Source organism: Perissodus microlepis, chromosome 17 (assembly GCF_051167445.1).
Source record: "Perissodus microlepis isolate ML-2025 ecotype Zambia chromosome 17, ASM5116744v1, whole genome shotgun sequence".
In the NCBI taxonomy this organism is placed as follows: Eukaryota; Metazoa; Chordata; class Actinopteri; order Cichliformes; family Cichlidae; genus Perissodus; species Perissodus microlepis.
In genome coordinates this window covers 3,044,646-3,309,092 of record NC_140477.1, presented here as the reverse complement: position 1 = coordinate 3,309,092, position 264,447 = coordinate 3,044,646, and the positions used below count along the sequence as shown (strand labels likewise).

At 40.1% G+C, this 264,447-nt stretch overlaps 4 protein-coding genes across 6 annotated transcripts in view; 2 read left to right on the top strand and 2 right to left on the bottom strand.

The window, feature by feature from the left end:
- Nucleotides 1–112,931: 112,931 nt before the first annotated feature.
- On the bottom strand, nucleotides 112,932–199,581 carry LOC146369040 (chemokine-like protein TAFA-2). 2 transcript variants are annotated; one of them, XM_084909104.1, is made up of 6 exons: nucleotides 198,955–199,581; nucleotides 147,418–147,521; nucleotides 130,015–130,167; nucleotides 124,087–124,211; nucleotides 123,452–123,508; nucleotides 112,932–113,871 (listed from the first exon to the last, which is right to left on the bottom strand). In XM_084909104.1, exons 2-5 carry the CDS (start codon nucleotides 147,518–147,520, stop codon nucleotides 123,479–123,481), a joined length of 411 nt encoding a protein of 136 aa, XP_084765230.1. In that variant the 5' UTR covers nucleotide 147,521; nucleotides 198,955–199,581; the 3' UTR covers nucleotides 112,932–113,871; nucleotides 123,452–123,478. The 2 variants fall into 2 exon arrangements, with proteins under 2 accessions (XP_084765230.1, XP_084765229.1); XM_084909103.1 differs by having other exon boundaries at nucleotides 130,015–130,170; nucleotides 198,955–199,543.
- A 490-nt stretch (nucleotides 199,582–200,071) lies between these two features.
- etv6 (ETS variant transcription factor 6) lies at nucleotides 200,072–230,686 on the bottom strand. Of its 2 annotated transcripts, none has more exons than XM_084909100.1 (8): nucleotides 230,285–230,686; nucleotides 226,463–226,592; nucleotides 209,000–209,164; nucleotides 205,842–205,976; nucleotides 202,652–203,275; nucleotides 202,372–202,514; nucleotides 200,832–200,932; nucleotides 200,072–200,705 (listed from the first exon to the last, which is right to left on the bottom strand). In XM_084909100.1, exons 1-8 carry the CDS (start codon nucleotides 230,312–230,314, stop codon nucleotides 200,603–200,605), a joined length of 1,431 nt encoding a protein of 476 aa, XP_084765226.1. In that variant the 5' UTR covers nucleotides 230,315–230,686; the 3' UTR covers nucleotides 200,072–200,602. The 2 variants fall into 2 exon arrangements, with proteins under 2 accessions (XP_084765226.1, XP_084765227.1); XM_084909101.1 differs by having other exon boundaries at nucleotides 226,463–226,589.
- A 504-nt stretch (nucleotides 230,687–231,190) lies between these two features.
- Nucleotides 231,191–250,371, top strand: LOC146369038 (protein mono-ADP-ribosyltransferase PARP12-like). The gene is made up of 12 exons (XM_084909098.1): nucleotides 231,191–234,677; nucleotides 235,544–235,679; nucleotides 236,190–236,673; nucleotides 236,755–236,805; nucleotides 236,893–237,019; nucleotides 237,805–237,964; nucleotides 242,791–242,911; nucleotides 243,009–243,105; nucleotides 243,532–243,607; nucleotides 245,583–245,713; nucleotides 248,020–248,171; nucleotides 248,429–250,371. The coding sequence occupies exons 1-12, from the start codon at nucleotides 234,325–234,327 to the stop codon at nucleotides 248,767–248,769; spliced, it is 2,229 nt and encodes a 742-aa protein (XP_084765224.1). The 5' UTR covers nucleotides 231,191–234,324; the 3' UTR covers nucleotides 248,770–250,371.
- A 7,519-nt stretch (nucleotides 250,372–257,890) lies between these two features.
- LOC146369037 (protein mono-ADP-ribosyltransferase PARP12-like) overlaps nucleotides 257,891–264,447 on the top strand; it is an 11,961-nt gene continuing 5,404 nt past the window's right edge. Inside the window, exons 1-8 of the mRNA XM_084909105.1 lie at nucleotides 257,891–258,283; nucleotides 258,967–259,102; nucleotides 261,826–262,420; nucleotides 262,510–262,560; nucleotides 262,641–262,767; nucleotides 263,166–263,331; nucleotides 264,095–264,215; nucleotides 264,323–264,419. Of these exons, the coding sequence (XP_084765231.1) occupies nucleotides 258,006–258,283; nucleotides 258,967–259,102; nucleotides 261,826–262,420; nucleotides 262,510–262,560; nucleotides 262,641–262,767; nucleotides 263,166–263,331; nucleotides 264,095–264,215; nucleotides 264,323–264,419 (1,571 nt within the window). The 5' untranslated portion in view covers nucleotides 257,891–258,005. The remainder of the gene's footprint in view (nucleotides 258,284–258,966; nucleotides 259,103–261,825; nucleotides 262,421–262,509; nucleotides 262,561–262,640; nucleotides 262,768–263,165; nucleotides 263,332–264,094; nucleotides 264,216–264,322; nucleotides 264,420–264,447) is intronic.

Sequence of the window (264,447 nt, the reverse complement as noted above, 5' to 3'; positions counted from 1 at the left end):
TTGACTGCATGTTGAGGTGGCAACACCTAACCTTACACTTTTATTTAAATGTACTTAAGTTTTTTTTAAAAAAGTACTTCTAAAACTAGTTTTATTGAACCATATTCATTCATGAGCTGCTGTAACATGAATCAAATGGCTGAATTGCCACCTGCAGTCAAGTTCTATAGAGTCTTGCTAATCACCTACTAATTTTATTCAGGTGTGCTGCAGCAGAGACACATGGAAAAGATTCAGGATACCGGCCCTGCTATAGACACTAATTCATTAAACGACTAGTTACATTACTTTTATGTTACCCCGCAAAATGACCTGAGATACAAAATCACATAATTCAAAAATTAACAGTATAATATAGTCAAAGGAGCTTGCAAAGAAAAGCGTCTGGACTTCTTTAAGTTGCTTGAAGACGTTTCACCTCTCATCCAAGAAGCTTCTTCAGTTCTAAGGTCAAATGGTGGGGAGTCCCAGATTTAAACCTAGTGGGAACCTAACGTCTTCAAGTAACTTAAAGAAGTCCAGACGCTTTTCTTTGCAAGCTCCTTTGACTACGATGACCTGGATGACTGAGAACCTTCACAGACAAACCTAGTGGGAGTTTCCCCCCGCAGAGGGACAAAAGGACCCCCTGATGATCCTCTAATCGCCTGAGCCAAGGTGTGAAACTGGGTGTGGGTCCCAATCAGCCAGGGTTTCGGGTGAGCTCATTGTGAAACCTGGCCCCACCTTATCATGCGAATTCCTGAGGTCAGATGGCCCAGGATGTGAGTGGGCGTTAAGGCGTCTGGGGAGGGAACTCAAAACTGGATTATAGATGGCAGACAGTTGGTGTCGTAAACCACCGCCTCTGTTCAAAGATGGTCGCTCACAGTGGACAAAGATGGCTTCTTTCACTCCTCTTTCAAACCATCTGTCCTCTCTGTCCAAAATGTGAACATTGGCATCCTTGAAAGAGTGACCTTTGACCTTTAGATGCAGATGGACTGCTGAGTCTTGCCCTTAAAGAAGTCCAGACGCTTTCTTTGCAAGCTCCTTTGACTACGATGACCTGGATGACTGAGAACCTTCACAGACAACAGTATAATATAGTTACAGTCCCAATCACTGATGATTCCTACCCTAATCAGGCCACACACAATCCTTAAGTGTAACAAAGTAAACATAAAAGTTGGTGAAAAACATTCCAAAGAAGGAGGAAAAGCCACCTGTGGTCTGTAGGAAGCAAATAAGTAACATAAACCAGAACTTTTTAAATCAGCATGTCAGTGACATAGTAGTACATCTGCCTTATGATCCAAACCAGTTTCACCCAAACTGTAAAGGCCACACATGTGGTCTTTACAGTTTGGGTGAAGACATATTAGGCAATCATTCATTATATGCACATTTAATTAAGTTCCTTCCAATACTGCAGGAGGACTAATGATTCTCGTGACTTGTGGAAGGATGTAATTCATAACTTTCTGTTAAGTAAAACTTTAAACACTGTCCAGCACGTACAGAATATGGCATGAATATTTGTTTCAGCTGGTGGTTGCAAAAATAATAAACTGGAAAATGTTAAAAAGCTCAGTAGAGCTTATATCAAAATATCAATTAGTGCATCTTTAATTTATTAAGTGTTACTTATATGTTTATGATAATGTTGGCAGTGGTTTTCTTTGACAATAACACAGATGTGCACTACCAGTCAAAGGTTTGGACACACTTTCTCAGGTATTGTTTTTTCTTTATTTTTACTACTTTCTATATTGTAGATACAAACTGGAGACATCAAATATATCATGCAAGATATATGGAATTATGTAGCAAAGAATAAACTCATAAATAACTCTACATATGTCTTATATTTTAGATTTGCACAAAGTGCCACCCTTTGTTGACAGCGCTGCAAACCCTTGGCCTTCTCTCAATGAGCTTCATGATGTCATCACCTGAAATGGTTTCAATTGACAGGTGTGCCTTGTCAGGGGTCAATTGTGAAATTTCTTGCCTTCTTAATGGGGTTGTGACCATCAGTTGTGTTGTGCCGAAGTCAGGTTGTTGCACAGCTGACAGCCCTATTTGACTACTGTTAGAATTCATATTATGGCAAGAACCAAATTCCATTATTACTTTAAAAGCTGAAGGTCAGTCAGTCTGGAAAATTGCTAAAACTTTGAATGTGTCTCCAAGTGCAGTCGCAAAAACGATCAAATGCTACGAGGAAACTGGCACACATGAGGACGCCCCAGGAAAGGAAGACCAAGAGTCACCTCTGCTGCTGTCACCAGCCTCAGAAATCCCAAGTTAAAGGCACCTGAGATTAGAGCCCAGATAAATGCCACAGAGTTCCAGTAGCATACACATTTCTACATCAGCTGTTCAGAGGAGACTGTGTGAATCAGACCTTTATGGTCAAATAGCTGCTAAGAAACCACGACTAAGGAACAGCAAGAAGCAAAAGAGAAACACAAGGAATACACATTAGACCAGTGGATATCTGTGCTTTGGTCTGATGACTCCAAATTTGGTTCCATCTGCCGTGTCTTTGTGCGACGCAGAAAAAGTGAACGGATGGTCCCTACATGCATGGTTCCCACCGTGAAGCATGGAGGAGGAGGAGTGATGGTGTGGGGGTGCTTTGCTGGTGACACTGTTGGGAATTTATTCAAAATTGAAGGCACACTGAACCAGCATGGCTACCACAGCATCCTGCATTTAGTTGGACCATCATTTCTTTTCCAACAGGACAATGAACCCAAACACACTCCAGGCTGTGTAAGGGCTATGTGACCAAGAAGGAGAGTGATGCGTCCGATGGCCTGGCTTGCACAGTCACCTAACCTATGACAATGGACCGTAGACTAACGGCAAAGGTGCCAACAAGTGTTCAGCATCTCTCCTTCAAGACTGTTGGAAAACCATTTCAGGTGACGACCTCGTGAAGCTCATTGAGAGAACGCCAAAAGTGAGATGAACAGAATCAACTTTTGGGGATTTACTTACCTGGATGACTGAACATGCATCAAGACATTAATATTCATAATTTTAAATACAAGCATAATTATATATTGATTCTAAGTTATAATCCACCAGACTCTCTTTGCTATATTAGTTTGATCCCATCAAAAATATGATCAGTGGTCTCATTAGTCTGATGCCCAGCTTTCAAATCGTAAAAGTTTTTCAAATATCAAATTTCCTGCTGACACAGAGGCACAAAAACAGAACCTCCAAGGTGGAGTCAATAATGCTTCAGCAAGTCAGCAGAATGAATAATATCTCAGTGTGTCTTTCCATTAACAGTCAGCACACAAAATTACCTGGATGGGACCAACAACTCTCACCGCACTCACAGTGCAGCTCCTCCTGCATCAAACTCAATAATTAACTCACTAATAATCACGCATCATTCTCATATTAATTCTGGTTAATGGTGACCAATGAAAACTCACACTTCAAAGATGCCCCCACCCCATCCTGTCACCCACTCCACATGGCCCGCTCCCCGCTGTCTCATTAGTATGCAATGCATCAGCGAGGCTATGCGTGCCGATGATGGCTGAAGACCCTCAGGCAGAGTTTCAGGCTAGATTTTAATGGGGCGGTGAGGGTCACCAAGCAAAGAGAGAACAATACGCCTCTCCAGTTTCCTGTGATCGCCTTTTCAGCAGGATGGGGCACCCCAGGGGGAAGGACCTGTTGGGGTTTGAATGCAGAAGAAGCTGACCTTCAAAACAGTGTCAAACCATATTCCCTGTAAAGCTGCAGAGTTTCAGGTCAGCCTCCTTTGAGTGCTGCCAGTTGGCAATTAGCTGTCATACTAGTGCTCAGGCTAAGCGCACTTCACTAACAATGTTGTGATATTAGGTTAAACACTGAAGGGACACGGCCGGCCCAGCGGATATGTAGCCATTCTTTGATGTTGCATTGAGGCTGTAACAGCAGCACATCCAGCTGCTTCCAATCCCTTTTTTATTCCTACGCTTCTCTTTTCTCTCGCCTTTTAACAGGACTCTATAAACACACTCCAACCACTTTTTTTTTTTTTATAACCTTATGAAAGGTAGATTTTATGCAGCAAATGTAAAATATGCCTCGAATGCGAGCAGCAGCCAAATATTTATGGAAAAATGGGGAAAAGTTAAAGATGTATAAAGCATTCACTGGTTTTATATATTATTCATGACTCTGAATGTTTTTCATGCTTTATGCATGAAAACACCTATCTAAATGCTCATCAGGAACTGTATGCTTGGTACTGTATAAAAATGTGCTCTATAACTGTATTTTTAAGTATCTTTTTACGCTAAAGACATTTTAGCGAAGTAAAATAGTGGAACAGTGCTTGAAGCAGAGTGCAAACGTTGTGCTTTTATTAGCTGATTGGCATCAGCTGTTCCATTCGTTGCAATCACTGGCTCGTTCACATCTGTGTGGCTACCGGCTTAACTCTGACATCCAGTCGTACTTGCATATTCAAGTGTGGACTGCTGCAGTGGGAATTTACTCTCAGACAGCCCTAATTTGATACACCGAACTGACCTGACACGTTTGTCGATCAAGGAATTGTTCATTTAAAAAAGGTGCACTAAAAACAAACGCAACTGTAAAGTATGCGACACACACGGCGATTGTGCTCACGAGCAATGTTCCTTCTAATTTTTCATGTGTCTGAGCGAACACACAAACTCTCTGAGCGGACACATGGACCACAGTGAGCAACAGCAGACGTGTGCACTGTGGTGACACCAGCATTGAATCCATCCAGGTTACATGTTTATTATTTACATTTATGTTAGACTACTTTTAATTAACTGCTTTAGCCCACTTACAATGAAAAAAAAAATCTTGTTCATGACCTGTGTAGCATGTTAACACTATTGGAAGTAAAAATAACTTGAACTCCAATTTTGAAAACAAAACTTTCTTTTTTCTTTTTTTCTTTATAAAGCTCTGACTTGTATTATGAGTCTGTGGTCTGGGAGAGAGTCTGTAACTCTCTGTCTGCAATATACAGTATATAATGACCAATGTTGGGCAATTAATTATATAGTTACTTCTTCAAAAAAATAACTGAGTTATGCAAACAACAAAGTTTTTTGCAGCTGTTTACCTAAAAATGCAGCCAAGGCGTTTCTTAAATAAACATTTCAAACTATTTACAGAACAATCAGCAGTTCTGCATCAAATTTGATGCCACACAGATTATTTGTGCCACTCCAAAAAATAATTTCTGTCCACTATGAGATGAAGGAGAACAACAGCCTGATACCTGCAGGCCTGACAACAGGAGATGTATCACTGCTGTAACACCTGTAACATTCAGCAGTCGCCTCATTGTTCTGATGCACACAACAAAACTATTGACTACGCTACACACTAACTACACGAGATTTGCGCTAAACGTCGCAAATCTCTCACATCACAAACACCGCCGTCACTCCTAAAACTTCCCCCTCCCTAAACAACTAAATGCCATGTTGCCATATCATTTTTTGATTGGTCGACATGGTACATTTTTTGACCAATAGGAAAGTGTGGGGGTTTTTTTTGGTGTTGTTTTTGCTCACAGGCGGAGCTTTGGAGCGTTTTCCTTATAAAACGCAGTTTTTACCGTTTCTTCCCACAGTAAATATAAACAATGATAGTATTCAGGAAGAAAACCAAACATTGCATCACGTCACACAATAGTGTATTTTCTGTAATTTCAGTGAATCTCCAGCAACTCAACCTGTGCGAAGTGTTTTCAGTTGGGCGTCGTATACCTGGAGCTGCGTATTTTGAGCGTTGCATGAAACGATACATTTTTAGATATATTAGTCGTAACAGCCGCCATTTTCTTTGTGAGTATTTAATACACGGCGTGCTGTGTGCATAAGTGGTAGAAGAGGTTTGTCAGGTTTGAATCTGTGGTGGGGGCCGGTTTGCAGTAGTGATGTGCGATACCACTGATTTCCTTTCCGATCCGATACCAAGTAATATTCAGGGTGGTATCGACGATACTGATCCGATACCGATACTTTGTACAAAAACTTATTTTATTTATTGTATCTCAAATTATAGCGTCATAATGATCACAGGTCATCAGATTACTTGTTCTTATCACTTAATAATGCAGAGTTCATCATACAGAAATAAAAAACTGAAGTTGTGCCTATTTGAACACCTTGCCTGCCTGCAGCACTAAAGGACTCCGTGAGAGACGTCTGTCCCGCCCTAGCAGCACCTGTCCCTCTCCTCCTCTTCAGTTCACCTCAACATACGCTCGTCATATTCTGTGATGTGATTTGCTCTGAGGTGTATGAAGGTTAGTGATGTTGCCACAACCATACATGCCAACCCTCCCGATTTTTCCGGGAGAATACCGGAGCCACCATTCTCCCGAATTTCTCCCGATTTTCCACCCGGAGAACAAAATTGAAAAACCATATCGCAGAATTCATAGCGCGGCCCAGCCAACAATGGCGGCAGCGACTTAGTTTTAATATTACTCTTATTTCTCTTTCTGGGTCGAAAAAAACTTTTAACATATTTTCAGGTGAGAATGTAGCTGTGTAAACTTCAAATATCTGAGCCGACCGACACATCGTCTTCAAACCCCCGCGGTCTTTCGCTACTCAGGTTAAACATGAGATATAAGTCACTTTGATAACTTAAAAATGTTATTGTTTGGCTCTTTCAGTGTTTTATTTGTTTGTGAGTAAATCGGTTTGGCTGAGAATAAAGTTATTAGATTAGATTAAATTAAATTTAACTTTATTAATCCCCGTTTTCACACAGCTGAATGAACGTCAAACAGAAAACCGATTAAACAGAAGAGTTTACGTCAGCGCCCGGTTATATTTTAGATAGCAAGGAGCAGGCGGCAGAGTTTCACTCCACCGAGGGAGCTCGTGGAGCTCCCTAATTCTGAGGTCTCAAGGTTGGCAAGTATGGCCACAACACCTCACTTTTTTGCCACATGTATCGCAAACCAGGTCTCAGCTGTTTGTGGAGGTAAAATACATCCACACATGACTCCAACTACGCTCAGCCATTGTTGTGAGTGCGCACGCGGCGAGACATTTATACAGCCGTATTTCGCACATGACTATGAAAGGCGGAAGAGGAAGTAGTTCCTTTGAATGTAGACAATCCGAATGTTATAGTTTCTTTCCACTGTTAATGATAAACTACAAATTTACCCTAAATTACTAAAATATCGATATTTTAATGTGAGAACATAAATGATTGGTATCGGAGGAATCGATATTTCAGGATCGATACGCACATCACTAGTTTGCAGCATAATTTGCATAGTACAGTACCAAACCATGTCCATGCTGCAGAGGTAGCCCCACGTTTAGGAATAAGGTCCTCAATGTATTTGGACTGGTCCTTCTGTTTGGACCTAACTGGTTCTGCCTCATCTTTACTGGCCATGCTGGTATTCTCTGTGCCTACATCCACGTGGTGACCATCCAAACGATGAAAAAATATTTCCGTAAACAGTGTATTTTGTGACAAACGATAGCCAATAATATGAAACAATAGATGTTTTAATTTTGTCATCGAATATATTTCGTCATATCGAACGGCCCGACCGAAATCTCAAAACTTTGTGATAAACTGATAAAGTCACACAGAAAAAGATGACTTCACATTACTGCTGCTAAAGGCTACAAGCTACTGAACGATAGTGTACTTAGTTTTTTACTGCACTGTAGTTCTTAGTAAGACAAAAGCATCCAACTGTGTTCATTCCTGCTCCCTCCTCTCGTCTGTTCTCGCCTCATTCAAATGTTTGTTTAGGTTGTAGGAAAACATATTCATTGTTAAAGATGAGGTAGCCTTCTGTCCATGAAACAGAGAATCCAACAGCACTGAACAACTAGCACGGTGTGCAGATGTGAGAGGGACTGTTTAGAAAAGATATGAACAGTTTATCCTTCATAACTACTAGAACAACAAGTCCTTGTTTAATCAAAAATATCAGTATTTCACAAAGTCCACTGGATCATGCACACACTGAAATACCACATAAAAATTTAGTATAAAATGAACCTTGATACCATTCACATGCACTTCCATTAAATGTAAGGCTTTAACCAGATGCTGTTAGCTTAGCATAATGGAAGCTAGCTGTTTGCCCAGAAGCAGTGGCGTACTCTATTCAGAAATGGGAAACACATTTCCTGATTTGTCATACTTAAACCTACATACCACCAAATAAATCCTTACTTATCATGTAAAGCAGAACTAGAAACCCCTCTTTTAAAAACAGAAGCTTTACTGCAGCGTTTCCAATCAGTTTCTTTGCGTCAGCGATCCCTGAGGGGCTCACATTGTATTAGATGTGGTTGATAGCAGCTGCCTGATATCTAATGCATATAAAGCCAATATTGTCTGCCCCTCATATCACAGTCTATGCATTGATGCTATATCAGAGGAAAATGTCTCTCAAAGCATCAGCTACGGAGCGAACCAAACCAATAAAAAGGTGGCCCGGAGGCGTTTTGACCCAAACTGGACCTCAAACCGATATGGCCAAAAGCTACAAGCTGCTCTGGTGTCTCAACAAGACACACATTAACCTTTCCTCCGTTATTTTTTCTGTGGAGATCTCCCACTTTGAAGTGCTTCCATTTAACCTTCATTTAACTTTTGTGTCATGCGCTCCCAGGCGCCCCATTTTGACAGCGGAAGCCTTTAGAAGTCAGAAAAGGCCTGCGGCTATAGATGGCATATCAGCACATCTGTCTGCTGCAGTGCCAGGTTGGGGAGTGAGGAACTGGCTGTTCGGTCTTCCACAAGTGGTCTGTCATTTTCTGGCTAGATCCCTCTTTAGCTCAGTGTCAGAAAGACACTTTAAAAAGGCATAATCCTGATCTTACACTACCAAGGAGTCAGAATTTTCTAGGGCTTATTCAGACAGCATGAAGCCAGGCGAATATGAACTAAAACTGGCATTTCTTCCAGTGGTCTATTTTAGTTTGAAACATATTTTTAAAAAGAAAACCTTTTCTGACTTGTCTGCTTGGGGGACACGACTCTAGAGTCGCCCACAGAAGGAGCAACATTAGCACATTTGACACTGTGTTTTTTTAATCAAGGTCAAAAGTCACTCTCATTTTAACTCTGTTTTGGTCTCCACCGATTTCCAAGGGTAAAATATTTAACTGTTGCTCACTGAGTGTTGAACAGTTAGTCAGTGACTTTTGGGGTTAGTACAAATTGTTGTATTTAGCAACTTAATCTAAAAAGAAAGACTAAAAGGCTACAAACAACGAAAGACAATCAAATGCTTTTTTAAAACTGCAGAGTGCGGTTGTAATTTTCTGAAGGCTTATTGCAATAAAGAGCTGGTTTCCATTACACACAGTCATTAGATAACATATAATTACTGACAGGTGGAGCTTTAAAAGAAGAAGAAGAAGAAGAAAATTCACTTCCCCCATTTTCATATATTTTGGGAAACTGACACAAGTTTTAGAGCAGGAAGGTACTATTAATCCTTTAGCTTGACAATATCAGTAACCACTTTATTAGGTACACTTATCAAATCAGCTCTAATTCAGCTATTTTGTGTTAACAAACCTGCAGTCCATGCATAGATGGCACAGTGGTGAAGTGTTTAGCACTGTCATCTCACAGGAGAAAGGTTCCTGGTTTGAACTCCAGCTCGTGAGTCTGCATGCTCTGCCTGTGCCTGTGCAGGTTTATTCAAAGTTTTCCAGCTTCCTCCTGCAGCCCAAAGGCATGCATGTGAGGTTAACTGGTGATTCAAAATTGTCCAGCACTGAAAGGTAAATAAAGTGCTTCAAGTGTAAAGAATGAAGCATTTTACAAAGTATGAGAACAAGACACTTTTAACCAAAGCACTTTGTGTGGTCAGTAATACTAGACAAACACTATATATGTATTTACTTATGTCTGTGTTGTTTTCTGCATGAGGACACTTGCACTGTGCCAGTATCTGTCAGTTTGACAAAGGTAATTTGCCCGAACGGAATTTGGTAAAAGAGCTTTTGTCCATTTAGCACCATCGGCTTGGAACAAACTGCAGAACGAAAATGACTGAACTCATTTCATGAAGTGCTTTTAAATCTAAACTACGAATCCTTGAGGCCAAGTCCATAACATGCAACTGTTTCAATTCGATTGATTGTCATTTTAACTGATTTTTATTTTTATTTGAACTTTGTTGAATTTTACTGAATTTTATTGAATTTTATTTTTTATTTTTTCATTTATTTTTGCATGTGCGTTGGCCCCCCCTTTGCTTAATTGAGTAATTTCTGTAACTGTGAGACACTTGCTGCTGCCTATCTTGGCCAGGTTTTTAATCTCAATGGGATCTTCCTGGTTAAATAAAGGTTAACAAATAAATAAATAATAACTCCAAATACTTTGATAATTTATAGTAATAATAATAATTTTAATAAAATGGTTTCTTTGCATTTCTTTGTTCATTTTGAAGGCATTTAAAATTTCACACATTTTTTCATTACCTCACAAATGTCAGTTTTTTCTTGTGATTGTCTCATTAGCATCGGGCTAGTAGCCCATACAACCAGGCACTCACATAAAATACATTATGTAGGCAATTATATAGTATTTGTATAGAGTATGAGCCAGTCGTGGGGGACGAAGGGAGAGGAACACTACTTCTACAAAAATGGCAATAATACAATTGCCTGTAATGCCAGTCTTTAACTTGGCTTTAGTACAGCCAATAAATGACTGCATGTTCAGACCATTTGATTTTATTCAGCCAGCACACAGCTGTGTGACTTGGTCTGTGGCTGGTTGTACAATTCCAAAGGACACATAGTATGGTCCAACCACATCTTTAAAGACAAACAGATAATTACAAATAATATTTGATTTTTATATTCAGGAACTGAGCAGAACACACAGGTACAGGTGCATTGTTCAAAAAGTGGATTTTATTTGAAGAATACCAAACAACTGCAGGTAAAATAACCAGAACGCTGCTTTAAACAGTCCGTGAACTTAACAAACTGACCAAACCAAAGCAAGAACTCAGCCTATGTAGCAGAGCAAACCACTGTAAACACAACGAGGGAAACCACAGTGAGAATAAGTAAACCAGGCACAAAGAACCCTCCTTCCCTCTGTCATGTCAGCTCCACCCTCACGTCCTCTTTTGTTCAGCCAGGACAGACCGGAGCACCAGGTACATAATTCAAAACATAGAGATAAGAGTAATGGTGACAAACCAATATAAATTTAGCACCATCACTGTGCATCCACTCGCTTCTGCCTGGACCTATCCCAGCTGTCTTAGGGCGAGAGGCAGGGTACACCGTGGACAGGTCACCAGTCTGTCGCAGGGCTGACACATAGACAGAGACAACCATCGCACTCACATTCATCCCCACTTTCACACCAGTGGGCAATTAAGTGTTTCCAATTAACCTGTCCCCACTAACTGCATGTCTTTGGATTGTGGGAGGAAAAATATTTTTTATTTACAAATATCAATGTTGTTGATATCAAAATGATAGATATCACTTATTTACTAACAAGCAAACAAACAAGATTTCTTACATGTTAGCCTATTGATTTATTCAGTACATGTGAGGTTTTTTGTTTTTGTCATTTCACATTTTCCTGTTTTTCTATACCTGGTTCATTTATTTTTAATTAATCAACTTATTTGTTTGTAACCAGGTTAAGACTGTCATTTATTAAAATGTGTTGAAATATTAAAACCGTTGAAATCCATGTTAAAATGTAAAATAATAATGGTTAAAGTATTTAGAAAACCTTTAAGAGGAGTACAACATAGTTTAAAAGAACATTTACATTAAATATGGCTCGTTTTTATTTTAGTGAGGTTTGTATCCTGTTTTATTGTGAAGAGGAAGTCAATGTGGTTGCGATCGGTAGTTGTGCGTATGCATGTACTGGACTATCTGCTCGACAGTCTTTATCGATGCACACATTTTGCAGACTGCCTATGAGAAGCTGGGGACATCCACCGTGCATCTGCTCACTTAGAGATGTTCGCCGATCAGTCTGCATTCCTTCACACATAACTGTTTCTACAGAGCATATACACGTAGAAGCATTATTAAAATGAGTCTGAGTTTGACATTAAAAAGATATTCACAGCAACCACATGTGGACAATAAATAGCCCGCCCACTGAGGTCCTATGGACGTCAACACTAGTAGTTCAATAGACGTCAAAATCCGGTCTTCAAGTCTGACATCATTATCCGTTTCCATGTCCAAACTCTGTTTCAGGTCCCAAAGTCAAACAAACGCTGCAGCTTCACTGAGAGTTAAACACTGTTATGTGAAAATGTGGTTTAAACAGCAACTTAGTCACAAATACAGCAGAACAAGATGAAGCAGAAGACTTACTATCCGCTCTTTAAGTCTGATGTCATTAGCTGTTTCTAGGTAAAAACCTTAACCTTAAACATCTGCAGCAATAATATTGATCCACATAAAACTGACAGGGAAGATTTTTTTCTGCAGAACAAATAGTTTTATTTTTGATACTTTGATAGAGTTGTGATATATATAATTAGCCAATAATACAGTTAATTTACAGTTTAATTGCTACTATTGCTAAAGCCACCACTTGTCATTGTCAGATTTAGTACTAGATAAGCAGTAGTGCAGGACTTTCTGGATCAGGAGCATATCGTGACACTTCCCTGCCCAACTGCACTCATCTAGTAATGGAGAGCCATTCCTGAACAACAGATCTGGATACATGTGCAGATTGGTGACTGCTTGCATGTGCAGAGGACATCGTACCTCATAATAAAGAAGTTGTACATACATATATTATACTGCCAAATACACTAATTATTACTATGTAACTCCAACAAATGCAGCAAAATTAAAGTTAAATGTGGTATAAATGTGTGATAGTGTGACATATCAGCCTTTACATATGATTGAAATGTTGAGTGTGAAATGAATGAATATAATAATTATCATGACTATGAATAGAGAAATGTATCCATGTAAAACAAAGGTGAAGAAAATTTCAATCTCTGTTCATATTTGATTCATTTCAGTGGTGAAATGAAGTAAACAGGATGCTTACTGACTGTGAAATCCTTTAGCCTCCTTCTGTTATCAATCATTACTTTTTGGTGCATTTCATTCACATTTTTGTGGTTAGAGCGCTTTCTCACAGTTTTTTACATTTTTATATCAACACAATTAATTTATCTAGTGAAGCCACAGCTATGCTATAACCACTCTATACCCTTCTTAATTAAATCAACACTTAAACAGACAGCTTACTCTCTTAAATTTGCTCTTGAAAAGGCACGTCTTATGATTTTTTGGTAGTGCACCTGTTTCCTTGATATTTATAGCTTCTTTTCATGCGGCTCTTAATTGAAACGGTTTGTCTGCGGTTGACAAACCCTGTCTTCATCTGGCTGGAAGGAATCAGGTGGGATTTTGACACGAGTCCAGATTTTCTGTCTAATTGCAGTTTTTATGGCCTTGTAATTGACTTATTAATCGTTCTTCAAACGGAGCACTGATTTGAGTTACACAAGCGTGACTAGTGTGTGTACCATCATCTGGTGCTGGAGGGAATAATTAGTCCGGAAGGAAAATCGTTTTTTGAGCATCTGAGGTTGTGACAGGGTTTCTTGGGCTTTAGCAGAGATAAACTCAGACAGTGAAGATCTGCCTCGCCTCTTTGATCTGGCCTGCCTTCCCACTTAACTTGTGATGACACTGCACTTAGAGAGGGCACAGTGAATGTGAAGATTTCCCTCTGACTTTTACCTCAGGTGCGCTTAATATTGAGCCCACATGGAAAAAAAGGTGCAGTGTCTCAGCTGCTTAAGAGTCCGGTAGAAAGGAAAGCATTAATATACATCAATATTTGAGCCAAGTCATGGTGTGGCAAATAAAGCTCAATATCTGGGAGACGAGCCTTATTCCTTATAGTCACTGTATATTTTGCAGCAGCTCTGCATGACTGTATGACACATTTGTAGTCATAAAGCTTCAGCCTGCACATAGAGGGCACTCTTAGCTCGGTTTTCTCTGCAGCCCCTCTATGCAATACCACTGGGAAGTTATTTATAGAGGCTGGCTTCAAAGGAAGAGAGAGCAAGTTTTTATTGAGGTGATTTTGCTTTTGTGTTAGGGAGAAAGGACGGCTTGATGTCTTTTGTCTTCAACTTTACAGACTGCCACCACATTTCCTAATCTGTGTAATTTAGCAAATTGAAATCATGCATTGCTAATTTTTGATGGCTCCATAAGTTGTGAAATGTGTCCCATTGCAGCGAAAGCCCAGGCAGTGGAAGTCCAAGCTGATTTGCTGTTGGACAGTTCAGTTAAGATGAAGAGACTCCAAAATGTGCTGTCATCACGCACATGCTTTCTTTGGCTTTATTGACAGTGAGTGGGAGACCAAAATTGTGGACTCTTGTCAACGCTGAGGATGAATTTTCTGGTTTATGGGCAGATTCTGTGCTGCAGGACTGACAGCCTGACTATGAATTCAGATGGGGGCGTAGAGGCTCTCAAAAAAGCAAAAAGTAAATGAACTGTCATGAATCTACCACAGTTGGGCTTTATGAGCAGTATTTTTCAGTCACTAATTACAGTATGATCTTTATCAAATCAACTAATGTTCCTATTTTCGGCACCACCACAGAATCACAAACCAGCACAAGGTCTGGCAGCTTCTCCCTGAATATCGCCAAAATTTCTCTCTCAGAAATGTGCCTTCCCTTGGCAGCAAGTCCTTGTTTCGTCCTCGGTGTGCGCCGTCTCTCAGCTTCACAAGGAGATTTTGAACTTTAATAACGAACAAGCAGAGCCTTCAACAAAGTATGACACATTTATTATAAAGTTATTAGTGTCATGGGTTGGGAGAAAGAAAGATTATGCTGGAGTTTGTTGTTTATATAGAAACAAACTTTTCTTTTTTTTTTTCCCAGATAAAGGTTTTTTTTCCCAGCGCATAATATACGTATATATTCCAATACAAAGTTTTATCTTTGTGTTTATCTTGTGCCATAGAACAGGATGCACTCCCCCAAGTATTATACGTTTGTACAATTTTTAACTAACTGTCCCTTCTTTATTTAAAAAAAACATTTTTTTGTGCTTCTACTGTTTTTGTTTCCATTTTAGAGACACACATTGTCTTGAACGCAGACAAAACCCAAACAACAATATGTAGTTATGAAACTTAAAGAAGTCCAGTCGATTTCTTTCCAAGCTTCCTGGCCAAATAGCAATAGAAATGCAAAAGTCTTTATTTAACTTAAAAGGAAGACAAGACATTATTCATTCACTGGGGTGAAGGGAACTGTTAAGGCCACGGTCTGGAGATAGGTCCACTATAAGAGAGGAGAGCGGAGTTAATAATGCTGAACTAGACAACTTTTCACCTAAAAGTGCGAGGCTCTACATTTCGAATTAGCTCTATAAACCAGGAAACTCTGTGAAACGACGTCACTTCCTTGTTACCCAGAACCAGAAGCTCGAAGGCATCAGCTGTCAGTTTGACACGAACATATTCTTTTCTTTCTTTTTATACAGTTATTACTTGCTAGAAGGCATCCAAAGCTGAAGAACCTAACACTAGTTTGCTCAAGTTTGCTATACATTGGTAGCTCACTGATCCCGTCACTATCTGATTTTACCTGATTTGGAGTGCACGTGTCTCTGCCATCTACATCCAGGTAACAAGGAAATGATGTATTTCACAGACCCTAATGATTGGCAGAGCTAACATTGCTAAGTTAGCTAACTTACTGAGAAGATAAACAGAAACTTTGGCATATTAACAAAATATTTTGAGATATATAACTCGAAATTTCAAGTTATGGATGCCAATTTTTTCTTTTTTTAGTGTCAGGAACATAGGTGACTCCTGCGTGGAAGTAGGTGGCTGGTTTGTTGGGTTAAAGGCAGGTATGTGCTTGGAATGGAGTTGCTAGGACCAGGAGGAGAGAAGCATTAGAACACATGTGCAAGAAGATTGCAGGAGAAACATTGGAGAGCTCATTTACTATTCTGATAGAGCTGAGTGTCTGGTGAAGACTCAGGGGCCCATGCAGGTCCTTAAATACAGCTGATGAGTTCTGATGAGTCCTGATGGGAAACGGGTCAGAGCGGCTGTGGAGCAGGAATCCAGACTCTGCCTCAGACAGTGGAGGAAAACCAGTCCAAGCACACCTGGTCTCAAGAGAGATAAATACAGCAACCAACCAATAAACCAGCGCAGAACATAACAAAAAGACTGATGTGGCTTCCGTGTCTGAAAAGTGAAGTCAATGCAAATAGCATTAAAACTATATTACTTGTAAAATCCACCAGGGGGGAATAACTGTGGGTGCAAAAACATTTCCAGACCTTTCAGCCACCATCTTAGTGACTTTCATGGAGGTTATAGGCCTGGTGCTAGCTCTGAGTCATATCACATAAAATGAGTCCATGTTGAACGTTTTGGCCATTTTAAGTCTCATACACAGCAATATCTCCAGTGTTAAATTAACACTATATGGGTCCACTCCTCTGAGTGTTAACCTCCTAAGATCTGAACTCTTCCACAGCATGCATTTTTAATTTCTCTTTGATATTTGGGCTGATTGGGACCTGATGAATGTACAAACAAAGAATCACAAGATTTATTTATTTATTTTTTTACCCGATTCTTGTTTCTAAGAAAAATGAGAGCCACATGATGATATTCGTTTTAAATTTTCATAAAACAGAGGCAGTATGATGTCCTCATAAGTGGATATCAGGCACTTGTAGAGCAAAATTTAGTATATTGGTCTAAATAACCCAAAATGTGATGTTCACATACGTGGACGGCAGGTCCTAGGAGGTTAAATATAACACTGTTGAGTGTTAAATGAACACTTTTGACAGTGTTATATTTTTAAAAGTAAAAAGTAACCTAACACTGGAACATTTCTAGCATTTTGAGTTATTTTCCAGTGTTAGAAAATCAGCACTGCTCAGTGTTAGTCATTGTTAATCTTCAAAACTGACTAGGTTACTTTTAAAAATATAACACTGTCAAAAGTGTTCATTTAACACTCAACAGTGTTGTATTTAACACTCAGAGGCGTGGACCCATATAGACACTCTCTAGTGTTAATTTAACACTGGAGATTTTGCTGTGTATTATTTTTAATCTGAGGAATCTGAAGATTATTCTTTGCTGAGACTTAGCTTGTTGGCTAATAACTAGTGACATGTTGTTAGCAATGAGCATATGGATTCACAGCCAGATTCCCCCTTCTCTTGTCACAGCCAGTATCAAAGCATCAAGATGAGGAAAACGCTCATCTCAAGGCTTCCTAACACTTCACAAATCAATGGGTGACATCATGGTAGCTACATCTATCTTTTATACCGTCTACAGAGCTAATAGCTCCTTTACCACCCAAGACTTTACATGCAATATATTTGAACGGCTTCCTCTTCAATACCTCTTGAATGTGATGGGGGTGAAAAAAATCTCTCCACATCTGAATCCGAGTAACTCAGAATTGTGTAATAAAATAAATATGTAACCAGTTGGCAAGAAAATGTGCAGGGAATTAAAGGACTGCTTACATGATTCATGTTTTATTACCATATAACACTGACTGGCAGAGACCAGTCTGCATATTACATTTTTTCTGTTCTTGTAGTGAGTGACTGGTGGACAGAACAGGGAGTCTTGCCTGGATTACCTGGATGTTCACTGGCTGCACTGGAAGCCACAAAAAGAAAAACGTAAGGAAAGAAAATCAAAACGATTCAAATCAAAACTTAGAAACAGAAATGATCTGAAAACTGGAACAAAATCAGGAAGACAGCCCAGCAACACTTGCTGACAGTATAATAAAATTAATGTTAATATTGAAAGAGATGGTAAAGTAGGACACGCAGAAGCTGGCGGGACACACACCAGGAAGTGTAGCGAGCAAACAGCATAACAAATAAGACCAGAAACAACAAGGACACCATGAGCACCCGATTAAGCATAAACTATCTGCTGACGCTGACGCGACGGGGAAAACAGAACAATCTCGACAGGTTTTGGCAGCAGAAATTCTTTTTTTTTTCAAAGCACTGACACTGCAACTCACAAGACTTCTTCAAAACTCCATCAAACCTCTTTTTAGTGCCGTAATAATCAATCACAGGTGTTGGAGCAAACGGGGGTTGATAGTTTTGTTTTCAGTATTTTACCACCTGATCCACGGACCTCAGAGGCTGACCGGTGGATTTAAAAAAAAAAAAAATCTATAATTTTATTTTAGACTATGGTGATAAAGACACACACAGCTGGGAATAAATCACAGTGGAGACAGTGACTGTGTTTTTTGGAAAAAAAAAAAAAAACGTCCTGACACACATAGTAGAAGGAAGGAGGCGTAAATAAGAAAAAAAAGTCAACAAACAGAAACAATAGATGACATAGACTTTTGTCTTCGCTTCACGCTGGGATATCATTAATCACATCCTTCAGCTCAGCTGTGCTGAGATTATTTGCCAGAGTTGGGCAGAAGTAGGCCACCAGTTTCTGTATTTAATTACAATCAAACTGCTGATGTTCAAAATATTATACTGTAAGTCGCAGCAGTTTCTCTGATGCCTGATTCTAACTTTAATTCATTACTCAACGTGACCTTGAAAAGACACCCTGACCTAACAAAACCTTAACTCCAATTATTGTTCTTCACAATGCTAGCAGAACATCTCGATCTTAATTGGGAGCCGCTGTACAAACACTGAAGAACATGAAGATCTGAGCTGCCTGTCATATAATTAGAGCGGTGTGCTCTGCGGGGACGTCACGACGGGATATTTGAAACTACGGGAAGAGTTCACTTCAGGCTCAGGTGCCAGCACGTCTCCTGCCCTTTCCCCATCGCTCCTCTGCACCTCTCAGCTTGCTAAAACCCATCCGGCTTCACTTAACATCACTTCGCATCATCGTGGGGTTTCCTGACCGGACGCTTTTTGCATGAATTCAAAATGATCTTTTATACTGATGGTATGCAAACAGGTTTGAGCAGGAGATGATGATACACTTTAATCACAGAGTTGTGATTTTCTTTCTGAGAAGCAGGCCTCGTTCTGACCTATAGCACTGTGGGCTGCTATACTTAGGCATATCCTGTCTACGGGGGCAAGGTTACCCAGAATTCATGCAGCAGCAGGGTGTAGCTTTCATGCCATGACGTGAGGTAAAAAGGTCACCTGTCTGGGCACCTGGTCAGACTGCGGATGAACACACACGCACACACACAGGCTCTTTCTAGTTTCATGAAGTGAAGCAGCACTGGATGCTTGTGATTTATCACTCGCCTGTTTTATTTTCATTCCTGAGTAAAGCAGCTGTAGTTGTTTATTTTAAAAAATCCCTTTGACTTCAATCAGTTGCATTAAGTATTTAATAAAAGGCCAGAAATCTTTTTATTCTTGTTATCAACTATCATCAACTAGTAATAGGTTGATTTCAAATTTCACCCTTTTGCAGATTCAACAACCAATTTAGTATTTCACACCTGCTGGAGCGTAAAGATGCTACGAGGGTGAAGTAAGCAGATTTAACTGGCAAAGAGGAAGAAACTCTAAAGGCAAAACTTTCAGAAAGATGAGAGAAGCTTATCAGACTGTATCTGAAGATTATTAACAAACACAAAAAGATGACACTGACAACACACAGTTCCATGTGCAAATTTTCTTTAGTTGAAAAGATTTTGTAATATCATAAAACGATTGCTTTGTAACTTAAATCACAGACTCAGAGATGCATGATGGATGCATGAGATGGAAAAAGTTGCAGTTCTTCAATTGGCCACCGTGCCATCACTGGTAGTGAGCTGTTGTTATGGTCCATGCTGGTTGGTTGGTCGGTTGTAAGTTTGGGTTCCTGCTTTACCGTTCAGATCAGTTGTTTTCCATCAGAGTCATCAGTCAGCTGAATTTAATCTTCGTTGTGGGTAAATTGGGTCCCAAATGTTTCACCTGGATTCTTCTACTCCTGTTTCTGACTCCCCCTATTTTCGGTGTCTTCCTCTTGAATTACTCAAATTTACCTCCTTCTATGACTCTGATTCTTCTCTTCTGGTAAACCTACCCACCAGCCTGCCTGCCCTCCTGGAATCCATCTAGTCCAAAAACCAGTGGATCAGCCACTCTCCTCCACTAAGGACCCCTCTCCAAGGAAGTCTCTCAGTCAGCTCATATTCTAACTGTGGACACAATTTGACCAGCTTAGTTTCACTAAACCCGCTCTCGTCTCTCCTAGTGGATCCGTCTCCCGGCCATAGCCAAGACAACTCTCTTCACTGAAGTGAAGAAGTTCAGCCCTGCTTTCCCTTTGAGCTACATAGAGAACTCAAAACTGCTATTGCTGTTCAGATTTTGTCTGTAGTTGAGTCTTGATGTCCAATAAAGACCACGTGGTTTTTAATGGACATCAAGACTGGAAGGAGGACCGATAAACACCTTGATCCATGGTCCCACCACGCAGGCTAGCATTCAAATGTGGTCACTTCTTGCTAAAAAATATCTTCAATGTACAAAGTGACTCTGAAGCAGTGAGTAAGTGTGACTAATGTGCTTCAATACATTTGTGCTTTAAGATATGATGACAAAAGGAAACCAGCCAATCACAGAACATTTCAAATTTTCAAGTTGATCTTACATTTTTTGACAAAAATTAAACATTTTTGTCAAAAAAATTCAAGATCATTGAAACTACATGATAAATGTGTAAACGTACAGAAAAGGCTTTGTTAGTTCATTGACCAGACTGTCCCGTAATTACAAAATATAAAGGTTTTGTTAATTCAAAGAAATTGTCCTTTTCTTCTGTAAACTCACTGTTCACTTAATTATTAGAAAAACAGGAACTTTCTGTCATTTAATTGTTTACCTACAACTTAATTAATTTTGTGCAGTATGAATGAAGGCTTCTTTTTCAATAGGAAAAGCTGCAGAACTTAAGAAAATACAGCTAAAAGTTCAAAATCACAGTGGAGTCTTTGCCAGAGAGATTCTGTGATTGTTAATTTAAACACACCTCATGTTTTTTCATCTTATTAAAATGCTTTTTGCTTGTCTCTTTGCATAGAGTGAGCATTACTTCTTGCGGCAGCACTGAAAGTAGTTACTGCATCTAAATCACGAGCATAATTACTGGGCTGGTGTCCAGCAAGAAGTCCTGACAGGAGGAATAACATCAAAGCTAAAGCTTAAGGTAAGCTCAGTCTGTGGGGAAAAAAAACGACTTCAAGGACAAATGTTGGCACGGGACTCGTACTCGCGAGGAGCACCATCAATACACTTCCCGTCTCAACAAGAATTGAATTTGCAGTTTAAGTGCATCTCTTTGCTAATCATATAGCCCTAATTGGCAAAAGTAGAAGCCATTTCTCTGTAATGAACACCTCTCTGCTCATTATATAAAGAACAATAGTGTATAAAAATAAATCACTTTCACTGTGCTCTCCAAATTACCTCGCAGCACTTTCCATCTTCCACAGCCTACAGCAGGTTCTAATGGCAGAGTCGCCGCGGTGCTTCTTCACGAGGTCAGATGGCATCAATGACTTTCTTCTCTCAAGTTTACACTCTGAGAGGAGCACCAATCTTTGCTTGAACCTTTCTGCCTTTCATGGATCTGACATGGCCTCCCTACAGACTGGTTCACACTCTACTTGGCTCAGAGAGGCCAGCTGTGGAGCGTTTGGTGCTGGTGGGAAAACTTCACCCACAGTCTGTTAAACGTGAAGGCAGTGTAAGAGCTCATTCAAAGGGTAAAATACTGACAAATACATCACACAATCGACCATTATTTGTATTCTGAATACCATAAAGTGTTTAATAAAGACCACCTGTCATAAAAACAAGACAGCTCTAATATTTTAGAACAGGGGTCCCCAATCCCAGTCCACGAGGGCCGGTGTCCCTGCAGGTTTTAGATCTCACCCTGGGTCAACACACCTGAATCACATGATTAGTTCATTACCAGGCCTCTGGAGAACTTCAAGACATGCTGAGGAGGTAATTTTTCCATTTAAATCAGCTGTGATGGATCAAGGACACATCTAAAACCTGCAGGGACACCGGCCCTCGAGGACTGGGATTGGGGACCCTGTTTTAGAAAGTTGATCGGGCACAATCTTGGCAATATGCTCCCTTAAAAAATGAATAGAGGATAAATTTCAACCACTAAAACACTTTTTAGGAATCCAAGTAAATTATTTTCATTTGGCACCTTAATCAAAAAAATTAGAAGTTTTGACATTAAAAATATAATTTTGCTTAAAGAGCTTGTGCATTAAAGAAACAATTACACAACAAAAACAATTATAATGGTAATTATTATATATATTTTTATATATCCTAGCATTACAAAAATAGCTACCACTGACATGTAGTACTAATTGTACTAACTTACAGCAACTAACAATAACTGGCCCAGCCACCAACCTTCTGCCCCCAAATCCAGTTTGTTCTCTGCATTTTCTCAGTGAAATCCTTTTCTTGCTGGGACTGAAACTGAAATCACTCAGCGATGTTACGTAACATGATATTGGAGTTGTTCTCAAATGCACAAGTGAATAAAATAAACCTTAAATTTAAAACCGCATTTTATTTGTTGTTAATTGGTAAATATCTTTAGACATGCACAGTGCTAAAAATATGTTTACTATGATTTTTACACTATTATAAAACGAATATTACACACTCCTGTATGTCACAATTTTATGAACAGTAATGTAAAGGTAATCTTTTTTTTAACCAACATATTTTTGGGGTTTTGTTTGCTAGATGACGAGATCAGTTTCATATCCTTTACCAAAGAAGTTTATTTCATCTTTCATCAAGTTTAGTCATCTCCCTGTCAGTCATGTCCCCTTGTGAAGTCTGCATTGTCCACACCTGTCCTGTGTTTCCTGTTTTATTTTGATAGTCTGTGTCCTATGTGCAGCGTATCTAGTTTTTCTTGTCTCTTTATGTCTAAATAGTCCCGCCTGTGTTTCCCTCCTTGTTCCCATTCCCTCGTGTATTTAAGCCTTTTGTTTTCCTCTGTCCATTATTGGGTCTTACCTCCTTGTGTACTGTGAGTCTCTTTGTGTTTCTGGTTTCCCAGTGATTTGGTTTGTTTTTCTGTGAGCTTATGCTATGAAGGATGTTCCTCCAGCAACAATAAAGCTGCTGTTCTCTTATTTCCGTGCATGAGTGTCTGCATTTCCACTTTCTTCCTTTCACAGCAGTACATAACCCTTAATTTTGTATGAAGAAATAAGAAGAAATAAGACAGTTTCAATACCAAATATATTTCAGCTGATCCTTCACTTCCTAATGGATGGCACAGATTTTAGCACTGAATACCCACCCTGGCTCAGCCTTTCCATTTATCCAGGCTTTGGACCAGCAGTAGGAGTACCTACTGCTGGCCACCCGAGGTTGGGTTTGGGCCTTTCGTGTGTTCAACTTCAAGGAATTTTATTGTGAAAGGAAGGAACAGGAAGAAGCCCTTTTTCACAAGCAAATAGATTTTTTGGTAAAAAACTCCAGCAACAGAGCCACAGACTATTATAGATGGATTATAGACATCTGGAGTGCAACCTATGTGAATGTGTTGGACACAGTAGCTAACACCCAGTTAGCACATGTATATGATTACACCAGACTCACGCAAATTATTTTCATTATTTGCTTTTTTTTTTTCTTTTTTCTCATCCATTTATGTCTTTAAGCTGCACTGTTAGACACATGTGCTGCACCATACACTGGAATACTCTGGAAACAAGTAAAAAGTGTGATTCAACAGATTCAAGCTCAGGTAAGGATGCTGCTGTTGGTTCCAGTCTATTTGCAATATGTGACAGTGACGTAAATACAGTGTGACCAAAGACCACAGCGGTGAGCCTTGTTAGTGCCGTAGCCTGGGGATGTGAAAAAAACTCAAAGGACAGCAAACACAGGAGGTGAAAGCAGCAAAAGAAGACATTTAATATATGCTGTTTGAAAGCCGCCTCTCTCCTCCTCTCACACAAGTCTTCTTTTGTTGTGGCAGAACTCGACGTGTCCGCAGGCCCGAATAACATTACACTACAAACTGTTTCCTCAAAGCGAGCCAAAGCTGAGGTCTCACTCTTCCTCCGAAAATGTTTCTCCACTCTGAAAGGCTTTACCTCTGTGACAACATGGAAACATAATTTCTTTACTCTTTAGCTGCCAATTTCCATCTTACTAAAAGATGCTCACTTTGTAATAGAGTTCCATCTCCTCATCTCCCTTTTCACTAAGTCCCGTGCTCATCGACAAACTCTCTGTCCTCTTATTATATCTCATGAATAATTTAAGGGCAACTGTGCTTTGTTTCCAACACACGACTGTAGCTGTGCATCTGGGCAATAACTCATCTTCAGGAGTTGATTCATGCTAATATTATGCTGGTGTTGTTTGAGCGAGATTTGTGTTAACATGCGTCCGCACTTCTTAAAGTCTCTTCTGATGCACGGGTTACTTTAATCCACAAACCAATCGGTTTTAATGTCTCTTTGTCGTGCTTTTTTCAGGTTCATAAAAGCTTTTCACCAAGAACTCTTTTAATACATCAACTAGTGATGTCTTGTGCACATATGTAAATAAATAATAATAAATGCTTTAATTAAACTTTCAGAACCGTTATATTATTCTCATGTGTTTTTGTTCTGATCTCAAAAAATTCCAATTAAATATGCTGATAGTCTCGGTCCTGCATCTTGCTGCACTCTGTCTGCATACTTCTTTAGGAATCATCATAATATTTACTATTAAATGACAATAGCTACTGATGGAAGAATCATTCAAACGTTTTTCTTTAGTAAAGCTTTAGTAGAAGTAGCCAGACCACTCTATGGAAAAGCTCCGCTACATGTGAAACTGTGTTTCTAGCTAAAAATATAAACAATAAAACAATAATTTAATTCAGTTCAATTCAATTTTATTTTCATAGCACCAAATCACAACAATTTTTGCCTCAAGACAGATTATACTGTAGGATAAAGACCCCACAATAATAGAAAGAAAACAGAAAAAAGCAACAGTCATATGACCTCTTATGAACACCCACTTGGTGATTGTGGAAGGAAAAACACCTTTTTAACAGACAGAAACCTCCAACCAGACTCATGAAGGGGAAACCTGTGAGCAGTTGGAGGTAAAGGGAAGGAAGACGGGACAAGTAATACATCATATTCTATTAAAACATATGTTTGAACAGAACAAATATTCAATAAAAACTGCTTGTTGTGAACTTAGAAGAACATATATTTAAATGAGCTCAAATATATATCAATTTTTAAAAATCACTTTTGAATTAAAAGCCTTAAGCAGTGTGTGATATGCAGAATGAAGGTGGGATTGAGCAAATAGTTGTTTAATCAGCAAAGTGATTTCCTAGAGATGCTAATCCAGAAACGCTGGTGGACTCCTGTTCAGAATCAGAATCGACTTTGTTGGCCAAGTACGTGCACACACAAGAGAATTAGGTTCAAGTTTTTTCTTCACTCTCAATGTCCTTAAGACAGAAGACAGACAATAGCGATATGATGCAGGCAATAACAGCATTATAGGATATATATATATAACTTGTCTGTGAAGCCTTTTCTTACTTCTGTACTTTCTTCACCTTCTGCTCTAACAATTAGCAAGAGAAAACCTACCTGTTGAAAAATATGCTAATGATAAATATCATTTATTCTGAGTCTGACAGTGTAAAAGATGGATGCAGTTATGGTAACATCATCCACTGGTTTTTCAAGTCGTGTTTTGAATTCTCAAAATTAGTGTTTCTGCTGTTGTCATCTGTTTAAAAACCGAAAAAAAAGAAGAGTGCGATGAGGACTGTGAAACCACACACACACACACTGACTAATAACTTGGTCTGGCCATCAGTTCTGTTGGTTATGATAAAACTGTATTCAGGAAGGATATTCTTTATATATTTGAAGGTCTGAAGCTTGAATGAATATCCTGGTTCAAAGCCAGATTAGCTACTACATTATTAAAACATAGAACAGAGAGATTGAGGGCACACCTAATGTTGCTTGTCATTTATCACTAGAAACTCTTGCTCACAAAGCTGAAGCCGGTTATAATAATACGGCTTGAAAATATAAGATACACAAACTACTTCCAGAAAAAAATGACAGCATCCTAATATATTAAGCTCTTCACATAGATATTTCCATTCTTGAACTCTGCTATAGTATCTTTACATAATAACATTAACAATAATACCACCCTTCATCCACATTCTGAAACAAAAATTCTTCTTTAGGAAACCAAGTAAATGTAAAGTCCTATACAACCAAAACAAAGCTTTTTCCCCCTGTTTTTGAGAAACATCCTTATTACTGTAGAAAAATAGCTTGGTGGGGGCTGCTGTGCTGACAGCTAGAGCTGTGGTGTGTCTGAGATGTGATTCACAGCTCAAAAATAGTCCTTATACACTCTGTGGACAAAAGTACTGGGCCACCTTCAGCAGCTGCTCGGCCATGGAAACCAAAGCCATGAAGTTCCCAGTGCACAGTTTTGGTGCTGATGTTGATGCCAGAGGAGGTTTAGACGTCTGCAGTTATTGAGTTGGCACAGCGGTTGTGACTTTTACCCATGATGTGCCACAGCTCAGCACTTTGCGCTAAAATACAGTGAGAACAATCAATTCTTGCACAAATAAGACTGCATGGCTGGGTGCTTGATTTTACCTGCACCTGTGACAGTGGAACCGAAAACACCTGAATTCAGAGATTCAGAGGTGTGGCTGAGTGCTGTTGTCCATTTACTGTACAGTATGTTCCACAAGTATGACTGTAGCCCTTGAGTTCATACACTTAGCTCCCTCTGCCTTTCATTTAAGCCAACTTTACCCTTATTGGCTGCCACTGGCAAATGGAAGGTTTGACCAGCAAGTGGGTGGGGCTTCAGTGCTGGCAGACAGAGCTGTGTATTTGAACATTTAGAACAGTAAGAATCTGAGCTTTTGGCTCAAAATGTTACTTGGAAACTTTGGCCATGTGGCCATGCAGTATTGTAACAATATACACATAAGACATAAAATGAGGAAAAACATAATCCACTATGAGACTTGATCCTGGATGGATAAGCTATTAAGAAATGGATGGATGGATACTTTTCACTGTGGCAGCACCTCTGTGGTATTTACAGCAGCTTTATGCTAACACAATGCTACGTTGCTGCAGGGTTTCAAGTGTTCAGTTTTGCAGATATCCTCAATCCAACACCAGTGCAATAACTGGAAATGTCAGTGTATATATAGACAATACCATCAGGTACAGATAGGCATATGTGCACACCCATCATTTAATAACATTACCCCTGGTGTAACTTCACTTTGTGCGTTGCTTTGTCTGTCTCCACTCTGCATTTTTCATGCCATATTAGCTCCCTCGCTTTTGTTTTCTTCCACCGCTCGCCAAACCAGACATCAATCAGCATGGTTTAACGGGCGCTGAAACACAGAAAGAACCTCTCTTCATTAAGGGATCCAATTTAAAGCATGCAAATGGACTTTAGTGAAGAGCCAACATAGCAATCAGATAAATAAGGTGACTTTTTCATGTCCTCATAATTAGTGCTGTGCGTTTGTAATAAAATTTTACCTGATGGAAGGCATTTCTTCCCCGTGGTCGTAGTTAATTTTGCTTCCATTGCATTTAAAAAGAACTTTTTGTTGAAGTTGCTCCTACTTTTTCTACCTCTGACATGTTTAACAACCTAAGTTAAAAAGAGGTTTGTGGAGCTGCATGTCAGGGAGCAGTTATGCCCTTGACAAGCTTCAGGCAACAGATTTCCTCACAACTGGAACAGGGCACTGGGGGCAGCACTGTCACAGGGCAGCTGAACCACTGAAGTGAAGGGACAGCTGGCAGTAACAGAGTAAATGCATATTTTAGTCTTACCCACTACTGTCAAACCACCCAGCAATAAAAAGATAAAGAAGTTACCTTATCTTACTTTAATGTGAGTCCGAATGCCGTGGAACCCCGAATATGTTATTTTACTTTGAACTGTTTCTTAATAATTCAAGCCTAATGGTGATCAGTGTTCATAAATTCAATTTTTAAGCATTTTATAGACCTATAACTGAGTGGTAAATCTGCCAAAATCCAGCTGAAGCGAACCAAAAGTGTTAAAAATGAAAAAACCCAAAGGCTGAACGCAAAAAACAGGATGAGAGTAATTCTTTATACTGCAGATTTCAGTGAGGCATCAGCGATCCTGTCGATATGTCTCTGTATGATGGACACTGGCAACTAAATCTGACCAGGCCTTGAGTGTAGAAAGACAGACACTCAGCCCATCCGTTAATGGTACCAACTGCCGTAATCCGATCAAGTCGCAACTTAAAGTGTCAAGACTCATTTCTGTCTGGTTCGTCATCGGCCCGGCGCAATCACTGTGATGTACAGGTAGCTTTGTAGCAGGAACCTGAGAAGCTAATGAAAAAAAATGAAGGCCGCTTTGATTTCCTGAACAGCCGGTTTGTTTTTGTCTCCCTAGTTTATGTTTTTTTTAGAGATCATGTTGTGGCTTGGTTTGCCATCTCTTTTGAAATGCTGATGTGATGTGTTAGTTGGCCTCCTGGTTTAAAAAAATATCTAGCACCATTTATTGCTTGTTGTTTCTCTGAAAACACTTTCTGTGATGGTGGAGTTAATAATTCAAAGAAAAAGGCTAAAAAAAAAGGTTGAAAAACCTTTGATCAACTTTGCTCTGATGCCAAAGTTTGGTAAACACACTGAATGGAAATCAGAACGGTACCTTGGAGGAATAAGAACACATATTCACTTCAAGTGTTAATCGACGATATACTATTATTATTTAATACATGTTGTTATTATTAATAGTCAACATATCAGCATGTCCCAGTCATTGAACGCAGCTGTGTGTAAAGTTCCTTATTCTTAACCCACTTCATAATCAGTACATGGCATAAAATAATCGAAGTATTGTGTGGCTTTTTCAGAACATTTCAGAACTTCCACCTCGATGCCATCATTCATCCTTCTCTTTGGCCTCGAAGGAAACTCTCCAGTGTGACCGTTTCAGTTTTACCACAAAGCACATGGACAGTTGGCATCTGTCTTGTGTCCAAGGCAGTAATTGACAGCTTACCTGACAAATGCTCCTAATGTTGGTTCACCATTAGCCTGTAATTGTGCATCATCGTTTTGAAACATTTCAAAACTCAGGTAACCACATGCAAAATGTAATAATTTGATTACCTGTAATTTTTCCATGTAATTTTGTAACATATGTACAATGTGGAACATTGAATTTGATGGAATCAAGTTGATTGGTAAATATTCCCTTTATACCAAGCATATGTATCCAAGCTTTAATAACCTGCAGAAATAATTGACTGCATATAAGTTAATTACTGCCTCAAGTTAATGAGGGCCAAGAATCATTGAAGTTGTTTGTCTCTGTCATCCAGTGAAGTTGTAGTACACGATACTGAATCCGTGTCTGTGCAGAATCATGTGATACATGCTGTCATTCCAAAAGAATCAATCTGTCCATCCCATGATTACGAAACAGAAGGAATCAGGGCTGGAAAACCAAAGTGGACAGGCACAAACGATATGCTGTGGTTAAAGTTGACCTTAACATTCACCTGTTGAAGTTATTCTAATAAATAATCAGACAATGGATGAAACATCCAGGGTACAATTGTCTGCTTCTCTTCATCACGAACATGAAATTGCTGCAGTTTTGCTATTTTTTTTCTGACATATTCCACTGATGCTAAAAGTTAATTTACAGTACAAATTTAAAAGCAAACAATTAAATTGTTATATTACCATTACCACCATATATACTTACGACCAAAGCCCTTCTACCCATACTTATTATATTATGATGCCCTTTTATACATCTCCCCCCCTAATGTTTCTTGTAACTTATACATATACGTATGTAGTTTTTCTTATATTGTTGTTTTGAAACTTGTCACCTTCTTGCACCTTTGTGTTCTTGCTAGCTAATTTCACTGTGCAGGCAACTGGACAATGACAATAAATAAGTTATATGTTCTACTGAAGAGCAGCAAAGGACGTGATGTGGCCGGTAGTTTCAAATGGACTGGATTTGACATAACATTTGTATTCCAATAATAATAATATTTACTATGATGATGATGTTATATATGTAATGATAAAATAATTAAATAATTAACAAACAAATAAAATAAAAAGAATATATTTATGTATGTTAATTATCAGTTTACATTAATATAGCATAAGGTTCAGTTAGCTTTGCACAGAAACCGAAGGAAATATCATCCAAAAGGTTATTTTTACTTCTTATTCCGAGTACATTTCAGAGTTTCTACTTTTTTCACTTTTACTAAAGTAAAAATGTACTTCAGTGCTTTGGCTTTTACCAGCATATTTTTTCACACAAGTATCTGTTCTTCTATTTAGGTAATGAATGTCTGTATTCTTGCCACCTCTGTTAAATTCCACAGTAAAAATGTGTGGTGTGCTACAACCCTTCGTAGATAAGAGCCATAGTTATTGACAAGAAAATGCCAGTGATTATTAGTTCTGGATTGAAGTCGTGCACATTGTTGCTTTGATTTTACTTGGAGAACAGTGTCCCCCGCGGTGTAGCTGAACAGTGAGGACAGCATTGCCAAGTACTCTGCCATCCTCCCCCTGCACCGGCTGTGCACATCAGACGATTACCTCTCTCTTTTCGAGTGGGGGTGAAAGGGGGAGGGAGGGCAGGTCACGTCTTTATTGTCTCTGTGTCACATTAAAGCTCGTACACCAAAGCCAGTCCAAACCTGCTGCAGATAAAAGAACACCTAGAGGCCTGAATGCACTAAAAAACAAAAGATATACATTCAGCCATGAGCCCCTCACATGCACAGGTTACAGCTACACAGGGATGAGTTCTTTGCACAAACTGACTTGAAATATTCACATAAACACCAACGTGTGCAAACCCAAACTGACATAAACTGAACACATCCTCAAGTTGCTACCTGTCCTATTTGTCCTCTCTCATTTCTCCTTTCCACGTGCTATCACTCTCTCTTTTTCAAACACACACACACACACACACACACACACACACAAACACAAACACAAAAGCACTGCGACACTCTCCCCAACACTGACAAGATACATGATGAACGCATCCACAGTGATTTATAATAACTCACTTCAGAGCGATGCTGTTGCAAAGGAGGAAATTGAACAAACAGGCTATGTTATCTGTCAGCAGATGACCCAGTTCAAGTTCAAGAAGCTGCCTGTCAAGTACAATTGACTGCACAAGTGATATATTAGACCTTAATGGCAGCAGAAAAAAGAGGCTCTTAACGATTGCCTTTGCTGGGCATGTGAAGGTCCCATGGAGGGCTGGATTGCAAAGAGGAAACAAATGATTTCCTGAAGTAGCATCTTTCTTCCCCAAAAGAAGAAAAAAAAAGAGAAATCCATCTGATACAGTAGGTAGTACGGCAACCCGAGAGGAGTGGGTTGATAGTAAGTGGATTAAAGGATGTCTCGTAAGGAATTTGTTGGAAAATGGTTTATCATGTGATGAAATGCTCCGTCAAGCTTTGTTTCTTTTGAAGTTTCTTTTGATGTTAAAATAAATTTAAGCTAGAAAAAATACCCCAAAAGGAACTAAAAAAAATTGCAGTTCTTGCCGTGACCACCTGAGTCAACCCAAAGAGCGTCTAACTGCCCAACGTTAGTGGAGAAACGAGCATATCTACAGCCCAGTACACCAAACAGTTAAACAGCTAAATAATGTGTTCATAACAACTGTGGGGAGTGAGATTTATGAAATCCTCCTTTTAAACTTTATCAAGGCTGAAAGTTATTTAGTCGCAGTGACTGACATGACAAAATAGAAATGAATAAATACTTGGGGCCTCCTCTTAGCCTCCTAGTAGATGCACCTATGGTATGAATTTTCAGAATCCTACGTCCTCTTGTTCTCAAGCTATCGTATTCACCAGGACTCTGACCTCTAACCTGCCCGGCAGGGTCACAGCAATACCCCATTGATCTGATGGGGTATTGTCAAGTATATTGATACCTGCGTTGGTGTTGATACTACCCATATTTGGATCGATCTGCCGCCCTCATATCCACACTTTACAGAAGAAACCAAGGACTTTTTCACAGAGTCAAAAAGACCTTTTTGCCCATGTTGAAATATTTTAGGCTATATGAATACAGATAGGTCTGTATTTGCATCAATCTGTGTCCTGATATTGCCTTTAAATATATTTGTGCCACATGAAGACGTCACTTGAACTTTGTGTTAATGCACGATTTCAAGCAGTTCAAGAAAAATGATAAAAAGTAAAAAACTTTTACAGATTTAAATTCTATCCAACACAAAAAGATATTGTTTTTGCATCCTAACAAAACTAGCTAACAGCAACTTCTTATTTCAAAATAACTATATAACAACTACAATTTGTGTATTTCTTGTATGATATTATTTATATAGTGCCAAAGCACGAGCACTTAATTTGCTTTATATTGTAAGAAAAAGACCCTACAATATTAATTTAATAATAAAAACATAAAAAATAGCACGGAATTTATATGTACTTTATATGAACTTTATACAATAAATAGTCCTATTGGTGAATGAATCACAACTTTTTTGTATACATTTACAATACTCTGCCAAATTCTTTTAATTTCTTTATATTTTGCTAAGAATATGGGAAATAGGAACAGGTAGGTAGGTAAACATACATGGAAAGACAGCATATAAGGTAAAAACACAGTTTGTATAAGTGTAGTAAGTCCATTTTTGGTATGACAACATTTGTTCTTCAGTACAGCCTGGACCTTTTTTTAAGTAGTCTCCAGGCTTCATTAGATGTCGGCTCCCTTTTATGTCGAGATGATCCCAACACGGTTTCAATAATGTAGTCCGGACTCTGGGGAGACTAACCCACTGACTGACAGTCTTCGATAACGTATTTTTCGATCCATGTATGCTATACTGCATTGGCATTTAAGATCACTGTCGTGCTGATGGAGGAATCTACTGACAATCAGATGCTTTCCTGATGGTACTGCATGGTTGATTAAAAATTTTACAGTACATTTGTGTGCTGTACTTTTTAATTTTGACAAAATCTTCAGCAGCCGTGGCTGAAAAGCAGCCTAAACCATGACAGGACCTACACCGTGTTTTACAGATGTTGTGTCTTTCTCAGACCTCACAGATCTCACTATTTCTCACATGATAGTCACATGACCACATCTGAAACTGGAAAAATGCATTCCTGGAAAAGAAACCGTCTCAAAGTTCATGTTTATTTGTCCAGTAAGAGGACTGAATTTGCTAAACAAGTTAAGAGAAACACTTGTCAAGGATAACTCCTCATGTGCTGGGAATATAAAAGGCTGGCTGATAAGATGACAGCATCAAAACAAAGCACAATGTATTGGCGTTATCATGAAGCCGATGAAACATATGCTGCAGCATATGGTTCGTAGGGATCAGGATCTGATTTTCTGTCAGCCGGTTTAACTCAGTGTAGAAAGTTTGAAAAATATTGCAGCGCACAGCTGCTTTCGGAAAACACATTAACCTTTTCATAGATTAGGAGGGAACTGAAGCGCTGTGAGGGCAGAGCAGATGCAGTAGAGGTGCATTCAGATTTGCAGTGTGGCATCTGCAGGCCACCTCTGATATGACTCCAGCAGAATCTGTGGCTTTTTTTCTTTTTTTCCCCACATCACAGCGAACCTAATCATGCACAAGCCTGCCCACAGTGGGAGAAACCTACACTAGCCTGCTGGGGAAGTAAAATTGCAATCAATTGACTTGGCATGCGATCCCAAGAGTTCAGCTTACAGTTTCATTAGAGGAGCAGCAAAAAGGAAAAAAGAGTGACACAGACTGTGAATTTCACACCACTAATGTGTCTCCTGTTTAGCTGACAAAACATACTTTGGCCACTCTGGTATCAGTCACTTATTTTCTCTGTGTTGTAACGATGCCAGCTATATGCACACCATATTGTTGAACGCATGTGTAACGGCCTTATAAATAAAATCTGAATGATTCTTAATGTAAGTATATTAATTGTAAAAGCTTTAAAAGAACTAAACAAAATAAACATCACAAATTTGAGCTGTAAACTCAGAAGTATAGCTTTAAACTGAGCAGAAAATTACACTTTGACACATGCATTTAATCAAGATGATCGTAAAAAAACAACAAGGGAATAGCTAATGCTTAAACAAACAAGCACAGTTTATTATTTTAACAGTGAGAAAATTATACCTTGTCAAATTTTATATGCAGCTGACAGAAGCTATTTAAAACCCAAGTGGGAACCCATGGAGCTGAAAACTCAAGTTGAAGGCCAAAAAAAAGGAACGGCTCCCCTGGAGTGAACAGATGAAGCGTGCTTAAAAGAAAAATAAATAAATAAATATGTATATTTAGAATTATATAGAACCAATTCCTAGAGTTGCCTCAAAGCGCTTTATATTATAAAGTAAATACTTTACAATATCGAAGAGAAAACCCCAACAATCATCTGAAAGCACTTGGTGACAGTGGGGAGGAAAAACTCCCTTCAAAAGGCAGAAACCTTCGACAGAACCAGGCTCAGGGAGGGGCCACAACCAGGTATGGAGGGTGAAGAGGAAAAAGAAGAAAAGACAAAAAAAGAAGCACACAGAGAGAAAAATACATAGGATTAAGAGAGAGTGAAGACAAAAGTTAAACATCTGCAGTATTACATATAAACACGAGGAATGAAAAGAACAATGCTCAGTGCCACAGCAGCCTCAGCAGCATAATTAAGGGATGATTCAGGGTTACTTGATTAAACAATAACTATGAGCTTCACCTAAACAAAAAGTCTGAAGTTTAATTTTAAGAGCAGAGATGGTGACTGTCTCTCAAATCCAAACTGGGAGCTGGTTCCACAGAAGACGCGTTTGATAGCTGAAGGCTTTGCCTCCGATTCTACTTTAGGAACCACAAGCAAGCAGACTGAGACAGCAGTGCTGTACTGGGACGGTATGATGCTGCGACATCTCTGCGGTATGATGGAGCCTGATCTTTCAACACTTTATAATTTAAAGAGCCAATGAAGAGAGGGATAGTTTCTCTTTCTAGTCCCTGTTAGTACAATCGACCTATTACAACAGCCCGATAACAGGCATTTATTAGGCTGTTGGTAACTGGTTTAAAAGGCTTGCTGGGTTTAGCTAAAAACTCAGCCCTCCATCTGATGGATTTAAGGGTTTGGGTTTTATCTGAAGCTTATAACCTATTACATATTATTTGCATATAAATGTTGGGTGATTTAGAAATGCAAAGTTATTACCATCAGTCCCTATAAATAGTAAGTGTACCAGCATAAGCAATAAACACTTTTAAAGCTGTGACTCTGGGCTAATCAAGCTTATTTCAATTTTATTTTGGGGGATGTGTGAACATCAGAAGCAGCTCGGCCACATTTCTAACACTGATGGGATAAAAATAAAGGAAAATCAAGCCCCCCACATAACACTTTCAAATATGGGATCAATAATAAGCTCGAAAAATGAGATGAGCTCTCATCTCGTGTGTTGAACGTGATTCTGCGAGCTGTTAAAAACAAAAACCAAAAGACTGATGCTGGTGTCTGTCAGGGATGTCAGGAACACATGCTAGATGCAAATGACATCCACTTACATTGTTTTACAGTATCACTGCTATTATTGCAGTCATTAGTCTAAATTATTGACTCATAACACAGCATTTCTGCGTCCATGGCTGGGTCTAGGCTTTAATTTATATGTAAATGCATTTGCACCCTGTGTATTATTTGTTAGCGCATCGTTTGTTGAAATGAGATGTGGGATGTTTGGTTTGAAGGGATGTTGATTACAGCTCAGATAGTTGAACTCCAGAGAATAAGTCCAATTTCTTTAAGATTTTCGGTGGAATAAAAAGACGATTTTGTTGCCTTGACATGAAATAAAATGAGTTCATGTTTATTGTCACAGCATTAACCTGTTGGGGGCAGGCAGAGAAACAGAAAAATGCCTTGAATGTGAGAGTAGGAGAAGGCTTTATTCAGCGACGACAAATGTAAAAGCTTCCCTAGACATAGAACTCATTACCTAAATGAGCACTCATTTGTACAAAATGGTAACCAATTATCTTGCGATGGTAAGGGGGAGAAATAAAAATTTATTTACAGTTTTATACTCAATCATACGCCTAATTAAGCAATTTCTGTACGTCATTATTCCTGCTTTGAAACCTAAAGAGCCCAATGAGACTGATTATGTTATCTGAAATATAACTTGTGGCAGGCCTGTTGCTGTACGCTATCAAGGATTTCTCACAGACAGGGACACTGCAGAACTCAAAAAACAAACAAACAAACAAACCAAAAAGGCTGTCAAATCTGAAGCAGCGCAATAAAAGATAAAAAAGCAACTGAGGGAAATGTGCAGCTATATTGTCATTCACACGCCCACACTAAAGCTAGAATCGTTTTTTGCTGTCTCTAAAACATCGTGGCTGATGGCCTGATGCTGTGTTTGCTGACTGTTTTTGTCAAATTGTTAATTATATTCATAACATTGTGGCACAGTGGTGTAGCGGTTAGCATCGTTGCCTCACAGCAAGAAGATCCACGTGTGGAGCTCGCGTGTCTCCCTGTGCTCTCGCTGGGTTTCCGACTTCCTCCCACAACCCACAGATGTGTCTTTCGTCCTGTCGCCCTCCTCTCACCCCCAACTGTTCACAGCAGATGGCTGCTCCTCCCTGAGCCTGCTTCCATTGGAGGTTTCTTCCTGTTCAACAGGAGTTTTTCTTTCTCGCTGTTGCCAGGTGCTTGGTCATAGTGGGTTGTCTGCCACAGGTGGGAATGTGAATGGTTGTTTTTGTCTTTATTAAGGATAGGCTCCAGCTCCCCTTGACCCTGAATTTGATAGTTGGAAGAAAAACAGTGGATGTGAAATTACTGATATTCTACCTCCATGATTAAAGAATCCCTGTAGTAAATAAAGCAGTGGTGATCAGTGGGCCTATCATGCTGCTAACTTTGCATGTGTCACAGTTCACTATAATCACCTTCTTTCATAAACTGGACCTTTGCTCAGCCTCTCACTTCATCTTTTGTCTTAAATGAGCTGCTTCTTTAGCTTGTCTTTTCTACCGGGGTCGCCTTGCAAATATATAGTCTGAGGTGCAGGTGAGTGGAGCTGCTCCGCTCACAACCACAGACTGAATGCATAGCAGCCCTCTCATTGACAACATGCAACACCAGGAATAGAAAAACTATTCAGGTAATTGGAAGAGTAAAAAAAAAAGTTTCTCTCATCTTGTTTCTCTCATCTAGATATGCTATAAGGAAACTGTAACTGTACCTGAACTATAATAAAATATATAACAACAGCATCAGTATGCAGGGAACAAATGAATTCAGTAAATGTCTCTCTTTAAATTTTGTGGACGATTTCAAGGACAGCAAACCTGCTTTTAAAAAGGAGACCGAGGACTGTAATTCTGTGGTCTCTGCAGGTTCCACCGGTCCATGACTCAGGCTCTTATGTCAATAGTCAAAAGTGTATATATGTATGAAAACAGACCCGTTCATCGACAGTGCGCCTTATAATCCGGTGTGCATTATAGTCCGTAAAATATGGTAAATAACAATCAATACAAGCTAAGCATCCCTCAAACTTGTTGTGCAAACAGAAGACATCTTTTACATACTGGTCACATTCATTTCCTGGCTCCAGACTACTGTCAAAAACCAGTGAATGTCTCAAAACTGCATCAGCATCCAAAGCAATGTAAATGCTTTAACGTACGAGGAACCTGATGTGAGAAGCCTCTGTGGCCACTAGCTGTGCACTAGGCTGTGCCTCAGCTGATTCAAGTCACGGAGCTGGTTTTCTCTAATGTGTTTTCCACTAATAATACGGCCTGCTGCGTGGTTAATTGTACTAACAGACTAGTGTATGAATTGCTGAGTGAGAGAACAACAGATGGAGTCATCCAACTTGTACAGAAGCCTGAATTTCATGGGTGGAGCGCGTGTTGTTAGTGTGACTGATGGTTAAAAGCCACAGCAGAACTGCACATATGTCCGTGTGCTGCAGCTACACAGCTGATGTGGTATGTGGCCTACGAGTGTCATTAGAAATGAATTTTTGGGTGCCGGTATAACTCACTGGGCTAAGCAGGCAGCTCATATGCTGCGAGGCTGTTGCAGAGACCTGATTTCAAATCTGCCCCAAGACTATTTACTGCATGTCTTCCCTCTGCTCTCTCACCCAGCTTTTCTATCTTCTCTCCGCTGTCCTGTGTCAGTAAGGGCTAAAAAGCCCCCACAAAAAGAAATCTATTTTTCCCTGGTGGGTGTCTGTTTGGTGAGTTGAGGTGCGGGGTGTGTGTTCATGTTTGTAAGGCTGAATAAATAAAAAAGAAAATCTCAGAAGCAAAACTGACATAGGATGATGTTCTTACTTTAGTTGTCCTCCAGTTTGAGCATGTGCTCTAACTTTGGAGTTAAGAGGCCTTTGACCAACCGGATAGATGAGTATAAACAGTAACAAGTAAGGTTAGTGGTTCCTTTTGCCACAAAAATGACATTATCAAGTGACATGAAGGAAATGTTTAGCTTTTTGTAATTCCCATTGGTCCTCTGGCTGCTGCATATGTCTGCTGAAGGGTGTCCACACAGAATAATCAAAGTTCTTTCCAGAAATCTTTGGGTGCAGCCAGTGATACAGACTGTCAGTGATTCACCATGAAGAAGAGGCCTCTAACAACAAACTGCTACTGCTTAGCTGCTCCAAAGTAGCCCCCTGGCAGCGAACCAAACCTGGCATTCCACTTTAATCTCTACTGACTCTGATGCTGCACCAACAGCCCACTTTGATTTCAGACAGAGCAAACACTCCAGAGAGCAGGTCAGGCAGACACTGCAGATGTGTGTGTGTGTGTGTTTGCACAAGTGCATTTATGCTTGTGTGTTTGACTGCCTAATAAGCGTTTTAAAGCCTTTTCAGACGTATCGTCAGCCTGATGTGGTGTAATCATCGCAGGCTATAATAAGGGTCTGACCCAACACAGCAGTAGTGACCATTGGGGAGAAAAGAAGTGTTTATTGAGGGAATACCTATGGAAAATAATCACTCAGAGTATGACTAGAAAATAAATGAATTCATTAATTAACAGAAATAAAACTGATACTCAAATTCACCAATGGTTTGTTGAATTAGCGACCTGGCCTCTAAACCTTTAATCGCCCTGAAATGAATAATTAATTGAAAAAGACCCTTTTTAAAGACAGACTCACGTACTGAATGGATTTCAAGGAATGGCCTACCAGTTCTATGCAGATGATTCACAGCTCTACGTCTCTGTTAAACCTAATAACCTCTCCTGCCTCGGTGAATGCTTCTCTGCTACTACTAATTTAATGTATTAAATTTCCCTGCATCTCAAGTCTAGTAAAACTAAGGTTTGAGTGTTTTGTTATGACAGTTTCTCTAAGGATTGCTTTTCTCTTGTCCTGTCTCCCTCACCTCATCCCTAACAGGTTCCCCTAGATGACTCCCCGTCCCTTAACCTCTTAAACACCCACGCACCGAAAGATGGGAGGACATCGGTTATAACACGGGTCAGAAATATAAATCCCGACATGGGTAGTATCCACAGAAACCTCTGAATCTCAGCTAAAATTTCATATAAACCATTTTTACAGCCACCAAACAAAGCAATGACACCAAACAGTTAAAAGAGCAGTTACGTGATTTTTCTGGAGTTAAATGTGAACCAAAGCTGTTCTATGCTATAAAATACTTTTAAAAATTAGGCGAGGGAAGCAAAAAAAACAAATTTTTCTATGTTTGAGTCACAGTAACTTTGACATAGTAACAACTGCAGTGCTGCTTACATCTCTGATGAAATCTGACAAGTGTTAGCTTTATTTTGATACCAAGACTGTACACACAGAGTTTGTAATTGCAGAGAAATACTCCATTTATTTTGGGCATTTCATTTTCAAGCAGGAAGCTAAGAAAACTGCTGGGAGCTTAACAGGTTATTGTAGTCCTGCAAAAGTTACATTTTTCCCCTGTATTTTTACACATTTGTATGCACCAAACAGTTTTTGAAAAATACCCTATTCATGAAAAAAAATTGTGCTTAATCAGTGTTTATTTAGGTTTGGCTATACGCATTTGTAAAATAACACGCAAAAGCTACACATAGATCAGCACACACATTTGGAAATCTTAGTTTACACTTGTGCAAACAACAATGAAAGTTCTAAGTTCATATGCATTTGTAACACTTTTGAGACACATCTCTCTCCACAGTAAAGCATCAATCAAATCATCTGCTAAGAAGCTTGGTGTCATGTTTGACCAGTGACAGGCCCTCTGCTTGTATATCTAACTAACATAACTGTGACGGACTTTTCACAGGGGCTTTTCAAACCAGGGGCCACTGTGCTTTTGTGGTGCCTAAACTTTGGAGCAGCCTTCCTCAACCTATGGGGTCACCTGAATCAAATTATTTTAAAACCACATTTTTGTGTCTATTTATGTCTGTAGGTTTGAAAATGTATTGTTATCTGTAATTTGTGGCTTTTATTCAAACTGTGAAACACTCTGTAACTCTTTTTTGAAAAGAGTTATACAAATAAACTTATTATTATTATTATTATTATTATTATCATTATCAGAGCATTTAGGTCTAGCTGTATATTTTCTGAGCGGCTAAACTGAGCATAAGTGCAACGTTTCTCCCTCCATCGTTGTCTTGCTTTTTTTCTCCGTTTGGAAGGCTCAATATTCAGCTCTCAAACATAACCTTTCAGATGTCGATAAATGTTGAGGTTGTGTAACATAGTCAGACCGGGACAGAGAAGAGGAGAAAGTGAGAGAGCATCTGACCTGTACTTGCCCCAAAAGTTAAGAATGGCCTTATGCCCTGTCAGTATCTGCACTGTTACCTAACCTCACAAATGCTTCACAAGCATCAACCAGCCAGAGCCTGCAAACCAGCTTGTGACCATGTTACGCAGCCTGCGCGATTAGCTGAACTTAAAAAAGGTCTAAGAGGCTTTTCTAATCAATTCCTTATTGTTTCCTCCCGGACGTAAAATCGATGCGCGGCTCATCATGAAAGCTGCGCTACTGTAATATCAGGACACGACACTGAGAACATGTGATTATCGGCCACTAAGTGAAGGACCTTCAGAGGGGCTGTTGAACGATGGAGGTGTTTTTCAATTAAAACAATTAATGTTCTAAAAGTATCAGAGAGCATCAAAAGGTGTGGACTGTGGTAGCAAAGGACCAAACATTGATTTCATTTTTTTTATCTCTATAAAGAGGGGTCGTGGTGAACTTTGAACACCACGCAACAGGATACGTTTTTCATCTTTTTTTAAGCATAGAGAAAAATATTGCTATACTTAAGCTGTGATCAAGACTATGCTACTACCAGTGAAATGGTGAGTATAATAAAATGGAATTGACTAATTCCATAAAGTACACATTTCAGTGGTTATATAATACTCCAGCTGAGATAAGATAATAAGTAAGAATGAATAAAGCTCAAAAATACTGCTAAAAAGCAGAAAATCCCCACAGGCTACTTTTTTACACGACGCTTAATGCAACTGACAGTTTTATTGTTATAAGAAGCTCTTGTGGTTTTATTTAAGTTCACATCAAGCAGTAAACTTTTGGGCTGTTTGAGGGAGTGTAGAGCAAGTGGTAAGGAAAGTGATAAGTCGACAGCATCAGCAGACTGGTCACATTTCTTCTAAGTGTACTTTATTACTATATTTCTTAAAACAACCCTGGTTGTCAAAATCTCACGTTTTGAAAGGTTTTACACACACCTGAACCTCATTAGTCTCTACAATTAAGAAATAGGTTAGCCCAAAAACCACGATGTAAACAAAGAGACAGGAATACGATTATTCATCCAACTGACAGACTCGTTACAGTTAAATGGTTTGAAAAGTAAAATACAGTTCAACTCAAAATGATACTTTAGAAAATAAAAAATGCTATACAAAAGGAAAAACCCTTCATTTGGTTGTACCCAGTGATGCCGTCAATGACCTCATGACCCTATATAAACAGGAAGTGCTGGGTCGGCCCCTCCCACACACCTGTTTTGGATATAGGACTTGAACAAAGTGACAACCAACGGTAAGAATGACCAAAGCAAGATAAGTTAATATAATTTAGCAGAAATTTACCTGTCAACTCAAATCACCTCATGGTTCAGTAGTGTTTTCTTTAAAAGCACATGCATGGATGTAAACTGTAACATGATGCGACCACAAACAAACCCAGGATAGTATGTAGAGCAAAGTTATACCAGCAATGTCTAAACTAAAGCATTATGGCCAACAGTAAAATAACATGGGATAAATTGTAAATATGTTTAAGGGACAAGTGGTAAATAAGTTCAAGCCTAACCAGTTTGTCACAGGCTGAAAGATGGAGCCAACATGGAAGCTCCTCTTGTGGCTACTTGAGGTTCTCTCCACATATGGCTCAATCAACAGCTCCTATGTTTAAAATATCAAACTTTATAACAACCAAAAGCAGCCTGGTGCAAGAAAAAGAAAGAAATTTAAGAAACGAACAAAAAAAACCCCTGTTTTCTGTACCAGACTAGTAAAGTTTCACACAGGGTTCATTTTGTTATAATTCATCCCTCTAGCCCTCCAGTTTTGGTCACCCCCCCCTTAATGTAGTGTTCCCGGTCAAAATTGCCTGGTCTGTTTTAACAGCTCCTAAATTAGCATAACAAACATTTTTCACCACCAAATCAGTTCAGTGGTCGTTCTGTGGGCCATTCAGGGGGTTGTTCATTCAGGTGATCATCACTTTTATATGTTCAGGTGCATAGTGTAGAGGATATCATAAGGCCTTGAGGCAATCAGATGTAAAACACAATATTTATGAGTGCTTTAAGTTGTAAATCAGCCAGATTTGACCCGAACTTGACAGGAAGGCTTGATATTGGATTTTGGGCTTGTCCGCTATAACCATCAGGTCATGGCAGCTGATTGACATCTACTATGTCTCACTTTGAGTCACTGAGCTGGGCTTTATTTTTGGTCAGTTCATGGATGTAGTTTATTAATAAAGCTTTGTGGCATTAGCTTACCGTTGCCCTCCACCTCCTGCTTCCAGTGTGGTAACTTCTGGCTAGAAAACGGACGCTAACCCACCAAGGGTTCATAATTCTTCTTGTTCCACTCCTGAGCCACATCTCTTTTTCATCCTCTTGTGTAACACCAATTGTCTGCATGTCCTCCTTCAGTACGTCCAAATATCCACTATTCCTAACTCTGAACATGTATCTTTCCTTCTCGCTCACTGCTTTCCAACATGCCATCTCCCTCTCTCTTTCCTCTGTCTTCACCCAATAAACAACACAGCTTCCACTTGCAACCTGTAGCATCGGTGGTGGTCATCGTTTACCCGGGCCATGTTTGTTCTGAGATGAAAATTTTATTAATGATCCTCATGTTCAATTTGGCAAGAATTTTATGGTAAATGCCCTTCATGACTCAACCCTCCCCATTTATAAAGGCTTGGGACCAGCATTAGGAGTACACAAGCTTGTGGTCCGTCATGACTGGTGTCAACATTGTGTCATCAAACTGTACGGTCCAAAACCAACACAACGACTGACTTCAAATTAACGTTTTTGCGAATGTGTAAAACGGCAAAAAACGTGCAAATAACACAATTTAAGGTTCAAATGTGGAATTCTACCCAATTTGTTTGGTGAAAATAAATTAAATCTTTAACCTTTAGCTTAGTTCACATTTAATGTGGTCTAGAATCCAGATGCATTGTGTATATCGAATTTTGTGCCAAGGACTGGCGATAACATTAGTTATTATACGACTGCGAGTAAATCATGTGCCTTCTCATTATCTTGAATCACTTGCACTCTTCAGCTTGTTGTTTGCATCATGTTTAAGCAGTTATGGTGTGTTTTATAAGTGTATATTCTGTTTGTGTCATAGTTTTCCCCTATTTTCCACATCACCACATAGCCGTGTACCAAGACTGTATGTTTTTTAAATGTGAGTCAACGACGGGCGACACTTTGAATTGCGGCCTGTGGTGCATATCAGCTGTGAATGTATGGTTTTCCAAAGCAGCCGCAGGAGAGAACTCTATAAAACAGTAGGAGGAAGACGCGGTTACTCCATTAGAACTGCAGTGAGCAAAATAAAATAGTTTGAATCTTTAACCAGCTGAAAGGTCAGCACAGCTGTCACGCTGCTGCGCTTGCAATGAGTCCCTGGGCTGAACCTGGATTGCCGATATGCGTGTGACATTTGCACACCACGTCAGAATGCAACAAAGTTACTCCTGCTCACGGTGAATTTACCCAACTGTGCTCCAAGTGTGGTTGCACCCTAAATTGCTCTTTCCACATTCATGCACCCTGCTGGCCCAGTTTATTCTTGTTATCAAAAGCTGTAATAACCGATGAATTCTGCAGCTCGCCTCAGTTTGCCTCGGTTTGGGTTTACACAGCCGGGGTTAAAAAAGAACACACACACACACAGAAAAACAAAAAGCTCTAACAGGCTTTATCCGTTCTCCACAGTGCTGCCATACAGTCACTGACTGTCCCTGACCTGTATGTGGCTCTTGTCACATCTCTCTTATAGCCCAGAGAAATGGAGTTTGACTCAGGCTGTTCTTCCCCTGAATCCTCCGGGGGCTGTATTAAAAAGGCATCGCAGCAATGTTGACAGGAATACATTTATCGGGATTGTGTCTCCTTTCAAGAGGCGGCTGGGGGTGGCGCTGGCTGCCACAGGTCGCCTTGGCTGGCTGGCAGGCCATTTGATCTCCATATCACCTGCACTGGATAGAGCCGCACCAGGCTGGCGCTTCAGACAGAGCCTCATACTGTGGAGTAGATAGAGATCATATGGGTGGTTTTTATTTATTTATTTTCACTTTGAATATGAATATATATATATATATATATATATATATATATATATATATATATATATATATATATATATATATATATTTATTTATTTTTTGGCAAATAAATCCATGAGCAGCAGTTAGTGTTTCTCCTCTCCTCTTCCTTCTTGTCAAGCGTCGCTGTAATTGCCCGGTTGTGAGGCATTCAGAATATGAATGTGGGAGCTAATGACATCAGTAACTTTATACCGCCTGCACTGAAAATTGTGCGCTGTTTTAAAGCTCCGAAAACATCTTTGTGGGATGTCATTTTAGCTTTCTGCATCAGTTCAAGTCAGTCAGCGGTGGTACATTTCACCGCGCTGTCTTTCTGCACCACCAAACTTTGCTGGGGTTTACAGCACCTGCAAATCCTCGTAAAATGTTATAACACTATTGTCACGGTAAGAGTAGCTATAAATCTTCTTTTTTTTTTCTTTTTTTACTGCAAATGAACACCTCTACAGTTCCATGTAAAAATGGGGATTATGGAGTTTGCAGGACTATATGTGCCATACATAATTTAGGACTTTCCAGTCTTAGAAGCTACCATTCTTTCATTAGATTTTTCAGTATGGCAGAGGTGTTCGCTTATCTTTCATCTTGGTATTGATCATCATATCTTGTGCATCATGTGAGGGAAGGTTCCTTTCTAATTAGAGGCACTCCATCAGCAGGCGTGCTCAGCTGGGTAACACTGACGTTCTCTGACGTGACGATGTGAGAATTTCCGCTGTGTTAATTGTGACTATGTAGCTGTGGTGACTTAGCAGGCTGGCAGCCCAGATCCTTGAATCCCAGCTGTAGAAAGATGCAAAAGAAGAACTGGTGGGAAATGTGCACATGTGTTCCTGTTCGTGTGCTTGTGAAACCACAAAGGTGTAGCATCTCATTTTAAAATTCTTCAGGGGGTTTAATGGTACAGTGTGACTCTGGGAAAGCACAGCCTGCATGGTCTGGGGATGCTTAAACCTCATCATATATGGTAGTATGGCCTCGTCAGTCTAATGTCAATTTAAGTGAAACTTGCTGTATGTGAGGCAGATTAAGCCATAAAATCGCATTTCTCCATGCCAAAGATAGAAGTCCTGGGTCAAGAATGACTCGAGATAACTTGGTGCACATGAGGGTGATTTATTTTTAAAGAACTATGACCAGTGTACAGTGTGAGATGGATGTTTCGTGGCTAAAAGCATAAATATGGCTGGGCCTGGGCAACACTGACTTAAGACTACCTAAATGAAACTTATATATTATATATTTCAGTTGTATTTTAAAATTATTGTTTCATGTTTATAAAAAGTGTATTCTGAGTGTAAGCCACATACTGAACTCACGTACAGAGGATGGAAACAAAGTATCGATGCTATCGTGCTACTATTAATCTGATACCAGTTCAAGGATTGATATAGGTATAGGGATGGGTACCGGTATCCGGTGCCATGATGGCACCGGTTCTGACATAAACGGCAGTAACCAGACCGAAAAGCAGCGCACATTTCGCTGCTTTATATCGGTGCTTTTTTTTCCTGAGCTGTGATACACTTTAGATTCTAGCCAATCATTTTACGTTTCCGAGGATAGTAGGCGGGTCCAGGTACGTACGTTCTTTTAGAGCAGAGCTACAGATTAAAAATGCCCAAGGTGAAGCGGTCAAAAGTCTGGCTGTACTTCACAGCAAAATATGCAAACTCAGCAGCCTGCAACAAGTGCTTTAAGCTGATACTGTGCAAAGGAGGTAACACCTCAAATCTGATGAAACACCTGGCGACGCATAGCGTTTTTTTTAAAAGCCGAGAAATGCGCCGTATTTGATAGCTAGCTGTGAGACCTCACACCGTGCACATCTACTGCGGGTGTGGTGCCTGTTATCGGACCCGGAGTTAGCAACATCCCCCAAAAACCCGAAGAGGAGAGTCCTGGCCCCTAGCCCTGCCAGTGTAGCAGAAATGATGAGGATGATGATGGCAGCAGCAGCCGTTCTTCTCTGCGTGAGTAGCTTAATGTTGTTCGTGTGTAATTTACGTTGAGTAGGCTAACCACGTTATTAAATTATTGCATGTAAGGTGAACTAGCAAACATCATCATAGTTACATGCGGCTGTCTTCTTGTTTGATGGCAGATACTCCCTTCACCCTGGCCAAAAAGGCTAAAATGACCAAAGAAAAAGTGGAAAACAGTTACACATGAGAGGTTTTTGGACAAAGTTTGTGTTTTTTCCATTGATTAAGCACTGCTTCCAGCCAAGAGTGATACCATATATGCCCCATAGCTGCAGAAAAGGCTAACATTGTTATCTTTTTACAAAAAAACAGCTGAACATGAGAGGTTTTTGGACCAATTTTGTGTTCTCCATTCTTTAAGCACCGGTTTGAGCACCGTTTAAGCACCGGCACCATTTCAAAAGTACCGGTTTGGCACCGGTATCGGATAAAACCTAAACGATACCCATCCCTATATAGGTACTATCAATATTTAGACGGATGCTCCGTCTCTAGGAGTTGGACATTGGTCAGAAGGTTAAAACACAGAGAAAAAGCTGAAATTACCAGAATATCCATCTACATTTGACAGTTTCTAAAAAATTACTTAAAGTCTAAAGTCACTCTTCTTAAAGACCTTGCAGCGTTATGTGAACACGATTTCGATGAAATCTGACGAGGACACCTATTTCGATGGGAAAGTCATTACTAGAAGATTATGAATCAAACATTTATTCCAAACTCAGATTTATGAGGTGGAGTGCTCTTTTGCATTTAAATAACCTCTCCTGGCCCACTCATAACATCCCCTTTTATTAAGACTCACCCAGGCTAATGATGCAGAACACTCTACTAATTGCTGAAAATGCTGGTTTCGGATCCCTCAGTCTCTCAGCCTTCCTGCCTTTGCCTTTTGCAAGCGAGGCATATATCTGCCGACATAGTGATCAAAGCCAAGCACTGATGGCACAACTTCGGTGTGAGTTGACGGGGAAGGTTCGGCTCAGAAGGATCAACGGTCTTTATCACAGGAGAGGCTGCTGAATTCAAAGTGATGGAAACCCCAGCTATACTCTCTGGTTCTGCTCTGTGTTTGGTTTTGAATCAAATATCCAAACACAACATGAGATCCTATAAAAATGTATTGATCCCTGTGGGGGGACTGGGCTGCTGCAGCGGCAAGAGTGATAGTATTCAGCATAGAGAAAAGGACTACTAGGAAATAAGCACAAAATAACATGTGCCAAAAATGATAGCGAAAGCAATAAAGTAGAGCACAAGTAGGTGAGAGGTTATAATGTAGCGATATTTTCCAAATACTGTTGGACTTGATTGAACTCAACATGATTTTCTGAAATGTTGTTTCATTGGTCTTACAACATGTTATTAGGTAAAGTTTTATTCAAAGCTATATTTTTCATTATAACACGTTTTGTTTTAATTTCATGAAAACACTGTTGTCAAAATTCACAAAATTCTCCTTGTTGACTCTCCTGAAGAAGCAAATTCTTTATCAGTTAACAAATATACTCAGCCAAGTGGTTTGATCGCTACAAATAACAGTTGTTTTTTTTAAAATGGCTAATTTAAACAATTGGATACTTACAATCATTTTACCGTCTTTTTATTTAGCTTACCAAAACTTCACATGCTATCTAGCTAGCTGGTTAACTGACACAGCAGTACATTTGCTAATTGGCCAGTTTTGCTACATTTAACATGTGGAATTTAATGAGTTTAATGAGTTATAATTGTGTCAAGCTAACCTTGATGCCACACCCAACATAAGCTAACTAACGGTTGAGGGGAAAAAATGAAAGAGTTTTTTAATAAAGTAATATTACATTTTTCTAAAGCCTTGAATTGTAAGTTGCATAAAACTTCAAGATTCAGAGATTGTGTGATTGTTAAAATATCTGTGGTCTCTATATGATTTTTGTAAATAATGTAGTGTAACAACAGAATCCCCCTTAAATTAAATGGTAAATGGCCTGTACTTGTATAGCGCTTTACTTAGTCCCTATGGACCCCAAAGTGCTTTACACTACATCCAGTCATTCACACATTCACACACTGGTGATGGCAGCTACATTGTAGCCACAGCTGCCCTGGGGCGCAGTGACAGAGGCGAGTATTAAATACATATTCACAGAAAACTTTCATATTGAGTTCATTTCGTTATAGTTTCCAGCCTTGGCAACTGTGTGCTGCACCCTTAGTTTACCTTTTCTGTATCCACCACTTCCTGTTTTATTTTAACATCTCAGTTAGCCTTTGTTGGGCTGAGTGATGACACAAATGATAGCAAAAGCAATTTTGGAGAGCCTGGGTTTTTTTTTTGTGTGTGTGTGTGTGTGGGGGGGGGGGGGGGGGGGGGGGGGCTTGTCCTTTGTCTCTTTCCCAGCTGATTGTCTTTGTAACCCTTGTCTAGACTGGATTTTGTTTTTGCTTCCATATTTAGTGTTTGAGTCCACTTCCTACAAAACCTATATTTAACACAAAACTTAAAATGTACATTGTAAAAATTCTAAAATAATACTTTCTGTGCACCTGTTTTTTAAGTGAGCCCATGAAGTGAATGCTGTCTATATTTAATCCAGTGCTTCCTGAGAGACTGAAGATCATGGCCATTAAATATTGGCTTTTAATTTTGTCTCTTGTGTGGACAGATTTCTCCAAATCTCAAAATTCTTTGCATATTTAGGCTGAGACACAAACTGCTGAGCTACAGCCACAGTTTCACAAAGTTGTGAATGTCTCCTTGTTAAGACTTTGGGATATTTATTTCCTGTTTCATTAAATTATTCTTTTTACCTTTTTGTGTTAATGTGTGCCTCGTGTCCTCATCTTGTACACTTGCCATTGTCGCTGACTGCCCTGCACTGCTGAATATGGTCCTCTCTTTCTTTCTGTCTGTATCAGTTGGCCGGTGATCCTTCACCTGTCAAGTCCTTTTTTTTTTCTTGAGTCTATTTTTTCCATCTTGTTTAGATTGGATTTTTGATTGGACTATCTGCTTCATACAGCAGCACCTTTTTATTTCTTTGAAGCCTAAATTGTGTTCAAATAGTTTTGTTTCCCATCTCACACCATAACTTCCTAATATGCTGATATGTTTTGAAAGCTCATCAGTTTGAGCCCACAGGCACATTCTGAACATACTTTATTCTGCTGGTTATTAAATTCTTGCCTTCTGTGATTCACCTCCTAAAATGGGATTAGAAAAGGGCTCTATTTAAAAAAGAAAAAAGTGTGATACTAAAACAAATTAAATTAATTGAAAACTGTATTGTAATTGACTTTGCATTCATTAGATTCTCAGTTTGGCTGTTGCCGTAAAAAAGTTTTTATTACTATAATTATTGAATTTAGTTTTAGAGATGCTAACATTTTTAATAAAGCCAGGTGAAAAAATATGAGTGGACAGCAAAATGATTAGAATTTCTTAGAATAACCTTTCCATTTACCATTGCGACTAGTAACGCCATACTTTTACTTTTAAATCCAAGCCTCGCAAAGGATGTGACACACACACACACACACACACACACACACACACACACACACACACACACACACACACACACACACACACACAGTGGTGTAAAAGTGTTTGCTCTTTCCCTTATTTGATATTTTATTGTGTCTTTGTCACACTCAGATCTGTTTCAGATCATCAAACAAATGTAAATATTAAATTCAAATTTTAAATTCAAATTTTATAACACAAGCAAACACAAACTACAGTTTCTAAATGAAAGTGTTTGTTACTAAGGGGGAAAAAAACCCTCCAAACCTTCATGGCCCTATGTGGAAAAATAACTGGTTGTTCCAACGTTAGCAGCTAAAAACAAAGCATTTGCGATAACTAGCAATGAGTCTTTTATGCAACGATGTGGAATCATTTTGTCCCACTCATCTTTGCATAATTGTTGGAATTCAGCCATGGCAGAGTTTTCAAGCATTATAAAGGTCATGCTACAGCATCTCAGTTGGGTTCAGGTCAGGACTTTGTCTTGGCCACTCTGAAGTCTTCATCTTGTTTTTCTAAAGGTGGACTTGTTGGTGTGTTTGGGATCATTTGGATAATAAATAATACTCCATAATTCCACATCTATACAGTTTCACAGTTTACCTCAACGGATGTATATAGAGAAGACTTTACGATGTGATTGCAATGCCATTACCAAATCTGTTCATAAGTCACATCCTTTACAGATTTACTTAATAGTTGCTTATTTACAATCAGTCATTAATATTGCTTCAATAAAATCACATTTTTTTTTGTCAGTGGTGACCTTTGGCTCCGTAATACTTAAACAAAATCTCTTCTAAATCAGATCTAATGCTATTCGAGTCTTCTGACTTGGTTGACTATTTGACATCAATACTAAGGCCTGTTACTGAGGGCCTGCATGATCAGTCTGCATTCTGATCAATATTACATCCTCGTTAGCGAGACAAATTATCCCCCATCACAGTACCCTGCTCACCCGGAATCCTGCTGCTGGAATACTCTTCCTCTCTTCTTGGTCCAGCTCGTTTTTAATCACAGCTAAAAGGGGAAATTTTGATAGAGACTAATTGCATTCGGTGGAAACGCGGCTCCCTCCTGCCAGTTTGGGCCCTGGCCACCCATCCGGCCCCCTGAGAGTATCAGTTTAACCTGGGTGAAGGAAGATGAGGAGGAGGCGGCGAGCTCTGCAGCGAAGCACAGGGTGGTGTAACAGTGATGCTGGGAGGAGAGTAAAGCTGATGGATTTTAGGGAATTTAAGCGAGCACGTGTGTGTCTGTGTGGGTGTGTGCGTGTTTCTCTTCGCTCCTGCTACTTCATACACTACGCCTGAGTGGCTGCCGGATCTGACAGCCCAGCTTCCCAGAAATCCCCACGTGGCCGACCTCTCGAGGTTGGAGGGTCTTGTTGCCATGTGAACTGCACAGAGCAGGATGAGCCACACTCGGAGCCCTTACCCATCGCCGCAGCGAGGGTGCAATCACAGCTGCTGTTTATTTACTTTAGTGCACAACCAGAAAAGTTTTTGCTCTGTGTTTCATTTAGTTTGACACTGATCAGTTATGAACCAGGGAAGACTCTAAAACTACTGACTCCGACTCGTCTGTTGGACTGTTTTAATCACAGATGGCCCACATTTTAATTAAATAAACTTGAGATTAGTTCTTTGATTTGCATATTGTGTAATTTTAGTATGAGGAGGTTTTTTTTTTTTAATCACTGATGATATTTCTGAATCATGGTTTGTACTGCAAATTTTTGGCAACTGTGCTGCCACAAATTGGAAAATATCTTCAGAAGTAAACTTTGACAAATCAAGGTTTGCTCTGCTTTATGAAGTTTCAGGTATTTACACAATGTCAGTGTTTAGTTTGGCCTTATTACAGTCGGTTATTTCCTCTGCAAGTCAGTGCAGCTGCCATTTCTCGGATATTTCTTTTCATTCAGTTTTGCATTTAATCTGATAAAACAGACCAAAATAAATAATTAAGTCTGTTCACCTCCTTTCATTATAAAGCAGAAGTATTCGCCGACATATAAAGCATCGGCAAATTGAATACTGTTTTATTTTCTTGTTTAAAGCCACTCATTTCGTGCAGCAGCATCTCTTGCGAATTGAATTGCATGGCCCAAGGCTTCTGTGTTCCTCCAGAGTGAAGACTCTTAACCACAGTTATGTCTCTGGGCACCGTGGATTGATGAATCTGTAGCAAATTAAAAATGCAAATGCTGTTTTCTGTGCCAAAAACTCATTTGCACAGCAGCAGATAATCAGAGCAGTGCATGACTCTGCAAGATTCCACATGTCCAATTATACTTTAATGGATCCATTCCAGTTAGTATTTTTGATAGGTTTTCTTGTTTTGTTTATTCATCCTAATATAGTTATTAGTCTGAAAGCATGGATCCCTGAAAATTCTAACTCCTGTTTGCATTTTTGCTGTTGATGTGTCCTCGGTTCAACAACAAGCTGCATGTTTCCTCAAAGAGTCCACTGACTGTAAAGTTAAAGTAATAATTTATCTTTCAGGCTACTTGAGGCTAAGTAACTGGTGGCCTCCGTAAAGTAAGACACTTTGAGAGAAATGTTTGTTTTTTATACATTGTTATGTGAATATGGTTAATGTCTGGTATTTTTGGGTCTCCCGACCCATTGGTTGAATCTGTGTGAGATGGTCCTCATTTCATTTATTTCACACTTGGTTTAACCCTTTCATACACACAAACCATGCTTTCCCTTGACATAACACTGCAACCGTGCGTGAAAAGGAGCAGGAAGAAGAAAATCTGGTGACTTCACTGAGCCTTTCTGCATGGTGAAGGGTGGATGCTCCTGGTTTCTGCATTATTCCTGGGAGCAGAAGGAACCCATCCCATCCTTCCCGTGTCCCAAGACCTGGTTGGCCTGGTTCTTGGGGCTTGCTGTTTACTACTAATGGTTTGTGCCATGTGGCCCTGACCAGCCTGTTGAATGATCTTGTAAAGGAGGTTCTTTGTGGGGAAACCTTGCTTCATACTCCTAACTCCTCAACTTTATTCTGCAGAGTGATGGATGGACCAGAGGGCTGGGAGAAGTTTTGTCCCAGCAGGTAAGGGAGGTCGACAGCCCAGTTGTATAAATCAGCAGAAAGCTGTCGGACTGGGAGGCCAGGTATAGTACAGTGGCCATCTGATGGGCAATCGACTCTCTTTGCTATCGGGCCTCCCTTTTACTCTCTATTCTGATCACGCTGGATGGCTACCCAGCCTAAGTCGGGCAATGGGGGCATCTAGCGAGGTGTGGTTTGACTCAGCTGTGGGGGGAGTAGTGTAGCAATGGGTTCAGGTTGTGGTGCGAGGGAAGGCTCCCCCACACAGCTGTTCACCATCACCTGGTCATGTCTTTCCTACTTCGGTAGGATGCTGGGACCTGACGGGAGAGCTGTGTGCTGTTGGGAATGAGGCAGGAAATGTATTGTAAATAAAGTCATTCATGTGTCTGAAACACTGTGTGCTTCAGGTCCTTTCTGCCACACTAGCCATTTGCTAACTTTGCTGTTGCTTAGACTGCAGGACCTTAAACCTGTTCCAACAAGTCAATATACAGTAGTTGCCCTTAGGAACATTTGCTGAGGGTTAGGCTGTTGGATAAAGGTAAAGGATAGAAAACAAAGCAGGAACAAGTTGTATTTTTGCTCGTGCCCAATAAAAATCTATTGCTCTTATCTCAATCCTACTGCCTGTTGGCCAACCTCGCCAGACTCTAACACATTCTGTCCTCGGGGATTCAAATGGTGAACAGTTTCTTTAAAACGAAATAAGAACTCAAATAAGCAAACATATTTCACTCAGACTTCCAAATTTCCAAATTTAGAACAAAAGTCTGTGAAAAACAAAAGTCTCAACACTCCTCTCTATATTTCCTTACATTTTGGGACGATCTAACTCTGATTTTCAAGCCTCACAATGCTTTAATGAATCACGCCCACACAATCCAAACTTTAATTTTCTGTCTCTCTCTGTTGCTGTTCGCTGGAAACTGCAGCAAAGCAGTGAGCGCTGCAAAGAAGCTGTGTGCGCTGCTAAAAACAAAAACACACCACGAAAATAGACTTGCTGAACCCTGACTGACGCTTACAAACATGTTCTCCCACAGGACCGAGATAAAGGGACGCGGAGGGAACCTAATATGAGATAGATCCTCGCTCAGATTGTGGTTCATGTCTCAGTTACTTGTGGTTCCTTTGTAACCTCTGACCAGCATAATCTTTTAATATCTAAAGATGTGTGTGCTCTGGTGAAGCTGGGGGTGGGTCCCACAGGAGGTCGAGAATGTGAGACTGCACTGTTCCAACTTGCAGTCTTACCACTGGCTTTGTCTCACCGGCTAGAAGCACAAAACTTGGAACCGTAAACAGTGCAGAAAATCATCAAGCAGTCCAGATTTGAAATGTATTTTTTTAATTCTGCTATTTTCTTTCATTTTACTACAAAGTGCTCCTGAAAGCATGAAGTAATTTGCATGTAAAGTGTCTTGATTTGCAACCCCCCCACTTGGTTTTTCTTCTGGCTGCAGGGTAGGTAGACGATATCTCTGTCTCCCTCTCACACAGAGATGAATGAAGCTGCCCATCCGGAAATCCAGACTTCTTAAAATGTGCTCATGCTTCTGTCAAACCTCTGGAGTGGGGCAATGAGGGGGGAGAGCCAGGCGTCTCTTAGCACAAGGCTTTTAGGAGCTGATGCTGCTCTCTTTAAACCTTCACCCATTCTGTTCACTTCTATTCTGGGAGGAAACCAGTATGCCAAGTGAGACGTGAACAATGTGACAAAGACTGATAGGAGAAGTGACGGCAACCCATTTTATTTCAGCTGTGCTTCTCTTTGGGAAATGGGGCGACTGTCAAATGTTATGGATGCAACCGTACACGGTGCAATCAGAGTTCTACGAATTGGTGGATTAAAACCAATAAACAATTCCTGATTTAAATTTGCAGATATCCTATTATAGAATATAGTCTTGGTCAGGATTTGTGCTGGATTGCTTCCAGTGTTGTGCAAGTTCCTGTTGCCACGTGCAACTGTTCATTTTTCGTTTATTTCCTTCTTCGGATGCCTGATCGGATGCCTGTTTTGTCAGTCTGACCCAGGGGAACAAACCCACAAACATATTTCTTATCTCAATGCCTTCGAGCACCGGGGATTCTCACAGTAAAAACTCCTGTTTGGACTGCAGGTCACAGCCAGAAACCCAACTTTCATGGTCGGTAATGATCTTCGACATGAAAGAAAAGTCTGTTTGATGCAGCGTGTAGCTGCACGTGCAGAGGGAACAGAGAAGGATTTCCCAGGAGCAAATGGCACTGTGCAAATGTATTGAGTCATACTTTGTTTCTTTACATTTTCCTAAAATGTAAAGAGAGGAGGTACGAGTTATGGACACTTTGAAATCAGATGATTCTCTTTGTTACACCCTGTACAAATATATAAGGTAAATCAGAGTTTGTACAATTCAAACAGTTCTCTGAACTCCTTGGAAGCATATTCCAAACCTCTTCTCTGGATATTGGTAACCTTTTCTTCTGTTTTCTGTTGGGCTGTAAAATATATCATACAAAGTGATACCAGTATAAATTATTACATGATCTAACAATTTGATGTTGCAGTTGATATAGCAACACAACACATTTAAGCTTTAATTCAATACATTAAAGGGAGTTAATTAAACAACCTCCAACAAAGCAAAGTACTTTTAACATGAACAGTTTTTCCTTCATATATTTCAAAGCAGTAAGTCACAGTTTGCCACTTAAGGCAAAAGCACACAGTCCTATATAACTAATCAATCAAAGACGATATGCAGCAGCTGGTGATGTATGACCCAAATGTAAACAAATGGCTCCACAGAGTGTCATTGGAGCACTCACTAGTTGCACTTGCCAGCAGCACTCCATGACAGGAAGCACAAATGGTGGATGGATATTGCAGATGTAGTTACATGGTGGAAATGCAGGACATTAAGCAGCTTATTAAAAAGCTGAAACAAAAATGCATCATCCAATAGTAACATATCACCCTAATTGAACCCTTCACTCTCAGACTGCTGGCCTACGTGTGATTCCTAGGATATCTAAAAGAGGGATGGGAGACAGACCCTTCAGCTTTAAGGCCCTCCTCTGTGGAACCAGCTTCCAGCTTAGATTCAAGAGTCAGACAGCCTCTCTACATTTCTAGATTTGGCTTAAAACATTCCTCGATCCTGTATCCTTCCTTAGTTGCATTACAATAGGTGTAGGCTGCTGGGACGCATGCAGTTAGTGTTTCTTCTTCACTCATCTTTTTGCATTTCCTGTTTGTTTACACACCACTCTGCATTTAATCATTAGTCATAATTAATCTCCGGCCCTCTTCCACAGCATGCCTCGTCTCCCTCCCCTCACCTGGGCTGCCCCTCCCTGAGCCTGGTTCTGCCAGAGAGTTCTTCCTGTCAAAGGGGAGTTTTTCCTTCCCACTGTTGCCAAAGTTGCCATCTTTAGCTTACAATACAATGTGCCTTGAGGCAACTGTTTTTGTGATTTAGAGTTATATAAATAACGCTGAATTGAATTCGTATTGAAAATAATTTTCAGTATTGTTCTGAGACAATATATTGCACGAGTTACAGAATAATAAACTTTAGTTATTGTCAAATTAAAGTGTTAAGCAGGGTTTTTTTTATACTTAACTCCTCCAGTGCAGTCACTACCTTTGTGCTTTTGTAGGTAGACGACATAGCTGTCTTTCTCTGACACAGAGATGAAAGCTGCCCATCCGTAAATCCAGACTTCTTAAAATGTGCTTCTGTTGGACTTTGGAGTGGGGCAGTGAGGGGGGAGCCAGGCTTTTAAGAGCAGATGGTACTCTTTAAATCTTCACCTATTCTGCTCACTGCTATTCTAGGAAGAAACCAGTATGCCAAGTAAGTCATGAACAAAGTGACAAAGGCTGATAGAAGAAGTGATGGCAACTCCATTTATTTTTTAGCTGACTTTCTCTTTGGGATATGTGACAGCAGTCAAATGTAATGGATGCAACTGCACTGTACATGATGCAATCACAATATTTAAAGTTTAAATTTGCAGCTATAGAGTCTTGGTTGGGATGTATGCTGGATTGCTTCCAATTTGGTGCATTTTGAGATTTGGGAAAGCGGGCAAAATCACTGTGAACCAAATAATGAGTTGGGGTTTTTTTTTTTGGTTTTTGTTTTTTTTTACAGATTTCTGTAGACACTTAATATTGTATCGCTCTCATGGCCTCCTCTGTATGTATTTACAATAATTTGAACCAAATATCTCACATTTGGATTCATCCCTTCACAAGATCTGTTAGCACTGATTTCCAGTCCAGTTCTTGTGTGATTTGGCATACCTCAACTTTTTCTCCCTGTTTTCCTTCCTTAAGATTGGTTTCTTGACAGCCACCCTTCCACTGACACCATTTCTGATGAGGCTTCAGGGAAACGTAGATGGATAATCTGAGGGGCCAGATGTCAAAATGACAGATGGGATTCAGAAGTTGAGCAGTCTAGGTAGAGTCATGTATATTGAATACCCACCGTCAACCCCAATGGAAAAAAGTCCCTGAAACATAATAAAGATTCAATCTATATGTATTTTTATAGGCTGTGGGTTTTTTTTTCTTTTGTTTTTTTTGGGGGGGGTTTTGAGACAGGGTTGGGAAGAGAAACCATGACTGGTGTTTTGGGTTTTCCCGTATTTAACCTGAACTGAGCTATAAGCCCTGTCCACCTAAAACAATGAGCTAATCTGTTACTGATGGGCTTTCTTGGTTTTGGTTACATAAGTAACCCACTCAAGTATTGAACACCTTATTATAATTGGTAGTTTCTTCGATTGCTCAACTCAAAGTTGACGTGACTTTAATTTAGGATGCACACTCAGTTGCCTGCTTATTTTGGGTAATTTCTAAAGTAAAAAAATATAAACTTTGGTCATAGCATGTTTCATAATGGAGGATTATTTGTCTTCTCAAACCACAATCACAAATTGTCAAACTTGAGTGGGCGATTTCACAGTCTGCCCCTCTTTGTAGTACCAAATCACAACAACAGTTGTTTCAAGGCGCTTTACACTGTAAGGTAAAGACCCTACAACATTCAAGTCCATTTGGTTGCATCTGAAATGCAACAGTGATGACTTTTGTCTTGAAGCCTCAGAACAAGACTCCAGAAAACAACAGCGCTATTTCCACTCGATCCAACCCTAACCCAACCATAACTAGTCAACTCAAGACCAAATCCATGTCAAGGAAAGTCATTTAGGACAGTGGTCCCAACCAGTGGGCCACAGACCGGTACCGGTCCATGAGTCGTTTGGTAACGGGCCGTGAGAGTTGAGGCTCCGATGTGAAATTGATGGTTTTCAGGGTTTTTATCGTTAACTCGGGTTCCCTGGGTCTTTTCCCGTGTGTTATGAATAAATCTTTTTTTTTTTTTTTTTTTTTTTTGGTACCATTACTGGTTTTATTTTGTTGCATATCTCTGCGACACCTTAAAGGCCAGTCTGTGAAAATATTGTCAGACATAAACCGGTCCGTGGCGGAAAAAAGGTTGGGGACCGCTGTTTTAGGAGCATTGTTCAAAAAGAAACAACTAAAAAGTTTGCCTCCCATTTCCTTTTTATTTAAGTGTATGGAAATAAATTGTGTATGTGAGCTTCAAACTCCCATATTTCTGTTTTGTTTCATGAGTAGTTATTTCAGAAACTTATAACTGAATTTGAAATGTTACTAGTTGACCTTCAATTTGTTGCTAATGATACATTTTTCGTCATGTTCTTCAATGTAAAGAGAAAAATCTGGAGAGGAACAAGTCAGAACTTTTTCTTTTTTGTTGCTCCTAGAGAAACTTGTGGCATGTCACCTGCCTTCCAGTGTTTGAACACTGAATCGGGAATAGTTCATCGTTGCCATGACAATAGGTAAATCTCATGCAATTCACCTGAAATGGAGGTGGCAGCAAGCAGAGCAGATAAGGCGGGAACTATCGCCTTTGCCATTTTTCTTTCTCTCCTCCATCGTCATCTGCCGATGCAGTCATTATAGACTTGTAGCATAAATGTATTCAGGGAACAGAGGCCCACAGTGGGGCAGTGCTGGGATTTCACTGAAGCCACAGTGGGAGAGGAAGACAATTTTTCCCTTTTCACCCCTAGAATTCATCAGTCTGTTCCTCGGTTTACATGAACATACAACACAAAGACATTTTCATGATTTAGTATTGTTGCTGTTTCTCGCCGGCTCTTTTAATCTAACCATGAATACATTCATTCTCTGCTAAATGCAGAAATCCATGCCTTTATCACAACAAATCTATTTTATATTCCCACACTTCCTCAGTCCAAAGCCCCAGGTCATGTTGACTGAGATGAAAATTTGTTTGCAGCAAGTGTAACAGTGCCCTGATGAACTCTGCTGAAATGTGTTCTGAAGTCGATATTAATACTTGTGCGATGGAAAGAAAGCCCCTCCACTCCATCGGTTATTTAGATTTAGGCCTCCCCTGCTGTTTCTCTCTGCATGGCTAACCCAGGCATCAGCAAAAAGGCACATTTTATCAGTAGCAGGGCTTTGCCAGGAAATCATTCACCTGTATAATTACAAATCGACAAAAGACAATTTGTACAGTATCTGATTGCAGGTAAAAGATGCATATGAATCAATATGCCTTATCCATATTTTCTTGTTGAATTAAGGTCTTAGGAGTGTTCTTTGTCCTCACTCCTCGCTCAGACACCCATATGCTCCTATCTCTTCACTCGCACCTTTTTTCCACTCTGTGTTTGGGTAGATTGTTTGTCCTGTTTCCAGTTTATTCAGCTTGTTCCTCTGATTCCAACTCTGTTCATCACCCTGTATTTCATTCCCTCAACGCAGCCAATCAGAATGTTAGTCACAGATTTTGAGATTGCGGTTTTGCTACCTGTGCTGGTGAATCAATAATGGGGAGTTTTCTTTTCTTTTCCTATTGTACAAATTGCATTACTGTCAGGGTCCATTACATAAACGTACTTGGGGTAAGGAGCTTTCATCCCTGAGCTGCCATGTTGGGAAAAATGTCAAGAAAATTCATGTTCACTGAACATAAAAACATAATTTTATCATCAACCAAGTTCAACAAAGTAGGGATCACATGGGCGACCGAGGTAGCCATCACTCTAAATATGGATGTCTACTCTCAGGCAGATGTTGTAGAGCTCCTGAAAGTATAGGAAAGAAAAAATAATTGATTGGTTGAAATATTTGAATGTTAAGACATCCTTCTTGTTGATCTTATCGTCTTTATTGACAAAGAACACTGTTTTGCTATTTTATCTTCTCTTACAGGATAGCTTGTTTACAGTAACGGTCTCAATAGCTGCACCATACATTTGCATGTAGGAGATTTAGCCAACATGACATCAACTTTTAGTTTGAAGCCTTGAGTTTATTATGATGATCATCAATATTGTGATTATTGGAGCCAAAAGAGAACATATTTGGACAGAAGAGTGAAAGTTTGCATAAGTCAGAAACAGAAGCTTGTTAATTGATGCTAAGTAACATCTGTACTGTGATCATCCACAAACTCCTCCTACAGGAAAAATTGGGCACACAGGTACGTCTTAGGACTCTTGAAGGTTTTTATCTATAGCTGCTGCTTTGATTTCATCATGTTGCTTCTACATGCCTAGCTACCACCTAGCAACAGGCTAAAATTACACCTATTTAATATACAGTATAAACAACAAATATCAACCACCCTCTTTTACCCAACAGCATGAACATACGAGCCAGTACTGTAGCAGGTACTAGTGATGATAAAAAAACTATTTGTTCATTATACAATTAATAGTATTATTAATCAACACCATGTCATATTTTATCTGATAACTGCATTAATAATGTACAGACACAGGCTAGATCAGTGACACTAATTAGCTGAGGATTAACAGTCTTAACAAAAGCGAAACGGGTAACATCAAATTTACCATTCTACAGTTTTTGCTGTAAACACACCTGGCTTTAAATATTTAAATGAAACGTCATTCTGGGAGAACCAACTTGCTTTTGAAGCAGACCTTAAAGTCATCACTTGAACTATTTTTGTCACTTCCGTGTTGACTTGATTCTTATTTTAAATCAAACCTGTGTGACTTGATCGAAACATGGCCGGCATTTTGATGCAGGTCTCAAAATGTTGTTTTGAGTGACCTTGTGCATTGTGTGTGTTTAATTCCACCGGGTATAAGAGAATATTGCTCCTACTGAGCTTTGGCACTCTCGCACAAAGTGAGATTATGTGTTTATGTTGTACTTGGCGTAGAGGCATTTTCTTGTTCTGGGAGAACATAATGGCTTTTTAAAACAACAAACGTGATGCAAATTTCTCTGCAAAGACACCAAAATTGTAGTTTGATCTTTTATTAGAGAAGAAAACCGTGTCTTCTGAGCCTGCAGCTACACCCCATTTATAATAATAACTTCTCATTACTGTGTGCAAGACTTCTTAAAACACAGAAAGAGAACTAGGATACTTTAAGTAAACAGATTAGAAGGAATAAACCAATATTGCCTATGTAGAATATATTTCCCCCCAAGGTGTTTAAAGCATATAAAATTAGATTTTAAACTTTGCTTGAAAATATCTGCTTTGTGTGGGTGTCAGGTGATTGATACTGTAATATACACAGCAAATATAGCGAGTGCTTCTGTTTAACAGCATTACTCGTGCATATGATGAGTTGACTGTTTCTACTGGATGCCGAATGTTTTGTGGTCGGTCAGCTGTGCTCTCACTTCTGTGTATACCTAGTGTCCAGAATGGAAAAGTCAAAGTGTGCTTAGTTATTTTTGTACATACAATACAGAGGAAGAGTGCCATTACACAACACTGACATGAAAACACAAACCTGGCTCAAAGCATTACAGACAAATCATTTTTATTTTTTATTTTTTGGTTTACTGTGAAGAATCGGCTTTTTCTGCTGAAGACTTTCTCATGTTGAATGAGAATATGAAAAGCAGGAAACCAGCGTTCACACAGAAGTGGCACAAATACTGAAGAAACTTAGAGAAAGCTAGCACTAACAAGTTTCCTTTAAAACTCCCCTCTTGGCTGATTAGTTTTGCTTTATTTATCTGATCTGATTTTCTAATCCGTGGCTATAGTCAAGTGTTGCAGCCAGATATTATCCTCAAGAGAAAAGTGTGCAAACACTCTGGATAATTAATTTCGTTCTTATGTTCCTACTTGTTTGAGTTCACACTTTTATGAAGTCAAACGCCGTTGAGCTAATTTACTGACAGAAACTGCAGCTGCTGCTAATCACTCATTTATCCCGAGGAAGCAGAGCAACTAGGTAAAGCAACAGCAGCAGTTTTTTTCTTACTGCTGTCTTATGCAAGCTGACTGCAAGTTCAATAACGTGGGCATATACGCTCCAAATTTATGTATTTACATGCACATGTTGAGAATTTGACCCTAATCTCAGTGAAGACTAGTATCTTAACTCATTTAAATTCTTCCTCTCATCTGATTATGAATCTTATCTAACCAAAGCTGATTATCATGGCTATACAGTAAAAATACAGCACAACACATACTGTATGAAGCTGCAGACAAAAAATACTGTCAAGGAGAACCACCTACAGTTTAGTCTGCCATCAATCTGTCTCTTGACCTTGGCCAAATGCGCAATCTCCAGGGCTGTAAAACAAAGCCACTGTGGACGTGCAGTAAACTGTAGTTTCTCTAATGGTTTCTTGAGGCTTGCTTCAGGGGAGAATCAGTCACCATAGACTCCTCTGTTAATACACCCAACTTTATAAGAAATAAACATGTTTACAACGTGGTACAAAAAATGGTTTTAGTCTCTACAGCTAATTTTCTTGATCATGACAACTCGACAGAATTTTTGTCTCAATCATGCTTCGATTTAAGCATGATCAAGGGTGTGGCCTGTTAGACTGATAACTGAGCGCTGACACAGGTGCCTTTAGCCACTACTGAGCAGCAAGGCGTCAGCCTGTAATTGGATTCACTGAATTGGCTATCTATGTCGTGTTGACATTTTTAAAAGGGTTTTGAGTAATTACGACTAACTGTTCTGATAGACCTTCCATGGTGACAGTGCTGTTTTTTCAGCAAGTGAAATTGTTCTGGAAAATGTCCTGTGGAAAAGAGTGTTTTCATGGGAAAGTACACCCCGTGATTCAATAGCTTGTAACAGCAACAACATCTTGAAGTAACCATTTCCTGTACGGCTTCATAATGTTGCTATGATTCTATAAGGTTGGAAGGCATTTTTTTTTTTTTACACAGCTCTCTGAAGATCCTGCCAGAGCATTTGAGTCACATCGAAGTCTAGACTTTGACTGGGTCATCGAAACGCATCAATTCTTTTCTTTTTCAGCCATTCTGTTGTAGATTTGCTGTGTTTGGGATCATTGTCCTGTTCTATGAGCCAGACTTTATCTGTCAGACAGATGGCCTAACATTTGACTCTAAACTACTTTGGTGTACAGAGGAGTTTATGGTTGACTCAATAAATGGAAGACGCCCAGGTCCTGTGGCTGCAAAACAAGCCCAAATCATCCGCCGTGATGCAGCTTAAGCTTGAGTTCAATGAGGAAATCTGTAATGACTCATCTACTTGCTTTCCTGGGTGTTCGGCTGCTTTTCTCTTTGTCTACCACTTTCCCACACTGTCAATCTCAATACTAACATCATTACTCTAGTCCAGTCATCTTGTCGCCCACCTTCTTTGAGCCAGACACCTCAGCCAGAGCTCCATTCAAGCCTCAGTCTTCATCGTCACCACCTCCAGCCTCCAGACTCCGGGGGGTCCTGTACTAAATCCTATCACCACTGGGATTGTGTTCTGCCGTGATGGGTCATCAGAGTCTAATCGCCAAATATGTTAATTTCTCAATATATATGTTCAGTTTTTCCAAGTAAACTCTCCTTATTGAACTAACAGTTGGTATGAGGGTTTTGTGCGGAACTGCTGTGTTTGGTTCTCACCAATCATGATGCTGGGCTTTACAGCCAAACATCACCACTTCTGTCTCATCTGTCCAAAGGACATTGTTCCAGAAGTCATGGAAAAATGCAACTGAAGCCTGCAAAGTTTCTGATGCAACTTTGCAAGCTTAAGCTCTGGTGCAATGTTTATCTTCTACTGGCAACCCTTCCAAACAAGCCGTACTTATTCAGTCATTTTCTAATTGTGCTGTCACCAACTTTAATATTTAACATCCTAAATGAGGCCTGTAGAGTCTGAGATGTAGCTCTTGGGGTTTTTTGCAGAGTCTCTCAGAACCTGACAACCTAAACTTGGGTGGACATGCTGTGACATCAGCTTCTGGGAAGATTGGCAGCTTTCTTGAATGAGTTCTACTTATGAATGATCTTTCTCAATGTCGAATTATGGACTTCATATTGTTTAGAAATGGCCGTATAACCCTTCCTAGATTGATGCACAGCGTAAGTTGCTTCTCCTCGATCACCGTGTTAACCTATAAGTAAAAGCTTTTTCATGTGACTGTATGTACTTGTCTGTAGACATGTAAAGGGGGATAAAGAGGGGTACAAAACGACACTAATTCTTCTTTATCAGATGGAGATCAGTTAGGAGAGAACAGGAATAGTTTTAATTTGAATATTTTTTTTTTATGTTTATTTATAAGATTTTAAGTTCGAAGTTACATAAAATCACACCAGCCAAGGACATACGATTCAAAAACAATAACATTCAAGCACAGAAAAAAAAAAAAGAAAACCAGAAACAAAAAACAAACAAATGAACAAAAAAACAAACAGGAAAGAAAAGAAAAAATACACCAGTACAAATCAAAAGTTGAAAAAAAATACCAGTGTCCAAAGAAGATAATCTTCTGTGTGAGGTTAGACAGGACAACAGAGAGTTCACCAAGTCCAGAAGATGTGAGGAACAAGTCCAGGAAGGACTCAGGGTCCGGCAGAAGTGCAGTTTCACACAAACACAAAGTGCAGTCAAATGGATTAAAGTTCATGTTGAATCCCCGTTAATATGATTGAGAAAAGGGCCCCAGATTTCAACAAACTTAAAATGAGTGTCAGCCAGACGATAACGAACCTCTTCAATATACAAACATGCAATCATCTCACGTAACCAAACCCTAAACAATGGAGGAGATGGTGATTTCCAGGCTCTAAGAATAAGTCTTTTAGCTACAATCATGCCAAACATTAAGGCTTTCTGAAGAGGACGTCTGAGTGCCAGTGAGGTTAGGGAGCAGCTTAGCACTGCAAGTACACCATACGGCTTTAATTTTAGGTCATAAATCCTGTTATATATATTAAATCTCTCTGCCCAGGAACTCCTGAGTGTAGGCAAGACCAGAAAAGGTGACCAAAGGTTCCTTCCATTGCTTTGCATCTGTCACACAAAGACGAAATAGACGGAAAAATGCTGCCTGGCTTTGTTTTAGAGAATTGCAAACAGAGCGTACTTTAATCTTCTTCAACCCATTGGCCCACAAAACATCCGATATTTCTACTTCCAAGTCCTTAACCCAAGCATCCTTGATGTGGTTTGTTAATTTGAATAATTAAGTTAAATAAAACTCTGGGGATTTACATTAAGAAAAATAAAATATCATAGAAAGTTCACACCTTTGCTAAAACCCTTTCAAAGTCTTTCAAAGTGTCTCTGCCTACAGCAGCGGCCCCCAACCCCCGGGCCACGAACTAGTACCGGTCCGTGAGTCATTTGGTACCGGGCTGCGAGATTTGAGGCTCGGGTGTGAAATTTATGGTTTTCAGGGTTTTTTAAATCATTTTTTTTTTTAAATCATTTTTATCATTAACTTGGTTTCTCTGGGTCTTTTCCTGTGTTTTCTGAATAAATCTTCTTCTTCTTCTTTTTTAGTTTTTTTTTGTGCCGGTACTGGTTTTATTTTGTTGTATTTATCCGCGACACCTTGAAGGCAGGTCCGTGAAAATATTGTCGGACATAAACCCGTCTGTGGCGCAAAAAGAAGGCTGGGGACCGCTGGCCTACAGCACTGGAATAAACTGTCCAATTTGTCTTTGTTTTGTTTGTTCTTTTGGTTTTTTGGGGGTGGGGCTTGTCTAGAGCAGGAGACAGGCAGGCAGCAAATGTCTCAGGGACGGTTCGTATCTCGGCATCTGCATGAACTTTTCAGCATATGGACTGCTTGCTCAACCTACTGAGGCAAACCGGCACTCCAACATAGATGTACAGTTAATTTAGTAAAAGAGAGACCAGAGCTGTCAGTGGTTCTCTACAATCAGCTGCAGTTACTGAGAGCATGTTGTGACTTGAGTTTGTGTTAGAACTTAGATTGTAAGCTATTTATTTGTCCGTAACTATTGTTGCAATTCATTACTGCCTTCTTACTGCTCTTTTTAAACCTATTCTTTTTAAACTGTATTGCTTATTGCACTGAAGAAGTTTGTCATTTTGTATGGTGTTACCCAACCTGAAACAAAATACTGTTTCTCACCAGCCTCTAAAGTCTTGAGTCTTAAATACAAACGGGGATCTTGACTGGGCTCATTTTTCCTCCACTGAACTTGTATTTACTCTCATTAGATGGTAGGATATAACAGCGATGGAAAAAACAATGTTTAATAAAGTGAGTACTTAAGCTTAATGACTCGAAATGAGCTTTGTGGTCAGTGGCATGTTCCTGCCTCAATTGTTCAGCTGTCGCTGGCTTTGGACAGAGCCAGGCTTTTCTTTATGCTGACAGCCTCCTGACTGCAGCTCCATACTTACACATATTTTAAAGTTATTACACAATCTTCTAGTGTAACAAGCGTGACCATAGTGATTGTGTATTGGATTCTTCTTGCTGTCAAAACACTTGTGACTTACACTGTACTCTTCCTAAATGCAACTCTACTCATATTATGGGCTTTATGCCATCTTAATGTGATTGTGGTATCAGTTATTAGTTCTTTAAAGAGTTACTGTAAAGAATCCAGCTAAACATTAGAGTAGTGTGATTTGGTTTGGATCATGTGTGCCTGATGTTCTCTGTTGTCTTGCAAGTTTTATTTACAGACAGAGTTCACCAAACGATGAAGGTGAGCTGCATTTCTAGTCTTAGTTTTAGAAATTCAATAACAATGTCATATTTCAGGAAAACCACTGTGAACAGTTTGCTGTGACAGAACATACTGTACAGTAATTGCAATGCAAACGGTTACCAGCTGTGAGTAAGAAAATATGCTTGCTCTTTAAATAAATGTGAAACGTAAGTAACTACAGGATCACTGCAGTTTGAGCCTCCTCCATGCACAGTCAGACACTATTCATCTTTTTTTGCTCCCCCTCACATTAGTGGTTATGCTACAAAGATGCAATTTACACTGTGTGTAGGTTAATGTGTGTAGTTTCACAAATATACAAGTATATCTATAAGCATGGTTTCTACCAATGTACTGCCTGCACACCTGGCATGAGTCGACCACCCACCAGGCCTGACGAGCGCATTTTTTGTTAATAAACAAAAGCTGAAACTGTTAAGTTAGCTAATGTATTTGTAGCATACATTTATAGTGTCCATTCGTGTCCAGTTGTTATAGATTATAACAGGCTACATTGTTTTTCATATGTGGAAGACTAATGTTTTCTCTCTGATGTAGGCAGGACCACAGTAAGAGACTCACTGGCAGAAGTGGGAAGTAACAAAATACAAATACTTTGTTACTGTAATTAAATAGAATTTTTAGATATCTGTATTTTACTTATTTTTTCTGACAGCTTTTTACTTTTACTGCCTATATTTTAACCAAATATCTCAACTTTCTGCTCCTTTCATTGTCAAGTAGGCTTGTTACTTTATGTTTAACTCATTTGGTGGGAGTTATTTAACATCAAACCTCAGTAAAGGGAAGATGATCCTATTTGTGTATCCATCACTAATGCACATGACGAGATGACATGGGGGGGAAAGAAAAAATAAAAAATTTATGCTTCATTTTATAGCGGTACACTCAGGGGTTAAAGTGATTGCGCTGCTTCAGCTGGCTTTGAGTCAGCTCAACAAACAGAAACTTTCTGTACAGAAACAGTTTATCTGTTGCTTGTCTGCTTTAGCTAGCAGACCTTTAGCTAGTGTCTGCTAGCTAAAGGTCCAGCTGTTGGATTTCCAGGAGTCTACAGGTGGGAAATCAGGCATAATAGCTTGTGTGCTGGCATCACTTGTGTAAGTTCACAAAAAGCATAAGTCAGCTGATTACAGCCTGCACACAAAATCTGCTTGTGCTCATGATAGAAATTTTGTAACTTGTGATGCTTTTGATGTTGCGCCACTACAACCAATCTTAGATGTGGTTGTAAAGTCAGACATATACAATTAGGCAACATAAAAAATGTTGTTGTTGTTGTTGTTTTAGAATTCCCTTTATTTTTTCTGGTAGTCTTCTATATAACAGATGTGCAAGCTATATGAATTCACTAGAATTAAAAATGGAATTAGAAGTTTAAGCTTGTGTCCCTTTATATTAGTAAGTATACTTCACATCTTGTACTTTCTTTCTTTTACTTGAGTCAAGAAGTTGAAACAGTACTTTATCTTTTACCAGAGTATTTAATACCAATTTTTTTATTTTGAAGTGTCTGTAGTTATGATTTTTTTTTTTTTTTTTTTGCCGTGTTTACTCTCCAGTCTATGGCCAACACAGCTGCCATTCGGCATCTTTGCCTCACAACTGGCACTGTAGCAGTTTGATACCAGTAGATTAATGGAAGCATTGAGGGTTAGCAACTGTTCTGGAAAAAATACTCTGCATGAGAGAAATGGAGATTAAAGGAAAAAGCGATATACAGATATTGGGCAACTATGTGCCAGAACAGCATCAGTTAAGCCCTGGTATTGATCCTCCATATCTCTCAAACTATACTGGATGGATGAACACCATTCTTCCAAAAAGTGTTCATTCCTTTAGTGGTTTGATGATTACAGAAGAACACTGTGTAGCAGTGCTTCCACACAGGATATGGCATCCACTGTGTTGTGCTCAGAAACATTACTTTTAGTGGTTTGTGCTGAGCAGTGGAAGTCATTGCTTGACACAGTGCACAGCTTGGGAGCTCCTGAGGACACTTTAGTCAAAGCTCAACAATATGATGAATGTACAGCCAGTCGACTGGAAGCACCCAGGTGGCAACAGGTACACAAGGCAAAATTAAGCAAAAGTTGATATAACGTGTCTGAAAGGATGACATTGTTCATTTGTCTGAAAACCACAGGTGCAAAATCCTGTATTGGACACAGGTTTCCAATCAAACAGACGTGTCAGGTGTGTTTTTTATTTTTTAAATGAGTTAAGGAGCTTGTTGTACACCTGCAGTTGCTCTACCTGTTTTCCTCCTTCGGAAACTGGAAAATGGGTGTTGGAGACATTGATATCCCACTGGAACTTTTTTAAAAGTCCACCTATTTTTGCTCCATCCTCAGTGGTACTGCTGAATGGTGCAGTGAAGCCAACAGTTGTTTTGCTTGTGAAAGCACCATAATGTGTCAAATCTCCAATAGGTATCATTTCCTCACGTACGAATCATTCACTGATCGCTTTTCAACCATGCACGATTACCTTGTAATCCTTAAAGAGACATTTTCTATCATAGGACAAATGTGATCAGTCCAAGCGCCTGTGTATTGATTTGCAGTAACTTGGCACTCAAACCAATGCAGCAAAATGCAAAGCAGAGCCAAGAGATCCCCTGACTACAAGGGTCAAGGAATTCTGTTTTTCTCTTTATTTGTTGTCTGCATGTTGATTAAACTTGATTTTTAATTCGAGGTGGGGTTTGCCAATTGAAGGAGCTGCAGCTCTGCGTGTTCTCCTGTCACCACTCTGCATCTCGATCTGCAGGGATGAATGTGACTCAGGATGACAGGTAGCCAAATGCCTTTTCACCTGCAGCTCGGCTTAGACAAATGGGAACAGGGCACGGCAATTACGGCAAAGTTGACCTTCAGGTTGTGCTCTTTGATAGAGCTGTTGCACACTTCATGCTTGGCCTCTTTTTATCATAGTCACACTGTTTCCACCGTTATAACTAATGACTCTTTTAGCAGAATATTTGGCTTTTTTTTGTGGTAGATTTAGTTTTTTGTGCTATTTCATGACCCTCATGATGTTTCTGTTGCGTACATCTGTTATGGGGGGACAGACTCTTTATCCCTCTCTGCTTACAGGGAATATTAGTGGGAAAATTTCCTAGACAATGGAGGGAAAATACAGCTAATAAATTCTGCATGTAATGATTAAATTTAAATACAGAGGTCAAGAGCCCTCATTATTTGCACTAAAATATTCAGATACTGTTAATATTTCATTGAACCAAAAATGCAGCTGTGAATTCATTTCAAAAGAAAAATGTTTGCGCAGGCTAAAGTGCTTCTGGGGCCAAAGAGTGTAAGTGTGAAGCTAAATTTTTCATTTGTCCGTGCAGAGCTTTGTTGCACCACAGGTTGCTCCCAAATCCCAAAGTATTAGTTTGACTCGCTGAATCATTGGGAAACGGAGTTTGCCACTATACCACTCACACTTACACTGAGGGATGTTCTAATATTTTGTCTCATTTTCTTAGATGCAAGTTTTAAAAAAAACATCTCATTTGTTTGCTATGGTAACTCTTTATAAGAACTACTGTTAATATGTAATTTAAAAAATCTTCTTATAGCAAATTTGCACATCACTAAGAGGCCAGTGGTTTTGGTTAAACATAAGTATTTAAACATTTGGTGATCATTAACAAATACATCATATGTGCAGTGGTTATCGGGACATCAGTATCAGGCACTATAGATACGCAAAACATAAGGGTAGGGAACAGTTTTAGGAACTTCTGCACTACTGCATGGATTGCATGTATGTAGTATTGTTGAGAATTTGTTAATATTGTATGTTTTGTTTTGTTTTAACTGATGATCGTTTACACCGTATTTGTGTTGCAAATGTACACAAGTGCATTTTTAAAATGTTACTTTTTATATAATTGGTGTTATGGTGAATTTACAGAAAAAGTCACAAAACTAATTATTGGATTGTGTTAAAAAAAAAAAAACCTTAAAAAAACCCCAAACAAACCAGAAAGCAGTATTTTAATTTAAGCTCCTACAGTTAACGTTTAATAGCTATGAAAAAACACGTAATAAACATGTAATGTGAAGGATTTTAAATGCACTGTAATCTGTACACACGTATATATTTACACTGCTTGTTACAAACGATAACCTCTATGACTAGGACACATTACCATTACTCAACCAGAAGAGGAAAGTCCGAGCTTATCTCCTTGTGCACCTCTGAACTGCTTTCAATGTGATGCTATTTATAGAAAATTTTTGAAAGTCTTCCTCTTCAGTTCTGACTGAGCAGTTTTTAACAGCTTTCACACCGGCCACAGTTTCCAAGTCTTAAGCAGTGCATCAAATCAGAAGACCGCTAATATGCTTAAAGTTATTTTTCCAACAATCACAGGGTTGTTTATCTTTAATTTGTCGCCAGGTTTAGACTAAATGTTTTATGGTCTTGCTGTGTCTCTAGAAGAGCATTCAGAAAAAGCATCCTCTACACCCTATAGTGTCAGCACACAGTTCAAGTGTTTATATAGCACCAAATCACAACAACAGTCACTTCAAGGCACTTTATTTTGTAAGGTAAAGACCCTACAATAATACAGAGAAAACCCCAACAGTCAAATAACCCCCCTATGAGCAAACACTTAGTGACAGTGGGAAGGAAAAACTCCCTTTTGACAGGAAGACCCATGCTCGTGGAGATGCGGTCATCTTTCCAATGTCTTAGGCTGGTTGACTGAAGTTGGATACTGGAAATAAAGTGGATCTAGGATCTAAATGACGCTGACGAGGCTGGACCACAGGTTACCCACAGGAGGAGAAACAGTTGTTTCCAAATACATAATTAAACACATATATTTGCTTACAACTGCAAAATAGTGTCTTGTAAATCATATATTAAATTTTGATGTGCCACTTATAAAAGTGACATTTCAAATAGAGAAATTAAAAATTGTACTCATGAATAAAACATGAGTTTTATTCAGAGATGCGTTTTCATTTTGGTGGACCGCTCAGCACCTTGCATTGTGGGCGTTGCCAACATTGAAGTCCAGACTGTTTTGCTGTGTCTCTGTCCACTTTCTACCACAGACCAGATGATGTGACTGGCTTACAGTCAGTGTCTAATGGACTAATATATCAGTCTGAAGCTGTTAATTACAATATAATTACCTCTCAATACAGCAAATCACTCTTGCTCATCAGTCACACAGGAGGCAGATGAAGTCCACGTGCCTCTCACAGCACAGCAGATTGGCTTCCCCATCAGCACACCGGGGAGATTCTAGAAATAAAATCCAATTCTGCTTTGCTTCTGTTCGCCTCTTGCATACATTGGTAAGACAAGTCACGCGTGGGTAGCAGTGGGGCAAGTCTCTTCTCCAGCCTGATTAGTTCTGCTCCAGAAATGTGGAGAGTGACGAGCTAATCGCTAGGCATGGCGGTGGCGAACGGGAGGCCTCTGAGGGGCTTGGTGGGAGCGGGAGGGGGATGCAGATCGATGATCAGCCGGCCCGGCAACAGCAGGCAATGCACAACTTCATCTGGTACAAAAACAACATGAAAGCATGCGCTGTGAGAAGGATGAGCAACTATTTTGGACGTCCCAGCCCTGCGTATATTCAGCGTCATAATCATGATGAACTTTTTCTTTCATTAACACAAAAGGTCAAAACTGCACCACCAGCCAGTGCCCAATTTTTTTCCGCCACATAGTCCCCCACATACTGAGAAAATGTTCCAAAGATGGCAGCGCATGTGGAAAATAGCAACATCTGTGTTAAGTCAACCGTGCCCCCTGGGGTGCTCTGCCACCAGGAAACACTTTCACACCTCAAGCATTTGCATTTTTCACCTTAATAGTTTGGCTGCACTTGAACTTGAACTTCAAGCTGTGAAACTCATTTGCTTATTGGGTCATTTGCGTCCTGTATTTCTTACTGCCGGTGATTAAGGGTGGGAGAAGGTTTAAATTCTACTATTATTTCTTATTATGTTTTCCATAGTGAATAAAATATGGTGTGCAGTCCTGAGCACACATTAAGGGTTCGATGAGGATTGTGACTTTGTCATTTCTGTCAAATTATATTTTAACAAAAAGCTTTCTTGTTGACATCTGAATGCACATTTTCATTTGGAAATGGTTCCAGTCATGATTCCTGCTTCTGTCTCGACTCTATCCCTGCCTGCAGGCTCATTCTCACGTCTCCCTGTGCTGCTGCCGTCTGGAACTTTCTGGTTCTTGCGGTTCCCCTCCTGACAGCAGATGCCTTTACACCTTTTCTCCAAACACCCACACCAATCACATGCTCACCTGTTCCTCATTCTCTCTGCTCAGTAATTTGATTACTTACTTCCACCTGCTCCCAGTCAGTTTAACACGAACCTTATCCCATTACCCGTTAACATAATCGTGTTTGTGGCCTGTCTACCAGCTGTGCTTATTTGAACCTGTTGACTGGACTGTCTGTAATCGCTTGGTCACAGTAGAGGAAAAATAGGACGCCGACCTCCTTAAAGCTAGGAAAAAAATTTGTGGTTGCCAAGGTTGCATTGAAGTTCTTTCTTTTTTTCCTTTTTTTTTATTTTTTATTTTTTATTTTTATACTTTGAGCCAGTTGCAGTTGCAGCAACCCGTCTTTTCAAACCCAAAGTGATTGAAAGCACCTGGTGGGTGAAACTGTCTCCAAACAGCACCAATGCTGGTATTGGTATTGGATCAATACTAGCACAATAGCATCCATACTTTGTTTCTATCCGCCTAGTTCAGTATTTATCCCACTGGAATTGTTTTAAATAAGTCATTTTTTCTATGGTAGTAAAAAAATATACATCAAAGACTCACTATTAAAAATTATATGAATTATTAATGTTAATCATATTAAACATATTAAAATTGTACATATTAATAGCCTATAACACATTTAAACAACAGAAGCTTACCAAAAGTCTACTTTCAAAATGAATGAAATTAAATTATTTATTATTGAGGAAATTACAGTAATTAACTGTCATTAAAATGCGTTGTGAACTGACAATGATTCATCATGACGCACTGCTCTCCCCCACATAAGTAACATAGAAAGTGGTGAGTTAGGCTGCATTTTTAGCCACATGCTAAACAAGAATCGTTTCAGAAACTAAAAGATGTCATCTTACAAAACAAGTCTCTTATATGAATCCAACATTATTTATTATAACGATGCATATCTTAGTCATGCATCAGAAGAATGAAAAAACTTGCTCCAAGCAAGCAAATTTGCATTAACTGGTCCAAGAACATTAAAAGTCCCCCAATTCACATTTAGCAGCTGTGAGTGTGGAACAAAGTAGCCAAGAGGACATACATGCTCTTGGAATTCTTTCCTTGAAATTGAATGTCCTCTGACTTCGATTGTACTGACAGCTAAAAGTAGATTATTGTGATCCTGGAAGACTTAAAAAACTGAACTTCTGTCAGGCCACTTCTGAAGCATGTTACAGTGCAATGTATGATTGCACAGAGAGGGAGCAGAAGACGGCCAGTGTGTCAAAACCTATTAGATTTGCGCTTGCCCTGAATGTAGGAGACGGCGTTTACTGGAGCCACAAATCAGTTAAACGTAAGGCTCGTTTTTCCGCACAGTTTTCTTCAACTGGATGTTGCAACTATAGGAGACGCCTCCTGCTGGCCATTAGAGAAAATGCAGCTTATGGGCAAGACTGCTTCACTGCCAAAATATGTACTTAGTTTTGAACCCCTAAAATGGTCCTGGTGTGGCTCCTTAACTGAAAAGAAATATCGTTAAAGACACAGTGGCAATGGCACTGACACCTTAAAGGTATTCCAAGTTATATATTGAGTGATAAAACAACTTAAATATTTTTTGAGACACCATAGGTCAGCTAGTTCTGTTTTACATCCTTGGAGATTCTTAGATTTACAAGCGTGTGGTTGGAGTGTGCCTATAAATATTGCAGACATGCCCTTAACCTTCGGGGGTTTTTTAAATATGCACAGTGCACCTTCACCTCAAAGAGGGCAAAAATGTCACCTGACAACAGGTACAGATACTGTCTTGAAATGACTCCATTCTGCTTCATTATCTACCTATTTTTTTCTATTTAATTTGTTCCAGTGGAAACCTTTGAAATCAAAGTGGGATTTACCTTCCTCGCCCTCATAATTAGTTGTGTTTTGTAGCAGGAAATACTGAGACATGTTAATAAGCTGCTTCGCTTTCTTGCTATAAAGTTAGTTTAACTTAGCATAAAGACTTGCAGTAATTATCCTGAAGCACCTTTAGAGCTCACTAAAAAAACACATCATATCTTGTTGGTTTAATCTATGCAAAAACCAAAACCGTGTGTGTGTGTCTGCGTGTGTGCATGTGTGTGTTTGATGGGTGGGGGGTTGTAACAACTGTTTACTCCTCTCAGACACATAATTCCTGATATAAAGCAGAGACATGTTGCATGTAAGGTGTTAGTTTGTCCTTCGCTGCCCGTCCTGCTTCAGATAAATGTACGCGCTCACACTGATTTCTACACTAAACACTTTCTCGTCTCTTGTCAGGACAGATTTAGACAATGTTCCACAACCAAACTCATTTCTTTCTAATCGTCTTTCCTCACCTGTCCTTGTGTTACCTGTCCCCGTCCACCTCCTTCCCTTTTCTTTCTCTCTCTCTCTCTCTCTCTCTCTCTCTCTCGGCTGAGTGACTCGCTGAGATGGACGTAATGAGACAGGTCCATGCAGGGAGGGAGATGGAGGCAGTGCCATGAAGGAGTGCAGCCGTAAACAAGGTGAAAAATAATCAGGTGACGGTGGACTGCAGCTCTCGAGGGCCCACTGCAGCCACGGGCACGGCAGCCATGCAACAATACATCACTTTCGCCTTAGAAATGACTTTTTTTATATATATGCACCTTCAGTCAACTCTTGTTAGCTGCGGCACAGTTCAGCTTACGTTATTTTTTTGTTTATTTGCTTTCATGCCCGTCTTGATTTAGCACCGACTCGCCTTGTTACTTGTTTACTCTCAGCCAATTTCATTATTCTTATAAATCTTTTCTTACATTTCAGTCTGTGACCTTTGTGAGTGTGAATTTGAGGTTTGTTGTTGTAGCATGTCATGGTTTTCTTTTCAGACTTTTTTGGTCCTGCTGGAAAAGGAATTTGAATTAAATAGGCTGTTTACATGGATTAAAGTGTACAAACTAAAAGTGTTTAAACATTCAAGGTGGATTATTTTTTTTCACTCACATTTGCATGGAAAAATAGTGAGTTAATCAAAACATGCCCAAAGCTTGCCTAGATTATAAGCCTTTATATTTAATCCTACCACACAAAGTGATTTGCAAGCAAAGCCATTTACAATAAAACAGGGATAACGCATAATTCATATATTTCATACAATTCAAATAATTCTTAGGTCAAAATAAACTGTTTATGGTGACCATCCTTGATTATTATGACATACTAGAAAAAAAGCCCTGAAAATGTATGCCCTGAAACTCCTTTGGCACTCCTTCTTCCCAAATACACACAGACACACACAGACACACACCCAGAGAAGCTAAAGTATTGATGGCAAACTTCAAACTGATAACAGATGCTGGTCCTCATGCTTGGCAAGCTTGCAGAGACTGTATATAAAGGATGAACAAAACCACTTTGATGTTTTAGGTCAAACTTTTAGGTTAAATGACAGTAACTCATAAAACAACTGGCACAATTGAAAAATTTCAACAGTTCAACTCTGTGCTTTTTCAGTGATATTAGGATCATTACGGTAATCCAAGGCAGGGTGCCACATCAAAATCTCAGTGAATAATGGAGCAAACAGCAACCTAAAACAAACAAACAAAACCTCACACTAAACAGAACCCAAATACCCGATAAAATGTCTGTTTTCTGCAGAGCTCCATCACATTCACTCGCTCGCGCTCTTTTCGCTCAGCCAACCTGGCTGGGATTACCATAATGACCCTAATAACACTGAAAAGCAGGGTCGCTGCTTTCAGGAACCATTGAGATTTTTTTCAATTGAGCAAATGGTTCAGGAGTTACAAATGTTTAAAAAAAAAAAAGTCATTGCAAAACACCTGTCTGACCTCAGCGACGGGTTAGACTTTAGATGTTTAATTACAATATATGGACAAAAGGTGTGTGTATTATCAGCAAACGTGGTTAGCAAGTTGAATCCGTAAATTGTACATGTGTAACACGGATAAGCTGAAATGGAAATGATTATACTGTTACTTAGCACTAATGTACAAGTAATTTTACTCACTAAAACTGAAGCACAATCTTCTTGGATGGTCTGTACTAGTAATAATAGGGTCACTATTGCCAATACTAAAGATTCAGTCATTGTTCATAATGAAAGTTTGAGGTATATTTCTCATATATTTCACAAAAAGAAAATTCTTTCACAGAATTCAGCGAGCTACATGCTAAACGTGGAGGATAGAAACAAAGTATCGATCTTCTCGCACTACTGTTGTTTCAATACCAATACCAGCGTTTTTAACGATACTATCCATATTTGGATCGATCTGCCCACCTCTAGTCTGCACCTCATAGCAGGCAATGTTTTGATCCAGAAAAAGAAACACCACCACTGTCACAATGAAGAAGTTCAGTAGAGATGTGCCTACAAGATAGCAATTAACTACAGCTCAAAAAGCCAAAACACTCCTTTAAACCATAACAAAATTGAAATAATTTCTAATTATCACTTGGAAAAATAAACTACAGAGAGCACGTCAGTGTTTTGTACCAGGCTATAAACATGCTTTTTACTGCTGATTAGTTGGGCAGTTTAACATGAGAGCCTAAGGAATGGTTCACTTTTGGAGTCAGCCTCAAGTGGTGACTCTAGGAACTGCAGATTTTGGCACTTCCACATTAGCTTCAAACGCATGAGTTTGCTGCTTGGATTCTTATACAGACGAAACAGAATGTGCTCATCTAGTTCCAATGTCCAACCTACGGCCTACGCACTAAACCTTCTCACACTTCAGTTACATTATCGGTGTGTATAGCAGCAATACTTTAGTGTGTGTGCTCGTAACTGCTCAAAATGAAATGAAAAAGAGTGTGTGTGACATATTATGTGAAAACCTTTTTAAGCCACTACAGATTCGGGACTTTATAATATTCACTTCATAATTTGACCTTGGGACCATAAGCCCTCTAGAACTTTGTGGGGAAGCTAAGTCCTCGGTCCCAGAGCTTTCAGTCTTCTCATGCTGCAAAGCTGTGGTGGTCTACCTGTGTTGTCTTCATGCAGAGGATTTTAACCTGCCCTAATGGCCCCAAAGGACAAATAAGTCTTTTCAAAGACAAAATCCACCGAAATGTTAAACTCAAGAAATGTCTCCCATAGGCAGTGTTTCCAGCTGCACTGTGGCACACTGTGGAGGTGGGGAATAGTGTAAAAACAGGCAGAAACCTCTGGAGCATTTGTACTTATATACATTACCACGGTTGTAACATCGAGTTAGCTGGGGATAAAAGGGGGGGAAGAGTCAGACTTTCATCAAAAAGTAATGGGAATAAAGCTTAAATGCAAACTTAGGAGGAACCAAATGTCTTTGATGAAAGCAGTCATATGTTGTAGAAACGCCTTGTAGAGGTCGGACCCATGCAGTCTGAGCTAAGACAGGCTTTAGAGTTGGACTGCATCACTTTATTGCCTTATTGTCGTCATCATCATCATCTGCAGTGCATCTGCACAGCACTTTACTTCCATATTTTGTAATGTTACAGCCTTTTTCCTAAATGGACTGAATTCTTTTTTCATCTCCATATTCTACACACTACACCGCACAAAAAAGTGAAAAAAGGTTTTCTTGAAAAACTGAATTCTTGTGAATACTTAACAGTATTGTGAGTACTTCAGGAGTCCTCCTTATAAACAAACAAACAATGTGACTTCCATTTGCAGTCGTAGGTAAAGATAAACTGCTCAATTTGTAGTTTGATCACACTTTATCCATAATATATGTTTAAGGAAACCATTAGAGCATTGTGTAGCATGCAGTTTCTTTAATACTTTTCAGTACTCTAATAGTTCTGCTAGCAGCCATCAGATCAGCATACCTTTGAATGTTTCCATAACTGATCAACAATAAATTCAAACGATGTAGCTGCATTCATCTCAGCTGAATGGCATCATCTGTCTCTGAAGTTCAATGTTTTATTCATCCTAAACACATTTTTTAGTTTTCTGAGATAGCCACTGTGTGTTGAATAGCAATAATGCTTTATATGTGTAGAGGGTGACATCGCAACCTCAAGTTTTGAGGATCGTTTTGTGCCACAATAAAGCTGTACCTTTGGGGCTGAAAGACGAAGCCAGGAGAGAAGTGCTGCAGTTAATTGAATGGCCACTTGAGCAGGTTTCTGCCAGGAAAGTTGTTGACCCTGGTGGGATGGGGCAAATTAATGTTGCACTCAATTATGGTAGCACTGTCAGTCCACTATAACACTAATTGTGGGGCACAGATGGAACCGCACAGCTGTGTTGGCCTGAATTAATGATTTAGCCTAGCCTAATCTGTTGTTATTGGACATAACTGATGAATATTAGCTGAACAAGTAAAACAGTATTATGTTATGTTTACCTGTATTTCCTTTTGGTGCAGATATTTAACTATTTTAAAAACGGTAAAGTAGCTAAAAGCAATGATAGGCTAAGGGCATTAGCTAATATAGGGCTGTGGATGGTTAAAAAAAAAAGTTTAGTGTTATTTTATTTCTATAATGATGTTAGCTTTGTGTTTTATATCATGCTCCAAGTTTATGAATGAATCGTGCTAAATTAGTAGCACCACTAAGCTGCTAAATTATCTACAACCACGATGGTAAAATCACAACTTATAAATGGAAGTCTTAATAGGTGATAACCATCTTCAGTTGCAATTCAGCTATTTGAGCAATATCAGTATTACCTGAAATGAATGATCCTAAACTCACATGGAAAGTATTTCTATTAGTGCGGTCAGCGTTAATCTCGTTAAAATGACGTTAGCTCCATAACTGCATTAACGCGGCAAATCTCCGTTAATAGTTAGCGTGGATCGACACAGCATCCACACAGCATCAACGCATTAACGCGGTTAGCTCATTAACGCGTTAGCGTTACTTTTGCCGCGTTAATGCAATTATGGCGTTAATGTCATTTTAACGAGATTAACGCTGACAGCACCAATTTCTATTGGTCCAAGAGCTGTTTTGTAGACATTTGACCATGTGATATTAACTTGACCCTCGTTATGAACCATGAGAATTATAGTGACACTGTAGGTAAATGGACTGGTTCTTATATTGCACTTTTCTACTCATCTGAGCACTCAAAGCGCTTTACACAACTTGTGCATTCACCCATTTACACCCATTCGCACAAGCACATCTTTCTAAGTGCTTTTTATAGCTAACATTCACACACATTCATACTCCGATGGATGCATCGGAGAGCAATTTGGGGTTAGTATCTTGCCCAAGGATATTTGGCATGCAGACTAGGGGAAGCCAGGAATCGAACCACCAACCTTCCAATCAGTAGATGACCTGCTCTACCACCTGAGCTACAGCCACCCCGGTCAAGTGAATAAGGCTGCAGTCACTAATCCACAATCACTTGCCAACCAATGGCCTTCATGAATAAATGTGTGTTCCCCGACTGGTTGGCAAGTGGTTTCTGGTTGATGGCAGTTGCTGAAAAATCAATCGCTAAAGCCCCATTCACGCAGGCCTAGAGTGACCTAAATGGTGTCCATCTTTGGCACTTTTCACAGTTTCACAACCGCTTGGAGAGTAGCTAGCAAATGTTTCTAGACAAGTTGGTGTGTTTTATGGAAATTATGGGTGACTGCAGCAATCTGCTAATGACCAAAATTGCAAAAGGTGCAACTTTTACTTCAAAGCAAAATGGTATCCATCTCTGGTCTGTGTCAGACCTTCTCAAGTTTGACCTCTGGTTAGCTACTAAGCGTTTGTAGTCAGGTCAGTATTTTCCATGCAGACAACTGTGGTAATCTGCTGGTGACAAAAGTAGTCAATGGGTCAGAGAAAGACCTTTTCCCCTGGCTGCCAGCATATCACATCCAATATGCACTGTGGCATTACATCACGTGAGAAACCAGAAGTCTTTTTGGGACCACAAGCCTGGTGGCTGTTCAACAGGATGCAGGTTAAAGGCTTTTTTAGGAATTATGATGAACTTTGAAATTGTCGATATAGAGATGCTATAAAAACGTGTTCCACTGGGGTTAGTCTGCCATTATGCAGCTTTGCAAGTTTAGTGCTGCTGATTGATGACTAGGTTTGGTGACTCCCTTCCTAATTCTGAGTCTTTTATGATTAATTTCAAAGTAACAAGGTAAAGGACTCAATTCAAACAATTCTCCGCACGACTGGAATTAACAGCATGGTTTTTGGAGGTGGAAGAAAATGAAATGGAAATTGCTGCTGCAATGCAGTGACTCAGCAAGTGTCAGGGAATGTCAGCTGCATTTGAGATGCAACAGTGTGAGAAATTTCAGCAAAGAAATGTTTGATGCAGCCTCTCCCTCATAGCAAATGTCAGGTGTAGGTGACTCTTAAAGCTCTGATACCGATTTCGATTTATTTTTACATTTTACAGCATTTTCAGCAGTGTTACAAGATCTACAGTAAGCGTCGGGTCTCAGTTTCCTTCCCATCAGAGGAAATTGAGAAATGTGGTCGGCTTTGATCTTTACCACGCTGCTGTACAACACTCCCGTGTAAACAATAAAGGTAAGCCCAACCAATCGCATCGTTTGGCATGTCCCACTGCTACACTGCTGTTTTTCCCCAACTTGAGCTATAATCAAGGCTTGCAGAGGCAAAATCGATTCAGTCACCCAGTTCTGCTGTAAAACCATTTATTAAAACATCAAATACTCCACCCTGGTGGATGTGTGCCCGGTGATTACCTTTGCAAATCAATTAAGCTACTGAGTAATTGATTGGATGCGAGTCCGTAGTTCCTGGATCCGTGTGTTTTTGGAGCAAGTGAAGGTCAGCACGTTCGTACCAGCTTTGCTTCAGAGTCGCCTCTTTCTGTCGAATGAGGCTGAGTTAACATGAACAGAGGGATCAATAGAGAAGGGGTTCGGTTTATGTTTCGGGATCTCTCCAGGGGGTAAAGAAATAGATTGTGTGGTTGTGTTCAGCGGTCACACTTTAACTTAAATGGAACATTTCTGCACAGAAACAAAAGAAATTTTTATTTTGTTTCAAAGAGTATAATTTACACAAAGATTGAAGAACTGTGATTTTAAAAAACTATATTAAAGAAAGAAACTAATCTTTAAAATCACAATTTTGCAAAGTAATATGTGACAGACATCAATGTTTCTGGTGGTAAGGTTGTAGTTCTGACTATTATTACAGACACAAATTCTGCCTTTAAGCTTTGGTAACTCACAAAGGTTTTATCTTACAAATACTGATGGGATTTTGTGGTTAATGCCTCTGGAAAGCCGGGAAATAAAAGAAAGTAGACAATTAATGAGCCTCCTGGCATGTGAATTGGTAAATGAAAGATATTCCAGAAATGCTGTTTTGTTTTGTTTTTTTGAAATAGTTAAATTTCTTGCAGTGTCACAATGTGACAGTCACTAAAACTAAAGTTAGATAAACATCATGGAGCCCTCAGTTTCATCTGAGGCGGGTAGCAAGCAGAGTGCCGGCTGGACATGTGAACTGGGATTAACATCAGCAGCAGTATTCTTTGAGGCTGTTGCCACGGCTCTAGAAAAGGCAAGTTTTCCCAGAAGGCAATTATTCATTAGATTAGTGTGGAAACAAGGTTCTGGTGGTTGTGTACTGATGAATTACAGTGGCCAGTAATTTGCACGGTAATTAAAGATTTGAGCTCCTCGCTGTGCTGGAAGCATAAATCACATTTGCAAAGATGTCTGTGAAGCACTCCACCTCATTACAGCCAAACTCCTTGTGTTTGAACTCAAACCTTTATCACGGAGACTTTTCCATAACCCAACATGGTTTACAACATCATGTTTTGTCTTCACGTCAGAAGGGTTAAAGTCAAAATCTCCCTGAATATGGTTCCATACACTGAAAATTGACTGAATAAAAATACAGTTAACTTCAGGAATGGCCAACTAGAACTAGCCCTAAGTTGGTAGTTTCTGATAACTCAGAACAAGCTCCTGGGCAGTCACAGATACATTCTTTTATTTGCGTAGCTGCCTGCTAATGATAATATGCTGAAGGTTGCTGTCTGTACAAAGGAAGAAATAATGGAAAAAAAAGTTAACACTAAATGTGTTTTCATTTAGGGCTGGGTATCGTCACTGATTTCTAGAATCGATTCGATCCACGATTCGATCCAATTGGAATCGGGGAAATTTTGCCTCAGACAGTCAGAAATATTATAATTCTGATCACTTATCCGTACATATCTATATTTTTATATCTATAAAAAGAAACCTGACACTTGTGAGACTTTATCAAAGGTTTAAGCATCACAGGAGACGCCTTTGTGTCAAAGTAACTGAGGATAAAACACAGAAAAACATGAAGGTGATTTTCCTGGTCTGGGTTTTTATAGCAGAGGACCTTAAAAATATTGTGCAGTCAAAAACGAAGTGAAGCAGAGCAAAGTTACAGAGGTTTGATTAGAGACACAGCTAAAAGCATTTTGCAATTTTGCATAATTTTAAAAAGTTTAAATTTGTTCAGTATTGAACAGCAGAAATGAGTCACAAAGAGGGTGCTGCACCACAAACCTCCTTGTGGTTGTTTTGAGTGCTGCAGGTGCCCAAAGTTTGCATCGAAGACACTGATTTCTCTGCAAACACTCACCATTTACTCTCCAAGGCAGAAATCCAAAAAACCAATTTTTTCCTGATATTAATGGGAATTCTTACTTTTTATGGAGGACTTTTTGGATTGTTTGAAGAATGATGTATTTAAACATGAAGAGGTACAGACAGGATCCTGGATGGCACAAAAAAAGGTCTAATGAAATGACACCTGGTGTTTAAAATGTGGTCCAAGCAATACTTAAAGCAACTTTTTTTTGCTTAATGAACTCCATCCTCTAAGATAAAAGTGGACTTTTTTGCCTTCCCCAGACAAAGTTAATTTCCACAGTTTCTGTCAAACAACATTTTCACTGCTTGCCATTGTTTAATTAAGAGGAGGTGTGTGCTACATAGGAACACGCACACTTTGGCTGGATTAAGGAACTCCTCCGCTGGGACTTCATTCGGTTTGAGAGACTTGCGTAGGTGGAAGACAGGAGATACGCTTGCCAGAGAAACATACAGCACTCCACCAACACACTGAACGCCCCAAGGGAGGAAAGGCAAAGAATTCCTCCTGGATTTTCCCTTTCAGTCTCTCTTGCTCTTTCACTTCCTTCCGCCCTCTCTTCCTCCCTCTTTCTCATTTGGTTGTGGTAATTCATTCTGGTCTATCAGAACCATTCAAAGCTCCAGCACAGAAATGACGGCTATAATTGGTTTTTGTGAGGTCTGACAGTCCTCATTGAACCTTCTCGACTTTCTGTCCCTGCACGTATGATAAAGAAGAAAAAGCTCCTAAAGACATGAAGATCATGATGCATGCAAAAGGGCAGAGATGTACTCGCATGTCCAGAACATCCTGAAATTTAAAGCTTTTGATTTGCTTTCGTCCTTTGATGTCTCTTTAACAGTTGCAATTTATGTGGCATCCTTTGGAGTGCACACTAGAGGAGACAGCAGTGTCACACGAGAACATGCCTAAATCCTCCTGCCTAAATACAACTGGAGGATGGAGAAAGGAGAAGAGAGGATGCATGATGTATGATTTCCAGAGGTGTTTTTACCCCTGACGTATTGAAGACGTGTGGCACAAGGTTGGTTTAAACAAAGTGGGTGGGAGAAGTAATGTACAGATAACTTAACATGATCAATTGAAGGATCAAATCATTGAATGCAGACATAAATGTATAAGTTGCCATGTAGGGATGGGTACCGGTATCCAGTGCCATGATGGCACCGGTTCTGACATAAACGGTAGTAACCAGACCGAAAAGCAGCGCACATTTCGGTGCTTTATTTCGGTGCTTTTTTTTCCTGAGCTGTGATACACTTTAGATTCTAGCCAATCATTTTACGTTTCCGAGGATAGTAGGCGGGTCCAGGTACGTACGTTCTTTTAGAGCAGAGCTACAGATTAAAAATGCCCAAGGTGAAGCGGTCAAAGTCTGGCTGTACTTCACAGCAAAAGATGCAAACTCAGCATATAAGTGCTTTAAGCTGATACTGTGATACTGTCAAAGGAGGTAACACCTCAAATCTGATGAAACACCTGGCGACGCATAGCGTTTTTTTTAAAAGCCAAGAAATGCACCGTATTTGATAGCTTGCTGCGAGACCTCACACCGTGCACATCTACTGCGGGTGTGGTGCCTGTTATCGGACCCGGAGCAACATCCCCCAAAAACCCGAAGAGGAGAGTCCTGGCCCCTAGCCCTGCCAGTGTAGCAGAAATGATGAGGATGATGATGGCAGCAGCAGCCGTTCTTCTCTGCGTGAGTAGCTTAATGTTGTTCGTGTGTAATTTACGTTGAGTAGGCTAACCACGTTATTACATTAATGCATGTAAGGTGAACTAACAAACATCATCATAGCTACATGCGGCTGTCTTCTTGTTTGATGGCAGATGCTCCCTTCACGCTGGCCAAAAAGGCTAAAATGACCAAAGAAAAAGTGGAAAACAGTTAAACATGAGAGGTTTTTGGACAAAGTTTGTGTTTTTTCCATTGTTTAAGCACTGCTTCCAGCCAAGAGTGATACCATATATGCCCCATAGCTGCAGAAAAGGCTAACATTGTTATCTTTTTACAAAAAAACAGCTGAACATGAGAGGTTTTTGGACCAATTTTGTGTTCTCCATTCTTTAAGCACCGGTTTGAGCACCGTTTAAGCACCGGCACCGTTTCAAAAGTACCGGTTTGGCACCGGTATCGGATAAAACCTAAACGATACCCATCCCTATTGCCATGCCACAATGTTACACCCATATGGTCATCTGAGATCATAAGATTCAGCAGGAGGCTGTAACAACATATAGACAATGCGCACATTATATTTAACACACTCGTGCTTTTAAACTAAAGGCAAACACTCCTCTCACCTTGGGTCTCTTCCTTCCCTCCTCCACTCACTTCTCCTGTGGGAGGTACTAAAACACGAGCAGTGAAATTTATGATTAACATGACATAACAATTTGAGAAATGAGAATTGGTGAGGCTGTACAATGCTTTGAAAAACTCTTGAGCTTCTATTTTGCTTCCAGGAAGTCGGACTTTCTTGTAATTTTTAAAGTGCCCTTGAGCAATAGTTCCCCAGGCTTTCTAAAGGTCTTTCAAATGTTTTTTTGGGGGGATTGGCTGCTTTTTCAGAGGAACTTCAGTTTTTTTAAGGCACTTAAACACTGAGCTATGAATCAATCAAGAAAATAAAAAGGAAACTAAATTTAGGGAGGTTGCGTCTACACATCAATCAATCAATCAAAATGTATTTATATAGCAAGACCGAAGTACACCAAAGTGCTTTCCAGTAAAATCATGATACAGATAAAAAAAAAAATCACAATATAAAATATAAATTACAGATATAAATAAAATAAATAAAATATAAAATAATTACATGATCTAAATGCAAAGCCAGATGTAAATTACCCTAATTAGCCAGGTTAAAAAGATACGTTTTTAGACGTGATTTAACAGATTGAATAGAATCTGATGCACGAATATGAAGAGGAAGAGTATTCCATAACCTGGGTGCGGCAACAGCAAAGGCACGGTCTCCTCTGGTCTTCAGCCGAGATCTAGGTTGCACTAAGAGCAGTTGGCCCGATGATCTTAGTGCTTTCTGAGGGCTATACAGACAGAGGAGATCAGCTAGGTAGTCAGGTGCCATATTGTTTAGGATTTTATAAGTAAACAATAAAATTGTAAAATCAATTCGATATTTAATAGGAAGCCAATGTAAGTTGGCCAGAACAGGGGTGATAGAATCATACTTTCTAGTGACGGTCAAGAGACGTGCTGCGGCATTTTGGACCAACTGCAATCGCTGAAGAAGAGAAGATTGTAGGCCTGAGTAGAGAGAATTACAATAATCCAGTCTTGAAGTGATGAAAGCATGAATGCGTTTCTCCAGATCTTTGCGTGGTATATAAGGTTTAGCCTTAGAAATTAGGCGTAGTTGGTGAAAGCTGGTTTTTACCACAGTAGAAACCTGTTTATCTAGTTTGAAGGAACTATCCATGAAAACTCCAATATTCCTAACGGCATCAGTGAGGTGAACAGCAACAGGCCCGAGTGTGCCAGTCAGTTGTCCCAGAGGCATATTTCTATCAAAAACAATAATTTCTGTCTTCTTTTCATTTAAAGTAAGAAAGTTACGTGATAACCAGTCTTTGACATCCCTCAGACAATCAAACAGAGGATGTAGTGAAGATGAAACATCCCCAGTCAGGTGGAGGTAGATTTGAATATCATCAGCACAGCAATGAAAAGAGACATTATGTTTTTCAAAAATGGAGCTCAAGGGCAGCATGTACAGAGAAAACAACACAGGACCCAGTACCGAGCCCTGGGGCACACCACAGCGAAAAAGGGCAGAAGAAGAGGAATATTTTCCCATCATGACAGAGAACAACCTCTCAGAGAAATATGATTTAAACCATGATAGAACATTTCCTTTAAGGCCTACGACTTGTTCCAACCTTGCCAAAAGGATATCATGGTCAACCGTGTCAAAGGCTGAAGTCAAATCCAATAGAACTAAGACCGCAGAGCGCCCAGAGTCAGCGATTAGAAGAAGGTCATTGAAAACTCTTAGTAGGGCAGTTTCGGTGCTGTGACGCGGTCTAAATCCAGACTGGAATTTATCACTTATACCGTTTCTCTCTAAGTGGGTCTGTAGTTGCTGAAGCACTATTTTCTCTAGAATTTTTGACATGAAAGGGAGTTTAGAAATCGGCCTGTAATTTGCTAGAGTGTTACGATCAAGGCTGCTTTTCTTGATAACAGGTTGCACGGCTGCATGTTTAAAGACAGTCGGAACATAGCCAGATGACAGTGATAAGTTCATTAAAAATAAGATACAGGATCCGATTGTATTCAATGCATACTTAATGATACGAGAAGGAATAATGTCATGCAGAGAATTTGAACTTCTCAGGTTATTAATTATTTCCTTTAAAGTCGAGAATGACACAGGTTCAAACTGTTGAAAAACCGTTGAACATTCGGAAACTGGGGCTTGATTTACTACCGGAGAATGTGGGGCCCTTAACACTGAGATTTTATCTATAAAATAATTTAGAAATTTTTCGCCGGGGAGGCACCCATCGAAACATCAGAGCAGCGATTAACCACTGAGTTAAAGATTTTGAACAGAACTCGAGGATTGTGACTATTAGTTGCAATAATGTTCGACAAAAAAGAAGTTTTTGCCATTTTGGCAGCCTTCTGAAATTTAGACCGGCTCATATGCAGGATGTCAAGGGACACCTGAAATTGATCTTTTTTCCATCTCCTCTCAGCTCGACGACATTCACGTCTAAGATCGAGGGTGGATTCATTTAGCCAGAGTTGGCGAGAGGTTTTACGGCGTTTAGTCTTTACTGGAGCCACAGTGTCCAAAATAGAAGAACATGTAGAAATAAAAGAGTTGACTACGCCATCAACCGAGAGAGGTGCATTACTGATGTCATCGTAACAGACAGAGTTAGCAAAGGCCGCAGAGAAAAGGGCAACAGCCTCAGAATTAATCAGACGCGATAGGCTCAGTGGACCCTCAGAGTTCAGTTCCATATTGCATAACTGAACATCAAACATAACTGGGAAATGGTCCAAAATCCCAGCATCATTAATGTCCGTGATGCAAATATCCAGTCCATACGACAATACCAAGTCCAGCATATGCCCTTTAGTGTGGGTTAATTTTCTCACCCACTGAGTGATATTAAAAGAGTCAATAAGGGCAAGAAAGTCCTTAGCCAATAGGTCTGCCTCACAGCATATATGAATGTTAAAATCACCACAAATAAGAACACAATCATAATTTAAAAAGATAAATCCTAAAAGATCAGCAAATTCACGGATAAAATCCTTGTTGCGCTTCGGAGGTCGATACACCACCGCACAGAGTCCGGGGGGAACCGGACAGCTCCAGTAGTTTGATGATTCAAGGGTCGAAGATTTAAAATAGTTTGTCGATCATAGGCAATTAGAGCAGTAACATCCGGAAAGCATATAGAAAATAGTAAGGCAAAGAGTAAACAACACTCAGGAAGACGGGTCCACATAACAGACAACTTAGCCAATTTTTAAATTACATCTTTAGGCACTTTGTTTCTAGCAGCCTGTCTGAAAAATACGCAATTTGTTTCCATTTCTTTAAAACAAAAACATGGAATATCTTGGGATGGTGTTCATCGCATTGTTTAAAAAAAATTGAGGAAAGGGGCACGTGTTTGACAAATGAAGCGTCAGGCCGAAAAATAATCTGCAGCAGATGAACAGAATCTGAAATTCATGTCCTTAAGAAATGGGAAAGAATCCAGCAAACACCTGACATAGATCTGACCCTTCAGTTGCTCCCTGTACTGATTATGTGTCAACTTTAATTTTATTGACTTTCAAGCCTGTTAGAATTGTCCAAACTCTTTTTGACTTGAAACACATTTGTTTACATGCGTTTCAATAAGTTATTGCACCTACTACCTATTTTCCTAGCAAAGATAAAGAAATGAGGGATGCTGGCATAGTACTGTACATAAAAGAAGGTCATAGCCAGCTGACATCATCAAATTATTTTTCAAGATTATTCTTTTTTTCAAGCTTTCTGAATGTTGTCTTGTTTCTTTTAGAGCAACATATTTAAAGAGGCTGGAGCACCGAGTTATCGGCTAATGCTGTTGATCTGCATCCATAGATTTTAAGGGTGCTCGTCACATGGTCAGATCCTGTCTGATTAGTGCCACATTAAGTAACACGCTACTAAAGTCCTAGACTCCACTCACCGAAACCGGAAGACAGATAGTCTTGTTGTGTGTCAGATAATTCCATAAAAATGCTCCAACAAAATCGCCAACACAGCAAAGGATTCACTTCAGATCAGTGAAGGTGAACGGCAGCAGACAGCTGCCAGCTACAGTCTGTCAAAGCAGCCACATTCCTAACTTTCATAAAGTTTAATAGAGGGAGTTCAGCCCATGTATAGTTGTTGTGAAGGGGTAAATTAGCTATTAGCTAAAAATCAAAGCCATTTTACCTTTCGGTTCCACTTTTCACCCCTGGAGTTTGCTGCCCTAATGCAAAGAGGAGATCTGTTATGCTCACCAGCTCCTGGTTCGATTGATGAAAGTGGACAATTAATCCAGAATGCAGAAGTAAGATAAGTGATAAGTATAATGTTAAAACCTTAACTTGAAGGGAATTTACCCTTTAATCATAAATGCTTGTGGCGTATTTAAGATTGTTTCATACTATAACACACAATTAATCCACTGGTTTAAATCACAGCTTGTGGCTTTAATTTAAATTAAATACACCTTCCTCCTTCTCTGAAAATAAAAGAAAAAACTTATGTATTTTAATTTGACGCGACTTAATCTGGTTAGCCACAGTGCCAAAATAGCTGGTTAAAAGCTGCAAAAATAACCCTCATTAAAGGCTACTTTAAAGTACTTGACCGCTGTTGTGTAATTCTGTGTGTTAGTGCTAAAGTTTGCCTCTACATTTAACCACAATAAAGACTGTTAGAGCCTCTGTGACTGCAAAATGCCAGTAGCTCCAAATGCCATCTGTGACTTTTGTCAGATGGTTCCTGTTGCCTGGTGCACACACAGATCACAAACACACACACAGACATACACACAGCACCTCTGCACCAACACTTCCAGACAAGATCCGGCTGTCACCCCCAGCCAACAGCAGGAGCCCGTTCCTTCCTCAGTCCAAACTGCTAAGGCGAGGAAGGCCGAGCGTGCCTCCTGGTTTTAACTGAGAGCGCAGCAGAGATGAGAGAGGCTCTCGATGTACCCTGGCATCTGCTTTCTAACCAAGCATCGTGAAAATTTTAATAAAGCAGTTCATTGTTTTTCATTCTGTTGGAAAGACATCTTCATACCCCCAGCAGTAGTCATTAGGACTGGTGCTGCACTCAGTCTGAACTGGTGATTAGAGAGGCAGGGTCCACCCTGGACAGGTCGCCAGTTTACTGCAGGGCTAACAGATGAAGACAGAGAATCATTCATGCTGTAATATCCACACCTGTGGTCAGTTTAGAATCACCAATTAAACTAGCATGAATGTTTTTGGACTGTGGGAAGAAGCTGGAGAGAACCCACACTGGCCCAAGGAGAATGCACAAGCTCCACACAGAAAGCCTCCATCTGACTGGCCAGCGTGTTTGAGCCCAGAACCTTCTGTCTTTGAGGCAACAATGCTAACCACTGCACCGCCACGCTACCCCCCCAAAAAATGTACGAATCCCAAAAACTGAAGACAGACTAAGCAAAGAAATATACAGAGTTGAATATTCATGTAGAGGGGGACAGCACGTCACCACAGAGGTGAGTGTGACAGAGATCCACGACTGCACTTATCTGTATGCTGTTTATTACTCTTTATCCAGCAAGCCTCGTCTCCACTTGTCTGAGGTCCAGCTTTAGCATTCCAAGAGTTGTTTTTAACCAGCATATGTCCTTTCTTAGACTGCTTTCTTGCATTTGCGTAATATCTCTAAAATTAGAAACATCCCGTCTCAGAGACATTGAAAAACTAGTTCACACATTTCTTACTTTTAGGCTTAACTATTGTGATTTATTATTATAAGGCTGTCCTAAAAACTCCCTAAAAAACCTTCAGTTGATCAAAAATGCTGCAGCGGAAGCGAGAGCATAATTCTGCTACACTGGTTTCTCTTCACTGGCTCCCCGTTACATCCAGAACTAATTTCAAATCATGCTCCACACATACAAGGTCTTGTACAATCAGGTCCTATCTTAGCCTAAAGTCCTCAGAGTACCATATCACCCCAGCTGAGCACTTCACTTTTTTCCAACAAACATGTTTGTGATGTTTACATCAGCGCTGTAACTTGCACTATTTTATCAACCAATTCACACTATAACCAGGGTTTGCCTCTTATCTGTATTTAATTTTATTTAATTTAATAACGGTACGGTACTCTGTTTCTGGTAACCGTTGTCCTTGATGTAAATATGTAAAAATTGTGTATGTTTCTGTTCTGTGTCTTGTGTACTGTTTGTTTGTATATTTCTCCTTGTGCGACAATTAAAGGATTATTCTATTCTACTCTCAGACTGCAGAATGGGAGGCAGAGCCTTCAGCTTTCAGGCCCCTCTTCTGTGGAACCAGCGCCCAGTTTGAATTTGGGAGATTAGGCTTAAAACTTTCCTTTTTGATAAAGCACATAGTTAGGACTGGATTAGGTGACCCTCAACCCTCTTAGTTATGCAGCAATAGGACTTTATTGTAGGGGCTTCCCATGATGAACTGAGTGTTTCTTCTTCAATTACCTCTTTTCATTCTCTATCTGCATTTAGTTAATATTAACCCCTGGCTCTCTGCCCTGTCTTCCTCCCCTCAACCCAACCACATGGCTGCCCGTCCCTCACCCTGGTTCTGCCATTGATTACTTCCTGTTAAAAGGGAGTTTTTCCTTCCCTCTGTCGCCAAGTGCTTTGTTGGGGTTTTCTCTGTATTATTGTAGAATCTTTACAATATAAAACACCTTGAGGTGACTTGTTGTGATTTGGTGCTATATAAATATGCTACATAAATTGTGTGCATCATTGCCAAAGGGCAGCAAGTGTAGGAGGTACATGTATTGCATGCATTCTTCAACTGATGGAAAGCATTCATTTGCCTCATGCAAAATATTTTCTGTCATCACTACAGGCTGATAGCACCAACTGACTAAGTCATCATGCTCACAGACAAACGCAACCAACATTTTGCTTTAATCATGTCCTACATGCTCAGAAAACATAAAGATCTGTTTCAACCGTCCTTGCCTGTCAGATTAGCTCAGAGATGACAGACACAACTTGTTAAAGTGACCTTATTACCACCAGCAATGCATCCCGAATTACTATAAAACCATCATCCATCTATAGTATGTCAAGGTCACCTTTCAGTTATGCAGATGACTTGTATCAGGACCAACATTTTAAGCTAAAAAAGCAGCACTTGGCTCAGAAAGTGAGCACAGCTTGCCAGAATAAATGCAGCTGAGTATAGGAGAATAAGTCTATTGGGAAATTGGTGTCATTTTCACAGGCTAGGTAGAACATATGCTGGAGCGCTTGACTTTTGGCAAAAAATGCTAAATCATAATAAGGCACTTTCAGAGGCTGAGTTTGGCTTTCCGTCTTCAGCCGAATCGCTGCTGTGTGTATTGGTATTTGAGAGGGCGACGGGATGTCCTGTCATTTGGCTGATGCTCACAGGTGCTTACAACACAACACTCCCAGCCTTCATTGGGAGGCTGCTCTCAGCACTCAGCGGAAAGTCATTAATGTATCATCCTAGCAGCCTGGTGTCCACTTGAGTGCCATTGCTCGCCGGGGTTTCTGTTTGTAAAACAAACAGACTGTCTGCTGGAGGAAGTGCTGGAGAGCTGTACCTCTAATAAATCCCAGGGCTTCACAGGCCCATGAATTGTGAACAAGGGGGGGTCAGGATTTACTGTCATTGCACGTCATTGCACGTGCTGGCTTGAACAGCAGAGAACATATTCATTAGCAACCTCTTTATCCTACTCAAACACAGCTAATGAGGTGCCGCCGTGTTACACAGTACAGTTAATAGTAAATATGTTCTTGCTGGAGTGTGTCTTGATTCTGTCATCAGTGCAACTCTTCAAATTAATTGACTTATTCATGAAAAATATACTGTCGTTTCCTGTGAATACATTACTTGTGAAGTCTTAAATTGAAAAAAAATCAAACAGATTTGATTAAAGGCCAAACAAGCAGAATCATATCAAATGTATTCTTAATTATACTAATGGGAAAGATCTTCCAGTGGAACATCAGCGTAATTCACTAACAAATAAATAAACTACCACTTTCTAACCAGTTGTCATACAGTTTTCCAAATCAAACACTGTATATGAAAAATGGACAAAATTCCTATGGTATCATCCAGTTTACGGGGTGGGAGTTGTTAAGTCAGTTAGTGTTGTTAAAACATCTGAATGCACAGGAAGTCCAATATTTGTTCAATAAATCCTTTAAAAATACTCTACCACCACGGATATGGGCGAGTGGACCAGGTCAGTGAACCAGCTATTACACCCACCTAATCTTGTAATCCTATACAGCGGTCCCTCACTATAATATGGTTCACCTTTCGCGGCTTCACTGTTTTGCAGATTTCTTGCAATTTTGCATGTGTTTGTTTGTTTTTTGGGTTTTTTTTTTAACAGCACATTGTGTTCTGCATCCTGATTGGCTGTAGACCATTGTCTATCAATCTCCTCCGTGCCGTGTCTCCAGTACAGAATGCGTTCAGCTTGTCAACTTTACATAAATCTTCCATCGCTAGCAGTGTGACTCTGAAGTGCTGCACTGTACGTTTGTAAGCTCCCCAACAAACACAACAATGTCGACGAAAAGTTTTGCACCGTCAAAGGCACCTGCGGTAGCTCCCAGAAGGCAGAGGAAGATGCTAACCATCGCACAAAAAGTTGGACTTCTGGACATGCTAAAGGAAGGTAGAAGTTACCATATTTTATGGATTATACGATGCGTTAAGCGAAATAAAACAGTCAGATAAGTCAAACTTTACTTAAATCATTGTTCTTGCTTCCTCTACTTCCATACCATTAATTAATTAATGTTGAATTCTCTGGCAGCTGCTCTATTGCTGAGGGGTTTTACAGCCTTAAAACATCTATAATAATTGTAAAAAATAAAGCTGGCTACTTCGCAGATTTCACCTATCGCGGGTTATTTTTAGAACGTAACGCGATAAACGAGGGACCACTATATCGTTAATCAATACTATAATTTTAGCTGAGCTATATAGACATTCAATCTCTATACAGTTCTCATAATTGGTTAAATTAGCTACAGACAATCAAACTGTTTTGTACCTGAGTGTTTTACATGTTAAGATGGGAGCATCTTAACAGCAGCTTTCAGACAGCCCCATGTAGCCAGTTAAGCTACTGCAGTGCAGTTTTTGGCTCTTAGGTATTGTTTTGAAGGCTACATCTCACTGCAAACATAACATTATGAACAAAAGCAAAATGTGCGTTCATAGATAACAATTGATGTTGGTCACATACAATAGCTGTGTGACATAAGTCAAAATGTCGTTTAGACAGACGAGACCAAAGTGAAGATGTTTGGTCATGTTGCACAGCACCATGAGGATCTGGACATCTTGAAGGCATTGAGTCAACCATTGGTCCACTGTGTAGCTACCAAATATTTAAAAGTCAAATGTGAGGCCAACTGTCTGACAGCTAAAGCTTGGCTGAGACTATCTGCAACAGGAAAATGATTGCAATCAAAGCAGCAAATCTATAACAGAATGGCTGAAAAAGAAAGTAAAAGTAAAGATGTTGCATTTGTCCAATCAAATTCCAGACCTTAACCCTGAAATGTTGTGTACCTAAACTTCAAAGAGCTAAAACAATGCTGTAAAGAAGAGTGGGCACAGTTATGCAGGTCTTTTTTTTTTTTTTTTTTTTTTGCTTTTACAGGCCTGGGAGCTGTTTGAAATGCCCTTTAAATAGGTCGGCGGGATGACAAGTAAGAGTCTGTTCCTACAGAGGATACTGAACCTCGGCCTTTCAACCACGGTAGCAACTTTTGCAGTTGGTGTAGCAGCAGCATCCTCTCCCCCTCCCCTCGGCAGAAACCAGCCCTGCGTCCAAATAGAGTTGTAGAAATAAGAGAATCCCGGGCTTAAAGAACAAAAGAAGAGGCCAAGTTTGAGTGAGACAGAAAGTCTGCGAGATTAGAGCCGTCAATCCCAGCATCTTTAGCTCCTAGCGGGATCAACCACAAAGTTGTAATAGAGGCGAAGGAACTTTTCAAGTCCACCGCCGCACTCCGCCACACTCGCTGCTCTACCCACATCCCTCCCGTCTCTCAGCATCACCAGAACTGGGGGGGGGCTGAGAGAGGTTTAGGCAGGGTGAGTGGGTGGGTAAGGTGGGGTGCTGACGAACTTTCCCTGAACTCTCGCAAGCTTTGTCTCCTACTTTCATCTCAGGTCACTGTCAGTAGAGGATTTATCTCGTTAAAAGCCGCCCAGAGATGAAACAAGGACCACTGACGCCGAACACAAAGGGCCAGGCTCCCGGTGCTGCTTTTCTTCTTCTTCTGATACCTCAGAGTGAAGTTTTTCTTTGTGCTAAATATGGGTCTTTTAGTCTCGAGATAAGGTAGTCCCACTGTCTCTGCCTGATTAATTAACCTGCGACGGAAATTTTCCACAAAGCGTGACAATTGTACAGAATAAAATGGATCTTGCACAGAGGGAACGGGGCCCTGGAAATGACTAATTCTACATTTTATTCTTTGTAATTAAATAAGCAAAATAATAAAAGCCTCCTGAAGGAGTAGGGGGGAAAAGGAACTGTTCTATGACTCCAGCTCCTGGCAGTTAGAGCAGCGAAGCAAACGGCCGATCTTCGAATACGAAGACATACCTAGACGACATGTTTGGATCAATCAGATAAAGATGCTGTCAGGAAACAAAGACGCTGACACAACTCACAAAAAGACACGTTTGCGATGCTCTGATGTGCCACCAGAAATATGACAGTCATTGAAATGGCTCGCTTTGACAAAAAGCCTGTGTTTTCTCACTCACATGTTATTTGGTTATTGTCAATCTCCCCTGCAACTATTGTTGTCGCAGGCCCAGTTTAATGATAGTGAATCTATCCCGGGATGGCAGATTACAAAATCGTAGCAGCAAAGGCAACACAATGGCAAAGCAAATCACCGTGAGAGGCTGCGCTTTATGCAGCTGCTGTCTGCCTTTCCACGCTGCACGCAGGTAAGTTTGATGACACCGATGGCTCGCTCGAATCATCAGCGCCATCCATTTGTCTGCTTTGTTGTAGTCGATGTAATGCTCAGCAGCATCTAATTTGCTCTCGCTTTTTACCAGTTTTCAGCCAATTTTAGCTCCACAATAGGTTCTGAAATTTGTGTCAGTGGCAGACAATGAAGAGACAGCTTTGAGGAAAAATGATTTCTGCAGACATTATGAGGCACCAGATGCCTTGGTGTTCATTATATCTGTGTCTCTTTAATTTGGTTGCTAAACCTCACTGGAGTACAATGCGGTGCCGCTGCTCATTCCTCTGAAAGAAAAGATTTGACAGCTTTTTTTCTTTTTTTTTGCCACTGGAGCTTGTGCTGATATAAAACATTCAGGGGCAAAATTAACATTAAAGATGCCTTGGTTGCAGAAAAAATAAAGAAAAAGTTAGTGAACCTTTTTCAATTTCTAGAATTGCTGCATTGATAAATCATAATGTGCGTTCTGATATTGATCTTTTAATCCGGTATTTTCCTGGTGTTTTTTTCATAGACTTTATATAAAACATGAACATAACTTCCAGGTATGAGAATTGCTTTTAAACCTGCTTTTATAAAGGTCACCGTGGGGAGAGTTGTGAGGTGGCAAAAAAAAGGTTCAGTTTTATAGAAGTCTTTAAAAACAACAGCCTTATGCTTACTTGATCAGTGGCCTCAGTGAACAGTTTCCCAATGAGTTTATGATTTCAGTTGCTACTTTAAAGTCTTGTTATCTGGGCTAATGCTAACCGAACGCTCAGACAATGTCATTGGCCAGTTACAGTGTTGATCGTGGACCAACATTATACTGGTGATGCAGGAAGATACAGATACACTTGTTTGGCAAAGTTTTACAATACACTTTACTATAAAGTGACCAATGTTTGTCATCATTAATATTACCAACTTGTAATTGAAACTTTGTAAACACTGGTATGTGAAAATGTGGTTTAATCTGTGACTTAGTCACAAATGCAGCAGAATAAAATAAACAGAAGACTCACTATCTGGTGTTTCAGTCTGATGTCATTAGTTGTTTCCAGGTCCAAACTCCTCTTTAGTTCACAAAGAGCCCGCGGCGTCACTGACAGTTAAAAACTGTCTAAATTCCATCCATCCATCCATTCGCTTCCGCTTATCCTTTTCAGGGGCGCTGGAGCATATCCCAGCTGTCATAGGGCGAGAGGCGGGGTACACCCTGGACAGGTCGCCAGTCTGTCGCAGGGCCAACACACAGGGACAGACAACCATTCGCACTCACATTCACTCGGACATTCACACCTAGTGGCAATTTGGATTATCCAATTAACCTATCCCCACAAGCTGCATGTCTTTGGACGGTGGGAGGAAGCCGGAGTACCCGGAGGGAACCCACAACCCACACCCACACTTATTTAATCACTAGTGTACATATATTTATATTTATAGATACATATATATTTAGTCATCTTTTCTCTTTTACCATGTATCTCTAATATTTTGCTCCTTACTATTTTTTTTTTTTATTTATTTTATTTTATTATATTTTATTATATTTTCTCCTACTGTATTATGCTGCTGAGTGACTGCTGCTCGTCAAACACATTTCATTGCAATGTTGACCCTGTGCTAACTTGCATATGACAAATAAAACTGAAAACACAAACATGGGGAGAACATGCAAACTCCACACAGAAAGACCTGATGGTGGAATGAACTCAGGACCTTCTTGCTGTGCGGCAACAGTGCTAACCACTGTGCCACCGTGCTGCCATCTGTCTAAATTCTTTCATCTTTAATAAAATGATCAGTGTGGCTGCTCTACCAGGTGTAACAATTAGTTTAACATCCATGAGAAACAGGATTCATGAAGTTTAACGGAGTTCGAAGTTAGCGGGGAGTTAGCTCGCTAGTTTCCATCTAAAGATCATATGCCATGTTCTGAGAGATTTCTGAAAAATTCAAACGTACAGCTCTGCTATCACTTCCAACATAAATGAAGACGGAAAACTAAACAGCAGTGATGTTTGTTGGGTTACTGAAACTGGACTAGCTGGTATACAATTGTCATGTGTCAGCTATGTGCAGGTAGGATAGGAGGAATGATGGACCCAAAAGTGCAGACTCAAAACAGATTTATTACTAAATAACAAAAACAGAAAAGTGGCTAAACTGGGAATACAGGAACTAAACTGGCAGGCAGGTGGATGGAACACACCGCATGGGATGAGGGTACATCACAGACAGAGGAAAACACAGGGCTTACATACACAGAGGGAGCAATCAGGGAATGAGAGACAGAAGGGAAATGCAGCTGGGACAAATCAGGGCTAAAGAGATGGGGGGAGCAAAACCTGATACAATAACCTGAGACACGGACTTTCAAAGTAAAACAGGAAGCATAACACAGAGACGCGGACTTGACAAGGGGATACAGTGACTATGGAACACAGACAGAAAGCAGAACACTAACAAAGAAACCAAAATGCTAGAAATGATCAATAATATCAACATCAAAGTTCAATAATAATGCAAAACTAAAAACTCTGGGTCAACGACCCAGGCACCCTGACAATAATGGTGCACTACATGCTGGCTAGCTCCACAGCCTTAGCATAATGTAAGCACATTAGCACAGTGAAGCTGGAGGATGAACGCTAACTTTTCTCCACTCGATAAAAGTTAGCGTGAAGATTCCCGATGGTTAGGGACAAATGCAATCGCATGGCAGGAAAAAGATGCTGTAAAAGGACAAACTTAAGTCAGGAGAACAACTTCGATAATCCATCCACGATACAAGGTTGGTATCGTTAGGTTAATATGGTTTGGGTTACTCGCTATGAAAAATTCTTGATTCCAACTTCATGTACCCATTGAAATCTTTGTTAGCCTCAGAGTACACTCACCTGTCTCCTTTTGCCTTTAGAACTTAATTCTTCATCATCACACAGTTGCTGCAGATTTGTTGGTTACACACCCATGAGCCACATCTACTGCTCTATTGGACTGAGATTTGGTGACTGTGGAGGCCACCTAAGGACAGTGAACGCATCATCATGTTCAAGAAACCAGATGACTTGAGCTTTGGGACAGGGTACACTGTGGTCATGAAGCGATGAACACGATCAGTGATAATCTCATCATTTGATCTTCTTTTTTAAAAAATTCAATTTTAGGGGTAAAATGAATCCCCCTTGTTTTAAAACTTACCTCTCTTCTTTGTGTTTTACCATGCCAGTCTCTGACAGTAGGTTTGTAGCTGGAAGAATCATATGAATAATAGTTACTTAACTATAAAATAAACCTTTTTTAATGGTTCCAAATTGGAAACTGATGGTGCTCTAAGTTACATAATTCACAGCAAAATTAGCCGTGTCATAATTGCTATGATCATGGAGTAGAGACGTGCAACACAGCATGGACTCAGCATTCACCTCAGCTGACACTGTTGCTCTTCAGGTGTGATCACTTTTAGTTTCATCTTAAGTGCTGTAGGCAGTTTGCCTTAATCAGAGCTATGCAATGTGATTGCTCTACCACACCGCTCACGTTATCCCTTCCTGTTCTATAAAGGACAGCACCAAATGATACGCCTCGTGTTTAACCTTTATCCTTTCCTGCCCATCCCCAAGGCCTTAAAGATCTGTGGTGGCCTTGCTGAGCAGGGTGGGTGATGTATTTCCTTTCACACAAAGGCCCAGAAAGAAAAGTGCTACATGCATAAGTGGGATGAATCCCTGCCGTTTCCTTTGTCTCATCCATGTGTAATCCAACCCCACGCTTGGAGGGATACTTCACAGAGCTCGAGGGGAATGCGGCAAACGGGCACGATCCATCATCATGCTAATTAGAGACATCTCGGTTTTTATTGGCGTGAGAAGGACCGGATAACGTCAGCTCTGGTCAGCATGCGTGCTCGGGGATCTATTTCTCATCAGATTTCCAATAACTAAATATAGCGATTACACCCATGAGGACAATTTTAACAGCATTAATGGGTGTAGCAGCGATGCATCACTGTAGCACCTCTAATAACAGAATGTCCTCAGGGCAGTTCAGCATTCATGCAGCAGTTACCAGTGGTCACAATGAAAAGCTATCTTTATGCAGCTGTTTGTGGCAGTCGGCAGGTATGGGCCAGTTAAAAGATCTGTTGATGGGAAAAAAAAACATTTTACTTTTCAATAAAATCCATCCCAGCTAGACGTCGTTGCAGTATGATATGTGATATGCGGATAATCAGTATAGTGCTGATTTTGCTTTTTCTCTGTCCTGTCATAGGTTTCTGTTATGTCACATTAATATTATCATATATAGACTGAAATTCACCTGTCAAAGCAGCAAAAAGTAGTACTTCAAAGTAGTACTATTTCTTTTCTCTTTTTTTCTATGTACTGTAAATACTGCTATGGTGGTGAATGTCACACTGCAGCAGTGCCCAGTATAAATCATCCTGAAGAAGTCAAAAGTAAAAGTTTAAAGTCATGTCAATTAGTTTTTATAAAAAATTAAATAGCCTAGTTCATGCTCAAGTTAATTATAATTTATGAGACATAATTAAAACACGTAAAGTGAATGAGCTAATGTACATGAAGAATTCATTTTAGCAAAGCTGTAACTTTATTCAGTCATTTATGGCTGAATTAAGCCATAAATGACATGAATAACACTAAATACATTAATCCTGAGCCCATTAACTTACATACAACTTTAATGCACACACACAGTCTGGTATGTCACCTGTCGTACGATAACAAACTCATTTATTTCAGATCAGACATAAACTGTGCTGGTTGCACATGAGTTCTTTCATAGTTCCAAGGCATTTTCCTATTTTTCTGCCTGTTTTCGGAAAATATGAACAGCAGGTATCATTTTCAGATGTTTCATTTATTAGTGATTAAAGCTGCACTAATCAATATTTTTGTGTGGGTTTAATTAATATGTATAACATGAAAAGATTTTTCTCGTGGAGCTGACTAGAATGACTGAGAATTATTGACGAAGCCTGCAGTGATTCTTTTAGTTTGTTTTGGTTTATGCATGTGGTTCTCACCAGTCTTGTGTTGAGTAGGTACAGTGGCTTGCAAAAGTATTCCACATTTTGTCACATTACAGCCACAAACATGAATCAATTTTATTGGAATTCCACATGAAAGACCAACACAAAGTGAACACGTGAGAAGTGGAACAAAAATCATACATGATTCCAAACAGTTTTTACAAATAAATAACTGAAAAGTGGGGTGTGCGTAATTATTCAGCCCCCTGAGTCAATACTTTGTAGAACCACCTTTTGCTGCAGTTACAGCTGCCAGTCTTTTAGGGTCTGTCTCTACCAGCTTTGCACATCTAGAGACTGAAATTTTTGCCCATTCTTCTTTGCAAAACAGCTCCAGCTCAGTCAGATTAGATGGACAGCGTTTGTGAACAGCAGTTTTCAGATCTTGCCAGATTCTCGATTGGATTTAGATCTGGACTTTGACTGGGCCATTCTAACACATGGATATGTTTTGTTTTAAACCGTTCCATTGTTGCCCTGGCTTTATGTTTAGTGTCGTTGTCCTGCTGGAAGGTGAACCTCCGCCCCAGTCTCAAGTCTTTTGCAGACTCCAAGAGGTTTTCTTCCCTGTATTTGGCTCCATCCGTCTTCCCATCAACTCTGACCAGCTTCCCTGTCCCTGCTGAAGAGAAGCACCCCCAGAGCATGATGCTGCCACCACCATATTTGACAGTGGGGATGGTGTGTTCAGAGTGATGTGCAGTGTTAGTTTTCCTCCACACATAGCGTTTTGCATTTTGGCCAAAAAGTTCCATTTTGGTCTCACCTGACCAGAGCAGCTTCTTCCACATGTTTGCTGTGTCCCCCACATGGCTTGTGGCAAACTGCAAACGGGACTTCTTATGGTTTTCTGTTAACAATGGCTTTCTTCTTGCCACTCTTCCATAAGGGCCAACTTTGTGCAGTGCACGACTAATAGTTGTCCTATGGACAGATTCCCCCACCTGAGCTGTAGATCTCTGCAGCTCGTCCAGAGTCACCATGGGCCTCTTGGCTGCATTTCTGATCAGCGCTCTCCTTGTTCGGCCTGTGAGTTTAGGTGGACGGCCTTGTCTTGGTAGGTTTACAGTTGTGCCATACTCCTTCCATTTCTGAATGATCGCTTGAACAGTGCTCCGTGGGATGTTCAACGCTTGGGGAAATCTTTTTGTAGCCTAAGCCTGCTTTAAATTTCTCAATAGCTTTATCCCTGACCTGTCTGGTATGTTCTTTGGACTTCATGGTGTTGTTGCTCCCAATATTTCCTTAGACAACCTCTGAGGGCGTCACAGGGCAGTTGTGGAGCTGTTTTGCAAAGAAGAATGGGCAAGGATTTCAGTCTGTAGATGTGCAAAGCTGGTAGAGACAGACCCTAAAAGACTGGCAGCTGTAATTGCAGCAAAAGGTGGTTTTACAAAGTACTGACTCAGGGGGCTGAATAATTACGCACACCCCACTTTTCAGTTATTTATTTGTAAAAACTGTTTGGAATCATGTACGATTTTTGTTCCACGTCTTTCACGTGGAATTCCAATAAAACTGATTCATGTTTGTAGCTGTAATGTAACAAAATGTGGAAATATTCAAGGGGGCTGAATACTTTTGCAAGCCACTGTATGTTTTCACTGGTAGCTGGGATATAACCACCTGGAATTGGTGGGGAACACAAACTGCATATAAAAGATGGAATTATCCTTTTTTTACATAAGCACATAGGTCTGAATCAAGTGACCCTAAATCCCCCCATAGTTACGCTGCAGTAGGTCTAGGCTACTGCAGGATGCACCGAGTGTTTCTTCTTTGCTCACCTTATATTGTTTTTCACTCTTTATGTTTATAAACCACTCTGCATTTAATTATTAGTTATTATTAATCTATGGCTCTCTTCAACAACTCTCATTGGGTTGCACCAGATGGTCGCTCCTCCCTGAGCCTGGTTCTGCTGGAGGTTTCTTCCTGTTAAAAAGGAGTTTTTCCTTCCCACTGTCGCCAAAAGATTTGCTCATACGGGGTCATCTGAATGTTGGGGTTTTGTTTTCTCTGTATTATTGTGGGGTCTTTACCTTTCAGTATAAAGTGCTTTGAGGCAACTGTTGTTGTCATTTAGCCCTAAATAAATAAAACTGTTGTTGCAAAGAAGACTCCTGATCTATAGCATCGTATGTGTGATTTTCATATGATGAATATATGAGAGAAATGATAAGAATAGAAAGACTGAGATAAGATTCTGTTTGCTGGCATTCTGGTCCTGGCTTGAGTAGCTGTAGGTTAATCAGCTGAGACAAAGCGAAGTTGGAGTTGGTGTTCCCAGGCTGCACGTAAAACTATTTCTACAGAGCAGAGAGAAGGCTAGTGCGAATCAACACTTCTAACAGCTTTAGTTTGTTATTACACCCGCAGAAACATATCAATAATTCCACTACAGCGAGCATCTCCGCCATTTGATTGTTTGATGAATGCATCAGAGCATTCTCTATTGCCTGAGCGCGAGGCTCAGCTCTAAAAAGCAACACTCATTATTTGTATATATGCACAGAGAAGTCACGCAGACTGCTACGTTGCTGTGGGAAAACAAATTACATGATCGGATGGAATAAATTCCCCATATGCAACGATATCTTGGCAAGCCTCCACTTTCCAACGTATCCCCTCTCGCCTGGAGCGTTTTGAAACATTCCCCATCAGGGGATTCATATTCACATCTGTAATTCTGTCTCGAACATACAGTTCTGACAAGTCCTTTTGTTGTTGTAAAACGATTAAATAAAATTAAAGTACAAAGCTGGCGATAGCATCGGCGGTTTACAGTGTGTATGTGTAATGAAATTTCTTCTCCCAGAGAATCGATGAGGCCCATTCCCCTGGTGGACTGTTTAATTACAAAACCCTCATTAGATTATGAAACTATACAGCATATGGTGAGAGGAGGAGATCCCTTTGATGTGCTCTTGTAATGACTGCAGCAAGAAAAAAAAAATAGAAGGAGAGAGAATTGCCTGCCTTTTGCTTCATGCGAATCTCTTGAAAGAAATCAAAGCTTTGAAAGTGAGGTTTTCTGTTTTGTGCAGTCCCAGCTCACCCCACCCCACTCATGCTCCTCTGAACTGACTCAGATGCCAACCACTGGGAGCCAAGGATTGACCCAGGAAATTTCAAACTGCTTTGACAGACATGCCGAGGCCGCTGGTGTCACGGCCTTTTGATTCACAGAGGCCGTTTGTCATTTTGCCAAAAAAAAAAAAAAAGCGTGAATGCCTTTGGTGATGAAGAATGAAGCTTGATGTTTGAAGGAAGCACTCAGTTGCTCGTAGAACATGAGAAAGTCGCTGTGGGCGGCACTTGTCTTCTGTTCTTGGCGCTACACATTTCACAGACTCTCTTTGGAAAGGGATAGCAGGCTGGGAAACAGTCATTGAGTGTAACTGTGTTTGACAGCCAGAGACAAACGGAACATGTTGAAAAATGAAAATCGAGGTCCATTTAGGAACCTGGAAAAAACGAGCTCCATCTCTTTTTAGTTTTCATTTTCTTTTTTTCTCAAATGTCTCTAAGCAGCTGTACCCCCCCCCCCGGAGCTTTATGGACCCGTCAGTAACGTAAAAAAACAAAAACCTTTCCAGTAATCTAGTGCAGTGTGTCTTGACCTGCTGGGCTGTGGCTAGTGGGTCCCTTTATGACAAAGGGATGAAGTTTTTTAATAAGTGTGCTTCCCAGAGCAGTGCAAGCTAATTTCTCACTGGGGTCCTCGACTAACAGACAGCAGAATTCAGCGTGATACTCAAAAAATAGTTGGTGTCTTAAAACATTTTTATCATTTAGGGGAGGACTTTGACAGTTTAGGTGCAGAATCTTTCTAAACATATTGTTTGCCCGTCATTGGGGGATACACAGGCTATGCTTTCTCTGCAAACAATCCTATGTAATCATCCATCACAGCAAGACGGTAACACAACCAACTTTATTCTCTCGAGGTTCATTGCTGTTGTTACTGTCACATCTTTTCTCTTAAAATGACTCAAACTAACGTACATGAAAGTGCAAATGCCCTTTCTTTTCCATAAACTGGCACTTGCAAAGAGAATTTTGCAAACAGACTATATGTATGCAAGAACATGTCAAGCATCATAACATAAAATTTTTAACAAGGCAAGACAGAAATAAATTTTTTTAAATGTATTTTTTAAATGCATACATGCATAAAACAAAGAGTCTAGATTTTTGCTAATACACACTTAATTGTGTATTTAATACACAATTGAAAAACTAGCTTACAAATAATGACATTAAACCCTGCTTTTATTTTTGTTTTCTATTTTTGGGGAGGTGAGGGTGTTTTGCAGTTTTCTAAATGCCTGCAACTGTGGATAATGGAGTGGCACGTGGTGCTGTTTACAGAAAGGCAGAGACGATAGTTTTAATTTATTTTAAATCTTTAGATTTCACTGGGCAAGCACTGCTGTCCTTGCTTGCTCTGATTGAATGAACACCACTGGTGCAATAGCTCACCCTTTTTGAGGGTCTGATATTGGGTTGGGATAGCAACTCAATATCAGACCCTCAATATTAGATTTCTAATTGAACTAAACTTACAGAGTTCATGGTCTCTGTTACTTTTTCTCCTTTGCTTCCTTTTCCTCTGTTCTTGATTCCAGTGACTAGACCACCAAATTATACACTTTTCTTTGTCTGAAATTTTTCTTCATTACTGGCATCTTAATTGCCATCCTTAATGTTATTATTATTATTATTATTATTATTATTATTATTATAGAAGAAGATGGAAAAAGAATAACTAAATAAACTTTGTTACTACCCAGGGTTTATTTTTGGGGGCGGGGCTTCATGTGGATACTTTTAAGCATTGATGTTAGGGGTGCGGTTGCTTTGACAGGTCTTTTACATACAGTTTATGTTATTTACTTAAGATGAGTATATTATATATGAATAACGAACACACTAATTGCAACTCACACAATATCTTTACATTATTATATTGTATCATCTGGCTGTAAAAACTCTAGCTGGCACAACATGACCTAACGGCGTATTATTTTTAACAGTTAATTGTCCTTGTGCTTTGCTTGTCACTGGGCAGGTTGTGTAACATGATTAGAATTGTAACACCAAAACAATGAACTGAAAGATGCAAAAACTCATTGTAAAGGTGAAGGAAACTGAATAACTGTTCAAAGTGTTTAGTTGATTTAACTGTAGTGACAACCTTTCCATTGCAGTTATATATTGGTTGCATATTTTTCATTAAAACAGCTTTAAATTAGAATCCAACTTGGGCGTCTACAGCAGGGGAAACAACCTGATGGCTCTCGTGTCTCTTGTCTCACTAGAAAATTGCTGCTAAAACAGTGTGTCGCTGTGATGAAACATCCATATGTGATTTTAGAACATTTTCAAGAGGAGCAAGTTGCACCAATTCACCCTCAGAGGACAAACACACAAATAGAGTCATTATTCACAAGATTGTTTCATTTTACAAAGCAGAAAGATTATACTCAGAATGGATCAACATGATGATAACAGATGGCATTCTTGTTGTGGAAGGCAAGGTGAGATTAAAAAGAAAGTCGGAGTAAACAGGAGTAATACTGTGGCAGAGCTGCGCATTTCAAAACAACCGACCACTTTTCCTGCTGATTTACATCAAAAAACGACTCATCTGTCTACACTCTGTGATTTTCTCAAATGTGATGGCAGGAGTCATGGCAGGCCTTTTTCAGATGTGCAGAAAACCAACTTTGGCTATTGATTTGATATCTTCAACACCCCCTCTGAGGCGATGCGTTTTTAAAGGACCATTGACACTACATGGAAGCTTAAATGACAGCAGAGCGACTGATTAAGCTCGACTTGAACTGCATTCTCCACAGAGATGTTCCGATTTAGGGAGATGTCTATTTACAGATATTTTAGGATGTGACAGAAAATGTCTTATCTAAGAAGCTTTTACAATCAATGTAATACAGCTAGATCCACAATTTGTTGTACAAAGAGACACTTTTCATAGTTTTGCTTTAAATCAATCAGTATGTAATGGAAGTGCAGACTTCCAGGTTTGATAATTACATTATTGCAGTGTTTATGTGCATTAACCATTTTTAAGAGGCTCAAAAGTAACTGGACAACTGAATGACTAGCAGTTGCAAAGACATATGAGGCCTGTTCCCTTTTAATTTAATGACAAATAAAGCAGGAGTAATACAGTTTATTCAAAGCATTGAATTTGTATTTTATAGCTTTTCACTGTAATTTTAAATATGACATCCATGCAAGTGAGAAGGGCCATCATAACGCTGGAAAGAGGGATAGTAACAATCTGCTTCTATCATTAAAAGAAGGAATGCACCAGCCTACTAATGACTGAATTACTTCCATGGTTAAGAAAAAGAACTCAACTTCTAACCAAGTCATGAACACTCCCAGAGAGGTAAGCGTGTTATTGTCTCTACAATCATGAGATCAAATCATGGAAAAGGAGAGGAACAGTTCATGATCCACAGCAAACCACATTATATGTCTAGCATGGTGGAGGCAGTGTTATTGCATAAGAAGAACAGGATCACTAGTGTTTATTGTTGATGTGACTGCTGACAGAAGTAGCAGGATAAAATCTCCAGTGTACAGGGTTATACTTTCTGCTCAGACTCAGAAATTAGATGTTCTGTCAACGTCTCAGTCTCAGCAAATGCAAAGAGACCCACAAACAAGCAGCAACACAAGGTGGCTGTAGTAAAGACCTGGCAGAGCATCTCGATTTTGGAAATGCAGCATTTGGTCATGTCCATGGGGTCTGATTGAAAAGATATTCATCCAAGTATTTAAAACAGTCCTTACACTGAAACTCATGGTAGTCTGTCCAATTAGTTTTGAGCCTCTGAAAATGGTGCACTTTGTATAAAAATGACAGTTATTCCTGAACAGTAAATGTAACAATTTTTGTTGTTGTTGTTGATCATTTGTTTTAAAATCCACTGCACATCCTGTGCAAATCAATTCTGTCAACACTCCCAGAGCGGCTGAATCAGCAAAAACAGCCGCAACACAATTTGAATATAATAAACGTTATGAAAGCAGAAGTGTTGTACTGGATTAGATTTACATTAAAAAGTGTAAAAAGTGCTTTGAGTTTAAGGCTAAAATAAACTGCAAAAATCCAGCGAGCTAGTTCAGGCAGGCAACGAGAGCTGTGCTTCGTCATGAACACTAACATGGCTCATCTTCCAAACACCACCTCCCAGCTTTGGTGTTCGAGTTGAGCTGCAGAATCTCCAATCACGTGTCAATTCCACTGCTTCTTTTTTTTCAACCCCACCGCCACCCGAACATCCACCTGTGCTCAGAGTCGGTTTTTTGTTGGGGGCAAGGGAAGGGAGACCAGACAGGAGGAGCTCCAGAGTTGTTGCTACTACAGGAAAATGCTGCCACCGCAAACAGGGAAGACGATGCAGACAAGAGGAGAAAGAGACCTTTCTACACTTCTCTAAATGTATCTGTTATGCCAGGGGATTTTATTATTATTATTTGCAAAAACTAAATTATAGATGACCTGGAATTGTCAGCGAGAAGAGTTTGGCGTTATCCTTAAATCCTTATCCTTATTATTATTTTAATATTGATTATTATTATTATTATATTTCACTTTCACACAAGTGTTGTGAGACTTCATGTTATCTTTCATATCAAAACAATTATAAAAAAAACAACGTACAGAACATATTTAGTTTTGTCCGATTTCCCTGTGGCTCCTCTGTTTCCCTCCGATTGCTGGTGTAAGATTAAAGAAACATTAATACAATGAAAGGAGACTGACAGTCAGAATTCTGGCTGTATGGCTACTCTTAAATATATCTAATTTTACAAATTACAAGTAAAATGTGTTGCGTAAATTACTTGCAGCCTCATCAGGAGGTTGTGGACTGTTCTGGGCATATACATTTGCACTTTAAAATTACCACTAGCACTGCAGCTGTATTTTAAAAGTGTGGTTTGGGAAGCAGAGCAGGTTGTTTCCTACTGTACTCCTCCAGTCTGCATGTTAAAGCATCCTTGGGCAGGATACCAAACCTCAACTTCTTCCCAAAGCATGTATCCGTGTGTGAGTGCATGAATGGTTCTTATGCTTACACAGAGTGCTTGAATGAGGCTTGTAATGAAAAGTGCTTTGAGTGCTCAGTTAGAGCAGAAAAGTGCTATTGAACTACCAGTCCACTTACTCGAGGCAAAGCGGAGCACTAAGCTAAATGTTGTTGCAAGCATGGCAGTTATAACACTAACGTAAGTTTCACATGTGCCCTGCAGTACCGAACTTTTTTAGGCAGAGCTGCGTGTGAAAATGCAAATGTCCAACACATGGTGTTAAACCTGCCAGCTTCCTCTTACAGTCTGTGTTATGTCCGATTGTGCAAATGTTAGAATAGCATAGACAGTTATCTGTTAGGTAGGCTTCATCTGTCTGTGCTGCTTCCTGTGCACTCTATCCAGGAAGCTCCCTCAGCTAAAGCGGAGTACTTCTAGTAGAATGTGTGTGAATCTGAATACCTCATGCTGTTTGCTACATGTAAGAAAGGACATCTGTGAATGGTCTACTTCCCCTGACATTATCATGAGTGCAAACGCCATTTTACCATTTTAATTTAGAAGCTGAAAGAAGAGTCTGCAGGAATTTCCACACAAAAATTCTGCACTTCAGCTAGAGTGATTTCACTGCAGTCGGCAAAGATAGTGAGTGTCTGCACCAAATTCCACTTTTCCACAGCAAACAGTTGTTAAAACATTTCATCTCTATCCACAAATGGTAACATCATGGTGACACTAGAAGAAAAATCTTTAAAGGTACGTGAAAAATTATTTTTTTTATATAGGTTGTTTAACAGAAATGAGAATTTTGTAATCATAAATATACACTGATCACCGTGTAATCTGGTCTTCCAACAAACTGATGAATTCTCATAAATTTAAAAACATAGAAGTAGCTGCCAGGTCATGGAGGCTGCCATGTTGAATATAGTAGCCAGGATGAGCATTTCCATTCTGCATAATCATGTTTTATGTACATGTTAAGAAACCAGTCACACGCAGTACATAAATAATTAACTGATAAAGTGTATGTAGTGCACCTTATATGTTAGTTTTAATTCAGAGGTCACAACAAGTTATTTCAAACTATATATGACCATTCAACATTTATTTATATATATATATATATATATATATATATATATATGCGTATTTCTTTTTTTTCTCATGTTTTTCTCTTCCACTGCTCTTTCTCTCTCTTTCCTAATTTCCACCTCATCCTCTTCCTCATCTCATCTCCTGAGCTAAAGTTGTAACCCTCGGGACAGCTGACAACCAGCTGGCTAAACAACAACAACAACAAAAGCTGGTTATAAGCTAACATTATGCCAGCTAATGTTATGCCTCCGATAAACAGTTTGATTACATTCTAATATCATATTAGTTTATTAACTAAGAGTCCAACCTTGTTAAATCCACTTCAAAGAAAGTTGCCGGCTAACAGCAAACAACACCAGCAAAGTTCAGGCTGTCACCAACAATTCACCTCACTGTCATCTGACAGACGTTTGCTTTACGGACTCATCTACATAGGCCATCAGGAGGCCATCAGTCCAATAGACGTGGACACATCCTGACAGGTGAAGTAAACAGCAGACTCACAGTCTAGGCTGTCATGAACCCAAGTTGTTTCGTCCTACAGCGGCCACTGTAGCTCGGATTGTGCATTTGAATAGGTAGAGGTAAGAAAACAGAATGGAGTTGACTGCAATCTGCAATTACTGACCTCTACTGGTGACATTTAACACACTTTACCTTTAACATTTTGTGGGATCCACGAATGTTTGTATGAAATTCTGTGCCTGTTTATTCAGAAGAGATAGGGACACAGTTTTAGAAAACATCATATAAATAAAAATCATAAAATCTCCAAAGTCCAGAAAGGGGACTGCCATGTTTAAGGAGCTGCCATAACACCAGATGCCCCTCATGATCCAACCCCAAAGAGCTTTGTATCTCTTCCCAGAGACCTGATAGGTGAATGTGTAAGCCACTACACTGTGGAGCCTTTCAGTCACTGTCACATACAGATGGTTCAAAGACACGTGGCTTTAGTTACACAACCATAGTTTATTACTGATGTCATCACTTACACAGACAACGGAAGTGTCAGCGATACCTACTAAAAGGTGATCAGAAAATCATACTTGAGTAACTAGTTGAAAACAGCTTCAGGACCGCTGCTGCTGTCAGATGCTGTTTAATTTACACGACGCTCTTGTCAAAAATTCAAACTCCCGAGCCATATTCCAAAAAAGATTAATACTAATAATAATAATGATAATAATAAACAATATTTTTTTAAACTGATAAAAGTGGCTTGAAATGACAGGATGATTTTCAGAGGACCTTCAGACCACACATGGTTTCCTCTTGCTGTTTGGTAACAGCTGGTAGGTTTGACCAGTTGGTGCCATTTTTTTTTTTAAAGTGCTGGTTTCATGTAACATGTCCTTGTTTTAGCGTTTGGGTTGAATTCCTCTTGATTGTGGCTGTGTATCTCTATGAAAACCACCCCATTTAAATATATTTAACCCATATTAAACTTTTCAAACTACACTCTGTTAGAGAAGAAAGCCACGATGCATTTTGTGTTCGATATTTGCAATGCTTATACGACATACTGACCTGCTGTTCACCCTGGACAACATGTGATGCAAAAAAACCTGTGAACGAGGTATTACTCTATAAATAACATATAGGCAAAGTTCACCGTTGTATTCTACTACAAGCAGCACAATGTCAGATTAAATCCTGTTGTCCGGTAAGGCTAGTCATACGGAGTCCTTTGAAAAGGAACGCTGAATGATCAGTACTTTTAATGGGATCTGCTCCTCTTTTTGATGTCCATAGAGTTCAGGAAGAAGCATTCAAAGTTTTCCAAAGTTTAACTGCACTCCAGAAGAAAGGATGTCTCTATTTACAGAAAGGTCCTTTGCATTACTCTCTTCTCCTTTGATGATCCCGCGGGCCAGAACTGTTGCTTCAACCTAAATCAGAAGAGAAACCTAATGAAACAAAGTCAGAGCCAGGACAGCTGCAGAATCATCAAAACATCACCTATGAAAGAGTTACAGAACATAACATTATTTTTTTATATATATATAGACATACAGTGTATAACTGTCTGAGGTCACAAGAGGAAAAAAAATGGAACTGCACAGAACTGAAAAGCATAGCCACCAGTTATAAAACTAAACTTTATCAACCGAACGCTCCCGCCTACGCTGATTGACATGTCAAAGATGTTGGCAAAGCAACAACAGAATCAGATGCATTATTCAAATCTCGAAGCCCTGATTTTCCATTCTTGCTGCTTACTTTTGATGTTTGACACTGTGAGGAAACAGATTTCATCTTCACAAGAAAAATGTTTAAAATGGTCTGAAAGCCCCACAAGAACACCGCTGTGTAGGTTGATTCTGTTCATCTGGAGAAATGCTACGTCCAGATGCACCAAGACATTGCTGTGTAGCTATGACATAACCTGTTATACGACTTAAAGTGAACAAAGACACTTCTGCCATTATGCACCCCTCGTCTAACTGCTTTCTTGAGGTGTAACTTGATATCACCTGGACTAGAACCCTGGCACATTTAGCACCATCCAAGTAACAGCCTCCAGGGTGGAAGTGCCAAAAATTGTAGTACCTACATTGGCCACTTGAGGCAGGCTCTAAAAATGACCCAATCATCATGATTGCTCAACTTGCTAAATGGACACAAGCAAAACATTTTTTTCAAACCTGACAGAAGCTGCTTTTTAACATAGCAACAAAACAGAGAGAAAGCAGGAAGCTTAACAAGCAAGCACAATGCAAACTGCATCTAGACTCAAGAGCAGCGGGTCTGTGTTCTCTATGACGAATCATGCTTCTCCGTCTGGCAATCTGATCGACAAGTCTGGGTTTGGTGGTTGCCAGTCGAATGACCGTTGTGTGACTGCATTGTGCCAAGTGTAAAGTTTGGTGGAGGGGGATTATGGTGTGGGGTTGTTTTTCAGGAGTTGGGCTCAGCCCTTTAGTTCCAGTGAAACAAACTCCTAATGCTTCAGGAACAGTTTGGGGATGGCCCCTTCCTGTTCCAACATGACTGTGCACCAGTGCACAAAACAATGTCTCCATAAACACATGGATAATCCAGGGGTCTGTACAATTAAGGTTGCAACAAGAGACATAAAAGGTGAAAAAAAGAATTAAACTAACGGTAAATATTGTTTATCAGCATGATGTTATGTCCTTTTGAAATGGCCATCGAAAGGCAAATGTGGATGGACATGTGCTCAAGTGAACTGGGTGGATACCAGTGGCTGAAGCACCTAGTAACTCTTACCACCAAAGTAGATACCCTCAGAAAGAAATCATGCCTGGTTTTCAAAGTAAGAATGGTAACAGTAGCTTTCCGCTGCTTCAGAGAGTGGGATGGTTTCTTCTAGACTGGAAAGTTGTTGATGCTAATGTTTGCCATGTGCTAACTGTCTAGCTGGGTTTCTGCAAGAAAACTTGTGAGACTCAGTGACTGAGATCAGCAAGGTGGGGCGAAACATTGCAGCTGAATAATATGGCGACATCCCATTGCTATAGCTCTAATTGTGTGTCACAGACAGAATAGGTGCAAAGGATTAGGTAGCCGCTCTCCACTTCTGTAAAAACACAGTGTGTGAGACAGAAAGGAGTGGGGAGTTTATCTTCCACCTCCAGCTAGAGAACACAGTCGCATTTAATTGCATTCACCTATAGCGATGGATGACTCAGCTTAAGGTAATTAATTAGTGGGCATAAGTGGACAGATATCAGCTAAACAGGTAAAATGCTTTAAGTATTTACATTTTCTTTTTGTCCTGTTTCTTTTATTAACTTCTTTGTTAGTTTTTTTTAGCTGTTTTATGTGTAATTCGTTTAAAAATAGGCCATTAAAATGCTTAACAGTAGCCTTATATTAAAAATTTGAAATTCTCTTTAAAATATTACCACTGCTTAGGCTGAGCAGTAGTCAAACAATAATAATCCAATCATGTGATAGCTATCTACTATCTAACTGTTAACTGGGGAGTGTCGGACCATCTATAAATGAATTCTATTAAGTCTATCTAGTGCTTAGGTCACAGGTTTGGAGCTTATTCCACATGCTATAGCGCAAGAGGTGGGTCAAAACGACCCCAACCTCTCACATCCACATCTAAAGCCAATTCACAGCCAACAATTAACCCAACAAGTATTTCTATGGACTTTTTTCAAGGCTTTTTGTCAATTTTTGTCAAACTCCGCTTCAGGTCCAAAAGTCAAATGAACACTGCAGCATCACTGAGAGTTATAAACTGTCTAAATTCTTTCATCTGTAATAAAATGATCAGCGTTGCTGCTTTACCAGGTGTAACAATTAAGTTTAACATCCAGAGTTAGAAGTTAGCAGGAAGTTAGCTCGCTAGTTTCCACCTAAACATGACATAGCATGTACTGACTAAGAGATTTCTGAAAAATTCAAACGTACAGCTCTGCTACCTGAAGACAGAAAACTAAACAGCAGTGACGTTTCTAGGTTTACTGAAGTTGGGCTAGCTGGTATATAATGATGTGTTACATGGTTGTTAGCTACCATGTACAGCTACATAATTACATGGTAAGGTTTTGAAAACTGAGCTTTAAAATGAACAGTGGTAATAAAAACCGAGAGAGACCGGCAGTGATCACTGACTGTTTTTGGGGGCTTGTTCAGATTGAATAGAATAAGAAAGAAATCATTAAAAATGTTAGAAGCACAACAGCCTTAATAAACGCAGAGTAATTTGGACTCGGAAGCAGGGTTCATACTTCATCACTTAAAGTTGACCTTGAAGACCGTGATGGATGTAAGGTAAAATTTAGTAGTAGTTTTGCCTAACATGACCCCCTTCTACACCCCTCAGAATTTATTCAAAATTTTTCAGGCTATCATGTTTACACACAGAATGACAAGCATGCAAATCCTACCAAAAACATAACCTCCTTGGTGGAGGTAATAACATTTGTTCTAAAATCCCTTGACCTACTTGTGCTATGAAATGTGAAAACTCTTTAAATTGTTCCTGTACAATAAATGAGCATAAGGTCTGTGTGCTTTTTACAGTTGCTTTTTATGCATTTACTATATAATGAAAGATTAAACTGGTAGGACTAAAAAACTGGTCTGTATAGAGCCAGAGATTTTCAAGGCTATATGAGAGCTACAATATAACCATAACATTCAAACTGAGTGTAGTGCACACTGGACCAAGTTGGCTGGTATTCCCCTTTCATGAAGAAGAGCAAGCATTTAACATAACATGAGATGTAGCGGGCAGTATGGTGGCACGGTGGTTAGCACTGTTGCCGCACAGCAAGAAGGTCCTGAGTTCAATTCCACCATCAGGCTGGGGTCTCTCTGTGTGGAGTTTGCATGTTCTCCCCGGGTACTCCAGCTTCCACCGTCCAAAGACATGCAGTTTGTGGGGATTGGTTAATTGATTAATCCAAATTGCCCATAGGTGTGAATGCGGGAGTAAATTTGAGCATCTGTCTCTGTGTGTTAGTCCCTGTCCCTGCGACAGACTGGTGACCTGCCAGGGTGCACCCCGCCTCTTGCCCTATGACAGCTGGGATAGGCTCCAGCAACCCTGAGAAGTGGATGGATGGATGAGATGTAGTGTTATATAAAAATACTGGATACTCGCTGCAGTTGTTAGTAGCAGTTGGCGTCCACTTCTGATTAACACCAGTGGTTCAAAACTCTGTGCAGCAACTCCTGCTGATGTGAAACACATCTGGAGCTCTTTCAGATTAGTCTTCTTCCTGTTCCTAAAAACTAACAGCCTTTTATATCTGCATAAATTGTTATCACAGTGCTGTACATACAGTGCAACATGAGGAAATAAGATGCTGGTGGGTTGTTTCCGAGTTCTCCGCTGTGACATACTGCAAAGACCTCCATTCTCCTTGAGATTAAATTGCCTGTCATGAAGCTCGGCAGCTGACTGGCAGCTCCTCTGCTCCTCTAAAAGTACATTCTGGAAAAGACTCGAGGAGCCTAGCATAACAACCTTCATAACGACGTCCCCTATCAATTCCAACCGCCTGTCAGGCGCCACGTAGGTTTGACGAACTGAAGGAAGCCATTGGCGGACTTGTAAGGCCCCCATTATTGATGCTGAACTTCTGACAGGAAACAGACAGCTCTGACAGCCTGGTTAGATTAATTCACAAATGGTCTGTTTGATGCAGAATTGGGTAGAGCAGCATGGCGATGCATAGTTTTATTTTAATCATCCACAATTATGCAGGAAAGGAAAACAATCCAAGAACCATCAGGCCACCACTTGACAAGAAAACCAGCATAATCACATCAAGCAGAGAGTGAAGAGTTTCCATAAGTTCAGGTGGTTGCACCACTTTGCTGGTCACTGAACAAGCTTGAGATAAATTCTTCCCTCTTTTTTATAGAGCCATTTATATTCAGGGCTGTCATTGTGATTAATGTGGTACTAATTTGAGAATAATTTCAGGCTGAAATGACAGAGAGCAAAGTCATTTCTTGTCAGAAGAGAAACTGTCTTCAGAGATGGATCTACGCTGCGTTTCAACTCAGGAGGTGGATCATTACCAGGATTCGAGTGTCTCAAACACCGCCGAAAATACTAAGAGGAAAAACCAAGTCTTCCCTGAGTATTGTGTTAATTTAATTGGTGGCTGGCAAGTGCTAATTTAACTGGCAAAAGCTTCATTTCTATTCAGCTCATGAAGAAAGGCTGGCTCAAAGTCTTAACACAGCAGGTACAGGGCTCATGTTTGTGTCATTTAGCTGTGTAATTGGAACACTGCGGTGTCCTTTCCTGCAATATGTTTTGTGTTCTAACTACCATGACCGGGCTTTTCGCAGGATGGCCATTTTAAAGATGAACAGGGAGTGATTTTAATGTGTGAATCAGCCTGTAAAATCAGCAGAAACTGAAAGTGGTGGCACCACAGAGCCACCTTTCTCCAAATTAAGTTTTACGCTCTGGACTATTGGGCAATTTCTGCCACAAATCAAAACTCGTAGTCACTGTTCTTCTGGGAAATTTATAGGTGTGGTGCTACTCTGCGCTTATTTAAATGGTAGAAGCATAGCAGATTAGTATCAAGGATGTAGCAGGGTGGGAGAAGAAGAAAACTTTCAGTATTCACTTTTCAAGGTGTTAATGACATTAAAACCTGGATTGCAACACAGGTGAGGAAAAAACAGGCTTTTATCAGGGGGGAAGGATTGTACCTCAGGGTGGGCTCTGTTTGTATCCAGCTCTGTGCAGCTGATGTCTTTAAAAATCTTGGTGGGATGTTGTCCTCTTAAAATTTACATTTAAATTTTGAAGCAGCAATATTTAAAAAACAAAAAAAGGGTTAGGATGGCTTGCATTTTCAGCCACAGCTGAAAAAAAAGTCACATAGTTAAATAGCGTTAGAGCACAAAATTGATGAGCTCTTTTCAAAACAGTGTTTGCAGCTAACCAAAGATCAGTGAGTGAAAACAAGTATTGATCTGCAGCTCAGCTCTCACAGTTACATTGTTTGCTTTGTAGTTATTGGTCCCGCTAGTTATTATTATCATTCCTTACAAAATGATGTAGCTCAGGGTTTTCTGATTTCAAGGACTCGGGGGTGACGTTCATGACTGTCATAGCAATTTTTCACGCTCTGAAATGTAATGGCTCTGAAATCTAAGCAGGCTGTGCCTCGAAGTTTCACTTAAAAAACATCTCATTTGAAGCTGCAGTGGCAGCATAGCAATGGAAATATCAGCATATCAGTTTTAGGCATTCCTGTATATTAAGTTTGCTAAATTCAAACAAAACAAGCTATTGATCCAGTATTGAAGACACGATTCACTGTGTTTTACTCTTTAACATAGTCAGATCCACAGGCAAAAACAAATAGGCTCAAGCACTCTGACAATATTATGGTATATGCCTGGTATATGAGGATATTTAGAAATCCCCAAATCATTTGAAATACCATCAAAACTACAGACCCTCTGCTTTCTATTAAGGTCATGTGATGTATTGTAGTGTAGTCTATTTCAAAGCATGCAGCTTTTTAGCACCAGCAGCTGAGACAGAAAGATGGTGACTGTGAGAGACCGAGGGCAATGCTGAGTGATCAGTTTAAAGAAATGTCTCTGCCTCTCTCTGTATGGGAGCATTAGTTATTTTCTGATGATAAAGGTGAGCTAGCTGATATATTCCCACTTTTAATTTCTTCCAATTAAAAGAGCAGTTTAGTGCCATGAGATTCTCCCAGAAGAATGCAAGGCAAAGGGCGCTTTTATTATACCAGAAAAAGCTCTTTCCAGTGCAAATGACTGTCGAGTCATGAAAAAGAAAGTTTTCACATGACTGTGTGCAGTCCTGTAAAAAACTAAGTCCTCTCTATCATTTAGCAGCTTGTAGAACCACCTTTAGCAGCAGTGTTGGTCAAGTTACTTGAAAAAAGTAATCAGTAACTAATTACCGATTACTTCCCCAAAAAAGTAATCCCGTTACTTTACTGATTACTTATTTTCAAAAGTAATTAATTACTTAGTTACTTAGTTACTTTTTAAAAACACGATTTACAACCTGAATAGGTGATAAAGTGATAGATCTGTCAGCCCAATTCTACTTTTTCTGCATAATCCATCATACAAAATGTAATCAAATGGAAAAGTCTCTTTTTTAAACTTGTTTTATTAGTTTTAACCTTTTAACTTTATGCATCAAGCAAAAATTTAATTATATGCAACATTCTCTGACTGGAAGAAATTAGTTTAACATTTAAACTTATTTTCTGCACATTCCAGCACATAAATTTTATTTTTTTGTGTGTGTGTTTACACTCAGTCTTTCAAATAGATGCAAGTAAAACACAGCAGAAAATAAATAACATCAAAGACTAGCGGTCCTTTTGCTCTATTTTCACCTGTAAAGCAGGAGTGGTGTAGGCGGAGGTTTACCCTGGTGCAGGTGAGCCGCAGTGGTCAGTGGAAGAATCCGCGAGTTTCTCTGTGAGTTTCCCATTACATCGTAGCTACTCGGTGCTTGCTTGGAAGTTTAGGGGTTTTTTTTCGCTGTAAAAAGAAGTTTTCTTCCCACGCACAATGGACACTAATGTTTTTGTCACTTTTTATGGAATCAAACTCAAAGTAAGGTCAGTACTTCCACGCTTTAAACGCTGCACGCTCATACTCTCTCCCGCACTCGATATATGATCCACTGTTGATCTGCACACAGCTGTTGTCACGAACGTCGGACTCGCTTACGTCACTGTCGTGAGACATTCTCGCAAAAAAAATCACGGTTTTAGTAACGCAGCGTTCCTACGGTAAAGTAACGGTAATCTAATTACCGTTTTTGCAATAGTAATCCCTTACTTTACTCGTTACCTGAAAAAAGTAATCAGATTACAGTAACGCGTTACTGCCCATCTCTGTTTAGCAGTAATAGCTTGAAGTAACTGTTTCCTGTATGGTTTCATGAGCCTCTCACATCATTGTGGGAGGCTCTTCTTTACAGTGTTGCTTCATGTCATTGAGGTTTGCATCCATTCATTTATGTACAACTCTCTGAAGGTTCCACCACAGCATTTCAGTCAGTTTTAGCCAAGCTTTACTCACATTTTGCTCTAAAATATTTTGGTATACAGAGCAGAACATGGCCCATTAAATCACAGCAAGCTGTCCAAGAAAACGAGCACAAATCATAACCTCGGCACCACCGTGCTCGATAGTTCATATGAGGTGTTTGTGCTGATATGCAGTGTTTGGTTTACACCAGATGTGCCGCTGTGCATTATGGGCAAACAGCTGCACTTTGGTCTCGTCTGTTCAAAGGACATTGATGCAGAGGTCTTGTGGTTTGTTCAAACCTAAGCTGTGCTGCCATGTTCTTTTTAGAGACAAGAGGCTTTCTCCTGGCAACACTTCCAAACAAGCCATGCTTATTAAGTCTTTTCCTAATTGTACTGTCATTAAATGAACCTTTAATATGCTAACTCAGAGTCTGAGATGTTGCTGTTTCTCTAAACACTGCACAGTCTGACCTTGGTGTGAATTTGCTGGTGTGTCCACTCCTGGGACAATTGGAGCATTCACATCCACGTTAATAGACCAACAAGGTACCAAATATGGTTCTGTTATAGAGGTCCTCACACTTGCAGATGATCAATTAATCAAGTGCATTTAATTAACATCACCTGGCTGGTACTTGTACTCTTAATTCCTTTATGGAAGCATTAAAGGTGGACTTTTCCCCCCCAACTTTATCAAATCCTTCAGGTAACATGGCACTATTCGCCATACGCACATCCACTGAACAACAGAGCAAAGAGATGGTGTCCTACTTCTACCCTGAGCTGAAAGTAATGTAGTCTATACCTTAAGAAGAGAAGTGAATTACCATTAACTCAATCCATAAATGAGTGATCATAAGCAGACGGATGATAGATGAACAAATAAAGGAGTCTAAAAGTACTGTACAATAACATTTGCCTGAGCATATCCTAGGAGCAATCCAGAAGGTGTTTATTTCTCTTTCTTTTACTTTCTCCTCCATTTTTCTACAATAACTTACAATCAGTGTCATTTGGTAGATTACATGACAAAAGTCCTACAACGACTTCAAGAACAAAACACAAATCTCCCTGAGTAATGATTCTCCTCAGCGTGAGATGCTGTAGACTTTTTCATCTGTTCAAATTGAATCGTGAATCAAGGATGCGGAGAATGAGCAGAGGTTTAAAAATATAAAATTATAAGAGAACTATAAACAGTGTAATAAAAAAGCAGCACTAGCCCACATTAGAGCTTTCTTTTCTCTCATCCCTGCGGTATAACGCATCGCAGACAGCGCAGGTTACTGCTGTCACCTTTGAGGATGTCTGTTTATCTGTATAAAAGATACAGTTTAAACTGTTACCTCTTGCTGCCATTTGGGGCTCTAAATGTGCAAAAGTCATTGTTGCGTCTCAGCATATTTACATGTCAGACACTGTTTTTCTTGCTGAGACGTGCTCCAAACCGACTCTATTCCCCACTGGGTTCCGAGCTTTGTGGTAGCCCGTCGCTGCGTGGTTTATATTTTGAACTCTCGAGGTGCTTCTGGGGTGCATTCGATGCATTTATGATACAACCATACAGGTCAGAATAGCTGAGTTCCTAGTTTGTTGTGCTGTTTTTCCCGAAAAGCTAAGCAGAGGTGAAGAAGAAAGCGTGACCCCCCGCTGCTTTAAGCAGCCTGCAGAAAGATCTGAAACTTAAGAAACTTGTTTCTCTGACTGAGTTCAAAGGTGTGCAAGATAAATCCGCTGGGAAATGCTGATGCTTTGAACAGGTTGTCGTTGTGTGTTTGGATCATAAACCTCTTCTCACTCAACTCTCTAGTGTGGTTACGGGAGATGTACTTAATAATATAATTTGACTATAACGTAAAAATGAGCCATCTTTGAAATTTCTTTATGTTCAAAATGAAAGTAAGGATTCTAATGAATTAAGACAAGTAAATGTTTGAAACATCAAATATAATAAGGAGAACAATAACAGATTTATCACCTGGACTCCGCTGTGAAGCATCTGACGTTACCAAAGCTGGTCTCTGTCAGCAGAAATCTGTCAAACAACAAAAGAAAATACAGTCACCACGTGATAATTACCTCAATCTGTTCCCAGATATCACTCTCATCTCAGAAGCCTGGACCACTAAAAGCAAAAAATGATTACAAAGATGTATGTATATATATAATATAAAATAATCCCATTTTGAGGTCTCGACAAATCCCTTAATCAATAGCCCCAGGCTCCAGGCTCCCGGCTCCCGGCAGGTGTGGTGCAGGCAGTTTAAATAATTAAGTACATGGAGAGAGGCAGAACTGAAGTCTACGGGTCATCATAACACAGTGAAGGATACGGGCATCACGTTACAACGTTAAAAGCAGGTAATTGGAGTGAGTAATTGGCCAGTTTGGGTGCTTGAAGTGGCCTGAAAGTGCTAAGGAGACATGGCAGCCCATTGATTACAGGCCCCAGGGGGTCCAAGCACCGACTGCAAACATCAGTTTTTAGGTAAAGGCAGAAGAGACGACGGTAATAGAAGCCACAGCCTGTTGACCTTGTAGAGCTGAAGTGGGATAGGTCAGATTCAACAGGTTTGGATGTGGCACCAGTGAAGACTTGTGGGTTAACCTTACCTTAGTGGTTTTGATCTTGTTTCCTGTAGCACAGCTCCAACCTTTCAGATCAGGAAGAACTTTGCATTCCTCCCCATCAAGGCACGGATGCATCTGACACCACCACTTCTGTTCCACTATTGACGCTAACAAAAAGACATAAAGGTCAAAGAACAAATAGGTGGAAATATCTTTGTTCACAGTGTTATGCTTAGGAAATACTGATAAAGGACAAGACTGTCATGCTTATTTAATTCTTTTTTTCACTTTTGAATGATAAAGTTGGTTTAGCTTCTAATCCAGAGCTAATTTCACATTTCACTGACATTGTGTCCCTGCAGATTTGCTAACTTAGCATACTGTTTTAAAAAAGAGTAGTTAATATATTTATAGATATAATCAACAATCCCACTAAAAGTCAAACACAAACAGGTAACAAATAACCAGGAACAAGATGGCTGTAATGGATTATGAGTGTAAGGCAAACTCTTCTCTTAATTTATTTTGCATTTATAAATATTTGCTGGAGAAATGCCACTGCACTCTTCAGATGTTCGTGGTTGGTTGTCTTTCTGTTGACAAAGACCTCAGTCACACACAGACCTGTTGGGCCATTTGTCAACCACTAGCTCCCAGTGGTTGTTAGATGTTGATTAGTCAGACACTTGGTTTAACATGTCAAAATAAGGTAAAAAAAAATCTGCTTGTAATAAATCCACGGCAGACCCGCCACATTTCCATAATTTTCAGCGTACTTTATTATTATTTCACACACTCAGCTGCAGCTCTCCCGCTGCCAGCTGCACACATCACCCACAACAACCACACACTCAGGACCCAGTACTATTTATGCAGGGCGGTGTGACGAGCTGCATCGGCTTCTCCTGCAGCCGTGTCACAAACATGTCTGCCACAATGTACTCAAAAACCTAAAGTAGGTGATTCTTTGTTGAATATTGCTAACTAATAAAGAAGAAAACCATGTTTACCATCACACATTTAGAATTCATAAGTGTTTTGTTTTTATATTAAAAGTCATTTGCATTTTATTTTGCAATTTCATTTCAACACCATTTTTGTTTAGGTCTCAAGCACATTTCCACACAACGTTATGAGCCTGAGATGAAGGTTCCCATCGGATATAAATCAAATCATCATACCTGTCTCTCAGCAAGCCATGTCACCTACCGACAGCTGTCTTAAATGATGTAAGATTTGCTTTTTGACTGGCAACACTCACCTCTATTTCAGGTATTCAAACAATCTTGTGACAAATCTGATCCACGTGTAAGGGTGGGACGGGAACTACGAACAGATGTGACTTCAGTCATGTAAATGGAAATCACTGAGTTGCATTGAGAACACCAACTCATCTGCCTCTGCAACAGTGAGCATTAAACCGCTAATGCTGCGATCTACAAGACATTATTTAAATTTGGCTTATTACAGAGGTCATTATCCACGTTCCACAACCCCCTCCACTGCTGTTAGTGTACTTCCTAATGAAGAGAATGGGTATTATAATCCACATATACCGCTGGAGCCTCACTCCATTAAATTGCAGAGAATGGAGAAGTTATGACATGAGGGAATCAATTTGAATTACACAGCTGGGGTTATGGCAGCAGTGTGGTGTAAAAAGTGCATCAGGTCAACTGCAAGCAGATGGTGGTTGTGTAACAGCAGCTATTAAAAAGCCACAACGGTTTCTCATGAAATGAAATGGGAGTATTGATGAACAAACATACCAAAAGTCTATGGGATACATCTCACTTAACAGGTAATGATGCCGTGAAGGCACGAGGGCAGCTCAGAGTGAAAACATCTGGGAAAAAGAATTAAAGTTATGCTTTATTTTTCCTTGATTGTTTTAGTGTAGCCATAAAAATGCCTTTGAATCAATGCACTGACCTTGGGTTTATACTCATAAATGATCACACTGGAGATACGCAAATCTGACTTCAAATCCTTTAATTTTCACAAAAATCGAGTGCGCCTTATAATCCGGTGCGTCTTTTGTATGAATTCTGGGTGTGATTACTGATCTCGAACTGCTTTTATGATGTACACGGCGCTCAAAATCTGTCAAAAAATGTTTTAGTACGACTTTGGTAAGATACGAAGCCGCACCGCTTGATGCATTGTTGGAGCATTACGGCTACCATAGTCAGGAGCCTAGCGGAGTAATCTGGGTCCAAAACTCCATCCGCTTCAGGTCCCAAAGTCAAACGAACACTGCGGCATCACTGGGAGTTAAAAACTATCTAAATTCTTTCATCTTTAATAAAATAATCAGTGTTGCTGTTTTACCAGGTGTAACGATTACTTTTAACATCCAGGCATCCATGAAAACAGAATTTATTAAATTTAACAGAGTTAAAAGTTAGCAGGAAGTTAGCTCGCTAGCTTCCACCTAAACATGATATAGCATGTTCTGACTGAGAGATTTATGACAAATTCAAACGTACAGCTCTGCTATCACTTCCAACATAAATGAAGACAGAAAACTAAACAGCAGTGACGTTTGTAGGGTTACTGAAGTTGGGCTAGCTTGTGTATATAATGATGTGCTATGTGATTGCTAGCGACACAGCTATGTTAGCATAACATAAACACAGTGAAGCTGGAGGATGAACGCTAACTTCTTCCCACTCAATAAAATTAATAAAGTTTTATTTTATCTAATCTAATCTAATAACTTTAATCTCAGCCAAACCAATTTACTCACAAACAAACAAAACACTGAAAAAAGCCAAACAATAAAATTTTTAGGTTGTCTAAGAGACATATATTACATTTAACCTGAGTAGCAAAAGTCCACGGTGATCTGAAAATGATGTGCCGGGAGTTGTGCCGTTCTCGGCATATGAAAATATGTTAAAAGTTTATTTTGTGACTCAGAAAGATTAGTAAGAGTAATTTTAAAACTTAGTAGCGGCCGCCATCGTTGGAAACTGGAGTTTGGCTGGGCTGCGCTATGAATTCTGGGATATGGTAGGCCACAAAGGACACACCCGACCCATCCTTCAAATTCGGGGAAAAGGAGGACGCATTTCTTGGCTGCATTCGGAGGAGTCTATGAATTTGGACAGCCTGCGGCGCGTCGCTGTGACATAATCGGTCTACAAATGCGGCCTCAGGAGGATGCAGCCAATGAATTTGGACACGACCACAGAGTAGTTTGGACCCGGAAGCAGGGTTCATACGTCATCACTTAAAGACTGGATAGTCATGCTAGTTTTGCTTCCTCTGGTCTCTGTATTGTATTTATATGCCCCTCCCCCACACACAAAGGGAAGCAGATGGGTCACAGGTAATGTGAAGATGATAGCAACTTACAGCTGACAGAGAAAGTGCCGTCAGCCTCACCTCACTTGCCCACTGTTTGCCATAAAATCAGAAATGAAGTTCAATGAACTACGGCAAACATACATGGTCAGCATCACAAGTGAAACACCTCCAATCTTTGTTGTTAGTTCCCTTAATGGAGTGGCTGTAGCTCAGGAGGTATAGCAGGTCATCTATTAATCATTTAGCCATTTAATGTGTGTTGGCAAAATCTACATTCTGCCAGTGGTCATCTGGGTCATGCTATATAGCATAAGTGTTTCCCTTGTATGAACCTCCTCGTAGCCTCAGATCATAAGGTGTGGTTCCAATGTTGAGACTTAAATCTAAACTGTGCTTTTGCTATGAGAGCTCTCAGAGTCAGTCAGTGACTTTCTTTAAATGACTCTTAAAAACCATTTTTATAGACTTGGAATGGAATTCTTTTCATCTTCTGGTTATCAACCTTAACCTCCTGGTTTACCTACACTCACTCCCAACTTCTCTTGCTATATGTAGGGTGAAACAGGTTAGTGCTTAATGCTTAATCTGTAATAAAAGAAAATAATGGAACATATCAAAATATGTCCAGTGCCAGAAGCACGTTAGACAATAGTTTGGTGATAACTCTGAACATGGAACAAAACCACAAACAATTTAAAAGGACTTGTTTAGGAAGCTTTTATCATACGTGCAGTATTCTGAGTTTTTTTGGTATAATTTGGTATGGAAGAGTGGCCAGTTTCCAACTTCTAATTCATTTGAAGACTACTGTGCCATGTGTAGATTGGTGAGACAACCGTAGTTTGACAACTAAACAGTAAATGAGGTTCTAAAATGAGATAATTTAATTCTGATTGATTCTGCTTTATGCATCTGTGAGTCCACTAGGGTTTGCTAGTGCAGTGAGTGTGAGGGTGTATCTGGATAGCTCCATGCTTGGTAACTTTGTGACCACGTGGACACAGGAATGACTTTCTGTCTAGAGTTGGCCAAAAATGTTTGTGCGTTACCTTAATACATTCATTCAGTCTTCATACTATGATAAATCACAGGTTGTGTTAGTTTCCACATTATTGTATAGACATGTAACATTAATCTTGCTCTCTAACTACATCAGGAGGAAACATTGGCTTTTCCTGGAATGATGGTGAAGAAGTTGTGCACATCCTCACAAAAAATAAATTGTAACAAACTAACACATTTAAAAAAATTTGCAGATTTAAGAAGAAGAATGCTCTCAAATTCTGTTTTTCACAGTTTCAGCTCCATTTGCTTGCAGATAGTTTGCAAGTGTTTGCAGACAGGTTGGCATCATCTATGTAATCTGGCAACAATGGCAACCTGCTAGCAGCCAAAACAATCACAAGGAGGTTTTTGGTGCAGCGTCATGTACGTCTTTGCAACCAATTTCATGCTAACAGCAGCCAGAAACCTCCAGCAACCATTCGCCAACTGGTCACTGAATGCACACTTTTCTGTAGTGATGGCCGGTTGCTAGAGGGTCACGGACCAGTCTCAAGGCCTGTGTGAATGGGGTTTTAGAAATCCATTTCACAGTGAACACCAGCAAGCACTGCAGACACTGCAAAGCCTTGATAATCGCCCATTATCAGATTATCAAGGCAAAGATGTAAAAGCCTGTTTTGTTAAGTGGCTATACAACAATATGGTAGTACAAAATCCATTCAGTAAAGTTTTCGTAGCTGCCTCTCTAAAATTACACCTTCAGATCTCTTCAAGTTTTCTCAGATGTCTGCAGGTTCATTTATCTTCATATAAAGTGGAGATTGTCTCACACTGAGTGCAGCTAAAGGTAATCCCTGGTTGTGGAAGAAAGAATAATTAAAAGGTTAAGTGCTGATCATTCTTCTCTGAGATCACCCATGGAGCTTTAAACTGAGGCCAGTGGCTCACAGCTCTAATTTGCAGAAAATGTCAATACTAAAATGTCAAGGAATAGGTCAAACACGACTGGGTCCAGAGTTTAGCCAGAAATCCGTGCTTTTCAAACCAAAGAGAAGCAGCCACTTCAGCTGACACATTAGCATGCTAAGAGACCTTCTGGGTCATCGACTTTACAGTCTGCATTGGACAGCGTCACATTCATTTATCAGTCACTTTAAAAACCCTTCAGGAGAGTCTCTGCAAAGCCCTGGGGCTTCATCAGGACACCACAAACTGTGAGAATATTTCAATGAGTTTTAATTACACGTTCACTGTGTATTCCACAGGATGTATCAAGCACAGAAGCAGTTACAAAGTGTTTTGAGGTTTTTGAGCTTTAGTTGAATAAAATAAGTCATAACTATGCCATCTTAGGCGTTGGGAAGCTGATATAACTGTGTGTCTGTTTTCTTCATTTTATATATGGACTACAAAAACAGAACAATGTCTAAAACGTATTGAAAAAAGGGAATATGTGTTGGTTCATTTGTCTATGCTGTGACTGATAAGAAATTGTACTCTTTTAGCATATTCCTTCAGATAGTAGACTTGGTACTGTATGTACTGGCATTTATCACTGACCTCAGCAAGTCTCCCTCAAAATCTGTGGGATGGAGTATCAGCAAAAAAAAAAGGTGAACACTGGCAATGAAATATTCGGTTACTGGAACATACCATCTACGCACGATGGGGCAGCTCTGGTGGTGCCTGCCACTTGTCCGGGAAAGCAGGAGCACTTCACAGTTTGCGACCGCTCCTCAATTTTGTTCTTGTTGCAGCAGCGGTGCAACGCCACCACCTCGCAGGTGCCAGTGCGAACATGGTGGGCTGCTGGGGAAATGATAGAAAAAGTCAGTGCTCATTGAATGATTCACTGTAGTTTGAACACTCATTTGAAGCTGCACTACTGGCCTTGGATTGAATCCCAAGATAATATCTCTCTTTGGTCTTTCATCTGTGGGAACGATTAGCCTGAAAGCAAAAAGGCCACTAATTTCCTTAAAAGAGCTCATTTATCACAGGCTTCTCTCGTTATGTGAACAGTACCATTCTATAAATTTGTATGATTCACAAGTGACAGCTTTAACAAGAAGCAAAGGCCAACATATGCTATATAATTTGCATATCATATAGTGACACCAGATTCAGCTTTCTGAGGCAGGCTTTCTGTTTTGTGAAGTAACCCTAATGTGTTAGGCTCCAGTTAAACAGTTACATTTCAAATGACTTGTTACACCACATTTCAGTGTTGTCATAAATACACATCTACAGAGTTTTGACCACCACCAGTACCATGGAGCAATATTGTATTCTATTATAAATACAGCTGTACATTCATTCATTCATTAACAGTATTTTATGATTTAACCTAAACGTAAAATATATATATATATAAATGTGTACTATCACATATATAGGATTTAAGATCTTAGAAGACCACTAAAATTGTTATTGTTCTCCTTACTAATGTGTTTTTCAGATTGGCTAATCAGCAGGATATTAGCTCTAGGTTAGCTGACCTGTATGTAGATTTGGCTGTTGCTTCTTCTATTCACTCAACCAGTTTGTAGGAAAAAGTATTTTTATGAGTTGGCATCTTTCTTTGGTGTCAGTTTTTCAACAGCTCTGAGTAAATCACTGGCAGCCCTGGTGTCTGGTTTAGTAGAGAAGGGGATTGTTAACTTGCTAGCATTTATCAAATATCCTAGCTTGGCAGGGGCTGACGTGGTGGCTATACTAGACTTGTTTCGCTATTGTCAGGGTAGACTATAGTACCGCCTGTTTCTGCACCTGTTGTACAGGTACTAACTGAGAACAGGCCGATGACACGCCCCCACTTTGACTCACTTTCTGCAGTCTTCACTTGGCTATGGCTAATGCTAGGTTGATGTTGTCTAGCATGCTTCCAGCTGAAGAGGGAGGAGTGTGATAGGGATTTCCAGTTTAAGAAAGAGTTGGAGTTGCAGAGGTGAAGTTGAAATAACTATTACGTTGCAGCATCTGGAACCCCAGCAATGTTCTTTGTGTGGCTCCCGCTGCTCTGCAGTCTAAGCTGGCATTTGATATTACTCTCAATTTTTTGTGACACTAAAATGGATACTTTGCACTTTAAATCCGATGAACAAATAGGTACAGGTACTGACCTGGCTGCAGGATGTGTGGGCCATGATGCTGCAATGTAAATTAGTATACAAGACTCAAGAAATTTGTTCAGCCCTATCAGCTGAGGTTACTTTTAAAAATAAAAATTTAAAAAGTGCCATCCTGTTAGTCTGTGAACTTGTCCAAGAAGCAGGCAGCGCTTTCTGGGCCTAAGGAGGACATCAAAGCCAGGCCTGTCTTGATTTTGCAAGGTAGAAGAGTATTGTTTTCGATCGGTGGGTTGTAAGGCTGCTGGCTTTAATGCAAAAGGTGTCGTGACTACAACAATCTGCCATACTCGCTTCTGAGTTCACCGGGACCCACAAAGCTTCTAAGTATGATCAGCCCACAGAAAAGTGTGCCAGTTGCACAGGTAAGAAGAGTAAATGTATCTATGTCCAACCCTAAGACACAGAGAAAGGATTTCTTTTGTTTTAAGGCTGAATGTGAACAATATCAATGAAAACAGTCAGTTTCAGCTCAATTTCTTTTTTACACAACTTGTACATAAATCCTAAAATTATCTTTTACAGGTAAAATGCAGAAGGCTGCACTTTTATACGGAGCATGAGGCATATGTCGTGTAATACATAAATGACTAATAATAATTGTGTATATCTGAGAAGTTTTCCATGGGGGAAAGTCACTCAATATGTTATGATTATGAAACACTAAAAAAAATAGCCTTTGTTTTGTTTTCATGAAAAGTCCTTAGATAGCCCTGATGGTCACAGTCCCTTTAAGATCATTACTTACTTAAGTTTGGCTCTGAAGTCTGATTGCTGAAACTGTAATCCAGCTCTTTACAGAGGATAATATGGTGACCAGTCAGCCTCTGACATCATTTGCACAATAAATATAATCGTAAATATGTCTATGTAAAAATAGAAAATGGCACTGTGTATATGAAGAATTACTCAAGTATGCTGCTGTTCTAGATTTATCCCAGCAAGCAGCATTCTGTCGAAACAAAAAGCAAACAAACAAACAAACAAAATCAGATCTGTGAAGGCAAAAGTGCAGCGCTGCAGTATGTGGAGCCAATTTCCAGATCACGCTCTATTGTCTGAATTATTTAGAGCCTGAGCTGCTCCATCCTCTTTTAATTGCATGTGACATTTTCATGAGGTGTCCTTCTGCTGAGATACACACTGCTGCCGCTGCGGTAAACAGTAAATCTGAAACGACTGCATGAAACTGGTCCTAACAGTCTGTACTCGAGCAACTCAACTAAGCCTGGTTAATTTCATTTTCACTTCAGCGTGTTACGTCTGTGGACAGCAACAGTTTGGCTGCTGTAACAAGCAGCTCTAAAGGTGATAGAATCAGCTGCTTTTCTGAGACCGAATGATATTAAATCTGACAACACGCAACACAAAAGCATCTGTTATCTTATTTGAGTTCAGAAAATATGACTTTTACTGAGGCTCTGATATTTGCTGCTCCATGTTTTTGGTTATCTAATCTCTACGAAGTGATAGGATCAAATATTTCACACATATTATACATGTTATCATCGGGCAAAAAACCCCACAATACTTAAAATACAAAAAGCAAAGAAACAACAACACAGGAAGAGTAAGGGGACGTCCTGTTTTTGATTATGCGTGTCTGCTCTATCCTCACCATCCTTTCTCAAATCACCAGTGATGCAGGTAGCCATCCAAAAGTAGCGGGATGCTTACTGCCAAATAAGAAAAAAAGATATGAAAGACAAACACACAGTAAGCTGAGCTGCTTTCGGTCTTTGTGCTGCCAGCGGCTTCATACTGAGAAGCAATGGTGTTTCTGACTGGATTTAGAGTTCTTTTTGGATGCCTGCTCAGCGCACACTGCCAGCAGATACAGAGAAAAGCATTTCACTCAGGAATCATTCAGTCCTCCTCACACAGAGTCCATCTTTTAGCCTGCTGTGCTCTGCTTTGACAGAGAGGATCCCTCTGGCTCCGGATACACCACAGCTGCTGCTGCTGCGGTTATGTTTTTAGATTCGTCCTTCAAAATTTTATAGCACCAGCATGATGCCATGAAATTTAAATAACAGGATGCAGGGACTCCCTGATGGCTAAGCATGTCATGTAACTGCATCGTCCCCAGTCTGACTCTGGCTGGGGACTTTTGTTGCTTGTTGTAGCCTTTTCTCTTGTCCTATATGTCCTGTCTGCATCTCAACTGTGGTTCTATCCAAAAATGGCAAAAATGAAAACAGCCATGCATGAAAAACTAGAGAAGCCTTTTTGAGAAGGACGCTGGAAACTATAAATACTTATGAGTGAGTACTCATAACTACTTATAGAGTAGGTAGTACTTCTTCTGTGAAGACATTAGTGGTGTGTGATACTACATATTTTGGTATCAGCTGAATACCAAGTATATACTGTGATACTGATACAGACTCTTAGCCTCTAAAGGCAGCGTATGCAGGGGAGAGTAGCACATTTTTCATTTCCAAACAACAACAATAATTTAACACAATTCATTTGGCTACATCCTGAACTTGGGGAACAGAAACAAAGTATTGATCCTGTCACACTAGTATCAATATGATACCAATACCAGCCTTGATATCAATACCTCGATCAATCTGCCCGCCTCTAGCAGACACATTGTTGGAACTGAGATAAGTGAGAGACGCAAGAGAATGTTGGCGTTCCAATTACAGCATAAAGAGAAATAAAGTTAGGTTATACTAACAGCAGGAATATTTCCAGGAATTTTTTAAGTTATGGCGAGCAAGGTAAGACCAAGAATGAGGAGGCATTGGACCAAACCACACTAAAATGTCTACTTTATTGCTTATAGTTTAGTAAAATGTGAAATAGTCACCCACAAAACATACTCTATTTCTTTGTGTTCATAGTCACAATTTGTCCAGTTTGTTTGGTCCAGACCCAGTGGGAATTACAACATTGCAAACATAAAAACAGCTATAAACTAAGAAAATCACTGCATTTCGACCAAATCCCTGATTTTTTTTTTTTTGTTTTTGTTTACATAATTAAGTCATTTTTAATGCCTAAATCTAAGCAGCTGATACATTTTGAATAAACAACATATTTTTTTTAAAAAAATGACAGTTAAAAATCTGTGATGTGTTTTAGTTGAATTGAGATGATTCTCCAGCAACTGCAACTCCAATCGCCAAAGTGGAAAATATTCATTTTTTTCCAACATGAATTACTAGAAACGAGCTGGGGCTGGTGCTGGATTGTGTTCTGGGATGCGAAACTAATTCAGGACAAGACAATAAAAATCGTGTCCAGAATGATGAACCAATAGATAAGAGCCTGCATTGTCTATAATTCAGATAATACCTTATAATTACTGTATATTATTTAACCACTGTAAAGATCGAACCAACACATCGTCACGATGTACACTTGAGGACTGTTTATTGAAGCATCACACGTTTTTATGGTTCGGCACCATGTTCGCTAATTTTCCAGTTAGTCGTCTGCGCACACGCGCACACACACACACACACACACACACACCTCTCTGGTCTCCGGCTTTACTATATAAAAGAGAAAAACCTCATTAGGCAAATCATCTCCACCTGTCCCTCCAGCCTTGGCTCCGCCCCCTTGAGCTCACTGCCCCACTCCTCCCCTGCAGCTGACCACACCTCCACCACAACCATATTTAGCCACATTTATAGTTACATATTAGAAGAACTATTTTTTTTTAAGTACAGATAAAAATTAAAAACAGTATTATTATTATTAGAACCTATGCAAATGTTCTTACATGAATTTTTCTGATGTGAAAATTGTTAATTGTATGATACATTCACTTAACAGGAGTATCCCACAGACACATAGTACCTGCTAATATGTGCTAATTAACATAAAAATAAGATGCAATTTTACTCAAAAATGGAACACAGGCCAACTGGAGGGGCTAATGTGGCTGTAAACCACACAGCAAACCAGATTTTTTGTCAGATAATTGTATTGAAAAAAATTCCCCAAAAGGCACAAACACAACAAACACTGCATGAGGTGGCTGAGATGACACCTAGCAGACGGCTGAGAGCCCATTTGACCTGCCTGTCAATGCAACCACGGCTATAGCAAACTATAATGCACGTCCTAACAAAATGAAGCAGGTAATTAAAAGAAAATCAACCCAGGTACATTTGTTATAACAAGAACAGGCTATAAAAGACAGCTTCTACTGTAAATTTGTACACTGTACCAAAAATAACTCAGAAAGGTTCAAATAAATTGAACGGCTCTATAAACCAAAACCTAAAGATATTACACCAGGGAGCTTAATAAAATAATAACTACAGATGGGCAGGATGGTTATGATCCATAGTCATTCACCACACCCACAGTCATTCTGATGACCTCTGTGGCAGCGGACGGAGGAATGCGAATATGATCTTGATTTAAACTGAATTCAAATAGCAGCAGCTTTTCTGTTTCTCTCTGCGACTAAGATGGATGTGTGATCGACAGCTAACAGCTCAACATGCAGGCCACAGAAACATCTCTTTATGGTAAAATATCCATGACTACGCTGGGTTTTCACCCCCACACAGTGCAGTCCCTCCACATTTCCTCTTCTCTCTTAGATTAACGTCCCTGTCTGCACGAAAACTCCCGAAGCCAGGTAGTGTGACACTGTAGTCTGGGGAACGTGAGTGTCTCCATGAAAAACATCAAACCACCCTCACTGTGTTCCCTCTGGGTCTTAATCAGCTCGCTAAGCTCGTCCATCTTATTGTCCAAGGACCTCACATTCCTCATGATAATCGCTGGAACAGCTCCAGCACTGAGAGCCGGTTGTTTCCTCCGTAGCACCTTTGGGAGTACAGGCCTCGCTCTGGGCAAGTAGAACTGTCAATGTGATCGTAACAGGCAAAAAAAAAACAACTGCAAATGATGAAACTACCTACTTGCCAAACAAAACATAACAATTACACCTTTGCATAAAATATAACGAGGAAGAAGAATCTGTTTTAAAAAACACCGAAATATCTACATATCATACTATTTTGTAATATTATGGATGCCACAGAGCATTTTTCAAACTTTCTACCACTGTTACTGTTAACAAAGATGTGTAATGTTGCCCCAGTGGACTGTTTAGTACCAGTCCATTTCACTACATTTGTGTTTGAGGATAATCTAATGCGGAGTAAATCCAGTTACAAACAAACGCCTTCTGGCATTTTACATTACCTTGCAGGAAACCAAGACGATTATGCGCAGAAAAGATGGGAAGCACAATTGTTATTTTGGTTTACAAGATTTAGTTTATTTTAGTATTTTAAAGCAAAAAAAATAAATATCAGCCAAAGGGAATTTTGGAAAACAAATCCGCCCAACTATATTAGTGAGAGAAAGCCAGAAATATGAACCCTGCTGGAAATTTCCAGAGGCAGAGTGAGCAGTCTGCTACTTTGCAAAGCTAGAGAATCGTGCCTATGGGGGTAAACACGACCCCCTGGTACAAAAACTCTGAAGCTAAAAAGAAAAAAAAATATGAATAATAAGGAACAACGTAAGTAAAAACATTCATCAAGAATTTATAACAAAAATATATACACAATGTAAAGAAACTGTATATGACTGTATATTGTTTTATAGTAAACTTGAATGCATTTCCTCAGTGAAATTTGCAGTGCTGTAGAACAAAATCCTTCGATGAATCCACAGACTGGAAATGATGCAGAGATCCAGAGTCTGCTGATATCCATTTGAGCCAACACTTCACCGTTTTTACCTTCGGTACAATATGCTCAGCATGCCACTGCAAAAACTGAGTCGCATGACACATTATTTCTCACATCTGGCGTGTTTAAGCCCAGAGGCTGATAGTTGCTCTCTTATGATTCTCTCACAACTCTGAGCTCTGAAACCCAGTGAGAACTAGATGTGCTCTCTGCCCTGATACTCCCACCATAGTATGTACACGCCAGTAAGACTGATCAATAATTGCGCAGCTGACAGTGAATACGAGGCTCTAAATGCACCATAAAATTGTACGTGACAGTCAAAATTGACACATTTAAATTTCCTGAACTGTATCACTTAGTAGATTTTTCATCTTAAGATAAAATACAGTTAGGCTGTCCTCTGAATGGTTCATAATAATGTGCTATTCATATACAGCCTCCCTCTTGGCATTCATTTCTATTCTCTGATGATTGTTCAAAGGATGTAGATCAGTACCAGTGACTAACATGTTTCTTATTAGGTGCCATCTAAGTGACATGAATTTAAACACATCCCTTATCCAAAAGCTCTAATTTAATACTCCAGTGAATTATTTAAAAAAAAAAAAGATCAAATGAACTAAGACATTTTCTTTGGTGTATTTCTTTCTCCTTCAGTCTTTCACCTCTACCTTATCTCTGTCCTTTAAACTTTATGTCATTTCTTTTTCAAAGCACCTTTCTCTTACTGATCACAGTGCAGTCACGAGAAGGAATGTAACCCATGACTCGTCTTTTCTGATTCTTGGCCCTTAGTCTTTATAATGCGTAACATGAAACATGTTCATAGGGCTGACCTCTGAAAATCACTGCTTTGAAGCCTTACTCAGATCCTCTATTTGTGTCCAGTCCTTTGAGCATTGATTTATCCACATGACATCATGCAATGTTCTCGTGGTCAACCAAAGAAAGAAGCCAATTCGCATGTGGAGTGATATTCTTGCTGCTGACTGACCCTTTCACTATAAAACACATCGCCTTGTTAGTGATGTGAGCATCAACAGCAACCTTAGCGTGTACACCGTTCCAGCTTTATATGTATTTAGGCTCATAGACGCAGTCAAGATGACCAGCTGAAGTTCAAGTTTAGGCATCAAAGGTTTAGGGGAAAACAGATGGGTCTGGGTTAGAACAGCGGTCCCCAACCCCCGGGCCACGGACCGGTACCGGTCCATGAGTCGTTTGGTGCCGGGCCACGAGAGTTGAGGCTCGGGTGTGAAATTTATGGTTTTCAGGATTTTTATCGTTTTTATCGTTAACTCTGTTTCCCTGGGTCTTTCCCCGTGTGTTATGAATTGTTCTTTTTTGGTACCGGTACTGGTTTTATTTTGTTGTATTTATCCGCAACATCTTAAAGTCCGGTCTGTGAAAATATTGTCGGACATAAAGCGGTCCAAGTGCAAAGAAGGTTGGGGACTGCTGGGTTAGAACGCACCATTTTGCAACATAAAACACATGCTGAAGGGAAAACTTTACCTACAATAAACTTTTCCAATATTTTCCTTGTTTGCTACGGTTATACATCCTCCGTCTCACTGCATCTATTTCAAACCGTAAGACACGCCTGTCGAACTCTATCGAGCTGCTCTATATGCTGAATAATTACGCTGAAGGGAATTCCCACACTCACACTGATTTTACATCTAGACAAGAAAGAAAATACAAAAACAATCTGTCACTGTGACGGTAGCAGCTAACAGTCACTGCTTGTGGCGGAGCAGTCAGGTCTTTCGATCACGAGATCATCTCCTACTCCATCTCCCAACTTTTGATGCTGCCCAAGCATTCGCTCCTTTAAGACGATCCTTTGAACCAAAGCTGTTTCCATGTGGAGGGATGGGCATTTTTTCCCTCTGTGTGCACCACTGAAATTACTTTGCTTAAGAAGCTTTTATACATTGGTCTCTGGAGACGGAGAAACTGCAAATGCATCCCTGCTCTGTATCATTCATGAAGCTGTTGTGAATGATAATGCAATCATTGCTTTGCTCTATATGCTGCATTGTGTGCAGCCAGAAACACCGCCTCACGTAGAGGCTCACCGAGTGTGATTCCCCCTTTGCAAACCTTCATAATGAGAAGAGGAAGTGTCGTTCTATTTATTGCTTTATTCGTAGCTGTTTTGAGCAGCGACACATGACAGGTTTTTTCACATGAGGCACAATCTTGCAACCATGTTTGCAAATCTGATTCAGGACACTGAACTCGATGCAAATGAGAATATGGTTTGTTTGTTATGTTTAATATGGGGGTCCAATAGTGTCTCCAAGTGTTAGTTACTGCTCTCTCAAGGGTGCAAGGAATGTTTTCCTTTCTTGGCAGGATGCTTGTTATCCAATATATAAATCTTTTTTATTACAAAGAGCAGAAAGTGCAAGGTGTAGAGCAAGCAACAATCTTTGATGCATACAACACAGAATGGAAGCCAGACATGGAGGTCATACCTCAGTGTAACATTTACAGTGGTACAGAAGGCACCTCAGATGCTATACTGCAAACTGAATCTTCACCTCTACCAGCTCAGTGCTACCTGAGTGCTGCTAACGTCTAAAAATACTGAGTATAAACCTTCAGAAATATTTCACTCCTCTCAGGTTCAAGTTCTACTTACCGACCTGTGTGCTTTGATTCTTGCTAAGTGGTTTCCCATTGTGGACACTGAAATCCAAGGCCAGTACAATTTGAAGGTCAGAATTTAAGCTCTCTACAACCCACTTGGGTGACCACAAGCACTGTGTGCCGAGATGGCAATGCAATATAAAAATCAGGTGCCTTTTCTGGTAAAAACTCTTCAAGTCCTACAGTTGTTTTTCACATAACTGATTAATTAGGTTTTAAGCTTTATTGAAGAGCAGCTCTTACAAAGCAGGCCTTAGTACACCAAGGTTATAGTCTGTGAATGCTTAGTGGCACGTGGTATGTGGAATGTTTTTCCTGAGCTGTTTCTTAAAGATTTTGCAAAATTTTATAATTTTAGTCTTTGCTTCAAACATTACACGTTTATCATATAATCTATTACTGTTAGTATCTATATATCAACATAACAACACACAAAATCTTCTATTTATGCAAACATCTTGTATCAAGGAGACATGTCCAGCCTTTGTAACAGGTAAAAAAACAATGGCTTACTTGTACAGCATGATATGTTTAGCCCTGACTGTGGTCTAGCAACGCACATAACAGAAAGACCGTTATTTAGTTTTACCCAAGTAGTAGAAAGATTTGTGTCTGTTTTCAGTTCCATTGTCAAGCTAGCTAGCTAACAAGAAGAGAGTCTTTTTTTTAGGCAACAACATTACATGTGCTTGGCTTTACTTTGTGTCCATGTGTAATCTTCACTTTAGAAGAATTAAAATAAATGTGTTCACGCTGGCCAGATTATCTTTGAGTGCTTAGCATCACACTTTCTGGTGTTCCTAGCAGTCTTCCAGTTCTGCCCCTTTTTTTCAGTTTCTCGTTCCTCTTTTCCTGCATGACATTTTTGTCTACCTGCATAGTTCACTTTGCTTGACTGCCCAGTTTCAGTATCCTACATTTGAAAGCTCATCTCTGTGATTGTTACAAACACTGACCTGTTGGAATTCATGCACCACATAACTCGCATAGCATATGCACAGTGTAGTGCACAGAAGTGTACTAACAATCAATCAATCAATCAATCAATCAATCAATCACCTTTATTTATAAAGCAAAACAACCACAGCTGACACAAAGTGCTGTACATTGGAATCAAAAAATAAAATTACATAAGATATAAATAAAAGCCAAATAAAAGAAAGAAAAAATAAAAATAACAGAAGAATTATATTTCAAATACTGGTGGCTGTTTGGGATCAGTCCTTTAGTCGCCTCACCAACCGTTGCTATAACAAATAGTTCCATGTTTGTTCCATGAACTGGTTAACTTGGATTGTCTGAGGCTGGAAGTTAGCGTAACCTAGCTAGCCCGGTTCAGCTCTGAGACCAGGCCTATGGGGGCGTCCACATCATAGGCTGCATCCTCCTGAGGACCAGACCTTCACAGTCTACGTGGGCCGGGTCCTCCGAAGGCCGGGTAGGCCGGAAGTGAGCAGCTGTGAAATGGGACGGTCTAGCCTTCAGTTTTGCATCAACAGCTGTCTCGGTAGAGTTTCATAAACTTGGCCATCTGCCCTTTTCTATCGAAAATATAACAGGACACTGGAGTAAATTCTATTTAATCAGTTTTCTATTTGACATTTATTCAGCTGTGTGAAAACTATAACTTTAATCTCAGCAAAACCGATTTACTCTGAAAACATCGGAGCACTTTTGCAAAAATGTGATGTCTTGATAAATCGAGCAGATATTTGAAGCTACATTCTCACCTGAAAATATCTTAAAAGTTTATTTTGTGACCCAGAAAGAGTAAAAACTGGAGTTTGGCTGGGCCGCGCTATGAATTCTGGGGTATGGTGGGTCACGAAGGACACACCCGACCCATCCTTCAAATTCGGGGGAAAAGGAGGACGCATTTGTCGGCTGCATTCGGAGGAGTCTCTGCCTACAAATGTCGCCTCAGGAGGATGCAGCCCATGAATTTGGACACACCCTATTTGTCTTTCAACTACATTCACTTCCTGGGGTCACAGTGTCGATAAGGTGCAGGAAATAGGTCAAGTTTATTTATATAGCACATTTCCAAACAGTCCATGCTGCACAAAGTGCTTAACAATGTAAAAAGATGCAGTAAAATATAGAAAATAAATAAATAAATAAATAAAATAACTAAAGGAAAACAACTAAAAAAACAACTAAGGCTGTTAAAACCAAAATGCTTGGGTCAAAGTGTGACCATAAAAATGTGATCAAGTGTTTGTGCAGATCTAATATTTAAGGGTAGACTATTCCTCTGGGACCTGTCGCCACAAGACTTCAGTTTAGTCCGTGGAATGGATAACATTAGTTTTGAACTGGACCTCATGGTTTTCTCTGGAGCATAAATAAATAGGAGCTCAGACGGGCACGAAGGGGCTCAGCCGTTAAGTGCCCTAAAAACAAGGAGTAAGAGTTTAAATTGGATCTGGTAAGGAAGCCAGTGTAGAGATGCTAAAACTGGAGTAATATGATCTTACTGTTTAGTGCCAGTTAGCAGACGAGCAGCTGCATTTTGGACCAGCTGCAGACGATAAAGAGTAAAGTACAAAGAATTGCAGTAGTCCAGTCTGCAAGTAATAAAAAGATGAATAACACGTTCAAAGACATTAGCTGGAAGGTATGGCTTTACCTTAGCTAGCTGTCTTAAATGGAAAAAAGCTGGATTGGACTACTGCTGTCACCTGCCCACATAGTTTGAAGGAACCATCGAGGTGCACACCGAGGTTTTTTGTCTTACAATAGGAAGATAATGGGCCCAGAGCACTGTCAATGTGATTATTAACGAAATTACCAAAATGACAACCCCTGTTTTGTTTTCATTTAATTTAAAAGAAATTACCTCTGGACAAAAGCAGGAAGCCATCTCCATGGTTTAAAGCTATCAAACCACTGGCTTAGCTTCCTATATACCATGCAGACAGGAAAGTTTTAACAGCTCCCTTCAGACTTATACAAAGCACCTCCTTTATTTAACGTAAGATGCATTACTGCAAGATCTGTGGTTATTTTGATGCATACACACATTTACATTTACTATTAGAAGACACAAAAGGCACAGGAGGAAAAACAAATAGCAACGCATTTAGAATCAATGTACAGTCGACTATTGTAGATGCTATTTAAAATAAATCAGATGTCCCCATGACTTTAGATCCAAGCCATCCTGTCTGACTCCTATCTCTGCTCAACAAAGGACAAGCGGAAAGGTGAACGGAGTGACCAGAGACACTTATTAAGTTTGTGTTGTAAACATCCACTGTTGTAAAGGACAGACTCCTCTGTAGCAAGCTGGCTTGACAGGAGAGTGCAAAGGCAAACCTTCTTTTTAAGAAATCAGAGCAGAAAATAAACCAAATTTGCATAACTGTCAGAAAGCAGCACGTTTGATGGTGCAGCCATGATCCTGTCTTTGCTGACACAAACTGGTTATCTAAAGAAGCAAAACCTCATGTCTGTGCATTATTAAAATAGTTTTTCATCTTGTTGAAATGAAATAAATTTGTCCCTCTTGCCAGCAAGTGAGCTTAGGTCCCTCCTTCTTCCAGAAGCCAGAACATGTCCGATAGAGACATGTTCTGGCATCATTTTATCTCTTAAATGATAACAGGTTTACAGCGATACAAATAACACTCAGGGGAAATTAGTGGGCGGCTGTGGCTATCCGGGTGAAATGGAGCATGTGCGAGATTATTCTGATCTACTTCCTGCTGAAATGATGAGCGCCTTGAATGGGGGATGGCTGCCAATCAAAGCCACTCACATCAAAGCCCTGCACTCCCAGTGTAATTGGTGGACAAAGAGGAGAGAGGTATGTGCAATTTGTGTCATGCTCACGAATGGACATCCTGTCTGGCAGCAGAACTGCCTGCATACCACCAATTACCTGAGGCTGTGCATTGTCAGTAGGACTCCCAGTGATGAAACATGTGGGCTGGTCTTTGCTTGTAATGTTGCTGAGTTGCCATAATTGATCTCTGTGGGTTTACTGGTGACGACTCAACAACACTTTTAATTAGGCAATGGGAGACGAGTTTGACTCATACCACCAAAGTAGCCGTTTCAATCCAATTACTCCACCGTTTACCACTGTGAAATTTTATTTGTGATGCAGAATGGTGACAAATTCCTTTCGTAACATCTTGCATGAGAAGTGGCAGCCTGTGTGGCAGCTCTCCTCAGTGCATTTGTTCTGTGTGCCGCTTTGCATTTGTCACTCTGTTTTGGGAGAATCGCACAAGCCTCCGCGGGTCTCAGTAGCTCCCAGAGAGCTGAGTGAAGGGATGGAACGGCACTAACCAAACTTATAGAGAGAGGAAAGTTGTTTATGTCTTGGCATGGGGAGATGCATTATGTTGAGCCTCTTTAGGCCACTTGATTAATCAGACAGAGCACATGATGTGACTGAGACACCTAATAAAAACCTTTGTCTCTGCATCAGATCTGTCATTTGTTGAACCTGCTCCAGAAGGACATGAAATGAGTGACTTTGTTATTCTGCTAGTTTCTTATATTAATATGTCAATTAAATCAGCGGTCCCCAACCCCCGGGCCTCGGACCGGTACCGGTCCGTGAGTCGTTTGGTACCGGGCCGCGAGAGTTGAGGCTCAGGTGTGAAATGTATAGTTTTCAGGGTTTTCAGCGTTATTTTGTTATCGTTTTTATCGTTAACTCGGTTTTCCTGGGTCTTTTCACGTGTGTTATGAATAAATTTTCTTTTTTTCGGTACCGGTACTAGTTTTATTTTGTTGTATTTATCCGCGACACCTTAAAGGCCGGTCCATGAAAATATTGTCGGGCATAAACCGGTCCGTGGCGCAGAAAAGGTTGGGGACCGCTGAGTTAAAAGAGAGGAAGCCCAGAACTAGAAGACTTGTACAGTGTTCTGTGCTGCGGATCAGCCCTGATGACGTTTTCATTGTGTGGGGGAGGAGCTTGACCAGTGTTGGTCAAGTTACTTGAAAAAAGTAATTAGTTACTGATTACTTCTCCAAAAAAGTAATCCTGTTACTTTACTGATTAGTTATTTTCAAAAGTAATTAGTTACTTCGTTACTTAGTTACTTTTTAAAAACATGATACACAACCTGAATACATAATAAAGAAATAGACCTTTCAGCCCAATTCTATTTTTTCTGCATAATCCATCATAAAACTGAATCAAATGGAAAAAGTCTGTTTTTAAAACTTGTTTCATTATTTTTAATCTTTTAACTTTATGCATCAAGCAAAAATTAAATCACATGCAACAGTCTTTGACTTAAAGAAATTGCTGAACATTTAAACCTATTTTCTGCATATTCTAGCATATTTCAAAAAATGTTTTTTGTGTTCACACTCTTTCAAACAGATGCACGTAAAACACAGCAGAAAATAAAATAAATCAAAGATTCAGCAGCTCTGAGTCCTGTCGCTCTTAAATCTATTGTCACCTGTTTAGCAGGAGTGGGGCGGGTGGAGGTTTGCCCACAGCGGTCATGTCAGTGGGGGGATCCGGGGGTTTCTCTGTGAATGTCACATTCCCGTGGCAGTGTGCTCGCTGCTCGCTCAGATTTGAAGTCTAATTTTTCACTTTAGAAAGAAGTTTTCCCCCCACACAGAGTGCACAGCGGACGCTAATGTTTTTGTCACTTTTACAGAATCAAACTCAAAGTAATGTGAGTACTTCCAAGCTTTAAACGCTGCACGGTCGTACTCTCTCCCACACTCCATATTATCCATAGTTGATCTGCACACGTCTGTTACCACAGACGTCGCACGTGCTTACGTCACACTCATGAGACACTCTCACAAACAAAATCACAGTTTAGTAACGCAGCCTGCTTACGGGAAAGTAACAGTAATCTAATTACCTTGAATAAGTAATCCCTTACTTTACCCGTTACTTGACAAAAGTAATTGGATTACAGTAACACGTTACTTGTATTAGAGCTGTAAGCTGTAAGAACAAAAAACTTCTTGCCTTGGACCTCCAAGGACACCGGGACTCGAGCAGGTGTGAAGATCAAAAGGTTGCATTTTGGAGCATTAAGTAAGGTCACGTCTTGGATTGCTTCTCCAGTCGAATGCTGCTGTTTTGTCTGAGCTACCGCTGTCTCACTGATGCACACATTGTGTTCTTTGTCCAGGTTATAGCAATAGTGAGATGGGTCACTCATAGCTCGCTGGTATATAAGCACTTGCAGTGAGTCCCTTGGCATCGTTGGTATAAACCCACTGCCATTTTTCCACTGTCGTATAGCAGCATGTTTTAACCCTAACATGCTGTGGAAATCTGTTTCTAAACCCAACCAAGTAGTTTCAGAGCTTGAACCTGAGTAGCGAATCCAGTGGGCGTAAGCAAAACAGATCACTGAGCAAAAACACAAAGTTACCAACTGGGACACAAACCAGACTCCTTGCTGATAATCTTTTGACTTACTCGACTGTTAATCAACATGTTATCTCTTCATACACCTCCATTTTTACAACCAGAGGATAAAAGCATCAGCGTAAAAGACGGCTTAAAATGCCGACACGACCTACAGAACATCAGTGTTTGAGAACCGAGGTAGAGAATCCACTGGCCCTGTTGCTTCAGGACATACAGCACTGATGAAAGCAATTTAAAGCACAGTGTTGCCACTATTCAAGACTTACTGTCAAAAAACCCCAAACTTAACAATTTACTTAGATGTTATTAAGATGCATAACAGCATCAGTTACTAATGGTCAGTCCAGTTATTCATGCTGCTGCTGCAGCGGACACTCCTGGTCTGACTTGCACCACAGTAATGGCAGCATTGCTACATGGTGGAGCAGACCAGATTTATATTGAAAATAAACACCACACCAGAGCTCTTGCTTGCTCTCTCTCTCCCTGGTCCTGTTGGTTGTGCTGCCACATACATCATAATTTTGTAACATCGTAAAAATCACTGAGCTAAACATGGAAGCTACTCAAATTCAGTTTATTAGTTAGCTTTTTTGTTTTTTAATATATATATATATATTACAATTGCTTGCTCCCACTCCAGTCCAAAATGAGTCTTTCTTCATGAGCAGAATCTACTACTTCTGCCACTGGCGTTCATATACAGAGGGAAGGTCTCGCTGTCTAATCAGCCTAAAAATTCATACGGTTCATAGAAAGTTAACGCCTCCAGGTCACAAACACAAACTGAGAATGATTTCAGTGAAATGATAGAAATCTCATGTCGAACATATTTCCATATTTATAGAGTTTAGCTTTTTGAGTGAGGGACAATGATAAGAAAGCAATGTTACACAGTTGGTGTTATTCTGAACAGATTATTCTGCATTCATCTCAAATTGTTGGTGAAAATACTTTTTGCTTGCTTGCTGGTTTGCACTGTGGCACTACATCATACAGTCAATGCGCAGCCTTAGTCTTTAATACTATGAAGGAAAGAAACAGTAAAAATATATGATTTTTATGAATATATTCTTTAAAAAAGAATATATGACTGACTGGGTCATAATTGTTTTCAGTGTCAAAGTCCAGACCAGTGATACCCAGAAGCAGTTCAGCACTACAGCCCACCACTGAAAACTTAAGAAGCAAATAAAAGCTGCTTTTGTTTCTGTGGCCTCACCTGTTGTTGCTTCTGCTGGTACAGACATCTCCCAGACGCTCATGACAAGCACCATTAGAAGTAGAGCTCCTTTGCTTCCGATCTGCGGGTATGGCTCACTCATCCTTGATAAAGAGGCGAGAGGAGAGGAGTGTTACCACAAATAACTCATTTATGATAGCTGCAGTTTGAAGCAATTTGAGGTGAAACAAGAAACACTATTTATAGATATACAGAGATAAAGTTTACATCTAAATGATTCAGAGAAAGCTTGGGAGAAGGTGCTGTGACCAAACGAAACCAAAATCCAGCTCTTTCAAAATCATGAGCATGACCCAAGCAACACCATCCCCACGGTGAAACAAGGAGGTGGCAACATTATGCTGTGGCGTTTCTGCTAAGGACCAAGTAACGATTCCACTGCAATGAGGGGAAGATCGACCAGACCTCAGTCCTGCAGAAAATCTGTGGAGGGAGCTGAAGCTGCCAAGTTTCAGCCTAGAAATCAAAAGGATTTAGAGAGTTTCTGTAAAGAGGAGTGGTTCAAAGAGATGTGAGCAAACCAAATAAAAGAAAACCTACCCACCAAGTACTAGGTCATGTTTTACACAGGGTTCAAATGACATACAAATCAATGTATGACTTTTGAGTTTTGATTGATATTCTGCTGGAACCTCCATCAAAATTAGAGGCCCTACATTTCTTTGTAAGTGAGCAGATTAATAAATTCAGCAGGAAATTGAATAATTATTTCCCCCAAGGATGAAAGATGGCTAGATAGACATCATTAACCCACATTAAGTCCCTGGTTTATTTACATTTACCAAACAAAAGCATCTATTATCATCTGTGTCAGCCTCTCCTCCTTTTTTTTCATCCCTTCGCTCGCCTGAATGCATGTTTGCTCGTATAAAGCAGGGATAGAGGCTCTTATCCTCCTCCTTGCTTCTCAAAACAAACTACAGCTGTGAATGCACCCCCAGATCACTATCTCCAAATTCTCTCTTTCTTCCCCTGCGGCTCCCCTCGCGCTCAACCGAACACGCGGTGAAGGCTCTCTGCTGCCCCAACAGGCTTCAGCAAGCCTCTGTAGGCTCTACAGCAGAGCGGAGAGCGGGCAGGTCGCAGTGGCTATTCCATCCCTCCACAGTGCCTTTTTCTCTGCACTCCCTCTCCCTAATGAAGCGTGGTGGAGCCAAGGCCACACTGCATAAACCGTCTGGCACAGTGTGTTATCACCGACAGACAATGATCAAATTTCAAACGGGGATGCGGGAGTGGTTCGGTAATTACTGGAAGGGGCATAGTATCGTATGGCGGGAGGGGACAAAGTTACAAGCTGCGTTTAAGCCTTATTTACCACCTCCCGCCTCTTATCTGGCTGCCGCATTGACATATAGATTGGCTAAACCTCATTGGGGATCTCAGATTATTTGTGTAATTAAGTTTATTTTTGCAAAGCAAACATGACCTTTTAGCAAGGTTTTGTTAGAGCGCTCAGTGTCACACAGGAATTAGTATTGAGTTGTGTTGCTCCAGCAATAAAGAACAGGCAGAACTCACATGTTTAATGTGCCCTTTAAAGATATAAATAGCTGCCTGTCATCTGGACATGTAGGCGATGGCAGTGTATGGAAGGGGAAGTCTTAAATAATCTCTGAAGATTTATTTATTTATTAATTTTGGCATGGCTTCATTTAATGAAATTTGACTTAAAGGTCATGAATAATTTATACATCACATTTTCCCTGCATTTAAAAAAAAGCTAAATATTTTTGGGAAATACTAATTGCTACCCAAAGCGATCACAGTGACAGCGAGACTACAGGAGGTCACCGAGAGCGAAGAAGTTATTTGAAGTGCCGCGGCTTGATTATGTCATTTCTTTCAGGTTTTTATAGGGATTAAACAAGATGCATCATGTTAATTTGTGAATTTCAGATGGTAAGTACCATCCAACTCTTGACAAAGGAAAGAGGCAGGAAAGAGCAAAGATGGGGAATAATTCCAGTAATCTTAAAATAACCCAGATAACTCAATCTGAAAGACTCAAAGCAACGAGCGCACACATAGCTGAGATGTGACAGAGCAAAAACACAAGCAGTTGCATGCAGTGGACGCAATAAAGCGTGGGTCTTTGACTTTTGATTCCCAAGTCCTCAAACTAACGATGAAAGCGGTCACTTGTTCCTACAATCTGATACAACCGACGTTAGTGAGATACAGGCACGAGTACTCGAAAAAAATTATATGTGGCATTTAATGAGATGGTAGAAGTGTAGAAAGGCTAATCGCTCAGCTACAGGGCTCATTCATATTCTTCAAAGGGATTCTGATTATGAACCATAATGTTGTAACCACTAAAAGTAGACTAACTACAAGCTGTGACACTGTGAAACGATGGTATGAGCTCCTGTAGAAACCATAAGTCTGTGTGATGTCAACCTTACTTTAACAAACACATGTTTCACTCACAGTGTCACAGAAAAGAATGACTCTACCCACAGTCCTAACATAAGGCAGCAAAGTGTCTGATTGAAAGAAAGAAAGTGTACTTTATGGATCCCTGTGGGGAAATTCCTCTCTGCATTTAACCCATTCACTCAGTGAAGCAGTGGGCAGCCATTGGGCGCCCGGGGAGCAGTGTGTAGGGACGGTACCTCGCTCAGGGGTACCTCAGGGTAGCTGTTCAGGGGAATCGAACCCCCGACCTTCCAATCACGGGGCCACCACTCTACCTACTGAGCTATCCCTGCCCCGATTGGTGGAAGTTGCTGTCGCCATGGAAATGTCAGGTTTCTTAGTCAGTGCTAAACTTTAGAAACCGCTTGAGCAGGCACAAACACTACACACAAACTACCATTATACATTATTATATATGTATAATCTAATGTATACGTTTCCAATATACTGTTGTTAACAACATAAATGTTAAGATAAGCTAATTCCAAAACGTTCCAAAGGTCACTTGCTGTAGATTCTGGAATTTTCAGCAGGTTATTATTATGAGGAGTTCCTCTAATTTTAGGAGTAATTATGTTTGTTGTACCTCTGACTTTATTTTCTGATCCAAATCCAGGCTTTGACCCTATATTCTTTATTTAAGAAAGTCATTTGAGAAGCACAGACTTAATAAAATGGCTTGTGCCCTATAGGCAGGGCTGCACATAAGTGGTCCGCAGGTGCGCATTCGCTGTCAAAATAAAAGACCAGATAAGAAGTTGCAACGCGCATTTGCGAACATAAAATTTTCTGGAGGAGGACAGACATTTGTTTAGAACTCTTAAAGACGCTGAAGAAGCAAGCTCCTTTAAGCAATTACTTTGGTGTTCCTCCACCTCCAAAGAAATGTCAGAAGGAGTCCGAACCGCAAAAGAAGCACGTATTCTCGGAAAAGTGGTTGCAGGAGGTGAGCTGACTTCAAACAAATGATGAACGCATTGATGTGGTGCAGAATGTGCCGTGAAAATCCCACTCTAGAAGACAAAAACAGTGCCTTTTATATGTACGCAAACGCGCGTTGCAACTTCTTATCTGGTCTTTTATTTTGACAGCGAATGCGCACCTGCGGACCACTTATGTGCACCCCTGCCTATAGGGTAGCTGTAACAGATGACAACAGAAAAGGTAAAGAAACGTAAAATTTGTGCAAATATTTTGTGCACTAAAAATATTTCACAGACAAATTTTGTGTATATATACATTACATAAAATGTTTGCATCCAAAAATTTGGCATTTCATGTCATTTTTTTCTCAGCACTTTCAGGGTGTAGGGGCCTTTAGAAGCACATCATGGTATGCATTCCAACACATCCACTAGAAACTTCTAGCTTATCCAGGTGCAGAGCTTCCTTCCCATCTTGCATAACTATAGGTCCAAATAGCAGCTTGTGCAAACAACCGCTGGTATCATTTTATGAGGAGAGTGGTTTATGAGGAGAGTGGTCTATCTGTGTGATAAAGTGTGTTTTTTGGATTGTCATTTCCCTTCTTGCCTTGCTTCAATTAGATCTCCTTTGTTTCCCAGGACACTTGCTGTGCATGCCAGAAATATCGGAGGTCATTAAGCCACTTATCCACAAGAGGAGGGATAATGCAGCGCAAACACTAAATGGACCCAAGGTAATCCTTTATTTTCATAATATATTTTTTTCCATCCCTATTAAAGCCACGATTGCCAGTATCATGGTATTTAACAGTGTTTTCAGTGTAGCTACAGAGCGATTGTGATGAAGGAAATTCACTGAAATACTGAGCGTGATAGCCAAGTAATGCACCAGTGTCTGCATTTTCTCAAATGGACCTCGATTGTACGCCCAGATACTTATACTGGAACAGTGTGTGCTTACGTTCACCTCCCAGAGACAGATTTATGGTCACCGGTTAGCCGGAGAATTGGAGGCTGGGTTGAAATGGTGGCCAGTTGGTGTCTGTGTGCAATTCATAGTAATAAGTGTGTGGGGGGAAAAAAGGGTCATTGGTGCCGCAGAGCAGGGCAGCGTTACAGCATCATTTGTTGGATGCTGTCGAAAGGTGCAATTCCATAAATGACATCTCATTGCACCTGAATGTGCTGCGTTGTCACTGGTGCTCGGCAGAGCGAGTCCCTGGAGATTTGTTACGCTTTGAAACCAGTTTACGTCTTGACCTTGGCTTGAAGGTCTTTTGCATTTCTGCAACAATATCCTTATATTTAATATAAATAGACATTGTGATCCTGGCTGCATTATTGAAAGACACCTGTGGTACTCAAGTGATACTTAATCTTTATCAAGAGAAGAATTCCACAAGAGCCAAGATGACAGTTTTCCTGCCCTTGCTTGAAAAGAACCATTCACAAGCTGATCTGGTAAAGACGGATGAGACGACTGTGTCTTTGCAATAAGTCGTGGACTCTGGTGGAGACATATCAACTCATGATAACAATGTATCTATGTGTAATTATTGTTAAGTACTCAGGTGAAATGAATTAGTGGCACTGTCATGGTTGACTCTATATTATTCAGCATTCACTTCAACGTTATTTCTCTTTATCCAATCAGAGAGGCAGAAACAAATGCCTGTGGCAGGTCAGCTCACCCTCTGGGTGTGTACGTTTAAGGGAGCAGTATTATATTTGGTAGATAATAATTTTATTTTCTTTGGGATTCTTTTTACAAAATACTTTCAGAGTTATTGCACTAAAACGTGGAGGTTGATGAAACCTTATTTATATACTTGGTATAGTTTTAAATACGTACATTTTTATTTCTGTGGCTGTAGTACATGTGTAGCATTCATTGCACTGTTTAGCAAAATTTGTTTAAATGTTTAGAAATAAATATTGAGTCAAAAAAGTTATTCAGGATTATCAGAAGTGTTTTCAAATTGTCTATTAAAAGTTAGAACCGGTTACTGTTATGTACAAAACAAAGTCATAGTAAAATTCATCGACTAAACTCAAAAAGATTCTCTTTGTTCTTGTCAGTCTGAAAACCTTTTGCCATTTTAAATGACTCGATATGGAACTATTATCACTTTGATCAACCTTAGAGGAACGGTCAGAGGTCAAATGTGACATGATACTTTAAATCTTTATAGTACAGTCATATTGTACTTTTAAAGTTATAAGGATTTTTTGGGGTCAATTTCTGACCAATAACATTATGTTGACCTTGAAGGCCTTGATGAAATTGAGCCAAACCGAAGATGTTTGTCCAGCGGCAAGATTGCATGTTTCATTACTCTACCCAACCTTTCAAAATTGTAACACTGATTGATTGATTAAGCCTGTAATTGCAATGTTACACGCACATGTTACCTGCAGGGAAATGGGGCCCTTTCAGACCATCCATCCATACATTGCACAAACATGACATTGGGAAGACAAGTCAGAGAGAGGTCGGATGGTAAGAAAAACATTGTTTATGTAATAAAGATAATTCACATTTAGGTTGATCTTAGTTTATTTCAAGGTTAGACAAACACCTACACAAACAATAATAAATAATCATGTAAATCCTAAACATTTATGTTTATGTTAAGAAAAGATAAAATGACTTCGACACACAAACCTGGTAAATTATCACCCACGTTGCCCTGACAACATGCTCTACAAAACATTTTTAACGCAACCTTTTGTTGGTTTTTACGGCTCACAATACCTGTTTGACTTACTTACTGCTGTCACAATACTCGCTGATAGATGCAGCAGCTGTTTTCAGTGACAGGATCTGTTTGGGCGAAGCTGTTTTTTACACATGCAGCTCTGAACTTTTCCACACATTAGCCGACGGGCCTGAATGTCAGAATGCAAATTGCTGGCTCATAAAAAGGTCTTTAACCTGTCAGCTCTCTAGCTTAATTTCTGCGTGATGGTCGGATAAATCCGTGTGAAAACAATGCTGGTCAGTGAATTCACAGTGAAAGAGTGGCTATGGAGTATTTCTTGTAGTGAGAGCATGGCGAGGGCAAACTATCTCCTGTTGTGTGCTTCATGTCAGAGAGGATACATTTGGACAGAGGCCTGAACAGACAAACAATCTCAGCAGTTAGCTTGAGAACTTCCTGTAGTGCTAAAGTGCCGCAGGCCAAACCAAAGACACTACACCACATAAACGACTGTGTTGCCTGATGCCAACCGGAGTGTAATGTGTAATTCGGTAAACATTAGCCAACACAATAACACATGGCTTCATATGTTATATACATATGTATGTACAGTACAGTATTTCAGTGTGTTATACAAATAAAATGTATTTAAATTAAATTTATTTTAACTTATACTTGTGTAATTTAGCTAATTGCCTCAGCATGCTAAATGTAATGTCATGTTTTAACTATATTCCATAAAAGTGTAGGTTTAGTGCACTTTTTCTAAAATCTCATTACATTTGTGTGGCAGATACACAAACGAGACAACATGTGAATAAAACATCTTTAGAGGCAAACTTCTGTAAGCTAAGCCAGACCAAATATGACAGCTCTGTACGCTATTCCGCTTAAACGTTTTATTTTTTTGAAAGACAAGACCACAACCGGTCGTGGCAGATGGCCCCGCCACACCGCTGTTTTTTCCTTCCCACTGTCACCAAAGTGCTTGCTCATAGGGGTCATATGATTGTTGGGTTTTTCTCTGAATGTATTATTGTAGCGTCTACCTACGATATAAAGCACCTTGAGGCGACTGTTGTTGTACAAATGAAATTGAATTGAATTAATTACTTGATTTCAGCATGATCAGCTCTTGCTTCATAGTTTCATCCTGTAATATTACCTGGAATTTCATTAGACTGAGCCAATATAGAACAATAAAGCTCATTATCTTAGCAATGACTGCCCTCCAGTTTTATTCCTTTATTTATACATGTTCAACTACTGCAGCTTTCAGTGCTCCTTGGGAATTTATACTGCAGCTTGTAATGAAGATTCAGATAGGCATTTTGAGAGAAAACAAACTTAGACTGTATCTATAGTGGTTGGAATGTTTCATTAGCATGTAAGCCTCACAATATTTTTTGTATAATGTATGAGCCTTTTGCCACAGAACACAGAACAAGCCTGCAGAGAAATGTATAATATATGCAGAAGTGAAGTTAGCAGGGTAAAAAATGATAAAAACAAAACAAATACTAATAAATGGAAACATAAGTGTAATGTATATCTACCCATTGAGCACAGTATATTGTGCACTATGCTTGAGGACACTCAAGACCTCAAGCACAATATACTGTGGATAATGCAAATGATGTCTTTTATTGAAGAATAATGCATGTTCTTTTGAGCAGTGCCACCTCGCTGGCTGTCTTGGATTTGCGTGGTTGCATTAATCCAAACCAGGGGTGTCCAATCCCAGTCCTCGAGAGCTACCGTCCTGCAGGTTTTAGATGCATCCTTGTTTTGACACACCTGAATCAAATGAATGGCTTGTTATCAGGCCTTTGCCAAACTTGATGGCATGCTGAAGAGGTAATCAAACCATTAGGGATGCATCTAAAAACTGCAGGACAGTAGCTCTCGAGGACTAGGATTGGGCACCCCTGATCCAAACATTTAGCCCGTCCACTCCCTTCACAACACTGAAAGCAGCAGAGCCACAAGTCAGCTTTAAAGAAAGGCTTCACTTGAGCCTCGGCCTTGGTCACAAACACTTGATTCCTACACTAACAGCAAAGTCCCCGCCTGCAGTCACGCTGTCAACATTTTCTCTCTGTTGTCTTGTGCGGTCCCTGAACTGCACACGTCGCCATCCCGAAAATAATAAAATATGTCAATCCAGATTTGACTATATCATTTTCAAATATCAGCGTTAATGCATTTCTTTTACAGTTGGAGTTCTGCTGCTTTAATTAACATTCTTGGGAGGTTCCTGTTTTCACCTGAGCTTTTTTAACAGCTTGAAAGGAAAATAAATGAATTGAAAAGTTTTGACAAGCCGAGTTCAACGCTGCCCAGGGTCTACTTCCAGTTTATTGCTGTCAGTGGTGAAATAATAACATTTGGTGTACTGTTGCCTGGAGACACAGTGAACAACCCCAAAACTTGACACTTTGCCCAATCATTTATTGTCCCTGCTGTGACAGTGAGGCTAAACAATACATCAAAAGGTTCAGGTTATGATCCCTTCTGCTCCTGGCAGCCATACTGGGACTCTTTCCTTTTACCATTAGCATCTTTGCTAAAATATTTAGAGCTTACCAATGTGTCCCCTCCAATTCCACCTTCTCTAATGTAGACTATGCACCCATCCACATATTTGGCATAGCAGAATGGGAACAAATGCATGGATCCCTTTCTCTGTTTTTATCATGCAAGTTTCACTAAATTCAGGATTGACATTTTAAGTAAGAAAGTTTCACAAATATCAAGGGAAATGTGCATTTTGACTCCTGTGGTACTGTTGTTAATCTGGGTCAAAAGCATAGAGGAAGCTTTGGCTACGGCTCAGGAGGTTGCTGGTTCAATAGCTGCCTCTGCTAGTCTGCATGTGTACATGCATAGGCATAGAAAAAGGTTCTTGCACAAGTATGTGGGAAAGAGTAAGAAAGCACTTTGAGTGTATAAATTGTGTACTGCAACTATATCATTTACTGATGCCAAACTTCACTGTGCTTTAGTGTAGCAGAGCAGTAGTATTGTCAGAGTAGTAGTATCCCAGTAACCTGGGATGACAAAACATTGAAATACCTGAAACTGTTAACTGTTCTGGTCATACGTGTTATTGTGGTCTTCAGTTTCCTCAAGTGTAGTCTACTTAGAGTGTTAATATAGTCTGGCTTTAGTAAATGGACTGCTTCTTATACAGTGTTTTTCTGCTCTATTCAAGCGTTATACAGCATGGTCTAAGGAGCTTGTAAAGAAAAGCGTCTGGACTTCTTTAAGTGGCTTGAAGATGTTTCACCTCTCATCCGAGAAGCTTCTTCAATTCTAGGGTCAAATGGTGGAGAGTCCCAGATTCTCCACCATTTGACCCTAGAAGCTTCTCGGATGAGAGGTGAAACGTCTTCAAGCAGCTTAAAGAAGTCCAGACGTTTTTCTTTCCAAGCTTAGACTGCAATGACCTGGATGACTGAGAACCTTCAGATGTTATACAGCATGTCTCATTCACCTACAAATTCATATAAATGCTCCAAACACTCATATAAACACTAAATGGCAGATCCGTGTGTTATTGTTGCTGTTGTTGGTTCTTTAGCTGTGCGCCTCCAATATCACGACCTCCCTGTTTGTTGTGTTGGTGCATTTAATCTTTAACTAATATTATAGCTGCTGTGTGTGATACAGACCAGTCTGTGGATCACTTATGATTAATGTATCTGGTCATACGTGTTATTGTGGTCTTTGGGGCGATCGTGGCTCAAGAGTTGGCAGTTCGTCTTGTAACCGGAAGGTTGCCAGTTCGAGCCCCGGCTCGGACAGTCTCGGTCGTTGTGTCCTTGGGCAAGACACTTCACCTACCGCCTACTGGTGTTGGCCAGAAGGGCCGATGGCGCGATATGGCAGCCTCGCTTCTGTCAGTCTGCCCCAGGGCAGCTGTGGCTACAACTGTAGCTGCCTCTACCAGTGTGTGAATGTGAGAGTGAATGAATAGTGGAATTGTAAAGCGCTTTGAGGGTCTCGAAAAGCGCTATATAAATGCAATCCATTATTATTATTATTATTATCTTATTAGTCTTGCTTAGCACTAATTAGCCATTTTGTGCTCCTATCCATTGCACCCATACAATTTATGTTTCCAATATGAAGGTTCAGACTGCAGACTGCAAAATTACTGAATGATGTTGTAATGACTGAGATGACGTTATTTACACTTTCTTGGACACTTGAACAGCAAATCTACACAGGTTGCTCAAAATCCTTTACTGTGCAGACAAATACCAAAACAAATGGAAGCAACCAATGCACCAAAGATAGCTTTTCTAGCTTCAGCTCTCAAAAAGTATTTCAGTGAGGAACTATGATGGTTACTTTAAAACTATGATTTACATTCTCTCTTGCATGGTCTGCCTTGTTCACAGATACACCACAAAACACGTAATAAGCAGATTTACTCTTCTTAACATAATTAACCAACTGGCATTTTCACACTGATTTTTCCATAACTGGGATACACTTGGCTGGTGGCACATTTCTGATGTCTACAAATCCGGTGTTTGTATGCACAGACAGGGGAGAGCTTAAATGCTTCTTCAACAAGAACAGTTTCAATATATTCAACATCCCTAGTATTTCTAACTTCACTGTGGGACGGAAAGCTGCTATAATCTCATGTAGTCACGGTTAAGAATAGTGTTAAAATAGGAAAACAAAACTCACTATGAAGCACATTTGATTTGGCAGAACAGCACTTTAGTGAAACGAGGACTGCTGGTAGATTCTGACCTATTTTCCCATTGTTGTCCCATTTGTGTCATTTATTTTTCTACCTTGATGGGCTTGTGCAAAGCTACAATATTTTCCATTAGCAAGTGAAGGACTCGATTGACCTTGGCCTATTAATAGCAAATGTTATTTGCAAAGGAAGTAGGGGGAAAAAGCGTTGAATTAATTCTTCACCTGTTCTCTGCAGTCTTCGGGAGATTGTACTTGAAGTGCTAAACAATTCTACAGCATGTTAACCATGTGAGAGCAGTTTTTAAAGCTCCACAAAAAGGTAAAAGCAAGGACACACAAAGGATGAAAGACTGTTTAACTTTTTGACAAATAACACAAAGTTAGTGTTGTTTAGGTATATCATATATAAAAAAAAGTCTCATCAGACTCTGTGTAACTATGTCTGTGAAGGTTCTCAGTCATCCAGGTCATCATAGTCTAAGGAGGTTGGAAAGTGCATAAACGCATGGCTCAACATAGAAGAGCCACCTCCACGGGACAAGACTCAGCAGTCCATCTGCATCTAGAGGACAAAGGTCACTCTTTCGAGGACGCCAGTGTTCACATTTTGGACAGAGAAGGCAGATGGTTTGAAAGAGGAGTGAAAGAAGCATCTATGTCCACTGTGAACGACCATGTCCTGTCTGCAGTGATGGGAATAACGGCATTACAAGTAATGGCGTTACTTTTTTCAGTAACGAGTAATCTAACTAATTACTATTCCTATCGTTACAACGCCGTTACAGTTACTAACAAGAAAATGCGGTCCGTTACTATTTTTCAACCAACAGACGGTTAAAGCTGTGTTCAGCTTCCCGCATCTTATATCAGTTGCCCGGAAGTAGCTGTAAGTAATCTGGGCGCTACAGCTTTAAGCAGCTGCGCGCGCTCCCGCGGACGGTAATCACAATCACTGTCTAGCACAACACCTGGAGCTAAGGGGGCAAAACAATCGCATGAGTGCTGCTGTTTGACTGAGGAAGAATAAAGTAGTCGTGGTGAGCCAATCACATGACCACTTAAAGACAAAGCAACAAGGTGACATATACCAGTTTATAAATTGTGTTGATAGGCCACGTAAAACCAGAGTCATGATAAACAAGATATACGCAGCGTTTTTTCCTCAATAGTTTCATCACGTTTACTGTCTAAGGACAGCGCAGCGGGCCCTCTCTGCTTATGAGCCAAAAAATTTAAAAACTGGGGAAGTTTTAGAGAGAGAGAGAGAGAGTTTTGAGATGTGAGAGATTTGTGACGTTTAGCGTGTTTGGAGTGTGTAGTTAATGTGTTCTCTTGTGTAGTTAGTGTGTAGTGTTGTGGATGGTTTTGTGTTGTGTGTCAGAACAATGAGGCGACTGCTGTCTCCAGGTAGAAACAGGAGTGATACACCTGCTGCTGTCAGACCTGCAGGAATCAGGCTGTGATGTTCTCCTTTATAGTGGACAGAAATTGTTTTTTTGGAGTTGCACAAATAATTTGTGTAGCATCTTATTGAATGCAGAACAGCTGATTGTTATGTAAATAGTTTGAAATGGTTATTAAAAAAATCAAGGTAAAAGGTAAATGGATGCAAATAACTTTGTTGTTTGCAAAACTTGTGCGTATGATTTTAAAATTGACAATTTATATTTGCATTTAAAGTTATGAAATATGATTCATTAAACATGTTTGTGGTTGTTACAGTAAAAATATAACTTTTTCTACTCGGATTTTATGTTTTCTGTCTGATTTTAGATCAATTGTGTTAGTACAGTATATCAAAATGAAAACATGACTGTAAATTCAGACACGTGAGGTTGTGCTGAAAAGAATGATACCAAACAAGGCAAAGGAAATAGTTTTTAAAGTTAAAGTGTGGAGGGAAAATCAAAAGTAGTTAAAAATGGCCAATTATACCCTGGACCCCAGAGGGTTAAACGTTTTTTTTTTTTTTTTTAAAGTAACGCAGTAGTTACTTTTCAAGTAATTAATTACTTTTAGAATATTGTAACTCAGTTACTTTTTTGAAGAAGTAACTAGTAACTATAATTAATTACTTTTTCAAAGTAACTTGCCCAACACTGCCTGTCTGCCATCTATAATCCAGTTTTGAGATCCCAGACGCCTTAACGCCCACTCACATCCTGGGCCTTCTGACCTCAGGAAAACACATGATAGGGTGGGGCCAGGTTTCACAATGAGCTCACCTGAAACCCTGGCAGATTGTGACCTACACCTGTTTTCACACCTTGGCTCGTGTGATTAGGTAGAGGATCAATAGGGGGTCCATGTCCCTCTCGAGGAGACACTCCCACAGGGTTTAAATCTAGGACTCTCCACCATTTGACCCTAGAAGCTTCTCAGATGAGAGGTGAGATGTCTTTAAACAGCTTAAAGAAGTCCAGATGCTTTTCTTTCCAAGCTCCTTAGACTCTGTGTAACTATGTGTGTGTACGAAAGCATGTCTAAGAGTTTTAAACACAAAATTCCTACTTACATAAACGGTATGTACAATTGTTTTAAAACTGTATCCATCCACTATAATGACTTTTCTAATACTTTAGTTGAATACGTTAATGTCAATAATGTAAATAACTGAACAAATCTGAAACATCTGTGAACAGAACATAAACAAATAGAAAAGTAGGCTTGTTCAGATTAAAGAGGGAGATCAATTTTCTTGGAACATACAGCAGTGATGGAGTTTTTCTTCAAAAGGGGGAATGTGCTTGAGCTGGGAGTGTTACAGATAAAATAAGTTATAAAGAGCCTTATGTCAGTGGTGTCCAAACCCAGGCCTCGAGGGCCGGTGTCCTGCAGGTTTTAGATGTGTCCTTGATCCAACACAGCTGATTTAAATGGCTAAATGACCTCCTCAACATGTCTTGAAGTTCTCCAGAGGCCTGATAATGAACTTATCATTTGATTCAGATGTGTTGACCCAGGGTGAGATCTAAAACCTGCAGGTCACTGGCCCTCAAGGCCTGGAGTTGGCCAAGCCTGCCTTAAGTAGTCCCAGAGTTGAAGAATAATAATAATAATATGTTGAATATTCTATGAGATAGTTACCCTGAAGCACAGAGTTGTTTAAACAAGACACTGTGAACAGCAAGAGTTTGATGTTTAATACCCAAGGTTTTTATACTTAACAAAGTGTAAACTAAAAAACTAAATCAAATTAGCTGTTACCTGATTTGTTTTTGCTAGCTTTGTTTATTTGTTTTCTTCAAAAATGGCTCTACTCTTCTGCTTTATGACTTCCAGTCGCCACTAAATATCCGAGCCACTGTTGAAGAGCAGTCCCGACCGGCACCGGGATATGAGGATTTTCACATTCCACCTGTGTTAGAGACCGTACCACTGTTCCTCCACCGCGATCCACCCGCCATCCCTCCGGGAAGAAATGCCACAGTATAAACTTTTAAAAAAGATGGAAACTAAGTGAAACCTACCAAACAAAAATAAGTCTCTTTCACTGTACTGAAATTTGTCAATCCATCAAGCATCAGGAGGCATTGGTGGATCTATTAATAATCTGCAGATTCTGACAGAAATCTGCAACTATCCTTTGAAGCACCGCTCCTCTAAAACAGCAATAAGGATAATTACTAGGCCATATGTAAAGAACAAAATAACTTAAAGCAAAATTAGGAAACGTAAAGTCCGAAACAAGTCTTTATATTAAGGGCCATCAGTCAAACACTACTGTTTGCTCTGGGTCTAAACACAGCGTGTTGTGTGTGACGTCTTTTTTTCTGCATGCAGGCCACTTTGAGGGTTCACACTAGAGCGCGTTTGTTGTCGCATTTTATTTGTAGTGTGAACGAGCAGACAAAAAAAATCGGATTTGATAAAAAAAATCGGAATTGAGCATCAAGACCTGCAGTGTGAACGTAGCCAAAGATGTCTATGTGATGTGAAGCGCTGCTTGTACCCTTTGATACCCAGAGTTGGTCAAGTTACTTGAAAAAAGTAATCAGTAATTAATTACTGATTACTTATTTTCAAAAGTAATTAATTACTTAGTTACTTAGTTACTTTTTAAAAACACGATTTACAACCTGAATAGGTGATAAAGCGATAGATCTTTAAGTCCAATTCTACTTTTTCTGCATAATCCATCATACAAAATGTAATCAAATGGAAAAGTCTCTTTTTAAAACTTGTTTTATCAGTTTTAATCTTTTAACTTTATGCATCAAGCAAAAAATGTAATTATATGCAACATTCTCTGACTGGAAGAAATTTGTTTAATATTTAAACCTATTTTCTGCACATTCCAGCACATAAAATATAAATATATATATTTTTTGTGTTTACACTCAGTCTTTCAGATGCAAGTAAAACACAGCAGAAAATAAATAACATCAAAGACTAGCGGTCCTGTTGCTCTATTTTCACCTGTAAAGCAGGAGTGGCGTAGGCGGAGGTTTACCCTGGTGCAGGTGAGCCGCAGTGGTCAGTGGAAGAATCTGCGAGTTTCTCTGTGAATTTCCCATTACGTCGTAGCTACTCGGTGCTTGCTTGGAAGTTTAGGGGTTTTTTTTCGCTGTAAAAAGAAGTTTTCTTCCCACGCACAACGGATGCTAATGTTTTTGTCACTTTTTATGGAATCAAACTCAAAGTAAGGTCAGTACTTCCACGCTTTAAACGCTGCACGCTCATACTCTCTCCCGCACTCGATATATGATCCACTGTTGATCTGCACACAGCTGTTGTCACGAACGTGGCACGTCCCTGTCATGAGACATTCTCGCAAAAAAGTATTACAAGTAACGCGTTACATACCTACTGAAAATCTTAAATGTTGCTCTTCTTAAAAATTGCAACCGCATAATTAGCACTGACACTAATGAAACTTCAAATACTTTCAATTAAAACCAAACTGAAATTTGCAAACCCACTTTGGAAACTTGAAACTAAAGAAACTGTAGATACAAATTCTAAATGAAATAAATATGAAAAATGCCTTTCTACCTGTGCACCAAACCTGACCACTACAAAAAATCACATTATTATCAAATCTGTGTTGTGGTTAGACAGAAATATTCTCCAATGGTTTAAAAACATCATATAAGATTGTGCTTTTGGTTTAGTTTGACTTCTACGCCCTAAACCTTAATACTGTAACAGCACCTGCACATTAAAAGCGGGCGATAATGTGTTTTCAAATATTCTTTTCCTCCATGAGAAATGTAAAATCTTCCACTATCAACGTCAGCAGCGTGAAGGTCAAACATCTAATGAAGCAACACATTCATGAGCGAAGGCAGACATGAATGTTTCATTTTCTGGACTTTTTTCCAACACTTTAAGGATCACGAGCATGGTGTATTTTTACATAAATATCTTGCTTTTAAGCCGCTTTAATATTCAAAAAATGTTAGCATTACTTTCATGGCAATAATCATTTTAAAAGTGAAAGATTCAATTTTTAGTTTTGCTCAGTTGTAAGCTGCACGAGGCAAGTGTGTAATCCACAGTATCAGAGAGATTGCAGGGCGGGCAGAGGGAATGTTACTAAACCATAAAAAGATGGACTTCCCCTCGCTGTTTCTGCAGCTGGATTCGATACAGGGATTACCCCCCCTCGCTTACTCATCCCATTCCGTTCCCCTCCAACTCTATCTCGCTCTTTACTTGGACCGTGACAGAGACTGTCACCTCGGATGGCTGCAGGGAGCCGATTGCTCCGTCGCAGAACAAACATCGCTCATTCGCCAAAACACAGATGTTCCCTTCTGACAGTTGAGGAGGGTAGCTCTCAACCCTGTCAAGCCAAACAAGGGAGTTTGCCCATTCTTTGTCACGCACTCTGTGAAGCATCTGTCTCAAATCCTGCTCAGTTCACTTCATAAACAAGACAAGACAGCTGTCACAAGCCGTGTTGGAAGTTGATATATGAACTTAGGACTATAAATGGAGCCTTGCTTTAGCACATTGTCCTGATGACTTGCTAATCAAATCGTTATCCACCAGCCTCCAGCGGAGAAAAGCCACTGCGCTGTGTGATTCACAATCCGAGTTCTGTCATGAGAGACTGTAAGTGGTTCGGTTTACTCCTCGGGCCTTCGTGTGCTCTTCTGATTATTTCTGGATGGCTGTTTTTATCAAATCCACGAGCTAATCCATATCAGAATCCAAGGAATGACAGCTCTGCAAAATATCCACATGTGATGGAGATAAATATATCTTTGCTGTTCAGATGAGTCTTTGTCACCAAGATTTCTTAATCAGCTCAATTCACCAATCAAGCTTTGTTCTTGTTGTTGTTGGTTTTTTCCCTTTGCTGCCTTACATGACTGTCTAGTAGTTCTTTGATCTAATGGTTTGACTTGATTCACAAATTATGATTATGCAAGATCTACTTTGGATTTTAATAAATACAAACGAGCCAGTTCCATCTGCTTCCAATCAGAGCTTTCTGCTGCTCAGCCTGATGACAAAATGTAATCTGTGAGTCACATTTAAGTGGGAAACATGATTTCAAATTTCACCAAAGCAGTGTGAATATTGGCATTGTTACCCGACACTGGTGCTGAGTGCCCTTTTAGAGAGTTAACCACCAGAACGACCTTCCGTAACGACACATCGAGATGCTATCTGAGAGGCCGCGCTCATCAAAACCGCAACTGCCAAATGGTCTCAACCTTAGTTTTCCTTTGATCAAAGTGTCTATGCATCACCATCTCTTGATCCCGTGTGCTATTTCAGTCCATCCCTCCCTCAAATGTTGCCTTGCTGCAGCAGCAGCAGCAGGTAGAAGCATTTACACAGATCATAGTGCACCTCAACCAGTCTCCTCTTTTCTCTTTTTATAGTTAAGATCTCATAACACAACCGTCTAATATTTGTTCTCTTAAATATTTTAGTAAAAACAGCAAAAATGTGTTTACAGCACATTCAAAAATATATATCTGGTGTTGAAAAGCAGTAGTGGAACGTAGCCGAGTACTTAAGAAATTGTACGCAAATTTCAGATTCATTGTTTCAACATTTAATCAGTTTTTTTATTTGACATTTTTGATTAAATTGTACTGCAGTCTAGATGCTTATTGCTTTTTAAATTTAGAATGTGAATGCAAACTTTGGTGGGTTAAAATTAATTTAGAGAAAGTCATTAAATATAGACAGAAGTACAGTAGTAAATATACTTGTGCAATTACTGCAAAAGTATTACGAAGCTCAACACTGAAGGTCCTGAGGTAAAACATATGATCCTTAATGCTATGCAAAGTATAATCTATCCATACTGTAGTCTGTTCAATCCCAAACTGAAACAACAACGACGAGGAAGTTTGCTGTTTCTATGAAAATGTTTAAGAATGCACCAGAGAAAAAAATCTCTCTTTTTAAAGAATTTTCTTACACTTCAATGGAGAAAATTAATGGAAACTTTACTTTTAGAAGCAGAGAACTTTAAAAAGGGGGGTGGTTTCTGTTATACTTACTGTTTGTTAAAAATCTATCTAAAAACCATTTTAGCTTTTCAATTGTTTAAGCATGCTCCCCTGGTAAAGGACATATTGTGCTTATTTCCTCTCTCTCACTTTTTTTTGCCTTACATGTTGCAACAGCTAGCTGGGTTAGCATATCTGTTAGACAGGAGAAATCGCTAGCTATTGTCTGCTAGCAGCTTCAAAGGGTTGTAATGACCATATTTGTCTCTACATTTATATTAATGAAAAAAGTGACTAAATTGTGCATGTTGTATTTCTGTTTTCGTTTTTTCCTGTTTCTGTTGTGTTTTGTGTGCTATTGTTTGTGTTTTCTTAAGTTGCAGTCCGTTTGGCCTCTCAGGGCCACCGTAATTTTGTCAGTTTATGAGGTTCTACGTAAAACCATGAATGAATGTAGGCGAGCTGCTTCCCCCACTGTCTGGTCACTGTGATAAGCTAAGCTAGCTAATTGTTTATTTCCTAAAGTAACTAAAGACCAATATAACCCTTAAAAATATTACTTTTACACTTTTGTACAAGTGAAAAGTTTAGTCAACCATTTCTGAGGTTTTCAGAAGGTTAAACTAAACTATCTGTGAAACTGAAGAAATTTAGAGGGCAGTAGTGGTAGTTTTATTCTGATTTACTATTAAATGAAATAAAAATGCCACATGATGTGTAGATGTTTTCCATGTTAAATATGTTTTCCATGTTAAATATGAAAGGTAAACTTCAAAAATGTGAGCGTGGAATTTGCTAAAGTGGAGGATTTTATAGGTCGAGGAGGGACATGTGGGAAATGAAGTCAAGCTGCCAAAAGGACATCCAGGTCCACAGAAGGTCAAATAACGAAGCAACACTTTTGTCAGCTGTTTAAAAGAGTTTATTAATATCACATCGTGGTGCCATTGTGTCCTTGCAGCTACAGATTGCTCCCTGTAACTGGAAGGACACGGGTTTGATCCTTGTGACAGCTGGGTGTCCTTTTGCAAGATGCCAAATCCCTCTGTCAGTGTGGATGAGCGTGTCAGCTCAATGACTGCAGAACAACATGGAGGATAATAAATAAATGATGGGTGAAAAATTATATTTATCCCCGACTGCCAGTCAGGTGTGTGGGAGTCAGCAGGAAGCTCTCGGTCTGATTTAATTTCAGTTTTGTGTGCCATAATTTCATGCTTTTGCAGTTTCTAATGTGTCAGGATGTTTGATTTGATTAAATTCAATTGGCTGTATTGTTTTTCTGCTGTCTTGCTAACAACACAAAGAATGATTACTACTACACAGCATTCTTGCCAAGCGATATTGTTCCTATAGGGATAAAAAGCGGGGATAACAGGACATGGCAACATTGGTTTGAACCTTTACGCTGTCCCTCGGCTCTGCTGCCAGTTATACGATAAGCCAGAGCAGAACCACAGGCTTTGATTTAACATGTATCAGAATATTAAATGCCATTTTCTTTTGCCCCAGGTTGATAACAGAAACAGAGTTGTCTTTTTAGTTATTTTTAAGGTATGCGTTATTAAACGGCTGACAGCAAAAAGGTGGATGGCACGAAAAATCTCATAACTAAAATTAGACTATTTAGATCCATCACATTTTATGAATTGATATAGTTGTTTACACATTTCCAATTCTTTCAGCCAACTTCTCAGTGATGCAGACATTTGGAAAACTGTCATAATTTGCTTGTTTAATGAGCAGAATTTGCCTACAGTTGGCTTATAATGTGTCTATGTTGCTATTGTGCGAACACAGAATGATGATTAAAAGATGAAAATGAAAGAGATTTTAATGCACTTGTGTAACAGTGCTGTTAACGTTATTTATCCCATAATAAAATATCTTTGGGTTGTCCAATTATGTCTTATTTTTGTGTCTTTCTTTTTAATCAATAAGCTCTTTTCCAAAAATAGATAAAAACCTGCTGGGATTGTTTTTTGTTTCACAGCAGCTTTACGTTGTCTTTCCATATGCATAAGCACCCGAAACACAATCACATTACAGCTAAATCATGACTGCACCGTGGAGGGACCGATCGCCACTTCAACGGCATAACCGCTATTCATTTCGAATTCACAGCGGGGCCGACTTCTCGCACAGGAGAATAGGAATACATTATACTTTCAGGTAGACCGCCATTTATCATCATTATTAACCGAACAGCCAGTGAGCCATGCACCTGTGCGGATAGTTTCTCTCCCTCTGTTGCTCCTTAACCTTCATCCGTGACACGTTAAAGCACCTACAGGAGTTTTTGCCAAGTTTGGAATAATAATAATAAGGTTTCCAGTTAAGAGTCAAAAATTGTTATAATTGGCTTTAAATCCTTGCTTTTGCGGCAGGATTTATGCTGAGATTCAACATGGAGAGAAATGGAAATTATATAAACACTTAGCAACAGAGGCGCAGAGAGCAGAGTGCCAGTCAAAATACTGTGATATTCACGCACACAGCTGTCAAGGCTGCAGCCGCCTCGTTCTTTGTGAAGCTAAATAGGCTAATAAAGTGAGCAGATATGATCAAGCAGAGAGTTTGTCTGAATTCAGGCGAGAACGGCATAACTGTGAAGATTACAGCAGACGATGGGCCGATATGTGAAGTTTTGTTGCTATGTTTAAGAGAAGAAGAAAAAACAGAGGCTTTTTTAAACACCCCCCCTTCCCGACTCCGTCTCACTTGTAACTATAAATGCTTCTTTGGTGACAGGCTCAGTGCGCTCTGCCTCGGTTTACTTCCTTCAGCGTGTGTGATCGGAAACCCAAAAATTCCCACCTCGGATTAGTTGCAGCCAATAAGCGTGGGGGAAACATGAATAGAGCTGGCTCTCGCACGCTTTGATGAGAAGAAAAGGTGAGGAGTGAGGTGTCGGAGCACAGGGGAAATCTATTTTTAGGTGTCTAATAAAACTTCTCAGTGCCGCACCGACAACAGCGAAGAAGTTGACAGGCGATTATGATACTCTTTAATTAGCTCCCAAGCTCCAGTATATCTGTTAGCCAATTATTATCACTCAAGACCGTATTTGATCCCGGCTACCCTGGCCTTATGTCAAAGAGCGGAAGAAATATAGACTGAATTTGCTTCATGACAAAGTGGCACAGGTTCCACCTTCACTTAAATAAAGGGGGAAAATGACCGGAGGGAGACCTCATCAAAAGACGAACAAATGGAGTTCATCTCTCCCAATACTGTCCTTGTCAACATGTGTGCAGAAGTCTTGGAGTGTGTACCAGCCCGTTAACAGTTCCATCTCTATATGATAGCTTTCCATACCAATTGGGAAAATGCCACCAGACATGTCATCCAGATATTTTCAGCAGCAGCAGAGAGGGTGCCAATGTTTCACTGATCTAAAACATAAGCTGTGAAGAACAACAGTATCTCTCTATAGCAGCACTTTGCACCTCCGCTCAACAGTTTTGCAGGGAGAACTCCACCTCAGAGGAAACACACGGGCCAATTTTATACATCTGCAGACCCAGAATAATACCAGCATGAACTGCAGTAACAAGGCAGGTAAAGTTCTGATTAGGTACTAGTTAGAAATCTCTTGCTGGCACAAGCTGATTGCAACAACATCACACAACTTCTCTCAAAAGCACAAAGTAGGATATCACACAGGCCTGAGATTTTATGTCGAGGCGGGTATCCTGGTCGCCACGCTTATTAGACTGGACCTACTACAACACAGCGTTTATCTTTCAGCGCAAGTCACTGTGAGTGGGTATGTCTTTGGTCCTGTTTTAGGAGTTGTGATTCTATTAGTTAATAATTTCTCATTTTCAGTGTGATTAATACATTCATCATGATAGTATTGCCAGTCCAGAAGATGGATCACTTCCCTTTGATGTGAGGGGCTGGGGCAGCTGCAACACACACACTTCACAAGACTCTGTGTAGGCAATGCTTGTGTTTTATTGTGAATGTAAGATCATTGAACGCCGCATGAATAGTTATAAATAGATATTTATACACCTTTATTGAGGTAAAAGTGTATAAATATTAACTATTTTCTATTATAAGTGTGGAAGGATGACAGTAATGAAGAACTCTTTTACTTTTTAATGATAATCACTTCTAATATACTAGAATAAACTTCCAGTGGCCAAAGTGACATCTTCACATATTGTGTTTTGTCCAACAAACAGCTTTTCATCGTTTAAAAGAATGAAAACTGTTGTTTTTTGCTGTATTTTTGTAGCAAAAAGAAAATCACCATATCATTGTATCGATAGAGCGTGGACTGGAGGAATATTTGGTATTTGCGCTTCAAAAAGGAAACTCATCGATCATGAAAATAGTTGCTGTCAAGTTCTTGTCATTTTACTGATAGAATGACAACCACGCAAACACATTCTCTGAAGAAAAAAATAACTGTGAAACCTGAAATTTTTAAAAGCTCGGGGGAGAGGCATGGCAGTCAGAATACAGTTACTGATACAGCTGGAATAGAAAGAGGAAGAACGAACTAGTTCCAGAATGAGCGTACTGAATAAAATGCAACTCTTTAAGCACGAGTGATGCATTAGAGAAAGTGAAGGTTCGACAGCAAATATCTTTTCAAGTGTGAGTGATAAATAATGTCAGAGAGTTCACTGAAATATAAGGGTACAAACTGAAAGAAGTCAGTCGATGTTGTTGTCATTTTAGCTCTTGGTATTTGCTGTGTTCACTGGCAGCAGAGCTTTGTTTCCTTGGATATTCTTTCTGCTTGTTTATAACCAGTCCATTCATACTGTTATTTATTTTCTGCTCTCTCAGACTTAAATTGTCATCTCTCCATCGATCAGTCCATTCAATAGATCTATCCTCTTCTATGTTCTTGATCTCTCATCCAGTTCAATGTCACAGGGTTAGAGCCTACCCACACTCTTTCTGTTTCTTCTCTGGGTTTTTTTTTTGTTGATACACAGTGTAACAATAACTAAAAGTTGAGACTATCAAAGTTAAGAAATGCAATTAGCATTTATCAATACGATCTCACATGAAAGAGAAACAGAGACCGTGAAAATCCCACTGAAAGTACTTTTTTTTTTTTTTTTAATTAAACATGTCGAGCAGGTTTTTGAGCATTAGAGGGAAAGCTGACGATGGCAAACATAAGCCAGAAGAAAGGCAGCTGTGTTTAAGGCAGTTTATGTGGCCAAAGAGGAATTTGGGCAGCATCAGAGTAAAGCTACAGTCAACATCAGACGGCATTCGATTCACGGAGGAACTGTTTGACAGAGTCGTCAAATCTGGGCCTCGGCTGTTTTTCTTCATGCTAATGCTAATTAATGCTAACATTCACGTTAACATTCCATGCTAGCATGAACAAAGTGCCACATATAGCTTACATAGCAATAGTCTCCGGTAACTTTAGCATTTCAACTATTGCCAGTACCCTTTTTATGTACGTTACTGCTGAAAAAATGATATCTCAGTGGAAATGCTAATTGGCTACGTTGGCCAGTTTTATGATACATGATACTAGCAAACTCTGGGTCTGTCATGCTCTGGTCAGGTGTACAGTACATATGCTGGTCTCCCACTTCAAGATGTACAACATAACTCACAGTCCTGTGTGCACTTAACAGCCAACGGATTATTAATAACCATAATGTCTATAGAAGTTAACCTGAGCTCCTCTAACCTATCATTGCATTAATGTAAAACTGCACTTCACTGTCAGTACACTGTTGCATAGCATGGTTAGAGCTGATGAATGGTCAGAGGTGAAGCAGACTGAACACTTTCAAGAGAGTAAGTGTATTTTGAGATTTAGCAGTAGTCATGTTTAATCTCGGAGTGAGAGAAAGGTGTATGAATAGCTAACTATAATTCTGTGTGTGTGTGTGTGTGTGTGTGTGTGTGTGTGTGTGTGTGTGTGTGTGTGTGTGTGTGTGTGTGAGGAGAAAGGAGCAAGGCAGGAAGAAAGCCAGCTTATCATAACTGATGCCCAGCCCTCTTGCGCAGGTTGTATTTACATTCCGAGGCTCTTTGCAGTACAACACCGACGACGGTCACAGCGCGCCTCGAATGACAAGCTCCACTGACACGAGTCATTAATCAACAGCTCCTTGCACCATCTTATCTCCTGCTCTTTCGTGTCAGCCTCTCGTGTGCCAGAGTGCAAGCACAGCGCCAAGCGCCAGAGGCGGCCCCGCGCCATCTCTGATTAGGGCCTCTCCTTTCTCAGAACGCCAGCGGGGGCTGCTGGGACAGAATGGCTGGGCCAAGAGTAAAAGGGAGGGGTAAAGAAGAAATCAATTTAATTACACAAAGCATTGTGTAGAGCCCAAAAGGTTTAACTTTAAATTGCATCAGTTTTTTTTTTCGTTTTCTTTTCTTTTTTTGTTCCACTCTGCTGTTTTGCATCACAGAACAACGAGGCTCAAGTTATTTTAGCTGTGGACTCATGAGGCTTATAATCCAGGCTAAGTGACAGGCTAATTTGCGGTATTAGATTGCTTTCATCGGGTCGTTTGGGCCTGCTTTGAACGTTAGCAGTATGAAAGGGCTGCTGTGCCTCAGCGGTCATATTGACTTGTATGTCGTGTGACTGCTTGGGCAGGGGGTGGAAGAAGAGGTGTGTGTGTGTGTGCGCGTTTGTGGGGTTGGGTCAGTGGGGGGGGAGTCACAGCAGTTCTCAAAGGCCATATTTCCACAGTCGTGCTCCATCTTCATAATGCAGATAGAGAGAAATAGAGCCAAAGGTAAGAAACCGGAGCTATGCAGGGAAACTTCCAACCAGCTGAGATCATTCAGGTGTTCAGTGTTTAGTCTGAATATAACGAGTGTTGGGGGTTAAACTGAACTGAAGGTCCGTGGAATGAGAAAATAGGTTTTCTGCAGGAGTGCAAATCCATCAAAAGGGAACAAGAGTTGACTCTAGTGGTGTTACATGGCTCAGGTGTGAGACAAAACATCCAGCTCAATAGAAAGAAATCAAAGAACGAGCCTGTGTGTGTGTGTTTGGTGTGTGTTGATGCCAAGCTAAATCCACAACGTCTACCCTTAAACACAGGCGCAGGGCTGTTTTCTTAAACAATAAGATGGGACCCTCGCTAAGTCAACTTAATGCTGATGACCATTCATAGTGTCAGAGGCCAGAAGAAGTAATTAAAAGCAATAGAAAAATAGAGGATTAGTTGGAATTAATCCGCAACTTTTCCCATTTTCCTGCAGAAAAGCTGAAATTGAAGGATATGGAAGTCTAGCAGAGCATAGCAGAACTAATGGCTTGGCAGCTCTCCCCCCCTGAAATGAGAAGGGCCTAATGGATCCGTGGCCCTAGCTAAGATGGCTGAGCCAGATTGAATGTGGATTTAAGTGATTAAGAACATGGTGGCGCCCTGCTCCCCTTTTGTCAGAGAAAATGTAATATATGAGGATGTATGCCTAAAATATGACATTCTTCTATAAGGAATTTGGGGTATAGTTAGAAAAATGTTTTTTGCTGGAAGAGCCCTCCAGAGGGCGTGGCTTGCAGGACAGCGGGGCAGATTTTTTTTTTTTTTTTTTTTTCACATTTTGATTGATCGAGTGTTTTCCCAACACCACGCCAGTTTGAAGACGCGCTTGCAACATCGCACAATGTTGTTTCGTCTTATTAGCAGACTTTTTATTTCAAGTTTAGTAAAAAGTGAAACAAATGTCACGAGCAGCTCTGTGCCACAATGATCATTTATTTCAGTAAAGGAGATAAAAAGTGAGTTTTTTCAGATGTTTTTTTGTAAAAAAGTGATTCCTGATTAATGATGCTAATTAAGTCAATGTGCGTCCCACATTTGTGAGTGAAGGTGTAATCGTAATACTGCATAAAGTGTGACATGTAAGGAGAGGAGTTTAATAACACAAGCCATAACAGTAATGGCTCTTATTATTACTTTTAATATTATTGGATCATCATTTAACATTATGTTATGTCTCACATGGAGATATGATAGCAGATAATGTAATACTGTAATGTTATGTTATCTGAGAATTGATTGCCTGACCAGACTTTATTGCGTTTTCAAGCCACGTAAAGGCACAATTTATTACACCGAAAGTTATTACATAATCTATCAACAAATAATGGGACACCAGAGGGCTGTGTGTGTGTGTGTGTGTGTGTGTGTGTGTGTGTGTGTGTGTGTGTGTGTGTGTGTGTGTCAGTCAATCAGATTTATTGGCGAAACCAAGACTCAAGTGTACAAATTACAAAGTTGCAAAGCTCACAGGAAATGATGACCTTGACCAAAATTTTGTTTCAAACTGCCAGGTAATGATTTGAGAAATATTTCATTTTTTTACTCAAATATATTAATATGCACGTTTTTTTTAATCACTAATCCTAAAACAAAAAACGGGCCCAGAATAACTTCGTGACCCTTAAATGTTTTCTCAAAGCTATTTTCACATAAACTTCTATAAGACGAGAAGTCTTTACGCCACGAGTACCATACCGCTGGTGGACTTTCTGAAAAATGGCACTTCTGGATTGACTATTTAGAAGTTGATTTTTTCATAGTGTCCATGGTACCACAGCAAAGAAGAGGCTGTACACGGAGTACACGACAATGTGGCTGTTGGTCGAAAGTGGAGCTCCAGGTGTGTAGGTGACCTTCAAAATATATTTACTACAAAATCACGTCAGACACTGACAAAAACAAAAAGTGTAGAAAAAGTGTCATAAAGATGACGTTTTACACCACAGTAACTCCTGATGTTCTCAGTCAGATGCCTCAACACATTACAGGCAAAGCTGGGTTGGGAACTACCCTCTTTCACTGATAACTGCTGAAAACTTGCAATTAACACCACAGATGGGCAGACTGATCCAAATATTGATAGTATCAATACCAACACTGGTATCAATATCAGATCGACACTAATGCAACTGAATCGACACTTTGTTTCTATCCTCAAAGTCCAGTTTGTATCCCACTGTCTGTTCATACAGCCACAATGCTGCAGCGACAGGTCGCCAGGCTGTGGCAGTGCTAGCACAAACAGACAGCTAATCATTCAATTTAGCATCACCAGGTAACCTAACCCCACTGTATCCCACTGAACTGTGTTAAATACATATTTGTATCTTTTTTTTTCTTTAAATGAAAGAATATCGTCACGTCAATTCTTTATAGCAGGGGTGTTAAACGTATGGCCCGTGGGCCAAAACCGGCCTGCTTTTGAGTTCAATCCGGCCTGCTGGATGTATTTTGAAAGTAAAAAAAGACAGGAATTCGAAATTCGTAATTAAATGCAATTCCTAAATAGTCCGCATGGGTGTTAGTGTGTTAGTCAAAGTGGAGGTGCGCACTCTTTTAATTAGAGTAAAAGAAGCAGCAACTCGGCCACTCAGTCTGAACAGCAGATGGTAGCAATGCACCTTGTGCTAATCATGGTGTAGGTAGGCATGGTTCCTTTTTCTCTACTCACCTTGACACCCTCATTAGCCAAAATGTTTTTGTCAAAAAAGAAAAAAGTGGATACCGAGTGTAGGGTTTTCCAAGAGAAATTGGCCGCTTCCTATTTATTCACAGAGATAAATGGGAAACCTGTGTGGTGTGTAATCAACAAGTGTCTGTGCTCAAGAAATAGAAGATTTGGCTATGAGACTCATCATGGTGGAAAATACAACATCTTGTGAGGACGACTGAGGAGAGGGAAGATAAATGGATTGCTGGGGGTCTGAGGAAACGGCATTTAATTTTCACCTGGAGCCGGGAGGTCAGTGAAGCAGCAGTAAAAGCCACCTACGTAATTGCTAATGAAATGACATTAGCATCAAAGCCATATTCTGACGGTCAGTTTGTTAAAAGACACGTGATGAAAGCTGCAGAACTCGTGTGTCCTGAGAAGAGACGAGCATTTGCCAACATTAGTCTGATGAGAAATACTTTGGCAGGGAGGACATCGGAACTATCGGCTGATTTAGACAAGTCATTTCTTGCATTTAATGTTGCAGTTGATGAGAGCACTGACATTACACACGTTGCTCAACTTGCTACATTTATTCGTGGAGTTGATGGGACATTGAGCGGCACTGACGAGTTCCTTGAGTTGGTGCTTATGACTGACGCCAAAACAGCTGAGGACATTATGGTTGGCGCGCTGGACAGAGTCAGGGTGGACTGGTCCCGCGCCTTTAGCCTGGCTACAGATGGTGCACCATCAATGATCAGAAGAAAAGCAGGTGCTGTGACAAAGTTCAGAGAGAAAGTACAAGCCGCTAATGGAGGAGACGGTTTCTGGACATTTCACTGTATTCTGCACCAGGAGGAATGGCATTACAAGTCGTTAAAAATGGATCACATCATGGAGGTGGTTGTCCGAACTGTTAATTTCATCCGAGCCAGAGGACTGAGTCATCGTCAGTTTGACTGCCTTCTCAGTGACAATCGCTTTACTATTACCCTGCCATACCACACTGAAGTAAGATGGTTAAGCAGAGGTGCTGTGCTGAGGTGTATCTTTGATCTACGTGAGGAAATCAGACAATTCATGGAGGAAAAAGGAAATCCATTGATGGAAGGATGAAGGATCTTGCATTTCTGGTGGATATTACACAGCACTTGAATATTCTGATTAAAATGATGCAAGGCCAAAAAAAAAAGTTGTCACACAGTTTTGTGACAGCATACGTGCTTTCAAATTAGGCTGACTTTATGGGAGAAAGCTGTCTAGTGGTGACCCTGCACATTTCCCTTTCCTAACAGAGGTATGTGCAACAGGTATTAATGCTGACATGAAACAGTATAAAGAGCAGATTGCAAGATTGCTGTGTGAGTCTGAGAAAAAGTTTCAGCTCTTTGGTGAACTCAGGACAGACTTTTTCGCTCACCCTTCACACTCAAAGCTTCTGATGTGCCTGTCGACATCCAACTAGAGATAATTGATTTGCAATGTGATGCAGATTTGAAGGACAAGTTTGTCTCAGTAGGTTTGGACACATTTTGTCAATATCTCTTATCAGGTAACACCGAATTAACAGCCCAGGCTACAAAAATTTTGTGCATGTTTGGGACGACCTGCCCTTGTGAACAAGTTTTCTCAGTAATGAACATCAGTAAAACAACATTGCACTCAAGGCTCACACATACGAACATTCTGAGACTGGCTGCTAGTCAGGACATGACACCTGGTACTGATGCACGTGTGCAGACCAAAAGATGCCAAGTTTTAGGAGCAAAAATAAAGTAGTCCAGAACTCTTAACTCCTTTAAAATGTTGCTTCAGATTACACTTAAAGAAAACAGTTCTGTGAAAATGAATTCTTGCTGCAGAAACAGGTAAGTCAACAGCTTGACTGCAGAAGAGTTTTGTTTGGTCGAATCCTGTTCTTGCAATGCCATAAATGTTAAAGTGCAGTACTATATTTTTCACTTCCAAATGCCTTTGACATAAAGTTTTGTTTGTATCTGTGCAAACACTTGGCTTAAGAAATCTGGGGTTGTTATATATTTTGATATGTTTTGTAAAAGTATATTTGATTAAATATGACGATTTTCTAATGTACCTGTACTTCTTTTCATGAAAACAAAGGGGAAAAAAAACATGGTTTTATTATTATTTATAGGTAATTATGTTATGATTGTACTGCTCTGGCACACTTGACATCTAATTAAGCTTCATGTGGCCCCTGAACCAAAATGAGTTTGACACCCCTGCTTTATAGGCTATTACACATTTAAGCAACAGAGGCTGACACAAAGTCCTTTAAAGACATGTTCATTTATGTTCCAGGTCACTAAGAAAACAAAAAACAAAACACAGTATGAATATAAACAAAACTGTTTTAACTAAAATGTGTTAACTACTTATTGTGGGTAGTTAAAATCACAGCACTGTTGTGTTGGTCTTCATTCAAATGTGTTCAGAATCTGGCAAATGTAAAATGATTCAGCTCATAAATCCTGACACACTGTTCTCCCCTACATAAGCTCCCTGTATATGTCAAAAGTATCAGTCTTGCTATTGGAAATACTGCGCTTAATTTCATTGGTATCGGATCAATACCATAATGTGCTGTATTGCTCTGCACTAATTAACACCAAAGTTAATCATCTGCACAAAATTCAGTGAATAAAATAGATTAAAAAGATTTTTATGAGCTTATCATTTATAATTACATAAAGATTGTTTAACTAGTGGTAAACATGTTTGGATACAACTTTTTACGACTGATGGGGCAACTTCTTTTATTTTCCCAGTGTGTTTTCTGACGATGAATTTTCCACAAAAACGAAAGGCGTTTGGTGATTATGTTACATGGGCAATTTTGCATCTGGAAAATTCTGTGTGCCAACCCTTTTCCTGTCTTGTTAAGGTGACAGTTTGCCAAAGTTTTGAGGAAGACCCAGATGATCATTAAATCTACAAATGTTTAGAAATGTCTTCAAACCTTCCCAACTTGTGTAAATCCACAATTGTCTTCATTAGATCTTCACTGAGTTGTTTGGACTCTCCCATTATTCTGGTCAGTACAATGAGTGCTGTCCAAGAAATCTATTTTAGGCTTGCAAACAGACGTGGCCAGTTGTAGTCAGTCATGATCACTAACAAGAAGTTAGTAGTGCTGTCAGCGTTAATCTCGTTAACGCCATAACCGCATTAATGCGGCAATTCTCCATTAGTGAGTTTGCGCGGATCGCCGCATGTGTGGGGCTGCATGGCATCAATGCGTAAGCGCGGTTTGCTCGTTAAAGCGTTAGCGCCGTGCAGCCCCACGCATGGGATGATCTGCGCAAACTCGCTAACGGAGATTTGCAGCGTTAATGCGGTTATGGCGTTAACGTCATTTTAACGAGATTAACGCTGACAGCACTAGAAGTTTTAGTCAAAAGATATTGTAGAACCTTCAGCACCACTTACTAAAATATTTAAGTAGTTATATGTTTGTGCCTGTAGGTGTACCTTTCACCCTGTGTGGATTAAAGAAAATCCTAATTGAATTCAAACAATTCTTGTGTTTTTAGAGTAATTAAATCGTGTCATTCCACCCTGAAAAAAGTTCAAAGAAATTACCCTGAGATTCGTGTGTCTGACGAGCATACGGATAGGGCTGGGTATCGTCACTGATTTCTAGAATCGATTCGATTCCGATTCACAAGGTCCCGAATTGATTCGATCCACGATTCGATTCAACTCAATTCAATTCGATTCAATTCAATTCGATTTAAATCTGGGAAATTTTGCCTCAGACAGTCAGAAATATTATAATTCATATCAGTACATTTACATATTTTTGTATTTATAAAAAGGAAGCTGACACTCGCAAGACTTTATTCAAGGTGTGAGCATCACAGCAGATGCCTTTGTGTCAAAGTAGCTGAAGATAAAACACAGAAAAACATGAAGGTTTTCCTGGCCTGGGATTTTATAAAAATATTCTGCAGTACATCAGAAACGAAAGAAAACCATTAATCAACATATGAACATTACCTCTGAAGTTACAGCGGTTTTATTAGAGACACAGCTGAGCGTTTTGCATTTTGCATCGGATTGCATCGGAATCAGCGAGCTGTCGGCTTTCAGCCCCAACCGCGTCCGTGCCGTCGGGTGAGAAAGGCGACATCTCACTGATTCTGATCTGCGGGTCCGCGCTTTGTGTTTACGTCTTTGTGCAGAATCCGTGTACCTGCTCTCATTTACTGTTTTAGCTGTTTGGTGGTTCTTGAAAGTTTGTGAGGTTTAACCTGAGATTCTGGCGTTTCGGGCAAAATAAATTAATATTAAAAAATCGATTCAGGATTTTAATGAATCGATATCACGTTATCCAAGCCAGAATCGATTTTAATCGATAAATCCATTATCAAAACCCACCCCTACGTACAGACATCAGAAAGTCCAAAGCAGCATATAAATATGGCCAAGAATTAATTTTCAAACTGGGTTTATTTTTTCTATGATTAAGAAAATGACTTTTCTATTGAATGCAAACCCAAGCATTTCAGTTCTGTGCATTTAACAGTGCATCCCACAAAGGAACAAATAGTTGAATAGTCATTTAAGCTCAAACTTGTTTGTTTAAAAGCTCTGATCGCCATTTAATTTTCTGCATGTGGATCTATCACTATTCAGCTGACCTGAAGGCCAACGGCAGCTTTTCTAATTCAAAGAAAGTCAACCTGTTCCCAAGTATTTCACAAATTTCACAGTGAGTAGAACCGGTCATGACCAAGTCCAAATCTGATGTTCATCTACAACCACAAGTAAAAATTATTCCCCTCAAAATGGATAATTCTCTGCGGTCTTACCATAGCAACCCCCTTCTCATTATAGGAGCATGGACGATATAGCAGAGGGGAGGGACTTCGTATATGCCATTTGAAAGCACCACTCTGAACAGCTACGGCTGACTTCGACAGGTGCTTGCAGATAATTGGGCACCGTGCCGACTACAACCGCAGTGCTGCTGTCTCCTAGAGCTCATTACTATCACTCAGAAGTTCCCCTTTTAAAAAAAAAACATACCCATATGACTCTACCCATTTGGTAAACCGGCAAATGAAATGTCTGCAGATGCTGGCATTAAAGGGCCTGTCACTCTGCGAGTTGTTGACGTGCTGTTTGGATGGGTGAATGATTGCACTCAGTGTGGTGTAAGCCTGAAGAACATAAAGTTTGACACAGAGGTTCAAATCTATGCAAATGCACTCATATAGCAAGGCATGTCCTATTAGGAAAAGATCAACTGTATATAAACTGCCGATTACAGGTTTAAAGCAGGACTTTTGCCCTGACATTAAGACGCAGTATCTGCTGACATGTTTGTGTATCTTTTGGAAATGTTTTCTGTATTTTTTCCTTCCTTAGACCAAAGAGACAGAGATTGGAAAGAAATGAGAGAAACTATTCTGCTAAGAAAGTGAAATGTTATTATCCTTCTGTCTAACTGACCAATGAAAACGCCACCCAATAAGCCATTTAGATGCATATAGTTGTCAGTAAATCACTGCTACAGGCTGTGTTGGTGTTGTTGGGTTGCCACTGAGACGTTATAAACCAGAGTCAGTTCAAAAAGGCTTGTTAAACAGTTTTTTTATATGTCACTTGGTTGTTGGAGGGTTTTTCTTCCATCAGTCTGAATGCTACAAGCTACAAATGCTCCGCCTTGCATGGAGGTTTGAGCTCAGTCTTTGTCAGGTGAACCATCAGGTGGACTTCTAAGTTAAGTTTAAAAACAAACTTCCATGCTCAATCCCTTCAGATCAATGATTTTACCCTTGTTTTAAAGACCTTACTGGATTATAAAAGGATGTTTTAGTGTCCAGTCACTGTAGCCAAAGGGAATGGGAAGCGGCTGCGGTAGTGGCACAGTGTTTCCCAGACTTTTGTTAGAAGAGATAAGCTTTATCAGTGTTATTGCAGCTCTTACTGCTGCCTGTAGCAGTCAGTCAGACGGGTAATTACTCAGTGCCCTTATAACATCAGCATTGTGTCCTGTTATTGAGTCGTGCTTTTTTGATAACTGGTTTGATTTCTTCAAACAGACACTAAGCCTGGAATCAGAGAGCAGTTCTGCATATTTGCAAGCAGACCTGAAAGACGAAGAACATCCAGGTGATCCGTGAGAAGATTACAGATTGTAATCTGATTGGTCATTCCTTTATTTTTGTATTTGGTAAATGGACTGGTACTCATATTGTGCTTTTCTACTCTGAGCACAGAGTAGCAAAGTGCTACAAGCCTTATTCACCCAGTCTCACACATTCATAACAGCCCTTTTTTCTATATGTAAGCACTTTGATGGATGCCACTTGGGGTTTAGTGTCTTGCCCAAGGATACTTCGGCATGCAGACTCGAGTAGCCAGGGAATCAGTCCACCCACCTTTCGATTGGTAGATAACCCGCTCTGCTTCCCGAGTCACAACTGCTCCTTAATGGGAATGAATGTTGATCTCAGTTGATAAAAGATAAAAGAAAACCAAGTTAAGTGCATTCTAGCGGTGACTTTGTGGATCTGGAAAACTAACGAGAGCTTACTGCATCAGCATCTACTGTGGGCATCTGGCTCAGATAAAGAGGTAGTCAGGTTCAGATCTCTCTGAAGAACTGAGGGGCAATGCATGCACACGTGGAACCAACTTATGAATCACAAAGTAGTCCCGCCCTAAGCCAACCGTGCTTTATCGTCAGTTTTGATTGGAACATTTCATTGGAACTGAATCATACTTGTTGTTAACCTCTGTCTCTCTTCCACAGTATGTCTTTATCCTGTCTTCCTTCTCTCACCCCAACCAGTCACAGCAGATGGCCCCGCCCCTCCCTGAACCTGGTTCTGTCCGAGGTTTCTTCCTGTTAAAAGGGAGTTTTTCGTTTCCACTGTTGCCAAAGTGCTTGCTCATAGGGAGTCATATGATTGTTGGGTTTTCTCTGTATCTACGATTGTAGGGTCTACCTTACAATATAAAGCACCTTGAGGTGACTGTTGTTGTGATTTGGCGCTGTATAAATAAAACTTAACTGAATTGAACAGAAACCATCAGTTCCAAACTCCATCATGCTGTATTAAATATGTTACAGACTAATGAAGCTGAAGAGTCTTTTGCCTAATGAGTTTTGTGTAACCACACTCACTGTTGCAGGCTGCGCTGGCCCCACTGGACGTGAAAGGAAGAATGCAGATTTAAGGCCCTTCTGCACTGCTTACCTATCAAATATATTTTATATAAAGGATATGTGTGAGATACATCACTTTACATCATGACAGCAGCCCCAGACAGCTTTTTAAACATTGTGTTTTGTGTGGTTGTAAATATATTTTAGATATATATTGAGAAATATAGACAAATAAATAGTTAGATCTGTACTTTATCATTAAACTCAATACGTCAGCACGTTTCTAATAGACTGTTGGAAAAGATTATGAAAACTTACAGATAAATGTGTATAATATAGTTGCTGGACAGCAGTAACCTGTTGACCTACACAAAGAGGTTAGTGTGCAGGAAAAACATTTAATGTGTTGCTTGGCAACAGTCCAATCTGAGTCCAGTTGCTGAACTATTTGTGTTGGCAAAGGCAAATGAGTGATTAACTAAGCAAACAAATAATAGTCTGTTGTGGCTCTTCTGAAACTGTGGACGTGTGCCTAAAACCAAATCACAGCCATTCATCATAACAGCATCCTCTTGTGTGTGATATTCACTAAATATGTTTCTTGTAGTAAATGGAGAGCTCATTGGGTATCAATATATATTTTCAAAAACCTTTTCTGCAATCACATCCTCTTAGTAGCTTTAAAAGTGCAAACAGTATCGCTTACATGCCAGAAAAATAAACTGTTTAGTTTTTTGAGGGCGGGGTTGCAAACTGGCTTAAATTCAAGCCATGATGAAACGAATAAAAACAAAACAAAAGGCATCTGTAGTTTGCAATAGTTTGATGATGTCTTTTTGGTTTCCAGTGTGTTCTTATTATAGAAACTAATACCTTCATGTGTATACTAGTGTGTATCCTTCCGTCTTAGGACGCTATGCTGAGCAGATGCTTCTCAGTATGTATCAGATCTTACACATTTGAATAAAGCCTGGTGAGGAAAACCAACACCTCGGGAAGCAACTGCAAATTGCTGGAGTGTGCTTTCATGAAGTGGGGGCTCGGGGAAAATGTTCATTTTATTAAAGCTTTTAGTCTTTTCTTCCTTTCCCATTTTAGTAATCTAAACCTGGTATGCTCGTGTAGTCAAACATCATGATTGTTGGACTTTGTAATTAACTCACACTCAATGTAGGTGTTACATTATACACATGGATAGATGGTCTGTGATAAACAGAGTACATCTGATCATGCAAGACGATAACTGACCCTGAATTGGATAAATGGAAGAACATGGATGGATGGATGGATCTTCCCATTTTCTTATACTTTCTAACACCTGATTTTGTCAAACATTTACACCACAGTTTTGTCATTTATGTCAAGAAGCTATTTGGCAGTGGCATCTGGTGGTTATTGGTATTTACAAAGAAATCATCTAATGGATCTATAGAGCCTCTGCAGTCTTCTCTGTTACATATTATCCTAATAAGCCGGCTCTATTTCCATAAATGACTCTCAGCTGTCTGAGTAAAATGGACTTCTCATTCCAAGTGTTTCCTCACTCCGGGTTTTGTAATTAGCTGTCAGCACCTGGAGCCTTAACAATGTAATTGGTTCCTATGCTGCATTGGATTAATTAACAATGTCTGTTTGTGAAGTTGATGTGCGCGGTGTCCTTCACAGTGACTGAAACATTCAGTACATCGCAATGTTTGAGCCATGAGGAGCACAACCAGTACTCCACCGATTAGAATATCAGGCTAAGAAGAGACAACTGAAGCTTTTACCTGTCCAGCCTTCTCTAAGAGTCAGATACATGTGACAGTGCATTGCCAAGGCATGTCCATAGATGACATATATTGTGCGAAGTGAATTATTAGAAAGTGATAATGAATATTAAATACCCTTTGGAAACTGTTGATGCTGTTAGGAAATGTCCCAGCAAAATCATGGGTTCCTGGAAGATACCTGCTATGATGTATGGTTAGGTGACAGTGGCAATGACAAAAAAGACAGGACGGTAAGCTGGAGGTAGAAGAACTGAAGATGCTGAGATTTTCCAAATTTCCACATTTTCTTACGAACGACTGGGATGAACAAAAGCCGAAATGAGGTTGAGAGAGACAAAGGTCGAGATGGTAGGCTGAGATGATTTGGATATGTGCAGAGGAGGGATAGTGGATATATTGGAGAAATGATGTTGAAGATGGAGCTTCCAGGCAGGAGGAAAAGAGGAAGGCTTCAGAGAACGTTTACAGATGCAGAGGGTTGGTGTGACAGAGGATGCTAGGGATAGGGTGAGATTGAGGGAGATGATCTACTATGACAACCCCTAAAAGGAGACAGCGAATAAAGAAGAAGACACTGTATTGTCTCCACTGACTCCAATGAAGAAGACTTCTTTCTCCATTATCCTTTCACGTGATTCACAAGAAATGGATCTATAACAAAGGTTCTTCTCTTTCCATCCTGAAGTAGATGTGTGAGATAGAGAGAAAGTATAGTAGAAAAGCACCATATAAAAAAACTAAACACACTGAACATTGTAGCTGTGGCTGCAAAAATATTTAATTTGTGTTGTTAAAGAAAAAGTTTCAAAGATAATAAAACAAAAGAACAATGAGCTGAAAAACTCTAAAACTTGAAGAGTTCAACAGCACTTTGTTCACTTATTTTCACTTTTATATCTAAACTGTTGTTAATGCAAAATATATTTTACTAAATGTGATTTTAAGTGACTCTGTGGGTTAAACGAGGTCCTTGTCTAAACCGAATAACCAATATAACACCTTGACCTTAGGCCAGTGCATATAGAGATCTGCTCTCGAGTCTCAAAGCTGACTCTGTTGCTTGTTTTTCACTGTTTATTTCACTTCAGTAAACTATTAATAAGCCACCTGCTCGTCCTGCATTATATTTGGTTCTATCCATAGCCCAAAACAAATTGCTAATAAAATAATTTGGACATAAATCTGCCCAACAACTATAACAAACTGGCAGCCATCCCATGTGGACCCTGGAACATCTGGCTTCTACATCAACAAATCAACAGATCCCCGAGCACCGAGACAGAGCTCAGTGGCCTCTGCAGTCTGGAGACTTGTCGTTACTCATCTTTGGCATGTTACTGTACTTCCAAGCCAGTGCAGCTCCATCCCTCTTTCTTCTCCTCTCTCTCCCACGTGTGTATAGTGACATTCAGTCGGAGTGGATGGGGAAGTACAGAGGCAAGGACGTGAGTTTATTCATCAGCTCCTCTACTGCTGCTTATGCACCATCAGAAATTCAGGGTTTTTCTCTTTCAGAATGAAAGAAAAGGCAGCTGATGTAAGACCACAGGATCCCATTTAGATAGAGGAGACATTCTATGTGACATTTAATTTAACGCTACAGGCCTTCAGAGGGGCACATTTGGCCTGGTGCAGACTAGGTATAATTTGTCACTGATTTCTCTGAAGCAGGATTGAAAAAGTAAAGAAACATATTCCCATCATGAAGTAGGAGCGCAAAAGAAACCACACGCAAGTGAAAACAGAAAGTCTTCTTTTTTTCAGCATTAGCGTAGCAAACCCAGACGATATAAAAGATGCATGTAGCTAGAAAGCGAAGTCATGTGAAAGTGCCTTAAAACTACATTCTTTTTAATGGCCAGCAGGGGGCGACTCTTGTGGCCACAAGATTTCCAGATCTATAGAATTCTGTAAAAAAAAATCCTCTGTTCCCTTTCTCTGTGACCTCAGTAAACACGTTGCAGAGATTTGGGTTCAAACATTTCAAGTCTTAATGATTAAGAAATAAAGTTTATAGTCGTTATTAGAGACAGAAAGGAAGAATATCCAGGATATGCCTATTGGTTAACATAAACACCTCAGTTTCACAGTCAGATCCACACCTCTCTCAAACAATTTAGTGACAAAATGTGTTTCAGTGTTTCATGATAGGACTTCACTAGTGCTACAGTCACACCAGTGAAAACAGGGACTGGAGACCGCAGCACAAAGTCGTTACGACAGTGTAAAATGAACTTGCAGTCTCATTGCCTTTGAAATGGTTTCTTCAAACATGGAGACCAGGTCTGCCACAACTCCCAGGCTGTATCCCAATTCAGGGTCTGCAGCCTTAAAGTACGCAGCCTTAACGGTCCACAAGGGCCGCGTACTCAAAGACCACTAAGGCCGGAAATGCGAGGCTTGTGAAATGAGACGGTCTAGCCTCCGTTGCGCTGCCCAGGTTGCCTAGCAACCATGATACTAACAGCTGGAAACGTTTCATACAGCTTTGTTTGACAGAAATGAAGGAGAAAATCTTTTGTTCATTTGTTTGTTTGTTTCTACATGAGCTTTGATCATTCTCTGTAAGATTAAGCTCAGCTATTGAACGGCGTATATTCTAAAGTAAAGGCTTTAAAACCAAGTTAGTACAAACGTCACTAATGTCACATAACTTTGCCGACATGTGGCCAACAGTAATGTTTTAATGTTCTTCGTTATTAAACATTTGCACATAAATAAGTGACATAATATTCAGTACTTACTTAAAGTTTACTCTTCGGGCGCCCCTCATCCGCCGTTTTTTTTTTCGGCAAAATTATCCACACCCACCGCTGCGCTATGCATTCTGGGATATGTTGGGCCACGAAGTCTATGCCGCCACATCCTTAAAATTCAGGGAAATGAAGGACGCATTTGAGGGCTGCATTTCGAGCAGCCTTCGAATTGGGACAGCCTTCGTCGCGTCGCTGTGACGTAATCGGCCTTAAAATGCGACCCTGAATTGGGATACAGCCACAGTCATCTTCAAAGCAATTTTGTTGCGTCACCATGGTAATGACTCTGCAATAATCTGCAATAAGAGGGAGTCAGTCTCCTATCAGTCCTATAAGTTTGTGTCAAGTTGGCCATTCCTCGCAATCTGTTTGTGATTAACTGCGATCATCTGGCAAACATCGCAAATCTGTCTTCATGCGCAGAAATTCAGATCAACGACTTAGATGCAGAGTTCAGTCAGAACCTCTTGTGAAACTGAAATTAAGATACTGCACCACAAATGGTGACATAGTTTCTACAGGACAGCAGTTTAACTGCAAAATGACATAGGTGCTTGGCAACCTTGCATTCATATAGAAGTATATCTATAATACAACCAGTTGGCAACCAGTTAAGTCAAGTCCCCTACCGCAAAGAGACTCAGTGAGATTGACTCCAATTTATTGCAATATGTTGGCAATTATCTGCAAGCTTTCATCAATCAGTCCAACTGTTCAGTTGTTTACAGATGGGTTGCCTCCCACCAGGCGACCCGTGCAATCGCCGTGTGATCAAAAGTGATCGCCGCAATTCGGCAACGAATGTAAAAATGTTCAGAGCAATCGCCAGGAAACCACCAGTGTTTCCTATTGCAAGGAGGTTGCCACATGGGCAGTAACAGACAATTATAAAATATTTGCAATTAAATATATTTATGTACTGAACACACGAGGATAAAAATAAAGAAAAAAGTCAAGAAAAAGCAGCTGATTTATTGGACGATTGGTCGGTTGGCTGTTTTATTTTATGAGGACTGACATGACTTGAGTTATTGAGCCTTGGAGCTGCTGGTAGACAGATTTTACTGCCACTGGAGTGTAGCTTCATATTTAGCATTAGGACAAAGGAAGTTCAATATTTGGAACAGCCACATATATACACCCAAACATTACATTTGTCAAAGTGTGACTTTAATGTTTAGCAAATCAACTGATGAGTATGATAAATGTGTAAGGAAATGTACCAATTAGACACTCAGTATAATTGATCACACATTGCTTCCTCTTGCTAGCTCTCTAACTTCCTAGGCTTGTTTCACTTAATGATCCAGTTAATGTTTGGAAACTAGAATGATTTCTTTTAACCTCCAATAATAATGAACAAGAATGTCATTGGAAGTCAATTCGAAAAACATAATGGTAGACAGTGGTAGTACCATAATGTCACTGGAGGATAATGGACAATAATAATAACATAAGTAACTGTTCAGATGGACTGAATCTGTTTTTAATTTAAACCAACAGACACGTGAGCCCATTTTCCATCTGATAGTTCTGACAGGCGCACTGTGCACCCTAGCAGACGCCTGTATCTTCATTTTCCATACGCCTGCTCACAACAGCTTTACTTTCACATCAGTGTCAGCAGAATTTCAGCTCCATCCAGCAGTCTGTGAGACGTGTGAACGCAGTGCTCGTCCCCACTCTGGGTCTGATTTTTCCCAGTCTTACATCTCAGAAGCCCTGAAATTACTGTGTATTAAAATATTATATAACATCTTTAATTTAGAGCGGGTACCCACCTCAGTGGAGACTTTCTCACATACTGAACAGTTATTAATGAGGTGATCAGCAATCTTTGGAACTGATAATTTGATGTTATGAAAATGCAAATTGCCCAAAGTTGCCTCTTAAGATTAAAATGAATTACTTTAAAGTAAGGCTTTTGATCTTGATCTAAGGCTAGACTACAATCTTGCTTTTTCTGCTGGGTCAGTAAATATATATATATATATATATATATATATATATATGGATTTCTGTTCCATTATTTATTTATTTATATATATATATATATATATATATATATATATATATATATATATATATATATATATATATATATATATATATAATGGAACAGAAATCCAGAAGTGTTGAATGTATCACCAAATAGATGCATTCTTACAGATCCAGAAGGCCGGGCCGATCATTAGTGTTAATTTGAAATCATACTTCCACCACTTAATGCATGTAAGTTCAATATTCTCCTTTATTTTAGCTCTGTTTTGGTCTCCACCAACCTCCGACGGAATTATCTACTTTTCTTTTAACTGTGCTCACTGGAGATTTGATTTATGGAGTGTTTGGCGCAGAAAGCAACCGCGTGTTGCTATTGGAAACAATGTTGCAAACTTATGTCCAAAACAATTAGCTGAATGACACAAAAACACTAGGAGGACTTTTTGGGTGCATTGGGCTGAACTGTTGACTAACGCAGCTTTAATTAGACAGCCTCCATGTCTCATCCCACCTCGATACATGGAGGCTTTTGCCTCTGAAAAGTGTCTGCAGAACTAAAACCAACATTTTCTTCTTGCTGCCTCATTTCTCCAGCTCTCTCGCTTTCCCTGCCTCTCTGCTTCCATCTCCTCCTCTCTCCCCTCATATCTCCAGCTGTCGCCTGGTATAATGTAAATGAGCCTCTCAGCACAGAGCCTATGATGGTGTCAGCCCTCTCCTTAGTCTCTGGTCTCATTAGAAGCCTAGTGCAGCTGACATTTACCCGGCTACTGTGTTGACTAGCTCTTCATGCGGGGCACATGGGTCAAAACAATACACAAGGAAACTTTAACAATCTCAATGCCTTTGGTAAGGAAGGTTCCTGGAGCCTGTGACATGATTGAATGTTGACAAAAAGTACAAAAATGCCAATAAACAAGGCTTAACACATAAACAAGATTCTGCAATGACAGCAAATATATTCAGATTTCTGTTTTACTACAAATGCACAAAAAGCTGAACTTGTAAAGGTTGTTTTCTACAATGACCTCACGGTCGATCCAGTGATAAAGTCATTACGCAGTCTTAATTTTAGATTTGCTTTGATTTCAGTGAACAGCATACTTCTCCTGAGCCCTACAGTGAGGTGCAGAAACAGCTCTGTGAGGTTGAAATTAATAGGATGGCCATAGCTATTTCCTGACTCTTCATCCTCTTGGGACCCTGCAGCTCTGTTTTTCTGCGGTCTTCTCATCCTGTTACTAATGCCTGACTCTGTGTAACCCTTATCTCCATGCTCGCTACAAGGCCTGATAGGACTCTGTGTGTAAGCAATTAAAACGGCTTATTTGCCAGATAAGTGGGGGACAGCGGTCAGATATGAAAGCCACAGGCTGCCAGTATCACGTCTTTAGGTTACAACCCCCGGGTTAAATAGCCCGAGGGCACAGAGTGAACCAAATGAGGCGTAGAGCTCTCTCTCTGTGTGTGTGTGTGTGTGTGTGTGTGTGTGTGTGTGTGTGTGTGTGTGTGTGTGTGTGTGTGTGTGTGTGTGTGTGTATAGAGGGCATGAAATTCTGCCACAGGGAACACACAAAAAATGTGAAAAATAAAGTTTTTCAAAACTAAGTGCACCCATAAGCCAACAGCTTGTAGAAACACCTTTAGCAACAATAACCTGAATTAATCTTTTTCTATATTCTGTATTTTGGAGAGAGATCCTACAGGTGGATGTCAGGGTGGTGTAGGCTTTGGCAGGCAGGAATGCATGAGAAGTAATGGGAAATCTTGCAGCTTAAATGGACCACCAAATTGCGAGGGTGTGTTTGGTACAGGGTGTAAGGGAAGGAAGTTGTGCTGCATGGGCAGTTGAAGTTGCTACCCTGAACTTGCTCGCAGGCACTGCTCAATTTAAGTTGTATTTCATTTTATACTGCAAAAGAAAGAAGAATGTTACATTTTTTCATTTGCTTAACTGTTTTGGGCCCTTAGATTTTATTTGACGAGTTTGTACATGCACGCAGTTGATAATCGTGTCATTTCATGTATATTTGAGTTTGTCATTTTTTAATAGTTAACTTTGTATTTGCACCCACAAATTGTCACTTATTAAAGAGTGACTCATTACATCTCTTTGTCATAGGTCTGCATTGTAATACAATGTTCCATTGCATAATTAGCCTTACCAATACTTTTCCAGTAATGGTACACATTAGCATTTGCATATACAGATATCTGACAAACCAAATTATACTGTTATCGTTGCTCTTAACTGACTGCTTCATCAAAATCTGACAGTTAAAAACTGCTTGCAACAAGATAAATTGCGGTCTTTTACAGTATTTTTGACAGCACTTCTGTGATGTAACATGTTATCTGTCATTTAAGTTAACCTTCCAGTCTCTGAATTCTTTGTACAGATTGGCATGTCTGTTAGCAAATTGGTTATGTTTCTCTGTTGATATGTGGAGCCTTTAAACATCTTTTACAGATGGGGCTTGTGGTTTCTGAGTGCTTTCTCGCCACTGTGTGAGAATTGCTGTGTGCTTTTTTTTTTAATCCACAACTCGATAAAACCTAAATATTCTCACTTTAAGGATTCAAAACTGATTTAACATTATAAAACAAAGTCTGGTCTCTGCTCATGTTAGATGTCTTCAGCTATAAATGTCACAGATGAGCTGGCAGCTGTGAAGTTCAACCTTTCCTGTCTGTTCTATTTATTATTGTGTCTGCATACTAAAATGTATCTATACCTTCAAAACATGACACACTGGAACAAAAACTGCCGCCGTCACAGTGTTGTAATGTTCATACAATGTTTTGCCATTTAACACGGTTACACTGATATCCAATAACTTTGAAAAATAGATCAGCGAGCTATGCTTTTACACTGGTTGACATTTTCTTTCATTATTGTCTGGCTGCTTTATTTTTAGAAGGAACAATTATTCATATTATTTTTTTTAAAACAGATATATGAACATAATCTGCTGCTGTTGTTCAGTAGTTCTTAACAGTGTAATAACTTGTAATTGCAGAGAAAGAATAAGATGTTTTTTGTTCATGAGTGATGATCCATAGAGTCTTTTTTCCTATCTGTGAAGCCTGGACATGTTCACCATCGACTGTAGAGTTAGCACAAAGACTGAAAAACAGAGATTTGTAAAAATGTGTGAAACTTCAGCTAAATCTAGTGTAGCTGCATTTTAATGTGTAATGATAACATAGCATAACTAAAGTTAAAATCTTATTATAATACAAACATTAGGCAATTACGCTAAAAGCTACAGCTAAATATTTAACTAGCCTAGCTTAGCAGAGTTATAGTAACTACTATCTGTGCAGCCTTTAGCGAGGGACGTTAACTTAAGCCAAACACGTAAATCTATTATATCTGTACATGTATTGTTTAACAATGTATTTACTAGGTGACCTTGTTAGTTTCATTTAAAAAGAAATTCAAGGGCTTGAAATCTTATATTTGGTACAGTTTGGCAAAGCCTTAAAAAGCCAAACCATTATATAAATTAACTGGTTGAATAGATCATCAGACAATCCTCACAGACAATCACAGAGCAGCCTGCTGTTGGAAGACATTCAGGTAAATATAAGAAATCAATAACTGAGGTAGAGTTTAAAGACAGCAGGCTCACAGCAAACAAACTTTTTTAAGTATACCCATCACATCAGGTTTATTTAATTTTTACAATAACGTTTCAAATCCATCTACAAGCTGTAACAAATACCAGCAGCTCAACGTTTCTCAAGCCGGCGGTCTCTTGTGGATTCCCGTAACGGCTTCAAAAACAGGCGTGAGACATAAGAACATGGATAGATTGGACAAAGAGAAAAAGCGAAAGCAGCAGATTTCACTCTGTAGACGACGCAGCAGATTGACGCAGGAGGAGAAGACTTCGACCTTGGTCTCGACCTGAACAAACTGTAATGAGTTCTGAACTTTCTGCCTCAGCTCAGTATTGTTGTGGTTTTCAGAGTGCTGAGTGCTGGCAAACAGGATATTGTGTCCCAGATGGGCTTTGGCTCACATCATGAAAGTACTGGAGGCCCACAGCTCTGCACACGCCATCAGCCATCGAAATGAAACTGAGGGAAGGGGATGAGTGGAGGAGATGTGAGAAGAAGGGCGAGGCAAGAAGTTTTTCTGCTGTCCAAAATATGAGTTGGTGTGTTTGTTTGGAGGCTTTCGGAGGCTGGAGTTATCCTGCGTGACGGGCGCGTGTTTAGAAGCCACTGGGCCACACAGAAAGCAACACTAAGACGCTGCTGAAGAGATAAAACAGCCACATGGGGGGAATCCTGGACACAGACCAGTGGATACCCTTTTTTCCCTAAACATCTTTTTCGGTCGCTCTCACCCTTCTTGTGTCTCTCCGTCTTTTTTTCTTCCTCTGCATGAAATAGGATCACATTTAACTGGAGGAGGACTCTTTCATGTGGAGGAGGAGGACAGCGTGCAACGAAGAAAACATGGCTCTTCCAGCAAAGGGACACTCAGGGATGGATTGAGAGGGAAAAAATATTCAAAGCGTATGATGCAGAGGAAGTACAGGAAAAACTAAATTTCAGCAGCTGTAACAGATCTGTTACTTTCCATCATATTCCCAATTTTGGAATGTTTTTGTAGGACATTGAAAGTATTTTTGAACCCTGGACTTGTGGTTATTTTTCCTACACTTCCGGGAATTCCAGACATACCAGAGAATATCACATTTTGCAATTTACAGATCCAGGACCAACATTCAAAGTGAGAGCAGGTGGTGTATATAACCTTGCCATGCAAAGGTTGTAAAGATTGTCTTAAAAGTGTAGCTATTCTGTTTGGCTTGTCTGAAATCGACAGTAAAGTTATCAGTCAGTTAAATAATCTGTTACATGTCTTCATTTAGTGTCACCACAATCAGATTCCTGTGCACATATCCACAGAAAAAGCATGAACATGAATAGAATACCTTTAAGGTTTGGAATACTGGGGGAAGGACTGTGTCAGAACTACTGTGACAGCGTCAAACCAAGGAAGCAAAAAATAAAGAACTGCTGTAAGATCGTTTACATGTTCCCACAGCGTTTATGAGCGACGAGGAAAGTAACGAATACTGGCTCAGGGAGGATGGACTGAAAATTAATGACCATTTGAGAGCTGTAAGTTCTGGAAATTTAAGGAAAATGTGGAAATTACATGATCACAAAAAACATGTTCCCCTCTTTTTTTTCTTTTTTTCTGTCCAAGTATCTTTGAGTGGAAGGAAATAACTGGGACTAGGATGAGGTAATCCATTACTTAGACATGATATGGAATAGAGTTGCTCGTAGGTTTTAAATTCCTAACAAGATTAGAAAATTAAAAAATTAAAATAGTATTTATAGCATTGCTGATTCTCCTGGTCTTGATTTGCATATGTTTTACCTTATTGGTAAAACTGCCAAAAATTAAAAATACCTCTGTCATTGCTGTTGACCTTTCCATTAAACATAAAACGCATTCATTTCAAAAAATATTTGTAAGGTGAAATCATAAGAAATCTATCGTTTAAAAATAAAAAGATTTTTTTCACAATAAAGTACTAATAAAAGAGGAATACAGTACTGCTTAATGGCAGAGTGAGAGGGTGATAGCGTTCCCTTACATCATACAACACTTTGAAAAAGAGCACAGTGCTTTACAACTTATTAGATCACCACCCAGTGTGAGGACTTCGCCACAGCTGCCCCAAATTTACAGTATTTTTTAACCAGGTATTGAATTTCACTGATTACAGAAATGCCCATAAACATCAGTAAAAAGACGGGTGTACGAACGTGAAGTTCCCAAGACATTTTTTTTTTTTTTTATAGTTTTACCCATCCTCACTCGGCTATTTTAAGTATAATAACTGAGTTTGCTTATTTATAACTGTAGTTATACTTTTTTGTAATGGTTCTATTTGTTTTGATCACAGTTTAATTTTTTTTTTTTTATGTAATAGGTAATTTCCAAAATAATTTTTATGCATCTGTAATGGCGAATCCACCAGTATACACAAGTCTTTAATAGTTGTGATATTTTTAATTGTAAATATATTATTGTTATTATTATTATCCATGAATTTTTACATTTACCATTAACATTGAAGTCCAGTTCGCTCCAATATGAGTATAAAACATGAAATGAGTTTGCTATTTAAATAAATAACAGTATTATTTTTAGTTTTAAACATGTTTTTGACAGATTTCTAAAATATTTGTGTTTTCTTGCTTTTATGATAAGGAATGTATTTATCACTGACCTTCAAGTAACCATTTATGACCTCCAGTTGTATATTTATATGTGCCTCTGTGATTTTAATTGTAAGAAAGTCTCCTATCATAAATTTTATCCATCTTTTCTTACAACTTTCCATAGTTTTTAACAGAAATTGCTCCACTGGTGTGTAATTTCCCACTGCTTATCACTACATTGTAATGCTTTGCAGTGAACCACAGCTACCAGACCCAAAATCATTTTTTATGTTCCTGTAATGGTTGTAAGGTTTACAGCTGCAGAAGCCTTTAGGCGGATACTTGAAGCCCAGATGGGGAAAACAGCCCAGTTGGCAGCAGGTTAATGTTATTACATGAAAAAGAAAAAAATGATTAATTCCATTAGGACATTTCAAAATATATGTCATAGCTATAGGAAACAATACAGGTGTGATGAACACAAATAGAGCCATTTTTAAAATGCATAGTAATTAATAAGCTCACTCAGTCAATATGCTCACAGCAGTAGAGTAAGGATGGACAACACTGTAATAAATAAAATAACAAAAGAGGAAAATGTGACAGTACATTGCCCGTTGTTGTTACAGAAGAGTATAGGCATTTCTTTAAATGGTTAAATTCAATCACTGCCTTCATTACAATAAATGTTGTCAATTTATCATTTTCTACTTTATGCTTTCCCACAAGAAGCTGAACTTTTTTGCCTTATTTTCACTGTAAAACATGGCAGCACGAGAGTGAGGTTTTAAACAGTTTAAACCAGTTGTGGCAATTTTTTTGGAGTGCACGTGTGGATTTTCCTCTTACAGTCAGAGCATCCGGGTTAGGCTGCCTATCAATCAGCCCCGTGATTGACAGGCAGCCTGTTCAGGGTGGATTTCAGCTGGGATCGGCTCCTAGTAATGAATCACTTTTCTTATACGCTACTACCTGATCAAGATGGATCTTCGTCACCATACACTGGGCCAGCTTCCTACTCTATAACACAGTGAACATCCAATGAATGCTTGTTGTTCAGAAACACAAAGAAATAAAAAACACTGACAAATCTGTGTAATTAACATTTACGCTGAAGGCTTTGAACAGCACCATCAGCTGGTTCAGAAACCAGCACTGAATATTCAAACTCATGAAAGGAAATGTGGGAAATAAAGGCATGTGGAAGAAGCAAAGTGAGAAAAGAATCTAATCAGAAGGAGAAGACCGAGGTCAGAGCAGGAAATATATCGGAACCTTTAGCTGCTTTCATATCATTTCTGCAGAGCTCCTGTTTATTCAGCGGCTGGTGAATTTGTTTTAGTTCAGATGAAACAGAGAGAGGAGAGCGAGCTGCACATCAAATAGAATGAGAAAGGGAGTGAGGAGGGGGGAGAGAAAAAGCCTCTCGCTCCCTACTTACATCAAACAACTGCACAGCGGGTGCCAATCAGCTGCCGATATTTTACACAAATTCCAATCATTTCTGTTAAGGAGAGCGCAAAGTCGCGTATCAAGGAGCCGCAGCAGAGCACCTGACCTCCTCTGAGGTCTTTCATTTGAGGGATGAGGTGGATTTAAAAAAATAAATCTCAGAGCAGTTTGCATACAGGTGTCATCCAAGACATTCAAAAGAGTCTCTGTACAAGAGAAAGTCTCATCTCAAAGATTTTATTTTATAGAACTAGTCATTGGAAAGAGTCTAACAGGGTGGTCAATAGCTTGCCTCACAGGCATGGGGTCAAAAAAATGATTTTAATGAATGAATCAGGAGCACATCACTCTGAAAGAGGCCCGAGGGATCTTGTGCTGCTCAGGGTTTTCTTGGATTTTATTACTTTGGTATGACTTCAAATCAGGACATCTTCCATCATGGTGCACTTGATTTGTGCAGTTCCTGTTTACGTTCTAACTAAAACCCCCAAAGAAAAAGAAGTTTCCAGGCTAATTCAGAGACAGCCCCCACCTCCCGCTGATGCTTGTGTGTTGCCCGTCACAGCTGTTTGGCGGCAGTGCTGGGTCGGCCTGGTTGGCGAGGAGCAGCGGACAATGAAGCCTCAGTGTCACTGCTTCGGATCAATGGCCAGGCAGAGCCAGGACGAGGTTGTGTGACCTGCCCCTAAAAGGTGACATTGGCCGATCCGCCGGTGCTGGCCAGGCAGCCGGCACCAGTTCGCCCAGCTGGACCGAGGGAGGGGGCCCGGTTTGACCTGAGCCAGGCGAGCTTAGAGCCATTAAAGCTCATCGTTCACGCCGGAGGAGCTGCTGCTAATGCTTCCAGCTAATTGCGGACTGCTGGGGCTGCCAGTTCTTTTTCTGAGGGGAAGAAGAGTTTGGCTGCTAAAAAAAAAAAAAAAAAAGTTGCTATTAGTTGCCAGATGATGTCATAGTGTGGTTTGCTCCAGCCCTGTGCTGAGACACAGCAGTGGTGGAAGAGGGAGTCTGACCCTTTATTCAGTACACTCACATAAAAATATTCCAAGCAAAGGAAACGAGTGGAAGGAAACGAGACAGAAGATTTATTCTACGTGTTCCACTTAGACTGAACTACTTCATATACTGTGTGTTTGCTCAGATCAGTGGTTCCCAACTTAGGTGCAGCGCTCCTCCAGATAGGGAGGGAAAAGTCTCTCTTCACGTGGAAAACAAACAGTTTTTCTCCAAGAGGCCACATCAGAAAGAAAAAATCTCAAAAGGTCATCGTGTTTATGTTAAATTGGAATATGAACATACGGTTTCATGTGTTTGAGCATGTAGTTACTTGGATTTGTGTACTTTTATGTGGATCTGTAGCTTATTTTTTAATCTATTAATCCTATCCAGCGGGGATTGTGAAGAGTGGCTGGTATTAGATATGGAAACATGAAGCTGCTGACAGTAACTGGAGCTTTAGCGTTGTTTCATGTAGCATTTTTAAAGCTAAACACTGTAATTGGATAAAGGTCGAGAGAGAGGTGGAGTGGCAAGTTACCCGGACACGTGATGTCAAAATAAAGGTCGAGGGGATGGGGAGGGTAAGACGAGGAAGACAGCAACTGAAAGAGGGCTCCACACTAATTTAAAGGTAGCTTAGATCATCATGAGGAGCTATTTAACCTTTAGAAGCATTTTAAAACCATTTCAATAAAAAAAGTGAGTTGGATTGTGGGACATGATTTTGGAAATACAGTCACAAAAACATCAATGAACGGGTGAAATTCTGCTGTTTAAGCAAGCTGTCTGATAATTATTTTTTAAAAACGTGCTCCTAAAAGTTGTTTTTACATCAGGCCAGTGTGTGCTTAGACTCCATCTCATCAGGTTTTATTCCTCTGCTTCCTGTTTCACTTTGGAAATGAAAACCTCACGTCTTGTGGCAGCAGCAGACGGGGAGCCCATGTGAACCTCCAGCCACTGTGTCACACCATTTCATCATCACAGGGTTTATTTGCTTCTGGTGAAACCACGTTAGCCTCAGAACAGGAGGTCAAGCTGATAAAATGAGTCCACTCACATCTGTCATCACACCTCTGTAGTCTTATATACATACGAAGTTTCTTGCTTGCACTAAAATCAGAGCACACATGCATGACCCCAGGTCCAGGATCATCTGCTCCAGACTCCAGTGCAGACTACCGTTTATTGACTGAGTGAAGCTAGACTGTCACCTCTGCCTGCTCTACACTGTACTGTATATCCAGGACTCCCAGTGAGGCGGCATTGATTTGAGGTAGTGAAATTAACTGAATTGATTGCAGACTTTAGCGGCAGTGACTGACAATGAGAAAACTGCACCTCCTAAAGCCCGACTCTTCTACTTTCTTTTTCAGGAGTTACTGCAATTAGAACAAAAAAATAGATCCAAATTTATTTTCTGGTTATTAGGGGGGCAATGCAAATATGACTATTTTTAATGGGGAGAGGCTCGATTGGACAAATGCGACACTGGAGTGGTTTTTACGCGCTGACCGGCGAGTCTTCCCGCCACCCACCCAGGGCCGTGAATGACCGCTTGCATGGCTCTTACCTGTAGTTGTCCCACTCCCTTCCCGCACTTTAACGCCCTATTAAACCATCGGTGAAGCTGCTGGTGTTACAATCCAGTGACGTCCCTGTGCTCTGGAGACATTTGCGTCCTGGGGGGAAAAAAACAAACCAAAAAAAAAAAAAAAACCGGGAGTGGTGGCTTTTCTTGCCCCTCCGGATGAACTCGAACAGGCTTATTGCTTTCGATTATTCGTCTTTTTAAAAGAGCGGTGATGGCACCTCATCCACCACAGAGGTGAGTCTCCTGAATCCAAACCCTTTGTTTTAATCCCGATAGTCCACAAACCCGACGAAAGCCTGCACAGCTGTGTCTTATTAGATTCAAATGGGTCCTGTTGTGCGCATTAGACGGGTGATAATCACCCGTGATATCAGCTCGCACTCTTCAGATGGAGTGAGGTGGATCCCATTAGTCACTTCAGCCCACAGTCTTTGCTCAGCCGCGTCTCCTCGCAGTCTGACAGCTCCGCTCCGTGCGCACTAACTTTTATGGAGACTCCAGAGCGCACGGCGCGCATCCGCTACCTCTGCTGGTAGCGTTACAGTAATCGGATTACCGCTATTGACGTAAACGTCACAAAAGAATGGGTGATCATTTAAAATTGTATTTTTAAAGCTGAAAACAACACAAATGGGGGGGGGGGGGGACCCACAACACGCGTGTTTCATAATTCATAAAGGCGAGGCTCAAAGCTGCTGCAATTATATGTTAGGAGACAGAAAGCGAGAAGAATGTGAGAGTGTGATCCAAAAGTAGTGCAAGGAGTGAAGCAGGAACTATAAATGATGACTAATCAGTGATTGGTTGCTTTCGTTACTACACTCCGTGCCAGGTCATCAATAACGCCAATGAAAAGCTAGAGATTCTCAGGCACGAGCCACCTGTCCGTCCCCTATTTAACCTTGTGCACTTAAAAACACAGAAAACAGCCTTCGGGCGTTTGTTCCACTCACTGAAGTGTTTATCTGCTGCAGACATCCATCCACATGCCGAGGCTTCCGCCAGCAAAAGTTGTCCACTACTGCCATCATGTGGATATGTGATGCACTCCACTTACAAACACACCCCGAGAGAAATCACATACTACGAGCACATCTCTGATCAAAAAGTTGTTTATTCCATGGTGAAAACATTCCGGTCACACACACTCTCACACACACACACACACACACACACACACACACAAATTTCTTTCTTTCATTCTTTTTTTTTCTTTTTGTTTTTTAGAAACAGCAAAATTCCTTTGTATAATGCATGTGAGGAGACAAAAACGATCAAACAGTGACATAAGCACAAAGTGATTGGCTTTTGCAGCTCGGAAAGAGAAGGAAACACTTAAAAGAGAGACCTTTCAGTTCAGTCCATCCGAAAGATCCGAAAACACCCGATGCTGTTTTTTTTTTTTTTTTTTTTTTCCCCAGGTTAATATCATCCTAAGGCCATGTTAGGAAAGACTGCATTTCATGCCTCTCCCTGTAGGAATGACACCACTGAACACCTGTGCACTCTTTAATTTCAATGTTGATTTTTCGAGCTGCTTCTGAAAGGCATCAGCGGCTGTAGTAGTAGTAATAGTAGAAGTAGTAGTAGTAGTAAGCAGTTTATGGACTCGCTTTCCCAGAGTTCCTCAGCATTCCTCCTTGATGTAGATTTGTTCGTCTGTGTCGGACTCCAGGTGCTCCAGCCTGTCCGTCTGTCCGTTCATTATCTCGTCAGGGGTTTTCATGAATCTGTGGCACAGACGAGGCAAGTTCAGCAAATTATTCAAAATCCTGTTTTCTTTTGTTTTATTGATGACTCAAAAAGTAAATAACGGTTTGGAGCAGCGAGACAAGTTTGAAAAGAGGATGATGTACCTGAACAGAAGCCTTTGGCCAGGCTCTTTCCTGATAATGTTCAGTTTGTAGTAGTGTCTCAGTGCTCGCGACATCTTCTCGTACGTCATATTGGTCCTGTTCTGTAAGAGTTAAAACAGCACGAGCGTCATGAGTAACGCTGTCAGTGTGACAGTGAGGGGACCTGACCTTAATTTAAGAGCAACATTTTTTTTGGCCACTTGGTGTCAGTAAAAGTCCACAAAAGCTGAAAAGACCACTATACAGCAAGATCCTGTTTGCTGTATAGTGCGCTTCAAATTTTCTAAAGTTAATGTTTCAGCAAATACTTATTAATTTACACAACCAGCAGGCAGGAGGAGGTAGGAGATACACAACCAAACAAGAGGCCAAAAAAAACAACATACACCTGAGGGGCACTGGAATCCCCATCATCCAGAAAATCAAGCCATCAAAAGGTCATTTTTGTATGCACAAAACCTTTGACACTTCACGTAGTTGTGGTTTCAGTGTCAGAGCTCAATATGTTTTTGGAACATTTTCAGTCACAGTGTTTGTCTTTGTGCGATGGCACCTGCTCTTTGGAGCTAACATTTAGACACGTGTTGCTAACCGGTCTTCCATTAGCTAAAAGCTTGTCCTGCACTGCAGAGCTGGGGCGCTCTACAGCTAAAGCACAAATTCATCTTAATTGTTGGCCAAAATTAACAAAACAAAAGTAGTGTTTTATCACAAATACTGGTGTTATTCTTCTAATGTTGTGTTTTCACTCAGCACATAAAAGCACAAGCTGCACGACTCTAGCGCTGCATCTGCATCACTTACTGTGGTGAAGAGAGAGTTGAGCGTGAAAGGGAAGTTGTTGAGTTACAGGTTGAGCTACATTCCTGCCACTCTGACTGGAAGAAGAAGATCACAGAGGAAATGATCTTTCTCGGACTAGATCCTCTACTCCTCCCCTTCGAAGGGAGCCAGCTGAGGTGGTTCCTGAACACTTCCAGGTGTTTAAGACATGTCCTACTAGGAGGACACCATAGATGAGATCCAGGACACCGTGGAGAGATTGGCTCTCAATGGCATAACTTGACCGAATCACTGACACTGACATCACCGATTTATTTCATCACAAAGCCTGGCTAACACACAGGTAGTGTCCTTACAGCTAAGACAGATGAAACACTAAATCCATCAGTGTGTCTGTTTACACTGAGCTGCTGTATTTCACTGAACTTTACATCTCATCTCTTTAACCATCCTATCAGCATTTCTACCAGAGTGATGAAAAGAAGCATCTGTTGTGCCAGGAAACATTTGTTAGGACTATAAAACTGAAACAAGTCGACAAAATTGTCGGAAAAAAACCCCAAAAAACAAAAGTTCACTATTCAGTGATTAAGGTGCTTAATTAATCAAGTCTCTGTCCTGATGTTTTATAAGAAAAAATGAGTTAGTGCAGCTTTATTATTGTAGGAATGACGATAAAAAGTCCCTTCTGTTGTGCTGCTCTTTTATATGCACTGCACATAACCACTGAACACCTAGAGCCCGTGTGTGTATGTACCTTGTGATTCCCCCAGAGCCTGGCCAGGCCGTTGGGGTCCATGATGCGGAAGACTTTGCTCTCCGGATCCTCCCAGCGGATGTAGTTCTCGTACCTGCTGTCTGAAAGGAGCTGGTAGACGTAGTCCCACAGCAGCCTGCAGTCTGCCAGAACCCAACAGGGAAAAGATTGAGTGAGCTGCTATCAGCAGATTCTCTGAAAAAGTTCTCATGCAAGGTTTCTGCCACAGATGCCGCCTCACGCAGCTGTGATCCTCGGCTCCGTCGCCACTAAATCTTACCTGCTATCCGCCCAATGGGCATCTGCTGCTCCTCTGGAGGAGACACGGGCATGATGACGTGGTTCCTGTAGAGCGCCTCCTCCTGCTGCTGCTGTAGTAACTGCTGCTGTTGTTGCTGCTGATGCTGCTGTTGGTGCTGCTGGGCTAGCTGATGATGGTGTCCGTGGACTTTCCCCTCACGGCCGTTCTCCAGCGTCACCTGAGACAGGGGTCCCCCGCGGTTGTGCCTGAAGTCCATGCCAGCAGCCCCGCCACTCCTGCTTGGACTGAGGAGCAAAGGGTTCATGATGGCGCTGGGCATGAGTTGGATGACGCGAGGAGGGCCTGCCTCCTGGCCCCCAGGGCTGCCTGGACAGGGGGCTTCTCTGGGTGTAGCGCAGCGCCCGTTGGGTGCAGCCGGGGACACCGACAACGGGTACATTTCCTCCGGCAGGTGGTGATTGCTGTCGGGTAGCTGGGAGAAGGTTTGCAGGGAGTCCTCATTGGCGGGGCGAGGGTGGTTCGGCTCGGTGGGTGATCGTCGCGGGGCCGGGTGGTGCGGCGAGCGGGAGCGGTGCCGCAGTTCGATGGTTGGTGGATGCTGGGGGATGGGTTCTGTACCACGTGGTCCCCGTCGTACCGTTTCTGAGAGCACAGTTTAGAGTGTAATAAATGTGTAAACCCAGAACAGTCTCCTATAACGTAAGCTGGAAATTCATCAGCATACGGCAGGAAATTCTATTTTGGATATTCTACATGTTGCTCGATTAATTTACACAAAGAAGAATAATCAAGAATCTGAATCTCAACACCAAATCTTTCATTTCCCTGGAGCCAGCAGGTTTATATAACTCCCAGTGTTTACCTTACAGGTGTGCCAGCACCAAACTAAACACTGCTCTTTATTTGAGGCCAGCAGTCACTGAGCAGAGAGACACATAAAACACAGAAGGTGACACTTGGACTTAATCTGGTCTCAAAGACGACAGCATCCCTCTCAGAGTCTCAACTCACTATCAATATTAAAATCTTTCATAACTTGTACTGACTTAAGGGCCGTGATATTGGCTTATATTAAAATGTGAATGTTCTGATGCTACTGCTCGTGTGCCTGCCCAGCTTGGTTTTCACCGGAAACAAACAGCAGTATGAAGAGAACGTTTAGATTGCAAAGCGCGAAATTCTTTTCATATTTTTATAGTCATGTAACTTGTTTCCTGGTGCTGTGATTTATCACCACAGTGAGCCAGCTACAAGGTGCTGATCACGAGCGTCACACAAGTCAGAAAACAAAAAGCACTAGGTGTCACTAATATTCTACTTTTTGGATGAGCAGGCCTAGTGTTTTTATTTTTGAGGCATTTTGGCAAAAAATTGCCACAACTCATACTCCTGTTGTTCTTTGAATTTTGCTCTGATTTTCAAATATCTCCAGTGGAACCTGAGACAAGGAAGGCAACTGCAGAAAGCAGCCAGTCATTCAGTCTGCCTGTAGCGTTCGGTGTGCTGTATTGTTTAAATAAAGCTGCATTTCCTTGTAGAGCAGGTTTTACTGTCAACATTTGAAGTTACAGCTCCATCTCATTGTTGGTGTGTCACATTTCCTCAGATCAGAGCCAGAAAACAGTCTCAGGTATCCACTCGAACATGATTATTACTTCCTTGTTTTCAACAAAGCAGGGTGTCGAGTAAAAGCGCCGGTGCGTCGTAGAGGACAAAGGCAGACGTAATCTGTAGCATAATAATTCTAAGATATTTTCATTCAGATCCAGTCTTGTTCTGTTTCACAGTGTTGCCTTTTTAAGGAAAAAACTTTTTGCAATAATTGTGTTATTGGTCTAATGACGTGGGTTTATGTAGCCTGATACACAGAAATATGATTTATTTCTTAAAAAGCATATCATGGAGCCAAAGATGCATTACTTATAATAATGTCAGCGTTGTTTCCAACAAACTGTTACTATTTTAAGATAATATGCACTTTATTTCTTAGAAAGTCAAACAATGGCACAACGATCTTTGTTTGACTCTCATAAGCAGCTTCATTCGCAACTTCGAAAGTGGTTGTTGCTGTTAAAGAAGGTCTTATCTCAGTTACTTGGTTTAAGAGTTCATCTGCTCTATCCAGCCCACACAGAGTGATTACTCAGTGTTCAACGAAGATGTGGAAAGTACAACTGTTAGTTCAGTTTATGTTTGATTCGTTATCACAGCAAAACAAATGAGTTACAATCACAGTTTCATTGTAACTATTCGTTCTTATTGTGGCAGCTAAGTTTAGGAAGCCACCTTTTCCTAAATTAGTGTAAAGACAATTTTACATTAACATATATTATTTCAGCCTTTATCAGGATAAACATCATTTAAAAATCTCAGCTTGTAGTTGTGTTAAGAGTTTGTTAAGATGCTGTTGTGACAAATTGGGCTCGCATTAACTACAGTGGGAATGTAGCTGCTGTGGATCTCGTGCTGGAAGCACCGACGCAGCGTTTTTGTGTTATTACCCAAACATGAAACAAAGTGTCTGACAGGGGACAGAAATTTTTGGGAACAGTTTAATCATTAGTTGTCATATTTATTGTACGGTGTAATTGTCAATAGTATCGGCACTATTCTAAGCTTTAAAGAGCAAAAGAATGACTATATTTATGTTTCTCTCTGGGTATTAGACATGCATGTTAGATTGACTGTGATTCTAAACTTTTCATGTGTGAATGTGAGCATGAATATTCTGAATTGGATAAGAGTTTATACTTCTTCTCGTGACACTGACAATGACTGTAAGGGTGCTTGGAAATCATTTATTTATATAAAACATGTACATAAATTGTACATACATGAATTGTTTTAAGTTAATTGGATACTGTATACCCATTTCAGCAGCTAGTTATTTATGCATTCCATCATATTTTCAAATTTTTCATATCACATGACCGTTTGGGCACAAGCATCACCATCTATCATGACATCTGACATCTTTATACAATAAAACTCTGAAAATGCAGCAACCAGCTCCGTATTGGAATTATGTTATTTAAGTGCACTCTAAATAAAGAATAATTTTGCTTACTATTAGCAAAAACAAAAAAAAAAAAGGTAATGCAGACAAGCTGCTGTAATGAGAATGCATTATTGTTTTGTTTTTTTTTACTTTTCAAATGCATGTGATGTATGCATGAACAGGGGGCGGGGGAGTGTTTACTGGACTGACCTTCGAGCTTCAGGTGCTGCACAGCGCTTTCAGGCAGCGAATGGAAGGAGTTCCCAGGGAAGTAAGCAGACGGATAAAACACATGAGACTTCCTCTGCTTCAGGATATGTTGCAGCAGCTCGTACAGGACATCCCCTGCAGAGATGCAAAGGTCAGAGGTTACCATGCGTCTCCTGGTAGCCGTTTTACGCCTGCATAATAGGTGAAATTAGCATTGGCATCACAGACTCAAGTTCCACTTCTTCTTCTCCTCTCTGCTTTCCAGGCAGTGTGGAACTTGAGCAATAATGGAATAAATTTAGAGAGGTGCTTCTACGATACAGCAGCCTAGCACTTTGTTTGTTCCTAGAAAAACGTTTTCCTCGATATTCAACACCTTACCCCGATGACCCAGAGGGTATAGAATTGTAAGTTCCCTATCGGGTGACCCTACCCAGTCAGTTTCCTCTTACAGAAGTATTTTTTCTTCCACAGAGCAGATAAAACATTAAAATGCAGTTATTAGCTTAGTCAAAAGAGAAGCACATTTAGTTTCACAAGAGAAACTCTCTGGGAGCAGTTTGGATTTGTTAAACAAGAAAATGCGCTCGACAAATCCAAATACCTACAGTGCTTAAAGCGTCAGGACATCTAGGAGATAACGACAACTACCGTATGTGTTGACAAAAGTAAATGAGCCATGAGTCTATATGACCCCGGTGTCCTCCTTTAAGTGGTTATATTGCAGTGGTGACACCAGGCACAAAGCTCGAGCAGGAAGTTCACTGAATGATTTACAGCTGTTTTTCTTGCCCGAACACCAACGGCAACAGCTCCGCTCCCAAAATATTTACACTGTTAACAAATGAGCACAGGTACAGTGGATGTGATTCTAGCAGAGGACTGCCTTCACACACACCATCTCAAAGGCTTTGTGAACGAGGAAATGATTCTCATAAAGGAAGTGATGGTGATCACGCATGCACAAACAAACACACACACACACACACACCCCTTTCAGTTCTCACTTTCTGGTTCTGTGGCACCGACTTACACCGTGGGGAAAATTCCTGCTTCCTGGTGTTTGCTTTGATTCTGTATTTAATATGCTGCTTTAAAACCACAGCTTTGGATTCTGTCTGAAAACTACAAACTGTACACGATGAATGACAAATACCAGCAAACTAAAGAAACTGCAAAAAGTGTTAGGGGTAAGTGATGACATTTTCCAACTGGTACCATTACAACTGGTGATTGCACATATTTCTGCAGAGATGTGCGAGGGCAGGAAATCGCCTATTTGTGGTTTAAACTGCATAAAAGGCAGTTCATTAAACCATTAAAATAACAAAATCATCCCAAAAAGCCAACTAGAAATTGCCCAACTGTCTTGCCATCTTACATTGGAATCCTGGAGCACCATCTTTACTGTTTCAGGTTTCCCAATAGGTGTTTTCAAGTCCAAACATGTCACTGCAATGGTAACAGGTTATAACATTCCAGGAAAAAAAACTCAGGCTATTATTTTAATGTTCTATTCTTAGAGCGTCTACAAAAGAGAAATACGCAGAGAGCAGGGACTGATGGGAACAGCACCCTTATAGTCACGCGAAGGAGGAAATGGATACTTCACTAGCCAAAAAATGTGCTCTGTTCCCTAAACTGACGTTTACAGTGAGAGCACGACTGAACAACCACTTGTACAGAAATATGATCAGTCTTATCGCTGTGTGTGTGTGTGTGTGTGTGTGTGTGTGTTTCTGAAGCTCCTGAAACCATCCAACACCACGACCACAGCGTCACATAAGAAAAGGAAGAAAAAAAATGCAAAACCTGTAATGATGATGAATCTTATTTTCCACGTATTTCCCAGACCTCGATTTCTCGACAGGATGTGAACATTTTGCATAGTGCTGAAACATCCTGATACGAGCCCGACAGCAGCTGTCAGCTGGTTCTCATCCCTCTATAACCAGAGCCACTGACAACATTCAGTATCCTTTAAAAGGAAAAGGGGGATGTATATATTCTGAACAGAGCAACTGTTACTTAAACAAGCTTATTTAGACGTGACTCAGTTGATCAATAGTATAATTTATACAGAGTGGACCAAACCCACTGATATACAGATCCCCAAAAAACCCAAGGGAAAGAAAAAATGTAGAAAAAGAACAAACTAAATTAAAATTAATAAATGAATCTTTTATATTTGTCCACATAAATTACCTAATTAAGTATTTATTAATGTAACGAATGAATTACTTTAAATATTATCCACAATATCTTTTGCATTGCAAGCCTGCTCATCATCCTGACCCAAATCACACATCCCGTACTTCATCCTTGAGCGATTGAGTAAAATTTCCAACTCTGTCAGGGGAAAACACTTACTGTTGTTTTATTTTTATGCGCCTGGCCGCTGGCGTTGCCGGGGTGACAGTTGAGGTTGCCTTGTACTTCCTGATTAACCGTCTCCTACTTCCTCCCCCTCCAGCAGCTTTGCTGTAACAGCTGCCTCCCTCCACTGTCACCTCGCCCTGCTACCATTCATCCCCTGCTCCAGCTGACTTTATTCCTCTGCCAACACGAGAGCTTTGTTTGTCTGCGTGTTTGTCGCCAGGATTACGCAAAAACTAGCAGGCTGAATTTCGTGAAACTTGGAGGAGATGTGGAACAACCCTCTTCTACTTCCCTGTGTGAAATAGGGCATCGACCTTGGCAGAGGACGTGCTCTCAAAGCGTCCTCTTAGGTGATTTTCTTAAAAGGATGTAATGATCTATGCAGTAGCATCACTTTTCATATACAATTATCTTTACTGCCGGTTTGAATGGCAAACCAGGGTCAGTCGAGCCAAACACTGCAAAACTACACTTCAGCATGTTCATTGACTACTTGTTTGTAGTCATTTTTCCTATTTTGTGTCAGTATTTTTGTCTAACAAAAGCATAGTCTCATGTTTTTCTGCACATAGTCCAGCGTTTCCATCGTCTAAGATTGCTCTTTCTTCCCAATCCCTGTTTCCAGAGTGAGTCCTGCTCTAGTTGGAGCACACAAATATCTAATGGAATCTATCTAAGTGACTCATTTGTTAAACATTTCACTGATGTTTCCAGTTTTCCGAGCTTAGACTGCACCTCAAAACGGAAAAAAAAATAAAAGCGTGTAGAAAGAGAGGTACCAGAGGGAGGGGATCGGTAGCGGAAGTCCTCCTTGGTAAGCAGCAGCAGGGCTTTGCCATTCATCTGGAAAGAACCGCTGGTGATCGGGCGCAGGGCAAACTCCTTCTCAGCCCATCGTAGCCACTGGGCCACGTCGTCCCTGCTCCAAAAGACTGGCTGCAGACCTGGAGGTGGAAAGAAAAAGAAAGGATTAGGTAAAGAAGAAATAAAATGGAGGTGAACGGAAGAAAACAAAGATGAGTTCAGTGAAGAAGCAGCATAAGGATGTGGGTGGTGATGGTGCTGGTGGTGGTGGGGGTGGGGGGAAGAAAGTAGGAAAGGCAGGAAGGAAAGGAGGGGGGAAGGGGAGACAGGGTTAGGGAGGAAAGGAGGAGGGGAAGGAGGGGGATAGGAAGGAAGGAGGCAGAGGCACTAAAAAGGATATTGAGGAAGTGGAGATAAAAGCCAAAAGGAGGGAGTGATTACGGGAACGGCAGTAGAGATAAAGAAAAAAAAGATGAAGGAGGAGACCATCAGAAAGGGAGAGGAGGTTAGAATAAAAGATTAGAAGATGATAGGTTAAGGGGGAGAATACAGAATGACTCAGGGGTGGAAAAAAGGTAGGAAGGGAAGAGCAGAAAGACTGTCAGACTTATTTTATTTGATCTGTTCTGATCTGTCCTGCTCTTTGCTCTCTGAACTCCAGACAGGCACATCAGAGGACAGACAGTTTATTAGTTTGTGTATAAAAGGACAAGGACACATGGAGGGAAAAGAGCAGGGGAAACAGGAACAGCAGTATCTGTTTTTCTTCCTCCTCGCTTGCAAATGTTTCTTTCACTGCTGGGGGAAGAGGAGTAAAACATCTGCATCTTTACCGATGAAGAAAGATGAGAGAAGACTGCAAAAATGTAAAATATCTGACCGAAAGCTCGGCCTCACCTGAAAGCCGTACAGAGTTATTTGATTTTTAACATCATAACTGCTGCAGAGGTAGCGCTAACTTTACTGGAGCTAAACATCTGCTGGGAGCTTTTCTTGTGGTTGAAACTTAACCTTTAGATTGCTAAACAAAGAATCCCGGTGAAAATATAAGTGAGACTATATAGAAAGGATGAATATTTCTGTAGTTTGTGATGTTGTAGGACTTACTTCGCTTACCTAGAATGCAATACAGATGTATGCTTCCAGCTACAAGCAGAAAGTAGCATTGCTAAATTCAAAGCTAAAGATGATACATTAACTAAAAGCATAGCGATCTTCAAAAAGCTCAAGAAGAGACTGAATTAAAAAGCAAACAGCCTCTTGCTTAAATGTTTTCATTAAGCCTGAATTTTACTGTAAGAAATAAATTATATGGAAATTTGCTTTTTTTTTAACCACTTAAGTAAGGATAATACGCTGGCTAGCAAAATGATAAAACAAATATATACTGAAATTGAACTATTTCATTTTATAGGTGACTTAATGCTTTTACAAATGTTTGTCAGTACTGCTAACTTCCACTGCTAAGCCTCATAAATTCTCTCGCTGCCTATTCCTTGCTTGTTTGTTTCAAGGGCATTTGGACCCAGAAATGGCTCATAACATCACACTTAAGAAGCGGATCAGTTTAACAGAGTATATGGCTAACTTAAACGACTACCAACCACTGCAGCTGAAGCATGAGAAACTGTTTTAGAAGCTGTTCCTCTAACAGTCTTAGGAAAATCCAGACTCGAGATATTAGAAATATTTCTAGAAAATACACCGATTGACCAAATTCCCATAAATATAATCTACATAGGCAAACAACACATAGGCTTTGTAGCTTATGCCAATATGCTTTGCTGTGTTATTGAGATTCGATCAAGTGTTATCACAGTAAATTAACACCAGTTTCTGAGTACTGAGGCTGATTTAGCCTCCGTGATTATTTTTAAGACACATAACAGGACGCACACAAACTGACCCATATTTATTTCAGTGGACACAGATCCTGCCACCTCATATCATTTTCTACTGTTGGTGTAACCCAATGAGTTACTGTATGACTCAGGCTCGCCTCTTCTCTTTCACAAGGATAGAAACACACAAACACAGACTTTCAACACTGTCCGATCAGAACATCCATGACACCCACACAGAGCAGAACTACTCATTTCTTACATCACACTTATCACCCAGCCTCAAACACTTCCTCTGGGAGTTGGACAGCTGTTATCTTGGGCCGCCAATGTCATTGTCACACAAGTAATAGGAACCTAGTGCTCACTTTCAGCCAGCCACCCCCACCCCACTTTAGCTCCCCCCCGCCTGTCAAACAAAGGAAGTTTTCACAGAGAGCAATCAATATAAAATGAAACCCTGTCTAGATTGTCAGCTTCCTATTTATTGCCTTCCCTTCTAGACCTCTGTATTCAGATAGTGGCACGAGCACCACGATAAGGCCCGGGAAGCCCTGCACACAGCCTGTCAAGCTCTGACCCTCAGCTTGTCAACGGGCATCCCACGAAAGTGTCAGGGAATGGGATACAGGTGTTTCACAAACACAGGAGCTTTCTTACTTGGTCTCTGCGTTTTTCATAGGAGCCGCTTCTTGGCCCACAGCAGAAATCTTAGCGAGGCTACATTTCCTATTGCCTGAAGTATGTGTGACAATGAATATGTCACTTTCGTCCTCTGAAGCTGATGTAAAATGCTATCATATCTTCCCACTGTAAATTACTGTTAGTAATGGATAACATAGCAGAGATGGAGCTAGAATCCACTAAAATACTATGTCACAGACATCGTATCAATAATGAAGCAGACTGCCATCTGCATTGCATACACCAGCTGTAAGTTTGTCCCTCGTGGCTGGCTTGTGAGAGCAGTGAAGCCGAGGCGGGCAGCAGTGCAGCCAAGGTCACGAGGTCATGGCTGTGGTATGCTCTCTCCAGGGCCGGAGAGAGGTGCTGCTCTGCCAAAACCCCTCCGAGATCCGGTCTGCCGGCCTCAGCCATCTGCACAGAGCCCAAAGGAGGAAGCAGCAAAGGGAGCAGAAGGGAGGAGAAGACGGAAGAAGGGGGCCCAAATACACGCATCCCACAACGCACTTTGCCAGGAAGCAATCCAGCGTGGGCTCTGTTTCAGCACAGGAAACTTCCTGCGGTAAGGTTAGAGAGCAATGCCGGGAGGCTTATTAACAGACAGCAGCAGCATGGAAAAAAAAAAGGGAGAGTGGAAACAGAAAGGAAAGAGCAGAGAGAACAGCAGTGGATTGTGTGTGAAAAGGTGAAGAGGAAAAAAAAAACATAAGGCAGATAAAACTACAAAAACAAGAAGACTAAACAAAGACATAAGAGTAGAAGGCCAAGCAAACAGGAAACAGATACGATGCAGTTAATGAGAAGGAGCTCCCAGAGCCGGACATCATAGTCAGTCCTAAAGTCATATGCATGCTCTGCGTTGCTCTGTACTGATTTCTGAGGATGTACGGTCATGGTCAGACTAAAAAGGTCCTTACAACAAGTCTGTGACAAGCTTTAAACTGTGTGCATTTTACAGCAGGGTGGAGCACCATGTTACAAAGCAAAAGCAATCAGCAAGTAGCTCAGAGATGATCCAACTAACATTTGGGTACACGGCCAGGAAGCTCCCCGAGATCCAAATTGGACTAACGATCTATAACCAATCCCTAAAGAGCAAAGGATGAGCAGAAGCCTACAAACTGATCAGCTTAGAACACAAAAGAAGTAGCCATCGACTGGGATTTGGCCCAAAAGCAAAAATCCAGAATGCCACACAGAGTTTGAGAAGCTATGAAGAAGGAGTCTCCACACCATATATACTTGATACATAGGTTTATTTGCCAATAAAGGTCTTTGACACCAATCAACCTATATCATAAAAATGTATAAGAAACAATACAAACTAAAGCAGCAAAGTGTATGAAACACCAAATATGTGCCACTGTGAAGGTAACCAAAATGAAGTAAATCAAACAAGCTACTACAGCCAGTCCATGTCAAATAGCATTCCCTCACTGCAACATACATCTAAAGCTGCAACGCCATCTCTTCAGCAAGCTGACTGTGAATGGTTCTCCCCCCTTCGGGGATGAAGTCAAAGCCTACATGTCAAGTACTACTGGTTCCACATTTACATATTATTTCTGAGGTCATCACTTCCTATTTAGATGCCCATTAGGTTTTATGGGGGACATTATCCATGTCATAGAGTCAGGATTTCATTCAACACAAGTTATTTGATTCTGATGGATTACACAAACGGGGCCAGGTAACTAATGAAAGCTGTTGTCAATTCACAGTAAGACTTATGTATATCAAAGAGAAGGCAAGAAGTATCATAACGGTATTAAACAGAGCAGTACAGGCCGAGCCAAAATGACTTTATAAGAAAATTGGGACATGAATGAAAGGTGGTCCTACCAAATTAATGCTCACATAACCAAAGCAGGGATTTTATATGAGCCAAACAATTCATTAATCGAGTCTTACTGGAGATGTTTTTAACTGTACCAGTTTCTGGTTTAGTTTTCCAAAGCTTCTCCGAGCTGCAGATCATTCACAGTCATCATTGTCTCTCATGTTTCTGTCTTCTATGCTTATTGAATTGACAAAAGAACACTTTGATGTTTTTTCAACACGGATAATTTCTGATTCACATTCAAGTTTCATTTTCAGGATCTTGTTTTGCATCTCATATCCGTGTAATGTAGACAGGAACTGATTCTAAACAGGACAGGAAACGCTAAGACACAAACATCCTTCGCTTACTTAGAGGTGGAAAGGAAAATGGATGGCATGGACTGCAAGTGGAAGGAGAACACAGAGAGAGCTCCTTTGAACCTGAAATTCTGTTCCTTCGATACTTTCACGCGCTATCTGGAGACGATAAATTTGTCCTTTTTGGTTGTTTTCTGTCAGAGAATCTTTTACAGATTTGTTGCGGGAAGAAAACCAATTCCAGCCCCCCTTGTCGCTGGCCTGCCTTTGCCGACTGCATCTCAGGTTAACAGTCTTCATGAGAGCGTATGCTTGCGTTTACACTGAGTAAAACCCTCAAGCACGACAGCAGCAGGATCTCAAACCCTCGACTAAACCGTGGGCTCCTAATCCTCTCTGATGACACATAATTTTCACTCAGTGGTTTCTCAGGCCCCCGCTAATGTTCACTACGCACACATACACACACGGAGCTCACAAGTTGCCAAGGCAACTCACGAGCGCTTGGGATGAATGAAGGGAAGAGGAGGATGAGATCACTGGTATCTTGTTTCGTTGTTGCGGTACAGAAGCCCTCAGCTTCCCCTCTCAGCCAGACGAGTTAATGAGGTCCGTCCTGCTGCGAAGCTAAAAAGTCCCGTCCAGAATCACAGATCAGCTGCGTGCGTCTCACCATCGCTCACACTTCTGCCTCTCCTGCTTATGGATTTCTCACCTGGCTAAAAACTTTGACAACCGTCTCTTTTTTTCTTCTTGACTAGCTAAAAAGAAAAAGCTTCAGATTGTTACCCCTGTCCCACAGCTGTGCCACTTAAGCTGTCTTTTAAAGGATTATCATTTTGTCATTAATGGCTGTTGTTTTGTTAGCAAGCTTTCTCAAGCACCATGACTTCAACATAACTACTATTTACTTATAGTGTAAAACCTCTGAATAGTAGCATACCACTATTAACTTGGGAATTCACGTTCTGCGACTGACTGTAAATACAACCATGCTGTTGCCCGGAGTTAAGGGTGTTGCCACTGTGAAGAGTTCTACTTAAAATTAGAATTTAACTTTGTCAAACTTAATACTACAGCTTTATAGTACTGGCCCAAAGCCTACTGAGGAGAAGTACTGTGTTAGAGCACCAGATCAGCGATAGCTAGCTTTACTTTGTTTCAATCTACCACTGCAAGAGAAATTAATGAGCTTATTGCAATTTTTTTTGTAACATTGTAAAACATTACAATGTTACAACTTACGCCAAATAGGACACAAATTGCAATACCATTCACACACAAACATGCTGTAGTTAAATTCATGGTATGACTGTATAGAACAGAACAACAACACATTTAGGAAAATCCATTGCATAAGTTTAGCATTTTCAAGCACTTTCTGTTATTATATTTGGACAATTAAATTCAATTTGAAGCATTATTGTGTTACATTTTGTGTTCGCCGTTTCTAGTTTGGTTGCTAGATACAAGTCTCTGTATGAGAATGCCAGAATCAGTTTCACTTAAAATTTCCATTAGAGGAAAAATAAGAGAATAGAAAAAAAAAACTGTTGCTATTTATTGATCCAAGGTTTTCTAAAAAGTTTTATGCATTCATTCCAAACAATTAACAAACAGCTGCTGACTGAATGCGTTTAGTCATGTTCGAGCATCATCACATTTTGGAGGGACCTGTTTCCTTTCTCTTCATTTGTAAAACTGGAACCAAATTGCTTACATGCTATATTTTGAGTCATAGTAGGATCTGAAAGTCAGGTCAGATATTATTTTCTGTCAGAAACTCCAGACTTTCAACAGTCTAGATATATACAAAAATACACAACTGATACACACACTTCTCAGACTGAGAATTTCAGCTTGGCCTGACCTGGATGAACTATAACTAAATAAACAACAAAAGAACATACAACCGCATCAGTAAGGCTGGGACTTTGCTCTTAAACTCAGAGCTCCTTAGTCACTCAGTTCTTCAGTAAATGTTTGTCTTTTCTCTCAAAGAAGAAGTAGGCGGATATTGGTTTTGCTATCTCAATGGAGGAAAGGTTTTCTTTCTCCAGACAGTGGAGGAGGAGGAAGGAGGAGGCGGGTTAGTTGTGACCTCCTGACACCCTGACTCAGGGACATGTGGATAGAAGTGACACGTTTTCTCAGTTACTCCTCTCTCACACACACACACACACACACACACTGCATCACCCCCTCACTTTCTGCACCGTACATCAATTCCCTGTCAAGTGGGTGCGGCAGGGAAAAATCCACCTCCAAACGAACACACACACAAACACACACACACTTTTACTTTTCAGCCAGGAGAACCAACCCCCACCACCTCTCATATTCATCCTCTGCTTCCTCCTCCAGCATGCACAAGCCTGTCCCCGTCCAGCAAAACTGGACTTCATCCAGTCAAAACAAACATAAAACAGATCATCAATCACACTTAAACTTTTTATGGCCAGGAAGTAGCGCGGCCTGTTTTTGATAGTTTGTTGTTAAGCACAGGAGCAAGCCGGCTCTTGTAGGCTAGTTCCTGAATTCAACGTCAACTGCCACTCTTCCTTTTGTTCAGAAGCCAATTTTTTCCCTCCCCTCTCCCTCCTTTTCTTTTCTTTTTTTTTTTTTTGAAAATGCAGGAGCTTCAAAGACGTTTGTTAACTAAATCAAAAGGCTCATGCTTGTCTGAAACACATACACACCCTGTAAGCACACTACTCCTGTTCTTCTTTGCATGTGGAGAATGGGAGGGCAGTATTTATCCGTGCCATCATATCTAATGCAAAGTGCATACCTTCTTCTTCTTTTAAAATGAGACAGTGTCTATTTGCGAAACCTCAGAGTCGTTTGCATCAAGTCTGTCGCTCCTGAAAGCAGTTTCAGTAATGACAGAGTTAAAGCTCAAACTACACAGGGCCAGTCACAGATTACATTTTGTGTGACCGTTAATGTTGACTGATTTAATCTGGAGCAATTTGTCTTTTTCCACACTGCAAAGCTTAATGAGTTTTAGTGACAGTTGAAATCTGTCGAATCATTAGGGTTTATTGCTGTTTCCATCCTCCACTGTGGTTTTTTTTTTTTGTAAGTACTGGTAAAACACAAAAAGCAGGAAACCTGTGCCAACACTACACAAAGGTGGGGGAAAAGCGTTTATTGTCCTCGAGCAAGGTGCATATATGTCCACGCGGGTGTTCCCTGGTAGGTGTGTGCATGCTTTTCTTCTTTGTGACAAACAAAACAGAGCAACGGCTGCCTTTCCAAGTAGGCTCTCATTCCACTGATGAACTCACTCCATAGTCTTAGAGACTGCACCAACAGTAGTCCTTGCTACCTAGGTGAGTTTCTAGGAGCCTGGTTATGTTTATAGGGGCCAACTCACTACATGAGGGGCCGTTATAAGACTCAATACTGTAGCCTTGGAGTCTGCTCAACCCCAGGGACAAGGTCCTCTCTGAAGTGTTAAGAGCTAGAAAAGAAGGCCAATGGAAGTTTTTTTGAAGACAGCTCACCTCTTAGCCTTTTTGCTGAGACATGAAATGTCAACTCCAAAAAAAAGTCGCCTTTTTTTCAATGTATTAAGACTACCATGATAACTGAGAACCTATACAGACATATGCCCTCTCTGAACAAGCATGTGAATCAGGGATCGCAAACCTGCGTCTCTTTTGCACAACTTTGCTGCATCTCCACTGGATCCCTGCGGCTTCGACCAAACAGCAACGAGATGACGGAGTTATTTTCAATAAAAGTTGCAAGAAGTCTTTGCAGACCCATCATGTGTAGGTGTATAATCACGCCTCAAAAACACATTTTGAGCCAAGAAAACCCTGGAATTGTTCCAGGAATTGTTTGGTGGTAATTTTTTTTTTTTTTTTTAATCAACAGTTTCCATTACTTTTGTTCCAAAATTTAATAATTCCAAAGTTTAAGTACCAAATTCTTATCAACACCTTGCCCCAGTCTAGTCACATGTGGTAAAAGATTTTAACTATTTTCACCTATTAGTAATACTTAGATGCTAATTTATACTTAATAGCTTGTGTTGCCTTTATAATACAAGGGTCGAATACATTTTGGGTCAAAAATGACTCCAAAATTGTTCTTCTGACAGTAAGAAACCTGCTCCTTGAACTTAATGGTATCAAAGACCAGCATTGCTCAGCAAGCCAGCTGTTAGGGAAGAGCTGACGGGATGAAATGCCACTAAGGTGCAGTATAATAAAATTGGGATCCAGGTGAATAAAGGAAATAAGCTAAACTAGTCTGTATTCAAAAGAATTCTTCTTTTTTTTTTTTTTAAATATCAACTCTGCAAAGTTTCCTTTTAAAAATCACAAGTCATCAAGGTCAATAGGTCATGGCCATGCTCAACATTTCAAAAGAGCCCAATCACGTCGTGTTTGGCAGGAAGTATCTCCCAAACACAGCGTTAATAAAAGCACATGGAAGGAATTTCATTAACTGGACATTTATCCAGAGGAAATGCATTCGAGTCACGTGGGCTATTTGCAGCTGAGATTAACACACAATCGGTGTGTAAAACGTGTGTGTTCATGATGTTTCGAGTAAAGAAAGCCCACCACCACTATCGTCTTGTTAGAAACGCCATGTGGAGTGTGTCGCGGACAGGAAGAGCAGGGGGCTGCGCTCAGCTCACTCGCTGGCATGTGAAAACAGTTTCCCTTTCAGAAAAGAAAAGAGAGGAGTTAAAACACACACACACACACACACACACACACACACACACACACACACACACACACACACACACACACACACACACACACACACCATCAACAACAACATTTATTCAGGAAGCGCCGTCTGCCCACTCAGGAAATTCCTGAGGACAAGAGCTGCTTCCAGGGGCAGGAAATTTCCCCTCAGAAAGACCAAACACACATGCACGCACACGCAGACACACACACACACACACTTTGTGACACCAATTTCCCCACAGCAGTAAAATGGGTAATATACCACAAAGTGAGAGAGAGACCAAAGGAAGCTTGTGGGGGATTGCAGTCATGCATGGTAACACACACAAACACATACACTTAGTCATACACACGCGTCCCCCCTCACACACACACATACACACACACACACACACACAGTATACACCTACACTACCTCTGGCAAGCTTTGCACAAAGACACAAGATTCACTCACACTCATCCACCCACTCTTACAAGCACGCATAGTGCAAACCCAGCTGTGAGCACACACACACACACACACACACACACACACACACACACACACACACACACACACACACACACACACACCAAGGAAACCAGCCAGTCTTGTTTCCATGGACATAGAGGGTTTTTTTAATCATCGGGGAAGATATTTCTACTGTCGCAGCCAGAGCTCTTTTGTATTTAGTGTTTGTTGTAAAAAATAAAATAAATAAATAAAAATAATCGGCGTGTGTCACAGACCTTTAAATAATTCACTGTTATCTCAGTGACTAGACCCTCATTTGCGTCATTCTCAGAGTATGTAGGCGCCATGTTGGCCGATACTGCCTGGGTTGCGATTGAATTAAAAACCAAACAAATTTAGTTCATCAGTTAGCATCTGCATCTGCATGGATTCATTACGCTTGTGCGTGTGTGCGTGTGTGCGTGTGTGCGTGCGTGCGTGTTCTTTTACAACTTGTCTTGCCTTTCACACAAACTAAAGAAAACAAAAGGACATGGATGGTTGACGGCACTCCTCCGCTAGCTGTTTAAAGCTGCACATTTGTCTACTGACAGACTAATACTGCTGCATTATTCTTTTAATGGCTTGTTTTAAAGCCAAAAAAGAATCGAGTCAATTTATGTCTTCTCAAAGCAAAGTCCAAGCATTTAATTGACACATGCTCCAACAAAGCATGTCTGTTTCAACAATTTACTGAAAAACTGTAGCAGGGTTTCAACCAACGCAAACGTGTTTCTGTGCAGTACTGAGCGTTGTTCAGTGATGTTATGCACTGGTCAAATGCTGATTGGACGACAATTTGGAATAGGCATAGGGAGCAACGGCAAAGATTACCAGGAATGGAAGAAATATGAAAAATACATCAAAGACCAGGAAGTACAACTCAAAAAGCATAGAACTTTGTGTTCGTATGTTATAACTTCACTGTTCTCTGCAGCTGGCTGACGGACTGACAACAGCACAAACATGAATAGCCCACAGACCAGTTGTGCTACATATTTCTGACATTGCCCACTTCTGACAACAGACGCTATCTGTAGCTTCTGTTGTCCAAAGGTCCCAATGGACTACCCATGTGCAACCACTGCTGAGCCATAAGTTCGTCAGTCAGCCTATACTCACACTTGTTACAAGCTTTTACTTCTGGACTTTACATTGCATAATTATTCAAGCTTTAGCTGGGCTTTTGATGAACAAATTCACCCAGTTTTTTCCATTTGAAATGTACACAGTATAACTTTTTTCCTTATAACTAATGCCACTATATAGGATACGCAATATGGGTAAAAGTATTGGGTCACACCTCATAATCTTTAAAGATGTTTTAGTCCCTTGTCCACAGGTGTACAAAATCAAGCACCTAGCCAATCAATCTGCCTTTACTAATATTAGTGAAAGGGTGCGTCGTGAATTTCAGCATGGCATTGTAATAGGATACCCCGCTGTAACAAGTCAGTTCATGAAACTTCTCCCCTCCTAGATATTCCAGGAGCAGGTGAAAGTGGTACTGCAGCGTTATAGTGGATTTAGCAACCACAGCAATAAGGTGCCAGACCAAAGTTATACACCTGGGTACTGAAGCACATAGTGCATAAAAGTTGTCAAAGCTTTGCTGACTAAATAACTACAGAGCTCCAAACTTCCTCTGAAATGAATATCAGCACAAACAATGTGCACTGGGAGCTTCATGGCATGGGTTTCAAAATCTAAGCAGCTCCTGTAGGCGTAATGTGTTTTTGTATGTAAAGTCTTCAAAAATAAAATAAAAAACTCACAAACACCACAAAAGGAATATTGTAACGGTTTTATGGTTTGAGAATCACACACTTTGTACTGGTATAATTCTCATGTCTGTGTGGCATTTTCAAAGCTAAAGGTAGAAGATTATCTTAGCATAGCATACAAATTCGAAATATGGGGGAAACAGCTAGCTTAATTTTGTCCGTGGCAACAAAGGCACCTACCAGCTCAGTCACATCCTTGTTCGCAAAAACACAGGTTGGAGTTTTATTGGCAGCTAGGTGGGTACAATAACTTCCAGAAATCATGTTGCCAACAAGTGGTTACCAGGCAACCTTTGCATAATTCAGGAAGCTACAAAGACAAACAAGATGGAGCGTGTTGATTAGCGAGGTTTAGAGTTGCAGATAAATAGATTTTGTTAACTTTGAGATCTAAACAAACTACTTTTCCTCTGTTTAGAGCGTTAAGTTAAGCTAATTAGTTCCTAGCTAAAGTTGTATATTGAAAAGATGGACATGAGAGGTCTGATTTTCCCATCTAATTATCAGCAAGAAAACCAATGAAAAGCACCTTTAAGCTTGGTCAAAGACTATGTGTGTATCACTAAGGCTCTATGTTGTCTCAATGGCAGTTATTCTAAAGGTCACTTGAGACTGGCTTCAAATACGAGTCAGTGTTTGTACAGCACCAATTGAAATACACAAAATTAAGAGAGTAAATAATTCAATAATAATAATGTCTATGGCTTAATATAAAAAGTTTAGGGTTTTTTTGTCTCCATGAGTAATCTTCTTTCACTTCTTTTAAATGAAATATATGATATCACACAGCTTGCTGTGCAATACCAGCAGCCAGTCCAAAAACTTTGTGTTTTAGTTTTAATGAGTGAATTTATTTATTGGAGTGACTTTTAGCATTAATTAGCCTATGACTTGCTAATTAAGCTTACTAGCATTAGATAATAGCAGTACTGCAGGCTTTTATCTATATATGGTCACTCAAGGGTGCAAAAAAGATTTAAGATTTAAGTTTCAAAGTAGTGGTTCAAATAACAAGGAATGACATCATGATAGCCACATCAATCTTTTATATACACGCTATGATTAGGTCAAACCTACCAACTGAAAGAAGCTTCAAAGTGTTTTGACTTTAAATATTTTCAAATATTTTATTTTCATAGTATTTATTTTCTACATTTAAATTCTGCTTATTCACATATTTTATCACATCAAACCTGTTAGCATTTCAAAACTAAACCTGACTGCTTTATATGATGTCACAAAACATGTCATTAAACATGTTATGCAGACTTTATAATCCAAAGATGAGTGCATCTCCAGTAAATATTAATTGCTTTTTTTTAAATCCCTTTATTTAGTTTGTTTTACTCCAGATGTGTGTTGTGTCTTTACATACATTTCTTTTTATATTATGCCAGCATGTATTTACAACTTGATGTTTTTTGGCCCAAAAATGTCTTCATAATGAATAAAATTCATTCACTGACATAGACAATGTTTTAACATACTGCATTTGGTAACAATTTAAACACACTGTGTTAGAGTTTACAGTGTACTGCAGTGATGTCTGACAGAAAGGGTTAAAAATTGAGCTTAGTAGCATTCTTTAGTGTGAGGAGCAGGCTGCAACTCTCCCCGATCTAATCCACTTCCTCCCCAGGAAATGGAGAAGGCGGATTTCTGCCCACACTGCAATTTCCTCCCTCATTCTTTTTCTTTCTGTCTTTTTTCCCCTCTCCTCCTCCGCTCTCTCCTCCTCCTCCTCCTTCTTCTTCTCGCTCTTCCTTCCCTCTTCACCCCTCCTCCCCCCACCGTCAGAATAAATCTCCCTCTGAGTGCGGGGGTTAATGGATGACTTGTTTTCCAGCACGTGTGTTTATATAGCAAGGAAGAGAAAGGACGAGCAGAGGTGTTTTAGACCTTGTGAGCCGTGACAAAGACGTGTGGCTGGCTGTCTGAAAGAGGAGAGTGGATCCCCTTTAGCAGCAGACATAAACTAAACACTGCAGAAGAAAAAATGAAAGACGACCTGCAGATGTCTGAGTCTGCGTGAGCAACTGTGCTTGACATCTGATTAAAACAGAGTTCGACTTCCACATGCCTGCGGATGTGAAGTGACCCATCAGTTTACTCGACAGGAAACCCAATGCGGACCTGTTGAGCGTTCTTCCTTTTTCTGCAACAATACAAAAGAGGAAGTGGGCTGAGGGAATTTCCTGTGCATCTCATCCAGCTTCAGCCTGACACCCAGCCTAACGCCCCGCCAAGAGTCCTGAACTTCACACCGGCTAGAGAAAAACTAACTGGTTAAATATTGACATGTGCACCAATGAAGCAATTCAGGGTTAGTCTTTGAACTGTTAGCCTATCTCTTGGCACAGCTCCAACCCCGCCCCCTCTATGATTGGGTAAGCAATGAATGAGCAGATGCAACCAAACTCAAGTCCAGTAAAACTGTGAATGTCACCCAGTTGCTTCACCAAGTTGTTCCCAAATATATTTCATCAGACTTTCTCCTTTGCTGGTTCAACTAAAGCCGGCTAGTCACTTTCACCTTGCCCTTCACGTCACGGCTCTGGAAAGACTAGGCTGTGTCAATGCTGACCATGTAAGGTAGATGGAAGCTCTTCAACTGTTTTCAACTGATACGAACAGAGAGAAGGAAAGACACCCAAATGATTTTTCAAAAATTAATGCTTCCACAAAAACGCCGCCTGACTCATATCTCACAGATATGTTCACATTCAGTCTACTTTACATTTAAAGTATCACAATAAATGCAAAGTCTTACAATCAGAAAAAAAACTGAAGAGAAAAACTTTTTTTCAAATAACAGAATCCTGCTTTTCCTGTTTTGAATTGTGACTGAGTCATCCACGATACTGCACGACATGTCCATGTCAAAATGTTCTGATATCCCTTTTGTATTTGTGTCAAAATAACCTTTCCTCACCATTCAGTGATACAGTGATAAATGCTGATAAAGGGTGTCCAGAGACCACGAGAGCCATCTGCAGTGGCTGTCAGCATGTTAGTACTGTGGCTCAAACCGGACCCATCGTCACCTCAGAAACACACCTTTAGAGTTTCAGGACTGTATCTTGCATACTCGCAGTCTGGAAGCTTAATTGCTACAACCGAATGATGTAGTCCAAGTTATTCTTTTTAGATTAGTTCCCAGTCTGCTCTGGAGGACACATGTTTAACAGTGACCCCGGGCTACAGCCAGTGTTTCAGGGCTTACTGTTTAACTCATATTCAGACTAAGACTTAGAATTTTGTGACAAGAAACTGTTTATAGTCTACGAATATTAAAAAAAAAATGAATAAAAAGATAAATGATGATCAGATTAAAGAAACTGTTTTTTTAGATTAGCATTTCTGCCTTTGCAGCCAAAGCACACTCTGATACGGCTGATCAATACTGCTGGATACAAACAGAAGCAGAAACAGAATGTTCTGGTACCAAAAACCTTCTATGCTGCCTATTTTGATTAGCAATAATCAAAATTATAAGAAATGTAAGTTTGCCAACATTACACACAACAAGCTGCAGGGTATAGAAGAGCAGATATGGTTGTGCCAACATAACCATAGAGCTAGCAAAGTTAAGTTACAGAAGTTTTCTTTCAACAACCTCATTTTAAGTTATTGAATGACACCTTTTGCACACGTGCTCATACACTGCGGGAGAACTAGCATCGGCCAAATCAATAATGATAACATCATTATTAATAACTGAACATTGTGTATCTTGTACAACTCAGAGATCGGCTAAGTATTGGCATAAATGCAACAAAGCTAACTTGAACGTGAAAGACTAGCTGGCTAACTGCCCCCTGTAATATAATGTTAGCTAGTGTTAGTTATCTTACTTGCTAACACAGGAAAACTTCCTGATATCCAGCATACCATCTATAAAGCTAGCTAACCAAAGGTTTGTAATCCCTTTATAGAGATGTCTTATATGTCTAATCTCCTCATTTTAAAGGAGTAGATTGGCCACCTGTGAGCGTGCACAGTTTTTTAAGATAATTAAATAACTAAATGTTTTCATATTAGTAAACACTTCATCCTTAAGCCACTTGGTGACCAAGGACTTATTTGGTAGGGGTGCAACAATACTCGTATCGATATTGAACCGTTCGATACAGTGCTTTCGGTTCGGTACGCATATGTATCGAACAATACAAACATTTTAATTTATTTTATCAACTTTCCTTCTGATGATGCTGTCTGTGTTGAGCGCTCAGTGGATCTGCGCTCGACAGTGCAGCCTAGGCGGAGTAGTCGAACGCAGATTCACTGAGCGCAGGGCAAGCTAGCGAGACAGAAGTTAAGCTCTCGTTGCAACATGGCAAATTGAACCTCCCCCACCCTCATTCAGATCTGGCGTTTGGAACTATTTTGGTTTTAATGTGACGTATGACCCTGAAGGTAAGCGCGTCATGGACTAAAGTAAAACAGTATGTTGGATGTGCCACGCAATGCTCAATTACATTGGTGGGAACTAGTGTGTTAGCACAGTTAGCTCGTTAACGTGTTGACGCCGTCCAGCCCCACGCACGGGGCGATCCGCGGTAGCTCGTTAACAGAGATTTGCCGTGTTGTGGCGTTAACGTCATTTCAGATTAACGCTGACAGCACTAGTGGGAACACAACGAATATGACTGCACATTTACGCCGACATCATCCTAGTGCAAAGACAAGTGGAAGCAGACAAAAACAACAAGCACGCATGCTACAAGCTTTACCCACAGCCGTTAGCACACAATTCTCCTTATGGGGACCTGATATGTTTAATATGCTGCTGAGAATATAGCCCAGAAGAAGCGTATAGTATAGCTTTTATTTTGGAAAGAGACATTTCTCTGTAATAAACTCTCTTTTCCAAAGATGAGGGATTCCTCAATCAGATATATTTATTTTTTTTATTACTTTGTTGTTTCAGCAACGTTAAATTTAAAAACTGTACTTTTGAGTTAAAATATATATTTATAATTTTAATAAATGATAAATTAAAAAGGCATGAACAGTTTTTTTTGTATCGAAAAAAATATCGAACCGTGACACCAAAGTATCAAACCGAACCGTGAATTTTGTGTATTGTTGCACCCCTATTATTTGGATGTTGCGTTTAAAGATGTTTAAGAACTCCTCTAATTCAATGACCAGGGAACATGTAAAGTAAGGATCTTGTGTATTGAACAGACTTAATTTAAACACGGTTCCTTGTATTGTATGTTCTCTGATCCATATTGTCTGTAGCTGTTATTGCAGTGCAGAAGGTCAGTCAGCTGTGCTCCAGTGGAAGCATGTGTGATTAAAAGCCTGACCCCAGATCTGCTTCAACGCCTCCCAGCTAAGAGACACAGCATGACCAGCTCAGCACTCATGCAGTGATAATAGCGAGTGTGCTGCCCTGACTGGATGTGATGAGTTTTAACTATTTTTATTTATTCATGTCCTCACTTTGATAGTCCATTACTTCTGCTTGCTGACCTAAACTCTCCGATGCCATCACCTCCAGAAGTTAAAACTGTTTCAGCAGGAGAGAGAGAGAGAAAAAAGCTCACCTTGACAAGGGATTTTTGAACAAATTATGAGGACAACTTCAGATCTGGTTTCCCAGATCATCACTTGGGACCAAGCGGAAACATTTCCAGAGCAAGATACCAAAAACACTGACAAAAATCAATCTGTCCTGTTCAAATGACCGGCTGATCGATGCATGTGGGAGTGACTGGTCATCCTTTTGTGTGTGTGTGTTTGTGTGTGTAAGCAAGAGAGTGTGACTCACGCAGGTGCGCAGGCAGCCTGGCAGGCTCGTCCTCCATTCGGCTGGCTGGCCTCGCGGCGGGAGCATGGACGGGGGAGGAAGTAGAGTTTGGCAGCGGGTTCGCGGAAGGACTGAAAGAGCTCCTCTCCTGCTATGAATAGACACAGAGACACAAAGCATGGCTCACAAAGCTCTGCGATGCACCGGCCCTGAACCCAAACAGCACCACGCCGACTCGCCTCACCTCGCCGTGCACCCACACTAACGGCTAGCCTCGGTACACAGAGGAGACTGTGCGCCTGATAAACTGATGCTCAGGCCAGTTGAGCTGTGAAGTCACTTTCTGGACATCCAAATACCCAGAATGCCATGCATGCTTTAGGACATGTGCTGCACTGGACTGAGTTAAGGTCCTAAACTAAGCAATACACTGACGGACAAGATGTTGACCACAGACTCTCCTGCTCTTGGTTGTCAACGACCACAGTGGATTTACATCAGAAATCATGTTTTCTGTTTAAAGACAAACTGACTCATCTATGTGGTTTTTCATGGATTAAAGATTCAGAAACAGTTAAAAATGGCACATATTTGAACAATGACAGCTTTTTGGATTTTAAAAGCATCATCTTGAAATTGTCCAGTATAGACAGCATTTCTGGTTTTCATTTTTACTTGATGAGTCAAAATGTGAGCATTACTTTCATTGCTGGACTAATCTAGAAAAGAATGAATCATATCAACACGGTAGAGCAATAAAGTTGTTATGTTGAAATGCATGACTTTAACATCATGCATTTGGAGTTTTCGCTGTTTGCAAGGAAACAATCCTTTTCAGTGATTTCTGGGAATTTAGACACTCTACACATAAATATCTTTAGATAACAATCAGGACATAATTTACACAATTGTTAGTCAGCGTCCTTGTATGGATGTGCAAGCGAATTCTGTGTATTTGCTTTGTTTTCTTTCAGATGGTTCACTGCGGTTTGCAAAAGCTTTAAAATGACATAATAACAAAATGATGTCTTATTTCCTTTCAACACAAAAATCCTTTTCATGGTTAGTCAGTACATAGGTGAGACTTTCAAAGATCTGAATAACATGAACTATCTCCTAAGAATTTCTCAGTCAATAGTCAGGCAACAATGGGAGTTTTTCACTGGTTTCTGCTGCTTGAATGTAAAGATTTTGTGCATTTTTATGAGAAATCTACAAGGTTTGAACTCTGTAAATCACACTGCTTTGATTGTATTAATACCACTGTGCAACATTAATCGGTTAAAGCAGCTGTATTCTCCACGATGCTCTGACGTTTTAAGACACTCAGCTCTGCTACTGTTTATGGCGTGCATCGGACGCAGGCTAAAGGTATGAGGTTTTCCAGTTAACTGTAATTTTCTGTTGACTGGTTTCCTTTCCTGCAAAGCATGATTCCACCTAGGTTTCTTGAGGAAATGAAGCTCAGGGGTTTTTTTAGTTAGTTTTTTTGTTTTTCTTGCCGTTTCACCTTCCAGCCTGTTGTCACCACCCAGCTACTTCGAGACCTGCACAACAACTACATGTACCAGGAATTTCCTGTGGAACCCCAGCAATAATCTTCCAGTCTTCTATTTCCTCGTCTCAGAGGCAGAAGGCCTTTCTCTTGACATTCAGCTGTCTAAAAATTCAGCTGCCTGCGTCTTCACACAGCTTCGTCTGGGTCTGTGAAAACGCGACCTCTGGGACCAACGGAAAGTGATTTGCGACAGAGCCGAAGGTGAGGGGGAGTCGTCCTCTCTCGCTCTGACGGTAAAAGTTCTCAGAGGGAAGTTCTGATCATTCCTCGGCAATCGTGCCCTGACATCAGACTCAGTAATGAGCAGACATCGCTCACAAACAAAACATTGTTTTTCGTTTTCAGTTACTGGACAGTGCGCATTGCTTTGAGCTATTTCAGTCTGACCTTGGCACCTCAAATAATATTTCTATTATTACATGTCCCAGTTACAGTGATAGACTTGGATTTTTGACTAATGTCCAAAAATAAAAGCACAAAGCCAGTTTTAGTGTGACAAAAACAATAATCGGATCAAAAAATTGTTGCAGGTTAATCGGCTATTTTTAGCATTCAGTCTCTGCTGATCAATATTGTCTCCTTGTCCTCATGCTGCAACCGTGTATCATCTTCATTAATGATTAATCGATGGATCACACAGATCACAACATGCTCTTGGAAAGCACAAAGTGGGTTTAAGCTGTTTACACCTAGTATGACCACCGGCTACAAAAGCCAAAATATTAGAGACGCACTGATATATCAGCTGATATTGGCCGCATTCGCCAAAACTGATGGCAGTCAATAACATTTACTTTTATTATCAGTTTTACATTGGCTAAATGTCTGACGACAGCGTAATAAAGTATTTTTGGTTAACTTATTTCTTTTGAATCAATACCAATATCTGGTGATTTAAAGATTTTTTAAAAATGCAGCGTGCCCTCTAGAGGTCACACTACGAAATGTCAACACTCACAACACGTTTTAAGGGTGTTTCTCATCTTTAAGCTGTGTACAAGCTGTAGGTATTCAAAGTGCAGAATTAATATAAGCTCAACGTTTAGGCGACCAATAAAAGTAACTATCAGTGAGAACACAGAATACCACCGAGTGACTTATAACCTGGTAGTGAATGCATTAAACGCTTACCTAGAAAACTGGAGCCTGGAATGTCCACAAGTAACCAAGCGCCAGCTTTAAAGCTATGCACAATAAGCAAATCACTTCCAGTGCGGACACAGCTTCAATTTTTCTTTTAAATCGGCTGCTTTTAATGCGAATTCCAATAGACCAGCAAATAGCTAACTTAGCCCAGTATAGGCCAACAGATAAATCGGAGGTATCTAATTTTTTCAGACAATAATTTTATTCCTTTAATTTTATATCCTTTTAAAAAGGATAAATAAAATAAAAACAGAGTAAACATTGGCCTAGCATCAGTATCGGTTTGTTGTTTGCAGTTAGCTAGCTGTATGTTTGTCGATAAAATAACTGTTCCAAATGTGTGTGAAGGCCTTTAAAACATATAAGTCGCTTTTTATAAATATTTCTCTTCTCCCTGGGGTCCGGACCCCAGGGAATAAAAAACACTTTTTCAATAAATATATAAAATATCGGTATTGGTATCTGCCTAAAATGTCACAACTGGTGCACTTTATTAAATGCCTGCATTTGCCTGCAGACAGTTGCTATCAGAAAAAAAATTTATTTGCATTGAATCATGTTGCATAATGATGCATGCACCTCTAATGCACCCTTTGCCTTTTTTTATTTATCTGTTTTTGATTAATTCCTCGTCGTTAAAAAAGGGAGGAAAAATCAACCATTCCCCCTCCACCGTACACTGTCTTTAGATGAATAGTTCAGTTCAGCTCTAGAACAAGCGTTTGCTTATCCATTAAATTCTGCTTCAGTTACAGTCCTAACACCAACCTTCAGCTCATATAGTTAAAGGGGGGAAAGCTTTTTTTTTTTTACTGATGCTACAGATACATGCAGGTTGCAACTCGTTCGCCCCCCGATCTCTGCTTACTTTTTTTGGGGGGGGGGGGTCGTCGGTAATTCACACAGTCACGACTTCTTCCAATCATGAGCAGAGTGGAGGCGAACTCAGAGCGTGGAGCCGCGAGCAACAGATGACTAGCAAAACAAACTGAATGGCGCTGTACAGCAGTCTGCAGGAGGTGATACAACCCTGGCGGCTCTATCACACGCAGCGGAGACTCAAACCAAACAGTTGAAATTGTCTCCTGAAGACAAACGAGGGAGTGCGTTAAAAGGGGAGGGTGAGCGGACGGTGTTACCTTGTTCGCAGCGGAGGAGGATTCAGACATTATCTCCAGTCAACTTCTCTCCACTTTTCCGTCGCGCGCTGTTCTTTATCTTCTTTCCTTTCTTATAGAAACCCGCACAGCTGCAGCGCGAGCGGCAGCCCGACTGCTCGGCTTGTGTTTGTGGGACAAGTTGTTTTTTTTCATGTAGCCCGCTTCTTTTCCTTTTTTTTCTTCCTCCTCCTACCTTTATTTGCTGGCCGGGTCCATAGCGTGGTCGTCGGTGTGAAAACTTCTTTTGTCTGCGTGTGTTTTCCCTTCACATGTCGGCAGCGCGCTGGTTAATAATCCCTTCCTGGAAGAGCGAGACCGAAGAGAGAGAGAGAGAGCGCGACGGACACCTCTCTCGCTTTCTCTCTCACTCTCTCTCTCTCATTGATCTGGATGTGTGTAAAACGGCGAAATGACGTGAATTCCCAGCATTGAGCCTTGCCCCCTTTTAAAGGGAAACCCAAAGCAGGAAATCGCAGGCAGGTCGCGTAGCTACACACACAACTGCAGGCGAAGAGGCTAAAAAGACAGACTTGTTTTTTTTTTAATTTTCCTTTTCTTTTAAATCAAAGCTTAAGGCAAATGCGGTTACACAATATGCTAAAGCCTCACGCTTTAATTAGGCAGACGCAAAAATGAGAGTGAGCGTAGAAGGAATACATGGATTTAATATGAGATGAATTAGTTCACATTTACTGTAAAATCACTTCTGCTTAACTCATACTTTTTAAATCCCTTGTGCGAAAGGTGTGACTGTAGTAATACTATAAGAAACAAACATAAGCCTAAAAGGAATTTTAAAGTATTTGTTGTCAAGTGATTCAAAGAACTAGACCACACCTCACTGGGCTGTTTTGGAGGGGGGGGGGGGGTTATGTTTGCTTTTTTAGCTTTATGAGAAAAAGCATATAGACTGTATGTTGAACACAGACTGTATGTTGAAAATGGACACAGCTACCTCAGAGCTCTGTGTTTGGAAAAAGAGATGAAAAACAGGATTTGTTTGGTTCTAAGCCAATACAGCATTCTGCCTCTTTTATTTTTGCCTAAAATCATCCCTGCATTCAGTGAGTCACAAATACACAACATTGGTAGCACAGATTAAAAGATTTACGGTTTCGCTACCATTTAAGCTCAGTGCTAACTCAGGTTAACTGCTACTCTGACTTGAGGGGGGCATTCCATATTGAACTCAGAATTTCTAATGTTTTCAGGACTACACCATGATATGTTACGCGGACCGTGTGTTCTACTTGCATTCTTTCCAATGGCCAGCAGGGGGCTACTCCTCTGAACGGATATTTAGAGATTTAAAAATCTAATATGGGTTATGACAATGCAGTTTGAAAACAATCTTGTTTTGGTGTCGTAACTTATTGTGGCTTACTCTTTTACACTCTACTCCCTTGGTTTCAAATTCATACCATTTAGCTCTGAAGTCAGATATTGGAGGGGGTGTGATGTAACACTGAGTTAAGAGCAGTAATAAAGTCAAAAAAGCAAGGAAATGTGTGGCTTATTTAGCAAGTCACAAATGCCTAAGATTAGTGGTGCACTTTTCAAGTATTCCAGCGTTACTGAAGCTTACGTGCACTCCTGTGATCTTCTTTTATTGGTGCTGCTTTAACTTTCTAAGATGGAAGTCCGGCTTGAGTGAGCATTCCAGCTGAATAATTCTGTTTTTCAAATGGGACGCACCAACAGAGATCCCCTGCACCGTGACGTCAGTAAACACATTTTTCTGATGACTTTATGACATTCATTCTGTAAACCATAGTCATTGTTAGAGTCATTAGAGATTCATAGATTTACATTGAAAGGAAGCATAAGTCTAAATCAGTTATCAGGCAGTATCTCTTGCCATTTTCTACACATCTTCCTGCTGAACCCCTATTGGTATAACCGGTTTGTGAGTGTTTTCTAGAAATTCTTGGCTGTTGCTCAGTAAAATCTGATGGCGACAAAGAAGTCAAAAAGTGAGTATTGAACCAAACACCTCCATGTGATCGTGAGGCGATTGACTTGGCACCCACTCGCCAACTAGCTGAGTGGTAGTAAAACTTGAAAAATGCAACACAAACTGGAAACAGAGGATATGTGCATTCAAAATGTGCAACTTTTACTTAGATGGCAAATGGTTTCCATTTCTGGTTTGTCTTGCACTTTTCACAGTTTCAGTACCAACGAAAGATTTGACTAGAGCCAGACTGATAGAGGATTTTTAAGACCAATACTGATATTTAGCGCTTTAAAAATCTGATATATCACTCACTGTTTTTTCTTTGACACAGACACACATATAGTTTCCTAACATTCGTTATGTCTTGTTGTTTATGAGTTTTTACAAATATAGAGTGACAGTGAAAAATAATCTTGTTTTATTTATTTATTATTATTTATTTTAATATCGGCCAATTAACATCCACGATTGATATAGCCTCCCCTACCAATATATCGGTAGGGGAGGCTATATATGTTCTACTGGCAAGTGTTTGCTTCTAAGTTGGTGTCTTCCATTCAAACTGTGGGTTCCAACATTTTCCTAGCAAACAAAACAAGACCAAAAAGGGTTTTCGCCTGCTGGTCGGGAATACACTTCCATTCAAAATGGAAGGCAAGAGTGGTTACCAATCATATCACTGGTGGTCAAGCCTCAGTGCACAAACTGGGTATGTGTAATATGAAGTAATGACAAATACACTGGTAATTAACATCACTCTGCAGTTCTCCTCAGCCACATAAAATGCTTAGCCTCTTTTTTAGCCAAGTCAAGTGTTTTGATTTCATTTGGTTCTTGAATATTTGGGTTAGCAGTCCAAAATACTAGATTGAACTACTGGATTTACTACAGTTGGTCATTGTTATTAGTCATCTGTAAGCACTAATAGCTTGTTTTTCTGCCCCCAGATAATCAAAATTCAGTTGATATTGAAGAAGGAAACCGATCGATTATATAGGATATAGTTACTGTAAAATTGGTTCTTTGAACCAGGTAATGTCCTCCGAAATAATTTGATTTAAACATCTTAATCAAGTAAGGTGCTATGCATCTTAGACTGTTGACCAAATGACTATATAGTAGGCTACTTAACCTGGTCATTGTGATCCTCTTGGTCAGATTTGTCTGTATTCCTTTATGATACTAAAGAAAATGATGCTTTTTCAGAGTAACAAGCATAATAGTTTCTGGTGGCAGCAGATGGTGGAAGAAGTGACAGGCAATAAAAAAGGAGGGGGGGAAGGAATGGAAAAATCACTTCCAGCATGTTTATACTCCTCGGAGTAAGGGAGGGGCACAGGAAGCAATGAAGCTGGTGGGGAATGTGCTGCACGTTAACAAGAAAATGCAGATGAGTGATGCCAGGGAACTTTAAATGTTCCTCCTGCAGCTGGAGGCGAAGACCTGGTGAGCTGGTTTCCAGTTCTAATGAAACATATCCGTTATAATGTGCTGGAAGTTCATCTAAATGAGAAAATCAATTTAAAAGTCGACAGTAAGTTTTTACATGAATTTCCGGTTAAAATACAGCACATATTGATTATAATAGGCAATAAGCCCAATCCTTCTTTTTGCATGTTTGAGATGGAAACAAACTGCAGGCAGGAGCCGTTCTGCTGCATGTTTCAAGCTGGTGGGACTAACAGATGGCAATAATGGGATTACAATAATCGGATTTTTAAAAGTGGCGTATGTAATCTTAAACACCTACTGTAAAAACACAGTAATCTGATTACAGACTCTTTGAAGAGAAGAATGCGGAAAGCATTTAGATAAAATTAATGAGACTTGTTTTTGTTATAGCATTACTGGAAATGTCTTCACTCTGTTCATCTGTGAAGCGGAAGAAAGCCTTCTTTCTTTCCCTGTTCAGTCGAGGTGTGGGATGCATTAGGAGATCATACAGCGCGGTGACGCCCCCAAGTGGACATCAGCAGCATTACATCATCAGTCCAAGATAAAAAAAAATAGTTCAGTTTCGCTTTCCAATCATCAGAAATGATGTCGAAGTTTTCCTCCTCACATGAAGCCAGCGGCTGTAGTCAGGCTGCGCTTTGGTCTCACAGGTGGAAGGAAACGCAGGCAGAGCTCGGACACGATGGAGACAGAAATACTGAAAATGATCTGCGCCAATCAAGGAGCAGTCAACACGGAGGATTTAGTATATAATCTGTTTTCCGGCGATCCCACGACGTTATCGGAGATCATTTCTAACCGAGAGAAATTTGCTCGGTGTTGTCCAAACGGACAGGAGAAGGTGGTGGCCAGGACCCGCCTGAGACTTTGCAGAGCCAAAGACTGCCCGGGGACGTGCAGGGGTCTGCACCTGTGCAAAAACTTCCTCTTCAGCGGATTCTGTCAGTTCAGTCAGCTCAGGTAAATATACTGGACTTAAAGTAAATGATAGAGTTTACTGCATTGGAGTATTATTATTTCTGCACACTGTATCTGTATACAGAAAGCTGCATCTGACAGCTCAGGTGGAGGCAAGATTTCAAACTCTTTTATCGTGTAAACCTGATATCTGCATCGGTTGCTACTGACAACAAACAAGGTTTTGACACAATGGACTGAACCATGTTGTAATTGGGAGGAACACTATGCAATGTCTGCCTTGGACATTGCCATACACTTGCCACATATATTGTAATAACTCAAATAACAGGAATAGAAATGAAGACACAAACAGATAAACAAGAGGAGCCTACAGAGAATTTATAGAGCTGTTCTTGAAAAAACAAAAAACAAAATCCCTTAGACATATTTTCTCTGATGTTTTTCTTATGTGCAGCTACAACATCAGCTTAGCTTAGCAGTTAGAAAAAAGAGTGGAAGTGAAAGGAAAATGGCTTTACAGTGTGTTGGGTTGAATTTTTGTCTCAATTTTAAATGTTAAAGGGATTCTAGTTCTACCCAGCTATATATAAAAAGCTGGTATTGGACTAATCCCATTAAAACGTATGTCCCAAAACCTAAGTTTGACATTCATGTAATATTACTACCATGATTTATTAGGCTGTCATTTGATATAACCCTTTGGTTTTAAGCACTAACAGCCTCAAAAACAGCTGACTTTGTTCCTGACAGATAAGCTTTCATAATCATCCCACAGTGAGAGACATCGGCTCATTTAAATGTATTACACTGTTTTTATTTTTGGTTTGGGTTTTTTCTTCTTAACTGAGCAAATGGATGCTAGCACTCACAGTCACGAATCAGCTGTATGAATTCTGTTATAACAGGAGGGGCTGCAGCTTCTCCCATGAGCTGACCTCTGAGCATAACCAAAGACTTCTGAGGGAGCATGAGCTGGAGAGCCTGAGCCGGGAAGAGCTGTGCACCCTGCTGCTGCAGAGTGACCACACACTCCTTCCTGCTGTGAGTCTTACTACCGAGCACTCTTAAGTTGAATTTCAATCAATACTGGATCTGCTGATCAAGCAGCCTTTCTTTAGACACATTTTCTTGTCATGCTGATATCCAGCTCAACCTTCCCACCAACTTCACAAAATACAACAATATTAAAAAGCTTGAGAGAGTTTTTCTGTTGCAAACAAGTTAATAAGAAAATGATCCCACATTGACTGATGACCTCAGTAAAAATATTCCCAATACGTTTAGGATCTTGGGCACCAGTTTCACATTTTATTTATTTAGATAGCATTTTGCTAACTTTAATTTATCGTGCATTTATTGCTGTGATAAAGCAAAGTATGATTTTGGGTTATACCTACTTACATGTGGGTGCTACATGTCCTCAGTTGCTCAGTCAGATCCGCCTCTTGCTTATAGCTAGTTAACATAAATAATGGATATAACATTGGCCATATCCATCTTTTATATACAGGCTATGATTGTAACCACCTTTTCTTTTCTTCTCTCCATCAGATATGCTACAACTACAACAATGGTGATGGAGAGTTCGGCAGGTGTCGGGATGGTGATGGTTGCAGGAGGCTCCACATCTGTGAGAACTACATCAGCCGTGAATGCAGCTGCTGGAAGAACAACGATTTTAATGCTCCACAGCCATTCAAAGTCTTGAAAGCTAGAGGCGTACCTGACACACTCTTTCAGTCCTTGAAGGCTGCTTATGCAAATAAACAAGCTTTGAGGCTGGCTGGAACCAACAGGGAAGATAGAGTCCACAGAGGAAACTGCTCCAGTGGTGAAGTCTCTGCTAATGACAACAACACTGATGAAAGCAGTCTTTTTGGTAAGAGCAAAAAGCGGCCACGCCGTTGGGATAGAGGGAAAGACGGTAACCCGGTCAACCGAGAAAACGCCCGTTTCTCAAGTGACATTCATGCAGCTGACGATGAAGCTGCAAAAGCCAACAAAGGGCACAACAAGAGACAGAGGACCATTAGAGGTAAATCTGGAAACACTTCTATGGGGAGATGAACTGAAACTGCTGTCTAAACAAGGTGTGTGAAATATCTGTTTCTTTCAGATAAAACAAGGATCTGCATGTACTTCATTAAAGGTCACTGCAAACATGATGGTGAGAAAGTCATGGTTAGTAAGTGTTTTAGGTTTTAATGTAGTTCTTTCTTGACTTTGATCAGCTGTCTTTCTTCTTTCTCCTTAGATCGATGTTATAAAGCTCACGATAAGATGCCGTACCGATGGCAGGTCCAAGATGGAGTCCAGTGGACTGATTTGCCCGACAATGAGACAATTGAGAGAGACTACTGTGACCCCAGTAACTCTTACAGGTACTCACACGATTAAATTCAGTGGGATTGAACTTCTTCAGAGATTTATTTTACACAATCTGTTACGGTTTGGAGGAGGACTCAAGCGCAGGACTCCGGGCTCAGATGCACACAAGAAAGATTTATTTACAATTCACCAGGTGTGTATACAAGAAGGTGCGGGGGGGGGGGGTCCAGGGGAAAAGCACGCGTTCTTCAGATCATCCACACACACGATCACTGGCTCTCACTCCAACACTGCCACTCGGGAATCACACGGGGGGAAAATCCAGGGAGCTCTGTAGACAGGGAGACGGGGTTAAATACAACGCACAAAGGAAACACACTTAACCCGACTTGCAGTAGCTTGGCTTCACTAACGCGTGGTAGACAACCATCCAGCGAGGAACAGCAGTCACCTCCTGGCTTAAATGCTGATCATCTTCATGAGACCCAGGTGTCTCATCTCCCGAGGGCGTGAACCCACGGTGAGTCCGCCCCGGCGAGAGAGAAGAGGAGAGAGAGAGGAAGAGAGAGAGTGCAGCTGATCCGCCTGGCCGTGACACAATCATCTCAATGTTTTTAGATAAAGTGGAACTATTAAGCTTTTCCATATTTTCTTTCATATATACACTGATAAAATAACAGATGCTCATTTTAAACTTTGACAAAGTTTAAAAAAATAATAATAATAATTTGAAACTTTAACATAATTATAAAACAAAGAGAAAATATGAGGTGAGACAAGATTTTCTGTTGCTACAGGAAGAACTGATGTTAATACTTTCTTGATTGTTTTTTTGCAGTAGCACCAGCCCGGCCGTGCACTTTGACACGATGACGTTTGGACAGAACAAAGTGCGTCGACTCTCGACAGAAAACTCGGTGATTGAGCCGACCTTCATCCACACCACCGAGTGGCTTTGGTACTGGCAGGATGGGAGGTGGAACATGTTTGCATCCGCTGTGAGTAACTACAGAGTGTTGGCAGAAATTTTGGCAGATTGCTAAAAATTAACCCATAAGGACCCAGAACATTTTTTTTCAGGACAATTATGAGTGACGTCAATCATACAAAATGGACCACCTTTAACACATTTCTGAAGCTTTTTAAATAATAGCTCCTCCCACTGTCAGAAAACGGTTTCTGGTTGTTAGTGATGATGTCTGAACCCTGCTTTAGGGTCCAAACTTCTACTGTGTTCATTACATGTTTTAATGCTTCTCATCTTGTTCTGTTTAATCTGAACAAGCCCTTAAAAATACTCAGTGATCACTGTCGACCTCTCTGCATTTTTATTAGCACTGTTCATATGCAGCATGTTTTAAACGTGTGTGTATGTGAGAATGCGTGTGTCATGGGGGTGCGTTTGTGTGACCTCCTGCTCACCAAAAGGATCATAAAGCAGGAAGCTTACAACACAAGAAACAGATCTTTCAGATAGGATGTATCTACAATAAAACCTCCCCCAGCACCAGAGTGGCTGGAGAGGTGGTGAGACAAAGGAATGTCTTTGATCACACAGTTTGAAACAATGTAGAGATGGTAAGCATAAAAATGACAACATTTAACAATTCACTTTAACATTTCCCTCCTGTTTTGTTATTTTTATGCTCCAGATTATTCCTGTGTAGTATTTTCTCACTACTTGTTTTTGACAGTGTCAGTGTAGATTTAGATTTCACACAGCTCCTGCTGTCATTCACCTCCTATTGCAGCAAAGGTTCACCATTAATACATGTTCTAAACGTGCTTAGCAATCATCCTACTTCTCATCCATCTCATACACAGTAAACTACATCCTGCAAGTAAACAAATGAATGTCAACAGTCAAACACGAAGAATCAACATTCTCAAATCATATGTCACTACAATCCAAACATATACAGACACTGGCATTCAAACACATCAGTTGATTTTACTGTTTGTCCATGTGGCTTTCAGCTAACTTCAAAGCTGTAGCCTGGTCAACACTCCTCTTCATGACCCCTATCAACCCCCCAAAATCTTCTCACTGTAGGCATCCTGTGGGGGTTAGAGTCAACTGGTGAATCATCTGCAGTTACAACTCTTCTCCTTTCCTGTTGTCACTGCAGAAAAAGATTTTGTAAAGGAAATTGGATCAAGTTGTTTATGAACTTCTCCCCCCTTTTTGAGTCATGTCCACCCATGGCTCAAAACTTCAACCAGCTCAGAGAAGTTGACACGATGTAAATGTAGACAAAAGGCTTCTCTGTTTACATCTCTCCCTCGCAGAAGGCTTCTCTGCAGAGCATCAAATCTGCATGGCAAAGTGACACCTTTAGATGATCTTCATCCTTGGGAAAAGTGGTGTCAACTATCTCCCAGTCTCCTAGCATCTGTGCTTCACACAGAACCACAATTCCATCGCTGGTCCCCCGCTGCGCTGTCACTTTTGGAGCTTGGCACGCTCCCTTCATCCCTCAGTTTCTGTTCCAACGCCGCTGACGATTTAAGGCAGAGCACGTCGTACACCTTAGTTGTCTTCTTCAACGTCAACGTTGAAACTTTATTTAAGATTTTGCTGTGCGAAGTCTCCTCATGACGATCTTCTGGAAGCCCAGTGGTGCAACCCACTGTGGTTTGTCAGCTGTCCTGCAGATGGTCCCTGCTTCTCACTGGTCCTCTTGAAGCGTCTCTCCTGGCCTCAGCTTCCATCTTGTCGACGCTCTTCCTTACTCGCTTCTCCTCATGGTACCTGCAAATTTAAAATTGACACTCTTCTTGTGCCACACGCCTCTCGTCATGTGTCAACTCCACACAATGAGACATGCACAAGAATGTTGCACATTCTCTTCTAAAAAAAAAATTCTCCAGGGTTTCCCTCTTGGAGCAGCTCCACTCAAAACCTGTAACCCTGTCAAAACATTAGTCAGTGGTTAACTGTTAAGATTGTTTAACTCCCAGCTGCACCTGGAGCCTGTATCCTAGAAGACAAAGTCTTTAAGTTAAAACAAACTCACATTTGCAACCAACTGTAGCATAAGAGTAATAAAGTATTCAGCATCACAGAGACAAGTATAATTGCAGGGTTACTCTAAACTCATTAAACTCCTACTTTTTCCATAATTTGCTCCAAATCATTGAACATCTGAACTTCATTCCACATTGTAATCAGTGACTTTCCTTAAGTTTGTCACTCACCATGAGCTCAATAGTGGTCAGATAATGAGCCCCATGTAACTATTCAGTAACCACTGCACATCTGTTCAATCGTCACTTGTCTGTCTGTGCTGAATCCTTTACAAGCACCTTTAAAGGAAAAACAAACATTAGCCAAACCCACGGATCATCCTGGAGGTCAGGCCTAAGTCAACAGGTTCCAGAGGTGCTGTAAAAGGTCATACAGTTAACACTCTGCTGTAAAAAAGAAGTAACACTGGTTTCAACACAGTATCACACTGTATTCACTTCTCCCCTGTAATTTTCAACATTTTCTCAACAACACAGTGTAATTTCATCACTAACATATAGCCTGTAACCACAGTTTTCTTGACACACAAAAACTCAGTAATCCTGTGGTAGAAAAACATTATTAAGTTGTGTGTCCTGCTGTAAATCACATGATCAAATCACATGATTAACCCTCTGCTATAGAAAAGAAATGTAAATGTTAGCACTGCGCAAGTGTATATACTCTTTCTCACAGTGATCTCTGTGAGCAACACAAGGTGATGAATAACACACCCTGGTAAATTCAAAAACATCCAGAAAAATTACAACTAAAAAGGTTAAATTTGCAGAGTTCACATAGTCATGTGACCCAAGTTTCCTCCTGTGGTGTCCTCCTGCTCCTGCAACAAGAGGCACACACCCCGAGATACATCCACTCCTTTGTCATCTGAATGGGGGGTAACCTTGCACAGTGATGTTAAGTCAGTCAGTCTTGTCAGCTTTTACCAGTCAGTCAGTTCCCCATTTTTTTATTTTCACTCATTATTCATTCATTGATTGTTTCTTTTTTTCTTTGCTGATGGTGGAACCTATCGTCGCATTTCGTTTCCACCCTCAGCAAAACGACGACATTTCAAAAAGAAAAAGAATTTAGACTCGATTACCTCGCTGAATCCTTTTAGAAAGGGACTCGCTTCCTAATTGTCCCAAACAAGTGGCTTTCTCCTGAGCCCATTTTGTGTACCTTTCTCATTTTGTAGTCCAGACTCCTTCTCAATTTTCCCACTTAAAGCAGTTTCCTTTTTTCCCAGGATTGCTAACCCAAATTTTGATTTCCCACACTAAACGACAGCCTTCCTCTGTGTGCTCACCTGCTCCTCTCACTCCGTTCTCCTCTCCCACTTTGCAGTCCAATGGCAGACAGTTCTCTTCAGCTTTGTCCTGTGTTTTCCCACTGTCTCATTTTGCCATTTCACTCCAAACGTGGCAAATGTCACTCAGACAGTCTCCTCAAAAGTCATCTTCACACACAGTGAAGTTGCAGCTTGCTGGAAACGCATCTCCATCCATCCATGCTGATGCCGTTTGCACACACTGCTGCTGGACCTCTCTGCTCAGGACTCTGTTGTTGTAAAAATTACAACATTTAACAATTCACTTTAACTATTTCCTTTGCCTTGTTTGGTATCATCCTTTTCAGCACAACCTCACGTGTCTGAATTTACAGTTATGTTTTCAATTTGACGTACTGTATTAACACAATTGATGTAAAATCAGACAAAAAACATAAAATCCGAGTAGAAAAAGTTATATTTTTTACTGTAACAACCAAAAACATGTTTATCGAATCATATTTCACAACTTTAAATACAAATATAAATTGTCAGTTTTAAAATGATATGCACAAGTTTTGCAAACAAAGTTATTTGCAGCTGTTTACCTTTTTTTATAATAACCATTTCAAACTATTTACAGAATGATCAAGTGTTCTGCATTCAATAAGATGCCACACAAATTATTTGTGCCACTCCAAATATTTCTGTCCACTATAAAGGAGAACATCACAGCCTGATACCTGCAGGTCTGACATAAGGTCATAACCAGAGAGTGCTCGCTGCGCTGTCCTTAGACAGTAAACGTGACAAAACTATTCAGGAAAAACGCCGCGTATATATAGTTTGTCATGACTCTGTTTTTACGTGGCCGATCAACACAATTTAAAAACTGGTATATATCACCTTGTTGCTTTGTCATCTTAAAGTGGTAATATGTCTGCATTTATAAATTAGATAGAAGCTATCTGCAAACCTTAGCCAATCTCTCTGTGAGTGATTACAGTCAGTCCAAGTCTGACTGCAACTGGTTTCAGTAAGTTTGCCTCCTGTCAGACAACCTTGCGCTCAAACGTGGTCACAAGTGTGCAACATCCTCAAGCTCTGGGCAAAAATGTATTCACTGCAAGTTGTAGTTGGTCACAGAATATGAATAAATCAATCAATAAATCACCAGGCAGCCACCAATTTTTACTCCAGTCTTATTTCTACTTGCGTGATAAGCCACGGACTAATCCAGTTAGCGCTGTCAAGCTAATCGTCAGTTGAATGTAAACATTATCTCAGCACGAGAGTACATGAAACCAGCTCTCTTGTTCATAGTATTTCCAGAATATTTTAATTTAATTCATGAAGTATTCATATTTGGTGTCCCTGTAGTGTTACAATATTACCATGCAAAATATTACGATACTATGGTGTATCAATTTTTCCCTCATCCCTATGGTTGGCAGTTGTCCTTTTCTTATGAACTGTTCATTGCTCATATGCCGATGCAGGTTTCCATCAAGGTTAAAAACATGTTTACTGTTCTCACTTTGCAGATTGGTGGACACGAAGCAGCAGACATCAACAGTGCAAAGCTGGAGGAGAAGTTTCTGGCCAATGATAAAGACGTGGTGGAGTTCACTGCTGGTTCACAGTCATATTCACTCAGTTTCCAAGGTAAACAAAGAATAGGGAACCATGCATACTTCTGCATGTTAAAATATAAAATCGGCTTTATAATTGTTGTGCAAGTTTAAACTTTTTTGCCCCTCAGACATGATGCAGACAAACAAGCACTATGGCACCAAAAGGCCTGTTTGTAGACGGCCACGGTTTGTCTCTGCTGCAGATGCCCTAAAAAAGAAAGTCAGGTATGTCATCCCCAAAACAGCTCCATCAGACTTCCTTACTTTTTTCTAAATTCATTAGATACTTGAACTTTCTTGTCATCTTTATTCCAGTTGGAGATGGGATTTGATTTTTACACCAAGATCTCTAGAGACCATCATATTGTCTTGAATCTAACGTAATTTCTATTCAATACTGATAGGTAACCATGCCAAAGTACTGATATTGCCTTGGTCTTTAGAGTCAAACAAAGCTCACTAACCAAAAGCAAACAAATATAAAACAATATTGCTGTTGTAGCGTACAGCTTCATAAAGCTTGACAGGAGCTGATGCTGGATCCAGGAAAGTTGTAAACTTAATTTTAAACAAAAATAAAATCGGCCTTGTTTTTTCAACTTCTATAAAAATGACATCATTAAAGTAAATTTGAACTCTTTCTCTCTGCAGAAGGTCTTCAGTTCAAACTTCCACTTCAATACCAAAAACCTGGGACAACACACAGATCCCTCAAACAGGATGCTCGGTATTGTAAAAAACATAAAATATAACTATTCTGTTGTAAGTCACACTCTTAAATTTAGATGTTTTCAAAATTAATTTTATTCTAATAATATTAATAACAGAAGTAAGCAAGTAAATTTACTGACAAATAGACATGAGGACAAAATGGTGTTGGCGTTGAAGATGCTAAGCTTTTCATTGGACGGGATGAATTCATTTATTAGAAGGACAGCTCATAAAAATGAGTTAGAAGCAGAAAAAGACAGTTTCATACGAGGTTTTCTGCTTCTTCATGTTCGTTCACTTGAATGTTTTATTCCTGTTTTTTATGGGGTCTTTTTTTCTTGTGACAAATTCTTAAATACAGAACAGAGTTTCTGTTGTAAGTGGTGTAGGAGGAGACAGACAAAGGAAGAAAAAAACCAGCCGATATGTGTCGCTTTAGAGCAGTAGCTCCAGTTTTTAAAAAACGTTAGGTAGCAATTTATTCAAAGTAAACAAGCTAAAACATACAATTTAGCATTGCTAGGCATTTATTTCTTTTTTGTAAACAGAAGTACTTTAGTATTTTTGAATAGGCTAAAAAAGTATATTACATTAGGGCAGCCTAATTATTCTTTAATTATTATTAAGAAACACATTAGCCGATTGCTGTTAAGCATTGGGATGGCAATTTGTCCCTATTCAATTCAATTTAATTTAGTTTTATTTTATTTATATAGCACAAAAAAGTCACCTTAAGGCATTTTATATATCAAGTTAAAACCTTCCAATAACACAGAGAAAACCTCAACAATCAGACAACCTCCTAAGAGCAGTGTTGGGGAGTAATGGAATACATGTACCGCCGTTACGTATTTAAAATACAAAATATGAGTACCCGTATTACCGTTTATAAAGGTGGTGTTCAGAATACAGTTACTTTGCTAAAATAAATGGATTACACAGCCGTCTTTTCCTGTTTCATATGTTAGGCTGTCCCCTCTCTATTTTTGGTAATTCCACGCCGGTGGAAACCCAAACAAAACCCGCATTAAGAGGCTCTAATGCCTGTGTCTCAATCTCGCGTCTCATAGTCACGTGAAGAAATATTTTTTTAAATGATTCAATATGAAGGCAACAGGCAGACTGCCAAACCTGCCATACCCGTTATGTCTGTGAGCGAGGGAGGGAGCAAAAGGAAAAGTACGAGCTGTCACCGAGCAGAAACGGGAGCTGGAAGCATGTAAATATAATAATAACCACTGCAGCCAAGAAGAGTGCCTGACGAGCCCAGCTGTAAGAAGCTATTAAGACTCGACTGTATTCGTGTTTTCCTCCGAAACAATAAATTCCGTTGGAGCAGCCTTTCAACGCCTCTCTCTGTCTCTCGCTAGCAAAGTTGACCCAGACAACAAAGTAAAGCTAGTTTTCGTCTACGAGCCCGACATGAACCCGACATATTAGCCAGAGGTCCCTTTACTATGGTTCGGAGCCGCTGACCTGTTTTATATACGTGTGGAATAGTTTTCTATACGAGATCGCTGCAAAAAGTGCAGCCTTACCTAATGTCCACCTACTGTTACTCATTTATATTAAGATTTAAACATCTAGTTAGTATTGGTATGGAGAGTAACCTTCAGTAATAAATCACCCAGCAATAGTACATTCATGTAGTTGTAAAAAAGCATGATAATATATTAAGTAATCCAAAGTATTCAGAATACATTACTCTCATTGAGTAACGTAATGGAATACGTTACAAAATACAATTTGGGGCATGTAATCTGTAATCTGTAGTGGAATACATTTTAAAAGTAACCTTCCCAACACTGCCTATGAGCGAGCACTTGGCAACAGTGGGAAGGAAAAAAACTCAGTTTTAACAGCAGGCTCAGGGAGGGGCGGGGCCATCTGCCATGAGCAATTGAGAGGAAAAGCAGAGAGCAGAGCACTTGTTATTTTTCATTGTCATTGTGAATAAAAATATTTAATGTGCCTGTTTTTTTTTCATACAGCGAATCTCACTCCAGCTCAGCTCAGAAGAATTTGAGGAGGCTGAAGCTCTTTTCTATAAAACCATGAAAAACTGTCATATCATCAACATTGAGAGGATTCAGAACAAAGCTCTATGGGAAGCCTTTCAGTTGTATGTATTTCATTTAATGTGCACCCATCTTTCACTGTGAGTATAAAGTTACTGTACCACTGCTGCCAGCTAAAGTGAGGTTATGGTTGTGTAACTGATATGACTGAGCTTTTTATTAAAGTGTATATAGTATTACCAGGTGTCAGTTTGCAGGCATTCATTTATGCACCGCTCTGTTAAAGCCCTGCATTTCATTCAGGATTCATTCAGAGATGGCCTCACATTTGAACAGTGATGAGAATAACGATGTTCTGAGTAACGGCGTTACTTTTTTCAGTAACGAGTAATATAACTAATTACTACTACCTACCGTTACAACGCCGTTACTAAAATGCGGTGCAGTTGTGTTACTATTTTTCAACAAACAGACAGTTGAAGCTGTGTTCAGGTTACCGCACCTTATATGAGTTGCACGGAAGTAGCTGTAAGTAATCGTAAAGCTACAGCTTTGAGCAGCTGCGCGCTCCCGCGGATGGCAATCAAAGCAACAAGGTGAAATATACCAGTTTTTAAATTGTGTTGATAGGCCACGTAAAAACAGAGTCATGATAAACAATATATACGCGGCATTTTTCCTGAATAGTTTCGTCACGTTTACTGTCTAAGGACAGCGCAGCGAGCACTCTCTGCTTATGACCTTATGTCAGACATGCAGGTATCAGGTGTGATGTTCTCCTTTATAGTAGACAGAAATATTTGGAGTAGCACAAATAATTTGTGTGGCATCTTAATGAATGAGAACACCTGATTGTTCTGTAAATAGTTTGAAATGGTTATTTAAAAAAAGGTAAAAGGTAAACGGCTGCAAATAACTTTGTTGTTTGCAAAACTTGTGCATATGATTTTAAAATGTACAATTTATACTTGCATTCAAAGTTATGAAATATGATTCATTAAACATGTTTGTGGTTGTTACAGTAAAAAATATAACTTTTTCTACTCAGAGTTAATGTTTTTTATCTGATTTTAGATCAATTGTGTTAATACAGTCTGTCAAATTGAAAACATAACTGTAAATTCTGTTGTGCTGAAAAGGATGATACCAAACAAGGCAAAGGAAATAGTTTTTCAAGGTGAAATGTAGAGGGAGAATTGAAAGTAGTCAGAAACAGCCAATAATGCTCTAAAATTAAACATTTTTTTTTTAAAGTAATGCAATAGTTACTTTTCCTTGTAATTAATAACTTTTAGAATCTTGTAACTCAGTTACTTTTTTGAAGAAATAATTAGTAACTATAATTAATTACTTTTTCAAAGTAACTTGCCCAACACTGCATTAGACTGTAGAATACTTTGGCATACAGAGTTCAAGGTTGACTCAGTGACTCCAAGGTGCTCAGGTCCTGTTGTTGTGTAAAAAACCAAACAAACCCAAATCGTCGCGCCTCCACCACCGAGCTTGAAAGCTGGTATGAGGTGTTTGTGCAGAGACTCTGTTTGATGTGCACTGTGGCCACACATCTTCGCTTTGGGGTCATCTTTCTAAAGGACATTATTCCAGAAATCTTGTGGTTTGTTCAGATGCAATTTTGCAAACCTGAGCTGAACATTTAAGCTATATTTTCAAAACCAGAAGCTGCATCTGTTGTTTATACAGCATTTAGCTGCATTTAGCATTCAATGTTATCCTGCTTTCCACTTGTGGCTACAGAGACTGCTGCTGCAGATATATAGTGGCTTGCAAAAGTATTCGGCCCCCTTGAACTTTCCCACATTTTGTCACATTACAGCCACAAACATGAATCAATTTTATTGGAATTCCACATGAAAGACCAACACAAAGAGAATCTGTGGCAAGATCTGAAACTGCTGTTCACAAACGCTGTCCATCTAATCTGACTGGGCTGGAGCTGTTTTGCAAAGAAGAATGGGCAAGGATTTCAGTCTGTAGATGTGCAAAGCTGGTAGAGACAGACCCTAAAAGACTGGCAGCTGTAATTGCAGCAAAAGGTGGTTCTACAAAGTATTGACTCAGGGGGCTGAATAATTACGCACACCCCACTTTTCAGTTATTTATTTGTAAAAACTGTTTGGAATCATGTATGATTTTTGTTCCACTTCTCACGTGTGCACCACTTTGTGTTGGTCTTTCACGTGGAATTCCAATAACATTGATTCATGTTTGTGGCTGTAATGTGACAAAATGTGGGAAAGTTCAAGGGGGCCGAATACTTTTGCAAGCCACTGTATATAGTATATATACTCTAGATGTGTAGATGTCTATAGTATATTTATTCACTTTATATTCCCACACTTACTGTACATGTACCAGTTAGAGTTTTTTTTTTCCTGTCTCCTATTTCAAGGCAGAAAAATCAAATGAAGAGCAAAAAAAGAGATGGAAAGGTGATGGAGGAAAAGCTTTTTCATGGCACTGACTCCAAATATGTAGACACCATCTGCCACAACAACTTTGACTGGAGATTCTGTGGAACTCATGGAACGGCTTATGGCAAAGGTGAGTTAAAACGGTTATTGAATATTCAAATTATGTTTTCAGAAAAAATACGTTTAAAATCAAAAATTCCAAACATTCTCATTTCAATCTTGCAGTCTTTTTTGTGACACCCTTGGGTGCTGGGAAGTGATACTTAAAAAAAAAATAAACCAAAGGCTTTGTTTGTCTCTGTTTATCACTGAAGAAAATAATGCGTAGCCCTTTGTCTTTTCCCACAAATAAAGTGTTGATAATTGTATATTTTGGTGTCTAAACAGGTAGTTACTTTGCCCGTGATGCCAGTTACTCCCACAACTACACCGGAGACACTGACGTCAGAGCCATGTTCATCTCACGGGTGCTGGTGGGAGACTTCACCAAAGGGTCCTCCGATTATCGCCGACCTCCTTCGAAGGACGGAGGGGGCATAAACTTCTATGACAGCTGTGTGAACGATGTAATGAACCCCTCCATATATGTGGTGTTTGAGAAGCAGCAGATCTACCCCGAGTACCTGATAAAGTACAAGACCACAAACCTACTTAAAGTGCACAATTGCATTGCAGCAACTATAGCAAGATTTAATCAAAGTATTATTAATTCTTGTGTCATTGCTTAACAAAAGTGGTGTAAAAGGGGGTAGGCAGTGTCTTGAAATGGAAATTTTCTTTTGAAGGAGCTTAATAGAGTTTGTGCTGAATAATTTAATCATATGCAAACACATACCTGAAAGCAAAAAAGCACAAAAAAAATCTTAAGTAGAGATAAATATAAAAAAAGAAGCAGTAGATATCAATGACAGATATGTTCACAATAGAAAAGAACTCTTACTTACTTCCAGACGATTAGAAAATGTGAATTGTGAGCTGGTCTGTAGTTATAGTAGATCAACAGTTTATGATTAATTAGCTTCTCAGTCAGATGATATTAAAGCATTTTAGGTTAAATTCAAATGATGGGGAAACCTTGATGAAAATGCTGAATGATGAATGATTTATATTTTACATTTTCCTGTTGCACTTTATCATTTCTATTTTTGTTTTTGTTGTTTTGATGCTGAAGTTTTTCCACCTTGACCAAATGTTAAATGATTTTCATTTCCTCTCACTTTGTATTTATGAGCATATTGAAGATGAAGAAAAAGGTTGGCACGATCCCATTTGCTGAGGTGTTGTTTATAGAAAATAGACCAGCCTTTATACAGAATAATTAAAAAACAGCAGGAGTGAGTTAACCTTATCAGAAGAAAAACCCAAGTGCTTTCCTCATGATTATCTTCGGAGGTTTTATATGTCTGCCACATTTAGTGCTAATTATACAAACAAATCATAAAATGTCAATTAATGATAAAGGACGCTGTCATATTAGACCATTAGAGTCACAAATTCTCGTAATGACTTGTCCGAGACACATGATGGATTATGTGTTGGTGCCTGATGGTAGCAACAAGAAGCAGGGACCAACTTTTGAGAACATGAATAGAAACAAGCAGCAGCTCTGTGTTTGGAAAAACCTAAAAAAAATAGAGAAAAATATTAAAAGGGAAGCTCAAAGACGATGGTAGCTCTTAATCTCTTGAGTTAACTTTAAGATCGTCCCATTGTGGACTACAGAGCGCACACCCCTGCTCTTGGGGTCACAAAAACATAAAGGTTGTGTTAAAACTTGATAACTGATATAGCATTACACTTCTTTCAACTCAGACAAAGTCCATTGCACTACTTTCAAGCACTTTGCAACCTGTCCTCTAATTTGGTCATTTCTTCTGGATGCATTTCTCTTGCTTGTATATATTTATTTTGTCGTATGTATTCCTTTTGTCTGTTTTTTATTCTTGCCGTCCTACTGTTTCTATTTTTATTTCATGCACAGTTGATGTGGAGAACCCACAATTTGTTTTGTACATGCACAAAGAAAATAAAAGGCTATTCTATTCTAAAAAAGAGGCATGCCTAACTGGCATCATTTAGTTATCAACTATGATGGTAACTTCAAATGAATTCAGCTATGTTGCAACTGTAAGCAACAAAGTTGCAAAACACATAACAGTCCTGGGAAATGTTGGCTAACACATGGAGGTCTGTGCCACTTTTTAAGAATCATCAGTGACCCACTGCCAAAGTGATCACGCTGGATGATGTTTGCTGCAATGGCTCCAGACTCTAAGTCGTGTGCTCAGTGTGAGACAGTGGTGACAGCAGCAGCAGATTTGTCAAATGCTAGAAAGGCGATAATGCATAATGTATATTGAATCATGCTGAGTATGCACAGGTGGCGATGCCTGATTATTAATGTCACCAATGTTGGGTCCTTACTTAAATAATGTCTTTCACATTACTCCTTACTTTTCCTAAAATAATGCAGTACCCTACTTAATTACTTTACTGGAGAAAGTAATTGGTTAGCCATTTCACGCTCCTGCACTGTCTGTCACGATCCTGGGTCTTTTGACCCAGCGTTTTGAGTTTTAGTTTATTTTAATGTTTATGGTTAAGTTCATTAGGTTATCTAAGTTCATTTGCGTATTAGTTTCCCCTTGTGTTTTCAACCCCTGTTAAGTCTCCCTTGCCCTTCATATGTTTCATGTCTGTGTGTCTTATGTTGTCAAGTTCATGTTCTCATGTCTGCGTCTCATTATGTTTCCTGTTTTATTTTGAAGAGGTCCTGTGTTCCTGTGCTCTGTGTTTAGTTTTACTCTCCCCTTGTGACATCATTATGTTCATGTGTGTCAGCTGTTTTCCCCATGTGTTCCGACTTCCCTCATTAGCCTCCTGTGTGTATTTAGTCAGTGTGTTTTCAGTCGTTCCTTGTCTGCTCGTCTGCGCATCCATGTCATGTCTTCAGGTATCCATGTCAGTTCACCATGTTTAAGGTTTTTTTTCATGTTTTAGTTTTAGTTCACCCAGTTTAGGTTATTGTTTAGTTTCACGCATGCCCTTTGATTGCATTTATTTTGCCAGCCTTAATGTGATTGAAATTGTAAATATTTAAACTGCTGGGAAGACTGAAGAAGCATTTAAAACCGTTTCAAAGATTATTACATATTTCAGTGTTTTATTTTCAATTGTCAACATGGTTAATGTTACAAACAGTACTTTTATGTGCTAACAGATTGTGAAGAGTGACTATTTGGAAATTCAGTATGTCCTATGCAACCAGCTAACAAGGTCTATGCACTGTCAAATGAACGTTGCCATTTGGACCTTTGTCATTGAAATTGTTTTATTTTGAACTGGAAACCTGATTTAAAAGGTGCATCCAGGTAAGATTTTAAGGTGACTACTGTAGTTGTGCCACAAGGTTGTTAGTGAGAACAAACATTGGTACCAAAGGGAAAATTTTATTTGAAACATTTTTATTTTTTGTTTGTTACAAATTTTCTTTCTTTTCTAAAAAAAGAGAAAACATATACAACGCCACCCCCATGTGGGGCAGTACAGTACAAGCCCCACTGTTCCAAGTGAAAAGTGGTGTCACAAACCAGTGGCAGCTTGCCCCCCTACACCATCCAAAGGCTACATATGATGAAAGAGGGTTCGTCGGAGGGCTGGCCCTACAGGAGGCCTCAGAAGAAGAGGACTCCATAGGGGAGGAAATCCAAAATGTAATCCAAGAAAAATGGAAATTAGAAAACGATCCTGGCAACTGGAAGGAAACACCAACAACTCTACGCCATTTAACCTGTACCAAAAGCACCTCTGGGAGGTTCTAAGGAAGGAATACCCAACTGATCGTAATACGGAAACCACGGGCAACATAAAAGTGAAAGACAACGAAAGGATGCTGGAGTACTTAAAAAGGGCCACCACCATGTGGGAGAAACATACAGGTGGACAATGTGTGAGTCCGGTACTGCAATCCAGGCACTCTGGCGGATGCAGTTTGTGAAGAGCCTAGGTAGGTTGCCCTACAGAATGCAGGTGGAGAAATTGGAGCACTACCATCGGCGGTATGTGGTAAAGAGGAAAACAGGAGGGGAAAGAAGTTAAAGCTCTATTGAAAAGACTACTGCAGCACCAAGTGGCAAAGAGTGATTATTAGTGTTACTGGGGCCATGCAACAAAATGGCTGCAGAAGACAGATGAGGGTGCTGAAGTTCTTTGTGCAAAAATGAAATAAGATGGGTCTCAGACACATGTTTGGAAGGACCCGAGAGACCTAAAAAGAAAGAACAAAAAATACAGTCGTGAACATGGAGCCTCCTATGCCTGTGGACAGATGAGACATTGGTCGATGCAGTGCCCAAATCAGGCACAACCAGGGCCTCAGGAGCCTTATCCCTCTTTTCCAAAACTATTCACAGGTGGAGGAGGAGGAGGGCCCAACCAGATATAGTATGGATGAGCTCAAAGGCAAAGGTTCCCCAATCAGATGCCTTTGCAGGCCTGGGATCAGGAACAGTATTGACTAAAAATTTGGAGGAGGAGGAGGAGGAGGAGGAAGGCCCAACTACAGAGCTACAGAGCTCCGGGTATAACTCAGGCTTAGATGAGAGTACTTTACACTCTCATGTCACACTTGTAGTTGGAAGCAACTATGAGGCTAGAACACTGGGCTCAATGATCAAGAAAGCGCTGAGTTTGACCTGGGAGGCCACAGACGCACCAAACGCTTGGAAGACAGTGGAAGTAGACATGTGGTATGTTGCGTTTTCCTCAGAGGAGTAAAACAAACCCGAAGAGGATTCACCCATGGAAGAAAGAGGACAGATCATACCGACGCACAAAGACCCTGGTAGCCCCAATCCTGGGTTTCAGCACCACTGATGCACGACAGACCCGACCACATGTTTGCACTTTTCAGTTCACGTCTTTATTGTGGCTGTCAACTTACACACGCAGCTGCAGCTTTGCAGCGGATGCATATTTTAAGTTTTTTCAAGAGCTTGGCTTCCAAAGTCCCTAATTTGGGAGTTGAAAACAGAGTGAGAGGTTTCAGGTACTTGCTGGTGGCAGTGGACTGCTTCACAAGCTAGGTGGAAGCAATCCCATGCAAAAATGAATGAGCGCAGAGTGTAGTGAAATGGCGGGAAAATGAGTCAATACCCAGGTATGGTGTCCCGAGGAGCATATGCTCTGACAATGATTCACATTTGTCCAATAAAGAACTGGCAGAGGTAGAAAAGGCTCTAGGTACACAGATTTGTTTACCACCCTGCCTCACAAGGGGTGGTGAAAGGGCAAATCAGACTGAAGAGAAAAATTATGGCATATATTATGACACCCCGCGACCCTGAAAAGGATAAGCGGAAGCAGATGGATGGATGATTATATTATGACAGTAGACTGAGATGGGTGGACACTCTCCCCATTTTTCTTATGTCAATGAGAACCTCTCCGGGTGCGCATACACACCTGATGCCACATGAGTCGCTGAGAGGCAGGCCAATGCCTGGCAGAACCCTGAGAGGGAGGTCGTATGACCTCTCTGGATGTTTGGCAGGTGAACTGTGATGAATATATGACAGCGTAGACTAAGTGAGTTTTTAAGTTTTGTTTAAGCAGGTGCAGCTGGCTGAGCCTGAGGAAACTACAACTGAGACTCCAGCAATAAAGGCTGGTGACTAGGTGTGGGTGAAAGTTCACAATAGAAAGTGGCTTGAACCCTGGTGGACTGGACTCTATGAGGTGATTAAATGCACATCCAGTCTATTGCTGTCCAGATAAAAGGTAAAGCTGGAGCTAAATAACACCACATGACACATTGTATACCTGCACAATCACCTTTGTAAACTCTGGCTGAGGGTTAGGCCTAATCTGCCAGAAACCGGTGAAGGCACCAAACAAATAGAGTGATCTGACTCAAAAATTGACCATTGCATGTCCTTGTTAGTATAAATGGCATGTTTCCTAGCCACTATAGAGTGCTGCGGTTGTTGTTGTATTCTGTGTGGTAGAAGCTTATTGACTAGACTGATAATAACCGCTTTGTCCAAGGAGAAAGGCCTACCACCCTATCAGTTGCTGTTGTTTGGACAACAGGAGGAGTTAGAGAATGATGAGGAGGTGCAGAACAGTAAAAGCAGGGAGTGAAGGCTCTGACGGCAATAGCTGGTGTGGGGTTGAAGGTTTGAAGCTTGTAGCGATTTGTTGTTAATAAACCATCAGACAGGATGGAATACCAGCAGACATGAAGGGAACCAGTGGATTGAAAATCATCCTTAAATAGGAAAAGATCATACCACTAGGGCTGTTCGATATAACGATATATATCAGATGACGATATAAAAACGTCTATCGTTTCATTTTACGCTATCGTTTGTTTCGTGGTGTCGCAAAATAAACTGTTTACGGCAATATTGTTTCATGGTTTTGATGGTCACTGTAGTGGCTATATTCATTTCTTAAAGTTCTCTCTTTCTCTTATATTTAATATAACCACACTACAGACAGACAAGCGCCTGTTTTATGCGTTGTCGTTAGCAACAACGACGGTAACACCATCGCGTGTCCGCTTGTTTATGTTCCACATAAACCTTTCACAATAAAGCTCAAGATCCTGTTGAGACTTTTCAAAATAAACTGAATCACGTGAAAGAGCAGATTATTTACGGATGAGAAGTTAAAAAAAAGAGTCGCCAGGTGCTAAAAAATAAACCTTAGACTCAAACGTTAGAACAGGCTTTTCCCCGCAGCACGCCGTGTAATAAATACTCACAAAGAGACGGCGGCCTTTACAACTTATGTCTAAAAATGTATAGTTTAATGCATCTGTTAAAACACTCGACTCCAGCTACATGACGCGCAGCTGGAAACACTTCCCGCAAGTCGAGCTGCCCGAGTTTCACAGAATTTACAGAAAATGTTACATTTTTGTGATTTATATTGTTATCAGGATGATAGAATTCTTATATCGGGATATGAGATTTTGGTCATATCGGACAGCCCTACATACCACTGATAAAATTTAGGAAATTCCCCCACATTCATCTGATCATAAAACTAACGGCAATTAAATATAAATATAAACCAACTAAGTTAAATCGATACAAGATTCCATAAAAACTGAAACAGGTTGTACACACGTATGATTATGCGCAGAGCTCCACCCTTCCAACCAAGCTCAGAACTCCACGCATGCACACATTAATGCAGATATGTCTTGATGCATGCTCAATCATCCAGGTAAGTGAATCTCCAAAAGTTGATTCTGTTCATCTGGACGTAGCGGAGGTCGGTTCCTTCATCATGATTATGCAAATTCTTATGACCATTGATCAACAACCACTGATCATTGGCCATGAGTCCCATTCACAGAGAGTTGGGGAATGGCTGCAATTACAGCATTGTAAGATGGTGACAGATGTACCCTTAGGCCCTCTCCTCGATTCAGAGATGGTCTTTCCCTTTTCACATAAATGGCCTCCTTGACTCCGTGCTCAAACCAGCGTTCCTCCCTGTCCAGGATGTTACATCCTCATCATTGAAAGAGTGTCCACTGGCCTGTAGCTGTAAATAGACTGCAGAGTCCTGGCCTGACGAGGTAGCTCTTCTGTGTTGTGCCATCCACTTCGCCAGAGGTTGTTTGGTTTCCCTGATGTATAAATCCTGGCAATCCTCCTGCACTTAACAGCGTACACTGTTACTCTGTTTGTGTTGGGGACCCGATCCTTGGGGTGGACCAGTTTTTGGCGCAGCGTGTTTTGGGGTTTAAAAGCCACAGAGACCCTGTGTTTAGAAAAAATACGTCTCAACTGCTCCGATACTCCTGACACGTACAGGATCACTACAGGTTTTTGCTTAGGCGGCGGTTGTCCTTCTCTCCTGGATCGGCCGGAGCTTTCTTTTGGCGCCTTCCCAGCTTTGACAAAAGTCTCAGGACGTGCCACATTTCACGGCTCACATTAACTCAGTGGACCGACACATCACCAGGGAGGATATGAAAAGTGGCAGGTTAGCCTTCTTAGACTGTTAGATTTCCATCAGTAATGGGGGACATTTAAAAGCTGATGTGTACCGTGAACCTACGCATACGGATCAGTATTTAAGGTTTGACTCTCATCATCCACTGGAGCACAAACTGGGTATCATCAGGACGCTACAACACAGAGCGAACACCATCCCCACAGACACAGCAGCCAGGGAAGCAGAAGAACATCACATCAAGAAGGCCCTGAGTAAATGTGGTTATCCAGCTGGACATTTGTCAGAGCTGGGAAGGCGCCAAATGAAAGCTCCAGCCGATCCAGGAGAGAAGGACAACCGCCGCCTAAGCGAAAACTTTACATACACCATTTTTCCACCCATGCACTCCTCTACACCACTGATGGTACTGACTTCACACACACCATAGTTTGTGCAAGGTTTCTTTTTTCTGTTTTATTTAGTTAAAATAAACTAGTTTGGATGACATTCCCATGCATCTCAGTTTTTTTGTCATGGCTGTGCAGCCTGGTTTGTGACAGCTACTCCTAATAGCTAAAGTGTAGCTTTTGATTGTCACATGCTGCAGTTCAGTGCAATTAAAGAACCAACCCAAAAAATGTACAAACTAAGTACAATAATCAAACAAAATGACATATGTATGCATAATATTATCCGTCTCACACGCGCACACACACACACAAAGAGGTATAGCATTGTGGAGGAATTTTAACCCACTCATCTTTGCAGAGTTGTTGTAATTCAGTCACATATAGTTGTATACATAAGGATGGGTATAGGGAGGTGCACCTACTTCAGTTGTCTCAGGAAGTGCAGTCACTGCTGGGCCCTTTTTGTCACTGATTTGGTGTTGCTGGTCCAGGACAGGTCCTCTGTGATGTGAACACCGAGGAATTTGGTGCTCTTCACTCTCTCTACTGTGACACCAGCAATGCTGAGCAGGAGATGGACAGCCTCGGTCTTCTTAAAGTCAACGATCAGCTCTTTTGTTTTGTCAACATTAAGAGATTATGGCATTGCACCAAAGTGCCAGCCACTGCACCTTCTCTCTGTATGCATCATCGTCCCTGGCAGCTAGTTATCAAGGCAGCCAGCCTGTGTCTGTCTATGTAACCAGTTGGAGAGCTCCTTACATCGCACGGCATGATGAACTTGCATTGCTTTTTGGAAATGTTAAATGGAATAGCTAATCGGACATTTAATCTGATAGCTAATCCAAGTGCTAATCCCTTAATTAATCCCAAAGCGAATACATTTGCTAATATGATTTAAACTATTAAGGATAGAAAATGTCAAAATAAATCTTTGGGGTTTTTTTATCCATTTCCCTTTAATTCTGTTCACTCATTTCTCTTTTTTAAATTGTACTTTAAAAAGATTTTGATTTTTTTTTTTCCTTTGGAATTCTAAAATGGGTTTTGAAATGTGTTTTTTATTGAGAGTTATTTTTTATTTTTTAGAAATTGATTTGAATATTTATTAATGTAATAATCATTTATTTTACTATATTGACTCACACTTTATTCATGTCTAAATAAATAAAAGAATTACAAAATGAATTTGACTCTCCTGGTCCCCCATATAACCCTCGCTGCAAGCAGCAAACAGCCTGCATTTAGAATTTAGCAGCTAAAAATCCAAATGTTCACCTCAAAGGTTTGATGGAAAGTCTGGCATAACATTTGTTTTTCAATAAATTCTAAATGTTTTTGTTGCGAATTTTCTGTATTATATAGATCCTGTATCTTCATGGCATGTTTCATTACTGGAAATGTTTCAGCTGTGAAGTATAAGAAAGTCGAGGTGTGGGATGTATGGAGGTCATACAGCGCGGAGACGACTCAGAGTGGAAAACATTACAGCATCAGTCCAGGTTAAAGGTTGTTGAGTTTCGCTTTCCAGTCGTCAGAAATGAAGCTTTCGTCAGTTTAATGTCACAGGTGGAAGGAAATGCAGGCAGAGCTCGGACACGATGGAGACGGAAATACTGAGAATGATCTGCGCCGGCCAAGGAGCAGTCAACACGGAGGATTTAGTGTATAATCTGTTTTCCGGAGATCCCACGAAGTTGTCGGAGATAATTTGTAACCGAGAGAAATTTGTTTCGTGTTGTCCAAACGGACAGGAGAAGGTGGTGGCCAGGACCCGCCTGAGACTTTGCAAAGTGAAAGACTGTCTGGGGATATGCAGGGGTCTGCACCTGTGCAAAAACATCCTCTTCAGCGGATTCTGTCAGTTCACCCAGCTCAGGTAAATATACTGGGCTTAAAAGTAAGTAACAGAGCTTATTTACGGATTGTTATTTATGTCATGTAGTTATATCACATATGGTTGTAAAATCAACAGGTTTAAAGTCCAGGACACTGATGGTGCCTTTAGGTATTGTTAGGAAAATCCGACAATTTACAGCAGTTTGACACATTTATTCAAAAAGCTGACCTAAACAAGTAACAAAATGTGGCTTTGAGGGCCAGTAGGAAAAGTTGCTCTCTGGTCGTCTTTTAGACTGAAGCTTAGCTTTGAAATGAGTAAAAAGAGTGACAGTGAAAAGAACATGGCTACGTTCATCCAAAGAACAGAAAGATTTTCCAACATCAGCAAAGTTTACTATGAAAAATAAAAACTAAAGCGGATGCTACGTCTACCCAGCCACATAGAAAACAATCTAGTACTGGGCTAATCCTGTTTCCCAAGCATGTTTCCCTAAACTTCAAACTTTTCACATTGATGTTGTACTGTTTCTAAGAGTATCAGGGTGGCTATTTGCCTTGAACCTAACCGCTGACTTTGTACCATGCAGATAAGCGTTATTAATCATTACGCAAAGACAGCTGTCTTATATGACGCTGTTTTTTGTTTTTTTATTCTCAACTGAGCAAATAAATGCTAGCACACCCAGTCATGACTCAGCTGTGTGGATTCTGTTACAACAGGAGGGGCTGCTGCTTCTCCCATGAGCTGACCTCTGAGCATAACCAAAGACTTCTGAGGGAGCATGAGCTGGAGAGCCTGAGCCGGGAAGAGCTGTGCACCCTGCTGCTGCAGAGTGACTACACAGTTCTTCCTGATGTAAGTCTAACAACACACACCATGAACCAGACAAGTTAGATATTTGGCATCTTCCAGCTGATTTTACTCCCAGCTTTCAATTATTTAATTTTCTTTTTTTTTTCTTGTTCTGTAACTGATTGTTAGCTCACTAATTTAATCATTAAATCTGTATTGTCCTCCACTTTTCCTGCCAAGTTTTTTTTGCAAGCTTAAGTGTAACTTTAATAAATACTGGATCTGTTGATCAAGCAAGCCCTCCACTTCACAAAACATTACTGGTTTGAACAACAACAATATAAAAAATGAGAGAAGACGTCCTGTTGTATAGAAGTTTATGTGAAAATGATCACACACTGACCGCTGACCTCAGTAAACAGTTAACCTTGTAGTTTTTGGAACCATTTAGAGCAAAGTCTATGGAGCCTGGAAAGAAAAGGCGTCTGGACTCCTTTAAGTTGCTTGAAGATGTTTCACCTCTCATCTGAAAAGCTTCTTAAGTTCTAGGGTCAAATGTGGAGAGTCCCAGATTTAAACCCTGTGGGAGTATCTCCCCCCAAGAGGGACAATGGACCCCCTAATAATCCTCTACCTAATCACACGAGCCAAAGTCTGAAAACAGGTGTAGGTCATATCATATCCTACCCATTATTCACACTTTCGCGAAATTTCGACAGAAACCCTGGTAGTAGCCCACCATGCCGAGAAAATGGCGGAGCTCACGCCTAGTACAAGGGGCAGGGATTTTTGCCAAAATAGGGCGCACTTGTCCTTGACCCACCTGTTTCCCTAAATACGTCACAGTGGCTTTGCCAAAATCACACTTGGCGAGATTGAGGGTGAGGGATGCTCTTTCCAAGCGATGGAACACATCAGTGAGCGTTTATGCTCTGACCAGGTGTCTGAATAGACGACAATATCATCTAAATACACTTCACAATTGAGAACGCTGCCCAGCACGATATTCATGAGCCGTTGGAACCCGAAAGGCATGACAGTGTACTGAAGAAAAGGGTCAGGAGTAACAAAAGCAGAGATGTTGGCCGCACGTGATGTTAGAGGAACTTGCCAATAACCGTTCAACAAGTCCAGCTTAGTAACAAACTTCGCAGAACCGACCATATTGACACAATCTTCCATTCTGGGAAGAGGATAGGAGTCAGGTTTGGTCATGCTGTTCACCTTCCAAAAATCCATACTAAACCGCGGGGCTTTATCTGCTTTAGGCACTAGGAGAAACGGGGAACTCCACGCACTAGAGCTAGGAACAGCAAGATGATTTTCCAACGGATGAGAAACTTCTGTCTGGAAAATGGCACATTTAGTGGTTTGATTGGAGGGTGGTTCCCCACATCGATATCATGCTCCAGCGCAGTGGTACGGGAAGGAGTGTCAGAGAAAAGAGTAGGATGATTCTCAATCAACCGACACACGTCACTTTGAACAGCATCCTTTAAATGTGTCCTTAGATCACTTAGGATTTCAGAGTTTCTAAGTCGCGCACAGCCCTCAGCACAACCGAAAACCAAATCATCACTTACCGGGTCATACCAGGTTTTGGAAACTGGCACCCCCACAGTCGCAACTGTTGATACACCACTAGCAAAGTAAGGCTTCATCATACTGATATGACACACACAACACTGTTTCCTTCGCTCTGGGGTGTCTATGACATAATCCGTGTCACTCAATTTTGCCTGCGCTGTATACGGACCACTGAAGGAGTAGAAGTATTAAAACTTTGTCACCAACCTCAAATTTCCTTTGAATAGCTTTCTTATCAAACTTCCTTTTCATCTTTCCCTGCGCTGCAACAAGAGCGTGTGATTGCGCATGCTTTATGCAAACACTTTCTAAAAGAACTCGCATAATCTAACACATTTTCCTTAGGAGCATCTATGTCAGACAGAAAATTCTCCTTGAGTAGTTGCAACGGGCCACACACTGTGTGACCGAACACCAGCTCAGCAGGGCTAAATCCTAGCGACTCCTGCACGCTTACCCTCGCCGCTAAAAGAAGCAGCGGCAACCCCTCATCCCATTCCTTTCCAGACTCAAGGCAAAATTTCCGCATCATAGATTTCAATGTCTGGTGAAAACGCTCAAGTGCACCTTGCGACTCCGGATGATATGCACTAGACTTGTGATGTTTAATACCAAGCGATCGCAAAACTTGAGCAAAAATCTGAGACATGAAATTAGAGCCTTGGTCCGTTTGGACAGATTTCGGCAACCCAAAAGTAGAAAAGAAGTTCACCAACGCCTTAACAATGGATTCAAAGTCAGAAGATACTGGTGTCCCGATTTTGTTTTAGGAAGTGGACCAACACAGTCAATGAGTATGTGCTCAAAAGGTTCCCCTAAAACTGGAATAGGGTGTAATGGAGCGGGTGGAATGGTATGTAGATACTTGAAAGTGTGTGTGAGTATGTACATAGATGTGGGTGTGGGTGTATATATAAACGAGCAAGATACACTGTATATCTCCAAGTGGAAAAATTACATTTTAGTAACTTCACATAGCCTTGGGTGAATCCCCCCCCTTCTATTTTTTAAAATTTAGTTGTTTGCTTTTCTTTTTTCCTTTTTTCCCTTGTTGTGTCTGTGTAAATGTTAATGTTCCTGTTAAATAAAAATAAAGTTGGAAAAAATACAAATAAAGAAGTTGGACATCACGATGGCTATATTCATCTTTTATATACAGTCTACTATTGTAACTCCCCTTTTCCCCCTTTCTCCATCAGATATGCTACGACTACAACAACGGTGATGGAGAGTTCGGCAGGTGTCAGGATGGTGATGGTTGCAGGAGGCTCCACATCTGTGAGAACTACATCAGCCGTGAATGCAGCTGCTGGAAGAACCACGATTTTAATGCTCCACAGCCATTCAAAGCTTTGAAAGCTAGAGGCGTACCTGACACACTCTTTCAGTCCTTGAAGGCTGCTTATGCAAATAAACAGGCTTTGAAGCTGGCTGGAGTCAGTGACCATGGTCAACGAAGTCAGAGAGGCAGAGGGAGAGGTGGCCATCAGCTCAGCAGAGGCTTTAGAGGAAACAGAGGAAGCCACAGCAGCCGCCCAGATCTGCATCGAGCCCGTTCACTTTGTGACATTGCTGCAAACATTGATGGCTTTGACCTGTGCTCCAGCGATAGACTGAATGAAAGTGAAGATGACAACTCTCCCACCAGTGACATCACTGTCGCCGCTACCAGGAACAGGGGCAACCATCAGCGTTTTCAAAATGCTCGTTCCTTAAGTGACATTCATGCTGCTGTCAGTGATGAAGCTGCTAGAGGCGGCGAATGGCAGAACAATAGACAGAGGCCTGTCAGAGGTAAACAACGGCTGAAAACACTTCTGTGGGGAGATGAACTAAAACTGCTGTCTGAATGAAGCCTGTGAAATATCTCCTGTTTCTTTCAGATAAAACAAGGATCTGCATGTACTTCATTAAAGGTCACTGCAAACATGATGGTGAGGAAGTCATGGTTAGTAAGTGTTTGAGGCTTTAATGTAGTTCTTTCTTGACTTTGATCAGCTGTCTTTCTTCTTAGATCGATGTTTTAAAGCTCATGACAAGATGCCGTACCGATGGCAGGTCCAAGAGGGACACCAGTGGACTGATTTGCCCGATAATGAGACAATTGAGAGAGACTACTGTGACCCCAGTAACTCATACAAGTACTTACATTTATTCTTCAACTCAGACATCTCAGGGGTTTTTTTAAGATCTAGTGGAACTATTAAGCGTTTCCACTTTTTTTCAAATATGCGTTGATAAAATAACAGAAGCTCTTTTTAAACTAAAATCAAGCTCAGGGTATGTGATAGTAATTTTTATGAGAGTAAAAAGTTTTGATGTTGGCTCTGTATGATGTCAGTGCAAGATAATGTTCTTAAAATGGTCATTTCAGGCACGCAGCGTTTGTTTCACGTACCACATTATTCCACGGTCACCAAAATTATTACAGTGAAATTTAGTTTAAATCACCACAAAATACTGAACAAAGAATCATAAAATCATCAAAGTTTTTGCATAACTGACCATCTTCATGTTAATACTTTGGTTTTTTTTGCAGTAGTACCAGCCCAGCCGTGCACTTTGACACGATGACCTGTGGACGGAACAAAGTGCGTCGACTCTCGACAGAAAACTCGGTGATTGAGCCGACCTTCATCCACACCACCGAGTGGCTTTGGTACTGGCAGGATGAGTTTGGGAGCTGGAACATGTTTGCATCCGCTGTGAGTAACTACAGAGTGTTTGCAGAAATTTTGGCAGATTGCTAAAACATTAAGGCACGACTTTAACAGTCCACTGTGTATCCACATTCAAAAAATGTAACTAATTGTGAGTCTGATTTAATAGTTTTATTGAAAAACACAAACAAACTATTTCTAATGTGAAAAATCCCTCATAGTTTGAGCCTGCAGTGCTTTGTTTCCACTACAGGAGAACTCTACTGTGCATTTCAGTGCTTTTCAGTTTGTGTTTCATGTTGTTGTTCTATCCTCCAACAATATCATCCTAATCTGTCATCAGCAGTGATTCCATTACACTCAGGGAGAAATTTTAAATGAAAAAAAATATGAAAAAACATTTCCAGCCAGGAATCATATTTGGCTGCTAGATAGCAAAAGTTGCGGATTAGCTTCCAAAAACTAGCTTGTAGTTCATGGATTGTCACTTCTCTGGTGTGGAAGGAGCCTGAGCTAGTACCTAGGTTTCAATGTTATTTCAATCTGCAAAAAAAACATACCAAAACCCATTTTTGTACCACCCCGTAAGCATAATCAGTTCTGCTGTAAATTTGGGTCAGCTTTTTAAGGCTGTTTTTTGGTACTTAAGTGCTTGATGCAGTCAGGTCTCCTTAAAGACAAAGTGGCTCTAAAAAAATTATAATGATGCTGATTTATGATTAGCTCAGGTGTTATAATCAACTGTTCTTTATTACTATCCCAGTGCAGGTTTGAGGTCAAAAACTCGCTCAGTTTTCTTGCTTTGCAGACTAGCGGACATAAAGCAGCAGACATCAACAGCACAAAGCTGGAGGAGAAGTTCCTGGCCAATGATAAAGACGTGTTGGAGTTCACTGCTGGTTCACACTCATATTCACTCAGTTTCCAGGGTAAACAAAGAATGTGGAAACTGTCTCTGTTTGCTGACTTCAGAAATGTTAACATGTACAATTGGCTTTATAATTATTGTGTAAGTTTAAACTTTTTTACCCGTCAGACATGATGCAGACAAACAAGCATTATGGCACCAAAAGGCTTGTGTGCAGACGACCACGGTTTGTCTCTGCTGCAGATGTCCTAACAAAGAGAGTCAGGTACGTCATCCCAAAAACAGCCCCGCAA

Coding starts and splice junctions, on each gene's coding strand:
- LOC146369040 (XM_084909103.1), bottom strand. CDS start 147,520: ATGAGTGAGCCATACCCGCAGATCGGAAGCAAAGGAGCTCTACTTCTA. Junction 130,171..147,417: donor ACCAGCAGAAGCAACAACAG/GTGAGGCCACAG, acceptor TCATTTCCCCAG/CAGCCCACCATGTTCGCACT. Junction 123,509..124,086: donor ACAAGATCAAAACCACTAAG/GTAAGGTTAACC, acceptor GTTGTTTGACAG/ATTTCTGCTGACAGAGACCA.
- etv6 (XM_084909100.1), bottom strand. CDS start 230,314: ATGTCTGAATCCTCCTCCGCTGCGAACAAG. Junction 205,977..208,999: donor CTACCGATCCCCTCCCTCTG/GTACCTCTCTTT, acceptor GCATCTCTGCAG/GGGATGTCCTGTACGAGCTG. Junction 200,706..200,831: donor GGCCAAAGGCTTCTGTTCAG/GTACATCATCCT, acceptor TCTGTGCCACAG/ATTCATGAAAACCCCTGACG.
- LOC146369038 (XM_084909098.1), top strand. CDS start 234,325: ATGAAGCCAGCGGCTGTAGTCAGGCTGCGCTTTGGTCTCACAGGTGGA. Junction 235,680..236,189: donor ACCACACACTCCTTCCTGCT/GTGAGTCTTACT, acceptor TCTCTCCATCAG/ATATGCTACAACTACAACAA. Junction 242,912..243,008: donor ATATTCACTCAGTTTCCAAG/GTAAACAAAGAA, acceptor TTTGCCCCTCAG/ACATGATGCAGACAAACAAG.